The sequence below is a fragment of the Hypanus sabinus genome, chromosome 18 (genome assembly GCF_030144855.1).
Source record: "Hypanus sabinus isolate sHypSab1 chromosome 18, sHypSab1.hap1, whole genome shotgun sequence".
NCBI lineage: Eukaryota > Metazoa > Chordata > Chondrichthyes > Myliobatiformes > Dasyatidae > Hypanus > Hypanus sabinus.
In genome coordinates, this window is record NC_082723.1 from 63246024 (window position 1) to 63530917 (window position 284894).

General features: G+C 44.4%; 6 protein-coding genes across 10 annotated transcripts; 2 read left to right on the forward strand and 4 right to left on the reverse strand.

Moving 5' to 3' along the window:
- Positions 1–23378: 23378 nt before the first annotated feature.
- Positions 23379–38775, reverse strand: fis1 (fission, mitochondrial 1). The gene is made up of 5 exons (XM_059943810.1): positions 38681–38775; positions 35336–35468; positions 34624–34700; positions 34431–34536; positions 23379–23737 (listed from the first exon to the last, which is right to left on the reverse strand). Exons 1-5 carry the CDS (start codon positions 38723–38725, stop codon positions 23640–23642), a joined length of 459 nt encoding a protein of 152 aa, XP_059799793.1. The 5' UTR covers positions 38726–38775; the 3' UTR covers positions 23379–23639.
- Positions 38776–50683: 11908 nt separating this feature from the next.
- LOC132407672 (cohesin subunit SA-2-like) lies at positions 50684–148700 on the forward strand. 4 transcript variants are annotated; one of them, XM_059994509.1, is made up of 37 exons: positions 50684–50818; positions 52161–52333; positions 53077–53176; positions 62232–62357; positions 64352–64489; positions 71920–72057; positions 74877–74987; positions 76923–77019; positions 81231–81307; positions 87055–87259; positions 87539–87690; positions 88695–88768; positions 88943–89066; positions 94888–94986; positions 95147–95226; positions 97862–97969; positions 98709–98823; positions 103824–103941; positions 107199–107302; positions 107802–107894; positions 108121–108210; positions 109038–109241; positions 112703–112773; positions 115212–115299; positions 117163–117243; positions 122203–122295; positions 122598–122766; positions 123160–123284; positions 130462–130563; positions 135664–135809; positions 136348–136476; positions 136705–136904; positions 141126–141306; positions 142735–142842; positions 144157–144256; positions 147703–147777; positions 148423–148700. In XM_059994509.1, exons 1-37 carry the CDS (start codon positions 50741–50743, stop codon positions 148429–148431), a joined length of 4281 nt encoding a protein of 1426 aa, XP_059850492.1. In that variant the 5' UTR covers positions 50684–50740; the 3' UTR covers positions 148432–148700. The 4 variants fall into 4 exon arrangements, with proteins under 4 accessions (XP_059850492.1, XP_059850494.1, XP_059850493.1 ...); XM_059994511.1 differs by having other exon boundaries at positions 147706–147777; XM_059994510.1 differs by having other exon boundaries at positions 142738–142842.
- A 1560-nt stretch (positions 148701–150260) lies between these two features.
- ap4m1 (adaptor related protein complex 4 subunit mu 1) lies at positions 150261–183700 on the reverse strand. 2 transcript variants are annotated; one of them, XM_059994514.1, is made up of 15 exons: positions 183561–183700; positions 183097–183182; positions 179679–179785; positions 179214–179310; positions 176170–176280; positions 175511–175588; positions 175036–175098; positions 174677–174743; positions 170272–170325; positions 168266–168372; positions 167945–168036; positions 164270–164317; positions 153548–153598; positions 152022–152139; positions 150261–151780 (listed from the first exon to the last, which is right to left on the reverse strand). In XM_059994514.1, the coding sequence occupies exons 1-15, from the start codon at positions 183616–183618 to the stop codon at positions 151589–151591; spliced, it is 1329 nt and encodes a 442-aa protein (XP_059850497.1). In that variant the 5' UTR covers positions 183619–183700; the 3' UTR covers positions 150261–151588. The 2 variants fall into 2 exon arrangements, with proteins under 2 accessions (XP_059850497.1, XP_059850496.1); XM_059994513.1 differs by having other exon boundaries at positions 183454–183578.
- Positions 179797–181027, reverse strand: LOC132407675 (keratin-associated protein 16-1-like). Its single transcript, XM_059994516.1, has 2 exons — positions 180238–181027; positions 179797–180149 (listed from the first exon to the last, which is right to left on the reverse strand). Exons 1-2 carry the CDS (start codon positions 180848–180850, stop codon positions 179890–179892), a joined length of 873 nt encoding a protein of 290 aa, XP_059850499.1. The 5' UTR covers positions 180851–181027; the 3' UTR covers positions 179797–179889.
- Positions 183701–191112: 7412 nt separating the features above from the next.
- Positions 191113–196685, reverse strand: LOC132377532 (SCAN domain-containing protein 3-like). Its single transcript, XM_059943811.1, has 2 exons — positions 194652–196685; positions 191113–191130 (listed from the first exon to the last, which is right to left on the reverse strand). The coding sequence occupies exon 1, from the start codon at positions 196555–196557 to the stop codon at positions 194665–194667; it is 1893 nt and encodes a 630-aa protein (XP_059799794.1). The 5' UTR covers positions 196558–196685; the 3' UTR covers positions 191113–191130; positions 194652–194664.
- A 195-nt stretch (positions 196686–196880) lies between these two features.
- mcm7 (minichromosome maintenance complex component 7) lies at positions 196881–224276 on the forward strand. Its single transcript, XM_059994517.1, has 16 exons — positions 196881–197089; positions 198287–198366; positions 198728–198892; positions 199360–199484; positions 202134–202314; positions 203173–203310; positions 203411–203560; positions 208102–208216; positions 208368–208499; positions 209188–209271; positions 210469–210680; positions 213352–213533; positions 214078–214161; positions 214247–214415; positions 222830–222939; positions 223893–224276. Exons 1-16 carry the CDS (start codon positions 197059–197061, stop codon positions 224098–224100), a joined length of 2166 nt encoding a protein of 721 aa, XP_059850500.1. The 5' UTR covers positions 196881–197058; the 3' UTR covers positions 224101–224276.
- Positions 224277–284894: the final 60618 nt, after the last annotated feature.

Consider the following 284894-nt stretch of genomic DNA (forward strand, 5'->3'; position numbering starts at 1 on the left):
TTTCCTTTGTTCAGTACAGTTCTTACTACAGCTTAGTGAACTGTTCATTCTCATTCTCTCTCTCTCTCTCTCTCTCTCTCTCTCTCTCCCCTCCCCCCCACTTGGGCCATCACTGAACTCCTGTCGGCAACACTTCACCATCAAAATGGACCCAGCAGAGAGAGAACAGCTGAAATCGGCCCTGAACTTCATCGGTCAGGTGGGGGAGAAGTTAAAGTCAGTGGAGGCTGGGTGGGTAGAAGTGGCTTCTGCAGTGCAACAACTACTCTCTGAGTTGCAGGCTCAGTCCGAGCTAGAAGAATAGGTGTCAGCGTTCGTAATCATGGTCCAGCAACTCACAGCAGGCAAGTCAGAATCAGGTGTCAGCCATTACTGCTCTCACTGCAGTTATTCAGCAGCTGTCTGCCAGGACAGCCCACTTCCAGTCAGGGCCGGATTAAGCTAGTGCAGGGCCTGTAGCATATGTTATAAAGGGGCCCTAATTTTTTTTTTAAATGCACTTAAGTATCAAAACATAAATTATTTACTTGCAAATGTCTGATACTTCAGTAATAGTATTACTTACATGTAGGTATCAATTTCATATGTCAAAAGTAACAAAACTACAATTTAAAAGTTAGATTTTCTAGATTTAGCATGAGCAAATTTGTTGATGATATTGGAAATGTCTATTTCATGCAGAAATTCATGTTCAATGCTCATTAGAGTGAGATTGTTCGATCTGTTTTGACCCACGGTGTTCCTTAGTTCATTTCGTTGGAGCTGTACTCTCCCAGCGCCCTTCAACAGAAAGTTGGCTCCACCCACATTTTCTTTCCCGTCACTTGAGTCCTGCAGTACGCAATTATAATGTCGGGAGCAAAGATCTTCTGACTGTCAAGGAGGCCCTTGAGGCATTGCAACTCTGGCTGAAGGTGGCAGAGCAACCCCTTCTGGTATGGACAGATCTCAGAAACCTCTCCTACATTCATAATGCCAAGAGACTCAATTCCTGTCAAGCCCGTTGGACTCTTTTCTTCACCCAGTTTAATTTCACGGGCACATCATCCAGGCAGCAAGAATATCAAGGCCAACGCTCTCTCCCAGCAGTTGTACATCTCTAAGGAAAATGCCAATCCAGAGCTCATCTTTTGCCACACATGCACCACTGATCTGGTGATTTAGGGAACAGGAGCAGATATGAAGGCTGCCCCGGATCTAGGCCCAAGAGGGGGACCTCCCAACTAGCTGTTTATTCCTGCCACTATGCACCCCAGAGTGTTGGGGGGGGGGGGGTCACTCTTCCTATCTGGTTGGCCACCTGGGGATTCAACAGAATTCATAAAGAAGCAATTTTGGTGGCAGTCTATGCCCCAAGATGTCCACGACTTCATCTCTGCCAGTCACAGTTGTGCACAGAACAAGACATCACATCAGCACTCTGCCCACCGCCTGCGCCTCACCGCCCCAGGTCGCACGTCTTGGTGGATTTCACCACCGGTGTGCTCCATTAGATGGGAATACTGTTAATTGTGTACCATTCTCTAAAGCAGCCCACCTCACTAACATCCCCAAGCTCCCACCAGCTCGTGAGACAGCCGCCCTTGTGAGTCAGCTTCCCTCAGGACAGTGTTTGATTGAGGACCACAGTCCATGTGCCATTTTGGGAAGGCTTTCTGTTCTCTTTTGGGAGGCACAGCCAGCCTCTCAGTAGGTTTTCACTCTAATCTAATGGCCAGACTGAGAGAGTGATTCAGGAGCTGAAGGCAACCCTACACAGCCTTAACTCTCCCAACTCCACAGACCGCAGCTTCCAACTGATTTGGACAGAGATTCCCCACAATAACCCCCCGTTGTCCTCCACTGACATGTCTTCCTTTGAATGCCAAAAGGGTTTCTAGCCATCAAGAGACTGATGTGGCAGTCCCTGTTGCTGAACAGTTGGTCCTAAACTACAGGCACACAAGGAGATGGGTTAGGGCTTCTCTGCTGAGTACCAAGAAACAGCCTGCCGGGCATATTGATCAGCTCTGCCAACAGGTGAAGCCTCTCAAGCCAGGGGTGACAAGTCTGGCTGGCACCAAGAGATCTCACTTTGAAGGTTGAGAACCACAATGCGGCCCCATGCTACGTGAGACCTTCATTGTGCAGAAAGCTATCAGCAGAGCTTCCTATAGTCTGTGCCTACCATCACCATGAATATTAACTGAGTGTTCCATGTTTCCCGGTTCAAGACGGTGACTTCCTCCTCCCTTACTCGTCAATTCCCCCTCCCTCCTCCCTGCTTGGTGGATGGGTCCCTAATCTATTCTGTGCAGCACATCCTGGTATCTTGATGGGTGTGGGGCAATGCCCAGTACCTAGTTGACTGGGAGGAATATGGCCCAGAGTAACATTCTTGGGTACTGGCTTGATGCATCCTGGACATCCAAGACCTCGCCTGGCTGGGGGTGAGAGGGGCCATCCCAGTCCGATCTCTCCTGTATGCCCAGAACGTCATCTCCACACCCTGCTGCCCACAGGAGTCGTCGGTGACCCAACTCTTAGTACACTGTGGGTTCGCAGAGGTGTGGAGGAGGATGGAAGGGGCAGTGTCGAGGTTCATCCCCAGCAGCTGCGTAACAGAGGACTCTCTGATCTACAAGCTGTTCCTGGGGATGCACACGGAGACCAACATCCGGTGCTGCTGGCAGATCATCAACTCGGTGAAAGACTCTCTTTGGTCGGCCCAAAACTTGATGATCTGCCACCATATGGAGATGTCCGTGGGGGAATGCTGCCAACTGGCACATTCTCGGCTGCAGGAGTACGTGCTGAGGGACGCACTCAAACTCGGTGCAGCCACCGCAAGGGCCTGGTGGGGAAGGACCACAGTCTAGGGTTCTTCTCCCGCTGGAGTTGAGGGGTGGGGGGGGTGGGGTGTATACCCCTGAACAAGTGTATGTAAATATAGAATAACAGAGTGCCACGTGGGTGGCAAAAAGTGTGAAAATGTAACGACAGCAATGGAAACAGTTGTAAAGGATTGAAAGTCATTGAATGGTTTATTGTATATAATTTTATTTTTGAATAAAGTATATTTTGTTTAATAAAAAAAAATCCTGGAAATCTCTAGTGCCTTGGGAACTGCGCCTAGGGAAGGGGCGCCTGTCACAACCACCGACATTGCCTTGAAATCTGGATGCTCTCTCAGGTGGGCAGCTAAAAAAAGACAGCAATCACACATGTGAGGATGCACACATTCCAGCCAATTAGGGTTTCATCGGATTGGTAGGTATCTCCCTTCCTTTTGCTTCATCTTGTCAAGCATTGATTGAAGCACAGCAACGATAATGCTCCCTGTTTCTCCTTGCTCTACAGTCAGGGAAAGAAGATCAGTTATTTAGTTAGGCACTATTAACGGAGCAGTATTAATTCAGTTCTAAGTTACTGCTTTCAAGCTGCAGTGATGGCATTAGCTTTTAGTTGGTGGCCCTTTTGACCTAGCATTTATTACTTATGTAGGGTTCTCAGTAATATTAACTGTAATGTTAACTGTTAACTGCTAATAATTAAATGGCTTCACTGTAATGTTAACTGATGAGGTAATGTTCATTGTAGCTGAAATGCTTGGGTTATAATTGTAGATAACAGGGAACTAACCAATGGAAGTCATGTTATTCTGTCTGTATGTCTGGGAACCTGGGTGAGTGTGCAGGAATTTGGCGAGGAGAAGCGAAGAGGAAGGATGTGTGGGAAGCGCTCTGGTAGACCACCATGGCTGGTCCCAGTCCGAGGGTCGAGGAGTTTGGAGGAGATTAAATAGTGGAGAGAAGACCCTGTTCCTTGAGCTCCAATGATTGTGCACAAACTATTTAACTCTGATAAGTGTGATGCCCTTTTTCTTTTATATGTGTTTCTCTACTGAATTGAATTGAATTTCAGTTTATTGTCATTCAGAAATCACAACTGCAACACAGTTAAAAAATGAAACAACGTTCCTCCAGAATGATATCACAAAAGCACACGACAAGACAGACTACACCAGAAAATCCACATAACATTTGGCAATCCCCAAATCCAGAGTCCGGAGAGGCTGCTGCGTACTAATATTGCGCTACCGTATTAGCGCGTTCCCCAGAAAGGAGCTCCAAAGCCACCAGACAAAACAAGACTACCCAGAAACACCAAGTCAGGAGACCAACTCTACTAACCACATAGTCACATTAAGATTTATAAAATGTAATCATTTAATCGTACATTGTGTACTGTCTTGATATTTCACATTGTGGGTTTGTGCCGGGGTGCATTACACAGCATCTACGCAAACGTGAGACAGTTTGGTGGGCAGATGGCAGTTTCCCCTAGATGAACATGGGTTGATAGAGCTGAGAGTTACATTTGTGGGTGCTCATCCGGGATTGAATTCTGTGGAAGCTGTGCGATCACTCTGTTTAAAGTACAGTTGTGATGGCGACAGCCGCATTTCAGCGATAGTGTGTGGCTGCGGGGGTGCCAGTGAGCAATGCGTGCACGTTTAGGGGGGTGGAGGCTAGTGTATTAGATGAGGTGTTACTCCAAAGTTTGAGTACGGTTAAAGCTGTTGGCAAAGCAGAAATTGTATAGCGAAACTTTGATTTTGAGATGGGCACAGGCCTAGTGTTAGTGCAGACAAGCGAGGACATAGGAGGGGCAGAGTTGCTGGAGAGGATCGGTGTTCCGGGGAGGCGGGACCATGGTGTCTGCAAACTGTCGGGGAGGGAGGGGCCGGAGCTCAGCGAGCTGGGTCGCCAGCGGATGAAGGAGGGAATCTTAGGGAATGAATTCTCTCGGTACTGAGGGATGAAGGGAAGGAGTGGTCAGATTTGGAAAATTTGGTTAGTTCCTGTCCCCCAGCAAAAGGCGAGAGTTCCGAGTTGTCATCTGCCATTACCTCCCTGGCGAGAAAGGCAGAGGGGCGCCACCAGAAGATAAGAGTTTTCTCAGAGGTAACATCCACCCCCGAAGGTGAGGAGGATTACGAGACGTGGGTAGAGCAGACGTCGCAGCTGTGGCAGTGCTCGGATGAGGAAAAGCGACAGAGATTGGTTGGAAGTTTGCGGGGAGTGGCAGCTGGGGTAGCGTGCGGTGTGAAGGATAACCAGCCCTCGGCCACTCTGGATGACTATCTGGAGGCCTTGGAAAGTGCTTTTGGGAGCTCCTCGGGGAGTTTCAAAACATGCGTCAGGAGTAGGGTGAGAAGCTCTCCACGTACCTTTTTCGGCTAGAGACAGCTGAATGGGCTGTGGCGCCAGGCGGTCACTCAGGCAGAGGAGGTGGTTCAGTTAGGGATGGATCAGGTAACTAGGGGTGCCCAGGCTGAGGACAAGACTGCTTGGAGTCTCTGGCAGTCTTATAAAACATGCCCTCTTCCGACGTTCGTTCAGCTGATCAGAGATGTGAGGGGGGATGAGGCCGCGGGAGGATTCTGACAGCAGGGTGAGATCCTTAGTTGTAGCCCCCGGTGGGGACGGGAGAGGAGCCGGCTCCACCTGACAACTGATAAAGGAGGTGGTGGCCGAGCTGAGAACTGGGTCAGTAGGGAGGCCCCCCTCCTCAGAGGGCTGCGAGTGGTGGGGGGTCCATGAGAAGAGGGGTGGCCAGCAGCGTGTGCTATAACAGTGGGGAAGAGGGACACTTCTGGGAATGTGAGCAGCAGGGATCTCTCAGAGGGCGAGTCCCCGGGCATCCAAGCAGGGAGAGGTGTTGGGAAACTTAGAGGAGACCCAGTGAGGGAATGGCCTGGTGTCTCTGGGGGAACAAATTCCCAGCAATGTACCAAGGAACCCCTGAAATCAAGAGACTCGATTCCAGAAGGATTAGTGGGACCCCACTCTATCGTGTCACTACGGATAGAGGGAATCTATACTAAAGCCATACTCGACACCAGGTTGCAGATCACATTACTATACCGTTCATTTTACAACCAGTATTTAAAGCATTTGCCGTTGACCCTACTCAGTGCGCAGGAGATTTGGGGCATCAGTGCTAGGGATTATCCGTATGACGGGTACTTGTCAGTGAGACTGGAGTTTTCAGAACCCGAGGTGGGAGTGTCTGACATTCTGGAGACATTAGTGCTGGTTTGTCCAGACCCGGTAGAGATGGGCGGTGCTTCCCTTTGGTGCAGAGGCTCATGGGGGCCTGTAAGGAGAAGGCTGGTGAGAACTTTTTGGGGACCCTGTGTTTTAACCTGCTTTCGAGGAAGTGCGGAGCCACCCTGGGCCAGATACCGAATTTAAACAAGGGACTGTGTGGTGCACCCAGTCAAAGCCCATGGTGAACTACATATACCTGTCTGGACACGCCCCCTGATGACTGCTCCTGTGGCTCCTCCCACAGACCCCTGTCTCCAGGATGTAGTATGGTGGTCAACCACTACTTGTTCCTTCTTCCAGTCAATAAAAGCCAATATCTCGCCTTTACGTCTCAGAGAGAGTTATTGATGGTGCATCAAAGCCTAAGGTAATAAGGCCTGGGGAAGTAGCGAGAGTGATGGGAACCCCCAGATTTCCCGGAGTGCCTGATGGTGAGGCCCTTTTAGTAGACACCCCAGAAGACTTCAAGGGGGAGACTCGATTTCTGTCTGGGGTGCTGGTGAGGCCTGAAGTGCAGAGGCCCTCGGTGGTATAGGCAAGCAGGATAGCAGAGATTGTCTGGAACACTACGAAGAGAGAAATCACCTTTAAGAGAGGAATGCTTTTGGCGCATTTGTTCCCGGTGACGGCAATGTCTAGTGCCCCTGTGAGGCCCGCTGGGGGGGAGCTATTGGAAAACAGAGGAAAGCTGATCACTGAGGCCTTTAACTTTGGGGACTCTCCTGTGCCGCGGGAGTGGAAACGCAGGCTGGTGGAGATGATGTTGAAGCTAGAAGATGTTTTCTCCCTTGACGAGTTTGATGTGGGCTGTTCCAAGAGCACTGGCCACACCATCCAGGTGACTGAGGACACCCCGTTTAGAGAGAGGCTGCGGCGACTGGCCCCTGCAGATGTGGAAGATGTGCAACAGCACTTGCATAAGTTGAAGGAAGCTGGGATCATCTCTGAATCCTGAAACCCTTACGCATACCCAAAAGTAGTGGCCCGGAAGAAGAACGGAAAGGTATGCATGTGTGTGGACTATAGGACCCTGAACTGGTGCACTGTCCCTGACCAGTATACCGTCCCGAGGGTCGAAGACGCGCTGGCCTGTCTGAGTGGGGCGAAGTGGTTCAGTGGGCTGGACTTGAGGAGTGGATATTACCAGATCCCGATGAGTGAGGCAGACAAAGAGAAGACGCACTTATATGCCCTCTGGGATTTTTCCAGTTCGAAAGGATGCCCCAGGGCATATCGGGGGGCCCTGCCACCTTCCAGAGGGTCATGGAGAAGACGGTGAGGGATATGAATTTGCTTGAAGTGTGGATCTGGATGACTTAATAATATTTTGCTACAGCTTGTAAGAACACGTAGCGAGGCTACGGAAGCTGCTAAGCTGACTGAAGGAGGAAGGGTTAAAACTTTTGCTGGACAAGTGCCAGTTCTGCAAGACGACTGTTAGCTATGTTGGGCACATAATCTCGTGGGATGGAGTAGCTACAGACCCTGCTAAGACAGAAGCAGTGACCACATGGCTGAGGCCCCAGACTGAGCACTCTGTGCTCATTCTTGGGGTTCTGTGGTTATTATCGGAGATTCGTGAAAGGCTACGCCAAAGTGAGTCACCCCTTGAACCGGCTTCTGCATGGTTACCCTCCCTTGGGGAAGAGGGGAAGAAGGGAAAAAGGGATAGGAGGTTGGAGAATATCTCAACCCATCAGAGCCCTTTGGACAGAGGTGAGATGCAAAAATGTGAGGAGGCTTTTACATAGCTGAAAGAATTACTGACCCAGGCACCAGTGCTGGCTTTTGCGGACTCCCAATTGCCCTATGTGTTACACATCGATGCCAGCCAAGAGGGACTAGGGGCCATCCTGTATCAGGATCAGGGCACCGGGTTGAGGCCTGTAGAGTTTGTCAGCCGGAGTTTGTTGCCCTCCAAGAGAAACTATCCCACCCACAAGTTGGAGTTCCTGGCATTGAAATGGGCTGTGGTGAATAAGCTGAGTGACTATCTCTACGGGGTCATGTTTGAGGTGAGGACGGACAACAACCCGCTCACTTACATCCTGACCTCGGCAAAACTGGATGCCACCGGCCATCGGTGGTTGGCAGCTTTGTCGGTACATGATTTCAGCCTGAAGTACCAGCCGGGAAGTAGGAATGTCAATGCGGATGCTTTGTCACAACGGGAGCATGAGGGACGGGACAGGGACAAGGAGTGGGAGAGTATTCCTGCCCCTGGGGTGAAGGACATGTGTCAGTTTGCTATCACCGTAAAGGCAGAGGGAAAGGAGAGGCAGTGGGTCCATTGGGGGCTTCTGATGATGCCCTGCCCCCAGTTTACTGCTACCTCACTGCTCTGAAGACCAAGCATTAAGTCCGGGGGAAGTGGCAGCTGCTCAGCGAGATGACCTGGGCATTGGCACTGTCTGGTACGCGGTGGAGAAGGGGGATATGGCGCGGGCGGAGAAGATGAAACACATTTCAGTGCCTCCATTACTCAGGGAATGGTCTTGGTTGAAGTTGAGGAACCAAATTTCATACCAGGTGACATCACCCCCGGACCAACCTCGGTGTTCGCAGTTGGTCCTGCCTGAGAAGTATCGAGAAGTCACTGCACGATGGATTCTGGACATTTGGGGGTGGAAAGGACCTAAGGATTGCTCAAAGACGGGTTTTACTGGCCCCAAATGAAGTCGGAGTTTGAAGAATACTGCAGGTCGTGCATTCGCTGTGTACGGCCGGAAGATGCTGCCTGTGCAGGCCGCTCCTCTGTCACACTTGCAGAGTGCAGGGCCCCTGGACCTGGTGTGTATGGATTTCTTGTCTGTAGAACCCGATGCCAGCAACACGGCGAATGTCCTAGTCATCACGGACCACCACACCAGATATGCTCAGGCTTTCCCTGCCAAGGACCAGAGGGCGACTACGGCGGCAAAAGAGCTCTGGGAGAAGTATTTTGTGCATTATGGCCTTCCCAGGTGGATACATAGTTACCAGGGACGAGACTTTGAGAGTAAGCTCATCTATGAGTTACTGGGCATGCAGGGAGTGAGAAACTAAGGACCATGCCCTATCATCTGCAGGGCGATCCCCAGCCTGAGAGGTTAATCGGACCTTGCTAGACATACTCGAGACTCTGGAGATCAGTAAAAGGAGCAGATAGAGTCAACATTGGGCATCCGGTTCACTGTTACAACTGTACACACAATGAAGCTACTGGGTATTCACCCTATTATCTGATATTTCGGCGTGCCCATTGACCTGTTTCGGGACTGACTCGGGTGATTTACCGCCAAAGCATTATCTGAAGTATGTGTCTGATATGAGGAAAGAGCTGAAAAGGGCTTACGAATTGGCTGGGGTGGCAGCCACCAAGCAGAATCGGGGAAATAAGAGGAGGTATGACCAGAAATTTAAGTTCTCCCAACTCCTGCCAGGAGACTGAGTCCTCATAAGGAATTTGGGATTACCTGGAAAGCAAAAGATGGCTGACTGCTGGTGGCCACACCCTGTGTGGTGGAGAGTCAGATGCCAAACCAGTTTTCTGGGTGAGGCCTGAGAAGGGGAAGGGGCCTGTCAAGATTCTCCATCAGAACCACCTGTTGCCCCGGGCCAAGAGGTGCAGGTAGACCTAGAACCTGACTTGGAGTCTACACCTAGTAGGAGGACTCTGCAGAAGCAAGGGGCAATGGAGGAGCCCACCGCAAAAGAGACAGGGCCGGGCCCACTAGTAGGAGGACTCTGCAGAAGCAAGGGGCAATGGAAGAGCCCACCGCAAAAGAGACGGGGCCGGGCCCAGCCCCAGAAAGAGATACAGATTTGGAAGATGATGATTCGGATGAGAGGTACATGCTGCCGCTCGTTAACTCCCCCGTGACGGAGGAAGAGACTCCGGGCCCTTCTCCCATTGCGTCAGGTGAGGTGAGGGGCACTATTGGTGGGCGACAGGGAGTGCCGCAGGGCTCTGGAGGAGAGGAAGGGAGTCCTGAGTCCAAGCCAGGGGGCTCTGAGTTACAGAGGGGTTTGAGTAACAGACAGCGGGAGGTTTCGCCAGGTTGCCCCAAAGTGTCTCCAGTAGTGGCTGAGCTGGAGGAGCTAGGAGAGGGGGGTACGGAGGATTAGGAACCCACCCCCCCCCCCCTCGGATAGGTTGGCCTATGTAGCGCCTGGGCAGCAGAGGGAGTTATGTCACTGCTTTCCGCACTTGGATTGGGCTCTGTGTTTTGCAGGAAGGGGTGGCGAATTATCTGAACGTCATGAGGGCATGACTAAATTTACCTTTGTTCAATACTGTTCCTATTACAACTCAGTCGACTGTTCATTCAGTGTCTGGATCTCTCCCTCTGTATTTGGGCCATCACTGAAGTTCGTTCACGTCCTTCAATCTCCTGGCACCCCACCCGTCACTGACAACAAAGGTCAAAGTCTTCAGTGATGTTGGAAGAGTCCACATTGATGCTGCTCCTATCCTAGTCTTCTACAGCACTTTGCACAAACAGAAGGTTGTAAAGCACTTCACTGGAGCAATAGCAAACCACATGTTAAGCCACATCAGGAAGTATCTAGCTGTTGGCAAAAAAGATTGGCTGTAGAATGAAAGTGGAGTTCATGGAGGAAATTCTAAGCCTCAGAACACTGCCAGATGGAGAACGACGCAGGGCCATTAAATTCACTGATAATCAAAGTGGCATCAGATTACAAAGGAGATGACATAGATAAGAGGGAACAAAGCAGGAAGGGATTTGAAAACATGGAGAAGCTAAGATGCAGCTATCTGTAAGTGAAATCTCAGAGAGTAAGGTTCAGAATCGGGAAGCAAGATGGCTTTGGAGTGCTGGAAAAGTGGAATGGGGCAAAGTTATCAAGGTGGAAACTGGTGGTTAATGACGGCACCAAATCCAAAACTCATCGTAGGGTTACAACATGTGGTTCATTTTCAGAAAGGATGGGGTAGATGGGCAGACTGAAGAAATGGCTTCAATCTCACCAACATTTGGCAGGAAGTAGTACTGAGAGTGTCCTTCACCATCAGAGAGAGCAACAGTCAGTGCAAAAAATCAGTACGGGAACCAGCACGAGTGTGGATGGTGCTGAGGGCTGCTGGCCCTGAGCAGATGGCTGAAAGCTCAGAGCTGAGGACATTATGCACCACTTCACTGTCAACACAAGGGGCTGCTGTGCACCGAGGAAGACGGGTAATATTGAAGGAGTGTTGGACCATCCCAGAGGCTCTGTGCTGGGGTGGGGGCTCCAGGGTCACTGAGGACAAACTTGAGAAGTTGCAGTGACACAGGGGATGTCCTGAGGGCTCCGAGCTTGAATAAGCAATAGAGTTACACAGGAATGAAGAAGGGCCTGAGAGAATACAGGACCACAGTCCTTGGTGAACTAGGACCCTACTGTGAGGTACACTCAATGCTGTTGATGGAGTGACTGCCAGCCTATCAGAGGTGTTGTCCTTGGTGACTGCACAGTTGGGCCCCAGTGCACATTTAATCGTCAATCAGTAATGCTACAACCTTGGCATGTATTTCACTCCTCTGCTGGAATTTTACTCTACAACAGTATAGACCTTTCAGTGTTGGAGATGCCCTAAGGTTTAGAAAGGTGCTTAAAAATATTGATCATTCTCTGCCTCTGATTATCTGCGGTGAGTGAGAGTAGCAGCCTGTGGTGGATCTGACAAGGTGGGGCCACTTGATTCAGGCACCTAACGAACCAGAGTAACTACCTCTAGCCCACTCTGCAGCTGAAGCATCCAGTGCTTATTTCATGCACCACGGAACCAGGCCCTTCAGCCTACTAAGCCAATGCTGACCACCAGAGACACTAATCATGTGCTGACCTATTCATCTCTCCCCAACAGGCGACGTGTAACTTGCTGAACATTTCAAAGCAAAGGGTAAACTTCACTGAGTACCTCCCTTACTGAGAGACCTAGGATAGGACAGAACTCCTGACCTTTCCTCTGATTCCCCCCCTCCCCAGTGACCACCACTCCAGCATTCGACAGCCAGCGATGGTCACCAGTAGCCCAGTAAGGTGGTGAAGTTTACTTGATCTTGTTGTTTAATTTGAACACAACCATTCAAGTTCAGGCTGATCTAAAGTGGTGATAAAAACAGATTACTGATTGCACGTTTATGACAGAGTTTATGGCATACTGGAAACTGGGCTGGAACCCATCTCTGGAAAAAAAAGTTATGATCATAGTTGATAAGAGGGCTAAGGCAAGTACAAACATCCACAATCAATAAGCATTCTCAGCCAAGATACACAGAACAACCTCTCCCCTTAAAGCCCTTCCTTTCCTCACTACAACACGAGCACCTTCTCACTGTGTCTTTTATTCCCAAACACAACAATAAGACCACTTGGCCCCCCCACCATTTAGTTTGACCATGGCTGATCTAGATCAGCCTCGGCCTCTCTTCTGTGCACATTTCCATTAACCCTCTATTTCTGCATCTATCCGTCTACACTTTAAATATTTCTAGCGATCCGGCCTCTACCAGCCTTGGGGGTTGAGAATTGTAGAGATCCAGCACCCTTGTACCGCCACCCACATTGTCATACCCGTCAGCCCTTCTTGCTATTTCCCCAGGACTGTGCAACCATGTGGACCAGTTCCCTTGCTCATTTCCACCGTATTCGCTATTCCCTGGTCCTGTACTTTCTTCATTTCTCACAACCCCACCATTTCACCCTCCTGCCATTGAGCTCTGCACAAGCTGAGTCACAACATCCCGGTCTCACCTTTCCGCCATACACCTGCAATTCCCCATATTCCAAAAGCCCTCCTGCCAGTCTCAAACTGCCCACGACCAGATCCTTTGCTGACAGAGATAAGCATCAGCTGGAAAATGTCACACTACCTTACACCCGGTTCACAGAGCTGACAGGTTCAGCGCATACATCAATACAACACTTCACTCTGCCTTACACCCAGTTCACAGAGCTGACAGGTTCAGAGCATACATCAATACAACACACAACAGGCCATTCAGCCCATTATGCTGTGCAAACTTTTTATACCTATTCCACAATCACCCTTTCGTTCTTTCATCTGTTAAATGTCCCTATTTCATCAGCCTCTACCAACACTGGCAATGCTCTCAGCACTTAGCACTCTCTGTAGAAAAAAAAATCTCTTAACATCTCCCCTAAATTTTCATCCACTCACCTTAAAAGGGTGTCCTCTAGGAGAAAGGCACTGGTTGCCCATGTCTATGCCTCTCAGTCTTATACACCTCTACCTTTCATCTTCCTTCACTTCAAAGAGAAAAGCCCAGCTTGCTTCACCTTCCCTTATAAAACACAAACCTCAAGGCAGAACACATCAAAGAGCACAGTTTTCACTCAGTACTCTAGAGGGCAAAGTGAAGGTTGAACAGGAGCCTTCTGGTCTGAGAAGTGAGGATAATACCTCCTTGCCTATGACATCTGTCATAGCATTGGCTTTTGACTGTTGGGTAAATCTAAGGCCTGCTATATTTGCAACGAGCAGTCAATAATCTTTCTTCCAAGCACTGCACTGCAAGGAACTGGAGAACAAAATTCTCAGAAGAACCAGAGAATCCCAAGGGCTTGAAATGACAGTTTTCATCAGAAGTGCAAACAAAAGTTTGTCTTACTTCCTTAAACACAGAGTTTGGAGGCAGGTCTTAGTGCCAGACTCTCAGCACCTCCCTGCTCTCAGATGCTCAAAGATACTGAAAATGGGAGTTATGTTCCTCACCTTCTCTGTACACAAAGAGCCTGCACCCCAAGATGTGGGAAAGATGCATGATAACCATGGCTCCGGACTGAATGAAGGACACAATCATTTCTCCATATAGTTTCTGCTTTGCTGGTAAGCTGGGATTTCCCCCACAAACTGGGAGGAAGGTAATCTAGAACTCGAGGCTGGGAAAGTCTGTGAATTTTAAACACAATTTTTTAAGCTTTGATATGCATTTATTATACAGTATGTACAAAACATTTCTATATTGTATCTTGCAAATGAAACTTAAAATATAATTTTTTGTTATTTAAATCATGGACACCTCGTACTTTACAATTGCCTCAAACTGCGCTATTAGCATGAAAAACCACTCTGGGTACCATGAGTTCTGTGCTGATGATGAGACGATGCAAACCGAGTCTGAGGTTCTTCCTGTCTGGGTTGGCTGTTGCCATGAAAAGTGCAACACAAACTGCTGGGAAGAATGTGATTAGTGACAGCAAATAAAATCGACTGAAAGACAATCTAGCAGTAACTGAAGTACAGGTGGGAGAGAACACTGGCCTCGTGCTCGCACTCACTGTGGTACTGAAACCACCCTGTGCATACCGAGTCTGACGTAACAACAGTATAGCAATAGTAACATATTCTAACTTGGAATTAGAACAGACTCAGGGCAACTCTGCTGCAAACTCTGAGACTCATTACCTTGTCCATTCTGACCCTGGCAGGCATGATCCACACCTTGTGGCCATGTCAGGAGAATGAAGAATGATCCCCTTGAAGCCTTTAAAATTTATAGAGAGCATGAGCCATATGTAAATGGCAGGTCGTATTGCAAAGGCAATTCATAAAAGTAGATGGGATCCTGGCCTTTGGAAATGATGGTACAAAATCAGGCAGGTCATGCTGAATCTTACAGCACACAGGTGGAGTACTGCATTCCGAGCAGGCTACCCTGGATTCAAATGAGAAGGTCGTCTTTGGGTACGGATGGACCAGAATGGCTGTTGAAGTTGGGATTTCAATTGCAGGGATAAACTGGAAAAGCTGGCATCAACCTTCCTTGTTCTAAGGAAACCAAGAGCAGATTTGATAAAGGGATGAATATTCATAGAAGATTTTCAAATTCAAGTTTAATAGACATTCAACCATACATGAATACAACCAAATGAAACAGCACTATCTAGGGCCAAGGCACATTTAGCACAAATATTATAGCCCTAAAATACAGTCACACAAGGAGAATATAGTCCAAGCCCCTGAGTCCATGAATGTTGCAGCAATCTGACAGTTGATCTTCCACCGAGCGAACACTAGGGGCAGCACTGCTCCAGCATGGATGCTGTGCCAGACCGCCTCCGGCACCAACTCTGACACCTGTCTCCGGATGGCTGAAAATCAGCGACACCACGGCTCGAGGCCTGGCCCTCGCTACAACCGAGGCCACACAGCTCCTCCACCATTGGTCCTGTCAATAAGCCGGTAGCTTGCAGCATTCCACATTACTGATGTCCAACAGGATCTTGCAATCGAAAAAAAAGCAAATAAGACAATCACTTGCTGTCAAGACTGCACACCGCCTTAGCGCACTGACTCCGACAGCTCTCTGTAGCAGGCAGCAACGTGGTCCACACCAAGTCCAGCTCCTTCAGTTTCTCCGCCAACAAGCAATTTGTTGATGAGTTAGACCTGCAGAACTTTAAGTTCTTAATGTCTAGCAGGGTCTTGAGATCGTAAAAAATACAGTTAAAGAAGGCAATACATCTTTGGTTAGCCCTGCAAAAGCTGATACATTTGAGCATACTGCCATTTTACCAGGATTTTAACAAGATAACAAGAGGGAAGCTGTTCCTATTAGTAGATAGTTTGAGTACCAACACATATAGATCGAAAGGATATAATATAAGGAATATATTTTGCACATGGAAGATGACTATCAACTGGAACCTACAGCCCAAGAGGTGATGGAAACAGAGCACTCAAGAAAATCAGATGGGTATCCGAGGGAAAGTGATTTGCAGGACTATGAGAAAACGGTGGGGAAATGAGATGATGAGGAACAGATCTACAAGGACGGAGCAAGAATTTAATGGCTAAAGGGCTTCAGCTTTACGGTAATTCTATAATACTAACTACGTCATGTGACTGAGGTCTCAAGTGAGGAGTAACATCTCCTTACCGGTCAAACCAAACCTGCATCTCACCACTTCCTTCCAATCACCAACAGCTGGGAGAAAAAGAACTCCGCAGACAGAATTAAGAGGTGCCTTTGATGCATTGGTTGTGATCCACCAAAGTTTGATAAATTCTGCAAAGATCCCAACAGATAAGAAAGGGGAGACTAAAGCACAAAACTGTAGCTCAGGAGTGACTTTCTGCAAGAACTGCCTGCAGCTGTTTCTCACAACGCACAGCACAGCCACAGATGATGGTGATCCAATATGTTTCCCTCCAAGTGAACACTGGAGAGCAGCAGCAACAGGAGTAGCCAGCTCCAACCCAGAATGGAATCCAACAGCCCACAGCCAGCTTCACCATCATGTTCCTCAGCAGCGTTACAGGTGACCCCCAAGGCCTGGTCTGCACTACAACCAAGGATACATGTCTCCCTGCTGTTGGTCTTGCCAATGAACCATTGAATTGGGCATGCAGTATTCTACATTACCAATGTCCAAAAGGGTCTTGCGATCACAACAAAAACGACTCGCGCCTTCTGCTGGATTGTGCACAGCCACCGTGCACCCTGCTAACGCATTCTTCCCTGGGTGGTTGAAGCAGGCTGCAACACAATATGAAAAAGTCCACCCCACCCCTGCTATCCAGCAACTTACTAGTGGGTTAGACCTGCAGTACTTGGTGTTCTTAACATCCAATGGTGTATTGCAATCATGAAAAAGACATAAAGGATAAACAATCACACCTTTGGTTGGACCAGAAGAGGCCGCTGCATCCAAGTGTGCTGTCATCTGGATACAAAGATGAATGAGAACAATTTCTGAGGAGAATGCACTGTCTCCGCAAAAGGGCATAAAAAGGTTCGGCTTGTAGGCAGAAAACTGGCAGGTATGAAGAAATGTGAGGTTATGCACAGAAGTGAGAGTATGTAGAATGCTGCAGTACAAAGGGAATGGGGGTATCTGTGTACATAGAAACCCTACAGCACAATACAGGCCCTTCGGCCCACAAAGCTGTGCTGAACATGTCCTTATCTAATGATACACAATGGCCCATCTTAATGTGGGAGTAAGGGTGACTTGTTACAACAATGCAGACCCCGCAGAAATAACATCTGGAGTACCGCATAAAGCTCTGGTCAACATCAGGTACATTAAGTCAACCCCCGGGGATCATATCTGTGTATTATGAGGAAGGACAATTTTTATTCAATGTATTTAGGAAAACAAGAGTAAGTTTCTTGAAACATCATACCACTTTAGAGACCATTGAGGGGGATGACCCACTGGGGGAAGCCAGATTTCTAGCACTGAGACTCAGAAGAGCAGAGAGGTGAAGCGGACTGAGGAAGTGATAGAAGATTCCACAGTTAGAGGAACAGAGTTGAGATTCTGTGGGTGTGATAGAGACACCCAGATGGTAAGTTGTTGCTCAGGTGCCAGGGTCAGGGACGTCTCAGATTGGATCCATGGCATTCTAAGGGGGGAGGGTGAGCAGCTGGAAATCTTGATACATAGTCACAGAGAAGTATAGAACAGATCAGGCCCTTCAACCCATTTAGTGCATGCCAAAGCAAATGAACTGCCATCGACCTACAACGGGACCATAGCCCTCCATATCCCTACCATCCATATACCCATCCAAACTTCTCCTAAACATTGAAATTGAGCTTGCATGCACCACTTGTGCTGTCAGCTCACTCCACACTCCTCAAAGCCCTGAGTGAAGAAGTTTCCCTTCATGTTTTCCATAACCTTTTCACCTTTCACCCTTAACTCATGACCCACCCAACCTCTGTGGGAAAATCCTGCTTGCATTTACCCAATCCATACTCCTCCATTTTCTATACCTCTATCAAATCTCCTCTCAATCTTCTATATTTCAAGGAATGCATTACTAACCTATTCAATCTTTCCTTATAACTCAGGTCCTCCAAACCTGGCAATATCCTTGTAAATTTTCTCTGTACTCTTTCGACCTTATTTACATCTTTCCTATAGGTAGGTGACCAAAACTCCACTTGTTACCTCAAAATAGGACTCATCATCTTATACAACTTCAACATAACAATGGAACCCCCATCTCCTGAACTTAATACTTTGATTTATGAACCCCAATATGCCTAAAGCTATCTACCTGTGATGCCACTTTCAACGAATTATGGACCTGTATTCCCAGATCCCTTTGTTCTGCCACACTTCTCAGTGTCCCACCAGTCACTGTGTGAGACCCACCCTGGTTGGTCCTCCCGAAGTGTAACACCTCACACCAGCTTACATAAAATTCCATCTGCCACTTTTCAGCCCATTTTTCCTGCTGTTGCAGATCCTTCTGCAAGCCACGATAGAGTTCCTCGCTGTCCACTACACCCCCAATCTTGGTGTCATCCACAAATTTGCTGATCCAGTTAACTACATTATCATCCAGATCATTGATACAGATGACAAACAACAAAGGACACCACTACCATCAGAGAGGGAATCATCTACTGCTACTCTCAGGCTTCTCCCACAAAGCCAATGTCTAATCTAATTTACTACCTCATCTTGAATGCCAAGCGATTAAACCTTCTTGACTAACTTCCCATGTGGGACCATATAGACAACATCCACAGCCATACCATCAAATTTCCTGGTAATTTCCTCAAAAAACTCCTTTAGATTGGTTAGATAGGACCTACCATGTACAATGCAACGTGGACCATCCTTAATCAGTCCAAGTCCATCCAAATACTTATACTGTATATCCAGGCCCTCAGAATACCTTCCAATAACTTCCCACTACTGATGTCAAGCTCACTGCCCTGTAATTTCCTATTTATTTTTAGAGCCTTTCTTGGACAGCAGAACAACACTGGCTATCCTCCAATCCCCTGGTACCTCACCTGTTGCTACGGATGATTTAAATATCTGCTTTCCACAGGGTCCAAGGGAATATCTCATCACCCTAAAGACAGTAAACACCTCCTCCTCTGTAATCTGTAAAGGGTTCATGAAGTTGAGGCTGCTTTGTCTCACTTCTGTAGACTCCATGTCTGTCTCCTGAGCAAATACAGATGCAAGTTAAGATCTCCCCCATCTCTATTGGCTCTACACAATGAATACCATTCTCATCTTCCAGAAGACCAATTTTGTCCCTTGCAATTCTTTTGCTCTTAACATTTCTGTAGAATCCCTTGGGATTGTCCTCCACTTTGTCTGCTAGGGCAACCTCATGCCTTCTTTTAGCCTTCCTGATTTATTTCTTAAGTGTTCTCTTGCATTTCTTTTTTTTTAAACTTTTTTTTAATTGTATTTCAAGTGGTTACAAAATAAAAGTATGGGAAAATATATTACCCATCCCCCTCCCCTTAACCCTTCCCCCTAGCATCCCTATAGAAGAAAAAAGAGAAAGAAAGAAAGAAAAAAAAAGAAAGAAAGAGTGCCTGGATATTGGAAGATCCCCACATGCTCCATGGAGTTCGTAATAACTTTAGTATATATATTTATTTCTTTCCCCAAATAACCAATTATTTCATCTTCAGAGCACTTATATATTTAATCCTGTCTTTTGTAAATAAGGGCGCCAATTTCTTATACTGCATTAGCACCCCATTTGCTGCTATCTGCATATACCTGCTATGCACCTCCTTTTTTCTTAACCAAGGCCTCAATATCTCTTGAAACCAAGGTTCCTACACCTGTTATCTTTACCTTTTATTCTAACAGGTACATATCAGCTCTCTACTCTCAAAATTTCACTTTGAAGGCCTCCCCAGCTACCAAGTACACTTTTGCCAGAAAGCAGCCTGTCCCAATACATTATTGCCAGATCCTTTCTGATACTGTCAAAATTGTTCCTTCTCCTATTTAGAATCTCAGCCCGCAGACCAGACCAATCTTTTTGCATATTTACTTTGAAATTAATGGCATTACAATCACTAGATGCAGAGTGTCCCCCCACACAAACATCTGTCACCTGCCGTTTCATTTCTGAATATCAAATCAACTACAGCATACTCTTGCTGGGACTTCTACATATTGATTCAGGAAACTTTCTTGAAAATATTTGCCAAACTCTATTCAATCTAGTCCTTTTACAGTATGGGAGCCCCAATCAATATGCGGAAAGTTAAAATCACCTACTGTAACAACATCGTTTCTTTCAACAGTCTGCAATCTCCTCAGATTTGTTCCCTTGGGCCATTGCATGGACTGTAATATAGAACCATTAACATGGTCACATCTTTCTTATTTCTCAGTTCCACCCATAATGCCTCACTGGACGAGTTCTCTACTCGGTCCTGATGGAGCACTGCCATATTTTCCCTGACTAGTAATGACACCCATCCTCCTTTAATCCCTCCCACTCTGTCACGACTAAAACAACAAACCTTGGAATATTGAGCTACCAGTCCTACCCTTCCTGCAACCAAGTCTCAGTAATGACTACAGTATCATAATTTTAGGTGTTGATCCATGCTCTGAGCTCATCCGCCTTTCTCTTGATACTTGGCAACAATGACATATGTAGGAAAGGTAAGGAGATCCTGATAGAGATTTTAGGGAGCTACGTAGGAAGCTGAAAAGCAGGACCTCCAGGGTAGTAATCTGTGGATTGCTCCCCATGCCACGCACCAGTGAGGATAAGAACAGGATAATTTGGTAGATGAATGTGTGGCTGAGGAACTGGTGCAGAGGACAGGGCATCAGATTTCTGGATGATCGGTATCTCTTCTGGTAACAGTATGACCTGTACAAAAGGGACAGATTACACCTGAACCTGAGGACCACCAACATCTTTGCGGGCAGGTTTACTAGAGTTGATCAGGAGGGTTTAAACTAATTTGGCAGGGGGTGAAAACTGGAGTGATAACACTGAGGATGGGGTTTACAAACAGTGGTAATGTGTAGTGAGACTGCTAGCAAGGAGGTGGTGATGTTAGGCAAAATTGCACTGAACAGGATGAGTTGCAATGTAAAGGGAAGGTAAAATGAAAAGGGTGATGAAGGAATTATAGTTGAATGCAGTATATGGAAAAACGTGGATGATCTTGTAGCACAGTTACAGATAGACATGTATGGCATCACTGAATCAAGGCTGAGAGAAAATTATAGCTGGGAGCTTATCATCCAAGAATACACAATATATCAAAAGGATAGGCAGGTAGGCAGAGGGTGGGGAGGCTCCATTGGTAAAACAAAATCAAATCATTCCAAAGAGGTGACATAGGATCGGAAAATGAAGAATTATTGTGGGTGGAGCTAAGAAACTGCAAAGGTAAAAAGACCCTGATGAGACTGTATACAAACCTCCGAACAATAGTAAAGATGTGCTCTACAAATTACAACAGGAGATAGAAAATGCGTGCCAAAAGGGCAATGCTACAATAGTCATGGAGGATTTCGATACACAGGTAGACTGGGAAATTCGGGTTGGTGCTGGACCCCAAGAGGGGGAATTTATAGAATGCCCGCAAGTTGGCTTTTTAGAGCTGCTCATGGTTGAGCCTATTAGGGGATCAGTTATTCTTGATTGGGTATTGTGCAATGAACCAGAATTGATTAGCGAGCTTAAGATAAAGGAACCCTTAGGGGATCAGTGATCATAATGTGATAAAGTTCACCCTACAATTTGAGAAGACGAAGCTAAAGTCAGATGTATCAGTATTACAGTAGAGTAAAGGGAATTGCAGAGGTATGCGAGAGAAGCTAGCCAAAATTCATTGGAAGGGAACACTAAGCTGCAAAGGTTGGAATTTCTGGAAGCAATTCGAAAGGTTCAAGGGTTCAATTTTCTATCGGAGAATGTATACAACATTCAATCTAAAAGTCTTACTCTTCGTAGTCACCCATGAAACAGAACCAAAAAACCCAAAAGAATGAATGACAGAAAATGTCAGAACCCCCCCCAAGACCCCCTCCCCGCACACACAGCAGCAAAAGTATCAACCCTCCCCCCTTGCTCCAGCAAAAGCATCAACCCCCCCACCACCACTACCCACCATGCAAGTATTAGCAAAGCCCCCAGAGACCATGATCTATAGTCCATCAAAATCTACTGTCCATCCCAACACTTCGACATCTCTTTCTCTCATCAGCAAAGGAGAAAATAGCACTCCTGCAACAACGAGAGGGGAGACCAATAGCTCAGTTTCTATATTACAATCGAAAAGCCAAAATATTCTAAAGGCAGGATGACGCAACCGTGGCTGACAAAAGATGTCAAAGCCAATATTAAAATCAAAGAGAAGGTATACAAGGAGTGATTGATAAGTTCGTGGCCTAAGGTAGGAGACAATTTTAGAAAACCTAGCACATTTATTTTTCAACATAGTCCCCTCCTACATTTACATACTTAGTCCAGCAGTCGTGGAGCATACAGATCCCTTCTTTGTAGAAGTCGGCATCTTGGACCTCCAGAAGAGGGCCGCAACAGGGGTGATTGATAAGTTTGTGGCCTAAGGTAGAAGGAGATGAGTTATTAACTTCAAACTTTCTGCATAATCACCCAAAGAGTTGAACTGCACGTGCATGTAACGAGAGCTGTATAACTCATCTCCTTCTACCTTAGGCCATTAACTTATCAATCACCCCTGCTGTGGACCACTTCTGGAGGTCCAAGACGCCGGCTTCTACGAAGAAGAAGTGGAAGTGGTGGCTGTGGGTCCAATTTCAACATCTAAGAGGAATTTAGATAGGTATATAGATAGGAGGGGTATGGACCAGGTGTGGTTCAATGGGATTAAGCAGATGAAGAGTTGGTTTTCTTTGCTGTAGTGTTCTACAACTATGACTCTACATCTGGTGTTGAAAAGATGCTGGAATATCTAATCAAGGAAAAAAGAGCTAAATGTAGCAACCAAAGCAAAATGGTTTTATAAAACACAAAAAAATTGACAAATGTGCTGGGGTTCTTCAAGGATGTAGCAAGCAGTGTCTATGAAGGAGAACATGGAGATGAACCGTACTTGGATTTCCAGATAGCAGTGCTCCTCTAACAAATACATAGCATTAAAGACAGATGCATAAGTAACGATCATACAGCACTTCAGAAAGCATACCAATGCGGACTCAAGAATGGTCATCACAGACAGAAGCTCAGCCCCACCAGATCTCCAAACCATTTCTCTACATCTCATTCATCTCAGAACAATAACCCCCTACTTATCCACCATACTCCAACCCCTCTGGTTACTCCCAACTACACACCACAGACTCCACAACTTGTCCCCCCCCCTCACAAATTCACTGCACCACAAAACATCTCAGGGCCACAGATACTGCCCCTCACATAGGAGTGCTTAATGAGGCAACGGGAGCTGTACATTGCCTCCTCCATATCCTGGGGGCATTTGAAGGGAGTGTGAAGAAGGAGACGGTCGGAATTTCTGTCATAGCATGGCTCTGGCTGACACACACTGTTAAATTGGCTGGTTTATTCAGTTTACAAAGTTGTTATTTATAACATTTACACCAGTGTTTTCCCGAAAGGATAACTGAACAATTGTTCCAAGAACAGTCACTGATACAGTATTAGAAAGTAATTAAATATTTTACATTAAACAATGTTCAGTGTAAAGCATTGATACAGAAAAACTTCAGTCAAGCCAAGAGTCAGTGTTATAGAGAGGATCATTAAATTAAAGGAAGCACTTGCAGCATCTTCAGGCACATAGGTCAGGATTTGCCCTTGCTCACGGCCAGTCCGATCAGTCCCGCCATTCCGGCCAGTCCCACGATTGCACCCCCAACGATCGCCATGCCAAGCAGGCCATCTGCAAAGAACAGCGGAAAGGTCAGGATGGTGAGCAACACGGAGGAAGAGCTATTGAGTGGAGAGGCACAGAAAGGTCAGGGTGATGAGCGGCACTCCGGCCAGTGGCCAGAGGGGAGGCTCCTGAGCTCAGTCCTGCGGAAGTTAGAGGGATCTCGTTCTATCCCTTTCCTGTTTGTGAGTTAGCAGCCAGACCACAGAATGCAATGCCTTTCACTACAGGGTTCCCAAACAACAATGTGGGCCACTCATTCCATTGCCACTTTCTAAAATAAAGCTGCATAGTAACTGGTTCTTCAGTATTTCATTTCATGTATTTCATGGTGCTGAATCACTTGGTAACATTTATTTGATTGTACAACTTAAACTTGAGAATTTAAGCCCAATGGTGTCACAAAACATCCAAGTTAGGTAAAGCGGTGTTTCTACAGCAAACTGCATACAGTTGCCATTTCCTAAAATAAAACAATGTAGGAACTTAAGCTATTATGTATTTCATGGAGCTGAATTGTTTGGTAGCATTCATTTGATTGTGTAACTGAACCCTGAGAAGTTAAGCAAAACTTCTTCCAAACTGGTTAAATCCTCCCTTTGCTGAGGAACTTGTGTAAGATGTTCATTTATTGTCAGGCTCATGTAATGGAGAGATAAAATAAGACAACATGAAACAGTCTCCTCACCAAGGCTGCATCAAACACAGGTTTAAACTAATCCCATTTTATCCTCCCCACAGTTCTTTCAACTCCTCCCACATTTTCCCCTCACCTGCAAACTAGGGGCAATTTATAGCAGCCAGTAAACCCACAATCTGCACTTCCGTTGGGACGCGGAAGGGAACTGCAGCACCTGGAGAAATGCACTTGATCACAGCAAGAACGTTCAAACTCCACACAGAAACACTGGAGGTCAGGGCTGAACCAGGATCTCTAACTTTACCAGCTGCATTACTGTCCTGTCCCATTGTTCTCAGAGGTTACAGGAGCACTGCTCTTTCTGAAGCACATTAAGAACATGGTTTTGAAGTTTATACATGGTACTACATATTGCTGTCAGAGAGCAGAATGTGCAGTGGGTCCACCTATGGGAGATTGCTTTCGATACAATAGTGGGAGAGAGATGATAAAGTCATAAATGTACAATTTTTTTTTAAGTGGTAAGAAGGCCTGAGGACATTTATTAGAGAAGATTTGTTCACATTCAACACCAGATTCAGCAGACTTCAGACAAACTATACTCAAGGAATAAAGTACAACATGGTGAGTATGATACAGTACATTATTGAGATATAGAGTTGTACTGGTTAGTACAACACTGTACAGTACCAGCACTCGGGTTCAATTTCTATCACCATCTGTAAAGACTTTGTACGTTCTCCACGTGACTGTGTGGTTTTCCTCCGGGAGCTCCAGTTTCCTCCCACAGTCCAAAGATGTACAGTACTGGCTGGTGGACTAATTGGTCATTGTAAATTGTCCTGTGATTAGGCTAAGGTTAAAATCGGGGGTTGCTAGTCAGCACAGCTGTATCTCAATGAATAAATAAATAAATACAGAATAGACAGGAACTAGAGCAGAAGGAAATGGAAGGGTGCAGAAAAGAAATAGCTTTGGTGAAAAGGATAAAATCATAAGAAAAGGCAAGATAGTAGAGGAGACACAAGAGATTGCAGACGGCAGTAGAGATGTGAAACTAGAATTAGCAAAGGATCATGGGTCAACTGGGCACTGACCTTACCGCTGGATAAATACTTCCTGTCATTTTTAAGTGTTTATGCTTAAAATAGAGCATTCAACAAAAACTAAGGAGAATTAACAGGGTATTATAACTTCTACTTAGTTAGGAATAAACAGAGCAGCTCATGCCTGAGAGGCTGTGAGTTAGAGAGTGTACACAATACACACCAGATGGAACCAGATGTCCAAAGAAACTGTAACACCAGTCAGATCAAGTCAAGCAGCAGCTGGATTTATTACCAGCACTATGGTGTAACCTCCAAGAGGACCACAATGCTTGTCATTGCGTGCCTCAGTGACCCAAACAGCTATGTTGGCTGGAGTCAGCGCTTTCTCCTTTGGCTTTTGGTAGGGTCACCCGTGCCAATTTGGTCAGCAGGTAGAGGTCAGTCTAAGAGTGGTCCACCAGTTCTCCAGGTTCAGGGGTTCAGCTCAGGGCTAGCAACCCTGACCGGTAAAACAAAACTGTTATGGAGACAGCAATGAAGAATCCTTCAACATCTGAGTGTGACGGTATTCCTGAGTCTCCACCTGGGACTTGCATGACTGACAGTAGTGAAAACCGAGCTACTAACACGATGAAGGAAGCCCTGAACACTGCCGGAGATGGAGGACCTTCAATGCTGCCTGAAAGGCCGTGGCATAACAGGCAGTAGAGACTAAGGTGTGAACTTCTGTCATGTATCAATTAGACTATGACGAGTTCAGAGTAATGCTCAAAAGAGAAAATCATTAAACAGTTACTAGGCTTCTAGCTTGGGCAAGGCCTTTCATTTGATAAGACAGACTGTGGATACACAGAGCACTGGGTGAAACAAAAACAGGTTCAAGAGGTTAAATAGGTCTCTGCTCAATGGGTACACATACAACAATCAAGCCTTTATAATCCTAGACTTCATTATCAATCAAAAATAAGGTTCAACGCTGGAGCTACGTAAAGGACAAGTCTGCCCTCAGCTGGAGGATTGTGTGCAATGCTTAAAATACTGAACAGATTTATAGTAAAAGGACTTGGCAGAGACTTATTAGCTCTCCCCATATGCAGATGGGATAGAAAAATAGATTATTCTGGCCAAAATGACCAGCAGTAATTTGACTGAGCTGTTTCAAGGGTTTAAACACTGCAAAGAATGAGAAATTTTCTAATGCTCATGTCTGTACAAAGTTTACAGTCTCAGGATATCTAAACGCACTCTGGAGTGCGAGTGACTAACAGTTTTAAGTACCAGCAAGCTCTCAAGGCCAGCAAACATTGTTGAGATCAAATAATCAGCTGAATCTTCTGCCCTATAACCACCCACTATTTGATCACGTTTCCCAGTAAGTACTGGTGAGGTTTAAGCAACACCTATCTACTTGCACCACAATCTCATACAGCAATTCCAATAGGCAGGAATACATGAAGCTGCAGAGTAGGGGACTCTGCCGAATAAACCATAGGCACATCCCTCCCCACCATCAGGAGGAACCTCAAGAAGGCAATATCTAACAAAGGCCCACATCTTTTGGGCCAGGCAGAAGGTACAGAAGTCTGAAGTCTCACGTCACCAGCTTCAAGATCAGCTACTTCCCTTCAACCATTCGGTTCTTAAATCTACCTGCAAAAACCTACTAACTAATTTAGTACAACTAGATTATGACCACTTTGCACAACAACGGATATTTTGTCCTAATTCCATTCTTGCTTGTAACAATTGTTTATAAATACTGGGAGAAGGCAGGAGAATGGGATAACGAATCAGCCTTAATGGAATGGCATACTACATGCCACTGTAAGTTTTCATTGCACTTGTATATATGACAATAAACAACTTTGATTCTCGAGTTTTGGTCACGATCTCTGAAATACTCCCTCACTGACACCTGCCGGGCTACATTTCCAAAATTTAGGTCCAGTATCTCCCCTTCTCCAGGATCATCTACATATTGGATGTATGATAAAAACTTCAAACCTCTGAGCCTTTCACATTTCAAGACTCAGTGCTCAGGACTCTGAAGTCCCCACTACCTGAACCAGACCATAGAACACAGGCAGAATCAGGCCATTCAGCCCATCAAGTTCGCCACTCCATCACGGATGATTTATTATCCCTCTTATGACACTCTTCTGCTCCCCCACCCCCCACAACCTTTAACACCCTTACTAATCAAGAACCTATCAACCTCCACTTTAAACCTACTCAATGATTTGGCCTCCACACCTGCCCATGGCAATGAATTCCAGACACACCACCCTTTGGCTAAAGAAATCCATTCTCATCTATATGCTAAATGGACATCCCTCTATTCTGAGGCTATTCTGATCCTAGACTCACCCACTATAAAAAACGTCCTCTCCACATCCACTAGCTAGGCCTTTCAATATTCAAAGTAACACTAAGAAAAAGTTGGAGGAACTTAGCAGGTCAGGCAGCTTCTATGGAAATAAATAAACAGTCGACATTTCAGGCCAAGACCCTTCTTCAGGACGGAAATAAGATGGGGAAGATGCCAGAATAAAAAGGTGAGGGGAAGGAAAGGAGGCTAGCTAGTATGTGATAGGTGAAGCCAAGTGGGTGGGAAAGGTAAAGCGCTAGAGAAGGAGGAATCTGATTGGACAAGAGAGTGGACCACAGGAGAGGAATCCGGGCGGATGTGATTGGCAGGTGAGAAGGGGTAAGAGGCAAGAGTGGGGAAAAGAAGAGGAGGGGAGGGGGGATATTTACCAGAAGGAGAAATCAACATTCATGCCATCAGGTTGGAGGCTACCTGGAGGAATACAAGCTGAGGCTGGCCTCATCTTGGCACAAAAGGAAGCCTTGGATCAACAAGTCAGAATAGAAATAGGAATTAAAATGTTTGGCCACTGGGAATTTCTGTTATTGGTGGATGGAGTGGAGGTGCTCAACGAGTCTCACCAATGCAGAGGAGGCTGCATCGGGAGCACTGGACACAATAGACAACCCCAGAAGATTTGCCTCACCTGGAAAGACTGTTTTGGGCCCCAGGTGGAGGTGAGAGAGGAAGTGAATGGGCAGGAGTAACACTTGCTCCACTTGCAGGGAAAAGTGCCAAGAGGGAGGGAGGACAAATGGACAAGGGATACAAGAGAATCACAGAGGGAGATATCCCTGCAGAAACAGGGGCAGGGGTAAAGATGTGTTTAGCGATAGGATCTTCTGGAGATAGCAGAAGTTGCAGAGGATAATGTTTTGGATGCAGAGGCTCATGGGGTTGTAGGAAAGGACCAGAGGAACTCCATAACTGTTAAGTCGGCAGGAAGATGGGGTGAGTGCAAATATTCGGGAAATAGAGGAGATGTAGGTGAGGGCCGCATCCATAATGGATGAAGGGAAACCCCACTCTTTGAAGGAGGATGTTTCAGAAAGGAAGGTCGCTTCCTGGGAACAGATAAAGCGGAGGTAAAGGAACTGAAAAAAGGAACAGCATTTTTACAGGAGACAGGGAGGGAAGAGGTACAGTCAAGATAACCATGGGAATTGGTAGGTTTATAAAATAAGTCAGTTGACAGCTTGTCCCCAGAGATGGAGACAGATCGAGAAAGGGGAGGGAGGTGTCCGAAATGGACCAGGTGAATTTAAGGGCAGGGTGGAAGTTGGAGGCAAAGTTGATGAAATTGACAAGCTAATCCTGGGTCCAATGGAGTCTTCAACACAGCAGAGGAAGAGTTGAAGAATATTACCAGGGAAGGCTTTGAACATGGACTGTCTATGTAACCAACAACAAAATCAGGCATAGCTGGGGCCCATGGCTACCTCTCAAGTCTGGAGATAGTGGGACAAGCCAAAGGAAAAATTGTTGAGGGTGAGGACCAGTTCAGCCGATGGAAGAGGGTTGTGGTAGAAGGTAATTGGTTGGTTCTTTTGTTGAGACAAAAGTGGATAGAAGCATAAAGGGACTGAACATCCATGATGAAAATGAGGCAGTCAACACCAGGGAATTATAAGTTACTGAGGAGATGGAGAGCATGAGGTGCTGCAGATGTAGGTGACGAGGGCCTGAATCAAGGTACAAGGACATGAGTTCAGTGGGACAGGAGCCAGCAGAGACAACAGGCCTACTCGGACAGTTGGGTTTATGGATCTTGGGTAGGAGGTAGAAGCGGGCAGTGCGGGGTAAGGGAACTATGAATTTGGTGGCAGTGGATAGGAGTTCTCCGGAGTTGATGAGGGCAGTGATGGTGTCGGAGACAGTTTTCTGATGGTCCGGAAAGAGGTCCTCTTCGAAAGTAGATGCGAGGAGGTATCTGAGAGTTGCTGCCCAGCCTCAGCAAAGTCGAGGTCAGTGTGGCACTCTGACCGCTATTCAACAGGTTTCAATGAGACCCTCCCCCACCCCCCATTCTTCTAAACTCCAATGAGCACAGGCCCAGAGCCATCAAATGCTCCTCATATGTTAAATCTTTCACTCCTTCATTTCTGGAATCATTCTCAGGAACCTTCTCTGATATACTTTCAACTTCAACATGTGACTCTTTCAACATTCAGTAGGTTACAATGAGATCTTCCCTCATTCTTCTAAATTCCCAGTGAGTAGGGTGACATTTGCAATGCCTTTTCTCACTGTTACCATCAGGAAGGAGGTACAGAAGCCTGAAGGCACACACTCAGCGATTCAGGAACAGCTTCTTCCCCTCTGCCATCCAATTCCTAAATGGACATTGAACCAGTGAACACTAGCTCACATTTTTAATATATATTATTTCGGGGGGGGGGGGGGGGGTTGCATTATTTTTCATCTATTCAATATACACATACTGTAATTGATATACTTATTTTTTTCTTTTTCTAGATTATGTATTGCATTGAACTGCTGCTGCTAAATTAACAAATTTCACATCACATGCTGGTGATAATAAACCTGATTCTGAATTTCCAGTCCTGCAGAAGCATGCCAGAATCTATTAATTCTTGAAAGATCATTACTAATGCCACCACAATCTCTTCAGCCACCTCTTTGAGAACCCTGGGGTGTAGTCCATCTGGTCCAAAGTTCAAAAATTTTCAAAGTAAATTTATTATCAAAGCACATATATTGCACAATATACAACCCTGAGATTCATCACTTCTGCCCCCGACACACTCAAATTTCTGGCATATTGCTTGTGTTTTCCACAGTGAAGATTGAGACAAATTCTTATTAAATTCATGTCTGTCATTTCTTTATCCCACATTACTTCCTCTGCAGCGTCATTTTCCAGTGGTCTAACAACCATTTTTGCCTCTTTTGCTCTTTATATATCTGAAAAAACTTTAGTTATCCTTTGATATTTTTGGCTAATTTACCTTCAGGAGAGCTATTCTTATGGATTTTTTTAAACTTGCCTTCTGTTGGTTTTTGAAAGCTTCCTAAAGCTAGCGTCCCTTCCCCATCAACTTTGGCCGGCTCTTCTCTCATGTAGAACAAGGGTTCTACATCTTCCGATCTACATCACCTCTTTCTAAGGATTTGATTTAATTCTTTTACCAACAGAGCCACCTCAATTCCTCTGCCTTCCTTTTGATACATGGTATCAATGCACATTAAACTCCCCAACTATGATCTTTTTAACCATGACTTAGTGATACCCACCAATCTCTACTCTGCTTCAAGATCATCTACCTTATTCAATATAGTGTGCTTACAAATACAATACCTTAAATCCTAATCTGTCACCTTTTTTTTCGGTTTTCCCATGTTACACTGTGACTCATTTTACTGACAGTAATTTTGCCCTATCATCTGCCTGTTCTTCCTCACACTGCATCAATTTATATACTAACAGCTCCATCCTTAGGCTGATCACTATGATTACCATCCCCCTGCCAAATTAGTTTAAAACCCCTCCAACAGCCCCAGCAAACCTACTTGCAAGGACATTGGTCCCCCTAAGGGTCCAGGTGTAACCCATCCTTTTTATACAGGCCATACCTTCCCCAGAAGAGATCCCAATGATCCAGAAATTTGAAACCTGGCCCCCTGCACCACTTCTTCAGCCACTCATTCATCTGTACCATCATCCTATTCCTACCCTGACTAGCACATGGTACTGGTAGTAATCCAGAGATTACTACCATGGAGGTCCTGTTCTTCAGTCTCCTGCCTAACTCATACTTATTGTGCATGACCTCTTCCCCCTTTCTACCTATCTCATTGGTGCCAATGTGCACCACGACCTCTGGCTACTCACTCTCCCTCCTAAGAATCTTCTGGACCCTAGTAACACAGCATCTTGGCTTCTTTCATGGCCACAGAATCTGCTGACCATCCACTGAACTATCAAGTCTTCCATCACTATCAGTTTGCCTGACTTTATCCTTCCCTGCTGAGCCTCAGAGTTCCACTGGCCTGGCCTCCCTGCTCCTGTACCCTGACAAGTCATTTTCCACTAGCAGTATACATATTGCTGAGGGGCATGGCCACCAGGGAACCCTGCACAAGCTGTTTACTCCTATTACTTCTCATGATGGTCACCCATCTACTATCTGTGTGTGTGACCACCTCAGTAAAAGTCTTTCAGCTTCCCAGATGGTCCTGAGTGTATCCAGCTCCAGCTCCTTGACATTGTCAGTCAGGAGCTGAAGTTGGGTGCACTTCCTGCAGCTACAGTCATCAAGGAAACAGAAGGAGCATTCTACTTCCTGAAATACCATCCTGCCTATACTTGCTATATCTTTAACTTCTCAAACTGAAGTTCAAGCCTGCAACCGTTCTCGTCGAAGGCAGTTGAACGAAAGCTTGACCACTCTAAACGCTGTCCACTCCAACAATGGCTTAAACCTCGCCCTTTTTATTGGCCGTTGCTAAGTTACTTTTAACCCAAGCAACACTGGCTCCATAGACAAGCCCTGACAGGTCCCACTCACTTTTGAACACTGGTGCGCGAAGTCCACAAGGAATTGTATCCAATTCACTCAGTGACCTCTGGCTCCATAGACAAGTCCCAACAGGCCACGGTCACTTTTTAAATCTGGTGCATTAAGTCCAAAAGGAACTACCTCCATCTCACTCCTTGATCTCGCACTCTGCAGACAAGTCCTGATCGGCTCTTTTCCTCTTACACCTGTCTATATACCTCCCCATGGTTGTTACACCTGCAGTACATCCCCCTGCAAAGTGACTGTCCTCCTTTCGGATCCACCTATGTAGTCTCACTTTAAAACCTTTCTAGGAGATCAGTCCATTACTACAGGAATGGACTCCAATGGCACCTTTTTTAAGATCCCTCCCTACCCCACTCCCATTATGCCTGATGATTCTATTCCCTGGAATCTTGAATTACCAACTCCGGGCATCTTTCAAAACAACACAACAAACAAAATGCTGGAGGAGCTCAGCAGAAATGTCATCTGTCCATCACCCTAACCTGCTGAGTTCCTCCTACATTGCGTGTTGCTTCTTTCAAGCACACCTCAATGACAACAAAACACTTAAGGCAATGTCAACAGAAACTGCCGGAAATCTGAAATCCAGGAGCTCAGAGGTTGAGGTTTTTGAACACACTGTGACTATTGTCTTTGTCAATTGTTGCTTCTTTAATTTAATAAATTGATTGTAGTTCTAACCAATACATCAGTACCCAGTGTCCCAAACTGCAGCTTCCCTTATACCACTGTTAACAAAGCCCTAAACGGCTTCTCATCCACGGTCTGTCTCTCGTCTCCTCCCTGGAACAGAAGGATAGGATTTTCCCCCGGCCTCGCCACCATCCACACTAGAAAGATCATTGCTTTGTCCACGTTTACCCTTTATAACTGCTCCCATTCATTCAGAAACCAGAGAACAGCTTAACCCACAGTTACCCTGGTTTCACCTGATCTTTACAACGCCCCACTCCCTGTAGCTCTGAGTTTTGGATAGACAACTGTCACATGCCTGGTGAACCTCCTTTAGATCGACTCCAGTGTTAAGGCACAACCCACCCCAGCAGCTGGGACATTTTCAAAAGGAGGTGAATCAAGAAATCGACATCCACCATTAAGGATCTCCACCACACTCTTCTCATTCCTGCCATCATGGAGGAAATACAGGAACCTAAAGCTCCACGCTCAGTGTTTTAGGAACAACTTTCTCTCCTCTGCCACCAGATTTTCAAACAGTCCATGAACACTACCTCACTATCTATCTTTTGCACTATGCATTAATTTTTATTGTAACATGGTGATTTTTTTTTACACCTTGTACTACACGGCTACTGTAAAACAACAAATTTTACGATCTATGTCAGTGATAATAGACCTCATTCAGAAAGGTGTGCATCTCTCCAGATTTGGTTATGAGGGAAATACAATGGGATTAGTTGCAAGGGCTGGGTGATGGCAAAGCACACTGTGGCTAATGGGCCAGTTCCCATGCTGAAAGAGTGTGTGGGAAGGCTCAGCAAGGAACTAAATAATAAACAGAGAAAGTTATAGGAATACAAGGTCGCAGCAACAAAGTGCATTGCTCTTCAAAAGAGCTACTGCAGGGCTGATGAGGCCAACTTCCTATGGTGTCCTGTAAGAACTTATTCTTTAAACTGACAACCACGTGAGGTGCGTCAGTCCTTGTGGGTCATAGTCCATTTGAAATGGAAGGAAATACAATGTGTAGTGCTGACCCAGGCAGATTCTAAAGATGTATCAATGTCATTTCTATGTGTACATTCAGTGTCTCAGCACTGCAGTTGTACTGGGCAGATAACCACAGGATGGTCCAAGAGATGGGTTTCAAAGGAGAGTAGAGTTCAAAGTTGGAGAATAGTGTACAAAATCAGAGACTGAAGGAAAGAATTCCAGAATTCGGAGCCTCAGTATTTGGAGGCAACTGAGCAATTACACACAAAAAAGATTGGAGGATCGGAAATTGAGAAACCTGTATATCTGATTTATGAGGCCATGGCGCAATATACTGCGATGGACACAAAAACAAAGGAAACTGAGACAGCTTATATCGCGTGGCAGGCTCACAGTTTATGGACTGCCTCAGCATTCCACATCTCACCTCTCTGCATCTTTTTGTTGATGAGTTTTTCCAACTCCAAGCACTGCTGGTTGTGTGGCTCATTTTTCAACATTGAGCGAATGAATTTCAGAGCTTTCTCGTATTCCTGAAAGACAGAACAGTTTTCTCACACTTCTGTAAGACAAGGCACATTCGGTCAAAGCTAGAAGCGTAACAAACTGTAGACATTCACCTTCAACCGATAATTTCCAACGGCCAGGTAGAAAATGTAATCTCTCTGCTCCTCTTTGGATGAATCGGGATACAACTCTGAATGGAAAGGAGAGGAAAAAAGTGTGAGAGATAATAGGAGAGAAGACAGCAACTGAAAACTCACAAGAACACATACTACTCTCGCCAAAAGTGGTCAAAGTCCTGTCCAAGCAGAGGGCCTGACCTGGAACTACATTACTTTCCGAACACTGTCATCGTTATAAGCAGGGTCTGAGAATTGAACCTCTGCCTCATCCCCTACCCCCAGAAGTGCAAATGCTCTCTCTCCTTCATTAAAAACTTTTCACATTGCCACATCTCGAATGCCATCATGGCACAGATCATGTGAATGGTCAGTCTGTTTGCCAGGAGTCCAAAGCTAGATGACATATGTTAAGGTGAGAGAGGGAATACTTAAAGGGGACCCAAGAAGCACGTTTATCACATAGAGGGCGGTATATATGGAACAATCTACCAGTGGAAGTGATAGAGGCAGATACGATTACAACAATTAAATGATATTTGGACACATACATAGATAAGAAACCTTTGGAGGAATGTGGGCCAAATGCAGGTAAATAGGACTAGCAGTTTCAGTGGCCTGTTCTGTGCTGTATTATGCCTTGACCCTAAGTTAGCCCTGGCACCAGGACAAGTCAGTGGGATTGAAGTGTGTTCATGGTGTGGCTCACCCTCCAAAATGGCAACTCCTTTAACGATGTCGCTAGAGTATTTGCTCCGGATTAGGCACCAGGCATATTCAAACTGTGTGGCTCTGGAGAGCGAGCCCTGCCTCAATTCTGCATTGTACTTCTTCTCAAACTTCTGCAAAACAGGCAACACAAATGTGGTGATGGAGCAGTATCTACCACACGGTCAGTGTTTCTACCTACTGCTGGATTCAGAACTGCCTTGCACTCTTCTCTCTAACACTGCAGCATGTCCCTCAACACTCCACAAAGCTCAACCAATGTCCCACAACTCCAGGTACTCACGCAAAGGCACCAGCCCAGCCCTGCTCCCACCCATCAATCCCCCTTCCAGCCCCACAATCACCCTACTCCCTACATCCCTCTGCGATCCACCCATACACCCCTATCAACCCACTCCCAGCCTTCCTCTCACCCACTCCCCCCTCTGCAGAGCCATTCTCCTGTTACCACACAACCATGGGCATCCCCCTGGCCCACAATGCCCAGGTGTTCCTGGCCCCCGCCATCCTACATGCAATCCACAGGCGCCCCATACACAATCCTCAAGCATTCTACCCATAGCACCCCCACACACAATCCCCGGGCATCTCCCCCCACCACCACTGCTCCCATGCAATCCCCAGACACCCCCCTCCACAACTCCTCCATGTAAAACATTAATAACTTCTACAGTCAAGTCTTTTACCCCTAGCTTAATATAATTTCTTCTTCTGTCCCACTTCTAATTTGTGCTGTACCATATCTGCCATGAAAGTAACAAATTTTAATTTATCAACAATACCTTTGTTATAAAATCATATACTTTATATATTGACTTTAATCTATCAGAATTGTGGATATAATAGGTCCTATTGACATTGTCCTCTGTATTTTCTAAAGAGTTTTTGCACATGATGTGCCCATTTCTTCCCAAACATGCTGCACTTCCACAGCTTTATTCACAGGACACCGTGCCAAAGCAGTGCTATGTTCCCCTCAACAAACGCTACATCTTGGCCTCGTGCATTCTCCACAATTACCATGATCATGTTCTCCACCACATCTGCAACACCATTTTTTACCCCGACATACAGCTGCCACGTGGTCAAACTTTGGGCATTGAAAACATCTCAAATGGAGTGGCACGTAGACTTGAACTATACGACTCATATAACCCAATCCAGCAACTTTTTATCCATCAAATTTAATCAACACCAATAAGTTACAGTACTGTGCAAAAGTTTTAGGCACTGTAAATCTGTATAAATTTCATATTTAGATGTTTACCATTGGTCTTCTGAATTGCTGTCAGTAGAAAAGCCCAAATTTTAGATTTCCAAACACTCATTTTCAAAAAAAAAATTAAATGTTAGAGAATTTTTTGTATTTTATTAAAGAAACATATTAAATAATAGATCACTTTTCAAATAAAATCTTGATTACTTCGTAGGTATACAGCCAAGTGCATGATTAAAAAAAGTTAACAAACAGGATGCTAATGATCAATGACATAGTGAGTTGAATGAACTAATTAACTGACTCAGAAACAGATGTAGAAGGGATCAAACTGGGCAAAGGACAAGCAAACTAAAAAGGTGAGGCTGTGGCAGATGTGACAGCTTAACCTTCAAGGTCATTTAATCACAGCAACAAGACACAAGTGATCATCCTGCATCAGCAAGGTCTCCCCCAAGCAGAAATTCTGCAGCAGCTGGAGGTTCAAGTGTGCTGTCCAAGCTCTTCTGAAGAAGCACAAAGAAAAGGGCAAGGTTGAGGACCAGAATTTCGGTGGTCGGCCACAGAAAATTAATGCAGAAGACAAGAGATACTTCAAGCTGAAGTCCCTTCTAAATTGGGAGAAATCCAGCATTGCAATCAGCTTTGAACTCACAGAAACTGCTGGAACCCAAGTACACCCCTCTACAGTTTGGAGAAGTCTTGCCAGAAGCAGTCTTCATGGAAGAGTGGCTGGCAAAAAGCATTCATCCATGCTGGAAACAAGACTCACCAACATACAAAAACACAAGGACTGAGGTGCTAAACAATGGCAGCGAGTGAAAATGATGAGTGAAAATGTGAAATTTTTGACTCCAAGAGGGGGTAGTTTATCTACAGAAAGAATGCGACATGGGATGAGTGTCTGTAGCCAACAGTGAAGCAGGCAGGGGTTCACTGCTGGTTTGGGCTGCACATGAAACTAGTGAACTAGTCAGAATTAATGGAATCCTCAATGCTGAGAAGTACAAGCAGATTCTCATCCATCACATCAGGTAGGTGTCTGATCAGTATTAACTTCATTCTGCAGCAGGACAATGATGCCAAACACGTGGCCAAGGACATAAAGAACTATCTTCAGTGAAAAAAAACAAGGAGTTCTGCACAATATGGTGCGGCCTCCACAGAGCCCTGATCTCAACATCATTGAGGCTGTCTGAGATTACCTGGAAAGGGACAAACAAACGAGACAGCCGAAGTCTGCAGAAGAACTGTGATAAGTTCTCCAGGATGTTTGGAACAACCTTTCTTATAAAGCTGCAACAACAGTGTACCAAGAGAATTGATGCAGTTTTAAAGGAAAAGTGTCGCACCAAATATTGATTTGATTTAGTTCTTTTTACTGTTTACCACTCTTTATGCTATTTGTTGATATTTAGAAACTTTTCATTATTTTTGAAAGCATTTTTGCCTTAAATAATTTCTTTAAGTGCCAAAAACTTTTGTACGGTACTCTATCTGCTCTTACTCTACCATAAAACCTTTTTAAACGTTTAGCGTTTGTAATTTTTCCACCAACTAAATTATTTTAACGTGGTCCATGGATACATCTAGGCACTCCTGTGATTACTCCCCCAAAGCCACTGTCATTCAGTACAGTTCCTTGGTATTGCTTTCATTCCTTCCATAGCTTTTAAACCTAAAACATTCTCACGTACCTTATGATCTTTACAAAGCACTAAAAGAGCCCAATCTCTTAGAGAATGATATCTAACGTTTTACTTAAATTCGTAATCAATTCGAATCACTATCAAAAACAGATCCACATTTAAACCTCAGCAATATCTTAAACTCTTCCTTATTTTATTTAAAATATGTCTACTGCCTTCATCACTCAACTCGCTGCTTATTTTTCCGTTTCCCAGAAACCCGCCATTCGCCTCCCTCCGTACAACTCCTACGACCCGTTACCTACCCCCGCCTGCTTCCTGGCATCTCTACCCACTCCCCCACCCCCTTCCTGTCTGAGAGTAACTCCCAACAACAAGCTCAGTCAACAACTCCACCAGTCAGTAAAACCCTTTTTGCCCCCTCACCCTCCGCCTATTTTCCCCCACCCCCGCTCTTTACCAGCAGGTCTTCCGACGACACGATCTCATTGACAATCGCCTCCATTGTTCCGGAAGTTTACGGCTACGTCAGCTTCTGAGCATGTGTCAGTCACGGCCCTTCGTACGCATGCGTGTTGTTGCCGGACCCGCCGTAGGGTCCCGCCATGTTTGTTGCTGGCAGTCGTTGCCCGTCAAGGCAGGGCTCAAGGCAATGAATAATCAGTTAGTGATCAGAGAGAGTAATTAGCGAATGGCCTGTGGTAAACTATGTGTATACCTGTCTGGACACGCCCCTCTGCTGACTGCTCCTGTGGCTCCTCCCACAGACCCCTGTATAAAGGCAATTGGGACACTGCTCCTCCCTCAGTCTCCAGGATGTTGTGTGATGGTCTCTTGCAGCTAATAAAAGCCTATCGTTTGCCTCCCGTCTCCGAGAGTTATTGATGGTGCATCATGATGCTTGCAAAGAAACAGAACAATCTCGGAGCACTGTTACTATTGATAATTTGGGAGATCAGATCAGGACATAATATGAATGGTAGGGTCCTGGGGAGTGTCATAGAAAAGAGGGGCCTGAGAAGTGCATAGTTCTCTGAAAGCCATGTCACAAAGAGGATTCTGAAGAAGGCATTTGGCAGACTGGCCTGGGCGTTGAGTGTAGAACCTGGAAAGTTGCTGCAGTTAGGTAAGAAGTTGGCGAGGCTGCATTTGGAGTATTGAGGATGGATTTTGTCACCCTGTTGTGGAAACCTGAAAGAGTTCAGGAAAGATTTACCAGGATGTTAAATGTTTGATGGCTCTGGGTCTGTACTCGTTGGAATTCAGAAGGACAAGGGGGGGGGGAGATCTCATTGAAGCCTTTTAAATGTTGAAAGGCCTTGACAGAGTAGATGTGGAAAGGATATTTCCCATGGTGGGGGAGTCTAGGACAAGAGGGCACAGCCATGGGATGTATGAGTGCCCTTTTGGGGCAGAGATGTGGAGAAATTTCTTTGGCCGGATGGTGGTGAGCTTGTGGAGTTTGTTGCCACGTGCGGCTGTGGAGGCCGGGTCGTTGGGTGTACTTGAAGCAGTGATTGATGGGTTCTTGATTGGACATGGCATCAAGGGTTACGGGGAGAAGGCCGGGAACTGGGGTTGAGGAGGAGAGAAACAAAGGATCAGCCATGATTGAATGGTGGAACAGACTAGATGGGCTGTATGGCCTAATTCTGCTCCTGTGTCTTATAGTCTTATGTTGCCTGGACTTGGGCAACCTGAGTCACAGGGAGAGGGGTGTGTACACTAGGACTTAGTTCCCTAGAATGTAGGAGATTGAGGGTGTCCTGACAGAAGTATACAAGACCATGGAGGGTGTAGATGGGTCAAAGCACACCGTCCTTTTCCCAGGGAGCGGGTGCTGAAAACAGGAAAGCATACATTTCAGATCAGAGACTAGGGGACACAAGGGCAGCTTCTTCACACAAAAGGTGGTGTGTATTTAGAATAAGCTGCCAGAAATAGCAGTTAAAAGCTATCTAGCTAAGTACATGGATAGGAGAGTTTGAGAGGCCTGTGGACAGAATGGGTGAGCTCAGTGGACAACACAGGCTACATGGATGAGCAGGGCCAAAGGATCTGTTAACATGCTGTGTAATTCCAGGACTCCCTCAGAACATAACTTCCCAACTTATTCATCTGACCGGTGGAGGCCAGTGTGCCAAACGTCTTCTTCACTACCTTACCTACCAGAGTCAGAATCAGGTTTAATATCACCGGCATGTGTCGTGAAATCCAATACTTTACAGCAGCAGTACAATGAAATATATGATAAATAAATATAGGGGGGGAAATGTGTTACATTATATATATTTAATGGTTAAGTTAAAATAAGTAGTGCCAAAAAAACAGAAATAAAAAAGTAGTGAGGTAGTGTTTGTGGGTTTAATGTCCACTTAGAAATTAGATGGTGGGGTGAGGAGGGGGAAGAAGCTGTTCCTGAATTGCAGAGAGTGTGCTTTTATTGTACTGTCCTGCACTGATTTGTGCACTTTATGTGGTCCTGTGCAGGTCTGTAGTCTAGTGCAGTTTTTACATTGTTTTACATAGTCAAGTGTAGCCTTGTGCTGTCTCACATACTCTAGTGCAGTTTTGTGTTTCATGTAGCACCAGGGTCCTGGAGGAACGTTGTCCCATTTTTACTATGTACTGTACCAGCAGTTTATGGTTGAAATGACAATAAACTTCACTTTTAGGCTCCTGTACCTACCACCCAAGGGTAAAAGTTTGAAGAGGGCATGTCCTGGGTGGTGGGGATCCTTAACGACGGACACCACCTTCCTCAGGCACCAGTCCTTGAAGATGTCTTGGATCCAGTAGAGGCTGATACCCATGACAGGGCTGACTAATTTTACAAGTCTCTGCAACTTATTTCGATCTTGTGGAGTAGTGCCCCCTCCCCCAGTACCAGAAGGTGTTGCAGCCACTCATAATGCTCTCCACAGTACATTTGTAGAAGCTTTTGAGTGTTTTACTTGACAAACAAAATCTCCTCAAACTCCTAATGAAACATAGCTGCCGTCTTGCCTTCTTTATAGCTGCATCGACATGCAATAAGTTGCATCCAGGTTTTCTCTTCAGAGATATTGACACGCAGGAACTCACAAGCAGTGAAAATCTGCAGGTGCCACCCTTTACAATTTTGTCTACCTTTTATGTTGTAACTCATCCAATGCAATTTTGCCCTATTAACAGTCAGTCCTCACTCCACATTGCCCCTACTTGTAAATCTCCCTTCCTTTGTGCTGATTTGTCACCACCCTTGATTCAGCCAACAACAGTGATGTTGTCAGCAAACTTAAATATGGGAAACAGAGCAGGGGGCAATGCACACAGCCTTCTGGTGCACCCGGACGATAGTATTGAATGCTGAGCCGTAGTCAATGAGGAGCATCCTGATGTATGCATCTTCAGAATCAGGTTTAATATCACCGGCATATATTGTGAAATTTGTTAACTTTACAGCAGCAGTACAATGTGATACATGATAAATAAATATAGAGAGAAAAAACTAAATTACAGTAAGTATATATATATTTTTTTTTAATAAAGCTAAATTAAGTAGTACAAGAAATAACAGAAATAAAAATGCAGTGAGGTAGTGTTCATTCAGCAATTGGATGGCAGAGGGGAAGAAGTTGTTCCTGAATCGCCGAGTGTGTGCCTTCAGGCTTCTGATCCCTGATGGTAACAATGAGAAGAGGGCATGACCTGGGTGATAAGGATCCCTCGTGATGGAGGCCGCCTTCCTAAGGCACTGCTCCCTGAAGATGTCTTGGATACTACTTCACTGTAGAGATGTTCTAGGGTTGAGTGAAGAGCCCATGAAATGGCTGTTGACCTGGAGTGACTGTCGGCAAATTGGAGCAGTTTCAGGTTGCTTCTCAGTTAGGAGTTGACATGTTTCATCATCAACCTCTCAAAGCACTTCATCACAGTGGATGTAAGTAACTGGAACCGTCTTACCCATAGCTACTGCAAGATCATCATGGAGGCAGGTTACCACATTTTTCCAAGACACCGGTATTCCTGAACCAGGTGGGTACCTCCGACTGTGAAAGCAAGAGGTTAAAGATCTCAGCGAACACTCCAGCCAGTTGATTAGCTCAGGTCTTTAGAACTCAGCCAGGTACCCCAAATGGGCCAGATGCTTTCTGTGGGTTCACCCTCCAGAAGAATGCCCTCACATCAGCCTCAGAGATTGAAATCATGAGGTCATCTGGGCTTTGGGAGTCTGCAAATGTGCCTCCATGCTTTGATGGTCAAAGCAAACATAAAAGGTATTGGGTCATCTGGGAGTGAAGCCTTGCTGTCACCTATGTCGCTTTGGTTTCACTTTGTAGGAGGTGACAGCATTCATGCCCTGCCACGGCTGTCGAGCATCCTTCAGTGATTCAAGTTTGGTCCGCATCTGGTCCTAGGGCTTCTAGCTGGGGAAGACTCTGAATAACAAACACAAGAAAATCTGCGGATGCTGAACTTCAAAGCAACACACACAAAATTCCGGAGGAACTCAGCAGGCCAGGCAGCATCTATGGAAAAGAGTAAACTGTCGATTTTTCAGGCCAAGACCCTTTGTCAGACTGAACTATTTTGTTGGGACACACTCATCTATGGCTGTTTTTATAGAGTTCGTGACACTATGATCTATTTGTTCAGAACCTCTGAGGAGTCCTTGAACATGGCCCAGTCAAAACAATCCCGTAGCTGTTCCTCTGTCTCTCCACAACTACCTCTTTGTTATCCTTACCTCTGGAGTCTTGTTTTTTTGCCCTGAGTGTATGCAGGTACATGGTGGACAGCCAAATGATCAGATTTCTCGAAAATGTTCTCTAGGGATGTTAGGCATTTCTAATCATAGTATGATAGAAACATAGAAAACCTACAACAAAGTTGTGCCGAACACGTCCCTACCTTAGAAACTACTAGGCTTATCTATAGCCCTCTATTTTACTAAGCTCTGTGTACCTATCTAAAAGCCTCTTAAAAGACCCTATCATATTCACCTCCACCACCATTGCTGGCAGCCCATTCCAGGCACTCACCATTCTCTGAGCAAAAAACTTACCTCTAACATCTCCTCTGTACCCAGCACCTTAAACCTGTGTCCTCTTGTGGCAAACATTTCAGCCCTGGGAAAAAGTCTCTGACTATCTACACGATCAATGTCTCTTATCATCTTTTTTTTTTTGGAATTATGTGGGCTGAGAAGTGGCAGATGGAGTTCAACCCGGAGAAGTGTGAGGTGGTACACTTTGGAAGGACAAACTCCAAGACAGAGTACAAAGTAAATGGCAGGATACTTGGTAGTGTGGAGGAGCAGAGGGATCTGGGGGTACGTGTCCCCTGAAAGTTGCCTCACGGTTAGATAGGGTAGTTAAGAAAGCTTATGGGGTGTTGGATTTCATAAGTTGAGGGATAGAGTTTAAGAGTCGCGGGGTAATGATGCAGCGCTATAAAACTCTGGTTAGGCCACACTTGGAGTACTGTGTCCAGTTCTGGTCGCCTCACTATAGGAAGGATGTGGAAGCATTGGAAAGGGTACAGAGGAGATTTACCAGGATGCTGCCTGGTTTAGAGAGTATGGATTATGATCAGAGATTAAGGGAGCTAGGGCTTTACTCTTTGGAGAGAAGGAGGATGAGAGGAGACATGATAGAGGTGTATAAGATATTAAGAGGAATAGACAGAGTGGATAGCCAGTGCCTCTTTCCCAGTGCACCACTGCTCAGTACAAGAGGATATGGCTTTAAGGTAAGGGGTGGGAAGTTCAAGGGGGATCTTAGAGGAAGGTTTTTTACTCAAAGAGTGGTTGGTGCGTGGAATGCACTGCCTGAGTCAGATACACTAGTGAAGTTTAAGAGACTACTGGACAGGTATATGGAGGAATTTAAGGTGGGTGGTTATATGGGAGGCAGGGTTTGAGGGTCAGCACAACATTGTGGGCCGAAGGGCCTGTAATGTGCTGTACTATTCTATGTTCTATCTTGTACACCTCTATCAGGTCACCTCTCATCCTCCTTCGCTCCAAGGAGAAAAGGCCAATTTCACTCAACCTATTCTCATATGGCATGCTCCCCAATCCAGGCAACATCCTTGTAAATCTCCTCTGCACCCTTTCTATGGTTTCCACGTCCTTCCTATGTGAGGAGACCAGAACTGAGCACAGTACTCCAAGTGGGGTCTGACCAGGGTCCGATATAGCTGCGACATTACCTCTCGGCTCCTAAGTTAAATTCCATGATTGATGAAGACCAATACACCACGTGAACTTCTTAACCACAGAGTCAACCTGCACAGCTGCTTTCAGCATGCTATGGACTCGGACCCCAAGATTGAATTGAATTGAATTTCAGTTTATTGTCATTTAGAAACCACAACTGCAATGCAATTAAAAAATGAAACAACGTTCCTCCAGAATGATATCACAAAAGCACATGACAAAACAGACTACACCAGAGAATCCACATGACGTTTGGCAGTCCCCAAATCCAGAGTCCGGAGAGGCTGCTGTGTATTAATATCGCGCTACCGTCTTAGCGTGTTCCCCAGAAAGGAGCTCCAAACCCACCAGACAAAACAAGACTACCCAGACACACCAAGTCAGGAGACCAACTCTACCACCCAACAAACCAAAAACTAAAGCTACAAGACCCACACAAAACCACATAGCTACATATAGTTATAGTTAACATATAGTTTCAACAGTGCAGACAATACCATAATTGATAAAAAAAAAACAGACCATGGGCACAGTAAAATAGTCCAAAGATGTTAAAAGACTATAATTTTGAAAGAAACCACCACACAGTTTCCACAAGTCCTCAGGGTCCCGATTGACTCGTCATCCCATGCTGGCGGCTGAAGGGAATATCCCCGCTATGGACTTCCACGGCGCCGCCCGAGTCAGCCTCACAGACACAGCACACAGTGAAAGCGTCCCAACCGCAGCAGACTCCGAGTCCGTCGAACCTCCGAGCCTCCGACCATCCCCTCCGGCACAGCCTCTCTGAGTACCATCCTCTGCCGAGCGTACTACAACGCCCCGGCCGCTGGCAACGTGACCCCGAGGACTGGGGGCCTGTTCTTTCCAGCAGAGACCTGGAACTTACAACAGCAGCAGCAACAAAAAAGGCCTTCCTGGAGATTTCCAGATGTTCCTCCATGCTCCCACATCCCTTTTTCATCAGATTAGGATTGTGCATGGCACCCTGCTTGACAAATAACAGATATCAACTCCGGAGAGGCCACATCAAGCTGCGTCGTGCCGCCATCTTGAAGAACTGCCTATATCCTCCACACTGCCAAGTCTTACCATTAATACTATATTCTGCCATCATATTTGACTTACCAAAATGAACCACCTCACACTTATCTGGGTTGAACTCCATCTGCCACTTCTCAGCCCAGTTTTGCATCCTATCAACGTCCCGCTGTAACCTCTGACAGCCCTCCACACTATCCACAACATCTTCAACCTTTGTGTCATCAGCAAACTTACTAACCCATCCCTCCACTTCCTCATCGAGGCCATTTATAAAAATCACGAAGAGCAGGGGTCCCAGAACAGATCCCTGAAGCACACCCCTGGCCACTGACCTCCATGCAGAACATGACCTGTCTACAACCGCTCTTTGCCTCCTGTGGGCAAGCCAGTTCTGGATCCACAAAGCTATGTCCCCTTGGATCCCATGCCTCCTTACTTTCTCAATAAGCCTTGCACGGAGTAACTTAACAAATGCCTTGCTAAAATCCATGTACACTACATCTACTGCTCTTCCTTCATCAATGTGTTTAGTCAGATCCTCAAAAAATTCAATCAGCCTCGTAAGGCATGACCTGTCTTTGACAAAGCCATGCTGACTATTCCTAATCATATACCTCTCCAATCCTGCTTCTCAGGATCTTCTCCATCAACTTACCAACCACTGAGGTAAGACTCACTGGTCTATAATTTCCTGGGCCGTCTCTCCTCCCTTTCTTGAATAAAGGAACAACATCCACAACCCTCCAATCCTTCAGAACCTCTCTCATCCCCATTGATGATGCAAAGATCATCGTCAGAGGCTCAGCAATCTCCTCCCTCGCTTCCCACAGTAGCCTGGGGTACATGTCATCTGGTCCTGGTGATTTATCCAACTTGATGCTTTCCAAAAGCTCCAGCACATCCTCTTTCTTAATATCTACATGCTCAAGCTTTTCAGTCTGCTGCAAGTCATCAGTGTAATCACTAAGATCCTTTTCCATAGTGAAGTATTCATTAAGTACCTCTACTATCTCCTCCAGTTCCATACACACTTTCCCACTGTCACATTTGATAGGTCCTATTCTTTCACATCTTATCCTTTTGCTCTTCACTACTTGTAGAATGCTTTGGGGTTCTCCTTAATTCTGCCCGCCAAGGCCTTCTCATGTCTCCTTCTGGCTCTCCTAATTTGCTTCTTAAGTTCCGTCCTGTTAGCCTTATAATCTTCTAGATCTCTATCATTACCTAGCTCTCTGAACCTTTTGTAAGCTTTTCTTTTCTTCTTGACTAGATTTATTACAGTCTTTGTACACCATGGTTCTTGTACCCTACCTTAACTTCCCTGTCTCATTTGAACATACTTATACAGAGCTCTATACAAATATCCCCTGAATATCTGCCTCATTTCTTCCATACTTTTCCGAGAGAACATCTTTTTCCATTTTAAGTTTTCAATTTCCTGCCTGATAGTCTCATAATTCCCCTTACTACAATTAATCACTTTTCTAAATTGTCTGTTCCTATCTCTCTCCAATGCTATTGTAAAGGAGATAGAATTGTGATCACTATTTCCGAAATGCTCTCCCACTGGGAGATCTGACACCTGACCAGGTTCATTTCCCAATACCAGATCAAGTACAGCCTCTCCTCTTGTAGGCTTATCTACATACTGTGTCAAGAAACCTTCCTGAACACACCTAACAAACTCCACTCCATCTAAGCCCCTTGCTCTAGGGAGATGCCAATCGATATTTGAGAAACTAAAATCTCCCATCACGACAACTCTGTTATTATTACACCTTTCCAGGATCTGTTCCCCTATCTGCTGCTCGATATCTCTGTTACTATTGGGTGGCCTATAAAAAACACCCAGTAAAGTTATTGACCCCTTCCTGTTCCTAACCTCCACCCACAGAGACTCCATAGACAATCCCTCCATGGCGTTCACCTTTTCTGCAGCCGTGACACTATCTCTGATCAACAGTGCCACTCCCCCACCTCTTTTGCCTCCCTCCCTGTACTTTCTGAAACATCTAAAACCCGGCACTTGAAGTAACCATTACTGTCCCTGAGCCATCCAAGTCTCTGTAATGGCCACCACATCATATCTCCAAGTACTGATCCATGCTCTAAGCTCATCCACTTTGTTCACAATACTCCTTGACACATCTCAACCCTTCAGTCTGAGCGCTCCCCTTCTCTATCACCTGCCTATCCTCCCTCTCACACTGTCTCCAAGCTTTCTCTATTTGTGAGTCAACTTCCTCTTCCCCCGTCTCTTCAGTTCGGTTCCCACCCCCCAACAATTCTAGTTTAAACTCTCCCCAGTAGCCTTAGCAAACCTACCTGCCAGGATATTGGTCCCCCTGGGATTCAAGTGCAACCTGTCCTTTTTGTACAGGTCACACCTGCCCCAAATGATCCAGAAATCTGAATCCCTGCCCCCTGCTCCAATCCCTCAGCCACGCATTCATCCTCCACCTCATCCTATTCCTATACTCACTGACGCATGGCACAGGCAGTAGTGGTCAAGTATGGTGGGACCCCTTGTGCTGCAGGTGATGTGTTAGGACGCAGAGATTTCTTCAAATCAGCCCGATTAAGTTTCCAGCAATGATGGGCAAGGTGTTGGGCTTGGCCATTTCTTGTTTGCTGATCATAGCATCAATAGCTCGAGTGCTGCTTAACATCGGGCTTTGCAGTATGTAAACAGGACCACGGAGGAGAAATCCATTGGTAAGTAGAACGGTCAGCACTTAATCATTCCTTGTTCCAGTATTGGAGAACAAGAGTGCAACAAGATAACTATGTCCCAGCACCACAAGGAAATTAGTTTGGAATACAGACCCCCGCCTTTAGTCTTCTCGGAATCAGCAGTCCGGTCCATCGGTTGTATTGAGAAGCTCTCAGGTCCAATCGATGTGTCTGCAATTAGCCATGTGTCTGTGAAACACAGAACGTAGCAATCCCTCATTACCCTCTGATACAGCTGTCTTGCCCATAGGTCCTTACTCTTGTTCTCCAGCAACTGTATATTAGCTACCAAGTTACTAGGTAAAGGACGTTTCCTACCCTGATGTTTAAGTATGGCTTGGAGTTCCCTCCTCCTCCTTCTCATCCGGCCATGGTAATGCACCTTGCATTCTGAAGAGTTAAGTTCACCAAGTTCTTCAGATGATTGTGAAATCACAAGTATGCTAAAACAGTTCAAAAGTACATTAATTAAAGGGAAGTTACTGGCTGCAGATTGCAGTGAGAGTAGTTCAGAAGTATATTTAGAAGTTTTGCAAGCTGCCCACCAAGTGTTGCTGTGTTTCCCCAGTGCCATCTTGAGCAATATAATCTATTGAACAAACGTAATATGAAAAAGGATTTATTTCAATGGCTTCTGTTATGAGGGAGGGAGACAGCGAGAGAGAGAGAGAGAGAGAGAGGGGGGGGAGTGAGAGAGAGAAAGAGATAGATAGAGAAAAACAGTATAAAAGTAAAAGTAATTTGGCATGTCCTCATCAATTCATGCCATTTTTTAAACCAATAGGCCACACAAAATATTTTATCTGGACGCATGACAACTTGGTATGGCAGCAGCTCTGTCCATGATTGAACAAAGCTGTGGAGAGTTGTGGACACAGCACAGCACATTGTGCAGACGAGCCTCCCCCCATGTCTACACCTCCCACTGCTTCAGTAACGCTACTGGCATAATCTAAGACCCCATCCACCATGGAAAATTTCACTTCCCCTCTCCCTATGGAGCCTGAACACCAGGTTCACGACAACTTCTACACCTCTGTTCTGTCAATTAAATAGTTCCCTAATACAATAAAATCTTCACCTCACAATCTAGCTTGTTATGATCTTGCATTGTATTGTTTACCTTCTCTGGAGCTATTACACTATTCTGTGTTGTCATTGTCTACCTGTGCATTATGTAATGATCTGACCTGTATGAACAGTATGCTTTTCACTGCTTTTCTCAGAAAGCTGCGAATTGGCATTAGGAGGCAGGAGTAGATGTTGTCTCTGATGGATTGTTTCTGTGTTTGGAAGACTGTGATCCGAGGTCTAACACAAAGATCAGTACGAGGAGTATCACTATTAGCTGGATATGAATGTAGGCAGTTTGATTTGTAAATTTGCAGATAAAGTGTTAATATTGAGCAGGTTAGTCATCCTCAGAGAAATAATATTAATCATTTGGTAAGATGGGCCGATGGAATACAGTCTGGATAAATGTGAGGAGAGGATGAATTCAGTGTAAAGAAGGACACACACAATAAATGGAAGAAGAGCCCGAGGCAGTATTGCGGAACAGAGAGACTGGTGTATAAGAGCAAGTGACAGAACAGGTAGGTGGGATAATGAAGAAGACATTGAGGATATCTGTTGGAACAACTTTATAAAGATTTGCCAGGCTGAAGTGCTCCTCCCTCAGTCTCTAGGATGTTGTGTGGTGGTCTCTTGTAGCTAATAAAAGCCTGTCGTTCGCCTCCCATCTCCAAGAGTTATTGATGGTGCATCACCATGCTATAGGAAGAACAGGATTGCATTGGAAAGGGTACACAGTAGATACTTCAGGATATGGTGTGACTCAGTTATGAAGAGATTGGGTTTGTTTTTCTTACAGGCTAGTGTGGGTGGAGTTTCTTTCTAAGGTATACACATTTGTGAGGCTCATGGCTAGCAGGAAATCTCTTAGTAGAGGAATCTATAAATAGAGACAATAGGTAGTGGGTTAAAGGGAAGAGGTTGTGAGGTGATCTGAGGAAGAATGTTTTTACATCGGGTGTGGTTGGAATCTTGATGCTCTGCTAGAGGAGCAGATGCAGGTACAAAATCCATCAATATTTAGGAAGAATACAGATGAGTACTTTGAATCACTGAGCTACAATGGGCCATGGACAGAGTGCTGATTAAGAGTTAACTATAGATCAGTACTTGATGGTCACGTCAGCGTGGACACAGCCTGCTCCTGAGCTGTATGACCACTGTCTATGTGGAACGCTCAGAGTCTGGGGTGAGCAGGACAGGGAGTTAGGGTGCTGAGAACGAGGGGCGAGGATTCAGCGTGTGCGTGATACAGTAGTCATGGAACAGGGCGACTTCTTTATCCAGAAGATGAGCGTCTCTGTCCGGCATTGGGACCACCTCGTCCCTTAGCCCCTTCAATTCCGCTGGCGGTGCCCGTTACAAACATGGCGCTGGCGAAAACAAGGGCAACACAACGCCAGTCACAATGATGGCGGGATAAGCAATTGGCGATTTGTCAGCTCGAGAAAAACGCGATGACGTCACATGCGACTGTGTTGGCGCCAGATTTGGGCGCGCGGGAGAAAGAGTTTGGAGCCGCTTCTGTCAGTAGGAGCGGGAGAGGTGAGTGATGGGGAAGAGAAGAGGTGAGTGACAGGGGAGGCAAGAGTAAGCGTAAGGTGAGTGACGAAGAGGGTGGGGGTAATAAAATTAAGTACTGTAAATGTAAGAATAGGGTGAGTAAATAAGGAGAAAAGGTGAGGTGATGGAGGTGGGAGATAGGAGTGAGTGGTGAGAGTGGCTAAGGTGACCGGGATGAGGGCGAAGGGGTGGGTGAGGGGAGGGGTTGAGGGTGTGAGAGTTGAGGTGAGGGTGAAGGGATGGGTAAGGGGATTGGTGAAGGGTTGAGGGTGAGGGAGGGGTGGAGGGTGAAGGGGTGGATGCAGGGAAGGGGAGAGGTTGAGGGTGGGTGAGGTGAGGGAGATGAAGGTGAAGGGGAAGTTTGAGGGTGGGTGAGAGGTGAGGGGAGGGGAAGTGGGTGTGAAAGGGGCTCAAGGGAAGAGGGGTGTGTGGGGAGAGGGCATTAGGGAATAGAGGAGTGGTAGGTGGGGAAGGGTGAAGAGGGGTGTGGAGTGGGCTGAGCAGTGTGTAAGAGGAAGTGAGGTGTTAGATGGAAGTTTTGAGGGAGGAGGGGTGGGAAGTGGAGGGATCATGAGAGAGGGAAGGGACTCCTGTGGTGAGGGGGTGGTGGGGAGGTGGTGAGTATGGGAGAAGGGTGGAGAGGGAGAGGTGAGTGAAAGGAGGGGGAGAGGAAGAAGGAGGTAGTGGGAAATGGTGAGTGATGGAGAGGTGTGAGGAGGGGTAGCAAGTTAAAGTGAGAAAGGAGGAGTGACATTGGAAGGGGAGAGTAGACGGAGTTTCGGTGAAGTGTGTGTGTGAGTGAATGGAGGGAGTGCAGGTACGTGGAGAGGATAGTTACAGGGAGATTGTGCATGACAAGTATGGGCGGGGTTGTGCAGGAGGCTGAGTGGGGAGGAGTGAATGGCAGAAGGGCTCGGTGGGTTAGGGAGAGGGAATGGATCAGGTGAGGAGAGAGACAAAGGTGGGAGGGAGGTGTTAATAGGGAGAAATGTGTTGGGATGGACAGGGTCTGAGATGTGTGGGTGGGCAGATGGGACAGATGTAGGGGAGGGTTGAATAGGGAAGGTACAATGGGACTGGTATAGTCAGGTGGCAGAATGGTGGGAGGCTAGCAATGAGAGAGAGTGACTAGGGAGGGTGGCAGTAAAGATGGTCTGTGAGGGAAGGAAGTCATGAGGTAAGAGTCTTATTGTGGGTGGAGGGAGGGCAGAGACTGAGAGCTGGTGCTTAATCAAATGGAACGGGATGGTGATTTGTGTGGGGAGGAGGTTTGGAGCAATAGATCTTCAAAAACCATTTTGATTTCAGTCTACTTGGTTTACAGGTTGCAGTCATGCCGATACTAAGATCAAAAAAGCTTTCTCAGAGCTCTGAGAGCCTGCCATCTTCATCTCCGGGTGTTCGTGGGAGACGAGCAGGGTCACAGTATTCCAGCCCCACCTATTTCCGTGGAGAGCAAGTTGCTGAGCTGCTGGTCGGACAGGACGCCGGCTTTGAGTAGGTAGTCATTGTGGGAGGGCAAACTACCATCCTGTATACAAATCTTGTGATTGCTAAAATCATGCAGTATAGAAGCAGATCCTTGGGCTCATCCTATTCACAATAGCCGATCAGGCATCCCATATCAGCATTTGGTCTGCAGCTTTGTTTGCTTGTGCTCCTACAGACATTTCTCAAAGTCGCCACCATTCAAATTCCATGCAGCCTCTGGGTGAAAAAGAATTTTTTTTGTATCCACTTCAAGCTTTTTGCTCTTTAAAACCTTTGCCATAACTATCTTGTTTTATATTCTACGGCCTGGCTTATGCAGGCTGGCATTCTGCGTGCTTTATTTACTACTTTTTTTTCACCTCGAGGGTTCTTTTGATTTGTGTACCAATGTCCTTCTGTTCCTCAATACTCCCAAGTACCTTTAGTGCAAACTGATGCATTTTGAGAGTACTTGCTACGGTTCACTGAATCTTAGCTTCATTAGTACTTCCAAAATTTATCATGTGTCACTGAAAAGGATTTAATTCTGCTATTACTCTGTCTAACTTGCCAGTGAATCATCTCATCATTTCATAATCAATTATCAAGAGGTAGTTAGATAGGTCAAACCTGGGAGATTGGAAGAGCAAGGCTCAGGGCTCTGTATAGGGAGAAGGAGGTGGTGCAGAGAACCAATTAGCAATAAGATACTCCATTCCCCATCAATGTCAGGAACTAACTAGATCTAACATTTCCTTTCTTTCTCCCAGTGATATATCAAGTGAATCAGAGTCGGACACAGGGAGTGACTTTGAGGAGACATTAAAGAAAGGGAAGAAGCAATTGCCTTCCATTATACAGCATGCACCGGTAAGTGAACCAGACCGTTTATTGTTTGTTTACTGAGTTTCAGCAAAGCCAAATCTGTTTCCATCTCTGAAAAAGTGATCATTGGACTGCAAACAATCGTTTCTCAGGAGCCAGGATATTGTGTAAGTAAAAGTACAATCAATTTCCATAAACACACAAGAGATGATATTTTACACTATTTTGATCTCGCAGACATGACTGGTATTTATTTCATTTTCAATATTGTGATCTCTTTGTCAAGTAACAGACATAGCTCAGGGCAGCACGAATTACATCTGGCTGCACTTCAGTAAGCTAAAACTTTTCTCTGTGGTCCTCCCCTCAAACTGGATTTTGTTGCTACGCTTTTATGTGTAGTTTCATGTGTTCCCTTTTCTCCCCATCACAGCTACTCCATTCCCAGGTTTTCATCTATCAATGTCTCATGATGAATTTCTTCTTTCTTATCTTTAGAAATGCTTCATTCTTTCTACTTGTCCATTAGACCACTTACTGCCCTTTCAACCACCTGCATATTTAATTTGGCTATGTAAATTCAACACTTTCTCCCATTGCTGCTAAAATTGTAGATGTTCTGAGCCTTGAGGAGATGCTAATAAGTGATCAAAATCTTGGTTAGGTTGGGTTTTCAGAAGCAGAGTGATTTAGGGGCAGAGCTCAAAGTTAGCATCTAATTCAAAGGAGGCATGTGTGTCATTGGTGGATTATTGTCAGGGTGGGACAAATACTTAAATCTCGAAGGTTATAGGTCAAGGTGGATGCAGTTGCAAATATACGTGGATGGTTGGGTCAGTAATGGAAGTGACATGAATACATGAGAGGTTTTTCAACTGGATGTTTTGGTGAAGTGGGAATCAGGTTTAATATAACAGGCATACATCATAAAATTTGTTGTACTAATTGTTGAGCCAATGTACTAATTCTTGCCACTATAAATAATTGTACAACCAGACTAGATACTTTTGAGAAGATTTCATTGTAGAACTGTAGAAGGCAAGAGACAAGAGACAGTAGGTGCAGGAGTAGGCCATTCGACCCTCCAAGCCAGCACCGCCATTCACTGTGATCATGGCTGATCATACACAATCAATACCCCGTTCCTGCCCTCTCCCCATATCCCTTGACCCCGCTATCTATAAGAGCTCTATCTAACTCTCTTGAATGCATCCAGAGACTTGGCCTCCACTGCCTTCTGGGGCAGAGCATTCCACATATCCACCACTCCCTGGGTGAAAAAGTTTTTCCGCATCTCTGTTCTAAATGGCCTACCCCTTATTCTTAAACTGTGGCCTCTAGTTCTGGACTCACCCATCAGCGGGAACATGCTTCCTGCCTCCAGCGTGTCCAATCCCTTAATAATCTTATATGTTTCAATCAGATCCCCTCTCATCCTTCTAAATTCCAGTGTATACAAGCCCAGTTGCTCCAATCTTTTAACATATGACAGTCCTTTTAACGTATGGCAGATATGAAGGTAATGGAAGAAAAGCAGGAGACAACCACTATGATTGAAAAGATGATGCGAGTGAATTATAAACAGCAATTACTGGGTGTTTCTCATGAAAGTTAGAGGCAAGATAATTGATAGTTTGAGGATTTCAACAAAGTGGATAATGTTAACATGGTAAGCTGTTTTAGTTGTGCAGGTAGTAGAATAAAATTTGATTTTGAAGAGGAATTTAATGAGCAGTGGGGATAGTAAGTTCATTGCTAAACTGTTATTTATGTGATTCAAGATTGTTTAATGTCGTTTCCTGTAGACAAATAAGGAGAACAAAATAATTGTTTCTCCAGATCTGACGGCAAAAAGAAAACAAGGTAAAGAAGACAATAGATATAAGTACATATAAGGAATATAAGATATAAGGAATGTTGACGAGGGTAAGGCAGTGGATGTAGTCTATATGGACTTCAGCAAAGCCTTTGACAAACTTCCACATGGAAGGTTAGTTAAGAAGGTTCAGTCGTTAGGTATTAATGCTGGAGTAATAAAATGGATTCAACAGTGGCTAGATGGGAGATGCCAGAGTGTAGTGGTGGATAATTGTTTATCGGGATGGAGGCCGGTGACTAGCGGGGTGCCTCAGGGATCTGTTTTGGGCCCAATGTTGTTTGTAATATACGTAAATGATCTGGATGATGGGGTGGTAAATTGGATTAGTAAGTATGGCGATGATACTAAGGTAGGAGGTGTTGTGGATAATGAGGTGGGTTTTCAAAGCTTGCAGGGAGATTTATGCCGGTTAGAAGAATGGGCTGAACGTTGGCAGATGGAGATAAATGCTGAGAAGTGTGAGGTTCTACATTTTGGCAGGACTAATCCAAATAGAACATACAGGGTAAATGGTAGGGCATTGAGGAATGCAGAGGAACAGAGAGATCTAGGAATAACAGTGCATAGTTCCCTGAAGGTGGAGTCTCATGTAGATAGGGTGGTGCAGAAGGCTTTTGGAACGCTAGCCTTTATAAATCAGAGCATTGAGTACAGAAGTTGGGTTGTAATGTTAAAATTGTACAAGGCATTGGTAAGGCCAAATTTGGAATATTGTGTGCAGTTCTGGTCACTGAATTATAGGAAAGATATCAATAAATTAGAGAGAGTGCAGAGACGATTTACTAGGATGTTACCTGGGTTTCAGCACTTAAGTTACAGAGAAAGGTTGAACAAGTTAGGTCTCTATTCATTGGAGCATAGAAGGTTGAGGGGGGATTTGATCGAGGTATTTAAAATTTTGAGAGGGATAGATAGAGTTGACGTGAATAGGCTGTTTCCATTGAGAGTAGGGGAGATTCAAACGAGAGGACATGATTTGAGAGTTAGGGGGCAGAAGTTTAAGGGAAACACGAGGGGGTATTTCTTTACTCAGAGAGTGATAGCTGTGTGGAATGAGCTTCCTGTAGAAGTAGTAGAAGCCAGTTCAGTTGTGTCATTTAAGGTAAAATTGGATAGGTATATGGACAGGAAAGGAGTGGAGGGTTATGGGCTGAGTGCGGGTAGGTGGGACTAGGTGAGATTAAGAGTTTGGCACGGACTAGGAGGGCCGAGATGGCCTGTTTCCGTGCTGTGATTGTTATATGGTTACATAGGATAGATTATATACATTGATTGTATGCCCATTAGAAGACGCTGGTCTGTACAAAAAGTGACTGACAGGAAATAATAAAGTAGTTGTGGAGTTTGGAGATGTTGATCAGTCTTACCTCTTGGGGAAAGTAATTTTTGGTAGTCCTGGCGTGGATACCATGTAGCTTCCTCCCTCATGTGAGTGGAACAAATAGTCTTATGAGCTGTGTATGTGGGATACTTCTATGATGTTACTGGCACCTTTCTGTATATATGTCCTTGATGGTGGGCAGGCTGGTGCCAGTGATGCATTGGGCAGTTTTGACAACCTGTTGTAGAGCCTTTCTGTCCACTGCAGTACAGTTTCCATACCAAGCAGTAATGCAGCTTGTTAGAATGCTCTCTACTGTGTATCTAGAATGATGCAAAGTCTAGCTGACTTCAGCCTCCTCAGAAAGAGAAAGTGTTGGCAAGCTTTCTTGACTGTAGGATGCATTCTGGGACCGAGAAGTTGTGTGTGATGTGTATTCCCAGAAGCTTAGAAACTGCTCGTGGTTTCCACGGCAGTGCTGCTGACGTAGAGAGGGGTGTGAGTGGTGCAAATCCTCCTGAAGTCGATAACCATCTCCTTTCTCTTGTTGACATCGAGGAACAGGTTAACCTCGAGTTCTTTTATCTCCTTTCTTTCAACTGTCTCGTTAGTGAAGAGCCCTACTGCTGTCATGTCATTGGCGAAGTTGATGATGTGATTGCTCTGGTGTTTGTCTGTGCAGTTAAATGTGAGCACAGTGTACAGCAGTGGGCTCACCACACAGCCCCTGGGGGCACACATGTTGAGGATGATGGGAAGTGGTTGTGCACCCTGAGTATCTAAAATCTGTTAGGAAGTCCAACTCCCATTTGTACAGTGGTGAGTTTAGACCGAGGAGTTGGAGTTTGTTCATCAAGTTCTGTGGGATCATTATGAGAGCCAAGCTGAAATCCAGAATCATCATTCTGACATAAGTATCGTTGTTTTGTATTTGCATCAGGGGCAAGTACAGGACAGGTGCTATGGCATTTGTACATATTGGTGAAGTGGCCAAAGTGGCAGGAAATGTTTTTACATGTGCCATTATCAGCCACTCAAAGCATTTTGTGATGATTGGTGTCAGTGCCACTGGGCAATAGTCACTTACTTCTGAAAGTGTACAGTTCTTTGGTGCATGATGTTGGATGATTTGAAGCCTGTGGGGACAGCAGCCTGGATGAGTGAGGTGGTGAAGATGTCACTAAGCTGGTGTGGTGTACACACTCCCTGAGTACTTGACCTGGGATGTTGTCTGCTCCGGCTACCTTACAGGGTTGACTTTCTACAGAGCTCGTCTCACATCTGCTTCTATTACAGACTGGTTGCTGACCTTGGAGGAGGATAGCTTTCTTGGCCAGAGTTGTATTATATGCCTCAAAGCATGCATAAAAGTTGTTCAGAGAATCAGAGGGAGAAGTCACTGTTGATGCTGTTTTTCTTTGTGTAGTCAGTAATGCCCTTGATGCCTAGCCACATTCACTGGTGATCAATTTTTTGTGTGTAGGAGGTCTTTAAACTCCCTGAGCAGGTACTGCGGCTGGCATTTAACTGCAAGGTGCTCAATTCCCTCAGAACAGTGACGACTAACTACAGTTAAGTTTGTGCACCAATCTTTGCTAATGTACGCATTAGATTCCACCTCCTTTAGATTTTCCTGACTGAGTTCCTGTCTGTGTGGAACAGAGTCATCCCATCGAGTTGGGCCTGTTGTTTAACCACATTTTGGTGAAAACGAGGTTGCGACAGTTTCTCTTCTTTTTCTGTGCATTCATTCTCAGTCTCAGTAAGTCCGTTTTATTATCTCGAGTGGATGTTGGCCAGGAAAAGTGATCATACTGCCGGTCTGGTAAGGTTATCTCTGCCTTGCTAGCACTCCAGCTCTTTGCCATGTTTGTGCTTCTTCTCACACCACCTGTGTCTGTCACTTCTTGACTGAGCTGTTTAGGCCAGGTTGCTGTCGGCAGATCTGATGTCCATAGAATCTCTATTCTATTGAGCACCATTATTTATTCTGCTGCTGGCAGATTAAATAGAATTTTGTCTTATGAGTTCCATGGTGTATTCACGGAGCTTTGGACGACTGAAATCCATGACTACAAACTTTGCTAACTTAAAGTTAGCATCATTATTGGGAGCCGGAGTTCCTGCTGTGTCCCTGCAAGCTGCTAACTTTAGGTGAGGGGATTGATCTTGTTTCCAAGGGACGTCTTGAATCATAAAACCATAGAGTTTCACAATATGCAGCATTAATGCAAAGGTAAATTAATACACTTTTGAATGGATTAAGGGTTTTTGAAAAATCATCCTTTTGCTAGCATACAGTGCCACGGTACAGCACAGGAACATATCCTTTGGCCCACTCTGTTGTACTGAGTAATCAAATGCCCAGCTGAACTAATCCCTTCTGTTTACACATGTCTATAATCCTTGCATTTTTGTACATGATAAGGCCTTTCCTGGTACAAATTTATTATGTCCAGAATGGCCAAGAGGAGGGACATAGAAAACATGTAGCACAATACAGGCTCTTCGGCTCACAATACTGTGCCGAACATGTACTTACTTTAGAAATTACCAAGGGTTACCCATAGCCCTCTATTTTTCTATGCTCCATGTACCTATCCAGGAGCCTCTTAAAAGACCCTATTGTATCTGCTTCCACCACCGTCGCCTGCTGTTAGGGCTTTTTTGAGGTTAGAGCATAAAGCAAATATTGACTTCAGTGACCAACCATCAGATCTGAATATGCATTGAAGATTAAATTTAAAATACAACTCTGAACAATGGGTAGACAATGCTGATTTTAATTTGCCATTTTCTGTTATATTTGGGTGTCGTATGGTATAGGTGCGAAGGAGGGAGGTGTATTTCAAAGGAAGCATTGCAAATGTGGATTTCTTTGAATTGTCCTGAATTTTTCTTTGATTTTTAGCACTTAAGATGATGTGTAGGACTAGGCCAGGCAGACCTTTCCCAGAAAGGGTCTCAATATAATGCCTGTTGTATCTTGGTTTTTTTTTAATAAAGACGCTGCTTCGTATACCTTTCTCCAGTGACTTCACTCATGCAACAACATTGCTAAAAAAAAACTTCGACAAAATCTAATTTTAAATTTAGAAAATGAGACAGTAAAATGTGAAATTTGTGGGGATTGAGTACATTTTCATGGGACTAAGCTTTCACATACTTGTATTGTTAATATGATCCTTGGTGTTGTAAGGAAGATGGATTTTAAAATTGCACATTCCATTCTTTCTCTTATCAATAACTGTGATTTCCTTTGAACTGATCCCTTCTACATTGCCTCACAGTCATATATTTACCTTTGTATTAGAAACTTTTACTCAGACACACTTTGACCTAGTGAAACTGACCTCCCAAATGAGAATCTTTTTATTTCTGAGGGAATACATGTCCATTTCTTTAATGATAGAATGGAATGAATTATGAATGTCATCAAAATGCAATTAAGAGCCATTGCCTCATTCTCTAAATTTAAATCAACATGTGTTTTTCCTAAATTATTGATAACTTTTGGAATCTTTCTTTCTTTTTCAATCTTTTTATTAAATTTCATATATAAAAAAAAACAACACAAAATAATGAATAGATTACAGATTCAATAAACTTGAGATTACATTAGTAATAGGATAATAATATCCTATTAAAACATCCATCAACAAAAGGTACATAAATCAATCAAGTCTATATAAATATATATGAAAAAAAAACAAAAATAATCGTCGAAAAAAGAAGAAAAAAAATTGAAATTATATATGAGAAAAAATATATATTGAAAAAAAATACTAAACTAAAACTAACATGGGCAATAATAGCACTTTATAAATATATAAAGGTGTCAAGAAAAGAACTCCAGAACTCCATACCTGAACAAGTATAAGTAGAGAAAAGGATCTGAAATAAGCCAAATTAATTCATATGAAAGTGTCGAATAAATGGTCCCCAGGTTTCTTCAAATTTAATTGAAGAATCAAAGATAGTGCTTCTGATTTTTTCCAAACTCAGATAAGAAATAGTTTGGGAGAACCACTGAAATGTAGTAGGAGGATTTACTTCTTTCCAGTTTTGTAATATAGACCTTCTGGCAATTAATGTTACAAAGGCAATCATTCGTCTGATTGAAGGGGAAAGCTGATTGCCATCTTCATTTGGTATACCGAAAATTGCAGTAATAAAATGGGGTTGTAAATCGATATTCCATACTGAGGAAATGACATCAAAAATGTCCTTCCAATAGTTATGTAAAGTGGGACATGTCCAAAACATGTGAGTCAATGAAGCCACTTCTAAGTGACATCTGTCACATTGAGGATTAATATGCGAATAAAATCGGGCAAGTTTATCTTTAGACATATAAGCTCTATGTACAATTTTAAATTGTATTAAAGCATGTTTAGCACAAATAGAGGAGGAATTAACCATTTGTAAAATTTTTTCCCATTTATCTGTTGATATATTACATCGAAGTTCTTTTTCCCATTCTTGTCTAATTCTATCCGATATTTCTGGCTGTATCTTCATAATCATGTTATAAATAAAAGCTACTAATCCCTTCTGACAAGGATTAAAAGTAAAAATCAAATCTGAAAAATCCGATGGAGTTGAGTTAGGAAAAGATGGAAGAATTTTATGTAAGAAATTTCTAATTTGTAAGTATCTAAAAAAATTAGATTTAGGTAATTCAAATTTGTTGGATAGTTGATCAAAAGACATCAAAGTACCTTCAAAAAAAAGATCACGAAAACATTTTATACCTTTCCTTTTCCATATACTAAAAGCTTGATCTGTCAATGAAGGTTTAAAAAAAAAATTACATAAAATAGGGCTGTCCAGAGCAAAGTTTTTCAGATTAAAGAATTTGCGAAATTGAAACCAAATTCGTAGTGTATGTTTAACAACAGGGTTAGATATCTGTTTATTGAATTTGGCTAAATCAATAGGAAGAAAAGAACCAAGAACGGAAAATATAGAATATCCCTTAACCTCACTACATTCCAAATTTACCCACTGTGGGCACACAGGTGAATCCAAATCTAGTTTCCAGTACATTAGGTTACGAATATTATTCGCCCAATAATAAAATCTAAAGTTAGGTAAAGCTAGACCACCATCTTTTTTAGACTTTTGTAATTGCCTTTTGCTTAACCTAGGATTTTTATTTTGCCACACAAATGAGGAAATTTTTGAATCAATATTATCAAAAAAAGATTTAGGAATAAAAATTGGTAAAGCTTGGAATAAATATAAAAATTTCGGTAAAATCATCATTTTAATAGCATTAATCCGACCAACTAATGATAAAAATAAGGGAGACCATCTAGTAGTAAGTTGCTGAATTTGATGAAGCATAGGTAAAAAATTCAGTCCAAATAAATCTTTATATTTCTTGGTGATTTTTATACCTAAATAGATAAAGTTATCAGTAACAACTTTAAATGGCATCCTATCACTCAATAAAGTTTGCGCGTTTAAAGGGAATAACTCACTCTTATCTAAGTTTAACTTATAACCAGAAAAGCTACCAAAAACTTTTGGAATCTACACTTTTGCAACATTTCTGCCTCCATTAACTTGAATGAGTTTTTAACTTTTATTACTGACCCTTTTTTATGCACTCAAATCTATCTACAGATTTTTTCTTTCCTCGTTGTTTAGAACCAGAGGTGCAACTTTTTTTTTTCCTTTTTTATTCCGCAGTTTAACTCGTATGATATCTTACTAATATTTGTAGCAAGCCATTTTCTCCTGCCTGCAATTGTTCTTGCCCAAAATTTCAACCTTAGTCATTTTCTATCTCGCCTAATAATCTGATGATGTTGAACTGGAATTCCTGATTTAGCTATGTATTAGAAAAAATGTTAAAAACTTAGCTTCTCTTTGTCACACTAATGTCTTTGCAGTCACCTAAGAGACCAAGGCCGACAGTAACTGAGAAGAAATTAGTTGTGAAGAAGTTAAAGTCTAACAGACAGCAAAAAGTTAGTCCTGTGTCTCAGTCAGAAAATCTGCCAAAAAGTGTCCCACAGGTGAGTATTCAAAACGTAGCAGCTGATGGCTTTTGAAAAATTAATCTTTCTTAATATCTGACAGAAATGGGGTATTTTGCATTCATAATTGCTGTTGTGGAAATGTAGCTGTAATTTCCAGATGATTAAACTGATCAGCAATTTGATAACCAGGTGATCAAGAAAGTGAGCATGAAACAAAGTGCTGGAAAAAAGTTCCTCCTGCCCATTAGTCTTCTCTCTTCATTTATTGCCTTATGGCTTTTACCTCACCACTGTCCCTGTCCTTTTTGTATTGGCTGTCACAGTCCTGACACTGTTTTGACCTGAAGTGTTGAAACTTCCTTTCCCTTCTACAGAAGCTGTTTGGAACCCCTGCCCCCTCCCCAGGTTCCTCTGGCAGTTTGGTTTTTTTTTACATCTTGGGTTCATGTTTGTGGTCACCCCTTACTCTTCTATACTCTGAGGATTACAAGCCCAAACTCATTTGGTGGGACAACACTTTCATAGCAGAAATTAGCCTGGAAAATCCCTTTTGTACTGTATCCAGTGTCTTTTGTTATAGGTGAGCAAAGCAAAACTGTATTCATACTGGCAGTATTTCAGGTGAAGCCTTGTACCCAGCTACAAAACTTCCCTATTTTTAATTTCCACCCCCTTTGCAGTGAAAACCAAAAAATACTCTGCCATGTTGGACCTGCCTGCTGAAATTTTGTAATTCACACATAGAAACTGCTAGGTACCTCTGTGTTCACTTGTAGTCTCTTTTCTGGTTTCAGATGGCACTGGTGAGACAGAGCAAAGCTTCACTGGCAGTGGGGGGGGGGAAAAAATCTACTAACCACTCTATTAATTACAGTTTTTATGGACAATGATCCCTGCAATCAATAGCCTGTAACTTCCCTTTCAGCGTTGTGCTTTTGAACCTCATGTAGGACTAATCTACTCTTGAACCGGCTGCACTTTCGTTCTGAGTGTTATTTGTTTACTTTTTATTCTTTGCATGATTTTTTTCTTTTTTTTCCCCACACATTAGGTTTTTGACTGTTTTTAGATAGGATCTATTGGGTTTTTTTGTTTTTGTGATTGTAAGAAGACAAATTTCAAGGTTCTATATAATATACATACTTTGTACTTAGATAATTTTCCATTAGATTTCTTAGCAAAGCGTGGTCTCACACTTCCACATGTTAAATTCAATTTGCCAGTCTTTTGTCCACTCCTTGATCTATAGGTATCTGGTGCAGAATCAGAATATCCTTTTCACAATATATCTTTATTTTTGTATTATTGGCAAATTTGGAAGCCTTGCATTCTTCCAGATCATTAGTGCAAATAGTAAACCAAAAACTAATACCCAATTCTGACAGTACTGGGAATGACCCCGGTTACCTCCATCTCCTTTGAAAAGAACTCGGTTATTTCAACTCTGTTTATTGTGAGACAGAGTTTGCAATGTTCTAACACTCTCTGATACCATGGGCTTTTTCCTTAAACTTGTGCAGTACCCTCTTATGTGGCATCTTGTGAAGTGCTTTCTAGACATCCAAGCATACTACATTTACATATTCTCTTCTATCAATTCTCCCTGTTACATTGTCAAAGACCAAGCAAATTTCCCTAAACCGATGTTGATGTTTGATTATATTCATCTTTCCTAAGTGAGCTATTTCCTTTGGTTAATGACTATAATTTGATTGGGGGGAAAATTGGAGCAAAAGGACTGACTGGTTTACTCTGCAAAAAGCTGGCGCAGACTCGACTGGCTGACTTATGTGTTCTTAGATGTTATAAGTGAAGAGTAATATATTACTGACAGAAAAATGCTCACTGAACAGAACTGTGGGAGCATGTGCTTTAAGGCAATGGTGTATCAGAGCTTTTGGAATGCAATTTTAGAAGAAGAAATGTTAGTCTGCTGGTGATTATCACGTCCCTATGATAAATAACACAGCACATAATCTCAGCTTCTGCTCTGTTAAGTCTGTAATCTTGTCTTCCTGTTCTGTTGTCAGCTGTCCAGGAGACCAAGGCGAGTACTCGCAGAGTCTAACCAGTCAGTGGGAAAAGAAAATGATGTGCTGTGTGTTGACCGTGTTCAGGATACCAGTAAGATGTCTGGGATCATCAGACTCCCAAAATCTAATACACAGGTAAGTATTGGAACCAACTGATAATTATATATAAACCATTCTGGTCAGTAAGTCATATAGGGATGTAGCTATTTCTAATCCAGGGTATTGATGTTCCACACCGTCATTTATAAACCAGAGTAGCTTCTGGCAGTACTATTGTTCTCATTTCTGGGTCATTAACATTGTTCCCTCTAAGCTATGCAGGTGCATGGCCACGGAGTGACTGAAAACTCCTGTGCACATAGCCTTCCTTGCCACGCAACTAGAATTTTCTTTTATATACTGTTTTATTAAAGTGCCATGCAGTTCCCAAAAAAAATCCTCCTCAGAGTAGAATTAAAAGCCAAATTTAAATGCTAAATTAATTCTTTCTTCAGTCACAATGTCTTTACCTCTCCATTCTGCCTTTTTATGTTTCTGTATAAGAGCCTCTTGAACATTTCTGTGATAACTGCCTTCACTACTACCCAAGGCAGCACATTCCAGACACCCACCACATTTTTAAGAAATTTGCCATTCACCTTTGAACTTGTTCCTCTCACTTTAAATGTATACTGTCTAGTATTAGACATTGCAATCTTGGATTAAAGATTTGGACTTTCCAATCCATGTCTCTCATCTTATAAACTTCTATCGGGTCTCCCCTCTGCCTTTGGTGCTCCAGCAAAAGCAATCCAAAGAGCAAGTGCTCTTAAATCCTAGCAGCATTCAGGTAAACCTCTTCTGTGCACCCTTCAAAGCCTTAACATCCACTGCTCTACCTTCATCAATCACTTTCATTGCTTCTTGGAGAACTCAAATCAAATTAATAAGAAAGAACTTGTACCTAATTAGGCTGTAGCTTTTGGAATATTCATAAATCCTATTATTAAGAATCCTCTCCAATAGCTTCCCTACTACTGACATGAGGTGTACTAGTCTACAGTTTCTAAGAATGTCTCTATTTCCATACTTGAATAACAGAACAACAATAGTTACTTGCCTGTCTTCCAGGATTTGCCCATGGCTAGACAGGACACAAAGATCTTGGTCAGCAATCTCCTTTTTTCGCTTTTCAGTAACGTGGTACATCCAGTCAGGGCCCAGGAAACTTGTACTTGTAGAACATGTAACAACATGGCATAATACAGGCCCTTTAGTCCACAGTCCTCCGTATTTCAACTGTGTGTCTAAGAGTCTCTTAAATGTCCCTAATATATCTGCCTCTACCACCACCCCAGGCAGCATGTTACTGTTTTAATTTAAAAAAAACTACCTCTGGCACCATCCCTATCATTTTCTCCAATGACCTTAGAATTATGCCCCCTTGTGTTAGCCATTTCCACCCTGGTAAAAAGGGAGTGTCCTTTTTTTTAAAACAGGGAAGTTTACCACTGGTTTTTTATGCCTCTTATATAAACCACATCTATCATTTTCCTTTGCTCTAAAGAGAAAAGCTCTAACTTGCTCCACCTTTCTCCATAGACCATGCTCTCTAAACCAGGTAGAATCCTGATAAATCAAGTTAAAGTTAAAAGTATTTATTGTCAAAGTACATAAAATCATTATTGTATATAACTCTGAGATTCATTTTCTTGTAGGCATACTCAATAAATCCATAATAGAATAATAACTGTAATTGAATCAATGAAAAGGTAGGAAAATCAACCAAAAGAAGGAAGTAATAAATAAATGGACATTAAATATAAAGAACATGAGATGAAGAGTCATTGAAAGTCAGTTCATAGGTTGTAGGAACATTTCAGAGATGGGCAAGGGAAGTTATCCCCTTTGAAGAGCCTGATGATTGAGGGGTAATAACTTCCTGAACCTGATGTGGGCCTTGAGACACCTGTACCTTCGTGATGGCAACAGTGAGAAGAGAGAATGACCTGGAAAGTGAGGGTTCCCAATGATGGATGCTGCTTTCCTGTGACAATGCTTCGTATGGATGTGCTCAGTGGTAGTGGGGAGGGCTTTACATGATGAACTGATGGACTTAGTGTAGGATTTTACTTGAAGGGCATTGGTGCTTCCATACCAGGCTATTGTGTAGTCAGTCAATATAATCTCAACTACACAGCTATAGAAGTTTGTCAAAGCTTTAGATGTCATGCCAAATCATCACAAACTCCTAAGGATGTAGAGCTGCTGCTTTGCTTTTTTCTCTGTAATTACACTTACATGCTGGGCCCAGGAGAGATCCTCTGGAATGCTAACACCAAGGAATTTAAAATTGCTGACCCTCTCCACCTCTGGTCCTCTGATGAAGACTGGTTCATGGACCTCTGTGTTCCTCCTCCTGAAGTCAATAATCAGCTTAGATTGAGTAAAAGGTTGTTGCTGTGGCACCATTCAGCCAGATTTTTCAATCTCCCTCTAATATGCTGATTTATCACCACCTTTGATTCAGCATACGACCATGTTGTCATCAGGAATCTTGTATACTGCATTGGAGCTGTGCTTAGCCACACAGTCATAAGAGGGAAGTGAGTAATACAAGGGGCTAAGCACACAGCCTTTTTGGTGCACCTGGTCAGATGGAGACTGTGTTGGAAATGTTATTGCCAATCCGAACAGGCTGGAGTCTACAAGTGAGAAAATTGAGCATCCATTTGTGCAAGGAGGCATTGAGGCCAAGGCCTTGAAGTTACTAAGTAATTTTGAGGGGATGATGGTATTGAATGCCGAGCTGTAGTTCATAAAGAGCATCCTGATATTTGCACCTTTGCTATACTGATGTTCCAGGATTCAGTAAAGAGCCAATGACATGGCACCTGTTGCTCTGGTAGGTAAATTGGAGTGTATCCAAGTCACTTCTCAGACAGAAGTTAGTATGTTTTATCACCAACAAGTTAGTGCTACTTGTATGATGGTCATTGAGGCAGGTTATCATGTTCTTCTTAGGCATCGGTATAAGTGAAGTCTGCTTGAAGCAGGTAGGTACCTCGGACTGCAAAACCAAGAGGTTAAAGATCTCAATGAACTCTCCAACAAACTGATCAGCACAAATTTTTAGTACTTGACCAGTACCCCATTTGGGCTGATGCTTTTTGTGGGTTCACCCCCCTGAAGGCTACTCGCACTTAGGGCCAAGAGGCTGAAATCAGAGGGTTATCGGGGGTTGTGGGAGCTTGTGATGGTTCCTCCATGTTTTGACACTCAAAGCAAGCATGGAAGGCATTCAGCTCATTTGGAAGCAAAGTCCTGTTGTTGCCTATGTCACTAGATTGTACTTTATAGGAGGTGTTAACATTCAAGCCATGCCACAACTGTCGAGCATTTTTAATTGATTCAAGTTAGTCCAAAATTGCTAGTTTGCCTGTGAGATAGCTTTCTGGAGATCATTCCTAGATCCCTTGTAACTTTCTTGGTCATTTAACTTGAAAGCCTGTGACCTGGCCCTTGAGCAGATTGTGGATCTCATGGTTCATCCAGGGCTTCTGGTTGGGGAAGGCTCTGAATTACCTTGTTGAGCACACTCATCTACAACTATTAATAAAGTTTATGACAATCATGGTGTATTCATTCAGATCCACAAATGAGTCCTTGAATATGGCCCAATCCACCAACTCAAGGGAACCCCGTAGCCACTGCCTCCCGCAACCATCTCTTTGTCCTTGTCTCTGGAATTTGCTCTTTAATCTCTGTCTATATGCAGGTAAGAGAAGGACAGCCAAGTGATCAAGTGGAACAGTAGGCATTTGTTATCAGATAACGGTAGGATCTCTGGTGCTACAGGCTATATGCAGATAGTAACCAGGCAGGGTTTTCTTCAAACAAGCCTGGTTGAAGTTCCCAACTATGATTTGAAATGTTTTGGGATGGACTGTTTTTTGTTTGTAGACAACATCGTGCAGTATCTCAAGTGTTTGATTATAGTTGGCCATTGGCCAGCATTATGGAGGAGAACTCCCTAGACAAATAGAATGGGTGGCATTTGACCATTAGGTGTTCATCGTGAAACACATGCGACACCTTTTGCCTTTTCCAAATCAGCAGTTCAGTCCATCCTGTGAATCAAAAAGTCTTTGGATCTGATCATTGTATCTGGCATGCTGGGAGTAAGCCATGTCTAGATTAGAACACAGCAATTGCTCATTTCCCTCTGATGTAGCAATCTTGCCTTCAGATCCTCAATTTTTTTTCTCCAGTAGCTGTATATTTGCAAACAAGGTGCTTGGTAGAGAGGGTCTTCTTACTCTGTGTTTCAGCCTGGTTTGGAGTCCACCACCCCTGACTACACTATCAACTTGCATGACAACATTGAGGGATCTTTGGATATGGACTCCAAGATCTCTCTGTTCTCCACAGAGTTAAGAATCCTGCCATTAACCCTGTACTTAGTCTTCTAGTTCAACCTTCCAAAGTGTATCACTTCACACTTATCTGTGTTGAACTCGACCTGCCATTTTTCAGCCCAGTTCTACATCCTATCAATGTTCTGTTGTAACCTATAACAACTTTTTATACCATCTTAACAACAACCTTCATGTCATCTATAAACTCAGTAACTCATCCTTCTACTTCTTCGTCCAAGTCATTTATTGCCTTAACTCATACAGTCGGGTCCAGGGAACTTAACCATCTTAACAATCTTCAGGAGACCCAGCAGTTCCTTTTTTAATCTGAAATGCTCTAGTGCATTAGCATGCTTCACAGTAATCTCTCTGTCCTCTATTCTCTGGTAAATGATGATGCAAAATACTCATTTAGGACTCCTCCATGTTCCCTCCTTGAGTGTTCCTACACTCCCTCCCCCCCACCAGTTATCCACTTGCTTTTGTTGTATGTATGTTTTCCTGCTGGAAAAGAACTTTACATGGTCCTGCCCTGACATTCCTAATTCCCTTCTTGAGTTATTTTCTGGCTTTATAATCCTCCATAGGGTTTTTTTTTAGTTTTAGTATGCTAAAACTTGTATTGCTTCCTTTTTTATTTTTGACTAAATTCACCACTTCTCAAGTAATTCCAGGGTCCTGTACTCTGCCACTCTTTTCCTTATGGAAGCATATCTGTCATGCATTGGTTTTAAACAACCTCCATTTGTCAGATGTAGACTTTTCCACAGCAGGTGTTCCTAATTCTCTCCTAATTCCTGCCTAATACTCTTGTAATTTGCCATGCCCAATAATATTCTCCCACAAGGTCCATACTTACCCTTATTCGTAGTTATTTGAAAACTTAAGTTGAGATCACTGCTCCTACCTCTTTTCTCACTGAAATGTCAGCCCATGTTCATTTCCCAACACCAGGTCCAGTATGGCCCTCCTCTGGTTGACCTATCTATATACTGATTTAAGAAACCTCTTGGATGCATTTAATAAACTCTGCTTCATCTAAACCTCTTGCACTAAAGAAGTCCAGGTCTATAGTGGGGAGGTTATAGTCACCCACATGAAAACCCTGTTGCTTTTGCACTTTCCCTAATCTGTCTGCATAATTGTTCCTCAGTGTCACAATAGCAATCAGGGTGGGTGGTGTCATTTGCAATATAATCCCATCAATGTGACTTACCTTTTTATGTCTGTATTCTATCCATATGGATTCAGTGGATGAGTCCCATCTGGGTACAGCTGTTATATTGTCCCTGCTATGTAACACAACTCCCCCACCCACCCAGATTCTTTCTCTGCCTTTTCTAAAACATCAACAGGCAGAAAAATTAGGTATCCAGTCCTGTCTCGACCAAGGGTCTATAATGGCCAAATCATTGAACACACAATTTAGTTATCTGGGTGTAATTGGGTAGCAGGCACTCACCTGGTTGGAAGAGCCTGTTACTTTGCTGTATTTCTAAAAATAATTTTTAGAAAATCTACATTCCAGGGAATAAAGTCTTAGCCTGCTCATGCTCTCCCTTTGACCATTCTTCTAAACTCCCAAGAAATATGGACCCAAATCTGGTAGTCCAGAAGACCTAGGAGTAGAAATTAGGCCATTCAGCCCATCAAGGGTGCTCTGCCATTTGATCACATCTGATTTATTTTCCCTCTCAACCCGACTCTTGCCTTATCCCAGACATCCTCACTAATCAAGAACCTATTGAACTCAGCTTTAAATATACCCAATGACTTGCATCCATGGTTGCCAGTCACAGTGAATTTCACAGATTCATCATCCTCAGGCTAAAGAAGTTTCACCTCATCTCTGCTCTAAAGTGCCATTCTATTCTGAGGCAGTGCCCTCTGGTCTCACAAATGGAAACATCCTCTCCATGTCCATTCTATCTAGGTCTTTCATTATTCAGATGCTTTCAATTAAATCCTCCCCACATTCTTCTACATTCCAGCAAGCATCAACAAATACCTCATATTAACCCTCTAATTCCTGGTATGACTCCCATAAAAGCTCTGGATCCACTCCAATGTCAGTACATCCTTTTTTATTTAGATATGTGGTTCAAAACTTTTTAATACTCCTAATGTGGTCTGACCAATGCCTTATAAGGTCTCAGTGTTACATCTTTTGACATCTAGTCCTCTTGAAATGAATGCTAATATCGCATTTGCCTTCCTTAATGACTCGACCTGCAAGTTAACCTTTAGAAGATCTCCACTAGGACACCAAAGACCGTTTGCACCTCTGGAACCACACCAGAATCTAGAGATTCTTGAAAGATCACAACTAATGCCTCTACAATCTCTTCAGCTACCTCCTTTAGATCCCTCGGGTGTATTCCATCTGATCCAGGTCCAAAATACTTAAGTTCATCGAACATTTCTTTGCTTCTCTGGCATCATTTTTCAGTGGCCCAATATCCACTGTTGCCTCTATTATTCTTTATACATCTGGAAAAAAAACATTTGGGTATTTCCTCTTATATTATTGTCTAGCTTACCTTTATATTTCACCTTTTCTCTCCTTATTGATTTTTAGTTGCCTTCTGTTGGTTTTTAAAAGCTTCCCACTAATTTTTACTATATAGTATGTCCTCACTTTTGCTTTTAAGAGTGGTGATTGATAAGTTTGTGGCCTAAGGTAGAAGGAGATGAGTTATCAACTTTCTGCATTATCAGAATTGAAATGCATGTGTATGTAATGAGAGTGTCTTCCACAGCAGGGGTGATTGATAAGTTTATGACCTAAGGCCTGCAAGAATAAGTCAGGAAACAGTAGGCTGGTGAATCTAATATCAGTACTGAGTACTTTTTGAAGGGGATTCTAAGGTGCAGGATCTATGCATATCCGGAAAGGCACTTCATGACGTTGGTGCAAAGTAGAACCTGCCACTATAGAGCAGTTATGATAAACAGCATGGATATACTTAACGTAGAAGTTAATCAAGGATGCGCTGATAGTATTAGATGAAAAGGAATGGAATGGGGGGGAGGGGTTCTTCCTGAGAATTAAGCCAGTATAGGCAAGAGAGACCATTTGCCTTCCTCCTGTGCAGTAATGCTTTGTGTTTAATTTTGTTAAATTACCTGCAATATCCATTGTATCTCATCCTCACAATCTATTGGCAGCTTTCAAAGAGACCAAAGCGAGTATTGGCAGAAAGTAATCAGTCAACAGGAAAAAAAAGTCGGCAGATGTGGCAGGATAGTGACCAAGAAGTCAGCGACCTGTCTGTGACAATTAAACAGCCTAAAGCTGCCTTGCAGGTGAGTGCTGGATTAAGAGGTGATTCCTGGCATTTGGGAGTAGACTTTTCATTGGTTTGATTGTTACTGATTTTTATATATATATATATTGCTTTTAATAATATAAGATGACATGCCATTTGAGAACTAGAGGAGTAGATGGAGACAGATAGTGGAAAGTTTAAAGAATACATCGTGAAACGAGCAAGGGGCAGAGCTGGGGCAGTTTCTAAAAGGGTTAAAAACTATAGAATTTTTATTTGCAAACTGATATTTGGAACTTAATAGATTGATGTTGTGGAAGCCGATGAGGATCAAGTAACAGTGGAAGCAATGACGGCTGGGCCTCTGAGGAACAGTTTTTGAGAAGCTGAGACTGTCTCCACTGTAGTGTAAAAGGTGACAAGGCAACAGATAAAGTTTGGCAGCCTCAAAAGTGGGGAAAGTGGTGTTAGCAGCAGAAAGAGAAGATTTGTGGTTAAGATGACATTTTCATTTCTCAGCACGTACAGAATATGAGTGTAATGCTGGAACTGCACGTAGATTTAATTTGGCTTCTTTGACACTGATCAACAGAAAAAGACTTGTCAGAGTGAAAATAGATTTCTACAAAGTATTCTAAATTAATTACAATTATAAAACAAAATAATTGATTGCTTAAGTATTTACCTCTATAGTAAATCATCACTGGTGCAGCCAATTATATAATTGAATGGAGGTCTGTTTTTGGAGACTAGTGTGTAGTCAAGCTGTTACAATTTGATTGTAGGAAAGTACATTTGTATCTGAAAGGTCCAACTGCTGGTGAGTCAGTATCCTGGCAAAAACTACACCACGAAGGCTTTATAGTCTGATGAAACCAAAATTGAACTTTATGACCATCAGACTTAATGTTATGTTTGATGTAAGCCAAACACTGCACTTCATCAAAACACACCACCCCAACCATGGAGTATGGTGGTGCCTGCATCACTTCCAGGGTCTGCTTCACTGCAGCAGAAGATGTGCTTTCCAGCAAGACAATGACCCCAAGCATAAAGCCAAAGCCACACAGGAACAGCTTAAAAACAACAAAGTTGATGTCCTGGAGTGGCAAGTCAGAGTCTAAACCTCTATCCAATTGAGAATATGTGGCTGGAATTGAAAAGGGCTGTTCGTTCACAATTCACGTGTAATATGACAGAGGTTGAGCAGTTTTGTAAAGAATGGGGAAAAATTGTAGTATCTGAATGTGCAATGTTGAGGAAGACCTATCCACATAGACCAGGGGTGGCCAACCTTTTACATTCCATGCATCAATTTTTTCACACACAAATTCAGATGCGCCTTACAACTCTTGTACCCCCATTCAATTCTTGTAAAAATATTAAAATGCAGACATATTTAGCATTTTTACATGATATATTGATTTAATATAAAACCAAGATAAACATTGCTTACCTTAATGAAACTTTTAACAATTATATTTTGTCTTCTTTTGATTTCTTCCTTTTTCTTAATCACATATTCTTTCCGTAACTCAGACCCAAGCACTACCTTCAGTTTTCCTTCTATTTCAGTCTGATGTTGTGTTTTATGGTATCCATTAGGATCACGTCTTCTGTTATGTGAGAAAGTGTTTTCACAAACAATGCACAATGGTTTTCCTGACAGACCCACTATAAATAAGAACTCACTTTCCCACCGTTCATTGGATATAGGCTTACTATTGTTTACTGCTTTTCTTTTGTTCATTTTCTTTTGCACTGTGATGGGTAACTGAATGTAAAAACAAGGCTTAATTTTTGAAAAAGTACAAAACTGCAAATGTTCACAAAGGACGAACAAAGCACAACTCTGTAGTGCACAAGTGTCAATTGTAAACTGACTGCAAAAACCTGCAACACACCGCTAGAGCAGACTCCTGGTGCCTCGGGATCAAACTTGTATTCAACAGTCATGGAACGACTGCAAAACAAAAGTCCTTCTTCCCTAGTTTGACTCATTGAACATTTTTTAAATTGAAAACAGATTAATGTGAAAGAAGATGACATTTGCCAAAAGATGTGCACGAAATAATAAAATCACTAAAAATAATTGCTAAGTATTGGACTTATTCTCAGTATAACCCATTTCTAGCTCTAAGCTACTTGAATTCCTGTTACAGATTTTTTTTCTACAAATCGGTTTTTGGTTAATACATTTTGCATGAGTAGGCTTACTTTATTATAATCACTGGGGTGCAATGCGCCGCTTTTGGTGCATGCGCCCTAGGTTGGCCATCCCTGACTTAGATTCAAGGCTATAGTTGCTGCCAAAGGTGCATCTACTAAGTACTGATTTGAAGAGTTGTTAGTAATTACGCATTTAATTATTTGGTGTTTAATAGTTGTAAAAATTTAAACCAATTTATATAAAATTTGTTCTCATTTTGACATGAAAGAGTCTCTTTCTGTTGATCAGTGTCAAAAAAGCCAAATTAAGTCCACTGATTCAATGTTGTAATACAATAAAACATGAAAACTTCTGTGGGGAGCTGAATACTTTTTATAGGTACTGCATTTACAGTGGACAATTAACCTATAATTCAGCATAAGAGGTATCAGGGGAGAATAAAATAGGTTTAGTATTGCTAAGTGCTTAATCAGTTTAATCTGTTTCAGTGCTGTATGATCTAGAGAAGAAGAGAATTATCCATTCAAAACATATGTTGCAGGGTATATGAAACTTGCTGAGAAGAACTTTAACCATATTTAAAAAATGTACCTGCTTCTCACCTAGGAGGCTATAAATTAAGAAATGTGGGATAAAGTAAATTATTTTCAACTAGCACATGGAATAAATGTTTATTGCATTTTCAGTCATCTAGGAAACCAACACAGTCATTAATGTTGAAAAGTTCCATTGAAAGACAACAAAAAGAAGCCAACAACTTATTTGAAGCAGTAAAGTTGGCAAAGAGTGCCATGCAGGTCAGTGCATGAAGTGAATTCCATTTCTTTTTTTGTGGGATTGGAAGCTATTGGAGTGAACCATCTGAACTTGGTTTCGTTATGAGGAAATGTAGTGTGAGAAAAGATGGTTTCTTGGGGGTGTGGAAGGGGGAAAGGATGGCACAGAAATCCTGTTAAGATACATGTCAGCCAGCATTGAGAAGAAAGGTTCTTGAAGATGTGACTGGCAAATAAGAATACCAACACTATGTAACCCTTACATGACAGGCTGGTATATGTCTAGGGGAAACTTCCACCCACTCGCCAACACCGCCTCCCGTATACGCAGCTACTGTGGAACCCAAGTTAATGCAGCATCGCGCACACAATATCAAACTCACACCAAATACAGTTATGGAATATACTTTAAAGATTTTACTAGAACTGAATGATTACTAACAATACAGTATATATGAAGGAAAAGAAAATAAAGTAAAAGGCACCAAACTTATCAGAGTTCAGTCAATTTAGTGCACATCATTGGAGCTTAACCATCGAACTGTTCGATCGCCGTCCGCTTTCCTCCGACCCCCATGACCTCGCACCTGGGACCACCTGAGGTGATTGACTGAGCAGTGCAGCACACATCCACCTTCTTCTGCGTCTACTTCCCTGCTCTCCCAAAAGACCGTGAAAACCCCCGCTCCCAGATCCACAAGAAAAAAATGACATCTAACCCCATTGGTTAACAAATGAATACAATCCCGTTATCAGCAATTATAAACCTAAGCAGACTGCGAGAAGCTTCGAGAATGCTAAGCCAGATAACACTCTCTCTCCAGTTAGCATAACAAAGAAGCAGTTCTACTTTTAACAAACAAGCCATTTTGAATTAACATATGCAGTACAACTATAAAGACAGAAAATGCTGGAAATGCCAAGAGCACTTGTGAAAAGATAAAACAAACCACATTTCAAGTCAAAGACCCTATGTGTTAAAATTGGAAATGTGAGAAAACAAATTTAAGTTGCAGAGGGCGGGAGAGGATAAAGGGAATACTTGTTAGTTTGAAACCAGACCAAAGTGAGAAGCCCCTTTGCACACATACATGTACGCGCGCACACAGATGGACTCACACAATCTCAGGACTTTTGGGCCTCCATCTCGGACTTGCAGACATCAGGCCTTGACTTCCGTACTCACTGACTTTGGTCTTTGACCTTTGACTTTGAACTCTGGGCCTCAAAATCCAGACTTAGGTGGGCTGTCACACAAGGATTAGCCAACCTGTGTGGTTGCCCCTAGCCCAGACTCTCATATCAGGCTCCAACACGTGGGCACACTGACCCAGGGACCAACCATCGGCTTCCAGACTCATTGACTTCAGCTTTGAATTCTGGGTCCCGAACTCTGGATTTACGTGGGCCTCTAAACAATTCACCAACCTGGAGAGTCACTGGTCTTTGTGTATGCATGCATGGATCTCTGATCCTGGGATTTCTAGATCTTGGGGGTCACCAGCCCTAAGACCAGCATGGATCCTGCTGACCTCTAAAATTGACCACAGGCATTGCTGGTCTACATTTCAATGCTTGATGACCTGACACCCAGCCATGGGGGAAACACTGGCCTTCTTCCACAGATCATTCCAATCTAAGCTCTGACTCCTGGCCTGACTCTTCATTTACACCTCTTCTACCTCCCCCTCATTCATGTCCCTAAATTCTAATTTCTCTCCAACTCCCCACGCTGCCCCAAAACCAACCCTAAAAACCTAAAAAAAAGCAACCAAGTTTGGAGCCACAATGATACAACACAGCAGTGAAATTGTTGCGCTAATAATCCAGAGTTCATTAATGTGGAATTTAAGGAAGAACATACCTAATTACAATTAAAGAAAGTAGTGAATAACTGTAAGCTGGGAGTACAATGCATGAACTAAAGCTGCTTGTGTTTAACTGTCGCACCCACAGACACTAGTTGATGAATGGTTGGAATTTTATAAGCAGGACAGGGAGACTGCTTTGCTGGAGCTGCTCAACTTCTTTATCCGCTGCTGTGGATGCAAAGGTAAATGCTATATGTGATACTTGAGAACAGGATTAACTGGTCATTGCTTATAATGCATTCTGCTGATTTATGCCCAAATCCTGAATCTTTCCAGAACTGAGGGGCAATCAGATAGTAGTGGAGGGAAATGGGTAGTGCAAATGCTGCTTAACGATTTGAGGAGAAAATACTTGCTCTCAACTACTCTCCTGACTTCCAATTCAGAGGCCAAATGTGGTTTATTTGATATGGTAATTGTACATCACTGCTCAATGCTTCAAGGGAATCAAAAATCACCCAATCCATATTAGATACTTGATGGTTATCTCTTCATATGTGAAGTGGCTGAAGAAACTCCAGTTTGATTGAAATCATCAGACTGTAAGACATGGAAGCAAAATTAGGCCATTCAGCCTATTGAATCTGCTCCGCCATTCCATCATGGTTGATCCTGGATCCCACTCAACCCTATACACCTGCCTTCTTGCCATAGCCTTTGATGCCCTGCCCGATCAGGAAACAATCAACTTGTGCCTTAAATATACACACAGACTTGGGCTCCACCGCAGTCTGTGGCAGAGCATTCCACAGATTCCTTACTCTCTGGCTAAAAAAATTCCTTCTTACCTCCTCCAGTTTGTTTTAAGTTCTGCTGCAAACGCATTGCTTTCTCAGCACTACCTACCCTCCACCTGTCTTCATATCATCCGCAAACTTTGCCACAAAGCCATCAAATCAATTATCCAAATTACTGACAAACAATATGAAAATTAGTGGTTCCAATACTGACCCCCTGAGGAATACCACTAGTCGCCAGCAGCCAACCAGAAAGGTCTCAAGTGACGAGATCAAAAAGCACAAGAGGGCTGATTCACCCACTGCCCGAATACTCTCAACCTAACCTTACAGTGACTGTCAGCCATTACTCTATCCATGTCACTATCTATCCTGTAGCGCCATAGGATTTTATCTTGTGAGGTGCCTCGTGTGGCACCTTATCATATGTATTCTGAAAATCCAAGTGAATGACATTCACTGCCACTCCTTTGTCCACCCTGCTTGTTACTTCCTCCAGGAACTCTAATGGATTTGTCAGGCAAGATTTCCCTTGACAGAAACCATGCTGACCTTGACTTATTTTATCATTAGTCTCCAAGTACCTCAATAATAGACCCCAACACTTTCCCAATCACTGAGGTTAGGCTAACTGGCATATAATTTCCTTACTTTTACCTTCCTCCCTTAAGAGTGGAGTGACATTTGCAATCTTTCAGTCCTCTGGGACCATGCCAGAATCAAATGATTTTTGAAAGATCCTGACCAATGCATCTGTTAATCTCTTCAACCTCTCTCAGGATTTTGCGATGCAGTCCAGGTGACTTATCCACCTGAAGACCTTTGTAATAGCAATGGCACTCAGTCCTGCTCCCTGACGCTCATGGACCTCTGGCATTCTGCTGGTGTCTTCCACAATGAAGACAGATGCAAAGCATCATTTACCAGTGACCCAATATCAACTCTCACCTCCCTTTAATCTTTATATAATTGAAACATTTTCGGTATCCTACTTTATATTATTGGCTAGTTTGCCCACTTAGTTAATCTTTTCCCTTCTTATAGCATTTTTAGTTGCCTTTTGTTGGATTTTAAAAGCTTCCCATCAACCAATTTCCTGCTTGCTTTTGCTAGTATGCCCTTTCTTTGGCTTTTATGTAGTCCTCAAGCTCCCCTGTTAGCCACAGTTGCCTACCCCTGCCATTTGAGAACTACTTTTTCTGTGGGACATATCTATCCTGTGCTTTGTGAACTATTCCCAGAAACTTCTGCCATCATCCCCGCCAGTATCCTCCAATCCACTGGGCAAACCTCTCTCATGCCTCTGTAATTTCTTATATTCCATTGTGATACTGATACATGTGAGTTGTGCTTCTTCCTCACAAGTTGCAGTATGAATTCAATCATGATCATTTTCTTCCTAGGGTTCCTTTACATTAAGCTCCCTAATAAGATCTAGGTTATTTCACAAGTTGGCCTTTTCCTGAGTAGGCATTCAGCAAATTCCCTCTCTTGCGATCCAACACCAGCCTGATATTCCCAATCCTCTTGCGTATTGAAGTCCCACATTACAGTTGTGTCATTACCCTTGCTTGCCTTTTCCAGCTCCCTTGGCAATCTCAATCCCATATCTTGGCTACTATTTGGAGGTCTATGTATGATTCCCATAATGTGTTTTTAACCCTTGCAGTTTCTTAAATTCACCCACAAAGATTTAACATTCTCTGACTATGTCACCTCTTTCTAAAAGATGTAATTCCACCTCTTACCAACAGAATCACACTACTGCCTCTGCCTTCCTGCCTGCCTTTTCGATACAAAGAGTATCCTTCGATGTTATGCTTCCAACCATGATCTTTTAGCCATGACTCTGTAATGTCCCCAACTTCATATTGACCAATCTCTAATTGCACCATGAGTTTGTCCACCTTATTCCAGATGCTACGCACATTTAAATACGTTTTATGTCCTATGTTCTTTGCCTTTTTTAATTTTGCCTCTATGGTACAATTTGACTCTTGGCTCTGTCTGCATTTGTACCCAATCATAAGCTTGTCCTTCCTTACATTCATGTTACATCTATCATCGACTTGTAAACCTGCTGGCTCATTCTAAGCTCTATCATACTGGTTTCCATCCCCCTGCCATATTAGTTTAAACCATTCCCAACAGCTGTCTGCAAGAATTTTGGTCCCCTCAGATTCAAATGCAACCCATCCTTTTGTACAGGTCATACCTGCCCCAGAAGAGGTCACAATGATCCAGGAATCTGAATCCCTGCCCCTGCTCCAATTCTTCAGCTATGCATTTATCTGCCACCTCATTCTAGTCCTGTCCTTACTGTCACGTGGCATAAGCAGCAATCCCGAGATTACTACCCTTGAGGTCCTGCTTCTCAGCTTCCTTCCTAATTCCTTGTATTCTTTTTTCAGGACCTCCTCCCTTTTTCTAACTATGTTGTTGGTACCAATATAAACCATGACTTCTGTCTGCTCACCTTCCTTTTTCAAGATATTGTGGACATGTTAAGAAACATTGTGAATCCTGGCAACTGTCCATGTTTCCTTTGCGTATTCACAGAATTGTCTATCTGACCCCTAACTGTAGAGCCCTCTATTACTGCTGCCATCTTCTTCAGTTCCCTACACTTCTGAGCGACAGGGCCAGACTCAGTACCAGAAGCATGACCCTTGTTGCCTCCCCCAGGTAGGTCGTTCTGCACCCCCCCCCCCCCCCCCACGGTACTCAAAGTTGAGTACTTATTGTTGGGAGGGATTGTCACAGAGGTGTTCTCCACTATCTGATGTTCTCCCTTCCCTCTCCTGATGGTCACCCATTTATCTGTCTCCTGCAGCCTTGGGGTGTCTACCTCCCCATAGCTCCTTTCTATCACCTCTTTACTTTCCCTAACAAACTGAAGGTCATCTAGCTGCTGTTCCAGTTCCCTAACTCGGGCTCTAAGGAGCTGCATCTTGATGCACCTGGTGCAGATATGGCTTTTGGGGAGGCTGGAAGTCTCCTGAAAATCCCATATCCAACACCCACAGCAGAACACTGGCTCTGTATACATACCCCCTATTCTCACAGATTTAAATAAGGAATAAACTTACCTACTTACATTGTGTCTGCCTGTTCTCACCAAAACCCTGTTAAGCCAAAACATTAGTAGTCAGAGGACAGGAGGGGAGATTAGAGGGTGTGAGTGAATGGGCTGTAAGTGGAAGGTAAGATGTGAAGGCAGAGGAATGGAACTCCAGACTACTCCAACAATAACCGCTCCCACAATGACTACTCCACTGGGCAGAACTCCTCTTTCATAGAGACAGGGTTTTTAAAGCTCTTCGCTGGACTCTGGGAACGCTTCTGTTACATCTGTGTAGTACTTCAGTAAAGGACTCCCATCGAAAAACTTCCTGCGTTTTAGAGCTCTTCACCAGATCTGCGTGGGAATGCTCCTAATGTGTTTGTGCAGTGCTCCAAATTGTGCAAGAGGAGTTACTTTCTGTAAAATTGAGCATTAGGGAGGGGAAAAGGCTACTTTCCTGTAGCACTTTGCCTTTTGTTCGTCTGGAATCAAACTTGAACAGAGTGGTCTGTTTTTGTTAAGGGGTCAGTCTTGGAGATGATAAATATGATTGAGGGGGAAGGCATTATATATTACTTTTCTGTCACTTTAGGTGTCATTACTTCAGAGATGTTCCGAAAGCTTCAGAATGCAGAGATAATTCGGAAGATGACGGAGGAGTTCGATGAGGTATATAGTGAGATATAAGACATAGGAGCAGAATCGGGCCATTTGGCCCATCTAGTCTGCTCCACCACTCAGTCACGGCTGATCTTTTTATCCACTTCTCAGCCGAACTCCCTGGCCTTCTCCCCGTAACCTTTGATGCAGTGTCCAACCAAAACCTATCAGCTCTGCCTTAAATACACCCAACAGCCTGCTTCCACAGCTGCCTGTGGCAACATTCCACAAGTTCACCACCCTCTGTCTAAAGAAATTTCTCCCTATCTCTCTTTTATATGGAATCTCTTCTATCCTGAGGCTGTGCCCTCTTGTCCTAGTCTCCCCCACCATGTGAAACATCCTTTCCACATCTACTCAGTCAAGGCCTCTCAACATTCAAAAGGTTTCAATGAGATCACCCCTCATCCTTCTAAATTCCTGTGAGTACAGATTCAGAGCTATCAAACGTTCCTCATAGGATAACCCTTTCATTCCTTAATCATCCTTGTGAACCTCCCCTGAACCCTCTCCAATGCCAACACATCTTTTGGGTGAGACGTCATCAGTGCCTTATAAAGCCTCAGCATCACATCCATGCTCTTGTATTCAAGACCACTTCAAACGAATGCTAACATTGCATTTGCCTACCTCACCACCATCTCTGCTTGCCAGCTAATCTTGAGGGTGTTCTGCACAGCAACTCCCAAGTCCCTTTGCATCTCAAATTTTTGGATTTCCTCCCCGTTTAGAAAATAGTCTGCACATTTATTTCTACTACCAAAGTGCATGACCATGCATTTTCCAACATTATATTTAATTTGCCACTCTATTGCCCATTCTCCTAATCTAAGTCATTCTGCATCCTCTTTCCACAATGCTACCTGCCCATCCACCAATCTTCATATCTGCAAACGTGGCAACAAAGCCAACTATTCCATCAGCTAAATCATTGATATACAGCATAAAAAATAGTCCCAACGCTGACCCCTGTGGAACACCTCTAGTCACTGGCAGCCAACCTGGAGAGAGTCCTTTTATTCTCATTTTCTGCTTCCTACCAGTCTGCTAATGCTCTAATGCCAGTAACTTTCCTGTAATACCATGGGCTCTCAACTTGGTAAGCAGCCTCATGAGACACCTTGTCAAAGGCATTTTTTTAGTCCAAGTATACAACATACACTGTTTCCCCTTTATCTACCTTGCGTGCAATCTCCTCAAAGACTTCCAACGGATCTGTATTCCCTTAAGGAAACCATGCTGACTTTGTCCTATCTTGTCCTGTGTCACCAAGTACTTCATAGTCTTATCCTCAACAATTGACTCCACCATCTTCCCAACCTCTGAGGTCAGGTTAACTGGTCTATAATTGCCTTTCTGCTGCCTTCCTCCTTTCTTAATGAATGGAGTGACATTTGCAATTTTCCAGTCCTCGGCACCATGCCAGAGGCCAATGAGTTTTGAAAGATCATTACTAATGCCCCCCACAGTCTCTACTGCTACTTCTTCCAGAACCCTAGGGTGCAGTTGATCGGGTCTGGGTGACTTGTGTAATCTTGGGTCTTTAAGGTTTTTGAGCACCTCTAACTGCACTCACTTCTCTTCCCTTGCACCCTTCAACATTTGGTACACTGCTAGTGTCTTTCACAGTGAAGACTGATGCCAAATTTAGACTCATTTAATTTATATGCCATCTCCTTGTACCCATTATTATTTCTCCGGCCTCATTTTCTAGTGGTCCTGTATCCACTTTCATTTCTTTTATTTTTTATGTACTTGAAAAAGTTTTTACTATCCACTTTGATATTGTTTGCTAGCTTGCTTTCATATTTCATCTTTTCCCTCCTAATGATTCTTTCAGTTGCTCTCTGTAGGGTTTTAAAAGCTTCTCAATCCTCTGTCTTCCCACTAATTTTTGCTTTTATATTAGATTTGATTTCCCTTGTCAGCCACAGTTGTACTATTTTGCGGTTTGAATATTTCTTCATTTTTGGAATTCATCTATCCTGCACCACCTTCATTTTTCCGAGAAGCTCATGCCATTGCTGTTTTGCTGTCATCCATGGCAGCATCTTCTTCTAATTTACTTCAGCCAACTCCCCTCTCATGCCACTGTAATTTCCTTTTATTCCACTGAAATACTGCTATGTCAGACTTTACTTTTTCCCTATCAGATTTCAAGTTGAACTCACTCATATTGTGATCACTGTCTCCGGTTCCTTCACCTTAAGCTCCCTAATCATCCCTGGTTCATTACATAACATTCAATCCAGTATAGCTGATCTCCTAGCAGTCCCAACAACAAACTGCTCTAAAAAACCATCTTGTAGGCATTCAACAAATTCACTCTCTTGAGATCCATTTTCATCCTGATTTTCTCAATTGACTTACTTGTTGAAATCTTCCATGACTATAATAACATTGCCCTTTGACACACCTTTTCTATTTCCTGTTGTAATCTGGTCCATAACCTAGCTGTTTTTGGGAGGCCTGTGTATAACTGCCATCAGGGTCCATTTACCCTTGAAGTTTGGAACTCAACCCACAAAGTTTCAACATCTTCCAATCCAATGTCATTCCACTGATTTAATCCCATTCTTTACTAGCAGAGCCACGCCACTGCTTCTGTCTACCTTCCTGTCCCTCTGGTACAATGTGTAACCATGGACATTTAGCTCCCAACTACAACCATCCTTCAGCCACGGATCAGTGATGGCCACAACATCATATATGACAATCTGTAATAATGCAACAAGATTATCCATCTTATTTCTTATACTCTGTGCATTGAGATATAACACTTTGAGTACTGTGTTTGCTACCCTTTTTGATTCTGCATCCCTAATGCACTGATACTTGCCCTGCTGGCAGCAATTATGTCCTATCAGCTGTTTGCCCTTCCTGACAGTCTAACTGTACACTATATTTGCTATTTTACCGTCCGTCCTATCCTGAGTCCCTTGACTCTGGTGCCTACTCACCTGCCAAATTAGTTTAAACCCACCCCAACAGCTCTAACAAACCTGCCAGCGAGAATATTGGTTCCCCTCGGGTTCAGGTGCAACCTGTCACTTTTCAACAGGTCACATCTCCCCCAGAAGAGATCCCAATGATCCAAGAACCTGAAGCCCTGCTCCCCTGCACCATCTTCTCAGCCACACATTAATCTGCCAGATCATCCTGTTTCTACCTTCACTGGCAATGTGGCACAGGCAACAATCCAGAAATTACTACCCGGGAGGTCCTGCTACTCAGCTTTCGACCTAGCTCTATAAATTCTCTTTTCAGGACCCCTTTGCTTTTCCCTCCTATGTCATTGATATCAATATGTACCAAGACATCTAGCTGCTCTCCCTCCCTTTTCATGATCTTAATATACAAGATTGCATTTTACTTATGATACAGCAAATAGACTTTTATATAGAATTGTAGAGGAGATGGTGTGTGAAAGGCAAAAATTTTGATGACGTAGTTAATCAGTGTGCAGATGACACTAAGATTGGTGGTACAGTGAAGGAGGTTATCCAAGGTACAATGGCGTCTTATTAACTGGGCCAGTGAGGTAAGGAATAGCAGATGGAGTTAATTGCGACATATGCGAGGTGAATTTTTTTGCATTTGTATTTACTCAGGAGACGGACAGTCTATAGAAGTGAAGCAAAGCATTGTCAACTACATGGACCGTATTCAGATTACAGAGGAGGTTTTTGCTGTCTTGAGGCAAATTAGGTTGGATAAATCCCCAGGGCTTGACAGAGATGTTCTCTCAGATCTTGTAGGAGGTGCAGAAATTTCCAGGGCCCGAGCACAGAAATTTAAATCACCCTTAGCAGCAGGTGAGGTACCCAGCAGATTGGAGGATAGCCAATGTTGTTCTGCTGTTTAAGAAAAACTCAAAATAAACAGGAAACCACAGGCCAGTGAGCCTGACATTAATAGTGGGGAAAGTTATTGGCAGGTATTCTAAGGGATTGGATATATAGGTTTTTGGACCGACATGGACTGATTAGAGATAGTCAGTGTAGCTTTGTGCATGGTAAGTCATGTCTAACCAATCTTAGAGTTTTTCGAGCAAGTTATCGGGAAAGTTGATGAAGGCAAGACAGTGGATATTGTCTATATGGGTTTTAGCTAGGCATTTGACAAGGTGCAATATGGAAGGTTGGTCAAGAAGGTTCAGTCATTCAGCATTCAAGATGACATAGTAAGTTGCATTTGCTTTGTGGGAGAATGCATAGAGTGGTAGTAGATGGTGGCCTCTGTAATTTGGAGGCCTGTGTCCGGTGGAGTGCCACAGGGATCGGTGCTAGGTTCATTGGTGTTTGAAATCTATATTAATAATCTGGATGAGAATGTGATTAGCTGGATAAGCAAATTTGCAGATGACACCAAGATTGGAGGTGTAGTGGACAGCGAGGAAGACTATCGGAGCTTGCAGCGGGATCTGAATCAGCTGCAAGATTGGCCTGATGAAAGGGCAGATGGAATTTAATGCAGACAAGTGTGAGGTGTTGCTCTTGGTAAGTTCAACCAGGGAGTTCTTACACAGTGAAAGGTAGGGCACTGGGGGTGTGGTAGAACAAAGGGATCTGAGAACACAGGTCCATAATTTGTTGAAAGTGCCATAACAGGTAGATAGGTTTAAGCACACTGGTCTTCATAATTTTGAGTACCGAGTACAGGAGATGGGATGTTATATTCAAGTCGTATAAGATGTTGGTGAGGCCGAATTTGGAGTATTGTGTGAAGTTTTGGTCACCTACCAACAGGAAAGATGTAAACAAGGTTGAAAGTACTGAGAAAATTTATAAGGATGTTGCTGGGTCTGGGGGATGTGAGTTATAAGGAAAGATTGAATAGATTAGGAATTTATTCCTTGAGATGTAGAATACAGAGAGGAGATTTGATAGAGGTAAACAAAATTGAGGGATATAGATGGGTAAAGGGACTGAGGTTGGGTGGAACTACAGCTAGAGATCATGGGTTAAGGACGAAAGGTGAAAAGTAAAATCAGGGGAAACATCTTCACTCAGTGGGTCATGAGAGTGGAACAAGCTGCCAGTGACTTCATGTTGCATTTTGTTAAACAAACCAGGCTGGGACCTGTGCAATAAGAGTCTGGGGAGTATTGGAAGACTTAGTTAGTGGGTACATAATGCCTTGAAAGTGGTGGCACAAATAGACTGAGTGCCCATGAAGTCATTGGTCAGATATGAGTACAGGAGTTGAGATCTCTTGTTGCAAGTGTACAAGTCCTTGTTAAGAGCACTCTTTGGAGTACTGCGTACACTTTTGGTCACCCTGCTGTGGGAATGCCATTTAGTTGGAGAGCGCAGAAGGTTTTCAGGGATGTTAATAGAACTGGAGGCCTTTGGTTTTCAGCAGAGGCTGGATAGGTTAGGATAGACTTGGAGCCTAGGAAGTTGAGGGGTGAGCTCGAAGATAATAAATCATGGGAGGTCATATAAAAGGTGAATAGCCTTTTTCCCCAAGGTTAGGGGTCCAAAAGTAAAGAACCATAAGACATAGGAGCAGTGTTAGGCCATTCAGCCTGTCATTGCTGATCCTGGCTCCCACTCAACCCCATGCACCTGCCTTCTTGCCATATCTTTTGATGCCCTGACTGAGCATTATCTTCCAGCCTCATTACACCTGTGCAGTCTGCCTCCACAATTTATACAATTGTAAGCAGCATCTGGGATGTGTTTGCAAGCTTCTCCTTGCTATTGTTTATACTGTATAGCTTTTGTAAGACGTGTAATATTATTACATTGCAGGACAGTGCTGATTACCCTCTGTCAATGGCTGGTCCTGTATGGAAGAAGTTCCGGCAAAATTTCTGTGAATTCATCGCTGTGCTGGTGCGTCAGTGTCAGTACAATGTCATTTACGATGAGTATATGGTAGACACGGTGATTTCCCTCTTGACTGGACTCTCCGATTCACAGGTCCGTGCCTTCAGGCACACCAGCACACTGGCTGGTTAGTATTACATGGTCTATCCGTAGCATTGTTAAATACTGCGCCATTCTCACTGACATTAGGTTTTCTCATAAGGGCGTGGCCATTTGTGGTCAGGTTGGGCGTATGTGGAGTGCTGCGTGGCATTTGAGGTCAAATGGTGGCGGGGGGGGGGGGGGTTAGTGGATGAAGGACAGCTCCAGGATTTCAGGAGTGTAGCTGGCTAGATGGAGTTTCTAGTTGGGGGGCATATGGTGCTTTCCTGCTATTTGCCACTAATAATTATTTCTGGTGTGACAGCAATGAAGTTGATGACAGCTCTGGTGGATGTGGCCATGAATCTGAAAGTTCACCAAGAAAACAATCAGCGTCAGTATGATACTGAGCGGAACAAGGCAGCAGGCAAGAGGGCCAATGATCGCCTGGAGATGCTGCTACAGAAACGCAAAGAGGTGAGTAGCAAGTAGTGAGCAATGGCAGTACTTTTTCGTGTGTGTATGAATGACCACTGCAGGGTGGGAAATAACAGAACAAATGATGCACTTTAGCATGTCAGGTAGTATCTGTTAACATTTCAGGTCATAGACCCTCATCAGTGGAGAGAACGTGGATGGATGGGGCTTAAGTACCCATGTTAGGGTGAGACCTAGTCAAATGAGTAAATGGCCAGTTAGGACACGGTCAAAGTGGAATTTGTCATGTGTACAGGTACAGGTGCAATGGAAAATCTTGCAGCAGTATCACAGGTACATAACAAGCATTATTCAGAAGAAATCATAAATTGTACATAGTTTTGATAAGAAAGCAACAATTACACCAAAGTCTATTTTAGTGCAAAGTGATCAAAGTATTCATAGTGTTGTTGAACTGCTATAATTATGCACCTTTACCTGTTCTATTACTAATATCAGAGCTGCGTGACATGCCAAGCAGGCCAATGGGGAGAGGGAAAACTGAGCTGAAATGACTGGACAACTTGCAATGGAAATGATCTGTTTGATACAGACAGAAAGGGTTAAAATTGGAGTATTTGTTATTGAGTCTGGAAAACTGCAGATGTGTTGTTTCCCAAGCTTGTGTTGGTCCTCATTCCATCACTGTAGAATGTCAGTTGGGTCAAATTGAGAGTGACATAGAGAATTATTTTTATTTTTTATATATTTTTTTAAAAAATTTATTGATTTTTTTAATGCATTTGACATAGAGAATTAAAGTGCTAGGCAATCAGAAATACACTCGCTACCTGCGTATAGAATGCTCAATTGACACTTTCTTTCCACAGATGCCATCTGGTCTGCTGAAAGTTTCCAGCAATTTTTGTTTCTATTTCGATTTTGGCATTTGTCGGTTTTTCAAGAAAATTCATTTACCTGTTATTGAGTGTGAGTGTAGTACTGCTCTCTATAACCACAACTCATATTCCATAGAGTACAATGGCTCTTGTCTTGTTTTGCAGTTGCTGCAGAATCAGGAAGAGGTTGAAAACATGATGAATGCCATCTTTAAGGGAGTGTTTGTCCATAGGTATCGGTAAGTTGCAGCTACTTAAATACAAGACCCTTCTGTAATCTAGTTGTTATCCTGAGGCACATTTGTACTGAATGTGTGCCAGTGATTAAGTGTTGAATATGTTTACTGAAGTATTGGTGATGAGTATTGTGCTATGTAGCCATGTATTGTTGATCTTTTGCACTCACTTGGCAGGGATTTGATTGCTGAGATACGTGCCATCTGTATGGAGGAAATTGGTATATGGATGAAGCACTACAGTGACTCATTTCTTAATGACGGCTATCTGAAGTACGTCGGCTGGATGTTATTTGACAAGGTATCGGTGTTTTTGTTGTGCTTTGGGGAAAAAATGAATGGGGACAGCAAAATAGTGCAGCAATAGAGCTGCTGCCTCAAGGCTGCAGTGACCTAGGTTCAACCTGCCTTCGAGAGGTTGCACAATCTTCCTGAATGGTTTCCTGAGTGCTCAAGTTTCCTTTCAAAGTCAAAAAACCTGTGTGGATTGATAGGTTTATTGCCCTCTTGTGAGTTGCAGAATTTCAGTAACTAAGGGTGTAAAAAACTTGTCTGTGATGCGGCTGCAGTTCTGTTTTTCATTATGTCTGTTGTGCAATAAACACAATTTTGAATGTTGGGGGGGAATAAAATGAAACTAATGTAAAGGGTGTTTGATACCAAAAAAAACACGTATGCATGCTCAAGTCCCTTATTTAATCTGGCTCAGTGTGAGTGGACTTTAGGGTCCAGCGGAGCTCCAGACCTACGCACATCCTCCTGTATACTTTAAATCATCTCTAGATTACTTATAATACCTAATACAATACTTATAATACCTAATAAATGCTATGTAAATAGTTGTTATACTGTATTGTTTAGGGAATAATGACAAGACATTTTTTTTAATTTCCATCAAAAACATTCAATAAAACATAAAATATACAGCTTCAAACAAACCGAATCAAACACATGGTAAATGACTTATTGGAATAAATGTAGAATGTCACTGTCACTATAAAACTCCAGTAACTTGTCTTTGTTTCTTTAAATCATATACAGTGGTAGTTCCGACACCACATTCTTCAGTAAGACGCCGCACAGACACACCATGATCAAGCTTCTGTAATAACTCTACTTTCTGTGTTATTCATAATGATACATGTTTCCTTCTCTTTTTCTCATTGTTACCCATAGGGGTATCTGCAGCTCTTTTTGACATTTTCACAGTGAAATTAAACACAAAGTCAACAGTGACACAGAATATCAGTGAATAGGAAATGCACGTGTAACCAGTATGAGCGCTGAGCCGCAACTGACGTCTGGTGGCCTCTGCTTGTGCTGCCATGTCACACCTGAGTGACGTCAGCAGTTGGCGAAAAAGAAGTCAGTTTTTGGAGGTTTTTGAATTTCAGAATTTCGGATATGGGATTGTGGACCTGTAATACAGTATGAAACACAAACAGACTAATCATAAAAGACGAACAATGTAGATCACCGGTATTTCATTCGAAATTGCACTGATGTGCCTAGCTGGGTAACAAAATGTCTGCAAGCTTACAGTGATTTTAAGGTTTACAAAGCAAGATCAACAAAAATTGTAAGGTGCAGATTGATGGTAATCCCATTAAATGAGTGAAGTAGAAATAATACAAACACTAAGATTGGCCACAGAGATTCTGCTGTTGGTCCCTTTGAATTCTGCTGGATCTTGCTGTCACCTATCTGGACAAATAAAACTCTGATCTCAAAAGGGAAAGCATACCCCTCCCAATGCTCCGCTGTACTGAGGGAACTGTCCTTTCTGTAATGAATGTGTCATTGACCCTGGTTCTATTTGACTTAACATGTTGTAGTTCTGTGCAAATGGTCTCCTTGGAATTCCACTTGCCTTTCATGGAAGCATCTGGATTTCTGTGCAAGTATTCATAGCTTATCATTCACCCCCAACATTATCCTATCGATGTAAATATGACCCTGGGATCTATTGGCACTTGTCTGCAATTCAAAATGGAATGGGGTGGCCATCCTGTGCCTTGTGGAAAGAAGTGAATGCTCTTAGTGATCTCAATAATCTAGATAATTGCATCTGCAGGAAATGCCTTCAGTTGCAGCAAATTGTGTTTCTAAGTTTCAGTGACAACTGAAGTTATTGTAATACATCTTCAAGCCTGAGACTATTTAGAAAGTAGTCATGCCATAGTTTGATTAGACAGTGGTTATAAATTACCACCAGGCAGTCTCGGTGGAGCAGGTAGATAGACCAGAGTCCATAAGTTCACTCTCCTTACCAAAAGACTGCCTTTTGGATACTGGAGAGTGCAACAAGAACCAGGACAGTATATTGCTTCCCTGGTACCTAGGATCAAGGATATCATTAAACATCTGCAGCACATTATGAAGTAGAGTGAAGCACCAGAAGCTGAGTTCCACATTAGTACATATTGAATAGGTAGAATGAGGGTTGAGGGTCCTACAAGCAGATTTTAGAGAACTGAGGAAGAACTTAAAGACATAATCTTGGGATTGCTCCCAGAGCAGTATGCTAACAAATACAGAAATTGGACGCTGAAGCAAATGAATGCACGGGCAGTGTGATACTGCAGGGGTGAGGATTTCTGATCATTTCTAGGCAGGTATGATTGATATGCCAGATGTGCTATATCTCAAAAGTACAGGGACCAAGTTCCTTACAGCAGTGATTACTTAATCTTTTGCAAATTAGGCTACTTTGGCAGAAGTATGGGTGCCAGATGGGAGACTCGAGGTAGAAGTTGAAGACCGAATAAGCAAGAGACAATAGAAACGAAAGCCAGTGGGACCCTATAGTTGCAAAGACTAGAGTAGAGGGCAAACATGTGGTGAAATGGAAAGGGTGTAGTTGAGAATTAAGTAGTGGCAAGGCAGAGTTGAGGTGGAGCCCAGGCCTGAGAATGAGAAAAATCCTGAGGTTTGATTGATTTAAGCACTGGGTCGAATTGGAAAGGCTGGGTACAGGCCGATTCAAGGTAGCAGGGCACCTGGCTGAGAGCAAGGAAGGGACGATTTAAGCACCGAGCCAGGTTGAAAAGGTCAAGGTGTTGTGGCCTGAGGTGAAGGACGGGCCGATTCAGTTCAATGCTCTTGGATGCTTACTCGGCTCTGTGCTGAAGTGAGGATGTGGCCTGTTCCTAAATCAGCTGAAGGTGATGCCTGGCTTTGTGTCTGGATTTAATTTTGTAAACTTCAGTTCAGAATGCTATTTGCTTATTTTCATTGTTTGCACGATTTGTTTTTTTGCCTCCTGCACATTAGCTGTATGACAATTTTTAAAAATGAATTCTATTGGGTTCTTTGTTTTGTTGCTGTCTGTAAGGAGATGAATCTCAAGGTTGTATAAAGTGTACTTTGAGGGGTAATCTATTGATAAGGGTAAATAAGTCTATCTTAGAAGTCTCATCAGAGAAGATGCGACAACAACACTTGGAAAAACCGAAAAAAGAATTTTAGGATGTCTATTGTATACATTTCTCTGATGTTAAATGTAGCTATTGAAACCTATTGATTAATCAGAAATGGCTTGTGTAGCTTTGTCAAGGGAAGATCTGGTCTTGCAATCTGCACTCTACAGGTTGCACATGGAAACTGCAAAATTCCTCTTGCTGTGCATTCAGAGGTACTCTAGCATGGACAAACAATTACAACAAAGGCTACATTTTCGGTTTGAGTAACAAACTAGCCAGCATGCTTTGCATGTCCCAAATCTACCATTACATTAAGTACTGAGATTTGACACATTCAGATTGGGATCACTGATTCAGAAGTGCAGTGTTCACTACTGCACTATGAAAACAGTACATTTCAGTGAAAGCTTTTTCCAATGTCTCCTATCATCAAAATTTTTTCACTCTTTTATCACCTTAAACAAATGAAATGTCATTTCCACTAAATGAGCTACTTCAGTCAAGCACGGAAGGTTATCAAAGCCCATTGATTTAGACCTTGAATAACAGGAATTGCAGGAGCAGGTTTTTTTGAGAAAGCAGTGTTGCTATGTCTTAAAGCTTTTTTAAAAAGAAAATTAGAATCTACTAAGAATGATCTTCCACTCATGACTAAATGTGGAAGTCGAATCCAGATAAGCTCACTCAGAGACCATATAAGTATAAACTCTTTATTCAAACCCTCTGGGGCACTTCAGTCAGTCAGTCAGTCAAACCACCACCCATCACTCAGTTGCTCAGTCCACTAACCTACTGGCAGTTCCTCTTGCAGAATAGATATAGTTGTTCATATACCTCCACACATACCAAGCTGGAGCTAGCTTTATGTGCACGACAGTACAGAGAGATAAATTACAGAATAGATATAGTGGCCACATACACAGGACAGGCTGGAGTGGTATATGACTGCACAAAGACAAGGACCTTGAAGCACTTTAACTGCAAGAAGAAATATGGCTCAGCATGGCACATCTGTTGATCATCAGCTGCTGACACAAAAACAGGCTGCTATTGTTTAACTGACTGTTAATCCTTTACATACTTTATCAAAACAATATAAATTAAGAATGAATAGGTTCCATCAAGATTTGAACTGGAATTGTTGGATTCAGACGAGTGTTCATCAATATACTATGTGCACATCAGTGCATTATGTGCTCATCAATACAATACAGAATTCAGACTACATGTTTAAACCTGGCTCATTTCTATCTGCTTGGTCTGAGGTAATAAGAAACTTGTTCTCTTGTGGGATGTTTGATCAAAGGATAGATTTTGGCTGAAGGTGTTATGTTTTTGTAATTCTGGAACCTAATCTAAAGAAAAACGTAGGAGTAGGGATACTTGTCTACTTAGTTTTTCTTACGCTTTTTTTGTGAGTCCCTCTCATATGACATGATGTTGTAATGACATATGCCATTCACATACTTCTTGCCTATATCACATAATTGGGTGAACAAGCAATATATTTACAATATTACTCAAATAGTAAATGCACTGCACTCTTGCCTGCCTAGCAATGAGCTCCTATTCAATATAGAATGCATCTCAATTCAACTATGTAACATCTATTTCTCTAATTATTTTATATATTTGACAATGATAGGAGACCTGTGTGGGAGGGTTTCTAAAGTGAAAAGGCCGTTGCACTGAGGTAGTTCCACTCTCTCGACCTCCGAAGCCCAGGTTCACTAGTACGACTGAGTGTAACAAACTGGGGTCTTGCTTAGTTGCAGTGGATGACTGTCTTCTGTGCCTTGTCATGTCCTTTGCTCTCCATGGAGCATTGCAGTACTGCCTTCCGAGCTGTTGGATTTTATTGTAGATCTCATTCACCCAGTCAGCCCTGTCCCACCTGTATGAGACTGCTGTCTACCCTCACCTGATCTAGCCTGTCTGGTGAAGCAGTGTAGTGGGGTGTAGCTGCTGTCACATGCAAACAGCTACTAGGAGTCACGGTGTCTAGTGGGGACCAAAACTGAGTGGGCAGCCCCAGAATTTAACACCACTTTATTACATATACCTATACCTCTGCTTATCAATGCAAATATCTAATCAGTTATTCATGTGACAGCAACTCAATCCATAAAAGCATGGTCAAGGGGCTCAATTGTTATTCAGACCAAACATCAGAATGGGGAAAAATGTGATCTAAACTGAGTTTGTGGAATAATCATTGGTGCCAGACAGGATGGTTTGAGTATCTCAGAAACTATTGATCTCCATGGACAACAGTCTCTAGAGTTTGCAGAGAATATTGTTTTAAAAAAAAGTTTCTAGTTAACGCAGTTCTGTAGGCAAAAACACCTTGTTAATGACAATGGCCAGAGTGGTTCAAGCTGACAGGATGGTGACAGTAACTCATAATCATGTGTTATAACAGTGTGAAGAACATCTCTGAACATAGAATACATCAAACCTTGATATGGATGGGCTACACAGTAGAAGACTATGAACATACATTGAGTGTAGTATTCAGTTCTTTCTAATAAATTTGCAGTGATTTTCTCTCAATAACGAAATCTCTAAAGTGAGCTCCATTCAGTTTGTGGAATTAAAGGAATCAGACTTAAATGGGCCAGAGTCTACTTCCAGTTTGGAGTTAATATCACAAGTGATTTCTTGGTTCTAATCCCACTGTTTCCTGTTACATTGTTTCAGCAACGAGAGGTGAGACTGAAATGTTTAAGGGCACTCCAGCATCTGTATGAAAACAAGGAAATCAGCCAGAAATTGGAACTCTTCACCAACCGCTTCAAGGTAAAGACCTCTTTTACTGTGCCCATAAGCAAGATCTGTGAGGCAGAGGCAAATTCCCTTCACTAATTAAGACAGTGGCTCCAGGCCCAGCATCAGCTCAAGCCTTGTTGCTGATAGTTTGCTGTTGAATTGAGCTCTTTGGCATTTGATTTCTATGCAGGACAGAATGGTGTCCATGGTCCTCGACATGGATTCTGATGTTGCAGTAGAAGCAATCAGCCTGTTGACACTTATTCTGCAGTAAGTATTTTCCTGTTTTGTTTATTCATCTATGTGTCATAGGTGTTGCTGGCATGGACAAGATTTCTTTATTCTTGACTGGACAATCTGGTAGCCCTATTATGAAAGTATTCTTGCAGTGCTGTCATTTAGGAGCATGTAGAATTTACCAGGAAATGCTAAAATCAGAACATTGATTATACTGAAAGTCTGAGTATCTTTTAGGAATAAAAATTCCAAAGCTTCACAACATTAAGTAAGCAATTTCTAGTCCCCTTTTGTCTACACTTCCTAGACAGGAAACAATCTCACAATGATGGAGAAAGTAATATAGATAAAATGCAATATTTAAAAGGCATTTAGATAGGTACTTAAGTAGGAATGACATAGAAGGCTATGGACCTAATCCAGGCAAATGTGATTACTGTTAGTAGGTATCATGGTTGATGTAGACAAGGTGGGCTAAAAGGGCCTGTTTCTGCACTTTATTGTTCTGTGAGGAGACAATAAGGCCATTTGCCTTTGAAACCACACTGGCTGTACACAAGAGCAAGTAACATGTCTCAGTTTCTCTATTCCTGCAAATTCTTTCAATTCGGATTCTCGTCCAGCTCCCTTTGAACATGATAATTTAATCTGCCTTCAATACTAGCAGCACACTTAATCTTTTGCAGTATATTAAAAATAGCCCTTGTCCTGTCATGTTTTATTCTTTTATCGATCACCTTTTTATGCCCCATAGTTTTGTAATACCACTACCAATAGGAATAGGATTTCCCTATCTTTCACTGCATTTACAACTAAGATCTGTGAGGGAGAGGAAAAGTGGTTTCACTCATTAAGTAATTTTAAGTAGTTGTGTCTGGTATTCATCAGTCCACCTAATCTTTCTTTAAGTATCTCTATAAGATTCCCTTGCAGTCGCCTCAGTTATAAGGAAAATGACCGAAGTTTCTCTAGTTGAATCACACATCAAGAGCCACATCCCTGTTATTTTTGTACATTTCTTTTGCACCTTCTCTAAATCCTTACTTGTATCCTAAAATGTGGGGCACATCATTGGATGCTATATTTTATTGTGTCTTAACCAGTGTGTATAAAGGTTCATCAGTGGGATAGTTGTTTCTATTTGTCAAGGTTCGCAGAGCAGCACAGTTGAGTTTTAAAAGTTTATTGAAGCTTAGCAGATACCATAAATAAAATCATGTAAGAAGTATGACTGCAAGTAATAGGATGCATGAAATAATAGATTATACAACAAGTTATTTTATGTTAAAATGACTGCTATATTCCGTATCTTACATGGAATTAACAGGTCAATGCACCTATGGCATCTAGTTCTATGTTGTCTCATAATCCATGTAATTTCAGTAGTTACTTACAGCGGCCTTTTTCCTATTCTGTGCTAATTATTGTCAGTTTTATCCTTGTACATTATCCTTTAACTATAAATGCACTTTGCTTTAATGTCAGATAATTTTGAACCTATTTTATCATTCAATAATCATACCTGCAACCATCTTATGGACCTCCTCTTTGATGTACTGTCTTGATTATGTTTTTCTCCTCTAAGAATGATCCTTTGACATAGAAATGTTTTATACTGGATTATTAGCATAGTAAAATAAAAAGCTAATTGGAAAGAATCTAAGCTTTGGAGCATTATTTTTTTAAAAAAAAGGTGAATGGGCTTGACTATTGTAATCATTCTGATATTCGCCACTTTTATAGGCAGCTAGAGGAGAACCAGATGAGATGCAGTGGTACCATTTTCTTTACTTGTGTGTTGAATCTGTAAATCTCTGACAGCCATTGCAGAGGTTCAAAATAGCTTGTTCGTTTTGTATCAGCAGTTTATTCATGATTTTCTCTTAGCTTGACAGGCTGTTTGAAAAATTCAGCATAGGCTCTTTGTTCTTCACAGAATGTTAGAATAGAATCTCTGGATAAGTTTTACTCCGTATTGGTTTGCTCAAGTTATTGTACTGCCCTGGCTTGCATGCCGTGTAGACAGTGAGATGCAGTATCTATGGTTGACCACAAATAATGGAGCGCCTTGTGGTTTATGAAGAGAACTTGTTGAGAATTGTTCCTTTACCATTTTTTAAAAAACCCAATGATCCCATAGGATTTTTTGCAACCTGCTATTTTGTCTTCAATAAACTATGTACAGGTTTTTATCTGTTTTAGAGTTAAACCCTCTAATTGTATTTCCACTTCCTATCAAAATGGAATAGTTCGTATACATGGTATTAATTTTTGTTCCATTATCCTATCAACAGATTTATCATTATGCCTGTCACAAGTTTTGCTTAATGGTGTTTGAGATGTAAACCATTTAAATTAATTTGAGTGCATAATCCTGGTCGACACAAGTGAGGGACATGTGAAAAAAGATGCCGAACAGGTTTTCTGTCTTCCTTCATGGATGAATGTGAAAGATTCTGTGGACTAATCAAAATGAAGCAGGAATATTCTCTTTGCTGACCTTAGCACTGTCACCCTTGACTACTTCATCTAATCTTTGACTTACTGCAATGAGTGGAATATTGCTGTATACAAATTGGCTACTGGGTTTCCTACTATCACAGGGTTGTACCTCTGATAGTAATGGGTGATTAATGATATATAATTACAAGTGCTTCTTTGTATCCAGGAATACCGAGGATGTATTGAACAATGACGAATGTGAGTGTGTATACCCCTTGGTGTATGCCTCTCACCGCCCGACTGCAGTAGCTGCGGGAAATTTCGTATATGTTAAGTAAGTTGAATTTCAGCTCTTTGTTAGCTGCTGGTTTTATTAATATGTGTTCGCAGGTTTAATATTGAAGGTTAGCATTGCCACTCACTTTCTTAAGTGGTTACTCTGCAAAACACATGTTGGAGCAATTGGTTGTGACTGGGTTCACAGCCTTCTTGCTGTTACAATGTGTGGTAAACTATGTATACCTGTCTGGACATCCCCCCCCCCCCCATCCCCCAGTGACTGCTCCTGTGGCTCCTCCCACAGACCCCTGTATAACAGTGATTGGGGGCACTGCTTCTCCCTCAGTCTCGACATGGTCGTGGTCCCTTTTTCACTGTTAATAAAAGCCTATCATTCACTTCCAGTCTCCTAGAGTTATTGATGGTGCATCACAATGCATGTTCGAAATGAGTGCCATAAAGGATCATGATAGTAAAGGTATCAAACTGTGGTCAACTGAAAGAAATGAAGTTTCAATGATCCTGAAGCAACTTCCCATGTGATAATTGAGTTAATTCAAAGATGTGGCAAAAGCAGTGTGAGCAGCCACTGTGCTCTGGCTAGCTAAAGTGGGCATGAGAAGTCGGTGTATTGCCAGCCCCCAGCCCATCATACTCTTCTCCACTTAGGATTGGGATAGTAAATTCCCAGTACCAGCTAACTCTAGTCACATATGTCTTCTATGTTATGTTAATTTAAGACCTGATTCTGGCCTTTCAGTTCAGACCTGTCATAAAATACCACTTTGTTTCAGGCTGTGGCAACATTACACTGAAGCTCGAGAGGAGACTATAGCTAACCAGCGAGGCAAGCGCAGTACAAATGGAGAATTCATTAAGCTGCTGCTCACATTTTTCTTGGAAAGTGAGGTGAGTCATGATCTTTGGATTTACTGATGGTCGATAACCCCATTAGTGGGATTCCAAAATTTCATATCTTTGTAATGCATTTAAATGATCAAAATGTTTAAAGGAAATTCAAGAGGTTTTTGACACTATTCTGTATATTTTTGACCCAAAGCTAAAAATGGAATTTTCCCTCCTCCCCCACTCCATTTTTAATAATGCTTTGCCTCTCACTGAGGACAGTATTTCAGTAACGGTACTTGCAATTTATTTTTCTCCATATTCCTACTTTTACTATGCCTAGATTTATTTTTAGCCATCTTCCTGTTTGCATAATTATAGAAATTTTTACAAATTTTTCTTGTTAGATCATGCTTGGTCTTTACATATGTTCTCAATTTTAGTTGGCTTCTAAAATTTTCTCAATCCCTATGCCAACCTTAGTAAACCACTTCTTATGATTCAATATTATGGTTAACTTTTGAGCTTTTGACACTTTCAAATTGTGAGATTCTACTTTTATGATAACCAAAGTATATTTGCTGCGAACAGAAAGTCACCGACCTAGATAGGAGAATATTCCAACTTTACTAGATTCAGGATGATAAGCAGTTCTTTGACTGCATAGTTGCTACGGGTGCCACCACTAGGGGAGAGCTTGACTCTAAATGCTCCATGTTCAGAGGCTGCTCTAGCCAAGCCAACCAAGCCCTAGATTTAACTGGAAATTAGGCCCAAGGCATCAGACAGCTGAACTCCCTGCTTAGCAGTTGTAGGAAGGTGTAAGTGCTGTACTTCTCCACATTCATAACAAGAAATCCAACTACAGAATGAATTCAGTGTATTAAACAAGCAATAGTTTTCCCTGCTGACCAACTTGTCTCATCCTCCATCTCCTGGGGAACCAGGGATTCAGTTGCATGTGATGAGAAGCAGCCCATTGGCAGCTACATACTGCTTCAGGCTGCCAGTAGGTACATCCCCATCACCACTGTACCATAGGCAGGGTAGTTTTTGGGCTATCTCCTGGGCTGCAATACCACCACAGATTCCATTGCCTTCTCCCCGCCTCCAACAATGCTGATAATCAGTAACTATCATCAGGAGTGTCAAGTCAAAGCTAAAGTCTCCCAGTGTGAAAGTCTGTGATGCAAAGTACAAATTCCCTTACCTGCTATCTGACTACCCTGCTGTAAAAAGAATCGTCCAATTGGCACAGATTACATTGTTCAGTAACAGTATGAGCTGCTGAACTCTGACTTTAGTTGTCTCATTGAATTTCTAAAAAATCAGTGGTAAAGACATTTAAGACATGTATATCTCCAGACCAAATCTCATGCTGGGTCGTGGCTGGGGGCATATTAGCAGGTTCCCCAATCACATTGAACTTTGGCTTCTATGGAAATTTTTATTCTATTTTGGGAATGCACCACTTTTTCAAACCCGATTCTCTTCTCCCAAATAGCTTGGGTTAACAAATGCTGTTTACAAATGTATTCCACTTCACTCTGGCAAACCCGTGTGTATGATGCTTCCCCAACTACTACTTCCTCACCATCTACCAGTTCTGCAAATATTAACTATTCTATTACATTCTCACTAGAAGGGCTGCCAGATTGAACTGTCATATTAAAAGTATTAACAGAAGTAACCTTCTGCTCTTAAAATCTACCTCCCCTGTTGGACCACTTAAAGCTACTCTGTTTAAGCTAGCTTTTCTAAATATAAGATTCCTTTCAAATAAGACATTTATTTTAAATGATTTTATTACCTCTACAGACCTTGATTTTATGTTCTTAACTGAGACCTGGTTAAAGCCAAATGAATATGACCAGTAATCAGAATTGTGTCCCCTGACAATGACAGTTTCAGCGTACTGATGCCCAGTGTCCAAGGCTTGCCACCATATTCAATAAACAAAGTGGCCCCACTTAGGGTTAAAAATAAGTCACTGAGTAAAAAGTCACCATGTTAAACAATTCTGTCCACAAGTTCAAGCGATCATGCAGAGTAGCTGAGATAGCAATGGGGGGAAGACTGGGCTAGAAGTCAACTGTGATATTTTCAAGGAAAAACTAGCCTCTAACGCTGCTGTACGCTCTGCAAGAATCGCATTTTTAAAATATTATTACAGAGAATAGCAGCAATTTAAGAATATTGTTCTCAACTATTAACCAATTGTTAAACCTGCTCAGAGCTATAAGCCCTGAGTCAAGTATCTGCCCCAAAATGTGAGAGATTCACAATATTTTTAATCAACAAAATTACTTCCATTAGGGAGGTTATAGCTACAGGTACTGGCAACCATTTGCCTACCTCGTAAAAAGATGGCAGCCATGTTAAAACTTACAAGTGTTTCAGATTCATAAGACCATAAGATATAGGAGCAGAATTAGGCCATTTGACCCATTGAGTCTGCTCTGCCATTTCGTTATGACTGATCCAATTTTCCTCTCAGCCTCCGTCTCCTTCCTTCTCCCCATATCCCTTCATGCCATGAACTAATCAAGAATCTGTCAACTTCTGCTTTAAATGTACATGAAGACCTGGCCCCCACAGCTGCTTGTGGCAAAGAATTCTACAGATTCAACACTCCCTGGCTCGAGAAATTACTCCTCATCTCCATTCTATAAGGAAATCCATCTATTCTGAGGCTGTGTCCTCTGGTCTTAGACGCTCCCATCATAGGAAACATCCTCTCCACATCCTCCATATCAAGGCTTTTCACCCTTGATAGGTTTCAGTGGCATCACCCCTCATTCCTCTAAATTCCAGTGAATACAGGCACAAAAATCATCAAATGCTCTTCATTTGTCAAGCCATGTAATCCAGGGGTCATTTTCGTCAACCTCCTTTGAACCCACTCTGGTTTCAGCGCACCCTTTCTAAGATAAGGGACCCAAAACTGCTCATAATACTTCAAGTGAATACTCGTCAGTGCTTTATAAAGTCTCAACATTACATCCTTGCTTTTATATCCCAATCCTCTTGAAATGAATGCTAACATTGCATTTGCCTTCCTCACCACAGACTCAAACTGCAGATTAGCCTTTAGGGAATCCTACACAAGGACTTAAAAGTCCCTTTGTATCTCAGTTTTTTGTTTTCTCTCCATTTTAAAAAAAAAAAGTCAACCCTTTCATTTCTTCTATAGCAGTGCATGACCATGCCCTTCCACCACTGTGTTCCATCTGCCATTTCTTTGCCATTCTCCTAATCTGTCAGTCCTTCTGTAGCTTCTCTACTTCCTATAGTCATATTGTCTGCAAACTTCACAACAGAGTCACCAAGTCCATCATCCAAATCATTGACATATAAACACAGACCCCTGTGGAACACCACTAGTTACTGGCAGCCAAACAGAAAAGGCTTCCTTTATTACCACTCTTTGCCTCCTGCCAATCAGCCAATACTCTACCCATGCCAGAATCTTTCCTGTAGTACCTTGTTATGCAGCCTCATGTGTGGCACTTTGTCAAAAACCTTCTGAAAATCCAATTTTGCAACATCAACCAATTCTCCTTTGTCATCCTGCTTGTTATTTCTTCAAAGAATTCCAACAGATATGTCAAGCAAGATTTTCCCAATGTCTTATTTTATCATGTGCTTCCAAGTATCCTGAGACCTCATCTTTAATCGATTCCCAACATCTTCCCAACCACTGAGGTCAGACTAACTGGTCTATAGTTTCCTTTCTGCCTTTCTCCTTTCTTGAAGAGTGGAGTGACATTTTCAATTTTCCAGTCTTCTGGAACCATTCTAAAATCTAGTGATCTTGAAAGGTTATTACTAATGCCCTCACAGTCTCTTCAGCCACCTCTTTCTGAACTCTGGGATGTGTACAATCTAGTCCAGGTGACTCACTATATAAATCTTCAGACTTTTCGCTCCCGAACAGCTTGATTAAACCTGCCTGCTAGGATATTGGACCCCTTTGGGTTCAGATGTAACCCATCCTTTTTGTACAGGTCGTACCTCCCCAAGAAGAGGCCCCAATGATCCAGGAACCCAAAGCCCTGCCCCCTACACCAGTCTCAGCCACACATTAATATGCTATTCATGTGCTTGTTAGCATGTGACACAGGCCTGCTTTTCAGCTTCCTACCCATCTCCCTGAGTTCTCTCTTCTGGGCCTCCTCCCTTTTTCTATCTATGTTATTGGTACCAATGTGTACTAAGACTTCTGGCTGTTCACCCTCTATCTTCAGAATACACTGCACCTGATACAAGACATCCCATACCCTGGCACCTGGGAGACAACACACCATGTGGTTATCTCTATCAGCTGACAGAACGCTCACTATGGAATCCCCTATGACTACAACAATCCTCACTTCTCTCCCTTCTGCACCACTAGTGCCAGAGACCCAATCGCCATGGTCGTCTGTCAGGTCACCACTCTCAATAGCATCCAAAATGAGAGGATGATTAATGAGGGGGGTGACCACAGGGGTGCTCTCTACTATCTGAGCTCCTTCCATTCCTCCCCTGACAGTCACCCTCTTATCTAACTCCTGCAGTATCAGGATAACTAACTCCTTGAAGCTCCTATTGATCTCCTGCTCACTCTCCCTAAAAAGCTGTAGGTCATCAAGCTGCAGCTTCAGATCCCTAACACGGTCTCTCAGAAACTGCATCTCGGTGCACCTGGCACAGATTTGGCCATCTGGGAAACAGGAAGATTCCCACATCTGACGCCCAGAGCAAAGTACTAACCCTACAGACATGCGCTCTTCCTCCAACAAAAAATGCAAGGAAAAAACAGCAAAGTTCACTTGCCCACTAATCTACCTCAGACCACCTTGTTGATGACTGCTCCACTTGGCAGTGTCTCCCTTTTATGCCTGAACCTTTCCTGCTCTCCAGCTCACAATTGGTACTCTGGTTATAGCTGAGTTCCTGCGAAGTTTTCCCCTTTTAAACTTTGCTCCTGGACCTGTGCGCCACCTTCCTTCTCGGAGCTGTCCAACTCATGATTGGTGCACTGGTTATACTGATCAATGTTTATTTGTTTCTTTCCTAAGCTCCATGAACACTGTGCATATTTGGTGGATAGTCTTTGGGACCATGCTGGATATGTGCTGAAAGACTGGGAGGGGATGACCGAGCTGTTACTGGAAGAGATTGAAGACGACGAAGTGGGTGAGCTTGCAATGCTGGCCCTTTTGTGTGTGGAGATTCTTGAGCAAAAATGCAATGGTGTAATAAGATTATTGTGGTTCCATGTTGTATAGCTGGAGTGTGAGGTACAGCAACATTTTGGTGTGGTGCACAAAACTTGTGCTGAAATTAGGAGATTGTTCACAAATAATGGTTGTTCTGTGGAATAATGAAATGGAGCTACTTGGCCTTTTAATCTGACTTTATATAAGAGCATGAAAATAAATTTTTTTAAAAAAACAGAAAATACTTGAAACACTTAGCAAGTCGGCGGCACATGGAAAGATAAACGATTGATATTCATGTTGAGAATATTTTGGAAGAACTGGGGAGGGAAAAAAAGTATTAAGTTGCAAAAAAGAATACCCTTTCACTAACAAGAGTTTCTCTCTTTCTCTCCTGTTGATGTACTTCATAATTTCAGATACCCTCTAAGAAAATCCCCATTTTTCCACAGTATTAATACAAATAAAATCTCTAGTTCCTGGAATCATTTTAGTAATATTACACCTTTATCAGAATCAGGTTTAATATCACTGGCGTGAAATATATTGCTTTGTGGCATAATAATAAAACTATAAATTATAATAACTATATTTAAGATAAATAAGTAGTGCAAAAGAGAGGGAGAAAATACTTTGCAAGTATTCATAGGTTCATTGTCAACTCCTGAAATGTTGAGTGTGTGTCTTCAGGCTCTGTGCCACCACCTTGATGGTAGCAAAGAAAAAAAGGGTGTTAGAGGCCCTTAATTACCCATGATGAAGCTGGTTGAGTATACATTTGTCTGCAGCCATTTCCAATCTTGTGCAGTGGTCCATGGTAAATTTGTGAGCGTCTTCGGTGACGTACCAACTCTCCTCAAACTCCTAATGAAATATATCCGGCTTCTTTGTAATTTCATCAGTATGTTGAGCCCAGGGTAGATCCACAGATGTTGACACTCAGGAACTTGAAACTGCTCCACTTCTGGTCCCTTGATGAGAACTAGTGGATGTTCCTGAGACTTGCTCCTCCTGAAGTCCACAATCAATTCCTTGGTCTTTCTGACATTGAGTGCAAGGTTGTCGCTGTGACACCACTCATCCAGCTGATTCATCTCACTCCTGTACGCCACCTCATCAATATCTGAAATTCTGCCAACATGATTGTGTCGTTGGTAAGTTTATGGATAGTGTTTAAACTGTCCCTAGCCATGCAATCGTGGCTGTAGAGGAAGTAGAGCAGTGCGCTAAGCATGCTTCCTTGGGATATCCTAGTGTTGATTGTCAGTGAGAAGGAGATGATGTTTCTGATCTGCACAAGCTGGTCTCCCAGTGGTCAAGAATACACTTGCAGTGGGAAGATCAGAGGCCCTGGTTTTGGAGCTTGTTGATTACAACTGAGCATTTGATTGTGTTGAGTTGTAGGTAATAAACATAGTCCAGCCTGACATAGATATTATTATTATTATCTCAGTGAGGTTACATCCGTTGTAAACTTCTGTGGTGATAGACAAATTGCAGAGCTCCTTCTTAGGCAAGAGTTGATTCTAGCCATGACCAACCCTTTCAATCACTTCATCACAGTAGATGTGAATGCCACTAGGCAGCTTATCTTGCTCCTCGGGCACTGATTGTTGCCCTGTTGAAGCAGGTGGGAACTTCCAAATGCAGCAGTGAGAGATTGAAGATTTTCTCAGAACATTCCCACCAGTTAGCACAGGTTTTCAGAGCCCTACCAGGTATACCATCAGTGTGTTGTGCCTTGTGAGGGTTCACCCTCTTGAAAGATGTTCTTACTTAGGCCTATGAGACAGATCAGGGTCACCAGATGTTGCAGGGATTCGCATCGATAAAGTTTTATTTTCCCTTTCAAAGTGTTCACGCAAACTGTTGAAGCATTACAGCCATTCATGATAGGTTTCACTTTGTAGGAAGTAATGGCTTGGAAACCCTGCCAGAGCTAATGTGCATCCAAGCCCCTTTCCAACCTCAATTGGAATTCCTTTTTTTGTCCATAAAGTAGCCTTCCATAGGTAGTAGCTGGACTTCAAGAAGTTCTGGATCACCGGTCTTGAATGCCACAGATCTAGTCCTCAACAGAGCTCAAATCTCCTGGTTCATCCATGACTTGTGGTTTGTTCTCATACTTATATTGGCGAGACCCGACGCAGACTGGGAGACCATTTCGTGGAACACCTACACTCGGTTCACCAGAAAAAGCAGGATCTCCCAGTGGCCACACATTTTAATTCCACATTCCATTCCCATTCTGATATGTCTATCCATAGCCTCCTCTATTGTCAAAATGAATCCAAACTCAGGTTGGAGGAACAACACCTTATATACCGGCTGGGTAGCCTCCAACCTGATGGTATGAACATTGACTTCTCTAACTTCCGTTAATGCCCCTCCTCCCCTTCTTAACCCATCCCTGACATATTTAGTTGTTTGCCTGTTCTCCATCTACCTCTGGTGCTCCCCCCCTCTTTCTCCTGAGGCCTCCTGTCCCATGATCCTTTCCCTTCTCCAGCTCTGTATCACTTTCGCCAATCACCTTTCCAGCTCTTAGCTTCATTCCACCTCCTCCGGTCTTCTCCTATCATTTCGCATTTCCCCCTCCCCCCCTCTACTTTCAAATATTCTTACTATCTTTCCTTTCGGTGAGTCCTGACGAAGGATCTCGGCCCGAAACTTCGACATCGCTTCTCCCTATAGATGCTGCCTGGCCAGCTGTGTTCTAACAGCATTTTGTGTGTGTTGTTGTTTGAATTTCCAGCATCTGCAGATTTCTTCGTGTTTACTCATCCATACAGATTTTGAAGTCGGTGACAAGTGTGGGGTATTCATTTGGACTCAAAGGTGAATTGCTGCACATTGTTCAGTCCACCGACTCAAAGGAGCCTTTTAAGCACTGCTAGGCCTCCCTTGACCATATCTTCTTGGTCTCAATACTGGTGCTGCAGTATTCTGCTTATACACTGGGAGTAGAAGTGCAGCCGGATGTTTCGACTTTCCAAAGCATAGGTATGGGATAGCACAGTAAGCATTCTTGGTGGTGGTATAACGTGGTCGAGTGTAGCTCCTCTGGTTCTACAGGTGATACGTTGGTGATAGTTGTTCAGAAACTTCATCAAGCTGGCCTGTTTGAAATCTCCTGCAGTGATTATTTATTTATTAATATTTATTAAAATGTTGGCATAGGTGGGTTAAACTGCTGAACTAGTTGAAATAAATTAATGTGAACTTGCTTTCCAGGTCTCAGTGATCAAGAGGAGGCTGCTTTGATTGAACTAATGGTTTGCTCAATGAGACAAGCTGTGGAGATTCACCCTCCCATTGGCAGACTTTCAGGAAAGAAGGTGAGACTGCTTTCAGGACGTCTGAGGACAACCTCTAACAGCAGTAAGATGACCCTCTCCCATGTCCTTGGTGGTTTTGGGTCTAGGAGAACTGGGGACTAGTGAGGTGTGATCAGTTATTCATATCTATGCATCTTGCCTTGTCTTTCAGTGCTCCTGAAGCTCCTGAAGCATCAGTTGTCATGAAATTTGCCTGCAGTCTACTGCATAAAATCTTCCCCAATCTACTGTTAGGGAGTATGTTTTGTATGCCAGTATTACACCTTTTCTTCTAGGACCCTTGGGAAGAGGATTGAAAATATTAATCTAATGGATGGAAGAGATCAGGATACCTGGGTAGAGAGGAGGTTATAATGAATATGAATGATCAGCTGAATTTATGGTGCCGTTCTGCATTGTATTAAATGAGGCAGCCAGGTATTTGGGGTCAGCATAGTGTTTACTTGTCGGGCTCTTCTGCCTATATCACATTAACTTAAATGTTTACAACATGTTTTAGTTGCTGACTGCGAAGGAGAAGAAACAACAGATGGATGACCGTGCTAAACTGACAGAACATCTAATCGTCATTATCCCACAGCTCCTGGCCAAGGTGAGAGAGAGGGTGTTGACTCACAGCTTTTGGTGAACCAGAGGGCAGAGAAAAGTTGGGTGGGTTAGCAAAATTGCCATTGGCCCTGGTGAAGCAAGGAGACAGGAGCGATAAATTATGTAATTTTTTTACATCCTGAGATGGATGGGTGGTGAAGACAAATGCTCACAGAAAGCAGAACTATACACTAAAAATGCTCCTTTTTATTCCCCATCCCTCACCCCAGTACTCTGCTGATGCTGAAAAAGTGGCAAATCTTCTGAAGATTCCAAGTTTCTTTGATCTGGACATATATAGCAGCAAACGACAGGAGAAGGTGAGAATGCAAGTGGAATAGAACAGGTATTGTGAAAATACTTGTCCTTAGATGGTGCCGCCTATGCTCGCCCTTCTTTCCTGCCAAATTTTTCTATACTGCTGTGTTTGTTTTACCTCTTGTTGCCATGGCCTCCCCAACCCACTCTCACTCCATACCCTTGAGTCACTAAGTAATAAAGATAAGATCAAGTTTATTGCTGTATGTTCAAGTACATGTATATACAGATGCAATCAAAAACTTGTAGCAATCTTGTGCCTCAATCCATGTTTCTGTACTGTTCCCAGCAACCAGACCCTTCTGAAATAGAATATACATGACGTCTGCTCTGAATAAATTGTAAAATGAAATATTTTCTGTGTCCATATGATCATAACTCTTCATTCCCTGTATATTTGTATGTCTATCTAAAAGTTTCCCTCTTGCCTGCCTCTACCACTATTCCCGGCAGCCCATTTCAGGAACCTATCACTTCGTTATTTAAAAAAAAAACTTGCCCTGCATGATGAGAGCGTTTCTAAGATTTAAGTGAAGAAATTTCTCCTCTACTTGTTTGCTGGTCTTGTGCAACTTTTATACTGTAGATTGATTTAAGGATCGTGGATTTTGCCAGCTGAGCCCATTCTTAGTTGTCCTTGAGAAGATGGTGATGAACTGTTGTAATCTTTGAGGTATACCCACAACGCTGTTAGGGAGAGTGTTCCAGGCTGATGAAGAAATGAAATGGGTGGTGTTCACATGTTTTTGCTGCTCTTGTTCGTTAGCTGGGATAAATCTTTTATTTCCTCTGCTACCTCCCCTTATCTTCTCTCTGTTACCATTTGCAGTATCTGGACCTTTTGCTGAAGCAGATCCGAGACATTGTTCAAAAACACACTGAAATGGAAGTTCTTGAGGCTTGTAGTCGGGCCTATTACACGCTGTGTAACGAAGACTACACCATCCGTAACCGTGTAGACATTGCCCGCAGCCAGATAGTTGACACTCTCGTTGGGATATTCACTCACTCTGCTGAGGACCTGCTGCATGAGGTAGGCTTGGATATGTCTTCAGTGTGCAGACTGTTAAAACTAGGGTTACCAAACAATGGCATGAACAGCAGAGGATTGGGTAACAGTTGTGCAAATGTAAGTAATAGAATGGGATGTCAGCAGCTAAGGAATGGAGTTATTTGAGAATCAATTGTTAAGGATGAGTTTATGGATTACTTGGAGACACAGGACAAGATGGTACAAATCTTGGCATGGTTTCCTTAAGGGAAAATCTTGCTTGACAAACCTGTTGGAATTCTTTGAGGAGATTACACATAAGATAGATAAAGGGGATGCAGTGGATGTTGTACATTTGGACTTTCAGAAGGCCTTTGACAAGGTACCACACATGAGGCTGCTTATCAAGTAAAGATCCCATAGTATTACAGGAAAGTTACTGGCATGATTAAAGCATTGACTGATTGGTAGGAGACGGTGTGTGGGAATAAAAGGATCCTTTTCTGTTTGGCTGCCTGTGAGTAGTGGTATACCACAGGGGTCAGTGTTGGGACTGCTTTTTATGCTGTGTATCAATGATTTAGATGATGGAATAGATGGCTTTGTTACCAAGTTTGCAGATGACACAAAGATTAGGGGAGGGGCAGGTCACGTTTAGGAAATAAGATGGCTGCAGAAGGTCTTGGATTAGGAGAATAGGCAAGAGAGTGGCAAATGGAATACAATGTTGGAAAATGTATGGTCATGCACTTTGGTAGTAGAAATAAATGTGCAGATTATTTTCTAAACAGGGAGAAAATCCAAAAATCCAAGTTGCATAGGGACAAGGTTAACTTGAAGGTTGAATCGGTGGTGAGAAAGGCAAATGCAGTGTTAGCATTCATTTCAAGAGGTCTAGAAAAAAAGAGCAGGGATGTGATGCTGAGGCTTTATAAGGCACTGGTGAGGCCTCACTTTGAGTATTGTGAGCACCTCATCTAAGAAAAGATGAGCTGGCATTGGAGAGGGTTCAGATGAGGTTCAAAAGGATGATTCCAGTAATGATAGGGTTATCATACAAGGAATGTTTGATAGCTCTGGGTCTGTACTTGCTGGAATTTAGAAGAATGAGGGGTGATCTCACTGAAACCTTTTGAATGTTGAAAGGCCTAGACTGAGTAGATGTGGAAAGGATGTTTCCTATTGTGGGGGAGACTAGGACAAGAGGGCTCAGCCTCAGGATAGAAAGGGTTCTATTTAAAACAGTGATGCTGAGAAATTTCTTTTAGTCAGAGGGTGGTGTATTTGTGGCAGTTATTACCACAGGCAGCTGTGGAAGCCAGGTTGTTGGGAGTGTTTAAGGCAGAGCTTGCTAGGTTCTTGATTAGACATAGCATCAAAGGTTATGGGGAGTGGGGTAGAGGAGGGGAAAAATGGATGAGCCATGATTGAATGGTGGAGCAATGGGCCAAATGGTTTAATTCTGCTCCAATGTCTGTGGGAATTACAGCAACAAAAGTCTGATGCCTTGATGATGGAATGTTGGCAGTGGTGTTGGTTTATTCTATCAGAAGCGTGAGCAGTGCAGGAGGAAAATCACAGGTGAACTCCATGTTACAGATTGGGTTACAGAATTAAATCACTATCCAAAATTTAGAGATCCAGAAAAAAATACACTCACTGAATCTGTGGGAGAAATAAAATTAAGTAAATCAACATAAGATTTGGTTTTTTTTCAACTCATGTTTCTTGCAGCATGCACAGATGATGTGGCTTTGTGTTACTTAAAATCGTGATGGGCTATTTTCTAGGGACACAACCCTGTCCTGTAAGATGGTGACTGCCATTATTTGGATCTACGCTAATCGTAGTTCCAGCTTCAGTTCTAGAATTGAAGGATGGGAAGCAGAGGTGCTGTGTGGGCAGAAGTTGCTGTTAGCCTGTACAAGGCTAGTTTTGCAGTGGGAAGTTCTATGTGGCGTGTAATTGGCCAAGGGAGTTGGTGCAGGGGTCGGGCTGAGTTGATAGTGCCAATAAAGAGATCATAGATGGTTTGGCAGGTGCAGCTAAGGGGTTTTGTGGTAAAGCTGGATCTGTCCACAGAGATGCAGAGCAACATGATCAAATATGGGAATAGAATCTGAAAAAGATTGGGTGTGGCCCTTGCTGTGAGGGGATCCTGATTGTGTTATCTGCAGTGTGAGTGGACAAGGTAGTTAACCTAGGTAGAAGGTGTGGAATCCGTGATTGGGTTGTGTTGGGTTTGATATGCACTCTAGCAGATTGTTTATGCTCCGTAGAAGTTTTCCATTCCCTTTCATCTCATCAACATAGTGAAAATCAAATTTAACAATGTTGGTAATATCATATAAAAACAAAATCCAGGAGATGCTCAATGTCAGATAGCATCAGGGAAAAGAGTCTTCAATTTCAAACACTGGAACTGGGAGAGAAACAATAAGTTGGTCTTAAGTTCCAGAGGGAGGGATGAAATGGATAAAGGAGATGCCTCTCTGGATGTTGAGACCAAGGTTGCCAGGTGATTCCAATCTTTATGAAACTCATTAATGGATTCATGAAAGCAGTTAGAGAAAACAAAGTCCTTTTAAAGTTTTGAAATGCAAGTCAGCTGAAATCAAAAAGATTGCAGATTGGCTGAAAATTCCAAGCACATCAGACAGAGTCTATGGAAAGTAGTATTAATGTTACCAATGGTTAACAACTGCAGAAATTGTCATTTCTTATTCAGACAGAATCAGTCAAATTGTGCTTTTCTTTTTTTTTAAAACTACTGTAAGTTTTATTACTTTTGTGCTTTTTTTTTTTACCCTGATCTATGTCACAGGGTTCCCCTCCAACTTGTCTCCTTTCTGGATTTCTGTCTTCCATCCCAGGAGTGGGTTAGTGACCAATATCCATTGTAAGTCCACTGCCTTCCACAACTATCTTAATAAAGTTCCTTTCTACCCAGCTCCCTGTTAGAGCTTCAGTACGCTCTCTGTTTCTGTCTTACCTGCTCTGATGATGGAACTTACAGCATAGGTGCCTCCTGAAATGCCATATTTTCCTTTTCAGTAACCCTCAACTACATCTCATCTATTTCCTGTGCCACCTCCTTTCTAAACACCAACAGGGTTCCAAGAAATTATCGTTGCTAGTTCATGGGATATTGAAAGAGGAGGTAGATATCTTTTAAAAAGATTTGGAAAATTCAGGGTCGTGAAGAATTCGTAAAGGAGAGGAGTTTTAAGCTTGGAGTAGATCAACCATCAGCATACTGAATGGCAGGGCAGGTTTGAAGGATGAGGTGACCTACTTCTCTTCATATTTTTTGTGACCTTGTGTTTTAGTCATATCATATGTAATTGTACAGCTCACTGTTAAATTTGTGTTTCCAAACACTTATCTGAAGTACTCTTAAAATTTTACTATATTAAATATGCCATGTTGAGAGAGTGTTGTGAAGTGCAAGATATCGAGAAATACATTAAGATAGGTATGACTGATATTGGTCAAATTTTCAGGTCGGAGAAGCTGATGAAGATAACCTGTATACTGTGGCCACATCTCTGAAGAGAATTGCTGTTCTGTACAAGTAAGTGAGGCATTTTGTTAGTATGCAAGTTACTTGTACAGTAACTGCATTAGTTATACATTACTTTTGTAAAAATAAAATGAATTGCAACCTCACTGGTTAGTAAAAGAAGTTGAGGATAATATTAGGTCCAAAAGGAGTTGTTCAGTTGCAGAAAGTAACAAGATTGCAAGTTGGCAGCATTTTAGAACTGGGCAAAAAGGACCAAGGTATTGATTAATAGTATGGAAATGGAGTATGGCAGTAAATTTGTAGAGAATATAAATTATATGTAAATGCTTTCTCACATATGTAAAATATAAAAGATAATTAAAGATAAAGATCTGTTGAAGTCAGAAACAGAAATATTTGCAATTGGGAACAAAACTGACAGAGCAATTAAACTACTACTTTGTTTATCTTGATGGAAGAGAACACAAATACCACTCCCACTCTCCCCCCAACAAGAAAACCCTTAAGGCAGTCTATTATGCATGTTTAACACAAGAAGCTAGGGAGAGAGTAGGCCATTCAAGGTCAAGAGAGGGAATTTATCCCTGGAACCAGAGGAAGTGGCGGTAAGGTAGTGTAGCAATTAATGCATTGTTTTACAGTATTCATGGTTACAGATTCACGTTGTTGCCTATAAGGAGTTTGTATGTTTTATATGTAACTAAGTGGGTTTCCTCTGGGTACTGAGGTTTCCTCATACAATCCAAAGATGTATGATTAGGATTAGTGAGTTGTGGGTGTGCTATGGAAACGAAGCGTGGTGAAACTCATGGCTTGGCCAGCACAGTCCTCGCTGATTTGATGCATTTCACTGAGCAAATCTTTATTCTTTGTCAGGTGGGCAAGGTACTAAGTTGGTATATTGGATCAGTATTCACTTAGGAGAAGAACATGGAGAACAGGGGTGCTGTTAGGGCATGTTAATATCGAGGAGGGGGCACTTTTGGGTTTCTTAAAGGATATTGATGTAAATAAGTCCCCAGGATAGGATTGAAAGGACGAGAAAAGGTTGCTGGTCCTTGACAGGTCTTTGTATTCTCTTTAGCCACTGGTGAAGAACTGAAAAATAGCAAATGTTGTTCCTTTAAAAAGGGCAGCAAGGATAATCTATTAAATTACAGGCTGAGTTTTACATCAGTCATAGGAGAATTATTAAGGAAAGTAAGAATAGGTTCCTTAGCATTTTGTGTGTGTTGCCTTAGGTTCCTAGCATCTACAGATGAATCTATAGTCTATCACTTTTCACTTCTCTAGACTGAACACCATTTGTCACTTGTCTACTCATTTCTGCATTGTCTATCCCAACAACTTTCTACACTGTCCGCAATACCATCAACCTTTTGTAAAGCTACTAGTCCACCTTTTCACTTCTTCATCTGAGTCTTTTTTTTTTAAAAATCCACAGGGAATGGCTCCTGCTGATTAAAGGGAGTGTATCTAACATTAATATGGGGGGGAGAAAAGGGGAGAGCAAATGAGAATTCAACCTGTTAGTCTTAAAGGAGACTAACATCTGTTATAAAAGATATAACAAAGCACTTAAAATGAAACTGGGATTAGGCAAGGTGAACATGGATGTATGAAAGAGAAATCTTATTTACATTTTGGGAAGACAAATGGAGGTAGGACTTTCAGGGTGAAATGCAAGGCCCTGTTGCAGAATAGAAACCTGGGATATGTGGTTCCTTGAAAGTGGCGTTGCAGATAGATGGTGGTGAAAAAGGATTTTGGCATATTGGCTTTCGTCAGGCCACTGAGTATAGATGCTGGGATGTTACGCTGCAGTTGTACAAGATGTTGGTAAGTTATCATTTGGCGTACTGTGTTCAGTTTTGGTCAGTTTTTTTCTTCACAGATGATGCTTGAGTATTTCTAGCATTCTCTTATGCCATGTCCCAATGTCTTTTTAATGTCACTTTTCTTTTTGCAAAGCTTTCAGTACCCTCTAAGTCACTGTTCTTTGGGGGTCACTTATTTACCAGAACAATATTGAGGTTAAAGATAGATTTCCATGACTGGCCTCGTGTTTGCTGGAGAATAGAAACTGGACTAGTGATCTGGCTGAGGTGTTAAAGATAATTAAAGGAGTTGGCAGATTGAGTAGCATCTTTAAGTATGAAAAATGAAGAAATGCAACTTTAAATTTAGAGCCAGACCTTACAGGAGTGATGTCAGAAAATGCTTTATAGAAGATCTATTGTCATTTGATGTTGTATTTGTTCCCGGCTTTAATTTTTAAACCTATTTGTGATCAAAGCCTTATCTCCCCTTGGTAAGATCTTCAAAAGTTCAAAAGAAAAGGTTCAAAGGTTCATTTATTATCAAAGTATACATCTCTGAAATTCTTCAGTTCTCCGGGTAGCCATGAAACCAAGAAAGAAAAGAAAGCATCAACCCCTAAATCCCACCTCCCTTCACTGTTGATGTGTTACTATCTGTCATCGCAGTGCACACGACCTTAGCAAATGGGAACTATTTGACAACTGCTGCCGAATCCTGGAGCGAGGGATTGACACGGGGGAGATACCAGATCAGGTAAAGCAATCTTCTGGTCAACTAACTTATGGGGGAAAAAAGTCTGCTATTTTATCTCTATATTGTTTTTCTGACAGGATCCTTCAGCCTGTCTACTTCAGAGAAAACAAACCCAGCCTGTGTAGTCTGACTTTTAACTGAAACATCATAGTAAGCAACATCCTAGTGAATCTATTCTGCACCGTCTCATTGCATTAAAAAAATACTTGACTGTAGCTCAGGGCACTTAAAATGCACAAGTGAATTGGCTAACAGGGATGTGGAATTAAATTGGATAGCTCTTTGATGTTAAGTTTTAATGGTTTCAGTAGATTGTGTGCCATGAATATTTATAACTCTTACCAATTCAGTGCAGGATCATCCTTCTATGTGAAGAGTTGGAGTGCTTCACAGTACTAAATCATGAGCATGGGTTGCGGTTTTAACAGGCAAAGGAAAAGACAAGATTAAGGGGTCATTTCTAAGATATAATTGAATCAATTTAGAACCTACATTAAATGACTTGGATGACAACTGAGTTCTGTGACAGAAAAGTTGTGAGAACAAAAACACACTGGTTAGATTTTGAACAAAAACATAGCACTTGGAATATAATAATGGAGTTATCACTATTTTGTTTCAATAGATGATTGGGGAGATCTTAATATGCCTTGGCATAAGGCCAAGAAGTAAATTACAGAACGTTGGTGATCTAAAATAATGTGAAAACCTTTTCAATTAATTCAGTAGTTGGGTTTTGGGAAGCAATTCCACTATTGTCCCTGGCAATGATGTTACAATCGGACCAGCCGTGATCTCACTGAATAGCAAAGTAGGTTGGTGGGATTGAGTGGCTTATTCCTCACTCATCTGTTTGTATATATTGTCGTATGGTGGATGGTGAAGAAGGTTGTTGAAGGTTACAACAGGATCTGGATCAACTGGGAGAGTTGGCAGAAAGACAAGGCAGATGCAAATTAACTCAGGCAACTGCATAGTGATGCATTTTGGGAAGTTAAACTAGATACAGTGAATGGCAGGAGCCTGTAGAGTGTTACAGAACAGAGACCTGGGGATACAAGGACCTGGAGATCCTAAACTATGACAGGGTGTTGAAGGTGTATGGTATGCTTGCCTAAATGGATAGGGTACTGCATTGAATGTCATGTGCAAGATGTTGTTGAGACTACTCCTGAAATATCATGCAGTTCTGGTCACCGTACTTTTAGAAAGGATGTCATTAAATGAGAGCGTGGGTTGGAAGGCTTGATTCGTAGAATGGATACGCTAAAATTGGTTTCCTTAGAGCAAGAAAGCTGAGAGATGACCTGACAGAGGTTCACAAAATCATAGAGGTAACAGTCCTGTGTCTTGTTCTCTTTTCCCTTTCTCTCACCCGCCCCTCCCCCCACCCATGAAGGAATTTAAGAGGGCAGAAGTTTAAGGTGAGAGGGGAAATTTTAAAGGTGCTCTAAGGGGCAAGGTGAAGACGATGGGTATCTGGAAAGTGCTAAAAGAAGTGGAGGAGACATACAATTGCAATCACAAGATATTTAATCTGGCATGTGGACAGGAAAGGTTTAGACAGATATGGACAAATAGAACTAGTTCAGAAATGCACCTTGGTTGGCATGGACAAGTTTGGCTGAAAGGCCTGTTTCTGTGCTATATTAGTCTATGAGTGGCCTATTCCTCAGAGTGTTATCTACTCTTAAACAGCAGTTTGGTGTTGGAGTTGTATATTTAGGAGGTTATTGACCAAGGCTTGTACCATTTAAGTCCTTCACAAAACATCTTGCAAACCACAAACAATGTAGACAAGACTGTATCAGTATATTAGCTAAAACTTATTAAACCATTAATGTTTGTTTCACCTCCTTTCAGATCATCATTCAAGCTCTGCTTTGTGCTCACTTTCATGTCCTCTGGAGACTGGCTGTCATCTCAGAGCATCCAGTAACCAAGGTAATAAACTGCTAGAACTCATAAGTTGGCAAAAGACTTCTGCACCAAATTGGAGGCTGAAGGCTCAGTTAAGCTTGTAATGCACCATAGATCAAACAGCCAGGATGGATTAGGATGATTTGTTCTTGAGAGTCAAGACAGAGCAGTTATGAAGTGCAGTTTGGTTGAATAATATAAAGGAATCTTTACTCTGCATTTTGTCCATTCTGTACCTGCACTTGGAATGTTCAATTCTATATTGCATAGCCGAAGTTGGAAGGTATTCCAAAAGAGATGGGGGCAGAATTGGACCATTCGGCCCATCAGCTCTATTCTGCCATTTCATTGTGGTGGATCCATTTTCCATCTCAACTCCATTCTCCTGCTTGCTCTCCGTAGCCATTCACACCCTGACTAATCAAGAACCTATCAACCTCTGCATTAAATACACCCATTCATATCGCCTCCACAGGCACCTGTGGAAACGAACTCCACAGATTCAGCATCATCCGGTCTAAATGGATATCTTTCTAATATGAGGCTGTACCCTCTGGTCCTAGACTACCCTTCTAGAGGAAACATCCTCTCCACTTTCAATCTATCTGGGTCTTTCAACATTTAACAGATTTCAATGAGATTTTCCCGCCAACAGCTCTTCTAAATTCCAGCAAGTACAGGACAAGAGCCATTAAATGCTCCTCATATGATAACCCTTTATTCCTGGAATCATTCTTGTGAACCCCCTCTGAACCCTCTCCAACGTCAGCATATCCATTCTTAGATAAGGGGCTCAAAACTGCTCACAACTCTCCCAAGTAAGGCCTCACCAGTGCCTGCATGAGATCAGGCTGAATGGCCTATAATTTCATTTTTCTGCCTCCCTTCCTTGAAGAGTGGAGTGGTTTTTTTTGTCCTCTGGAACAATGCCAGAATCTAGTGATTCTTGAAAGAACATTAACAATTCTTCCACAATCTCTCCAAACACCTCTTTCAGAACCCTGAGGTGTAGGCCATCGGGTCCAGGTGACTTACAATATCTACCTTCAGACCTTTCAGTTTTCCAAGCACCTTCTCCCTAATAATAGCAAATTAACTCATCTCTGCCCCCTGACACTCTTGAACATCCAGCATACTGCAAGTTTCTTCCATAGTGAAGATGGATGCATAATACTTATGTAGTTTGTCAATCATTTCCTTGTCCGCCATTACTACCTTTCCAGCTGTCTAATATCCACTCTCACCTCTTTTAATCTTTATATATCTGGTATCCTCTTTGAAATGATTGCCTTACTTAGCTTCATCTTTCATCTTTTCCCTCCTTGTGTCTTTTTTTAGTTGCCTTCTATTGGTTTTTAAAATATTTCCAATCCTCTAACTTCCCACTAAGATTTGTTCTGTACGTGCCCTCTCTTTTGCTTTTATGTTGTTATTGACTTCCCTCTCAGCTACAAATAGGTCATCCTGCCTTTAGAATAGTACTATGGGATGTATTTATTCCACACCTTCTGAATTTTTCTCAGAACCTCTAGCTATTGCTGTCATCCCTGCTAGTGTCCCTTCGACTTTGGCCAGTTCCTCTCTTATGTTTCTGTAACTCCCTTTACTCCACTGTAATACATCTGACTTTAGTTTCTCCCTCTCAAATTGCAGGGTGAAGTCTTATCATATTATGATCACTGTCTCATAAGGTTCCTTTACCTTAAGCTCCCTAATCATATCCAGTTCATTACACAACACCCAATCCAGAATAGACTTTCCCCTAGTAGACTCAACCACAAGGTGCACTAAAAAGCCATTTTACATAGGCATTCTACAAATTCTCTCTTGGGATCTAGAACCAGTCTGATTTTCCCAATCTACCAGCATATTGAAATTCCCCTTGACTACTATAACATTGCCTTTTTGACATGCATTTCCCATCTGTTGTAATTTGTTGCCCACCTCCTGGCTACTGTTTGGGGGACTTTTTAACCATTGCAGTTTCTTGATGTCGAGCCCACATGGATTCTTCATCTTCTGATCCTATGTCACCTCTTTCACAGGATTTGATTTCATTTTTTTACCAACAGAGCCACTGCTGCCTACCTGCCCTCCCTTCGATATAATGTGAATCCTTGGATGTTAAGCTGCCAGCTACGATCTTCTTTCAGCCATGATTCAGTGATACCCACAATGTCATGCTTACCAATCTGGAACTGGGCTACAAGATAGCCTACTCTTCTCTGTATACCATATGCGTTCAAATATAGCACTTTCAGTCCTGTATTCATCACCTTTTTTTGATTTTTGTCCCCATGTTACACCGCAACTCATCCCACTAACAGTAATTTTGGCCTATTCCATTCCATTATAAGCATTCGTTTCCAATTCAGTGAAAACCTTCCATGTTGCTGAGGTTAGAGTTAATTAACTTCTTTGCTCTGCTGCTATCATTGTATCTCAATTACTGTATTAAATTGTCCTATTGTATTATTGTCTGCTTCCATAATACAGTTTCTATTTTTCTAACATGTTATTTATCTACCTCTACCTAATTGACAACTCTTTTCAACTAATTGAGTCACTCACAAGGACTACTTTCCAGCAAACTGTTTCAATATCACCATTTCTGGCATATGCACCTCTACTGATCATACCTTTCCTCTCTGATTGAAATCATGTAGCTTCAAATCACATGTAACTTCAATGAATAGACCACTGAAAACTAAATTCAATTCCTTCATTTGCACCCCATCCTCCTCCTCTCCATCTTTGCTAATCCTGTCAAAATTAATTCAGCATAAAGAAAACAGAACTGAATCTTCAACTATTTGGAAATGTGAGGAATAATGTAGGTTTATTGAACAATATTTATTTGATGAATTTTTATGCTTATATTTTTGTCTGCCTCTGCTAATACTCTGAATCTTCCTTTTTGCTTTTTGTATATCATAGCAAGCCACCTGGCTGTACTATCCTAAAGCATAATTGTTCTTGGGTGAGCTTTGAAATAAATAAAGTTCATGTGTATCTAGGATATCAACACCATGAAAATTAGCTGTGTGCAGCAACAATGCAGTACAAAATGTGGATGAACTTAAGTTTACATAAACTTTAACTAGATTATACATACAGGAATATAGCAATGACACCTTGCTTGTGTTTATCCTCATCTTATACTGTGTCACTGCAGCAAAAAGCTAATAATTTGTATGTGTGCAAAATAAGTAATGACACCAGTGGCAACATCTTGCAGGCAGTTCCCAAGGGAATACTTACTATTCATTTTGACTCCTCCCTGAAACATGTTGTAGGGAAGTGGGGTCAGTGTGGCTGGCTGTGACTGACAACAATGAGGAAGATCCAACAAGGAATTCTCAACATGGCTTAACAGCCAGCCTGCCTAAAGTGGTAGATCATGCAGCCAATTAATTTGTCTATCTTGCAACAGACAGCATGGAGAAATTTTTTTTTTTAATTTTTTTTATTAGTTTTTCAAAACATTTTACAAATTAAAAACCCCAAATCCCAATGAGGAACATTAAAACAGTGCAAAATTAAGCATACAATAACAATATGTTACAATGGAAGAGAATATAGCAAAAAAAAAGCACCTAAATTAAAGACAAGTAAGCTTAGTGTCCTCCCCAAGCCCCACAACACAAGAAAAAAACAACAGCAACTCCAGACCAACCACAACACAATATAGAGAGTATAAGTCAGGACCGCCAAGCTCCCAGACTGTGAATACACTCAGCAACAGAGGATAATAATGCCTTCTACCAGAAAAAAAAGGAGCTGAAAGCAAGGGACCGAAGGGAGAAAAAAACCCTAGTCAAGAGGAAGGTTATGAAAGTACTCGATAAAAGGTCCCCAGACCTTATGGAACTTTAGATCCGAATTGAGAACTGAATAATGAATTTTTTCGAGGTCCAGACAGGCCATGATGTCGTTAAGCCATTGAGCATGAGTGGGCGGGGCAGCATCTCTCCATCTGAGGAGGATCAAGCATCTAGCCAGAAGAGAGGCAAAGAGCATGGAGAAAATTTTATTGTCAGAATCATTCCCAAAGACTACTTTCTTAAATGGTCTTTGTGAATGATGAAACAGATGCAAATATTGCTAAAGATCGCACAGACACCTTTGCTCATTATATCATTCCCACATGATTAGAATCCACACAAATATATAGCAGGAGTATGCTGCTGCCCCACCCCCCTTGTGATTACTGTCTTTTGTCAAGTTCATCTGTATTAGTCACAGGACCAATAAAATGGCACTATCGCATAATTCCCTTGGTGTGTTGATAGCTTTTGATCTTTGATTTGAAGAAAATTAATTAGTTGAGACTCTGGCATTGAGAATTCCCAAGATTCAGTGCCGTCTGCATAAAGAAAAATTTCCATCTCCGTCCCAAACAGTCTACATCCTATCCCAAAATTATGTCCCAAGTTCTAGACTCCTCGGTCAGGAAAAACATCTTGGCTGTACCTGTCCTGTAAAGTTCTTGCGTTTTTGTGTGTTTTGCTGAGATCTCCTTTTGTTCTTCTAAATATAGTACTTGACCTTAACTATACCTAAAACCAGTCCACCAAATCTTTTTTGTATCTCCATTTTTTTTGCAAGTCACCAGGAAAAGCTTTGTGTATTCTTAAATGGGTGACTCCTAATTTTGGATTCTCCCATAATTGGAGGAATCCTTCCTACATCCATATTATCGAGATTCTCATGGGATCTTGGGTTTTGCTCAAGTAAGCAGACATAAGCCTAATCAGTCCAATCTTTCTTCATAAAACAACTTGCCCATCTCAAATATCCGTCCAGCCCTCCTTTGCAGTAAACAGTGCTCGGGTATTGTCTAGAACTGGCTCATCAGTTGATCAAGGATTGAAGGAAGTACTGTCTGGGATTGTTGTGGTGAGGTGGGAGTTTGTAAGTGCACACCACAGTGGAAAAAAATTGGGTTATTGTCACTTAATATGCACTTGATGATCTCCCCAGGAGCAACTCATCAGACTCCGAAAGCAACGGAACACAGTCTTCACAGTGTGTCAGCATGGCCTGTCGAACATCAGCTTGAAAGTGAGAGAACAGGTTAGTGAGTACCAAGGAGAATGAACATTGAAACATCCCCACAACCAATCAACATACTAATCCTAAAAATCCAGTGTGTACTGGTTGCGAATTTGGGAGGTGGTTAGGTGTGTGGAAAGAGAAAGGTACAGGTGCTGCCTGGCTTACAGAATGTTTCCATTTCTCTTCAGTCGGCTCATTCAGAAAGAATAAACTTTAGGGATAGAGCTAGGCAGCACATTTTTCCTGTGTAAATGATTGTTATGTGCCATTTGCATCTATAACAGAGATCCAAGTTTATATTATTCTTTCAATTGCCACAGTCGTTCACCCTGCTGTGTGACCTCCTGGTGATCTTCAGTGCTCAGATGACAAAGGATGGTAATGAAGATCTACAACCCCTGGTGTTCACAGCGGACATGTCGTTGGTGTCTGAGCTGCTGAGCTTCGTCATGGACCATGTGTTTGTGGAAACAGAGGAGGATGGAGATGGTGAGGAGCAATTTCAATTACTCTTCACTACAGAATACTTCTCGCTCATCTGATCTCCCTGGTCCTCTTCACTTTATCCCCTTGTCCCACTCTTGATTTTTCCCAATTACACCCAACATCGGATCTCTTCTCCTTGTTTAATTCTGTACAATTCATCTGTGCTTCCTCTATACTGGTTGTACACAACACCTAAAAGTGAGCACAGGCCCAAAATATTTTTCAGTTCCTTTTGCTCTTCCCTGCACATACAGAGGCATAAATATTATTTGCCTTATAACTGTTCACATGGTTTCCCTGGATTTCCCAGAGCTTTGAGTACAACTGTGTTTTTATCTTGTGTTGTCATAGGGTTGCCCCTGAGGCCATAATGCCATTTTTTTTTGTTTGTTTTAGATGAGACAGTAAAAATTGAGATGCTGCATAAGAGGAGAAATTTCCTGGCAGGATTCTGTAAGCTCATTATCTACAACATGGTGGATCTTAGGACTGCAGCTGACATCTTCAAACACTACATGAAGGTAGGGAATTGATAACATCAGATAAGTGGAAAGAATTTATTATGTGAGATACTAAGAGTTCAAAGACAGCATGTTACCACAAGGTTAAGAGGCAAAGATGTTAAGATTTGGGATCTTTGATTGCTTGATCAAACCTTCAGAACACTTTGTTAACCAAAGGAAACCTATCAGGTATAGGAAATTGGTATTAGGTGAGTGTTTTGAGGTTTATAGGAAAGAATTTTAAGAAAGGAATGTGGGGGGGGGGGGGGAGCAAAAAAAAAATTAGAGGCAAGAGGGTTAGGTCCTGAATGGATACTTCTCATTGATACTCACTAGGGAGAAGGATGGGCAAGCTCAATAGTTAAGCAATTGGTATGCTGGTATTCTGGAGGGAGGAAGTGTCAGGAACCTTAATGTTATTTATTAATTTATTTTGAGTTACAATACAGAATAGGCCCTTCCAGAACTTGGAGCCCACAACCCCCAATTTAACCCTAAACTAATCAAGGGACAATTAATAATAACCAATTAACCTACTAACCGGTACATCTTTGGACTGTGGGAGGAAACCGGAGCACCTGGAGAAGACACACATATTTCATGGTGAGAACATGCAAGCTCCTTACAGAGGATGCCAGGATTGAACTCCAAACTTCGTCCTGAGCTATAATTGTGTCGAGCTAACCACCACGCTATGGTGATGCCATAAATCCCCAAGACCTAACGATATCTGGAGGTTTCTGCATCAGACAAGGTGACAGAAGACTGGAGGATAGCTAATGTCATTAGCTTTCTGTGGTAGACTGGTCTGTTAAGTTAAGCCACAAGGGACCTGAGGCCTGTTGGCAAACAAGATCCACAATTGGCTTGATGATAGGAGGTAGAGGATAATTGCAGAGGTGTGCTTCAGAGATTGGTGCCAGGAAGTCTGTAGTTAATGTATATTTAAATTTATTGGATGCTGTTGTAGATAGTCTGAACAGTAAGGTATTAGATTTAATATCACTTACAGTATAGAAACGTGGTGAAATGTCACTTGCATTTACAGCCAACACAACCTAAATATGTGCTGGGGGTAGCCTGCAGGTTTGCAGTCAACATGAAAATCAGTGGAGTTGTAGATAACAGATTTAATTGTATTGAGATATAGTGAGCATGAATAAACTGGAGAATTGTGCAGTTGTGGCAAATGGAGTTTATCCAGTTAGGTGTGAGGTAATGCACCTTGGGAGGTAAATTTCTGGTAGAAAAGAGAGACAATGGCAAGGACCTTTACAGAAGGTCTGTGATTTACAGGAGGGACTTAAAGGTACAAATCATAGCTTACTGAAAGTCGTAACACAGTCAAGAAGGTATTGGTCTCCTTGCTTTCATACATCGCAGTATTGAGTACATAAGTTGGGGGGACATGTTGCAGCTGCATGAACATTGGTTAATGTGCATTTAGAGTACTGCATTCAGCTTTGGTCACTAGACTTCAATGATGGAGCCACAGAGTTGCACAACTTGTCCATCCCAACCAAAGTCCCTACCTGAGCTGGTTTCAGTGGTCTATATTTGGCCCATATCCTTCTAAATCTTTCCTACCCAAGTGCATGTTGAAATGTCTTTTAAGTGTAATTGTGCCTGTCATTATGCTTTCTGGCTACTTATTCCATATATTCACCTCTTTCTGTGTGTGTGTGGGGAGGGGGGTAGTTGTCCCTTTGGTCTCCTTTATATCTTTTTCCTCTTACCTTAAACTTACGCCCTCTACATTTAGACCAGAGGTGGGCAAACTTTTTGACTTGTGGGCCACAAAGGGTTCTAAAATTTGACAGGGGGGGCCGGACCAGGAGCAGATGGACGGAGTGTTTTGGTAATACACCTCATAAGAGAAAATAAAATATCATGGGATATGTAGAAAACATGTGCTTTAATTTCAATTGAAAATGAACAAATGCATTATAACAAAATATCTGTCTTTGAAGTCCCATGGTATTTAGCTATTTATTGAAATGACTTTTAAAGCACTGAAAATTCTGTTATCCTTCAAGATATTATCATCATCACTCTCCTCCTGACTGTCTTTATTTTAAAAACAGTAGGAGATGCAGGTCTACTTGTCCTGCTCCTTCTTATTCAATTGTCCCCTGTGCCAAAACTCAACAACGACCAGCACAAAGACAGAACAATGACAGCGCGCCAGTATGCGGAGCGTGTTATTTGATCTGGAGCACATTTTTTATTTTGAGAACGTACGTGCACCTGCACACTGCTCATGTCCATCACTTAACAGAAATGACATGTAACATGTAAGGCTTATTGAAAAAAATATTTTCAAATGCATTTTTTACATAACACAATGAAGAAACTTATTTTTAATTTCAGTGGGAACAGTGTTGTTGGTCTCCCTTTTTAGCCAGCGCATCAAAGTCTGGATTTAGTTTTGTTGTGGCAATTCTCAGGATGGATCTGAGGTGTTGGTCGGTTAACTTGAATCTGTGGCTGGCTTTGTTGATGTTCATGACACTGAACGCCTGTTCACACAAATAGGTCGAGCTGAACAAAGAGTAAAGCGCAAATGTGGAGTAATACGCTGCACCTCAACAAAGGTCAATGTATATAGAGTGTGTCATCTATTGGGAAAACGCCAGAATTGCGGGGAAAAAAACGTTAACAAGGTTTATCAAAATAATTTCATCAAGTTCTGCGGGCCGGATTAAAAAGCTTAACGAGCCGCATATGGCCCGCGGGCCGTAGTTTGCCCATGCCTGATTTAGACTCTCCTACTGTGAATAAGATTGTGACCACACACCATATTCTATGGCCTTCCTTATTTTGTATACCTCTGTAAGCTCACCCCTCAGTCTCCTTCACTCCAGGGAAATCTGTCCCAACTTATCCAGGTCTTTCCTCATAACTCAAGGATGTTTTAGCAGTAGAGAGAGAATGCAGACTAGTATATTGCCTAGAATGGAGTCCTGCTCTTATAAGAAGAGATTGGATAGGCTTCATTTTTAACAAGTGCACTTCTTGAGGGGCAAATTTATAGAGATTTAAAATATTGAAGGACATTGAATAAATTGTCAGTATTTTCCAAGGCAGGGGAGTCCTGGATTAGAGGACCTAGGTTTAGAACATCTGAACATAGAAGATTAAAGCAGTACAGTACAGCACAGGAACCATCTTTGACCCACATTGTTTGGTTGAACTAATGATCTTAGTACTCAAATGCCCACTGAACTAATCCTTTCTGTCTATACCATATCCATATCCTTCCATTTCATATACATTCAGGAGGCTATCTAAGAGCCTTTTTACCACCCTGTCATGTTTGCCAACACCATTCCAGGCACCCACCAGTTCATGTGCATATATTAAAAAAAAAACTTTCCCCCCTCTCACCTCAAATGACCATAAAAGGCCTTTCACCCTTTGGTATTATATATTTCAATCTTGGGAAAAAGATACTAGCTGTCTGCTATGACTCTCATAAACTTGTAAACCTCTATCATATTCCAGAGAAAAATGTGAGATGCTAGAAATTTAAAATAAAATTTGAGGGATCAGTTCTCAGAGTGGATGGTGATTATCTGAATGAGTTGCAAAGAAGCTAGTAGAGGGATATGCAATTACGTTTCCGTAGCTCTCTGAAAGTTACCGCACAGGTAGATGGTGTGGTAAAGAAGGCTGTTGCATATTTAATATTTCAGTAATATTTGAGTAATCTTGCATATATAGTGCCAATAAAAGTATTCTCTCCCCCTCCCAGAACTTTTCATGTTTTATTGTTTTATAACACTGAATCACAGTGGATTTAATTTGGCTTTTTTGACACTGATCAACTGAAAAGGAATCTTTTGCATCAAAGTGAAAACAGATCTCTGCAGAATGATCTAAAGAGATCTGTTTTTGAAGACTTGGTTGCAGTCAAGGTGTTGCAATTGTAGTAAAAGTACACATATCTGGAAGATATCTCAATTGTTGGTGAGTCAGTATCCTGGCAGAAACACCATGAAGACACAACAAAACTGCAAGCAACTCACAAAAAGGTTATTGAGAAACACAAGTCAGGAAACGGATACAAGAAAATTTCCAAGTTGTTGAATATCCCTTGGAGTATAGTTAAGTCAATCATCAAGAAATGGAAAATATGACACAGCTGTAAATCTGCCTAGAGCAGGCTGTCCTTAAAAACTGAGTTTTTAGGTAAAAAAGAGACTAGTGAGGGAGGCTACCAAGAGACCTATGACAACTCTGGAGGAGTTACAAGCTTCAGTAGCTGAGACGGGAGTGGAAAAGAGAAAGCTGCTGTTGAAAAAAAAACCCACATGAAATCTGGGCTAGAGTTTGCCAGAAGGCACGTGGGAGACTCAAGTCAGCTGGAAGAAGGTTCTATGATCTGATAAAACCAAAATTGTGCTTTTTGGCCATCAGACTAAGTGCTATGTTTGGCTTAAGCCACACAGCATATCATCAAAAATGCATAGTCCCTACCATGAAGCATGGTGGTGGCTGCATCATGCTGTGGGGATGCTTCACTGCAGTAGGCCCTAGAAGGCTTGTGAAGGTTGAGGGTAAGATGAATACAGGGAAATCCTGGAGGAAAACCTGATGCAGTCTGCAAGAGAACCGCAACTTGAGAGAAGATTTGTTTTCCAGCAAGACAATGACTCCAAGCTTAAAGCCAAAGCTACACAGGAATGGCTTAAAAACAACAAATCTAATGTCCTGGAGTGGCCAAGTCGGAGTCCTCATTTCAAATGAGAATTTGTGGGTGGACTTGAAAAGGACTGTTCACTCACGATCCCCATGTAATCTGACAGATTGAGCGTTTTTGTAAAGAAGTATGGTGAAAAGTTGCAGTGTCTGGATGTGCAAAGCTGATGGAGATCTATCCACGCTGACTCAAGGATGTAATTGCTGCCAAAGGTGCATCTACTATATACTGACTTGAAGGGACTGAATACTTAAGCAGTCGATTATTTTGTGTTTTATATTTGTAATTAGATCACTTTGTAGAGATCTATTTTCACTTTGGGGGGTGAAGAAAGTGAAAACAGGCCCTAGAAGGCTTATGAATGTTCAGGGTAAAATGAATGCAGCAAAATACAAGGAAATCCTTTTCTGTTGATTAGTGTCAAAAAAGCCAAATTAAATCCACTGTGCTTCAATGCTGTAAAACAATAAACATGAAAACTTCCAAGAGGAGGTGAATACTTTTATAGAACTCATGTATTCCTTTGAGCTAGTTTAGTGTTTTGAAGTTACAAGACATAACAAAGGCAAATGGCATGCTTGTCTTTCTTTATTAGTCGAGGCACTGAACTCAGGAACAAGGAAGTGATGTTGTGGCTTTATAAAAGTGATTATGGCTATATCTAGAACATCGCTTTCAGTTCTGTTTGCCCATTACAGGAAATATGTGGAGGCTTTGGAGAGGCTGCAGAAGAGGTTTACCAGGATGTTGCCTAGATTATAATGCATGTGCTCCAGTGAGAGGTGTAATAAACTTGGGTTGTTTTCTCTGGAGCAGCAGAGACTGAGGGGAGCCCTGATAGAAATTTATAGAAGTATTGTTATCCCAAATTTGAAATGCCTAGTATATGCTAAGATGTGATGATACCTTTTCACATGCACCAAGCTACAGAGATCAAATCATTACACAGTGCAAGGTAGTACAAGGTAAAACAATCGGAAAGAGAAGAAGTGCAGTGCACATAGACAATAAGGCACCAGAAATAAAAGAGTTAATTTGTGAAGTCAGTTCAATTTATCGTACAAGAGAACAATTCATAAGTCATATAACAATGGGGTTTAAGCTGTCCTTGGAAAAACTGGTACATGCTTTCAAGCTTTGGATTTTTTTTTTGCCTGATGAGAAAGGGGAGAAGAAAGAATGTCTGGATGCCTGCAGCCTTTGATTGTGCTGGGCACCGAAGTAGCTTAGCGGTTAGTGTGACACTATTACAGCTCAGGGCATCGGAGTTTCATCTGGCACCTTCTGTAAAAGTCTCTATACATCCTCTCCATGGAATGTGTAGTTTTTCTCTGGGTCCTCCAGTCTCCTCCTATAGTCTAAAGATGTACTGGGTAGGTTAATTGTCCCATGATTTGGTCAGGGTTAAATCAGCTTGTCGGAGTTGCCGGGCAGTGCAGCTCAAAGGGCCAAAAGGACCAATTCTGTTCTCTCTCTCTCTAAATAAAATAAAGGAGATGAGCTGGAAAAGTTTTTTTTCCCCCATAGGTAATGGTGACGGGAATTTGCTGCCAGGATTGGAGATAGAGGCAAATACAGTAGAAGCATTAAAGAGGCTCTTAGACAAGAACATAAGTAAGCAGAGAATGGAGCGATATAGATTGTGAGCAGGCAGAGGGGTTAGATTAATTAGGTGTCCTTAGCTTTATTACATTAGCACAACATCCCTTGAAGGGTCTTTCCTGTGCCCATTGGTCAATGCTAAGGGTACTTAGTATAGGAAGAATGTACAGGGATGTGGGCCTAATGCCAGCCAGTGGGATTAAGAGTAGATGAGCATCAAGGCCAGCATGGTCAAAGTGGGCCAAAAGGGATGGTTTTATGCAGTACTCTGCTATGACTATCTACTGCTGAACCATAGTGTTGTGGCAGTGAGGCCCATAGTGAGTAATAGTACTGTTTGGTGAAATCTGAATGAAACAAGCCTCACATTCTTTAGTAAGCTTGGACTGTACTTACTCACTAGCTGGAAACAAAATTTGTGGAACACCAGTGCTTATGGGATCATGGTAACAGGCTCACTTTTTGGTAGGGAGTTAGCTAGGATTAAGAGACTAGATCTGCATGGGAACGAGGGTTTTTTGGTTAACGAGGGTACAAGTTGTCCGGGATAATTGACAGATAGGTTAAAAGTGGGTGTGGGGAAATGCAACAAATGGATTTGGAGAGGAAAAGGCTAAGATTTTCTATTTATTGGTGGGAAATGTAGTGTTGGGTGAGTGGAGAGTTGGATTTGGGAGGGGTGGAAGACTGCACTGAGCAGCAGATGGGGATCTAGAATGTAGTGGAAGATGTTAAGTGGAAAGATTTGCAGATCCTTGGAGGGGGTGTGGTGGCAGAAGGAGAGCATGGCGGATTAGTGAATGTGAAGCAAGGAAGCTGGGCAGTTCTAAGCCACTGTACTTGTAAAAGCACTACTTTGGTAAGGCTACAGAACTCTGCTCTTCATTTCAGTACTTCAGTGATTATGGAGACATCATCAAGGAGATGTTGAGCAAAGCCCGGCAGATCGATAAGGTGGAATGTGCTAAGACACTGCTGCTCAGCTTACAGCAGGTGAGTGCATCAACACAATTACCATGTTATAATTCAATAAACAGCTATACACTCCATTGAGCAAACCAACCTAATTCTAATCCCATCTCTTTGTACCCTATGTGCCAGAGAATAGACTTGTCGCTGAAAATCACACTATTGTGCAGAACTCAACCTTTTAAATATATGCAGTACTGTATTTGTTAAAGTGGAGTGGAGAACAAGTTTGTAAATCTGGCTGGAGCAAAGGACGTTGGGAATGGTGAGGGTGGAGTGCCACAGGAGGGGTATGGAACAGGTGGCAGTGGACAAGTGCCAGGGTGGCATATGTGCAGATGCACCCAGCCCTGAGACACCAGGCAAGGTTATTTGATAACAAATAATAGGTTTATTAATCATTACAAAATGTCTCTGTGGTGCGTCCTGCTCCCTCCCCTCTCTCTTCCCCTTTTCCTAATCATGATTCTCTTCCTGTCCCTTTCCCATTCTCAGTCCACAATAGAGACATAACAGAATTGGGTTTATCATCACTCACATGTCATGAAATTTGCTTTTGTGGCAGCAGTACAATGCCATATATAAAGTTAGTACAGGATTGTGCACAAGTCTTAGGCACCCCAGCTAGAATACAGGTAGAATGTTCCTTTGTTCCTTTGAAACCGTTTGTAAGCGGAAATGTCGTAAAGTGAAGAAGCAATTACCAGTAATTTATATGGGAAAAATTTTTGAGCAAAAAAATAACCTAACAAATCATACCAAATTACATACAAAACCTAAAATAACACAAACATATAGAAAAAGCAGGAATGATATGATAAATACACAGCCTATCTAAAGTAGAAATATTGTATGTACAGTGTAGTTTCACTTACCAGAATTGGGAAGACAATGAGCCAAAATTTGTAGAAAAAAATCAGCACATACACGCATGTACATGTATGCGCACACACCTACCCGCGCAAGGTTTCACCGGTCATGGTAATCTTTCTCGGGGTAAACACATGTTTAAAGTGGGCGTCTTTCTTCAAAGCAGCAATAATCCTCTTTCGGTCAGCAAAGACAGATACTAATGTAGGTCTTTCGAAACAGCGAATTGTCATAAAGCAAATGTTTAAAAACAGGTGGCACCTGTATGTGCCTAAGACTATTACACAGTATTGTACTTTCCACAGTATGCTTCCACATGCTTATGGACTTATTTTCCATCTTGGGGTCTTGTACCAGTGCTATAGAACACTGAAACAGGTCCTTCAACTCATCACGTCCATACTGACATTTTTGTCCATCTATACCTTGCCCATTTAAGTGTCTGTGAAATGCCTCTTAAAAAGAATTTTATCTATTTCACTACCTTCTCTTGTAGCATGCCTAGATAACCACCACTTTTATGTTGAATTTGAGAGGTAAACTAAATTTACCCCTCAGATCCCCTTTAAAATTTCTTATCTTAAACCTATGCCTTTTGTTTTTTTTAATTGTACCATGGAAAGAAGGTTTGTACACTCTAGCTGTCAAATCAGAAATGAGAAAATCTGCAGCTGGAAATCAAAGTGATACACACAAAATGCTGGAGTAACTCAGCAGGCCAGGCAGCATCTAAAGTTGTCCAATCCAAGCAACCTCCAAGTGAATCTTCTTTGCACTTCAAATGTGGTCTAACCAGTGTTTTGTAAAATTGCAGTATAACATCCCAACCATTTATATTTTATGCCCTGATCCATGAAGGCAACTGCGGACTTGGACCCGAAGTACATCTATATTCCTTAGCACCATATCATAGACAGGTGTCCCCTGTTTTTCCAAATTTTAAGTACCTGTTTTTGCTAACCAAAGAGGATTTTTGCTTTAACGAAGAAAAGACACCCGCTTTATATGTGTGTTTACCCTGAGAAAGACTACAATGACCATGAAACCTTGTGCGGGCAGCTGTTGGCGCATACGTGTATTTTTTTTCTCCAAATTAACTTTGGCTCACTGTCTTCCTGATTTTTGTAAGTGAAACTACACCGTACATACAATATTTCTACTTTATATAGGGTGTATATTTATCATATCATTCCTGCTTTTACTATATGTTAGTGTTATTTTAGGTTTTATGTATTATTTGGTATGATTTAGTAGGTTATTTTTTGGGTCTGGGAACACTCAAAAATTTTTCCCATATAAATTAATGGTAATTGCTTCTTCACTTTACGACATTTTGGTTTACAAACTGTTTCATAGGAATGCTCTACCTTCAGATTGCGGGGGAAACCTGTATGTATAATTCTACTTTTACCTGACTTCCCAGAATGCATTACTTGCACTTGTCAGGACTGATGTTGGGACTGCTTCTTTTCATGTTATATGTCAATGATTTGGGTGACAGAATTAGTGGCTTTGTGGCCATGTTTGCAGATGATACAAAGATAGGTGAAGGGGCAGGTACTGTTAAGGAAGCAGGTAGTCTGCAGAAGATTCAGACACATTATGAGAATGGACAAAGAAATGGCAAATGGAATATAGTGTAAGGAAGTGTATGATCAAGCACTTTGGTAGAAGGAATAAAGGCATAACCTATTTTCTAAATGGGGGAAAAATCCAAAATTCAGAGGTGCAAAGGGACTTCAAGTCCACATGCAGTATTCCCTAAAGGTTACTTGCAGGTTGAGTCAGTGGTACGTAAGGCAAATGCAATATTAGCATTAACTTCAAGAGGACTAGCATATAAAAGCAAGAATATATTGGTGAGGCCTCACTTGTATTATGAGCAGTTTTAGGCCTCTTTTCTGAAAAAAGATTTGCTGGCATTGAAGAGTCCAGAGGAGGTTCATGAGAATCATTCTGGGAATGAAAAGATTAACATATGAGGAGCCTTTGAAGCTCTGGACCTATACTTGCTGGAATTTTGAAGAATGATGAAAGACCTCATTGAAATCTCATTAAAACAGAGATATGGGGGAATTTCTCTAGCCAGATTGTGGTGAATCTGGAATTCATTGGCACAGATGGCTGTGGAAGCCAAGTCATTGGGTATGTTTAAAGTAGAGATTAAAGTTCTTGGTTAGTCATGGTGTTAAAAGTTATTGGGAGAAGGCAGGAAAATGGGGTTGAGGGGATAATAAATTGGCTACGGTTAAATGGCAGAGCAGACTTAATGGCCTGGATGGCATAATTCTACTCCAATGTCTTACGGTCTAACTAAAAACAGGACAGGCCCATCAAGAAAAGTATATGGTGACACTTGAAAAGCTAATTAGGAGGCAAAGTGGTGAAACAATATCACTAGCAAACAGAAATAGGGTAAATTTGAAGCTGTTAGTTTAGACAAAGGACTGAAAGACGAGCCCATTGGGGACAGTGGGCATTGTAGAGCTAGAAGCATAGGTGAGGTCTTAAATGAACACTTTTCATCAGTATTCTCAAAGGAAACTGACTTTTTTGTTGTATTCAGCAAAGAGTAAGTTGAAATTCTAGTGCAAGTCACTAAGTAGAGGTACTCAGTAGCATTGCTAACCAGGGATAGTATCACAGCTGCAGAATGGGACGATGTCGTGGGGGTGGATCATTGAGAGTGGAAGTCAGAAACAGCAATCACACTATTGGGACTATTCTGTTGAATCCCCCAATAGCAACTTTTTGGGAGGCAGATTTTCGAAAGATACAAAAATAGAAGGGTCGATGCCCTAGGTCATTTCAACTTCTTCAATTTTGATTGGCATCTCTGTAGTGAAAAAGGGTTTAAATGGGATGAAATTTGGTGTCTGGAAAGAATTACTGACGTGATATGTAGACAGGCTGACTTGAGAGCCCATGCTGGATCTGATGCTTGGCAATGAATCGGATCTGGTGTCAGATCTCTCAATTGGTGAGCATTTTGGAGACAGTGCCCACAATTCCCTGACCCTTACCATAGCCTTGGAGAGGGAGCAGGCAGTATGGGGAGGTCTTTAATAGGGGAAGAGAAAATTATAATGCTGTTATGCAGGAACTAGGGAGCATAAATTGCTGTACTCAGAAATGTGAAGGTTGTTTAGGGGGCACATGCATTGGGTTCTGGATATCTTTGTCCCATTGAGACAGGAAAAGGGAGGTAGGGTGAAGGAACCATGGTTGACAAGCGATATGAACCATCTCTTTTCAAGAGGAAGAAAGAAGCTTAAGGTTTCGGAACACAGCATATTAGGAACATAAGTTAAAGTTAGCAAGTCCAGTAGACAGGGCAGGGAGTGAGAAAGGTTTTTATGCATTAAACTGCAATTTTAATGAATGAAGCTCAACTGTAAAACAGATGAGCTCTGGGCATGGATCAGCACATGGGCCTGAGGTATAGTAGCTGTTACACAAATATGGTTGATGGGGCAGGACTGGTAGGTAGCTCAAAGTTCTGGGATACAAATACTTCTGGTGTAATAAAAGTAGAGATTAGTCAAGAGATGGAGCTGCACTATTGATTAGAGAGAAGACTATGACAATACTGTACTTAGTTCTCAGGTTTCAACAGATTCTCATGGTGAATTTTATTGGATTAAAATCACTAGCTTGTAAAGTTATGGCAGAATGTCTAATATTCTTGAACTGGGAAATGTTTTGATTGGTGAAATGGATTGTAGCTTTTGATATAAAGTTCTGCAAACATTTGAAGGAAAAGTGCAGAACAGCACAGTTTAGGAGCAGTACAGGCTTATGAGAGCAGCAAGAAAGTTGACTTGTGATTTGTTTTGGAGTTCTGGGTTGAGCTGGAAATAAATATGACTCCGTAGTGCTAATTATGGGGAGAAGGATTAGCCTGGGTAGGTGTTTCTGTGAATGGGCCTTTCTGTGCTTGACAGTTCAAGATATGAGATGTTGCTTTTTAAAAATGGCATGTGCTCTGACACTGATAGAGCCTGCAATAACTCTTACTTTGGACCGCATTGCAGGGATCGCTAGGATAATCTCTGAATTACAGTTCCACATGCTCTTTAACCATACTTTCATTCCACATGATGAAATGATTGCATGGCTAAGGAGGGGTAGGGTACCAGGTTTGGGGAGTTGGGGTATAGTTATAGGGAGGGAGAGATTCACTCCTCAAATAAAGGAATTATTCTGCTTACTGCATTTTTATGTTAATTGTGTTATGTTCCTATTCCCCTACAGTTATTTAATGAACTTCTACAAGATCAAGAATATGCTAGTCATTCCTCTGTGGCTTTCAGTGCCATTAAAGACCTGGGTAGGAGGTTTGCCCTAACATTCGGCATGGACCTGATGAAGAGCAGACAATCAGTTGTATCTCTACACTTGTAAGTATGGAGTTTACCTCTGAACCACATTATGGAAGTGGTGGTGAGGCAGCAACAGAATCTGTGAATGTAGAGGAATTGGTTAAATATGCAGTGTTGGAGATTTTTGGGTAAGGACTGGATTCTGGTGGTGGTGGGGGTGCGGTAGGTGGGGATTTTTGTTTGTTTTTGGGAAGTGGAGAGTTGTGAAGGGTATTCCTTTTGGGTACCAAGTGTTTTTTAGGTATAAGATACTTCTGGAGCTCTCAAGCAGTTGCCCAGTTTCACCCAAATTAGAAACAATGGAAAAATGTTGCTTCACAGGCCACAGGCTTTTTAATGTATAAAAGAAAGAGTAACTTTATGAACATCTTTGTGTCTTTGGTTTTTATATCATATTGTATTTTTAGATTTATGATTTGTTTCATTAGGTATTTTGGTATTAATGTATTTAATACTCTGTTCTTTGGGTCCAGTTTATTTTTTTATCTTGTGTGATCTACATGTTTCTGAGTGCTGAATAATGATCAATTCCTTTTATCTTAATCTGCTCCTCCAGGGATGGAATAAAGTTTGCCTTTCGGCAGTATCAACATAGTGGTTTGGAATCTTCCCCGATAAACCTGCTGTTTCTTGAAATTCTAAGTGAATTCTCGTGCAAGCTTTTGCGACAGGACAAAAAAGCTGTGTGAGTGAGCGCGGGGCTGTCTGGCTGGGGAATGGGGTGGTGATTAATGTTCTTGGGGCTGGGGTTTGGTCTAGGCACTGATAGTTCTGTCTGTGTACTAAAAATGTTGAACTGGTTTCAACATTGTCCTACTGAGTTGTCATTGTAAGCCGCAGAGGCCTAATTTGTGTTAGATTTGTGTTTGCGTGTCCTGACAGAGCTGCTGTTGAATCTGTCATTGGTTTGCAGGCTTGCCTATCTGGACAAGAACTTCCCAGCTCCTCTCAATACCTCCTCAGAAGCGTGGCTCCCACTGGTGGTGTACCGCAAGTCATTGCTTGCACGAGGTGATGATGACACCATGTCCATTATCAGTGGTAAGACAGGGAGCATACGCAACAAAAGAGCACCTACAACTTCAGCCAAGAGAAGGCAAATGGACGGTACAGGTGAGAGGATCACTGGCATTGAAGGGACTGATGGTCATTGGAAATGGGTAGAAATTGCCAGCCTGGGCAGAGTGTGGTTGGTATAGGATGTGTGGAACAAGAGGCTGAGGTGTGATTGTTCAGTGTAATCAGTGATGTTTCCTTTGTTCTGCATCACTTCCAGATCTGTTCTGCTGTGTAGGAAAACAGAAAGTTGGAAATAATCAGCATGTTAAGCAGCGCCTGTTGTAGAAAGCCAATCTGGGTTAAAATTCTGAGTAACAATATCGCGAAGAGTGGTGAAAACAAGGCGAATGTCTTCTATGGAGGGATACAAAATAATTTTCTCCTCCATTCTAGGCTTGTCCATCATAGCCTATCTGTCTGAAAATTTTAAAAGGAGGTACAGAGGAGAGAAAGGAAAGGCAACACAAATGCTAGAAATCTAAAATGTTATGGAAACTGATCTGTGTGTTGACCTCTACCACTGCTGCAATGAAGGCCAACATTTGACACAATAGCATCTCATTCTGACTCAGGTCATTGCCACCCTCAAGATGCAACCTTTCGATTGTTTCAAAACTAGCCTCTTCTCATGTGAAATCATCAACCCATAGAGTTTATGGTGTTATTTTTATCAGCAGGTGCTCCCTGAACTGCTGAACATTGCCAACATTTATGGTATTTGGCATCTTGGTTGCAGCATTTTCTTTTGGCCTTTATGCTGGATAAACCAAACACTGATAGGGTGACCAATTTGCAGAGTTCCTGTGTTCAGTTAAGGGAACAGTCCTGTGCTTCCCATTGCCTGTCACTTTAAATCTGCATCTCATGTCTGGTCTGACCCGTCAGTCTGTTACAGTGAGATCTAACAAAGCCTGAAAAACAACACCTAATCTTCCATCTGGGCATGTTATACTCTTCTGAACCTATTACTGAACTCTCCATCATAAAGGAATTTGATTTATCTGTCGCATCAGTCATCTAACTGTGACAGTGGCTCAGTTTGTTTTTGTTTTCAGTCTATCCTATTGCTCTGTATTTTACATTTTGCATTTCTCCATGTTCTCACCCATTCACTCACTGACCAGATAACCTTGAGCACACTTATTCCTATGGTCAGCCTAGTTTTACCCCGTTGGAGTCAACACCCCTTCACCACCCTCCCTTGCAGCTTAACAACCTTTTCTGATGAAGGGTCTTTGACCTGAAACATTAGTTCTGTTTCTCTTCCTACAAAAGCAGTCTTTGCAGTATTTCAACTTTGCTTAGGTTTTCACCATCTGCAGTTCTTTACTTTCCATCATTTTCTTTATTTCTTGTATTCCGTTTCATTTATTTATCACTTCCTGATCATTCAAGGAGATCATAAGATCATGGGAGCAGAATTAGGCCATTTGGCCCATCAAGTCTGCTCTGTCATTCAATCATGGCTGAAACTTTTTTCTCCTCCTCAACCCCATTCCCTGGCCTTCTCCCCATAACTTTTGCTGTGTCCAACCAAGAACATAACAATCTCCGGCTTAAATACACCCAATAACCTAGCCTCCTGTGGTAACAAATTCCACAAATTCACCACCTTCTGGCTAAAGAGATTTCTCCGCATCTCTGTTTTAAATGGGCACCTCTCTATCTTGAAACCTTTCGAATGTTAAAAGGCCTGAACAGAGTAGATGTGGAAATGATGTTTCCTATGATGGGGGAGTCTAGGACAAGAGAACATAGTCTCTACTGTGACTGTCTCTGTCTAGGCCTTTAAACATCTGAAAGGTTTCAGTGTAACTCCCCTCATCCTTCTAAATTCCAGCGAGTACAGACCCAGAACCTTCAAACTTTTCTCATATGATGAACTTTTCATTCCTGGAATCGACCTTGTGAATCGCCTCTGGACTCTGTCCAATGCCAGCACATCTTTTCTTAGATGAGGAGCCCCAAAACTATTCACAATACTCAAGGTGTGGCCTCAGTAGTGCCTTATAAAGCCTTAGCATCACATCCCTGTTTTTGTATTCAAGACCTCTTTTCTACTACCAAAGTGCATGACCTTGCATTTACCAACATTGTATTTCATTTGCCACTCTCTTGACATTCTCCTAATCTGTTTTAAGTCCTCCTGCAGTCTACCTGTTGCCTCAATACTACCTGCCCCTGCACCAATCTTTGTATCATCTACAAACTTAGTGACAAACCCATCTATTCCATCATCTAAATCACTGATATACAGCATAAAAAGAAGCAGCCTCTGCGCAACACCATTACTCACTGGCAGCCAACCAGATAAGGATTTTTATTCCCACTTGCTACCTCCTACCGATCAGGCAATGCTCTAACCATGTTAGTAACTTCCCTGTAATACCATGGGCTCTTAACTTGGCAAGCAGCCTCGTGTGTGGCACCTTGTCAAAAGCCTTCTGAAAATCCAAATATACAATATTCACTGCATCCCCTTTATCTATCCTACTTGTAATCTCCTCAAAGAATTCAAGTAGGTTCCTCAGGCAAGATTTGCCCTTCAGGAAGCTATGCTGACTTTGCCCTATCTTGTCCTGTGTCACCAAGTACTGTATAACCTCATCCTTAACAATTGACTAACATCTTCCCAACTACTGCGGTCAGGCTAATTGGTCTATAATTTTCTTTCTCCTGCCTTCCTCCTTTCTTAAAGAGTGGACTGACATTGGAAATCTTTCAGTCCTCTGGCACAATGACAGAGTCCAATGATTTTTTGAAAGTTCATTTCTAATGCCTCCACAATCTCTACTGCTACCTCTTTCAGAACCCTAGGGTGTAGTTTATCTGGTCTGGGTGACATAATACCCATAGATCTTTCAGCTTTTTGAGCATCTTCTCCCTTGTTATAGTAACTGCACTCACTTTCTCTTCCTTTACACACTACAACATCTGGTACACTGCTAGTGTCTTACACAGTGAAGACTGATGCAAAATACTCATTTAGTTCATCTGCCATCTCCTTGTTCCCCATTATTTCTCTGGCCTCATTTTCTAGCAGTCCTATATCCACTCTCATCTGTTTTTTACATGCACTGCTCTCTCAGATGAGCACTTATTAAATCATTTTAGTTTTATTTTGGTCTTTTTTACTCTCCTGTCGCAAATATTTCCCCTTCATTGCAATTGCAAACTTCTATCAGGAGACTGGGCAAAGAAATGGCAGATGGAATACAGTGCTGAGGAATTGTATGGTCATGCATTTGGTAGAAGAAGTTAAAGGCTGACTATTTTCTAAATGGAGGGAAACTTCGAAGTCCTTCTGCAGGATAAAGGTTAATTTTCAGGTTGAGTCTGGCAAGGAAGGCAAATGTGATGTTAGCTTTCATTTCAAAAGAACTGGAATATAAAAACACAGATGTTATGTTGAGACTTCATAACGCACTGGTGAGGCCTCGAAGTGTTGTGAATAGTTTTGGGCCCCTTAGAAAGGATGTGCTGAAACTGAAGAGGGTTCAAAGGAGGATCACAAATGATTTCAGGATTGAATGGCTTGTATGAAGAGCACTTGATGGTTCTGGGCCTGTATTCACTAGAATTCAGAAGAATGAATGGTGGCCTCGTTAAAAATCTATCATGGTGAAAGGTCTTAATATGGTGAATGTGGAGAGGACGTTTCCTTTGGTGGGAGATTCAAAGACCAGAGTACATAGCCAGAGAGTGGTGAATCTGTGGAAATCTTTGCTACAGGCAGTTGTGGAAGCCAAGTCTTTATGTATATTTAAGGCAGAAGTTGATAGCTTCTTGATTGGACAGGGCATGAAGGAATATGGGGAGAAGGCTGGAGATTGGGGCTGAGAGGAAAATTGGATCGGCCATGATGAAGTGGTGGAGCAGACTCGATGGGCCAGATAGCCTAATTCTGCTCCTATATTTTAAGGTCTTTTAATACATTTCTAGTTTTACCCCCACTGATGGATGGCCTGTAGACAGATGTGCCTGACTTGTGATTTCTTCTAGTTTTTCTACTTTTCAGTTGATAACAATTTTCCTCAAGGGATGCCTTGATACATCCCACAGGGAGAATAATGAGCTTCATTTGCACTGAACCTTTTGTGCTACTTTCTTGCTTCTAGCCAAGCCTGATTTATAATTGTAGAATCTGTCAGTCAGAGAACTGGGAGTTGGAAATGGTTGGAGTCAAAATGGGAGAGGATGGAGGGATGAGTCTGGAGTCCATTTTATATTGGAGAAAAAACTATATTTTAAGCTGCTCAAAAATGTATTTTCCAGTGTCTGACCTGAGCTCGGATGGGACATGGCTGCATAGTGGAGACAGTCTGCAGATGAGCAATAAGTTGACAACACCAATACTCACCTCCACGCTCCTGCGACCAGCCCAGTGGGACTCCGGCAGTCTGCAAGGCTCCGATCAGGATTCTGAAAAGGGCTCCGAATCTGAGTTTGCCCAGAGGTTAGTTGGCTTGTAGTCTGCATTACTGGTCATAGAAAAGCACTGGTACTTCATGAAACTTCAGCACAGTGGTTTAGTGACCTATCAAAGGAGGCACCCTGCCCTGTCTCAGTCCTGTGTGTTACTGCCGATGACGGTAGTTAGGTTGTCATTGCCTTTCTCTGTAGGACATTTGACTTCCAAGGTAATCAGCAGGTTTCTAATCTCTTTTGATGTTTAGTAGCTCCTCCTTGTACATTCACCAACATTCAGTTTATTGTTGTATCATCCCAAAACGAGATTTCTGATTCTTCACAACTGCATTCAACCATTTCTCATGTAGTATAAAAAGAGCCTTGTGCTGTAGGAGGGATCAAGTATTGCAATAGTACAGAGTTACTTTCTGGATGGGAAGGTGAATAGCAGCCTCATTTTCTACTCTGGATGGAGGTAGTGATCAAATAGTAGTGCTCCACCAAGATTAAACAGCAGACTGGTACAGGGCTGCTGTTTGCCAGTGTTGTATGTAAATTCACTGCTGGGTTCCTCAGTATTACAACAATAGCAATGCTTATTGGATATAGAGAACTGTGAAGAAGGCCTGAAGCTCTGAGTTGTAATTCACGTCAACTATCATGGGCATAAAACACAAAAGGTGCTCTTTGGCTTTGTATATACTAACCAAGTACCCATTCATACACGCAAGTCTTATCAGCATTTGGTCCTTTGTACCTTGTCAATTCAAATGAGTGCCTCTGCCTCCTCCAGTCTTGGATAATGCCTTCCTCTGGGTTTTTCCACAGGTCTCTTAACTTGTTATCCCTTACCTTAAACCTCTGGCTTTTGAGTTTTAGATAGGTTTCCTAAGATCTACCCAATCTATGCCTTTCATAATTTTATATACCTCTGTCAGGTCCCCTCCAGCACCCTCTGCTGCAAAAGAACCAAACCCAGGCTATCCAGTCTTCTGATAACTGGATTCCATTGCAGTGAATTGACTCTGCATTCTCCCTAGTACTTTCTGATAGTGTGGCACCCAGAATTGTACCACCTGGGATCTAACCTGTGATTTATAGTTTTACTTAACTTTTCTATACTTGGTGCCTTTGCAGTAGTGAATGAAAACAAGTGTCCCAAATACCTTCTCCATTTATCTACCTATCCTTCACCTTTGGACTTATGCAAGGGTTCCTCTTTTCTTCATTGCTTCTTGGATCTTCCTTTTCATTGTGTATATCCTATTTCCAAGCCAGTGCAAAAATTATTTTGTATCTCCTGTGCCTCCCTCCCATGTATGTTATTCACTCAATTACATTCTACTGTCGACTCTTGTTTTCACAACTTCTTGTAATCATCAATCTTCTGAAACCCTGTGCAAGATGAACTTGGAGTGCAGCCCTTTTGGAACAGTTCTCCTCATCACACCTAATTGTTCTTTGTTTTGTATAGCAGGTCCTGGCTTGACTCTCAAAATCGTAATAAGCGGCAAAATGATCAGGTTCAGAAAAACAGAGTACAAAAGAACCAGTCCCGACAAAAAGTTCGCAAGCAGCAGTTGTAAGTGATGGATTTGTCTGTCATTTCCTGCATACTGGTATTTTAGTCTGGATCCTCCAATGGTACTGTTAAGATCTATTTCAGATTGCTGGTTTTGTTAATTGAAGTTATTTTGGGTTTTAAGGTGGTAAGTTTAAACATCAAATAGTGCATGTTCCAGGATGACACCCACTGCTGCAAGGTGGAAAGTTGTAGTGTGTGTGTATGGCTAGAGATGTAGTTCACTCTGCTGACATGCCAGTTTTTTCCAGCAATACCCTCAAAGCTGCAGCCTTCAGTTCCAAAATGTAAATGACTAACTGGTGTTATACATATTTTGTGTTGATGTTAGCTGCCAAGTGGGTGGGCTGGTTGAGAAGGAGCAATAAGAAGCTTGAGTTATTGCTGACCTCAAGGATTGTGGTAGTTGCTCAAAAAGATCTTGGAAGGGAGACAGAAGCATTTGGTTTAATTAAAATAGGGATTCATTGTGTGTGGGGGCAGATTATGGATGGGGAAGGGAGCAAGGAAATATGGCCGTCTGGAAGGAAGAAATCCAAAATTGAGAATAGACTGCAGGTGGGGGGGGGGGGAGAGGTTGGATGGACTGGAGTCCACAGTAGTGAGCAAAACTACAAGGTTTCATGGTAGTGGAAGAGAAGGTCTGAGTGCCGTGACTTGGTTGCAAACAGAATCAGGGAAACACATGCACAAGAGAATGTGGCCCATCTCAGCCACAATGCCAAGAAATATCTATGCAACTATTGATCAGTAGCTGAGAAGGCTTCAAAACTTGGTAGACCATGAACAAATGATTTTTAATGTGATGAGTCTTTTTGTCTTGGCCAACTTTTAGTGAATTTCTGATCTCCTCCTCTGTAAGTAACATTAAAAATCTCTTTGCGTTGAAGAAAATAAAGTGTGTCTAGCCTTATCACAGCTGTTACCTTTTTGATACTCCAAAGGTTGGAACTTATCTGGGATTGGAATCGTTTTTGTAAGAAAAAGTATCAAGGAAGTACAGGTGGGGAGCATTTGACATGGGTCTGGCAGAAATCATAGGTAAGCAATAATCTCATTTTGCCACTGGCATTGAGAAACATGGGAGAGAAGATGCACAGGCTTGAAAAACCAAATGTTCCTATGTGCAGTTCCAGAACCAATGTGGTTGACCCATAGTCAGTCAGTTAGATTAGGGACGGACTATTGATGTAGCTGCTTTCATGACCATTGTTTAATAAGTATTGAGACCACTGTTGTATCTGGGGGTAGTTGGCCCAGGTGTGTTGCTGTTCACAAATGCCTGTGAATGGATGAGTTTATTTTCTGTTTCAGGTTGAGTCTAATGGAAGAAGAAGGAGAAGACACTGAAACAGGAGAAATTATGTCTGATGCCACCAGCGAGCATTCGGATGCAAATAGCGAGATCATTCTGGTCAGTAACTGAACTCTCATATAGGTAGAATAGGATCTGGAATGTTGGGAGATGTCAGACATGTGAAATGCAGGAAGAGCTGGGTGAGCTAAAGTGGAAGTGGACACTGTGGGCACGAAGGAGGACAATGTGTACACACAATTCCATGTGGAGTGGGAGCAGCCAACACTGGTCAACTTAATCTGCACTCATGGCCAAACCACTATGTACCACGTTCCCAGGAACCAATCAGATGAACCTTTATTGCCCTCCTCCTATCATAAATCTATCTGTTTGGTTAGAGAAGCCAAACCTGCATATAAAGCTCTCCATTATCCCCATGTATCCTTGCCCATTTACCTCATCCTGCGCATACCTTCCACAAAGCCTCTCTGTGTCCTCTTCATAGCTCTCACAGACACCCAGCTTTATCATTAGTAAACCTGGATTAACGCAATTTGCCTTATCCAGGTCACTGTGACAGATTGATCAGCTGAGGCACCTTCATAGTCTCTTTGGCCCCTACCAGTCACAGCCTCCTAAATGAGCTTTTATTCCCAGTTTATTTTCTGTTCATTAACCAATTCTCATTGCATGTTAAAGTATTACCCTCAATGTCATGGGCTTGTAATTTTGTTTGATCTCACACTGCCTGCAAGATGAGCTGCCTCAACAACTATTGCCCAATGGGACTCTCGTCCTCTTTGATGAAGTGCTTTGAGAAGTTGGTCGTGGCTTGAACCAACTTCTGCCGAAGCAAGGACCTGGACCCTATGTAATTTGCCTATCGCCACAATAGGACTGCAGCAGATGCTTTGGATCACTTGGCTTTGGATCATCTGGACAATAGTAATATTTGCGTTGTGCTGCTGTTTATTGACTACAGCTCAGTGTACAATGCGATTATACTCTTAGATCTAATCAAGCTCTAAAACCTGGGTCTCTGTGCCTTCCTTTGCAACTGGATCCTTGGCTTCCTGAATATCAATATTGGTGTACCTCAAGGGTGTGTGCTTAGCCCACTGCTCTACTCCCTCTGTCCATGACTGTGCTGCTAGGCATAGATTAAACATCATCTATAAATTTGCAGACAACTATTGTTGGCAGAATTTCAGGTGGTGACAAGAGGCATACAGAAGTGGGATAGATTAACAAGTTGAGTGGTATCACAGCAACAACCTTGCACTTAACGTCTGTAAGACCAATGAATTGATTGTGGACTTGAGGAAGGGTAAGCTAAGGGAACACACATCAGTACTCATCAAGTAATCATAAGAGGAAAGGGTGAGCAGTTTCAAGTTCCTAGGTATCAACGCCTCTGAAGATCTATCTTAGGCCCAACATATTGATGCGATTACAAAGACAGAGACTATTTCATTAGGTGTTTGAGGAGAATTGGTAAGTCACCACTCAATTAGTATGTCAAGACTCACAAATTTTCTAAGGTGTACTGTGAAGAGCATTTCCAACTGGTTGCATCACCTTCTAGTATGAAGGGGCCACTGCACAGCATTGAAAAAAGCTGAAGTAAGTTGTAAACTTAGCCATCTCCATCATGGGTACTAGCGTCCTCAGCATCCAGAACACCTTGAAAAGATGATGCCTCAAAAGGGCAGCATCCATCATTAAAGACCCCCCCATCAGTGCTGCCATCAAGTAGGTGGTACAGGATATTTCTGGAACAGCTTCTAATCCTCTGCCATCAGATTGTTGAATGGACAGTGAACTCAAGAACACTTACCCAGTATTTCCCCCCTCTCTTTTTGCAATACTTAATTATTTTGTATATATTTGCTGTAATTTATAATTTTATTACTGAGTATTGCAATAGACTGCTGTTCCCAGATTGGACCTCCAGCACCCAGGGCATGCCCTTTTCTCACTGTTGCCATCAGGTAGGAGGTGCAGAAGCCTGAAGTCATACACTCGGCATTTCAGGAACAGCTTCTTCCCCTCTGCCATCCGATTCCTAAATGGACATTGAATCTTCGGACCCTACCTCACTTTTTTTTAATATACAGTATTTCTGTTTTTGCATGTTTTTAAGATCTATTCAATATATGTGATTGATTTACTTGTTTATTTTTCTCTCTGTTAGATTATGTATTACATTGACCTGCTGCTGCTAAGTTAACAAATTTCACGTCACATGCTGGTGATAATAGACCTGATTCTGTAAAACAGCAAATTTCTGAATGTACTGTATGCCAGTGAAATCATACCTGACTCTGATGGTATTTGATAATTCTACTCCATGGGGGGATAACAATGATTGTCGGCCCTATCTATAACTCTCATTTTTATAAACTTCTATCGGATCTCCCCCCAGTCTTCAGTGCTCCAGAGAAAACAAACATGGTTTGTCTATTGTCTCCTCACAGCACACGCTCTCTAAAGCAGGCAGCATACTTGTAAACATCTTCTGAACTTTCTCCAAAACTTTCTACATCCTTCCTGTAATGGATGACCAGAAATATGCACAATACTCCAAGTACAACCTTATTGAATCTTTATACAGCTCCACTGTGAGTACCTGATCACTGTCTTGTGCCTCTTCCTGGCAAGCTCACATTTTTGATTTCACCACCACGGCCTTTTATGGTTGAGAACTTCACCCTCTGAAGAAATTTCACAATCTCTCTCCACATATTCTAAACTGACTTCAGATTCTAGACCCTACTCCCACTACCAAGCAGAAGAAACATCTCCCTTCATTCAGCCTCCCAGCCACTTGACAGATTTGTCTCTTCTTATTTATTAATGGGGTTATGTTTTCTGTCTAATTGGTAGGACTGTTTGATAATCCCTTGAAGATTTGGAAATTTAGAGTTGAGAATTATGGATAGGGTAAACAACCTTTATTCCCCCAGGGTGGAATTGTAAAATACTATCAGAATCGGCACAGTCGCTATTATCAGAGCCACTTCCTTTGCAGATTTAGTGTTCTGCTCTTGAGGATTTGTTACTTTACAGCCCCATTAATTTCTCTAGTACTAGTTTTACACTAATTCACTCAAGGTCTACAGTTCTCCATTTATGAGAGGTTTCTATGCACACTAGGTAGACAGCGCTGCCAGTTTTTGTTTCTAATTTCACTTATGTTTCCTCCCGTCTGTGAGAGGCTTGTCTTCCTACAGCATAGGAATGAGAGCTCTTACAATCTGTTTATAGGCTTCCACTCCAGTATTCCATCCTCCCTGTCAAAGCTTGGCCCTCTTGCTTAAATCTGAAGTGCTCCTAGTCATCGTTTATTGCTTTTGTTCTCAGCCATCAGTGTGGTGTGCCCTCAACTCCTTACCCAGATGTTATGCTGGCTTCTTGGTTAAGGCCAGGTTAATTTGATATGAGTATTAGCAACGCAGCTGAACAACATTTGTCAACTCTCAGCTACTTTATCTGTGTACTTGAGTGAAATCCTATGGATTTTGTAATTTTACTAATTTGCAGATTCTTTTTGTAATCTTCAGCAGGGAGCCCTTGGCAGACATGGAAGAGCTGGGCTGTTGCAGGATCTCTTTGACTCAAGTATTCTCGACATTGATGTAAGTGATAGTAATGAGGTTGGAGTCATGTGGTAGTCTAATTTATTATCTTTGCCACAAATCTATTCAGCTGCCATTGTTTTAAATCCCTTGATTTACTTACCTAAAAATCCTATTGGCCTTGATCTTGAAAGCTGTAATCATCCCAGTAACATTTGGAGTGCGTATTTCCACATTGTGTGAAGTGGTTCTGGAATTGCTTTACACTCTACTCTGGTTTGTGGTCATTTTATATTAATATGCCCTTTTGTAGCATGTTTTCTTTTTTGTTTGATAATGCTCTTGTTTTAAGCACATTTCTGCATTAAAGGTCTAACATACATAGATCTTAGTCTAGATGTCTTCCCTGAAGATCCCTTGCTCTGGACTTTGCAAAGTATTTTCATTTTAAACAACCCAGTTAGCTGAGGCAACAGCTCCACCTGCTGTACTATGCTTTTGTCCTTGAATGTATCCTCAATTTTTGGTGCCCTTTTGGAATTATTCAGTGCCCTTGACCACTTTTTGACCTCAGTTATTGAGTGGGGTGGGGGGGGGGGGGAGAGTTAGAAGGTAATTACTTATCACTGTGATTGTGCACTCTGTGGATGTCTGTATAATGTTGACCATGAGCATTGTCTTCAATTCTGCCTTTTCTGTCTTTAGGATTTCTGAAGCTGCTGGAAACTCATCTTTAATTTTGATTGCTGTACATTAATTTGGGATTTACATTTGAAACGAGTCTCTGCTGTGCCACTTGTTTAATTGTACTTGCTGACCTGCAATTGTAGTTCATGAGATCACAAGGCAGAAGTAATGGATTAAGGCTTCTCAGACCTAGGATATGGGTTGTCTTTTCTTTTGTATAGTTAATTTGTGTTTGTAAATTTCTGTTGTAAAAATGTTTCTGCAGTTTACCTTACATTTTGTTAATAAAGGCAATTTAAAATTACCGCTTCACTTGAGTACTTAAGTACAGGATTTGAATTTTTCTCTCGGGTCAAAGCCTGAATGACCCTTCTTTGCTAAAGGATATAATTAATATCCGTCCTGGCATCGGGAAAGGATGCTAAACTTTAACAAGTCATTTACTTTAAAGAAGGGTCATCGGGGAAGGGAGTCTGAATGCCTGGTCTAATACCATTAGTTATTTACGGGGACTACCACAGGTATTTGACAGCATCAGAGGGATTGATACTGAATTAAGAATCTGGCATAAGAGGTGAAGACAGTGTGAAATTGTATGAATTGGCTATTTTGTTCATCAACCCTACATCAATATTCAAGTGATCATGGCCAATTTTTTATTGCCATATTCCTGGATGTCTAAAAACCTGTCTCTTTTAAATTCCTCAAGGGTAGTGAATTGCACTACTCAAGCCTCAAGGAGGAAAAAAATCAATCTGAAACTAGCCTCCATTTGGGAATTGTTTTTCCTGCATTTGGCTATCTAGCCCTGAAGTTTCAATGAGAGCTCTCTTTCTAAACAGTGGATCACAACTATATTCTATCATCACTGTGTTTGGGAAATCAAACTTGTGAATCTTTGCACTGTCTTTGAAGGCAAAAAGACTAAATCACATGACACTCTAGATATGGTCTTCCCAAGACTTGCTCTAACTAGGATTTTCTAACTCCTGTAATCAAATGTTATTGTTATAAAGGCTTATGTACCATTTACACTGGTAATAACCTCAAAGTAATACAGCCAGGTCCATCAACAATACAATTGAACATCAACAATACCCAACCTATCACCTTTAACGAAGTGTTACAGTATGCATCATTGTGAATGAGTACATTACCTTACTTTGTTCTCACTAACCTTGTCCATATTCCCCACCCAAGCCCCTCTACTTTGTCCTTGTGTAGTCCTGGGGTTTCAGAAGGAAGTATGTGGAGCTATGATATTGGATCTTTCTGTTTGTCATCAAACGTCACCAATGATTGATGCATTGAATCACAAACATTGCATGGGTGGTGGGCTGGAATAGGAACAGATCTGCTCACAAAGGCATGGACCATGGAAGCTCAAAGAGAAGCAGCGGGGGATTGTGTACATTTCATCATTGTAATGACCCAAGGCCAGTGATAGTAAAACAAATTTTATAGACTAGGTGAAACCATACTACTGTAGTCTGCAGAGGAAGTGCAGTTCAGCTTTACCAGGGGTAAACTGCCAACAGATACCATGCAAATGAGGGTTTTCCCCCTGGATTTCAGGAAGAATTGAGGTACATTTGCCAGTGTCTGAGAGAAGATGGAAAAATATTTCTGACTGGTATGGGATTTTTCTTTGGATCTATTTGTCATCAAGATTACACAATATGACACTTACAAACTTTAAAGTGACACCACCTGGTGACTCTAAAATGTCTGTTCTAACCACAAGCTTTCTACTCACTCCCTGTTCATCTTCCTGCAAGCTGTTACTGAACCAGGTGGTTATACATTTTTGTTCTGGATTTGATATGTCCATAGTTGATTAAGTGCTAAAGGAGGTATATGGCATGTTACATTTATTAGTCAAGACGCTGAGTACAAGAGTCAATAAGTTACATTGCAGCTTTGTAAAATTCTGGTTACTGTACATTGTGGTCAACCTGTTACAGAAGAGATGTGGGGACTTTGGTCAGGGTACAGAAGTTTAACAAGATTACAGGATATCTGCTATAAGGAGAGGTTGGACAAACTTTGATTGTTTAATATATACAAGGGGAGAACTGAGAAGTCTATAAAACTGAGAGGTATCGATAGACTTGTATCTCTTACCCAGGGTTGAAATATCTAATACTAGCGAATACAGTAAGAGGGATAGGTTCAAAGACAATGCATGGACCAGTTTTTGTTTTATATATTGGTGTCAAAACTGCAGTGCCAAGCAAAGAATCAGCATGTAGACCATGTGCAGAATGAAAGGATTAGTTTTAATTAAACATCAGCTTAATTACTTAAGATTTTCCTTTTTATTCAAAATGTTGGTTCTGTTTCATTCTGACACCAACTTGAACTTTCAGGACATACATCTGATCTGTTGCTGCCCCTCTTCAGCTGCTCAAACCTTTCTGTATCATGGTCACTCTTAAATTTGATCATTCCAAATCTCAACAATCTTCTCACTCTAACCCCGTTTCCCCTGCCCCATGCCCATCCAACCCCCTCTGCTGCCTGTACATGATCATCCAACTCAAACATACTTGCTGAGTGATATTTGCAGTTAAGGAACAGCTCAGTTCTGACCCTTGTTTGAAAACCCCTCCATGTCCTTGCCCTTCATTACTTCTGTAACTCCTCTTTGCCGTACAATTGTAAGATCACTCTTCATTTTCATTTCTGGCCTTGTGCACATCTGTAACTTTAATTACTTCACTATTTATTGTCTGCCAATCCCCTCGTTCCTCCCTCAAACCAATCCTTCAAAACTCACCAGCTCACAAATACATTTCTTCCCGATCACAGCTGCTCTAACACTTCCCTTCCTCTCCTGATCTGCTGCAGAGATCCTTATGCCTGTGACATCACACATGCTTCAAAGCCATATTGACTGGACTCTAGTTTCCATCCTCCATAAATTATACTGAATGCACACACTCAAAGATTCTTATTTACATTAAATGTACATTTGTTCTGAAAGCACAGCAATGATGGAATCATTGCCTCTGTCCCAGTAACTCATCAGGATGGCTCTGTGATCACTACCCAGGTAATTTTCTCTGACAGAATAGCACTGCCGCAATAACCTGATTAAGTGGCCTCCTTACATTGATGGGGCTCAATTCTTGGGCATTCCTGGATAGTTGCACCTCCCCGAAAACCTATTCTCATTAGTACTTCAAATGCGGATAACATAGGAGTTGCTGTGTGTGACGTAGCGGACCCAGCGATGAGGCAGTGGAGCCTGCGAGGCAGTCACACGCAAGAATCGGACCTGTATCCCTGAGCAGGTTGTCATGGGTAGCTCAAACTGCATGCAGACGGGGCCAAGCTCCAGCAACGATGAGGCACTCAGTCCAGGGACCTCCAGCTGCACAAAAGGAATGTGAACATGGTTACCTTTTGCCATGAATCTCACCCCACTAAACTACATTGAGACCAGGGGAATGGGTCTGCCTGTCCAAGTGTCCCTGCTCAGCGAAGGGACTGACAGCATCATCACTCCTTCCCAAGTAGAGAATAGACCAAATTTCTTTTTTGTTTAATCTCCAAATGCTTTGAGCCTGTAGTTCCCAACAGTGTGGCACAGCTCCCTACCCCAGCACTCTCACCTTGAACAGTGCAGTGAACTGTGAGCCTCCAGGAAAGGTGGGGATCTGCCAGTGCACGGACCTAGTGTCAACCTCCAACTCAGCAGACTGATCAGGACTGCTTAGTTCCTGGGAGAGGCTGAAACATAGGCCAGAATTAGTCACCATTCACAGTCACTAGAACAGACAGTAACACATTGCAAGGTGAAACCCTGCTGCAGGCTGAAGAACAATGATCTAAACCCTATTCTGACCACAGCATGTTACAGGACCAAACCATGGAATGATAAACCCCAATAACCTGATCACCTCCATTGAGACCTTTAACAGCAGTGACTACAGAGTTAATGGATATTCGTGGGTGTATTCAGGAACAGTTCCTGCAGGTTAAACAAAAGTAAATGTATGAAAGAAAATGAATCAGAAGTTAAATCAGGCATATGTCATGAAATTTGTTGTCTTTGTAGCAGCAGCACAATACATAATGCAAAAAAAAACCTGAACTATAGTAAGTAACTTAACTATAAAATAGAATAGAAATAAAAAAGTAGTGAGGGTAGTGTTCAATGTCCATTCAGAAATCATGGTAGAGGGGAAGAAGCTATTCCTGAAAACAGGCCTACCAAGCCACCAGGGAAAATGCAGCACAAATAGCAGTGTTCCCAGACAAAGACAGAAAGTATGAAGGGGAAATCATACCCCAAAAATCTTTGAGGTTGCATCAGATGGAGGGGGGAGTCAGTGAAACTGCCACACTTGGATTCTCAGAGGGTGCTTGATAAAGTCCCCATGTAGGTGGTCAGAGAATGAGATAGAATTGGGTAACTTGTCAATATGGAACAAACAGACCCTTCTCTAGTAACAGGGTGGATGAGCAGTGGGTATCATGGGGATCAATGCCTGAATCCTGATGATTCAAAACCTATGACTGGGAGGAGCAAATGTAATCGAGTTTACTGATGATACAAAATAAGTGACAGAATGTGCAAAAAGAGTTGAGAAACTTGAAGTGGGACAAAGAAATACTGAGCCTTGTTCTAAATGATAAAAGACCCAGTATTGTTTTTCGCGTCACTGAAAACCTTGGACAACAGCAAATGGAGAATGGCATTTGATCTCAAGAGGAAGAAGCTGCAAATTAAAGATGTATTAGAACATACTACCACTATGCTGGGCCTTGGAGGGAGCACAGCTGAAGCACTGTGGGCATTCTTGTTCTGCTAAAGGGGGAGACTTCTGGACCACTGCACATTACCAAAAAGGACCCCACCCCATAAACACACTGTTAACACAGACCACAGCACATTACATAATGCCATCCCTTTTATAGATCATTGCACATTACAGGATCCCAGCCCCCAGATCACACCACATTGCCAGATATCTCATTCTTGCCTCTTCACCATCACTTGTCCTACTGCTGACTTGACAATAAATAGCAGCTTGAGGTGACCCACTCTGTGACTGGATCCCTCACTATTGCTGAGAGTGTCAGGTGAATTCTGGAGTGGAACATAACGCAGTGAACTGTGATTTAAAGCTCTAACCTTGTTGTTCCCTTGGGCACTGGAAGATGCACAGAAACGTTCAGAGCCTGACTGAAATGAGAAACAGGATCATTAGTAATAGTGCAAATGTCAGGTCGTCTCACGCGGCAATGAGGAGGAGGAGGCCGATGTCGTGTGGAACCCAAGGATATGGAAAAGGTCACCGAGACTGAGGCAAACAAAGTCGGTGGGGGGGGGGGGGGCAGTAGGTAACACGTAGCAAAGATGGTTGAGTACAATGATAAAAATTGTCAGCGGAGAGAGGTGCATATGGGGAGGGGGGAGGGGTTAGAGAGGAAAGAAGGTTGGAGCAAGACATCGGAATAAATAAAAAGGCATTTTAGAAAGCGATAAGAATTTAACTTCCAGTAACATGAAGACAAATTTATAAAGTAAATACAGGACTGAAAGCTTGAATGTACACAGTATATGTTATTGTAGATAATCATGTAACACAGCTGGAGATTGGCAGGAATGGCATGGGCATCACTGAGTCGGAGCTGAAAGATGGTAGTTGAACGCTTAACGTTCAAGGACACAAAAGGGCAAGGAGAGCAGGTGGGGTAGTTATTTTGGTAAAAATGATATCAAATTCTTAGAAATCCTTGGAAAGAGCTGACATAGGATCAGAAGATTCTACATCTTGTGGCTAGAGTTAAACCATAACAGTAAAAAGATCCTGATGAGATGATACAGGCCTCCGAACAATAGCCAGAATGTAAGATACAGATTAAAAAAGGGAGATAGAAAAGGCATGTAAAAGAGGGCAATGTTACATAGTCATGGGAGATTTCAATGTACAGGTAGATTGGGAAAATCAGGTTGGTGTGGATCCCAAGAGAAGGAATTTTCAAAGTTCAAAGTAAAATTTATTAGCAAACTGCAAATGCAGACATTCATAGCAATAAATAACGTGAAAAAGAGTCCTTAAAAGTGAGGCGATCGGTTGTGGGAACACCGAAAGCAGAGCAAGTGTAGTTATCCCCTTTTGTTCAAGTGCCTGATGGTTGAGGGGTAGTAACCGTTCTTGAACCTGGTGGTGTGAGACCTGTAACTTCTACCTGATGGCAGCAGCAAGCAAAGAGCATGACCTGGGTAGCGAGGGCCTCTGATGGATGCTGTTTGTGGCAATGTTTCATGTAGATGTGCTCAATGGTTGGGAGGGTTTTGCCCCTGAAGTACTGGGCCAAATCCACTTCCCTTTGCAGGATTTTTCACTCAAAAGCATTGGTGTTCCCCTACCAGGATGTAATGCAGTCACTTCGACCACACTTCGATAGAAGTTTGCCATGGTTTTTGATGATGTGCTGAACCTCTGCAGAGTCCTGAGGAAGCAGAGGTGCTGTCATGCTTTCTTCACAATGGTATTCATAGGATGGGTCCAGGACAGGTCCACTGAGATAATGACACCCAGCAATTTAAAGTTACTGACCCTCTCCACCTCTGATAATTACTGACTCATGGATTTCTGGTTTTCCTCTCCTGAAGTCTACAATCAATTCCTTGGTCTTCTTGACATTGAGTGAGAGGTTGTTATGACACCAGTCAAATTTTCAATCTCCCTCCTGTATGCTTATTTATCACCACCTTTGATACAGCCCACAAGTGGTGTTTAGAGTTGTCAGCAAACTTACATGTGCTGTTGGAGCTGTGCCTAGCCACACAGGATCCCAACCCCCAGTAGAGGGGGGGGGGGGGGGGAGGAAGAATGCACACATTGCTGTGGCACTCCCATGCTGATGGAAATTGTGGAGATGTTTTACCCAATCCAGAGTGACTAGGATCTACAAGTGAGGATCCAATTGCACAAGGGGGTTTTGAGGTTCAGGTTTTGGAATTTATTGATTAGTTTTGAGAAGATGATGGTATTAAATGCTGAGCTGTAATCTATAAAGAGCATCTTGATGTATGCATCTTTGCTCTCTAGATGTTCCAAAGTTGTGTGAAGAGCCAATGTGATGACACTGCTGTAGACCTGTTGCTTCGATAGGTGAATTAGAACAGATTCAAGTCACTTCATCACTGTGGATATAAGGGCCACTGGCGACAGTCATTGAAGCAGGATACCTTCAGTACAATTGATGACTGCTTGAAGCAGCTGAGTACCACACACTGCCGGAGCAAGAGGTTGAAGATCTCCGTGAATACACCAGCCAGTTGGACAGCACAGATCTTCAGTATTCGACTAGGTACTCCATCTGGACCAGATACTTTCCTTAGATTCACTCTCTTGAGGGTAACCTGCACTTCATCTTTAGTTACCGAGACCAAAGGATCAGGGGAGACATGGAGGTGCGTAATGGTTCCCCCTGTTCTGATGGTCAAAGCAAGCGTAGAAGGTATTGAGCTCATCTGGAAGCGAAGCTCTGCTGTCCCTGCATTGCTAGATTTAACTTTGTAGAAGGTTATGGCATTTAAACCCTGCCACAGTTGTTGAGCATCCCCTTTGATTCCAGTCTAGTCCGGAATCTTCACCATAAGCATTTGTAGAATGCTTACAAGATGGCTTTTTGGAGCAACTTGTGGCTGAGCCCACTAGGGAAAAAGCAATTCTGGATCGGATGTTGTGTAATGAACCAGATTTATTAGGGTGCTTATGTAAAGGAACCCTAGGAGACAGTGATCATAATATATATTAGAATTCACCCTGCAGTTTGAGAGGAAGAAACTAAGATCAGAGTATCACAGTGGAGTAAAGGGAGCTACAAAGGCATGGGAGAGGAGGTAGCTGACAGGGTAGTTAAATCAGTATAGGGGTGGAGTTTCAAGATGGCGACGTAAGCATCTGCCTTTTAGGTGCTCTTTACTTTTTCAACTATAATCACCCTTTAATCAAATCTTTTCGAACCTAATCATATGAGTTGATACCTTTGATTAACTCTTTTTTTCTAAAACAATATTTGATTTAATCTTGTCAAACATAAAATGGCTACAAGTAAGAAATTGTCTAAGGATCCTCTATCCATCGACACAATTTCTCATCTTCTGGACGCTAAACTTGCAACTCTGGAAAGCAGGCTAGAAAGTAAATTGAAAAGTAAACTGGCAAGTTTGGAAAATAAGCTCACCACGAAAATACCTGAACTCGAAGGATTTGTTAGATCGCTTGATACTAAGCTTCAATCGCAGGCATCAGATATTCAGCGGCATGAAGATAAGATCACGACTCTTGAAAAATTAATTTGCGAAAAAGTACGTACAATTGAAGCGCTGGAGAAGAAGGTACACTCGACTGTTAAAACATTAGATCAGTATAAGTTTAAAATTACTGATCTTGAAAATCGATCTCGCAGACAGAATTTGCGAATTATCGGGTTCCCCGAAAAAGTTGAGTCCGGTGATTTAACTGAATTTTTCTCTAAATTATTGTGGGAAATTTTCAGTGCTGAAGGTTTGCACACTAAACCTGTTATCGACCGCGCTCATAGAGTTGCGAGGTTTTCAGCTGCGAGTGGCAAACCACGAGCTGTGATTGTTCGCCTTCATTATCTTCGGGAGAAAGAGCTTTTAATTTGATTAGCTCGTAAAAAAGGTATGATTTCTCACAACAGCAACACATTTCGAATTGTTGAGGATTATTCATTCGAAGTAATGAGAGCGAGAATCGCTTTTAAACCAGTGATGGCAGAGATTCATTCGATTGGACTTAAACAAGCTTTAAAGTTTCCAGCGAATCTTAGAATTACGTTGAACGACAACAGTCAGCAATTTTTTAATACTCCGGAAGAAGCGAAGAAATTCGTTGAAGAATATCGATCTTCTAGTGCAAGTTGAACTATGTGTTATGCTGAAAATTTTTTGGAGAGAAGATGCCATTTCATTTTAAGTTTTAACCTATGAAGCTGGGTTATAACTTCTTATCCTGATCTACGGGTCTGGTTTCTTTTTTTTACTATCACCATCATTTATAGATGCTCTTTTAATTTTTTATAATATCTCTTTTTTTTATTATTCTTTTTTCTGTTTCGGATATACACGTTTATATTTTGTAATAAGGATTTACTTTTTTTTTAAGATGTCGTTTCTTCTTCCCATAAGACTTTACTTTTTGTAAACATTTATCTGTTTGCCTGCACTCGGAAATGGGACAAATGTTTTGGATTTTTTTGGTCTTTTTTTTATTATATATTGTAGTGTCTATTAAATCTTTTTTTAATCCTATTTTGATAACATTTTTTTCTATTAAAATTTTTTAATAGATCATTGAACTTACATTTATATTTTGTAATATGGATTTTTCAAAATGTCGTTTCTTCTTCCCATAAGCCTTTGCTTTTGAAACGTCATTTTTCTTGTATTTGAACATGGAATCTTTTTTAAAGGTATATTACATTTTCAAATTTTAATGTTTATACTTTTTTTTATTAATGATCGTTTGTTTTATTATATTATTTTTTTTCATTCTGATTGATATACATTTTCTTTTTGCAACCCTATATTTAAATCTGGGTGTTATATAGTTTTTTTTTAATCTTTTCATGGAGCCGCCATCTTGAAATGGGGTTAATATTAGTGTTAGTTTATGCGCCTGCCGCTTGGCTTTCTTTCGAGGGGTGGGGGGAGGGGGTAGGGATCTTTTTCACGCTTTTGCTTTTTATTTTTTTGCTTTTAGTTTATGGGCCAACTTTAAATTATTAATATTGTAGAAGTGTCATGTTCTCCGGTTGCTCCTGTACCATTTTTCCTTCTTCCTGATTTATGGGTTATGTGTCTTTTTCAACCTTTTATGGTATATACAATTAATATTAGCATGATGGATAAGTCTATTAATTTTATTTCTTGGAATATTAATGGTTTAAATCATCCGATTAAACGTAAAAAAATATTTAAAGTATTCCATAGACTAAATGCTAATATTATTTTTGCACAGGAGACCCATATTAGGAGGGAGGATAATCAACGCTTTTTTAGGTTCTGGAAGGGTCAACAATTTCATTCAAATTGTACTGCTAAAATTAGGGGTGTGTCTATTTTTATAGACCCCCCAATCTCGTTTATACATCATGAAATTATATCTGATCCACAGGGCAGATTTTTGTTGATTACTGGTTCATTTTTTAACCGAAAAGTGGCTTTAGTTAATATTTATGCTCCAAATTTTGACTGCCCTGAATTTTTTAAACGTTTATTTACTACCCTTCCTAATCTAAATGAATATATCTTGATAATGGGCGGAGATTTCAATTGTTGTTTGAATCCTTTGATGGATAGATCTAAACCTATTCGAACTCTTCCGAATAGATCAGCTTTACTTATTAACTCTTTTATGGTCGATTCGGGAATTACTGAAATATGGCGGTTTTTGAACCCTAAAGATAAAGAATTTTCGTTTTTTTCACATGTATATCATAGTTATTCTAGAATTGATTATTTTCTTATTGATCATCGTTTATTAGCAGATCTTATTGACTGTAAATATGATTCTATTGCTATTTCGGATCATGCACCTTTGAAGTTATCTATCAAGATCTCGGACTCTTTCATTAATACTAGATCTTGGAGACTCAATGCTACTTTGCTTCAAGATCCAGAATTTATTACCTTCATAAAACAGCAAATTGACTTATTTTTTTCGACAAACTATACTGAAGAGATTGACAGAGGAATACTTTGGGACTCTTTTAAGGCTTTTATTTGTGGACAAATTATCTCATATTCTGCTGGTAAAAGAAAACAAAGATATTTAGATATAGCTTTATTGGTGGATAAAATTAAAGAAATTGATAAGATTTATTCCGTTACTCCTACCAAGGAACTTTATAAGAAGAGAGTTGAACTGCAAACGGAACATAGTTTACTGTTATCTTCTTCAATTGAGAATCAATTAATTAGGACCAGGGCTCAATTTTATATCCATAGTGATCGAACTGGTAAATTGTTAGCTAATCAATTAAAAGCTATTTCGACTAAGCGACAAATTATTAAAATTTGTAAACAAGATGGTAATCTGACTACGGATCATAAAGAAATTAATAATACCTTCCAAGATTTTTATAAATCTTTATATCAATCAGAATTTGATGGTGATCTGTCTATGATGGATAATTTTTTTAACAATTTGAATATTCCCAAATTGATAGATGAAGATCGAAGTTTATTTGATGCTCCTATTTCTATGGCTGAGGTACGAGAGGCTATTTCATCGATGAATTCAGGGAAAGCTCCTGGCCCTGATGGTTATATTATAGAATTTTTTAAAACTTTTTCTTCTTTGCTTTCCCCTTGGTTATGTGAAATTTTTAATGATGCATTTATTAAGAAGAGACTACCCCAGTCCTTTTATGAAGCTACTATCTCTTTAATTCTTAAAAAAGATAAAGACCCTACTTTATGTGCATCTTATCGCCCTATATCGTTATTAAATGTAGACTCTAAGATTCTTACAAAAATTTTAGCTATTAGGTTAGAAAAGGTACTATCACAGATTATTTCAGGAGATCAAACTGGTTTCATTAGGAACCGATACTTCTTTTTTAATGTTAGAAAATTAATTAATATAATTTACACTTCCTCACCCACAACCCCAGAATGTGTTATTTCATTAGATGCTGAAAAAGCTTTTGATAGAGTTGAATGGACATACTTATTTAATGCCTTGAAGAATTTTAATTTTAGTTCTAATTTTATATCATGGATTAAATTAATATATTATAAACCTGTTGCTTCTGTTCTTATGAATAATTATAGATCCTCTTTTTTTCAATTATCTCGTGGTACGAGACAAGGTTGTCCCCTAAGTCCTTTATTATTTAATATTGCATTAGAACCTTTAGCTATTGCTATTCGTGAATCCCCTAATATTTCTGGTATTACCCGTAATGAGAAATTATACAAGCTATCGCTCTATGCTGATGACTTGTTGTTATATATTTCTGATCCTGATAATTCTATTCCCGCTATTCTATCCTTGTTGGCTCAATTTGGTAGTTTTTCTGGTTACAAATTAAATTTGGATAAGAGTGAACTTTTTCCTTTAAATGCACAAACTTTACTGAACAACAGGATACCATTTAAAATTGTTACTGATAATTTTATTTATTTAGGTATAAAAATTACCAAGAAATATAAAGATTTATTCAGATTGAATTTTTTACCTATGCTTCATCAAATTCAACAACCTACTACTAGATGGTCTCCTTTATCCTTATCATTGGTTGGTCGGATCAATGCTGTTAAAATGATGATTTTACCGAAATTTTTATATTTATTTCAAGCCTTACCAATTTTTATTCCCGAGTCTTTTTTTGATAGCGTTGATTCAAAAATTTCCTCATTTGTGTGGCAAAATAAAAACCCCAGATTAAGTAAAAGACAGTTACAGAAATCTAAAAACGATGGTGGTTTAGCTTTACCCAATTTTAGATTTTACTATTAGGCGAATAATATTCGGAATTTATTATACTGGAAATTAGATTTAGATTTACCATTGTGCCCACAGTGGGTAAATTTAGAATGCAACGCTACACAAGGATATTCTTTATTTTCTGTTCTTGGCTCTTCTCTCCCTGTTGACTTAACTAAACTTAATAAACAGATATCTAACCCTATTGTCAAACATACATTACGAATTTGGTTTCAATTTCGTAAATTTTTTACTCTAAAAAACTTTGTTCTTGATAGCCCTATCTTACTTAATTTTTTCTTTAAACCCTCTTTAACAGATCAAGTTTTTAGTATATGGAAAGGTATAATATGTTTTCGTGATCTTTTTTCTGAAGGTGGTTTGATGTCTTTTGATCAACTTTCTAACAAATTTAAATTACCTAAATCTAATTTTTTTAGATACTTACAAATTAGAAACTTTTTATATAAAGTTTTACCATCCTTCCCTAATTCAACTTTGATAGATTTTTCAGATATGATTTTTACTTTAAATCCCTGTCAGAAGAGATTAGTGGCTCTTATTTATAATATGATTATGAAGATACAACCAGAGATATCAGGTAGAATTAAACAGGAATGGGAAAAAGAACTTCAATACAATATTTCAACGGAAAAATGGGAAAAAATTTCACAAATGGTTAATTCGTCTTCTATATGTGCTAAACATGCTTTAATACAATTTAAGGTTGTACATAGAGCTCATATGTCTAAAGATAAGCTTGCTCGGTTTTATTCTCATGTTAATCCTCAATGTGACAGATGTCATTTAGATGTGGCTTCATTGACCCACATGTTTTGGTCATGTCCCACTTTACATAACTATTGGAAGGACATATTTGCTACCATTTCCTCAGTTTGGAATATTGATTTACAACCTCATTTTATCACTGCAATTTTTGGTATTCCAAATGAAGATGATAGTCGATTCTCTCCTCCAATTAGACGAATGATTGCCTTTGTAACATTAATGGCCAGGAGATCTATATTACAAAATTGGAAAGAAGTAAATCCTCCTACCACATTTCAATGGTTTTCTCAAACTATTTCTTGCTTAAGTTTAGAAAAAATTAGAAGTACTATTTTTGATTCATCAATTAAATTTGAAGAAACTTGGGGACCGTTCATTCGACACTTTCACATGAATTAATTTGACTTCTTCCAGACCTTTACTCTTATTATTCTTGTTCTGGTGTGGAGTTCCGGAGTTTTTTGACACTATCATATACTTATAAACTATTATTATTGCCCATGTTAGTTTAGGTTTAGTTTTTTTTTATTATTTCTTTAAATATAAATTTTTTCTTATATTTTACATTTTTTTCTTTTTCTTTTGATGATTATTTTTAATCGTTTCATGTATAATCCATATAGATTAGATTGATATTATATGATCATTTTTCGCCGATAGTTTAATAAGATATTGTTATCTTGTTACCAACTCAATTTTAAATCTATTGTATTCATAACATATGTAATATTATTATGTTATGTTTTTTTTTAATTAATAAAAAGATTGAAAAAGAAAGAAAGAAATCAGTATAAAAGCAAAAGAGAGGAATACAATATAGCAAAAATAACCAGGAAAATAAAGTACTGTATTGAGAAGCTTTTAAAAACCAACAAAAGAGCATTAAGAAGACAAGTTGTAATATGAAGGGAAGCTAGCCTATAATATAAAACATGATACCAAAAGGTTTTTTTTTCTACAAATACAAATAATAATAAAAGAGTGGCGAGACTCTATATAGGACTGCTAGAAAATGACACTGGAGAAGTAGTAATGGTAGACAAACTAAGTATTTTGCATCACTCTTCAATGTGGAAGGCCACCAGTACACAAGAAATTCAAGTCTCAGAGGGCAGAAGTGACTGTAGTTGCTATTACTAAGGAGAAGGTGATTGGGAAGTTTAAGGTCTGAAGATTGGTAAATCACTTGAACAAGATTGACTGCACCCCAAGGTTCTTAAAGAGGTAACTGGAGAGATAGTAGAGGCATTCATAGTCATTTAAAGAATTGTTAGATTCTGGTATGGTTCCCGAGGACTGGAAAATTGCAAATTTCACTCCACTCTTTAAGAAGGGAGGGGGACAAAAGACAGGAAATTATAGGCCAGTTAGCCTGACTTCAGTGATATTCAGTAAGATATTTGAAACCATTATTAAGGATGAGGTTTCAGGGCACTTGGAGACAGTTGATGAGATAGGCAAAAGCCAGCATTGTTTTCTTATGGGGAAATCTTGCCTGACTAATCAGTTGGCATTCTTTGAGGAAATAACAGGCAGGATAGACAAAGGAAAGTCAGTGGATGTTGTTTACTTGAATTTTCAGAAGACCTTTGACAAGGTGCCACACGAGGCCACTGAACAAGGTAAGAGCCTGTGGTATTACAGGAAAGATACCACCATTGACAGAAGATTGGCTGACTGGCAGGAGTCAAAGCATAAAGAGGGCCTTTTGTGTTTGTCTTCTGGTTACTAGGGATCAGTGTTGGGATCGCTTCTTTTCAGTTACACAGTATGTCAATGATTTGGACAACGAAATTGATGGCTTTGCCCAAGTTTGTGGATGATACAAAGATAGGTGAAGGGGCAGGTAGTGTTGAGGAAGAAGGGGAGTCTGCAGGTCTTTGATTAGGAGTGGTCAAAGTAGTCGCAGATGGAATATAGTGTAGGGAATGTATGATCATATACTTTAGTGGAAGGAATAGAGGTGTAGATGGTTTCTAAATGGGGAGTAAATTCAGAAATCAGAGGTTCAAAGGTTCTTGGGGTTAACTTACAGGTTGAGTCAGTGGTAAGAAAGGCAAGAGCCATGTTAGCATTCATTTCAAGAGGGCTAGAATATAGAAGCAAAGATGTATTTCTGAGGCATTATAAAAGAATGGTAAGCCCACACTTGGAGTTTAACGAGTAGCTCTGGGTCTCTCATCTAAGAAAGGATATGCTAGCATTGGAGAGGGTCCAGAGGAGCCTCTGGAAATGATTGAAAAAGAAAGGGTATCTCATTGAAACCTCTGAAAGGCCTAGATAGAGCGTTCTTGGACAGATGTTTCCTACAGTGAGAATAGAACAGAGATAGAGGAACTTCTTTGGCCTGAGGGTGGTGAATCTGTGAAATTCATTGCCACAGATGGCTGTGGAGGCCAAGTGGTTGGATATATTTAAATTGAGTTTGATAGTTTCTTGATTAGTAAGAGCCTCTACTTCTGTACCTCTGTCTTGTAGGTCAGGAGTTGAGACGGCAAGGGGGATAAGGGCAGAAAGGGCTGATGGTCTACGGGAACCCGACGGACACCCCCACCCCCTTCACCAGCTGAACCACGTGCAATGCAGCTCACCTTTTTGGGGGAAGATCAGAGCGGAGTTTCAGGAACACAGTCAGTACCCTGGGGAAGGAAGAGAACAGACATGAATACAGACGAAGTAAAGAAGGTTGGGTGACTGAAAACCCTCACCAAGTCCCAGGAAATGATTTCATGCCGTGATTACGTCAGCTTGTAATGCCTGCTCTGTCCCTCGCTCTGAGAGGGACAGCAGGGACCACAGCAACCTGTCCCAACATAGTCACCTATATTGGGTGTGTCAGTAACTGGTAAATGGTTTATTATTGTCAGATTACCAGGGTCCAATGAAAAGCTTCGTTTTGCCAGCAATGTGTACAGATCATTTTGTCACGTCACTACATCAAGGTAGTTAAAGGTAAAACAGTAGCAATATGCAGAATAAAGTGTTGTAGTTACAAAGGGAGTGTAGCGCAGTCAGACAAGGTACAAGGCCATAATGAAGTAGATTGCGAGGTCAAGAGTTCTTATATTACAAGGGAACTATTCAACAGTCTTATAACAGCAGGATAGAAGCTGTCCTTAAGTGTGGGGGACGGCACTTCCAGGCTTTTGCAGGCTACTAGTTAATCTTCAAGTCACTGAGCAAAAAGTTGATGAATTAAAACTGAGACTGACCTACCAAAGGAATCTGAATGACTGTTATATGCTGTCTCACTGAGGTGTGGCTCACTCCTTCATCTGAATGGCTGTCTCACTCCTTCATCTGAATGGCTGTCTCACTCCTTCATCTGAATGGCTGTCTCACTCCTTCATCTGAATGGCTGTCTCACTCCTTCATCTGAATGGCTGTCTCACTCCTTCATCTGAATGGCTGTCTCACTCCATCTGAATGGCTGTCTCACTCCCTCATCTGAATGGCTGTCTCACTCCCTCATCTGAATGGCTGTCTCACTCCCTCATCTGAATGGCTGTCTCACTGAGACGCGGCTCACTCCCTCATCTGACCGCGCCACTCAACCCATCGGGCTTCTCGGTTCACCAGAGAAACCGTACGGCGTCCTCGGACAAAGCAAGTAGTGGCGGTAATTGCTTTCTAATCAACTCCTCGTGGTGCTCAGATAAGATCCCGCTCACCTCTTTTGGAATATTGAATAGTGAAATGCTGCCTGTACTACCTGCCACAGGAGTTCACTGCAACTACTGTGATGGCAGTCTCAGATTGCCTTGAAACCTCACTCAATTAACTACATTCTGTGAACAACAGCCTCAAAGTGAAATGTATGGTGACACAGGTGGGCTGCCCCAGCACATCCTTGGGTACGCTGGTTGTTGAAACAAATGACACATTTCACTACGTTTTGAGGTACATGTACTAAGTAAATCTAACTCTAATCTAAATATCCGAAAGTCCTCCTCATCATTGCCAGTGACTTCAGTTGTACTAACTTCAAGAATGTGTTACCGACTACACCTCCTCTCCCACCAAGGACCCACGCACCCGTGACCATTGGTAAAGATTTGTCAAAGATGTCTGCTAATTCGCCCCCTGCACACACTTTGGTAAATCAGACCACTCGGATGTGCTCCTGCCTGTTTACAAACAGGAGTTGAAACGTGGAGATCATCGTACAGTTTGTTCTAAGGAAACAGATGAGCTTCTGTGCTGCGAGGTGCTACAAAACAAAGTCAGGCAGCACCATCAACAACAGCTCATCCCTTCCTGTTGAGCTTAACACATTCCACAGATTTTTTTTTAAAACGTAAGTGGATTGGCATAAGATCACCCACTCTGAAAATGCATTTGAACCCACTGCAAAGGCCAGATCAGTCTTGTAAAGTATGAACCCTTGGAAAGCAATAGCGTGGATGGTAATTGATCCTCAGGATCAATAAAGTATGTCTGTCTGTGTCAGCCATGTCCTAAGACCCAGCACAAATCAGCTGGCAGGCAGGGGTATCTGCATACATTTTTAAACCTCTCCTTTGCTTCAGTCTGAGGTTCCACCTGCTTTAAGAAGAGCATTATCATCCCAGTACCTAAGGAAAATAAGGTAGCATACCTTGCTGCTCACCACCTGGTGGCTCTGACACCCCCCATCATTGGAGGAGTCCATCTGACTCCTCCCAGTGCTTAGAGGTTGGTCATGGCACACCTCTACTCCAGCCTCCCAGGCAACCTGGACCCACTGTAATTTATCTACTACCAAGACTGGTCTATGGTGGTCTACACTCATCTCTGGAGCACCTAAACAGTATAGTCACCTTCATTTAACTATTGTTTATTGTCTACAGCTCCATCTTCAATACATAATTCCAATCAAACATCTCCAATGTCTGAAACCCGGGATTCAACACTTCCTTCTCCATTTGGATTCTTGACTTCATGACCAACTTACTGCAAACTACAGGTGGCCCGTTTTTCGAACGTTCGCTTTACGACAGCTCGCTGTTACTAAAGACCTACATTAGTACCTGTTTTCACTAACCACAGAGGATTTGCGCTTTTACAAAAAAAAAAATGCCCGCTTTATGCGTGTGTTTACCCTGAGAAAGACTACCATGACCATGAAGCCTCGTGCAGGCAGTTGTGCGCACATGCGTGTACGACCGTATCTGTGTACGTACGCATGGGTGTACGTACGCATGCGTGTACGTCTGCATGCGTGTACATGCCGATTTTTTTTCTCCACATCGGTTTTGGCTCAGTCTTCCCAATTTTGATAAGTGAAAAACTACACCGTACGTAAAATATTTCAACTTTATATAGGCTGTGTATTTATCATATCATTTCTGCTTTTACTATATGCTAGTGTTATTTTAGGTTTTACGTGTTATTTGGTATGATTTGGTAGGTTATTTTTTGGGTCTGGGAACGCTCAAAAAATTTTCCCATATAAATTAATAGTAATAGCTTCTTCGCTTTATGACATTTCAGCTTACAAATGGTTTCATAGGAATGCGCTACCTTCGGAGAGTGGGGGAAACCCGTATAAGGACAGCAATACCGCCACCAGGATTATCCTCAACACTGGTGCCCCACAAGGCTGCATCCTCAGCTCCCTCCTGCACTCCCTTGTACATTCCTGAATGTGTGGCTAGGCTTTGCTCTCACTCCATCTACATGACTTTTTTGTAGATAACATGACTTTAGTGAATCTCACAAAATCACGAGTCAGAGTATAGGAAGGAAATTGTGTCATGACAACAGCATTTTCCTCAATGTCAGCAAATCAAAAGAGCTGGTCGTTGACTTCAGGAAGGTGGTCACATGCTCAGTTTCCATCTCCAACACCAAGGCAGAGAGGAGAGGGTTGAGAGCTTCAGGTTCCGAGGACTGAATCGGACCAATATTCTGACCAACCACGTAAGCATAAAGACCAAGGCTCACCAATGTCCCTACTTCATCAGGAGGCTGAAGAAAGTCGGCATGCCCCAGTTATCATTACCAAGTTTTACTGATATGTCATAGAAAATGTTCTGTCTGTACGTATTACAACTCGGTATGGTAACTGCTCTGCAAAAGACTGCAAGAAACTGCAGAGTTGTGAACACAGCTCAGCACGTTACAAAAGCAACCTCCTGTCCACAAATTGTTTCTACACTTCCCACTGGCTTGGTAAAACAGCCTTCATAATCAAAGACCACCCCCTACCCTGAACATTCTCTCTTCCCTCAGTTACTGGATCAAGGGACATCGATAAAGATTCGGGATGGAATCCCGTTCCTTACTTGCTGTTCATGTCTCTATCCACGGTGGGAAATAGTTGGAATGGGAGGGGGGCTGGAAGGTCATCAGACAGCTGGTACTGCATCAGGGTCATCTGCAGGGCAAGAACACACAGCGTCAGTGGGGTGGGGTGTCACACTAACCACTCTCCCTTTGGGGTGGGAGTATGTGTCACACTGATCACCTTCCCCAGGGAGGTGTGTGCAGCATGCTGTTTACCTTTCCCCAGCATAGGTGCCACACTCATTACTTTCCCTCTGAGGAGGGAATGCAAGCCACAGTGATTGCCCTCCCCGGGGGTGGGAGTTAGTTGCATTGATTACCTCCCCCTGGGGTGGGACGACTCTCAGGATCTGGTTAGTCTCGAACTCTTCAAGTTTCACCGACTGATGAAAGCTGCACTCGTCAACCTTGACAGCAGTACCGTACCCTGAAACAACAGACCTGTGTGAGGAACGGTAAACAATCCTAAACTCCGAACCCCACAGGCTCCCCGTTACTGTCACAACCCACTTCAGAGCAAACTCTGGAGACACCGCCAGCCATTTTAAACGCATGGAACACTCAGCTTCACTACACGCAGGATGGGATTTAAAGTTGGGAAATCCTGCCGTAATTTATAGGTTGACACATTGAGAAATGTGTCTTCAATGAAGGCATGATTTAAAATTGGAAATTAAAATTTAAAATTAAATTTAAAATTAAAAATTGGAAACAGCTAAGACAGTGCTTGTAGATAAAGAAACAGTTAACCTTTCAGATCTGGAACACTTGATCAGAACTGGTTAAGGGAGAAAATGAGTTAATTCTCAGTGGCAAAGAAAATGGAGGACAGATGTGTAGAACTGAGAGAATATATCTGGTTGGGTGAGACAACATGAGTGCAGCTGGTAGGATCAGAGTGAGTCTGGCTGTGTGACATGTTTTTGGTAGTGGGGCTACAAACAGAAGGAAGAAAACTGAACCAGGTACAGACTCCATCCTCACTAATCACACCTTGTCATATGGCACTTTCGCAGGGAACTGCAGGAGGCGTAAAACCTGTCTATTCGCCTCTCCCATCCCACCATCCAGGGACCCAAACCATCGATCGACTCACACTTTTTCCACTCTAGTGCCCAACATTCAGTATTTACAGTGTGTTCTCCTCTGCACTGGAGAAACCAAATGCAGACTGGATGACATCTCCAGTCAGTCCACAGGGGTGGTCCTGTGCATCCTGTTCCCTGCCAGTGTAATTTCCCCCAGTCCCCCCCCCCCCCCCCCGTCTGACTCTTTGGTCTGTAACCTACCATTACAGCAAGGACCAAGATCAATGAAGAACAATCTCCCACCAGACCTCCTGAACTATTAACAGAGAGGACCAAGGTCAATGTACTGTACATCTTTTAGGACTTGGTATCAAATTCTCTAACTTGCATCTGTACCAGAACCGGTTATTCTGGTTGTTGTAGTTTCAGCTCAATTATTTGGTCTCATCCCATCAGAGACACCTCATCCATTTTACCCACTCCACACCCTCCCCAACATCTCTGCCACTAGTTTTCCTCACTCCTGTTTGTAGAGCAGACTGTTACTCTACCAACAGATGCTGCCTGAATGGCTAAGTGTTTCCAGCATCTGCTGTGATACTTTCAGACTGTCAGAGACAGTTCAGGATTGAAACACCAGGTGGACTCCCGGAATGCAGAAAATGAAGGAAGCAGAGACGCTCTAGGATATATTTCCTAATTGGGGGGAGAATCCAGAAGAGGGATTCCCAACCTAGGAGTCCACAGACCACATGCTAGGGGTCCATGGCATAGAAAAGGTTGCAAACCCTTAATCTAGAAGCAAGGGAGATGGTTTCAGAATGGAGGGGTCACCTACGTAGAATGATGGGGAGCGGCGTTTGTTCCAGTGGATGGGGCGTGCAGAATGGTAGGAACCCAGGAGACTGGGAGGGTAGAGGGTGTTTTTGCAGTAGCTGTTAGTGTTATAGAGATGAGGAAGGGTGGGGGAAAAACATTGTTCCAGCTGCAGGGACTGAATCACTGGACATTTCCAGTGCTACCGAAGATCTGGGGGAATCAAGGGCTTGGGGAATTGGGCAGTGAGGGAAGCATCAACCTTGGGTCTAGAGTTAACACATCAACTCATGCTGATTTCTCAGTGATCCTTAAGCCATTTCAAATCATGCACTGTCCCATAAATCCCACCCATTCCCCACCCCAACCCTTAAACACATGGTCTTCCTTCACTTCCCTCCTCCTTACACGACCATTTCTGAGGACTAGCACCTCAAAGATCCACCTACAGCCCCATATTCCCAGAACCCCAAATCTCTCACCTCGGATCGCGGCTTTCCCAACACTGAACTCTTCGTTTAACCCAATCCTGATCTCTGCAACATGAAACAGAAGCATGTCAGGAACTTTTTATCTCCCAATCTACCTTCTCATTGTCTGTGTCCAGCTGCTCCAGACAGAGGGGAACAATTGCCTTGACACACACACATAAAACACCAGCTCAAAGAAGGTTCCTTAAATCAGTATGCAGATAGTCCAAAGAGGCAAAGGGCCTCTCTGCACCCAGTATTTGGAAATGAGTCTGGGGTGATTGTTGATCTTTCAGTAGGGGAACAGTGACCACTACTCCTTCAGTTTTAAGAAAACTATATTTAAGAATGGATCTTGCAGGAAAGTATTGAATTGGAGCAGGCCAAAATACAGGAGTATTAGACAGGAACTAGGGAGAACTGTTTTTGGGCAAGTCCACATCCATGAGGTGAGGATGTAAGGACGAAGTCCACAGAGTACAGGGTAGATATGATCAGTCAGGACGGACAAGGACCGCAAAGGTAAAGGGTCATTGAATGTCAAGAGAATTGATGAATTGAGTCGAGAAGAAAAAAAGTATGTAAGGATTAGATGGCTAAATCAAATGGCGTCTTTGGAAATAATAAAGCTAGGGAAAAAGAAACTCAAATGGGAATTTGAGAGCCAGGCAGAGCCATGCAATGTCTTTGGAAGGTAATCCCACATACATACATAAGCAAGGGTATAACTAGGAAAAGGGAAGAATCACTCGAGAATAAAAGAACATCTGCTTAGAGGCAAAGGTTGTGTTTGTGGTTTTAAATGAGTATTTATATTGGTATTCACCACAGCAAAGAACATGCAGGATAGTGAGAACAACGTGTCGCATGCTATTATACCCAGGCATTTTGAGATTAAGACAGACGTGATGGATGCCTCGAAGAACATTAAGGTGGATAAGTCATGGTGGGATATACCCCAGGATATTGAGAGGCAAGAGATGAGATTGTTGGAGCCTTGACTAAGATCTCTGCTGTCTATTCTAGCCACAGACAAGGTTCCAGAGGATGGAGGAGTCTTTGTTCCAAGCCTACTCTGGTATCACTCCCCAACTTTTCCTACGCTACATCGACAATGGCATGGGGCTGCTTCCTCAACCCATGCTGAGCTCAAACACTTCATCAATTTTGCCCCCAATCTCCACCCTGCCCTCAAATTTACCTGGGTATTTCTAATACCCTGCTCCACTTTCTCTATCTCCATGTACACTGATATCTTTTACAAACCCACTGATTCTCACAGCTACCTGGACTATATCTCTTCCCACCCTGTCATTTGTAAAAGTGACATCCCCTTCTCTCAGTTCCTCCATCTTTGCCACATCTGCTCTCAGAGTGAGGCTTTTCATTTCACAGCTAATGAGAGATCCCTCTTCAAAGAAATGGGCTTTCCTTCCCCATCATCAGCACTGCCCTCACCTGCATCTCTTCCATTTCATGCACGTCTGCCCTCGCCCCATCTTCCCACCCCCCCCCCCAGGGGTAGGGTTCCTCTTGAGCTCACCTACCACTACAGTAGCCTCTACATCCAGCACATAATTCTCTGTAACTTTTGCCATCTCCAACGAGATCCCATCACCAAGCACATATTTCCCTTCCCCCCACTTTTCGTTTTCCACAGAGATCGCTCGCTATGTGACTCCCTTGTCCATTCATCCCTTCCCACTGATCTCCCTCCTGGCACTTATCCTTGCAAGCAGAATAAGTGCCACACTTGTCCCTACACCTCCTCCCTTACTACTATTCAGGGCCTAAACAGTCCTTCCACGTGAGGCGATACTTCACCTGTGAGTCTATTGGGGTCATCTATTCTACCCCGTGCTCCCGGCGTGACCTCCTGTATATTGGTGAGACCCGTGTAGATTGGGAGACCGCTTTGCCAGAAAAAGCAGGATCTCCCGGTGGACACCCACTTCAATTCTATTTCCTAGTCCAATTCTGACATGCCAGTCCATGCCCTCCTTGACAGTGGTGATGAGGCCGCACTCAGAGTGGAGGAGCAACATCTTAAGAGGGGTGATTGATAAGTTTGTGGCCCAAGGTAGGAGATGAGTTATACAGCTCTCGTTACATGCACATGCAGGTCAACTCTTTGAGTGATTATGCAGAAAGTTTGAAGTTAATAACTCATCAAGGGTGTTGATAAGTTTGTGGCCTAAGGTAGAAGGAGATGAGTTATTAACTTCAAACTTTCTGCATAATCACTGAAAGAGTTGACCTGCATGTGCATGTAACGAAAGCTGTATAACTCATCTCCTTCTACCTTAGGCCAGAAACTTATCAATCACCGCTGCTGTGGACACTTTCTGGAGGTCCAAGATCCGTATGCTCCACGACCGCTGGACTCAGTGTGTACATGTAGGAAGGGACTATGCTGAAAAATAAATGTGCTATGTTTTCTAAAATTGACTCCTTCTACCTTAGACCACAAACTTATCAATCACCCATTGTATATTCCATCTGGTAGCCTCCAACCTGAAGGCATGAACATCATTTGCTCAAACATCTGGTAATGCCTCCCCCCACCCCTTCACCATTTCCCCCTCTCACCTTATTTCCTTACCTGCCCCTCTCCACCCTCTGGTGCTCCTCCCCCTTTTCTTTCTTTCATCTGTCCTCTCCTATAAGATTCCCCCTTCTCCAGCCCTTTAACTCTTTCACCAATCAGCTTCCCAGCTTTTTACTTCACCCTCCCCTCTCCCAGTTTCCCCCATCACCTACCACCTTGTAATTCTTCCTCCCCTCTCCCCAACTTTTTGCTCTAACTTCTCATCTTTCTTTGCAGCCCTGATGATGGGTCTTGGCCCAAAATGTCAACTGTTCACTCCTTTCCACAGATGCTGCCTGACCTGCGGAGTTCCTCCAGTATTTTGTGTGTGTTGGTTGAATTTCTGGCATCAGCAGATTTTCTCTGGTTAGTGCTCAAAACTCTGGCTGGAGGGCCCTGACTACTGGTGCTCCACATGAATCTCTACTGGGGCCTCTGCTGTCCATGGTACATATAAATGAGCTGGATGAGTGTTTTAGAGCTTGCAGGTGATACAAAGAGTGATGGCATTGTGGACAGAGTTGCAGATTGCCAAAGGATACAGCAGGATAAAGATCAGTTGCAGAAACAAGCAGAGAAGTCATAGACCAGAGTTCAAAGTAAACTTACTGCCAGAGTATATGCTACCATACATTACCTTGAGATTCATTTTACTGAGGTTGTTTCAGGAAATATAAAGAATACGAAAGAATCTACAAATAATCTGTATACATACAAACAAGGACTGTCAAGTAACCAATGTTTAAAAGACAAACTGCAAATTTAAAATTTTTTATTGAGAATCCTAGAAAGTGAGTGAAGGTCATAAGCTCAGAGCAGTGGTGATTATCTACATCTGATGGTTAACCGTTCCTGAAACCTGGTGGCGTGGGACTCCTACCCAGTGCGAAGAGCATGGCCAGGATGGTGCAGTCTTTAATGGTGGATATTCTGGTTTCTTGCGACAGTGCACTCAGTGGTGGGGAGTGGAGTTCAATCAGCCAAATGCGGTCCACAGGTTGATAGGGCACGCTTGGCTTTATTAGTCGAGTCTTTAGAGTTCAAGTGACGGGAAGTAACGTTGCAGCTTTCTGGGCGAGATGGTATATGGGGTATTGTATCCATCTGATTGCCTCATTACAGGAAGGACTTGTAATGGACGTGTAACCCTCTTTGGAGAGGGTGCAAAAGCGGATTTACCTGGATTAGAGGGAATGTGCTATAAGGAGAGGTTGGATGAACTTACATTGTTCCTGCGGGGTACAAGCTGAGGGGAGAAGATTCTGAGGGGGAGGGTCAAAATGTTTCATTCAGGAGAGCATGAATTTAAAGGTGAATGGGGGGGGGGGGGAAGAGTTTACAGGAGCTGTGCAGGCCAAGTTTTTGTTTTGGGTGCCTGGAATGTGCAAATCCCTTTCAACGAATGAGCAGAGAATGTAGGGATAAGGACTATGTGCAAGCAGAAAGTTAGCTTAATTAGTTTGAACAATATCATTGACTGCTTATCCTGTTCCTGTGCTACTTTCTACGTCAATAGTAACAAACATGAGACACCAGTGGAAGCATTGAGCCACGAAGGGTAACAGAATGGAGAATGCAGTGAATGGGCAAAATGTGGGTAGAGCTGAGTGGAGGGGTGAAGGAGATGGACCAAGGTGGAGAGCTGGTATGACAGGTGTGGGACAGCAATATGAGCAGGCGGGAGGTCAGCGTAGAGCAGCCAGAACAGGCGCTGGAGGCCAGGAAGAGCCAAGCGAACAGGCGCAGGACAGGGCTGACTATGGTTAATATGGTGTGTGTGGGTGAACCCCTCCACAGCACCCAATACGGTATCTCCAATGCTGCACTCACCCGTACTGCTGGGTAGGAAGCACTTCAGACGCACCACTCCATGGACGTCAGCTTTTAGGAGACTCCCCTGCAGAATAGGGAGAGAAGAAATACCCAGAGGACAGGTTGTTCATCCCTGCCCCAGCACCCACCACAGCAGGACTAATCTGTTACTCCATCACACTGTCACACATTATCCAAATGACACTAACTCCCTTAAAAAAGCCTATTGAACCTACTGCAACAATAGTAACAATTCAGTACTCCAGTGAAGAGATATTCTCAGGGAGGGGGAGTGGGTGGAGGAGGAGAGGGGATGAAAGATGGAGTGAAGGGGAGGGAGCTCGGAGGCAGAGGGACAGACACCTGGTCAGACTTACATTGGCTCCGATCACCACCGTCAGACGCTCGATGACGTCAACGAAGATTTCCGTTTTCGATCCCTGAGGCAGAAACAGAAGAGTTCACTGCGCCGACATTCAGCAGCAGGTCACAACTGCTCCGAGGCAGTGGGGGAAGGAGTACAGGGAGAACACCTGCTCCAGCCCCAGTCAGAGCTCAACATCCCTGCATCCTGGACCTCCGCCAGCAATCATCTACCCCAGGGACACAGATGGGAACAATTTCCAATGCAGTATGACCCAGTTCCCTCTACGGACCCGTGTGTGAAAGCTGGATCATAGTGACAGTGTGTAGTCAGAGAAGGCAGCCAGCAGCACGTCTGGAACACCCCTCTGGTGGGGGCGGAATCTGTATCCTGGTCATTGCGAGCGGCTGGGGCAGGGTGAAACGATTCCGGTGTCCCAGTGAGGTTGGCCCCATGTCCAACAACGTTATCCCCCGCTCCCCACTCACCTGCTCACTCACGGCCAGCACAGGTCGGCTCGCTGCATTGCTGGGCGCCACTTTACTCTGCTGAGTATCTGCTCCGAACTGCAAGGCAACGAAGGTCAGCAAACAGCAGATTTCACGGCTCAGTGTCCCAAGCAACCCTCACACACTGCTCCAGCCCAAAGCCCTCTCCCCCATCAACCAACACCCCACTGATGTGACCAAGCCCTTACTCTCTCCATCTCCCCCTCCCCTCCCAACACACCGTACCCGCAGAACCACTGCTCACAAGGCCATTCAGCTCATCGAATTTACTCTGCCATTTTAACATACTGATTTATTTTCCCTCTCAACCCCAGCCTTTGCGCATAACTCTCGATACCCTTACTAATCAATCTCTGCTCTAAACATCGCTTGCATGCAAGTGCAGTGCCATTCTCGCTCACTCACATTCATTCATGCACAGAGACAGTGACCCCAGCATTTCTCAATACAGTCCCATTCCCACTGCCCATAGTACCATCACCAACTTTGGACAATGTCACTAACACCAAGAGCCTCCCACTCAAATCCTCTTCACATATCACTCCAAGCCCTTCCTCAGACTCCCTCCAAAAGCTTGTGTGAAAAGGAAAAAGGAGATGGGGAAAGTGAACACAGGAGAAAAGGGACCAAATACTCACCAGTCCAATGTTGCTGAGCTCAAAGAGACTGAAGGGTCTGGCTATCACCGGCTGAGTCTGGATAAAGTTCTTCAAGACGTCGGTGGAGGTGCTTTGGATGTACCCATAATCCTGTAGCAAAATGGGCTCAGACAACACAAACACTGGGCACACCAGCTCCTCCACTTCAACGACTTCCCCATCAACTTCATTATTTTCCTAAGTCAGACACTAATTTTTGTTCTATATGCAGTTATCTATTCTGCTAGTCTGCAGTCCCAACTGGCCTGATCTCTCCCCACAGCCGAGTCAGTCCCCAAACTAATCCCACTGCCCCACTCTCTCCTCTCACCCTCAGTCCACAAACAAATCCCACTGACCCACACTCTCCTCTCACCCTCAGTCCACAAACAAATCCCACTGCCCCACTCTCTCCTCTCACCCTCAGTCCACAAACAAATCCCACTGCCCCACACTCTCCCCTCACCCTGTCAGTCCACAAACAAATCCCACTGCCCCACTCTCTCTCCACAGCCCTATCAGTCCCTAAACTAATCCCACTGCCCCACTCTCTCTCCACAGCCCTATCTGTCCCCAAACTAAACCCACTGCTCCACTCGCTCCTCTCAGCCCTGCATCCATCCACAAACTAATCCCACTGCCCCACTCTCCCCCCACAGCCATCAGCCCCACCCCACTGCCCCACTCTCTCCTCTCAGCCCTGCATCCATCCACAAACTAATCCCACTGCCCTGCTCCCTCCAGACAGCCATAAAATAATTGCAAATGAATCCTTAGGATAACTTAGAGGAGGTATTTGTGGATGTAGGCACATTGGTCAGGTTTATTACTGAAGCTGACATTATATGAGGTCATGTTGTTCTTACTTGAGGGGTCCATGAAATGTTGGATGGAGGGACACAGTAAAAAGGAAGTATTGAGGAGAGTAAAATCTTTGGAAGTGATTCATTTGCCAGGCCTGATAGAAATACATCCCAGGCTGACAAAAGAAGTAACTTGTGGAGGCCCTGACAGTTTTCCCATCAGCCCTACTCAGAACAGTGAGGACAGCCAATGTCTGAAGTACAGGTCGAGGTAAAGTAAAGAGACAGGCCAGTTGATTAACTCTGGTGTCCAGAAAATTGCTGGAATAGATGGAGAGAAAGATGCAAATTATTTCGGGGAAGACTGCATCGATATAAAGGAAGGTAGTGCTTGACTGAACATTGTGTGAAGGTGACAAACATGCCATTCATTTAGCATCAGCATGAATGTCAGCAACACTTCCAATGAAGCCAGCTTGCCCGCAGCAAACAACAGCTCCAAGGCAGAGCATAGAACCGGATCTGAAATCAGCTCTGTGACAGATGACCGTCGTTTTATTGTGACTGGAAGGTTGTTACCAGCGACATTCTGCAGGGCTCAGGGCCTGCTCTTTTGTTTTATGTGGAATTTTATGTATTTGAAGAGCAAGAAAGTACCCAGGGAAAGAGTGGAGCTCCTCGGGAACCACTGGGACAACACATACAGTTTATGAAGCCAGGTTTTGAGGGGGGGTCACAGGTCAGTACTTCTCAACTTACAGGAAATTGTTATGGAGTGAGTACTTTGAAATTTGTTGGCCAGGAAGAACTATAATCTACAAATCCATAAACAGGAATGAGGTAACCATGGTGTCAAACAGACAAAGTATTTGTTCTTGCTGTGTGATGGCCGAAATAGAAGTGGCCATTTTGTGAGACTATCCTTGCAGCTGCTATTTTGCGAACTGTTAGGTGAATTGATTCTTGCTTCAGGATAATTACAGCAGTTGAATGTGGACAGAAGGAGTTTCTGCTAATGATCTGCTTAACCCAAGACCATTCTCAGAGAAGAAGCTGCAGGTTTGCAGAAGGAACAGCCTATGATCTGGTTGACTGGGCCCAGTGTTTGAGCGACCTGGTTAGGCTGGTTTGAAATGCTGCTTGTAGCCCTGGCTATATCCATTGCGAATTTGACACAGGTCAGTCAGACGACCTGAGCCAACGATATTCAAGCATCGTAGATTGATCTAACTAGGGAAAGAATAAGATGGAAAGACTTTGGGAGCAAGGCAGCGACAACTCCGGAGACCAGCCATCTTGGATGCAGATGACCCCACATCAGACACGTGGAAGTTAGACTGGGACCACAATGAATACCTGTTTTTTTTTACTGGGCATCACCTTTTCTATTCTTTGACTGTTCACGCAGGGTCAGGGGAACCTAGAGGGTGTGCACACAGTTAATTTGTAAATATTCGTGCTTGTTAGTTGAGACAATAAAGGTAGTTATCAGTAAATTCAGATCCTCTCTGTGGCTAACTGAACATTATTATTGATCCTGCTAACAGAATATATAGCAGAGATCTTTGAGGAAGCAGTGAGGAGGACAAAGAGACGACTTGAAAAGGCCCTGGTTAATAGAATTAAAGAGAGGGATCAAAAAGCCAGGAGTCAAACTTAAAAATTTGGGTCAAAGAATTAGCAGAGAGATTAGGACAAACTTTTAGATTGAAGAGGTGCCAGAGTTAGAGACTTTGGCAACTCTCACAGAATACCGGAACATGAACTTGAAACACAGAGCCATGGATCTGGTGAAGGTGGTGTCAGCTCTTCCTCCAGCAGTTTAGGGTAATGAGCTATATTGCTATCAGTCCGAGTGCTCTCCCAGTAACCCGTTAATGCCACTGCTCTGCTCACTTCCCACGGGAGGATGAGAAAGACCACGTACAGGGAGACAGACAACGGAGTTGCCAGTCTGACTGGCATGGGGCCGGAACTGGGGAACAGTCAAGCTGGGGTTAAAGGTCAAGAACCAGAGGTCAGGGTGCGGGTTGGGGTAAGGAGTCAAGAGGCTGGGCCAAAGCCAGGGGGAGTGGGAGGTGGAGTTGGACTGAGCTAGGGTCAGGTTGAGGCTGGGGGGGGGGGTCAAGGGTTGGGGAGCTGGGCTGACAGTGAATTTGAGTCGAGGCAAGTTGGCTCCAGCAGGTGAAAGCTTGGGTGGGAGTGTGACTCTCCCTCAGAAACAGCCTCCTGAGCACTCACCAACATTTCATCCAGCATCTCATAGACCAGGGCGAAGTTCAACCGCAGCGTTTTCTCACTCAGAGTCCCACAGTGATCCTTGATGAGACTGACGAGCCTAACGACACAAGCACAGCACAGTGACAGTGACCCCTCCCGAGACTGAAGCTAGTACTGTGAGGGTTCCCTAAGCTGCCCCACTGGGGCTGAGGGGGACAATAAATCAGCCACGTTCAAATGCAGACTTACTGAGCAAATAGCTCCTATGTCTTTTGCTCTCTCTGTCCTGCAGTGAGAGCGAAGCCAGGATCAGCCCATCACACCAATCAGGGTTAAAGATGGACCCGAGGCCTCTGTGCTGGGCTGGCAGAGGTGTACCCAGCGACCCAACAGCTGGGAGTGAGTCAAGGCTTCAAATACCCTACTGTGGGGAAGCACACACAGCCCCATACCCCCACATCCCACCGCGACAGAGCAGCAAGTTACCTGCTGAGGAACTGGATGATGGTGAATGGAGAAGGGCTGGAGCGAGTGGTGGCCACAAAGTACAGCGTGTTCTGTCGGAGGTGAACGTACTGTAGGCCTTGGTGATGCTGATTAAAGAAAGGTGATTAGCACAGTCAACAATCAGTGCAAAGTATCCTCTATGTAGATGATTCTCATGCTGCGGTTCCTGGCAAGACCAAAATTTATCACGTCACAGTCTGGTACAACAGGGATATAAAATAGGGATATAAAAGCTGTAGTGTACGCTGCCCACTGGATCGCAGGCCACACCTCGCCCCGCCACTGGATCGCAGGCCACACCTCTCACCGCCACTGGATCGCAGGCAACACCTCTCACCGCCACTGGATCGCAGGCCACACCTCTCCCCGCCACTGGATCGCAGGCCACACCTCTCTCCGCCACTGGATCGCAGGCCACACCTCTCCCCGCCACTGGATCGCAGGCCACACCTCCCCGCCACTGGATCGCAGGCCACACCTCTCACCGCCACTGGATCGCAGGCCACACCTCTCACCGCCACTGGATCGCAGGCCACACCTCTCACCGCCACTGGATCACAGGCCACACCTCTCACCTCCACTGGATCGCAGGCCACACCTCTCACCTCCACTGGATCACAGGCCACACCTCTCCCCGCCACTGGATCGCAGGCCACACCTCTCACCTCCACTGGATCACAGGCCACACCTCTCCCCGCCACTGGATCGCAGGCCACACCTCTCCCCGCCACTGGATCGCAGGCCACACCTCTCACCGCCACTGGATCGCAGGCCACACCTCTCACCGCCACTGGATCGCAGGGAACACCTCTCCCCGCCACTGGATCGCAGGCCACACCTCTCCCCGCCACTGGATCGCAGGCCACACCTCTCCCCGCCACTGGATCGCAGGCCACACCTCTCACCGCCACTGGATCGCAGGCCACACCTCTCCCCGCCACTGGATCGCAGGCAACACCTCTCCCTGCCATTGGATCACAGGCCACACCTCTCCCTGCCACTGGATCGCAGGCAACACCTCTCACTGCCACTGGATCGCAGGCCACACCTCTCCCTGCCATTGGATCACAGGCCACACCTCGCCCCGCCACGGGATCGCAGGCAACACCTCTCACTGCCACTGGATCGCAGGCAACACCTCTCCCTGCCATTGGATCACAGGCCACACCTCGCCCCGCCACGGGATCGCAGGCAACACCTCTCACTGCCACTGGATCACAGGCCACACCTCTCCCCACCACTGGATCGCAGGCTGCCCCACCACTGGATCGCAGGCAACACCTCTCACCGCCACTGGATCGCAGGCCACACCTCTCACCTCCACTGGATCACAGGCCACATCTCGCCCCGCCGCTGGATCGCAGGCCACACCTCTCACCTCCACTGGATCACAGGCCACACCTCGCCCCGCCACTGGATCACAGGCCACACCTCTCACCTCCACTGGATCGCAGGCCACACCTCTCCCTGCCACTGGATCGCAGGCAACACCTCGCCCCGCCACTGATGGTATCAATAGGAAGTGCTGCCTCAAGGCAACATTCAAACGTATCCACCAACTCACAAGAAGTAAAGAAGCCTAAAGTTCCACACCACCAGGTTCAAGAACAGCTATTTCTCTTCAACCATTGGGTTCTTGAATTGATCTGCACCAACTATAATCACTACCTCAGCACAGCAACACTATGAGCACTTTGATCACTTAGTACTACAATGAACTTTTCCAAGTTTTTCATTGCACCTGTGCAAATGTGGACTTATGATAATAAGCTTCATTTTGACATTGAAGGCAAGGGGAGGCCTGGTCTGTACTGCTGTAATCTGAGGATATTTTCATTATACAGTAGGCTGCTTACTTGATCAGTAACAAACTGAATGATGCAATGAACAATTTGCTGGATTGTGAGGGTTGAGTGGCAGCTGTGGAGGGAGAAGGAACTGTTGACATTTTTAGTTGTGACCATGCATCAGGACCAAGAAATGGTGTACAGCTGGACGACAAACGCTGCTCCAGTGTCTACCAACCTTGTCCTTTGAGTTACAGGTTTGGGAGGTACCACTGAAGTTGGTGGTGAGCTAATGGAGCGAATTTTATAACTAAGTGCAAACTGTCACAACAGTGCACTGTGCGTATGGTGTGAATATTTACCACTTATCAGGACTTCTGGGACCCGGACATGGTTTAGGTCCTTGAGTAAAATTGTGGCCTCATTCCACCAGACAATCAGAGATCCAGATGATCCCGGACTACAATTCACGTTCAATTTAATTCATACTCTGTGCCTTTGTATAAGTGGTGCCAGAGTATGTGTGTGCCCAGTCCACTTACATTTCTCTAAAGGTAATCGATATTTAATATATCACATTCCATCTGTCAACACCACTGTCCTCAGTAGTGATCCCATCAGCCCTTTCCCACTCCTTTACTTCACTGTAGCCTTCCCACATGTCGCTCAACTCCACTTGATTTTTTTCGCCTATAGTTCACATTTTTACATGTATTTAAGGGATATTATGCAGCAGCAGGTCCTTGGAGCGTGGGAGAAAACCCAGGCATCCCGTGCAACCACAGATGTACAAACCCCACCCTACAGCCTAACTGCTGTCCTTTGGTGCTGGTCTTTGGTCAGCGGTGACCTCCCCAGTCGAAGGTTGACAGTATTGTTGTCATTTATCGTCACATGTACCAGGATAACTGAAAAGCCTGTCTTGCATACCGTTCACACCGATCAAATCATTACATAATGCATAACAGAACAAGGTAAAACAGTAACAATGTAGAGAAAGTGCAATGCAGGTGAACAGTGAAATGCAAGAGGTAGACTGTGAGGTCAGGAGTCCAGTTTTATCGTACAAGGTCCATTCAAGAGCCTGATAACTATGAGATGGAAACTGCTCTCGAGACTGGTGTTATGTGATTTCATTCTTTGCATCTTCGCCCTGATGGGAGAGGGGAGAAGAGACAATGTCTGGGGTGGGTGGTGGCTGAGGCAACAAGTAGTACAGCCAGAATCCCATGGAGCAGATCATGGTAGAGTAACATGAATGCTACTCACCACTTGATCATCCTGGTTACAGTTGGGTGCAGACAGGAATTCTTCTAACCCCTGAGGTTACAGAGTCATCAAAAACTCTGGTGCAGAAACAGGTCCTTCCCGTCTGTGCTGACCTGTTTTTCTGCCTTGTCCCATCTACCTGTCCCTGAGGTTGTCAACAGAACCAACCATTTGATTACGCACTGCAAATATTCCCACATCTTAGAATGGAGAAGCTAACCGCCACGTGATGAGCAGTGGGTAATGGTGCATGGTCATGTAGGAGAGGCTTGGATCATGTTTCCCAACACAGGATGAAACCAGAAATGTTCAGCTTCTGAGAAATTATAAAGATCACTTACCATGACAACAGGGGCCTGGTCTCTGGGTAAACATGTCACCTTCTGGTAGAAAACATCGATGACGTCCTTGGGATCCTCACCACGGACTGAATAGCTCAGTCAAGGAAAAGTCATCGTCAGAGTCGACCCACCGTGGAGAACTTGTGCCTCCATCTACGTTCAGTTAGCACTAAATGCACACAGCATCACTCTCGAGCTCGCTCAGTCACTCTCTTTTACACACACTATCGAGCTCACTCACACGCAGTCACTCCTGTTCTATCTCACGGACAGTCACACTTGCTGGCAACCACAGGGCATACACAAGAGTGGGTCCAGCAAGGATGGAGGATGTAGCTCCGCACGGGACCACGATACAAAACCCCGATCCTCTCCGCACAGCCCGAGGATGTCCCTCCCTGTCGTCACCAGGAACCGGTTGTTTACACCCCACCCGTGGTAAACACATGTCCGCCCCGGGATACAGTCCTTGTAGATGAGGTGGTCGCCGCGGGACGACAGAATGAACACCTGAGAAATCATCGCCCCGCGCCCACCCCCAGCTGCACAGGCCGCGTCGTGACGCTATTCGAAGCGACGTCGTCAGCGTGCGTCACCAGAGCGACGGGAACCAGGGAACCAATCGGCTGCGGCCCTGATTCGACTTCCCGGACTTCTTACCTGCTCTGTCCACAGTGGTTGTTACCCAGGGTTAGCTCGAACTAATTAGCTCTGATTAACTCAGGGTTAGCTCGAACTAACTCGGAGTTAGCTCTGATTAACTCAGGGTTAGCTCGAACTAATTAGCTCTGATTAACTCAGGGTTAGCTCGAACTAACTAGTTCTGATTAACTCGGGGTTAGCTCGAACTAACTCGGAGTTAGCTCTGATTAACTCAGGGTTAGCTCGAACTAACTCGGAGTTAGCTCTGATTAACTCAGGGTTAACTCGAACTAACTGGGAGTTAGCTCTGATTAACTCAGGGTTAACTCGAACTAACTCGGAGTTAGCTCTGATTAACTCGGGGTTAGCTCGAACTAACTCGGAGTTAGCTCTGATTAACTCAGGGTTAGCTCGAACTAACTAGTTCTGATTAACTCAGGGTTAGCTCGAACTAACTCGGAGTTAGCTCTGATTAACTCAGGGTTAGCTCGAACTAACTAGTTCTGATTAACTCAGGGTTAACTCGAACTAACTCGGAGTTAGCTCTGATTAACTCAGGGTTAGCTCGAACTAACTAGCTCTGATTAACTCAGGGTTAACTCGAACTAACTCGGAGTTAGCTCTGATTAACTCAGGGTTAGCTCAAACTAACTAGCTCTGATTAACAGGGTTAACTCGAACTAACTCGGAGTTAGCTCGAACTAACTCGGAGTTAGCTCTGATTAACTCAGGGTTAGCTCGAACTAACTAGTTCTGATTAACTCAGGGTTAGCTCGAACTAACTCGGAGTTAGCTCTGATTAACTCAGGGTTAGCTCGAACTAACTCGGAGTTAGCTCTGATTAACTCGGGGTTAGCTCGAACTAACTGGGAGTTAGCTCTGATTAACTCAGGGTTAACTCGAACTAACTCGGAGTTAGCTCTGATTAACTCGGGGTTAGCTCGAACTAACTCGGAGTTAGCTCTGATTAACTCAGGGTTAGCTCAAACTAACTAGTTCTGATTAACTCAGGATTAGCTCGAACTAACTCGGAGTTAGCTCTGATTAACTCAGGGTTAGCTCGAACTAACTAGTTCTGATTAACTCAGGGTTAACTCGAACTAACTCGGAGTTAGCTCTGATTAACTCAGGGTTAGCTCGAACTAACTAGCTCTGATTAACTCAGGGTTAACTCGAACTAACTCGGAGTTAGCTCTGATTAACTCAGGGTTAGCTCGAACTAACTAGCTCTGATTAACTCAGGGTTAACTCGAACTAACTCGGAGTTAGCTCTGATTAACTCAGGGTTAGCTCGAACTAACTCGGAGTTAGCTCTGATTAACTCAGGGTTAGCTCGAACTAACTAGCTCTGATTAACTCAGGGTTAACTCGAACTAACTCGGAGTTAGCTCTGATTAACTCAGGGTTAGCTCAAACTAACTAGCTCTGATTAACTCAGGGTTAACTCGAACTAACTCGGAGTTAGCTCTGATTAACTCAGGGTTAGCTCGAACTAACTCGGAGTTAGCTCTGATTAACTCGGGGTTAGCTCGAATTAATTCAGAGTTAGTTCTGAATAACTAGGGTTAGCGCTGGTTAACCGGGAGAGCTGGTAATATTCGGGTTTGTTCTGATTTCCCCTGGATTAGCGCCAGTTACAAATGATAACTGCAGGTTACCCCAGGGTTAATGCTGGATATTTCTGAGTTAGCTCTGGCTATCGCTACAATTTTGCTAGTTATCCATGGGTTAGAGCTGTTTACCCAGAATTAGTGGTGGTTAATTTGTGCTTCAGCCCAAGATTTATGCTAGTTGAACGACAAGGGCAGAGAGTATGGATAAAATTTGTTTTCAGTTTGGCAACTCGTGAACAGTGGGGTGTCCCCAGAATCACTGCTTTTTTAAGAAGATAACAAAAGTGGTTGTTGAAGGTTATGCAATAGAAATTATCTACATGGACTTTAATAAGACATTTAGTAAAGTTCCTCATGGTAGATTGATTCAGACGATAAAGATACATGGGTTCCAGGGTGAATCGCAAGTTTGGATTCAGAACTAGCTTCCCATAGCAGACAGAAAGTAGGGATGGAAGGCTGTTACTCTGGCTGGAGGTGCAAGGCCAGTACTGTTCTTCAAGGATTGGTGCTGGAACCTCTTTTGTTTGTGATATTTATCAATGATTCAGATGAAAATATAGATGGGTGGATTTGCAAGTTGTGGATGATATCAAGATTTATAGAGTTGTGGACGGTGTAAAGGATCACCAAAGAATACTGTAGATCATTTACAGAGGTGGGTAGAGAAGAAGCAGATGGAGTTTAATCCAGGCAAGTCTGAGGTGTTGCACTTTGGGAGGTCAAATAAAAGGAGGAAGAACACATGTAATGGTTGGGCTCTTGACAGTACTGAAGTTCAGAGTGATTTTGAGATCCAGATGCATGGTTCACTGAAAATGGGTACACAAGTGAATTGTTCTGGTCTAATTGTCATTCAACCACACATGAATACAGCCAAAAGAAGCAGTGTTATTCTGGGGCCAGTACCAACAGTCTCACACAGCACAAAGTACATACAAGATAGCAAGCACACATAGGCTATCAGTAAACAACGGTCACGCAAAAAATATATTCAAAGACCCTGTGTCCATGAATGTTACAGAAATCTGCAATTGAACACAATACGGCTTGTTTTCTGCCCAGCAAACACTGGGGGCAGCATTGCCTCCGGTGGAGCACAATGACTCTTGACGCCCCTTTCCTGGGCAGCTGTAAACAGGCGACACCACGGCTTCAGGCCTGGTCCTTGTAGCGCCCCTGCTATCCACAAATAAATCGGTGAATCGGACTTGCAGCGTTCCACATTAGTGATGCCCAACAGGGTTTTGTGATCACAAGAAAAGTGACTAAGACGATCACTCGCCGTTAGGCTGCACAGCTTTGCGCACCGATCTCTCTCTGAGGCAGACAGCAGACCGTTCCGCACCAAGTCCAGCTCTTTAAGTTTCTCCGCCAACAAGCAACTCGCGGATGGGGCAGACCCGCAGTACTTAATGTCCAACAAGGTCTTGTGATTGTAAAAAATATGTAAACAATAAGGTGGTAAAGAGTAAACGCAAGATATTCTGCTGATGCTGGAAGTCAACAAAATGCTGGAGGAACTCAGCATGTCAGACTATGTGCGGCTCCAATGCCGTATTCGTTTGATGACAACACCACAGTTGTTAACCAAATCAGAGGTGGTGATGAATCAATGTAAAGGAGAGAGATTGAAAATCTGACTGAATGTTGCCACAACAACCTTTCACTCAACATCAGCAAAGCTAAAGAGCTGATTATTGACTGCAGGAAGAGGATACCAGAGGGCCATGGGCCAGTGCTCATCTGCAGATCAGAGGGGAAGAGGGCCATTCATTTTAAATTCCTTGGCGTTACCATTTGTCCTAGAACCAGCACGCAAGTGCCATTACAAAGAAAGCAAGGTCGCATTTCCACTTTCTTAGAGGTTTGTGTAGATTCAGCACGTCATCTAAAACTCTGGCAGTGGAGAGTATCCTGACCGGTTGCATCACAGCGTCACGGAGGTTAATGTATAAAACCACAAGAGCAGAATTAGGCCATTCGCTCATGCTGATCCTGGATCCCACTCAACCCCATACACCTGCCTTCTCGCCATATCCCCACCCTGACCGATCAGGAAATTATCATCTTCTGCCTTAAATATACACACAGACCTGCCCTCCACCGCAGTCTGTGGCAGAGCATTCCACAGATTCACTACTCTCTCGCTAAAAAATTCATCCTTATCTGCGTTCTAAAGGACTGCCCCTCAATTTTGAGGCTGTCCCCTCTAGTTCTGGATACCTTCACCGAAGGAAACATCCTCTCCACCCTATCTAGTCCTTTCAACATTCAGTAGGTTTTGATATCCCCCACCCCCACGTTCTTCTAAATTCTAGTGAGTACAGGCCCAAAGCTGCCAAATACTCCTCAGATGTTAACCCCTTCATTCCCAGAATCATCCTCATGATCCTCAAATAGCACAATGCTATTACAGCTCAGTGTTTCAGAATTCAATTCTGGCCCCGTTCTGTAAGGAGGTTCTACACATCCTCCCCGTGGAATGCATGGGTTTTCTCTGGGTCGTCCACTTTCCTCCTGTAGTCCAAAGATGTACTGGATAGCTTAATTGGTCATTACAAATTATTCTGTGATTAGGCTAGGGTTAAGTGGGTTTGTCGGGGTTTCTGGGGCAGCACGATTCGAAAGGCTGAAAGGGCCTACTCCAAGCTGCATCACTAAATAAAATAAGATAAAAAACGACCTGGCATGGAAACACAAATGCCCATGGACAGAAAAGCCTCCAAAGAGTGGTGGATACATCCTAGTCCATCACAGCAAAAGCCCTCCCCACCACTGAGCACCTCTACAAGGAACACTGCCGCAAGAAAGCAGCATCTGCCTTCAAGGACCCCACCATCCAGGCCACGCTCTCTTATTGCCGCTGCCATCGGGAAGGAGGTTCAGGAGCCTCAGGTCCCACGCCAGTATTACCCATCAACCATTAGGCTCCTGAACCAGCATGGAGAACTTTCAATGAAGAAGTAATTCCACAACCTATGGACTTACTTTCAAGGACTCTACATCTCATGTTTCAATATTATTTTATGATTATCTAGTTATTATTATTATTAGTATTATCTGTTTTTATATTTGCACAGTTTTGGACACTGGTTGCCTGTCAGTGCTTGTGTGTAGTTCTTCATTGATTCTGTTGTTTCTTTGTATCTACTGTGAATGTCTGCAAGAAGATGAATCTTGGAATAGAAAATGGTGACATATATGTACTTAGAAAGCAAGTTTACTTTGAACTTTAACCATCTATGGAGGAACATAAACTGCTTTTGGTTTGGGTCAAGACCCTTCATCAGAAAGGTACGGCATTGATAGGAGTGTTGACTCTAAAAGTAAGAGCAAGTATAAACTCAGTGGCCACTTTTTTTTTGTACGGGAGGTATTTCTGCATGTGCATTGTTTTCTGCTGCTGTAGCCCATCCACTTCAAGGTTTGACATGTTGTACGTCCGGAGATGTTCTACTGCACTTCACTTTTGTAATGTGGTTATCAGAGATACTATCAACAGTCTGGCCACTCTCCTCCGATCTCTACCATTAACAAGGCATTTTCACTCACAGAACTGCCACTCTCTGAATGTATTTTGTTTTTCACACTGTTTTCTCCAAACTGTAAAAATTGTTGTGTATTTAAAATCCCAGGAAACCAGCAATTTCTGAGGTACTCTAACCACCCCATCTGGCACCAACAATCATTCCATGGTCAAAGTCACTTAGATCACGTTTCTTTCCCATTTCAATGTTTGGTCATTCCCACAGTCCTGATTGATAAGCTACAGAACCTGGGTCTCTGTACCTCCCTCTGCACTTGGATCCTCAACTTCCTTACCAGAAGATCACGATCTGTGTAAATTCATAATACCTCCTCCTCACTGACATTCAAATTAGCAGCAGATTGGCACACTACAGTGGGCCAAATGGCTTGACAAGTGCTCTTCTGTTCTACTGTGTCCATACACTCCCTGCTGTCTCAGGAAAGCAGACAAAATAATCAAGGAGCCTTCTGATCTGGCTTTTCTCCCCATTCCCATCAGGAAGATGCAAAAGCTCGAGAGCGTGAGCCACCATGCTCAAGAACAGCCTCTATCCGGCTGTAATCAGAGTTTCCAATGGACCTTTCATATACGAACAATGAACTCTCGGTCTACCAGTCTACCACGTCATGGCCCTTGCACCTTGTTATCTGCCTGCACTACACTTGTTTATACCTGTAACATGATATTCAACATTCTGTTTTGTATTTCCTTTTATACTACCTCGATGTACTTAATCTTGTGTGCAAGATGGCGCTGGCAAATCATGGTGATATGTTGCAGCCTACATACAAAACTTACTAATTTACCGCTTTTGAATTACTCTCACTGCAATCTGCAGCCTGTAATTTCCCTTTAAGCAACATACTTTGAACCAACAATTTCACAGTCTTCCGAAGAACTCAGTGGAGTTAACTGTCATGTGAGCAGGGAGTTAAGTGGACTAAGGTCCATTGCCATGGCTGGAACAGAGGAAGGAGGGGAGGACTCCAGCCAAACTGAGACGCAGAGGAATGAAGCTCCCTCTGCCCAGCATCTTGTTAGCAAATGTAGAGTTGCAGAACAAGATTGAAAACCTAATGTAATGTTAAGAAGTTAGCATCTTGTATGCCGCTTGTGACCCTGGCTATTTTTTGTAAGGGTCATAGCAGCTAAGAGCTTGAGAAAAAGAGTTTAGATGCACAAATGCTTTCTCATAAGATAAGCTGGGCGGGTGACATCATCCTTGGTACGTGATCTGCACTTAACTTCAGTTTTGCTTAGAGTAACTTGTATCATTGCCTGATTAATTGCTGTGAGAAACCTATTTTGCCTTGTATTCCTTATGGCATCTGCAAGATAAGCATTAAAAAGAGTGGCTATTTTCAAAGGCAGGAGGCTTTGAATGGTAAGCCTGTGCCTGTCTGTATCCAGACATAGAAACAATTAAAACTGTTATACGAACAATTTATGAGTGATGAAAGTTTACAATACTTGTCTGTACAGAAACGAAGGGGGTGAACCCACATGTACCTGTGTACGTGACTGCATGATATAAAAAGAACAGCATTTGCTTCAGAAGAGAGAGACCCTTGAAGCAGGCTCCGAGAGAGAGTGCTTAAGGAGGGTTCTCTCGGGTAACTTGCTAATAAAGAGTTAGTACTTGGTGTCTTTGCATCGGGTAGATGGAAAGAAGTTTATAACACTAAGGGCAAGATTGCTGCATTAGAGGGGAATCTGGAATTGCATTCTGTGTTTCATGGAGACATGGCTCACTCTGGACATGCTAGATGTACTGGTGAAGGTTTCTCGATTTAGAGGATACACCAAACTGCTGATTCAAAGAAGCAAAAGGCGGGAGTGTGTTTTTCATGATAAACTCTTAGCGGGGCTAGATGTGATGGTTTTATTATAGTCTTGTTCCCCCGACCTGCAACATCTAATGACTAAGTACCGACCATTCTACTTATCAAGGGAGTTCTCCTCCATGATCCTGGCCGCTCTTCGTATAACCATCAAAAGTTGATATTAATCAGACACTCGAGATACAGAATGATGTAATCACCAAACAAGAAACAACCCATTCCAATGCATTTCAAATCAGAGATGGGGGACTTCAATCAGACTTGTTTGAAGAAATCTGCCCAACTATCATCAGCATATGACCTGAAGCACCAGGGATCCCAACACACTAGACACACTGCTATAATATGAAAAGGAATGCCTACCATTACATGCTCAGGAAATTTGATCACTTGGCTGTCCTCCTACCTGCAAAGAGGCAGAGCTTAAAGAGATTATGACAACAAAGAGGTGGTTGGCAGATGAGTGGCTATGGGAATGTTCAAGGACTCATAAGAGGATCTTAGTGAATACACTGCGGTTGTCACAAGCTTTATAAAAACAGTCAGAGTCTTCCTCAACCAGAAGCCCTGGATGAACTATGAGATCCGATATCTGCTGAGGCCCAGATCAGTGGTTTTCAGGTCTGACAACCAAGATACAAGAGGTCCAGGTACGATCTCTGGAAAACCATCTCATGTGAAAGTGCCAATTCTGGACCAGATTTGAATCACTGAAGGATGGTTGACAGCGGTAGCAGGCCTACAATGCTATTACTCTTACAAAGAGAAACCAAGTGACATAGGTGAGAACAAGGCTTCACTCCCAGGTGAACTCAATGCCTTCTGTGCTCACTGACAGTTAAACCATGGAGGAACCTTCACAAACTCTGACAGCCCTCAGTGACTTCTGTCTCTGAGGCTGATGTGAGAGCATCCTTCAGGAAGATGAACCTACAGAAAGCATCCAGCCCAGATGGGGTATCCGGCTCAATACTAAAGACTTGTGCTGACCAAATGGCTGGAGTGCTCATCGATATCTTTAAAGTCTCAATTCAGCAGTCTGAGGTACCCAACTGCTTCAAACAGGCTTCAATTATACTGAGGCCTAAGAAGAACATGGTAACCTGCCTCAATAACTATCATCCAGTAGCACTTACATCCACCATGATGAATTCATTTGAGAGGTTGCTGATGAAACATATCAACTCCGGCCTGAGAAACAACTTGGATTTGCTTTGTATGCCAATGGGCACAACGGGTCCATCATAGCAGATGCCATTTCATTGACGGTTCACTCAACCCTAAAATGCCTGGACAGCAAGGATACATATATAGGATGCTCTTTATCAACTACAGCCCAGCATTCAATACCATCATCCCCTCAAAACTAATCAATAAGCTTCAAGATCTTGGCCCCAATACCTCCTTGTGCAATTGGATCCTCCATTTTCTCACTGTTTGGATTGACAATAACGTCTCCTCGATGATCTCCAACAGACTAACACATGTGCACAGGGCTGTGTGCTCAGCCCCATGCTCTACTCGCTGCACAACTCCTACGCCATATTCATGTCTGCTGATGACACTGCTGTCATAGGCCGAACAAAAAGTGGTGATGACTCAGAGGGAGATTGAAAACCTGGCTGAGTGGTGCCACAACAACAACCTCTCACTCAGTATCAGCAAGACCAAGGAGCCGATTATTGATTTCAGGAAGAGGAAAGCAGAGGTCCATGAGAGGTGGAGAGGGTCAGCAACTTGAAATTCCTCAGTGTTATCATTTTAGAAGATTTGTCCTGAGTGCAGCACTCAGTGCAATTCGGAATAAAGCATGGTAGCACCCCTAACTCCTTAGAAGTTCGTGAAGATTCAGCATGACACCTAAAATTTTGACTAACTTTCTATAGATGTGTGGTGGAGAGTACATGGACCGGTTGCATCACAGCCTGGTATGGAAACACCATTGCCCTTGAACAGAAAATCCTACAAAAAGTAGTGGATATGGCCTAGTGTAAGCCCTCCCGACCACTGAGCACATCTGCATGAAGCGTAGTCGTGGGAAAGCTGTATCCATCATCTAGGACTCCCACCACCCTGACCATGCTCTCTTCTCACTGCTGCCATCAGGAAGAAGGTACAGAAGCTTTAGGATCTACATCACAATGTCAAGGAACAGTTATTACCTCTCAACACACACAAAATGCTGGAGGAACTCAGCAGGCTAGGCAGCATCTATGGAAAAGAGTAAACAGTCAGCATTTCAGGCTGAACCCCTTCATCAGGACTGGGGGAAAAAAGATGAGAAGTCAGAGTAAGAAAGTGGGGGGAGGGGAGGAGGAAGTACAAGGTAGGAGGTGATAGGTGGAACCAGGAGAGGGGGGAGGGTGAAGTAGAGAGCTGGGAAGTCGACTGGTGAAAGAAATAAAGGGCTGGAGAAAGGGAAATCTGAGGAGAGGACTGAAGGCCATGGAAGAGAGGGAAAGGCAAGGAGTACTGGTGGGGGGGGGGGGGGTGATGGCCAGGTAAGGAGATAAAGTGAGAGTGAAATAGGAATGGGGAATGGTGAAGGGGGTGTAACTGGGAGTTCAAGAAGTTGAAGTTCGTGCGATCGGGTTGGAAGTAAGGTTGAAAGAGCACAGAGAAAATGCACAAGGACGTTGCTGGAAGTGGAGGTTCTGTTGTAAGGAAAGATAGGTTAGGACTTTATTCCTTGGAACGCAGATTGATGGGACATTTAATAGAGGTGTACGACATTATTAGGGGTATAGATAGGGTAAATGCAAACAGGCATTTTCCAGAGTTTGGGTGGGAATACAACTACAAGTCACGGGTTAAGGTTGAGAGGTGAAAAGTTTAAGGGGAATATGACAGGAAACTTTTTCATTAGGGGGTCGTGAGTGGTGCATGCAAGATCGATTTCAATGTTTATGAGAAGTTGAGATAGGTACATGGGGATGGAGAGCTATGTTCTAGGCAGTTTAAACACAAACTAGGTGAGCTGAGGGGCCTGTTTCTACACTTTTCTATGCCCTAAGACTTCCCCTGCATTCCACTTCCAGTTCCTGTATTCATTTCAAATTCAATTGGTTCTTTCTCCAGAGCTCCCTTTAAACTTAGCAAATTCACTGGAAATTGTGATAGTCTACTACGTAACACTTAAACAATAAAGTTGTTCAAATAAAGTAAGAACCAATAGTTCAGCAAATCTAAAACCCCTGTGTAGGGTCTCAACTTTTGCTTTCAGATACTGCAGTCCTGTTGAGTTCCTCCAACATAAAATCTACAGGCTGCTGCCTCAAATGTCCTAATGAAGATCCCCCTTGGCCTGAAACGTCGACAGCTTATTCACTTCCATGGATGATGCCTGGCCTGCTGAGTTCCTCCACCATTTTGTGTGTGTGTGTTGTTTGGTTTTCGAGTATCTGCAGGGTTTTCAATTTATTTAAGACTACAGAATGCTGAACCACATTGAACATTCTGGTCCACGATACACAAAAACTGTCACACCGTTCTGACAGCTGTTAGGGAGAGTCTTTATCGTCAGTGCTATTGGGGTCACAGTGATTATGGAATCCCATGTCCGGGGTAGGTGTTCCTGCGGTGGGGGGGGGGGGGCCTTTGGGTTATAACGGGGTCACTGACCTTTTTTGTACCGCAGACCAGTTTAATATTGACAATATTCTTGACGGGGGTGGGGAGGAGGGTGTTAATCACAACCGGAATATAGGTGATAAAAGTCAACTTTAAGTCACTTATAAGTGGCTAATACACTCAATTTCATTTCTAAAAGGGTTTATCTAACGAATTTAATATTAAACACAGCACATATTTTCCTCACATGAACATAGTGATAAGTCAATAGCATCATAACATTTTAAGTAACATTTGGATATAAAACACACAGTGCATATTTTCCTTGAATGAACATATAAAATCATTGCAACACACCAATATCGCTGAATCAGTGGGAGCCCTGGGCTTGTTTCCCTGCAACAAGACGGTCCCATCGAGGGATGATGGGAGACAGTGATACTCGAAGGGGGTTCCTTATGTCCTGTCTATTCCGCAATTTAGTTTTCACTGCATTCATTGCAGAAAACCCCACTTCGCAGAGAAATGATGTTGGAAATGGAAGCAACGTTTTCAGTGCTTTCGTGGCTATCTCAGGATATTCAGCCTTGACATTGATCCAGAATGCCGGCAGAGATGTTATGTCAAACATACTTTTCAGCTCACCGTCATTAGCAAGCTTCAGGAGTTGATCTTCTTCCCGCGCTGACATGGATGATTCACCAGGGACATTCACAAATGGGTCACGGACCCATTCATTTGCACATCTTGGGTCATTTGCGGTTGGGAAGTAACACTCGAATTCTGTCATCAGCGAAGATAGGTGATCATGCACCAGCTGTGAGAAGGACGGTGCAGCCTCAGTTTCTCCCAAAATCCCAGCTAATGTTGGGAACATGTCAAATATGCCCCTGTCCACTCGCCGTCCCCACAGTTCCAGTTTGGTTTTGAAAGCAGACACTTTATCTGCCAACTTGAAGACAGTTGTCATTCTCCCCTGAAGTGACAAATTGAGTTCATTGAGCAGGTTGAAGATGTCACACAGATAAGCGAGTTTTGCTATCCACTCCTCGTCACTGAAGTGTGCTGCCAGTGGTGACTTTTTTCCTGAAAGAAATCTCTGTAGCGGCTCTCTTAACTCAAAAACCCTGGCCAGGGCTCTCCCCCTTGATAGCCACCTGACTTCAGTGTGTAAGACAAGGCGTTTGTGTTCTGCATCCATTTCCTCGCAAAGCTGCTCAAACAGACGTGAGTTCAGGGCTTTTGCTTTGATGTAATTGATGGCTTCAACAACGTCACTCAATACGCGGTTAAGAACAGGTGACATTTTTCGGCTAGCCAGCATTTCCCTGTGTATGACACAGTGTGTAGACTGGCATTCAGGAGCAACCTCTTTGACTCGGGAAGTAAAAACAGACAGCCGTCCAGTCATAGCTGCAGCCCCGTCTGTGCATATTCCAACACAGAATGACCAGTCTAATTTGCCTGACATGTAGTCATTCAAAGACTTGAATAGTTCTGCCCCGGTTGTGTTATTTGGCAGCGGCAGTGTGCACAACATATCCTCATGCACATCGTCTTGAAATATATATCGCACATAAACCAGCAGTACTGCCTTGTTGTCGACATCGGTAGACTCATCGATCTGGATAGCATACCATGGTGACTCGTTAAGCCGTTCCAACAGCTGTGCTTCAATGTCCTCCGCTATGTCGTCGATTCTCCTTGAATCTGTGGTACATGCTGAAAGAGAAACCTGTGCCATCTTGATAGCTGCAGCTTCTCCCAACAGTTCACGGCATATGTCCTTGGCAGCAGGCAGAATCAATTCTTCACCAATCGTGAAAGGCTGCTTAGCCTTAGCAATACGGCTAGCCACTAAGTACGACGCTCTCAGAGCAGCAGCATTTGTGGAGGTGGTGGCTCCCAGCACTTGCTTCTGTCTCGCTTGCTCACGTTTTTCCCGCTCAAAAAACTCAATAGGTTTGTCTTTAAGGTCAGGGTGCTTGGACGCAAGGTGCCGAAGCAGTTTTGAGGGCTTCATTGCCTCATTAGACAGCTTCTCTCCACATATCACACACAGGGGGCTTGGAGCGTGTGGGTCACCGGTCGCATTAAAGCCATATCTTATGTATGACTCGTCGTATTTTCTGTTGAAGAAGGCTTTCTTTATTTTTGGTGTCTCGGCCTCAGTTGTCTCTGCGTTATCGTCGTCGTTAGGCCTTTTATGCCCCCTACCAGCTCTTCCAAACCAAATCTCAAACGGCGTTTGTCCTTTACTCATTTTTTACAAAAATATACTTTATTCAGAAATATTACAAAATAAAACGATTTACAAACAACATTCGTTGACTGAGTCCTTATTTACTCATACCGCGGCGTCAGCGTGACTGACCCTGGAGTCGGTCTGCGGCGCACTATGACGTTCAGGATGAAAGGTCAGGGTGTCGTTGCAGCCAATGAGATTTCCGGGTGCTTTGGCGCCATTGAGCCGCGGCACCTTCGGGCCGGCGGGTAGTGAATGTAGGAGAGTGTTGACGTCTCGGTGCCTTCGTGAAAGCGGTCGTGAACCCGTCGCCGTTTTCTCGTTAGTGTTCACTAGGCAGTGCCGCCCGACTGGGCCCGAGTGCGAACAATCAGCCAGGGAGTTTCCGTGTCTCGCCCGGCAAGAGAGCGACCCCCGCGCCGCGCCGAGTGGAGCCGGCTGGCCCGGTGGTCACGTGGGCCGCGGATTCGCGCCAGTTTCAGTCTGAGGTCTGCGCGGGAGGGAGCGCCAGTCGTCAACATGCCCCCGAGAGACTATCAGAGCGAGAAAGGTGGCTGGGCTCGGTCGGGAGGTGGTTCGTGATGGGGATCTGGCCTCGGCGGAGCCGGTGAACGCGCTGCTTGGGGAAGGGTAGCAAACAGAGGGCCGGAGGAAGTCGGGAGAGGGGTGTGGACGGACAGTCGGTGTTCTGGATATAGGCGCTTTATATAGCTGGACCGGTCACACTGCCGGGATGGGATGGAGGAAGTTTTCAGGATGAGACACTTGGAGGCTATGTGAATATCGTAAATATTAATTCAAACAAGAACCAGTCTGCAGTTCTTACTGTAAATTGCAAGCAGTTAATTTAAGTTAAAAGCACAACTTAGCGAATAAACGATATTGTCTGTGAAGTACAGTTCAAGAGATATGGTTTGCAAAATGGTGACCATGAGGCGTCTTTTTATGCGTCAGCTAAAAGTTAAGGCAATGAGGTTGCGTTCATTGCCCCGTATTAATTATGAAGTTAAGACTTCTGCACTATTGTAACATTGTGTAAGTTCAGGGAAGTTTAAAAGTAGTTTTTCCTAGCCAAGGAAGGTATTAGAACATTCACCCGTTGTAGAACGCAATTCTGAAGGAAGCATTGTCAACCCAAGGTACTGAAGTAAATGATGCCATTGTAACAATTGAAATTACGTTGAGTCACCTATTGTTATCATTGATCTTAAAGGTAAAGCAATTACAAAAGTGTCTCCAAGCGAATGACTGTTTGTCCTGACTTTAATATCAATAACTTCTCCAGTGACTTGGCAATAACGTTGAGATATACTGGGGATGTTGGTGATGATCTAGGCTAGGTACAGGAAACTCAGGAAGCGGTATTGGGGTGAAGACTAATGGGTCTATTTGGGAAATGGTCTGCACAAGGCTACTCTGATTGGTCAAAGGCCAACACACACAAAATGCTGGAGAAAATCACTATCCTTGTCCTTCCACATTCAATCAGTTCCTGATTCTGATACCTACATACCAGGGCCAAATTACATCCATCAAGTAACCCAGAAACCTGCATGTCTTTGGCATCTGGGGGAAACCAACACAGTCACAGGGGAGCTTGCAGACTCCACTCGGACAGAGCCCAGTTACTGATTATTTTCGCTGGACCAGGTGTTGCAATGCCAGGCTCACCTTTGGAGTGGGATACTTTGAAGTATTACTGTGTAATGGAAATGGGAGCAAAACTAATGACTGATGTTCCTTACAGAGAAGTGCATCAAGTTCCTGCAGGAGTTCTACACAGATAATGAACTAGGGAAGAAGCATTTCAAGTATGTCGAGCAATTGGTAAGAACCTTTGCCTGCATTTGGTGCACATACAACTAGGCTCAAGGGAGCTTCATTCCTGCTGCTTAAGACTTATAAATTGAAGATGAGTTCTTTGTATCTGTCTACTTTGCATTTGATTTGTCTATCTGCACTCTCTAATGGTAAGACTATATATTTGGTATTATTCTGTCTAAACTTAAGTATGGTATGGTTGGTGCGGAGAGCAAGCATACAACCGAGTTAGCGACTACAACTGCCAAGCTTCTGTTCTCAATTCTTGTAGCCACCTGATTACTATACAAAATTAGTTTTTAATTAAATTGAATGTGCAGCCGTCACAGCAAAGCATTATCCTTAATTCTTGGCCTTTTCTTTTAAGGTGCAAATTGCTCACCGTGAGCAGGTGGCGCTCTACATCGACCTGGATGACATTGCAGAGGAGGACCCAGAGTTGGTGGACTCAATCTGTGAGAACACGCGCCGATACGTGAACCTTTTCGCTGATGCCATTCAGGAAGTGCTGCCGCAGTACAAGGAAAGGGAGGTGAGTCGGGGCTAATGGGAAGGAAGATGCAGTGGGAGGTACGTGGGTGGTTTTTCTCTCTGAACATCTGTGCTTCAATACTGTTTCCCCATCTTGCAGCCAGCTTTTTATGGTTCACACCAGTGTGCTCTCTGGGTCTGGAATGTTTCCTATCTCCAGGAATAACTGAGTTTCCAAATCCACTGGGTGTCTCATTTCCAGGTTTTGTGTTTGTATCCTTCTCATGCACTTAAGTTGAATCTGAATGTATAAAACACTCAGGTGTTGAATCTCTAGAACCCTTACTCATAGCAACTCTTGAACTTGAGAATGTTTCCTGTGTAACCAAGCTGGAGACTTGCAAAGCTTTTAAGGTGATCCTTTTTCTATCATGGGTTAAGTTCTGACTGTTGCCTAGTTGGTGCTGGTAACTGTCAGAGCAGAATGTTTGGTCTACACTGAGGACTTTGATTCTGCTTTCCACTTAGGTGGTGAGTAAGGATGCACTGGATGTTTACATCGAACATAGGCTGATGATGGAGCAGCGTACACGTGATCCCAATGAAATCCACGACTCTCACAACCAGTACCCGGCCGAGCTCCTGCGGAGATTGTGAGTACCAGCAGGGACTGATGCACTGCCGGACTTGTGCTTTGAATGGGCAGGTTCAGGCACGCTGGGGATGTGGTTTGTAGAAGAGCACTAGTGTGAGTGGTGAGTGTAGAACTTGGTTCAGTATGAGAGCTTCCTGCTGCTGCTCCAGTTCCTCAATTTCAGAAAAACAGGATAATGGTTTACCACCTCTCTGGCTCTGGCAGTTCTTTGGGAGTGCCTTCGATCAGGCAGGTGTTCATGGTGGAACACCATGGGCAGTGGGAGTGTTTCCTTTGGCCTGGCAAAGCTCTTCATCCTGATGACATTCCTTTGTCTTTCCATGTTGACTAAACTGCTGTCACCGTTGTATCTCAAGATTCTGTTGCCTTCAGGTGGGCATTTATTACAAAAGGAGACTCCTTGGTGCTGTGGACAATATTTTTCGGCATGTTTCTGTTTATGGGAGCATGCTGCATGCCATAGAGTCCTAGAAAAATAAACACGGAAACGTGTCCTTCGGTTCATCTAGTCCATGCTAAACCATTTAAACCGCCTCCTCCCACTCCCACTGAGCCCATAGCCCTCTGCCGCTATTATGAATGTGCCTGTACAAACTTCTCTTCAATGTTGAAATCAAGCTCACGTGTACCACTTGCACTGACAGCTCGTTCCACACACGCATGACCCTCTGAGCAAAGATGTTTCCTCTTGTTCCCCTTAAACTTTTCACCTTTCACCCTTAACTCATAACCTCCCATTGCAGACCCAGCCAACCTCAGTGGAAAAAAGTCTGCTTGCATTTACCCCATCCATACCCCTCATAATTTTGTATACCTTTATCAAATCTCTCAATATTCTACATTCCAAGGAATAAAGTCCTAACCTATTAAATTTTTGCTTGTAACTCGGGTCCTCCAGTCCTGGCAGCATTCTTGTGAATTTTCTCTGTACTCTTTCAACCTTATTTTCATCTTTCCTGTAGGTTGGTGACCAAAACTGCACACAATACTCTAAATTAGGCCTCACCAACGTAACCCATTTCCTGCATTGAAAAATCTGATTTACCAAGGCCAATGTGCCAAAAGCTTTCTTTACAATCCTATCTACCTGGGCCCCCACTTACAATGCATTCCGAGATCCCTTGTTCTGCACACTCCTCGGTGCCCTACCATTCGCTGTGTAAGACCTGCTCTGATTGGTCCTACCTACAAAAGTGCAACACCTTACAAATTGATTCCATCTGCCATTTTTCCAGCCGTCTTCCTTGCTGTTCACTACACCCCCAATCTTGATGTCATCCACATATTTACTGATGTAGCTGCCAAACAACGGACTCAGCAACAATCCCTGTGGCAAACCACTACTTACAGACCTCCAATCAGAGAAGCAACCATCTACCACTCTGGCTTCTCCCACACAGCCAATCTCCAATCTTGAATGCTGAGCAACTGAACCTTCTTAACCAATCGCCCATGCAGGACCTTGTCAAATACCTTCCTAAAGTTCTTGTAGGCAACATCCACTGCCTTGCCTTCATCAACTTTCATGGTAACTTCCTTGGAAAAACTCCTTTAACATCAGGCATGATCTACCACCCATGAAGCAATGCTAATGATCCTTAATCAGTCCCTGTCTATCCAAGTACTCATATCACGTCCCTTGAAATGCCTCCTGATAATTTCCCACTAGTGATGTCAGGCTCACCGGCCTAAAGTTTTCTGGTTTGTTTTTGCAGCCTTTCTTAAACAGTGGAACAACATTGGCTATCCTCCAATCCTGTGTTACTTCACCTGTTGCCAAGACTGATGTAAATTTCTCTGCTAAGGCCCCTGCCGTTTCTGCACTTGCCTCCCGCAGGGTCTGAGGGAACACCTTGTCAGGATTTATCCGCTCTAATTTGCATCAGGACAGTAAACATCCCCACCTCTGTAATCAAGTCAATGCTACTTTGCCTCACTTCTGACTGTGTCTGTCTCCTGAATACATAAAGACGTAAAAAAATCCATTTAAGATCACCCCTCTTCTCTTTTGGCTCCGTGCATGGATTACTATTCTGAACTTCCAGACGACCAATTTGGATTCTCCTTCACCTTGTCTGCTAGGTCAACCTCATGTCTGTCTTTAACCCTCCAAATTTCTTTTAAGTGTTGTATTTCTTGTACTTCATCAGCGCCATATATTTTCCTACCTGCTGTTCATCTCTTTTTTTTCCCCTTTCTTAACCAGGGCCTCAACATCTCTTGAAAAACAAGGTTCCCTAAAACTTTACTTTCAATTCTGACAGGCACATACAAACCTCGTACTCTCAAAGCTCCACTTTTGAAGGCCTCCCACTTACCAAGTACACCTTTGCCAGAAGAGAGTCTGTCTCAATCCAAACCTGCTGGGTTGTTTCTGAATTGACCCTTTTCCAATTTAGAATCTCAACCTGTGGACCAGACCTACAGTATCTTTTTTCCATATTTACTTTGAAACTAATGCAATTTGAGTTTCTTTTCCCCAGTAGACAGCAGTGAATTATTTTCAGCTGTGTTGCTGGTGTCAGAAGCTCGGCTTTTTGAACACTGATTTAGGAGTATGTAGAATTGAAGTTGGGAGGGCAGGGTCGATCTCTTGGAGATGGAATTCTTAATCGTTGGATTTACGGCTTTTATCCTTTCCCCATAGCGAGGTTTATTTCAAGCATCCTAGTACAATGAAGCCAAAGGTGGTACGGGATGTGAAGGCGGACAGTATCGGAAAGCTCGTGACTGTCCGTGGTATTGTTACCAGAGTGACGGAAGTCAAGCCCATGATGGTGGTGGCTACGTATACTTGTGATCAGTGTGGGGCTGAGACCTACCAGCCGGTAAGTACAATGCAGAGCACCCGTCAAACTGCTGCTGGTTCAGTCTATTAATCAGTGTAGTCAGTGTGCAGGGCTCCCATAAGAAATTATCATTTGTTTTCTTTCACAAAATTCCCCTAACACAGATAATCAGCCAGAACCAATGTGGCGAATTTAATTATCAGATTTTAAAAAAAGTCATTCTGTAAAGTTATACAATGTAGTTCAGAATGCTTCTCCTCATTCTTTCTACCATGCTCCCCTCATTCTTTCATATTTCCTACCATTTACACTTCTCCCAACTTACTCCACTTTGAAGCTTATCTGGAGACTTTGATACTCTCTTCAATGAACTCGAGTTCCAGTGATTACTGAGGCTGTGATAAACCAGGGTTGCATCTGATGCCACCTGTACACCACACTGCAAAGGAAATTTTCAGGTCATGAAGCGTGGGCGTTTTCTGACAAAGGGCGTACGGCTCGGCTGGTGCCTTAATGACACCTGTTTGACTAATGTGCCCATGTGTGGGGTGCGACAGTGTGACAAGATGGGTCAATCAACTGATATAGGCTGGAGGGTCCTAGTTATCAGATTTAAACAAAATCATTCCTTAAAATTGTACCATTTAGTTCATTTCTACTCTGAATTGGTGCTCGTCCCTCCTGACTATGAAGCTTGTAATGGGCCAGGACAGCTGTGTGTACAGCTGGAGGTTGCACTGAGATGGTGTAAACTGACTTTCTGGTGTTTAGACAGGAGTCCCAGTGAGCAAAAGCACCATTTTGAGTGAGAAGAAACCTAGAGGTTTCCTATGACTTTGTACTGGTTTATAGTTTGATAGTGAACAGATTGTGAGGGAATTTTCTTTCTTGTTTCAGATCCAGTCTCCTACATTCATGCCACTGATAATGTGTCCCAGCCGTGAATGTCAAACCAATAAATCCGGGGGAAGGCTTTACCTACAGTCCCGAGGGTCAAAGTTCATCAAGTTCCAGGAGATTAAGATCCAGGAGCATGTGAGTGGTTAAAACTTTATTTTGGGGGGGGGGGGGGGGGACAGGGTGAGGGAAGGCGGTCTTTGGGAAACTGGTCAGTACTAACAGTTTGTTTCTTCAGAGTGACCAAGTACCAGTGGGAAACATTCCCCGCAGTATGACTGTGTACAGCAGAGGTGAAAACACCAGGCAAGCTCAGCCCGGGGACCACGTTAGCATCACTGGTATCTTCCTGCCCATGATGAGGACGGGCTTCAGGCAGGTGGTCCAGGTAAGAACATTGGTGTTGGTTACACTGTAAGGGCAAATCGTGACTGTCAAAACATGGGAGACTTTAACATGATTGGGGAAAATCAGGTTGGTAATCGGTCTCGAGAGTGAGTGTTGAATGCCAATGAGATGGCTTTTTTAAGAGCGGTTTGTTGTTGAGCCTACTAGGAGATCAGCTATACTGGATTGGGTGTTATGTAATGAATCATAAGTGATTAGGGAGCTTAAGGTAAAAGCTTAGGAGACAGTGATCGCAATATGATTGAGTTCAACTTGAAGTTTGATAGGGAGAAAGTAAAGTCTGACGTCGCAGTGTTTCAAGGGAGTGAAGGGAACTACAGTGGGTTGAGAGAGGATTTGGCTAAAGTAAACTGGAAGGAGATGCTGTCGGGGATGTTGGCAGAACAGCAATGGCGGGATTTTCTGGGGAAAAATGAGGAATGTGTAGGATTGATGTATTCCAAAAATGAAGAACTACTCCAATGGCAAAATAGTACAACTGTGGCTTGCAAGAGAAGTCAAAGCTAATGTAAAAGCAAAAGAGAGGGCATACAACAAAGCATTTGGGATCTTTTAAAAGCCTCTTAGATAGGTACATGGAGCTTAGAAAAGTAGAGGGCTATGTGGTAGGGAAATTCTAGGCAGTCTCCAGAGTAGGTTACATTGTGGGCCGAAAAGCCTCTGGTGTGCTGTGAATTTCTGTGTCCTAAAACGTAGAATTCTTGAAGAAATAACAAGGATAGACAAAGGGGAATGGGTGGATGTTTGTACTTGGATTTTCAGAAGGCCTTTGACAAGGTGCTGCACGTGACACTGCTTAACAAGATAAAAGCCCATGGTATTACAGGACAGATACTAGCATGGACAGAGCATTGGCTGATTGGCAGGAGGCAAAGAGTAGGAATAAAGGGAGCCTTTTCTGATTGGCTGCCAGTGACTGGTAATGTTTAACGTGGGTCGGTGTTGGGACCGATTCTTTTTACATTATCTCAGTGATTTGGATGATGGAATTGATGGCTTTGTGGCCAAGTGTGCAGACAATATGAAGTTAGGGCGGGTGGTGTTGAGGGAGCAAGGAGGCTACAGAGGACCATATGGGCAAAGGAGTGGCAAGTGGAATGCAATGCCGAGCAGTGTATGCTCATGTGCTTTAGTAGGAATAAAATAATTATCTAAACGGAGAGAAAATTCAAAAATCTGAGGACTCCTAAGGGTTGATTTGAAGGCTGAGTAAATGGTGAGAAAGTCAAATGCAGTATTAACATTCACTTGGAGGGGACTAGAATATAAAACAAGGATGTAATGGTGAGGCCTTGCTTGGAGTATTGTGAGCAGTTTTTGGGCCCTTATTTAAGAAAGGATGTGCTGATATTGGAGAGGGTTCGGAGGTTCACAACACTGATTCTGGGAATGAAAGGCTTATCGTACAAGGACTGATTGATGGCCCTGGGCCTTTACTTGCTAGAATTTAAAAGTACGAGGGGCCGATGAAGCCTATTGAATGTTGAAAGGCGTATACAATGCATGTGGAGAGGATGCTTCCTGTGGTCTAAGACCAGAGGGCACAGCTTCAGAATAGTGTGATTGCAGTTAGAGTGGGGATGAGGAGGAACTTCTTTAGACAAGGGGAGGTGAATCTGGAATTGGTTGCCACTGGCCAGGTCACTATGTATTCTTAAGGTGGAGGTTGATAGGTCAGTGCTTGAAAGGTTATGGGAGAAGACAGGAGAATGAGATTGAGAGGAAAATGGGTCAGCCACGATGAAATGTCAGAGCATCTTGTTGGGCTGAATGGCCTTGTTCTTGTGGTCTTGTAAGTTATTAGTCTGTTCATAAGTTATTGCTCTTCAATTTGTTTTGGTCTTTTGTCAGTGTAACTAATAGTTCCCGCCACATTGTGGGAAGTGTCACATTCATAAAGTCATCCAGTACCGAAGCCTTGTCTGTCCTGCTGACCCATCGACAATAATCCCATTTACCTGCACTTGTGTGTGGCCTTCCCAGAGTTCAGACGTAAGGTCTTTACTATTACATAGGACTTTGTAAGGAAAAACATAATTGGCCCATTTGTACATTCGTTGCTACTTAAGTACTGACACAGATGCACAGCTAATGCTCCACATTGTGTCGTGGTCTGTTTCTCTGGTCAGTCTCCCTTTTTTTTTGTAGTGTATTCCACTTTGGGCCTTGACACCAGCTAGAAAGGCTGACTCCAGTGTTTGGAATTGGTCACAGATTCTGAAGTAACAAGGTTCTTTTGCACACAGTTTTTCTTTTTCTCCCTCACCCATCCACCTCACCAGCCTACGAAATTAGTGATGGCGCAAAAAGCGTCATTTAAACTTGTGAGCCACCCTGGCCTGTTGACTGTATCCAGTTTGAAAATGATCTTGGCTATCTCACTTGCAGAATGGTAGCTAACTTGATCACATCTTGCAGCTGGAGAAGCCAAGCAGTAGTTAGCTAAATTTTGTTCTCGGTTTTTTAGTGGTCCTTGGAAGCACTTGATCTGTTTATCAGCAAAAAGGTAAGGACATTCGTAGTCAGTAGACACAGGGCAATGCAGCAGCAAGATCAAGGGCACTGTACAGAATACGGAGAAGGTGTTTGTTGACTTGAGCTAAATCAGGGTGAATGAATCCCCAGGGTCTGTCAGTGTGTTTCCTCAAGGCTAATGCAAAAATTCTAGTCACTCTAGCAGAGATGTTTAAAACACTTAACCACAGGGGAGGTGCTTGAGGATCGGGGGATAGCTAATGTTGTTCTTCTGTTTAAGAAAGGCTCTAAGGCATGGACCCCTGCTCTAAGAACAAGCTAGGCCAGTGAGCTGACAACAGTAGTGTGAAAGTCGTTGGAAGGTATTCTAATGGACAGGATAGACAGGGACTAAACCGTAATGGTCAGTGTGGCTTTGTGCGTGGTAGGTCATGCCTAACCAATCTTTTAGAGTTTGAGGAGATTACCAGGAAAGTTGATGAAGGCAAAGCAGTGGACGGTGTCTCATGGACTTTAATTGGCATTCTGCCGTGTTGTATGACGTGGGCGATCATGGTCTATCCATGACCATGATTGGTTCTTTTCACAGAAGTGATTTGCAATTGTCTCATTCCGGACAGTGTCTTTACAAGTCGGGTGACCCCAACCATTGTCAATGCACTTCAGAAGTTGTGTGCCTGGCGTCAGTGGTCACTTAAGCTGCTCGTACGACCATCCATCACCTTCTCCCGTGGATCCGTTTGACCCTGATTGGGCGGTTAAGGGTAGATGCTATAACTTGCCCAAGGTTGACCTGCAGACTAGAAGAGGGAAGAAGCACCTTGGTGCCTCCTGTAGTAGAGATGTATCTCCGCCCTACCATTCGTATGGACTTGAGCAAGGCATTTGACAAGGTATCGCATGGGAGTTGGTCGAGAAGGTTCAGCTGCTTGACGTTCGAGATGAGGTAGTAAATTGGATTAGACATGGGCTTTGCTAGAGAAGCCAGAGTGTCTGTCTTGAGTGGAGGCCTGGACTAGTGGTACCCTCCAGGGATTGGTTACTTGCCATATGTCAATGATATGGATGACAATGTGGTGAATTATTAGGGGGGGTGGGGAAATGGTAGTGTAATGGCTAGCATAACGCTTTGTGGGATCAGCGACTCAGGCTTCAATTCCTGCCACTGCATGGAATTTGTACGTTCACCCTGTGACTGCATGGGTTTCCTCTTCGTGCTCCATTTTCTTCCCACAGTCCAAAGACTTAACCGGGTGGTAGGTTAATTAAATCATTGTAAATTATCCCATGATTAGGCGAGGGTTAAAATGGTTGCTGGGTGGCACAGCTCGAAGCAGCTGTTCTGTGTTGCATCTCATCAATAAATTCATAAAATTGGAACAGCAAATTTGTAGGTGACACCAAGATTGGGGATCTAGTGGACGGCGAGGAAGACCATCTTTTGGTCACCTATCTACAGGAAAGTTGTAAACAAGATTGAAAGAGTACAGAGAAATTTTAAAGGATGCTGCCAGGACTTGAGTTATAAGAAAAGATTGAATAGGTTGTGACTTTATGCCTTAGAATGTAGAGGACTGAGGGAAGAATTGATAGAAGTTTACAAAATTATGAGGGGTGTAGATAGAATAAATACAAGTAGGCCTTTTCCATAGATTGGGTGGGACTACAACTAGATGAAATGCTTATTGGGAGCATGAGGGGGAAGTTTTTCACTTAAGGTGCCCGTGCAAGTGGTGAACGTGGGGCCAATTTCAACATTGAAGAGAAATTTAGATAATGACATGAATAGGAGGGGTATGGAGGTTATGATCCAGGTGCAGTTCAATGGGATTAGTCAGATTAATGGTTTCTAACGGACTAGATGGATCGAAGGGCCTGTTTCTGTTCTATGGTGTTCTATGAATTTATTTTCCCTGAGAGCGGGAGTTGAGACTGAATGCTTACAGGCCACATTTTCTGTCATGGTGCTCTGCTCTGGGAGCCAGGGCTGGATGTATTGGTACAGTTGACTCGTAATTCCTGACTAATCTCTTGAACTGATTTTAGGGTCTCCTCTCAGAGACATACTTGGATGCTCACAGGATCAGTCAGATGAATAAATCGGAGGATGATGAGTTAGCAGCGCAGGAGTTGAGTGAAGAGGAGCTGAGGCAAATCACAGGTAAGTTGGTGAAGTGCTGAACACGTAGCACTGAAGTGTAGTACGTTCTCTCGAAGTGAGTTGTGGCTATCTGCAAGGAACAAGTTGGCAGGACCTTTTGGGGGATGGTGATGACCCCTTTGCTGCTAATGTTGATGTGGACTTTTTGCAGAGGATGACTTCTACGAGAAGTTGGCTGCCTCAATTGCCCCGGAGATCTATGGGCATGAGGATGTGAAGAAAGCACTGTTGCTGCTTCTGGTTGGAGGTGTGAATCAGTCTCCTAAAGGAATGAAGATCAGAGGTGAGACCTGTGACAAGGATGGTTTCTATACTTCTGGGTTTTCTGTGTACTCCTGATTCTGTGACTCTTGTATACCCATCCCGACTGGAAACCGGCCTTTTGTAATAGGACGCTTTCAAGTGTTCCTGTGGGTGGGTGATGTTCCTTTTTGATGTTTGTGGAAGAAACCCTTATTAAACTGGGTGTCCCTATCCTCCCAATGGATAGAGGGACTAATTACTTCGGGATTGCTATTATTAAAGAGCTGGTTACATCTAACTTGCTGATCAGCCGATGTCATTTAACTTTACCCCTCTGTGATCGGGAAATGAGTACCTTCTAAGCTGGTTTGGTCCCATTCTCCCAGTTGCTTGTGCTATTTTTCAAGCAGTCGTAAGTTAACGATTGTGGGTAGAAGTTTGACAGTAATTCTTTTAGGTTAATTGTATTTTGCTCCACAAAATTCTCCCTTGAATTTCTTGCTACTGAAAATTGTGCCTTCACCAAAGTAGCAATCCTTTGACTGGAATCAGTGGGTTCTGGAATGGATGCCACGAGGTGGTGAGCGATATCTGCCAGTCTCGTGCACAGTTAGCAGCAAACTCTGTGTTTCCTTGTCTGGCTTTTACGCCACTGCATCCAGAGGTAATGTAACATCTCTCACTGAACATACTCACTTCAGTGGAATCTTCTCCCTCCTTACTTTTAGGAAATATCAACATCTGTCTGATGGGAGATCCAGGTGTGGCCAAGTCCCAGCTGCTTTGCTACATTGACAGACTGGCACCAAGGAGTAAGTGCCCAGCCGTCACTTTCGTAGCTGAACCCTGTTGTGCCAGTTTTAGATGTGCCGGGTCTTGTTACCGATCACCAGTTGATGTGGTAGGGGCATTCTTGCAGAAGGCTGGCTTTCTATAGAATGGTTCAGAGATTAGTAATGTTTACGTCTGAAGAGTTTGAATGGCCCAGGTTTGTATTTGTGTGCTGAGTGTATTCAGAACATATAATAGTACAGCCCAGGCCCTTCAGCCCACTATATATGCACTGAATGCAATACCTAAGCTAATTCTCTTCAACTGCACATGATCCATATCCTTCCTGACGCTAGCCAGTGCTTCAGTCTAATTGCAGTGGATGTCTCAATCATGAGGAAGTGGTGAAAGGATGAGCCCTTTTGTTTGTTCCAGTTGGCAGAATCAGAAGTTCTCTTTAATTGCCCAAGTCTGAAGCTGCTTCAGTTATGGAAAGCTTACGTTGGCGATAAGTTATAGATACAACACCACCACCGGCCCTTCAGCTCACCATGTACGTGCCAATCCCATTGCCCATCTATGCTTCCTATTCAGTCACCTTAGGTCAATTTCCTTCTCCACCATGTCTATTTAAATGAGTGTCTAGATGCCTTTTAAGTGTAATAATTGCATCTGATTCAACCACCACATCTGGCACAGTGTTCCAGAACTCAAACTCTGCTTCTAAAACAAAATGCCCTTTTAAATTTCCTTCCTCACCGTAAACCTACACCCTCTTGTTTTTGATATTCCTACCATGGGAAAAGATTTTGACGATGTACCCTATCCCCTCATTCTGATATGCTTCCAGGAGGTTCCCTTTTGACCACCTTCACTTCAGTAAGTAAAATCCTCCAATCCCAGTGGATAATCCTCTACGGTGTCTCTGGTGTAATCACTTCTACAGCTTGGTAACCAGAACCGTATCTAGTTTTCCAAGAGCAACCTAACCAGTGTTTTGTAAAGATGTAGGAGGAGAGTTGGTGTTGTAATGGTCTGAGTGGAACAAACGTGTGTGAGGCCTTGGTTGGGAGCTACAGAGAAGACCCGTTAGTTTGAGTTGGGGAGGAGTTGCATGGATTGAAGTAAGCATTAAGGGAGGTTAGATGCTGCGTAACGTGGTGGGATGATTGATGAGGTTAGCACAGTGTCCCCAGCTCACCATGCACACTTCTGACATTGGTACATGCTGCCTGCAGGTCAGTACACCACAGGCCGGGGTTCTTCAGGTGTAGGCTTGACCGCTGCGGTTATGAAGGATACGGTCACTGGGGAGATGATCCTGGAAGGAGGAGCTCTAGTGCTGGCTGACCAAGGGATCTGCTGCATTGATGAGTTTGATAAGATGATGGACTCTGACAGGACTGCCATTCATGAAGTCATGGAGCAGCAGACCATCTCCATTGCTAAGGTAAGTATAATCAAATAAGCTTCTGGAGTTGGGAGTGTGTTTTTTCCACTTTCAAAGTTGAGTACTGATAAGGACCTCCCTCCTTCATTGTTTCTTGTCAAGTAAATATTTCAGAGCTTCCCCATTTCTCCACAATCAACCTGACCAAATTTATGGTTGCTCTTGTCTTCTTATCTCTGCTGTTGCTGGCCTACATTCAAAGCTTCATTCAGAATCGGGTTTATTATCACTGACTTGTACGATGTGAAATTTATTTTGAGGCGACGGTACTGTGAGACACAAACATAACTATTACTTAAGTAGCACATAAAAGAAAGAATTAGGTCTTATTCATGTAATTACGGACTTCTGAAATCCAATGTCAGGGGAATAAGCTGCCCTTAAAACATTGAGTCTTCAGGTTCCTCGCCCCTGATGGTAGTAATGTGAAGAAGGTGTGTCATGGATGATGATGTCTAGTGAGGGTATTTTGAAGCATCTAGTTAAGGATGTTCTTGATCGTGGGGAGGGTTGTGCAAGTGATGGAACTGGCTGGGTCTCCAATCCTGTGTATTGGAGCCTCCATGCCAGGGCTGTGATGCAGTCCTCCCCCTCCCCCTTCAGTACTCCTTCCCTCTGATCTCTGCAGCTGTTAGCTGCCCTGTACTGCAGTTCTGCCTCCTCTCCATGCTTCACTTCCAGTTGCTTGAGTATCCCAGGTTTGAAGGAGTCTGCATTTAGTTATTTGAAGAAGTCTCGATTGAGCACATGAATCTCTCAGACATAAAATGGTATATGTCAAGTCCTGGGAGATGGGATTAGTGTGGATGGGTACCCACTGCTTACCACTTGATTGGTGGGCTAAATGTCTTGTTCCCATACTGTATGTCCCTCAGGACCTGTAAAGCTGCCAACAGGTGGATCAATTAGGAAATTAGACACTGTTACAAGTGAATGAAAGATGAGGGCAGTTTTCATTCTGCTGTTTTGAAGAATGTGATAGTTTATATTGGGGCCAATTTCACTCAACTCCACCATGGACAGTCCCAGTGCTGTCTGCAAAAGGATGAGGATTGGGAAGGGGGCTGGCCAGTGTAGACCCAGTGCTACAGAAACACCAACAGACCTCATCCCTGGGAGATGAAAGATATATCAAGAAGATGGGCTATAACTGGAGTAATGTGAAAGACCGGCCCAGGGCAGAGGACTCTGGCGAGCGACTCTGCCCAGTGGGTGACAGCAACATTCAGCACCTACCTATGATTTCTGTTTATCTGGTCATAGTGTTTCTTTGTGGACTCGGATTGCTTCCCCCCACAACAAATCCTGGAAAACTGAATGAAATTAATATCAAGAGAGCAACCACTTTTGAGTTCTGGAGTTAGGTTTTAGTGTTGAGATGGCCAAAAATTGTAGTCATTTCTTGTGAAACTCAGCAGGCCAGATGGCATCTATGGAAAAGAGTTAGCAGTTGATGTTTCGGGCTGAAACTCTTCACCAGTCCTGATGAAGGGTCTCAGCCGGAAATGCCGACTGTTCTCTTTTCCATAGATTCTGCCTGGCTTGCTGAGTTCCTCCAGTATTTTGTGTGTGTTGTCTTGGATTTCCAGCATCTGAAGATATTCTTGTTTGTGAATCAGTTCTTGTGTTGCATTTGACTGCATCCAGTGGAGAATTTTCCCAAACTGAGCAGTTTATTGGCATTTTGAGGTATTTAACTCGGTGAATTTGAGTACTTGTACTCAAAATATTTAAGTACAGAGGTATTTGAACAGTAATTTAGTAGGTTTCTCTTAAAATGATTGTTAACTTTGAACTGAAGCTCATGAAAGGATACTTCATAATTGGGAAGGCTAGCTAGGCTACAACCAGGTGATTAAACCCACCTGATTTTAATCGTGAGTGTAATTGGTGAGGAGGGGGTACATGCCAGGCTGTCCTGTGGTACAAACCTGGGGGGCCACTTGGGCATGCTTTACCACGAGACTAGTTAGAGACCAGCTCCACTGCCTGTGCATTATCACTTTGGATGTGGAGTGTAAGCCTTCAGGTAATGTCAAAACAGCAGGGATATTTAAATTAGGAAGATAAAGTGGAGAGAAGGTTGGTAATGAGAGTCATAATTAGGGCCATAAGATATAGGAGCAGAAATAGGCCATTTGGCCCACCGGGTCTGCTTCGCCATTTCATCATAGCTGATCCAGTTCTGTTCTCAGCCCCAGTCTCTTGCATTCTCCCTGTATCCCTTCAGGCCCTGACCAGTCAAGAATCTGTCAACCTCTGCCTCAATTATACATAAAGACTTGGCCTCCACAGCTGCCTGTTGCAAAGAATTCCACAGATTCACCACTCTCTGGCTAAGGAAGTTCCTCCTCATCTCCATTCTTAAAGGACCCCCTCTATTCTGAGGCTGTGTCTTCTGGTCTTAGACTCTCCCACCGTAGGAAACGTCCTCTCTTCATCCACTCTATCAAGGCCTTTCACTGTTCAATAGGTTTGAGGATAACTGTGTAGGAATCCTTGCATCAGGGGTAAATGAAGGTAACTGGGAAAGGGAATGGTGCAGAATATTGACAAATAACCATTATTTATCATTTTGGAACTTAGCCGGGTCCTTCATATTGCCAGGGTGATTTTTGTCTTTACGTTGAACACACTCCTCAAGGTGATGGCTTGTTGGATTTTATTTCAGGCTGGTATCATGACAACATTGAACGCCCGCTGCTCAATCCTGGCAGCAGCAAACCCTGCGTATGGCCGATACAACCCCAAGAAATCAGTTGAACAGAACATCCAGCTCCCAGCGGCATTGCTGTCCCGATTTGATCTCCTGTGGCTTATTCAGGATAAACCCAACCGAGATAATGACCTGAGGTTTGTGCGTGAGCTCGTGTGTAAGCGCGGAACCTCTATGACAGACGAGTTACACAAGTAGGAATATCGTGTGGATAGACGCTAGCTGACTGACTTTACGTGGAGCATCAAAGGAGATATCAGTAGTAAATGGTAGTGGAGGAGCAGAGGGAGTCAGAAACATCAACGGGGAATGGCTTGGAGGAGTGTTGTTCGAAACAGATTAATGTTTAAATTTGGCCTTTGAGCTTGTCACAGAAATTGAACATCTGTACAACAGGATGTGGTGGAATATTTTGTCCAGTTTTGGGAAGAATATCAAGGTGATGCCATGGCAAAGGATCTCAAGAAGACGTAGCCTTGTTTATGGGGGTAGAGGCATATGCTCTTTGTTACAACAGTGCAGATTGAGGTTATTTGCAAAAGGTTTGTGTTGAGATGTACAGTTACTGTTCACTGGACTCAGTAAAACCTGTGGTCTGGTTCAAGTTATCACTGGGTCTCCCAAAAAGCAGTAGCTGAGTTCTATTAGTACTGTATTTAACGTGCTGTTATTAATTCTCAGGCTCGCCCAGCACATCACCTACGTACACCAGCACTGCAAGCAGCCACCCTCCCAGTTCCAGCCACTGGACATGAAGCTCATGAGGTACTGTGTCCTTTGTAGCATTGGGCGAGTGTTGGTGGAAAGTGGGCAGAGCATACATCACGTGTTTCTCTTCTCTCCGGTCCAGGCGTTACATCACTCTCTGCAAGAAGAAGGAGCCCATGATCCCTGAGTCATTGGCTGATTACATCACCGCTGCTTATGTGGAGATGAGGAAAGAGTCGAGAATCAACAAAGATACCACCTTTACCTCTGCCAGGACATTGCTGTCAATTCTGCGCATCTCCATTGCCCTGGTGTGTACCTCTAAATACAGAGCTTCCCACTATCCCGGCTCCCCGCCATTCCAAGTATGACTGATAAGTCATCTAGCTTTGGAAAGGATTCAAAGAGTCCCATTTGTAAACATGTGGAACTTTGTGTACAGCTTGCCTGTTGCCCTCTCAGTTTCACCTGGCATTCACCAGACAAGCAGCTCCTCCATCTGTCCATGTTTTGGATCTTTGGCTTCTTATCACATATCATTTAATTCTGTTAACCGCTTCTATTCCTTTCGACTGTGTGTTTATAAAGTTCAGTTTGATGCCTCCTTGTCACAGGGAAAGGAGGTTTGAATAGGATTGCAGCACAGATACTCCGGAATGACCTAATGAGTTTAATTCAATGAGAGTTGTTGGTTAATTTTTAGTGTTACAGTTGTACAGCGTGCAAGGTGCTCATTAAGTGCACATCATAGTAATGAGTACAGGAGTTGGGATGTTACATTGAAGTTGTAGAAGATGTTGGAGAGGACTAGTTTGGAGTACTGTGTGCAGTTTTGGTCACCTGCCTACAGGAAAGACCCTTAGCCAAGAGCAAAATAAGGCCTTTCAGCCCATCAGGTCTGCTCTGCCATTCCATCATGGCTGGTTTATTATCCTTCTCAGCCCCATTGTCCTACCTTCTGCCTGAAACCTTTTGACACCCTGACTAATACAGACTTATCAATCTCAATGACCTGGCTTCCAGGACCATCTGTACCAATGAATTCCAAAGATTCACTATCTTCTGGCTTAAGATAGTCCTTTTCATCTCTTCTAAAGGGATGTCCCTCTAAAGTGAGGCTGCGCCCTCTAGTTCTAGTCTCCCCCACTACAGGAAACATCTCCATATCCGTTCTTATCTGGGCATTTCAATATTCAATACGTTTCAATAAGATCCCCCTCATTTTGCTCCCATGTTACACTTAAAGCAGCCTCATTCGCGCTACCTTGTCACAGGCCGCCTGAAAGTCCAAGTATACAATATCCAGTAACTCTTCTCAATCCTGCTTATTTCTTCAAAGAATTCCAACACATTTGTCAAGCAGGATTTCCCCTTAAACTATGCTGACTTTGGGCTTTTGCTTTTCTGTTAGCTTTGACTTCCCTTCTTAGCCATGGTTGGAACATCCTGCCTTTAGAATATTTTATCTTTGTGACGTGTCTATCTTGTGCAGTTTGAATTACACTGAGAAACTTCAGCTTTGCACAGCTCCTCTCATTCCAGACTCTTAACTGCCGCACTACAAGTCGCCTACCTCATTGCGTATACTATACATTCAAATAAAGCATCTTCAGTCCTGTTTTCATCACACTTTTCGATTTTGCTCCCGTGTTACACTTTAACTCGTCTACTGTTCGCAATTTTGCCCTTTCACTACACTTCACACACCCCTGCAAATTAATTTAAACCCTTCCCAAGAGCTCTAGCGAATATGTCCATCAAGGATCTTGGTCCTTCTTGGGTTCGGGTGTAACTAGAACATACTTTCCCCTGAAAGGGATTTCAGTAGTCCTGAAATCTGAAACCTTGCCCCCAGCACACTTTCTGTCAAATCATCCTATTCTTGCCCTCTCGGGCATCAATCCAGAGATTGCTACACTGGAGGTCCTGCATTGCAGCTTTCCATATTTGTTCAGGACTTGCACCTTTTTCCTGCCTTTATTGTTGGTACTATTATGTACCACGACTTTTGGTTGCTTACTCTTCCCCTTAGAATGCTGTGGATCTGATCCAAGACATTCTCCACCCTGGCACCTGGAAGGCAAAATGGCATCAGTGTGCCTCTTTCATGGCCACATAATCTGTCTGCTCCTTTAAATATGGAATTCCCTATCACTATTCTACTTCACCCCCTCTCCTTCTGAGTCACAGACAGTGCCAAAGACCTGATCTCATTAAGAGCACAGAGGTATTTTGCGGGGATTGGAGTTATAAGGAAATGTTGAATAGATTCATGGATCACGGGAGAATGAGTTAGAAATTTGATCCCTAAATTATGAAAGGTAGTAGGTTTTTAAACTTTACACATATTGACTTCTAAAATGCCAGTGACTACAGGCCCAGAGACATATTTACTGCTAATGTCCTCCAAAGTGGAGACTGATGCAAAATACTCATTTATTTCACCTGGCATCTGCTTGTCCCCCGTTATTATTTCTCCGACCACAAAGATTCAACATCTTCCGATTCTATGTCACATCTTTTTGGGGGTTTGATGCTGTACTTTACCAGCAGAGCCACTTCACCCCCTCTACCTACCTTCCTATCCTCCTGATATAACATGTAACCGTGGACATTCAGCTCCCAGCTACAACCATCCTTCAGCCATGATTCAGTGATGGCCACAGCATCATTCTTGACGATCTGTAATGGTGCAACAAGATCTTCCTCCTTAGTTCTTATACTCTGTGCATTGAGATACAATACTTTGAGTTCTCTATTCGCAACCCTTTTTGATTCTGCATCCCTAATGCACTGATGTTTGCCCTGCTGGCTGTAATTTTGTCCTATCAACTGCTTGCCCTTCCTGCTTTTTTACAATTCGTCCTATCCCGACTCCCTTCACTCTGGTTTGTACTCCCCTGCCAAATTAATTTAAACAGTTCTAACAAACCTGCCCACGAGAATATTTGGTCCCTTTCAGTTGCAGGTGCAACCCGACATACTTTTCCAGAAGAGATTCTAATGATCCAAGAACCTGAAACTCTGCCCCCTGCATTAGTTTCTCAGCCATGCCTTTATCTGCCAAATCGTACTGTTTCTACCCTCACTGGTATGTGGCACAGGTAACAGTCCAGAAATTACTACCCTGGAGGTCCTGCTTCTCAGCTTTCTGCCTAGCTCTCTAAATTCTCTCTTCAAGACCTCTGCTTTTTCTATGACATAGGAAGGAATAGAAATATTTTTATTGTCATTGCATAGTACATTGCACCAATACAGCGAAACTGAGTTTGCAACTCTCGTACTCAATGCTATAAAACAACAAATAAACAAACAATAAAATAAAGTAACCAGCCAGTGCAAGCAATGTCAGCAATACAAAAGCACAACTCAGATGCATGATAGCCATGAAACCAGTATTAAAACTAGCAATACAACAAATTTATGGATGATGCTTGATCGATTGGTTCAGAGCAATTATAGCTATGGGGGGGAAAAGCTATTTTTCAGTCCAGAAGTGCGGACATAGAAAAACTGATAACGTCTGCCAGGTGGAAGCAGTTCAAACAGATGATTGCATGGGTGTGTATTGTCCTGACAGATGGTCGTAGCTTTCCTTAGGCAGCGTGAGCTGTAGGTGTTCTCCAAACATCCCTGACCCTGGCACCTGGGAGTCCCATTCACATTTACAGAATCTCCTGACTGTTGAGTCCCCTATCACTAGCGCTCCCCTCTTTTCCTTCTTTCTCTGCACCATGGATCCGTGCTCAGTGCCAGGAACCTGGTCTCTCTAGGAGCTCATCCCCACAATAGTATCCAAAATGGTATACTTAACAATTGAGGAAAATGGCCACAGGTGTGCTCTGCACCAATTGCCTTTTCACATTCCCATTTCTCTTGACCTGCCTCCTGCAACTTAGAGGTGACTACTTCCCTATCACTCCGATCGATTATCTTCTCACTTCCATAAACAGGACGTTGGTGAGGCATTTAATTTGGAGTATTATGTCCAGTTGTCACCTACCTACAGGAAAGATGTAAATTAGATTGAAAGAGTGCAGCGAAAATTTCCAAGGGTATTGCTGGGACTTGAGGACCTGAGTTATATGAAAGGACTTTTATTCCTTAAAAAGAAAATTGATATAAGGAGTAGATTTGATAGAGGTGTACAAAATTATGAGGGGTATAGATAGAAAAGCAGGCAGGATTTTTGAGGTGAGGTTGGTTGCGACTACAAGTAGACGTCATGCATTAAAGGTGAAATGCTTAAAAGGGAAGGTGAGGAGAAACTTCACCCAGAGGGTGGTGAGAGTGTGGAATGAACTGCCAGCAAAGTTGGATGTGGGGTTGATCTCAATATTGGAGAGCTATGGTCTGGATGCAGGGCGATGGGACTAATGTCTCAGCACAGAATCGATGGGCTGAACGGCCTGTTTCTGTGTTGTAGTGTTCTGTGAACATTTATGTAGTATCTAGGTGAAATCAAGAAGCTGAAAGTAGCCTGTCAAGCACTGGTAAATGGAATTAATATTGATACTATAGAGTCATTGAACACTGCTTCCATTTACCTTATCTACACCCATCATAACTCCATTAAATCTCATTCTCCTGTGCTTCAGGGAATGAAGTCCTAACATGTTCAACCTTCCGCAAAAGTCCTCCCACAGTGCAGGGGCTTGTACTTATCAGGATTAACTTCTGTTTGCACTTGCTTACGACACTACACCATAGTCTATGAGTATTCTGTCAAAAACATCCTTTTTTTTCCAAGTCATTCACAAGCTTACTATTCATATCTCCTATGTTCACAAACAGATCTTTATTTATAACAATATATGTTGCAGCAAGGGTCGGCAGGGTTACTGAAGGATTTAACAGGAACCAAATCTAGAATAAGTAAGTTTCACGTTAAAGATAAGGGCAGGGCACTTGGGTGTAGAAACATCAGTGGTTATCATGGACCCAGACTGGCCCGTACCAGTGTTAGTTCTGATAACCAGACTGTACTTGGACTGTCAGTGTTAAGACGAGTCCTGGCTCTGGCTGATATGATCCCAGGGGTTGGGAGACTGGGCAGCTGCCGCTGCGGGCTGTGCCAGTGCTAAAGTGCTGACAGTGCAGATAGTGAAGCCGTACCTACTGCACTGTGGGCATTTGTAGCACCACACAGCCAATTCCGGCACAGATGCCAATCGCCTGGCTTCAGCGGTTGTGCTTGTTTTCCTGATTCCGCCTCGGCAGTTTACCGGCCCTGCGTCTAAGTCTGTCCTGGATGATGGTTTGCAGCCTCCTGAGCTCTTGTTGATGTTCCACTCACTAGCTATGCATTTGTGGCAGAGCCTGGGTACAACAGGTCTCTGGCTGGTCATGTGTTGCAGTTCCTTGCAGCCAGCTTCTGACCCTCTAGAGTAGCCCTCAGTGGGTTTTGCATACCTGATCCTCAGCACTCTGCCTGCGTATGTGTCTACTAGTGGACATGACGTGGATTTCTGGTTTGCCATCTTTCTGATGGTGTGCTTTCCTATTGATTGTGTTGCTTTGTACCTGAGGTGGTGTCTTGCTGAGTGTGTGTGATTGATAGCTTCTGCTGCTTGGGCTTGGGGGAGGATAGGGAAAGAGCACTTGGGGTGGCCTGAGCTTTGATGCCGACTGGTGGGCGATGATTGCGTCTCCTCGGGCACCGTGAGCCATACTCACATGCGCTGTACCCGTTTGGCGATGACAGAATTACTGAGGCTCTTTTGGGTGGGAGGCTGATGATACTGCGGAGTCTGCTTCCTGGAGTTCCAAAGTGCTGTTAGTGCAGGTAGTACTGCTCAAATCTACTGCAGTATAAGCACTTCCAGAACTCCAGGGGCAAGGGCAACACCCTGTAGCAACCTGGGTGAAAACCAAAGGAAGATGGCAGAGGTTAAGTTGGAAACTGGTGCGCAGTGAGGCACTGTGAAACTTGTCTGCTGGACATCTCCCTGTTGACGGGGATTGTTGGAGTCAACTGTGCCACGATTCTTCACTGTGGGCTGAGTAGTGGAGGTTTGGTAGTTCACTTCCACAGCAGAGCTTGAGTGTTCTGATCATAGGTCCATGTGGGTATCCTGGGACCAACTGTGCTGCATGCATTTGGTCCAAAGGGCTACATTGTAGCTGTGGTGGGCAGCAGCTTGTACTGACCCTTCAATGGATGCATAGGCAGGTGCATGGGTTGGTTTAAGCTGAGCTGTAGATATTCTGGGTGTATACCATCACTTTACCCTTCACTTTTATTTTGACCCAACTACTCAGTTGCTATCCCATCACAGGCTAGGTTACTGGACGCGGCTGTAGTCAATTCCTCGTGTCTTCTGTGTGGCTATTGTGGCAGGGGTTTTAACTGCCACTCCTGAGTGTGGCACATCTGCCCTGGATTTGCTGCAAAGTGCCTTGTGACTTTGCACGGGGCTACAGTGTGCTTTGCAGTGTTGGGTTCAGTCTGTCCTGCTGTGCAAACTCGTGCAAAACTGATGGTGGCTTTGGCTGGTTCTGTGTCTATGTACTGTCCAGGAATAGAACCTTTCTCTGCTTCACATTGCCCACTTCCACAGTGTAACCTCGCATGTTATGGCACTGGGAGGGAGTCGCAGGACTGTTCTGACTTGGCACTGGTTGATTTTAAGTGGGATCTGAAGACCTACAGACATGGGTTTAGGTCACATCGTTCATTTATCTCACTGAGATCTTTTCCAATTTCAGTGATTTGTTCCTGAGCAACAGTACTGAGTGAATTGGCTGGACAGTTAGTGCAGGAACTGGGGCAAGGACGTGGGTCAGCCCTGGGTACAGCTGGGTTTTTCATTCGCCCTTTCTCACATACCCCCCAACACTACCACCAAACTGTCCTCAGCACTAATGATGAAACTGCCTTTGGATCTGTATACATTTCTGTTTACGGAGATACAGCCCAGAAACTAGTTCTTTGGCCTATTGAAGTAACTGTCATTGCCAATAATAAAATAACTGGGCCCAGAACACACATACATACACACGTACACACATACACACACACACACATACACACACACACACACACACTCACTCACTCATAACTCAAAAATTATTTTTTATTTTACTTATGCACAAGAACAGTTTGGACCCCCACCACCCACACTGTTCTGAACAGAAAACTGCTCTTTCTTATATAGAATTGGCTTATCAGTTACTGATATTGATTATTGCAAACTTGCCTGACAAATCTTTTACAATTTTTTTCCAGGGTTCCCTAAAGATTAGCTTGAGGCAGGCAAATGCAGTGTTAGCATTCATTTTGAGAGCATTAGAATATAATGTTGAGCCTTTAAAAGGTGTTGGTCATACCACCTTTGGAGTATTGTGAGCAGCTTTGGGTAAGGAAGGATGTATTGGCTTTGGAGAGGTTTTCAAGAATGTCCCTAGGAGGCTTACAAGTATGATCATGGGAATGAAAGGTTTATTGTATGAGGATCATTTGATGGCTTTGGGTCTGTACTCACTGGAGTTCAGAAGAATAGGGGTGTGGGGGGGATCTCACTGAAAACTTAGCAAGTATTGAGAGGCCTGGATATTCCGAGTCGATGTGGAAAGGATGTTTTCCATTGTGGGAGAGTCGACGACCAGAGAGCACAGCCTCAGAATGTTCCTTTAGAACAGAGATGAAGACAAATTTCTTTAGCTAGAGGACGGTGAATCTGGCATTCATTGCCACAGTCTGCTGTGGAGGTCAAGTCATTGGGTATATTTAAAGCGGATTGTTTCTTGATTAGTAAGGGTATTAAAGGTTACAGGCAGAAGGCAAGTGAATGTTCAGAGGTAAAATAAATTAGCCATGATCAAATGACAAAGGGGATTCAATGACTCCTATGTTAAATGGTCTTATTGTTGGCTAGCCTAGGTTTCCCAGGCTGAGTTTGTATGCTATCTAAGCACTGGGGAGTGTGCTTTGTCAAAGTAAGATCACAAGCTGAACACAGGTCATTGTGCTAAATGTGAGAATTACCTGGTCTTTGGTCTGAGCTCCCACCCTAGCCTGTTGTCCTGTAGCCCATCTTTCAGAGTGGTCAGTGTTGGGAGGTGGAGACTTGGGCAATTGCTGGGTATCCCAGGGGCATTGCACTTGTCTCTGTCTGACAGTGCTGGCGTGAGACTGCAGCGAGCCCCTGGAGGTTTACTCCAGTACCACAACAAGTGCTCCAGAGCTTGTGGCTAGATTGCCATGATCCTATTTGTAGGAAGCATGTGGATCCCACTCTGCCATTTCGGAGGGATTACTGGACTGTTGTTTTGTGGCTACTGCTGTTTAGAGATGGTTGAATGTGTGGCATAATGTTGATCAAACAGGATTTGCTTGGGGTCTCAGAGACAATGCACTGCAGTGCCTGGCAAAACAATCAGCTGGTTGGGATTATCCTGTTAATACAGAACTCGTGGGTTCTCTTACTTTTCCTCTTCTGCATGATGAGACATTCCACAGATTCATGCCCAGAGCAAGGAGAGCTGGAACTGGAAGAGGACCAGATCTGTGCAGGAGGGAAGAGGGTTTACTTGTTTGGCCACTGTGGGGCTCAGTTACCCTCTCCTGACACAGTCAACTTCCACTTCTGTCCTCCAGCTGCTTTTCCTTAGCTGTTCTGTCTTTGCAGACCCCCTCCTGCCTGTTCTTGATCACCTTTCACTCCTGAATCTGCCCTCGTTCCAAGCTTGTAATCTTGTGTTGATGGTGTTCCTGTGTCCAAAGGCTCGGCTTCGCATGGTTGACAGTGTGGAGAAGGAAGATGTGAATGAGGCGATGAGGCTGATGGAAATGTCCAAGGACTCTCTGCTCGGAGACCGTGATCAAACCACTAGGTGAGAATTACACCTGTCATTGAGTCTCCACTCGTGATCTCTTCCTGCTTTCTGCTCCCACCAGCCCTTGTGTTTATCTTGTTCTGTGGGCTGCTGCTCTGGTTCCACATTTTCAGGATCAGCTCTTGGATGTGTATATAATTTTTTAACTAATCAGCCCAAGATTGAGTGACTATGGGGTTGGGCACATATCGTCAAAAGAGATTCTGGGGATGCTGGAAATCTTGAGGAACTTGCACAAAATGCTGGAGGAACTTGGCAGGTCAGGCAGCATTTATGGAAGGGAATAAACCATAGGTGCTGACTGACCTGAGTTTCTCCAGCATTTTGTGAGTTTGCCCAGGCCCAGTCTGGTTCTTGAGTCATAGGCTCTTCTAGTATGGTCCTTTAGCCCACCTCATCCCTTCTGACTTGGCCTATAGCTCTCTAAATCTATCCCTGTACTTACCTAGATGGTTGGTAAACATTGCTAAAGTGCCTGCCTCAACCATTATTTCTATTCTAAATGAGCACCATCCTTTCTGTGAAAAAGCTGCCTTGATGTCCTTAAATCTCTCATCTTAGACCTGTGCTTCACGCACACAAAATGCTGGAGAAACTTAGCAGACCAGGCAGTATCTATGGAAAAAAGTAAACAGTCGATGTTTCTAAGATCCATCATCGGGACTACCTGGCCTGCTGAGTGTGTGCTGCATCTGCAGATTTTCTCTTATTTGTGATTAGACCTGTACCCCCTTATTTTTCACAATTATTGGGAAATGTGTTTTTATCCTGTATGTGTTCCTCATGATTTCCTTGTGAGGGATAAACTGCCCCAACATGTGTCCCTGCTGTTTTTGGATACTGGGATATAAGGGAAATTCATGGGTGTTGGTCAAATTGATCCTTGTCTTGGGGCTATTTTCTGCATTGTTCCTTGTCCAGTGTGATTGACGCAGATTGTGTGGTTTCAGAGCCCAGCGGCCAGCAGATGTAATCTTTGCCACAATTCGGGAGATGGTCGCAGATACCACCACGCGTACTATCAAGTACTCTGAGGCAGAGCAAAGATGCATCTCGAAGGGATTCACACCGGCGCAGGTAGAAGCTGCTCTGGAGGAATACGAGGAACTCAATATTTGGCAAGTGAATCAAGCCCGGACTAAGATCACCTTTGTATGAGCAAAGTTCCAGTGACACTGGGTGGAAACTGATGCTGTTTTAGATTGGCCTTGCTTGGCTTGGCAGCTATTCTGTGCTTGAGCTCTCGCCACCGGAGGACTGTATTCTTGCTTATTTTTGTTAGGTAGAGGAGATGAGTTGAAGAAATTGGTTAATAAAAACTCTTTGTAACTTTTTCTTTGGTGTTTATTTCTTTGACATCACTGACGTTCTCAAGAAAAGTTGTCGTCCTGCTGACAGAAATTTTAGGTCAAGTTACCCAGTTTTGAGATGAGGCGGTGGTAGGAAGTTCGGAGTCTCTCTGCAGTGATGCAGCATGAGGGAGATTTCAGAGATGGTGCACTTGGCTTCTGTGTGCCCTTGTCCCATTCTGAACGCTTTTCCAGTCAGACTTGTCGTAGATCTGGGAGCTGCTGCTGTTGGTGAGGTGTTGCATATTTTCTTAGAATGATCCTTGAATTGTGTGACGTTCACCCGTTCATCTCTTCCAGTTTCACAGTGAGTGGTGGTGTCTCTTTTGGGAGTCTGGTGTCCAGCATTCATACACGGCCTGCTCACAGGATCTGGGTGAATGTAATTAGGAGCTGACCTCTCGGGGTGTAGCCCTGGGGAGGGGTGCTGGTGTCATTTGGGTTATCCCACTATGGATTGGCATGATTTTACAGAGATTCAGTGGTGGGAAGGCAGGAGTCACTGCTGACGGAGGAAGGCAGTAACCTGGGTGCATTGTTCTGGCACGTGCTTTATCCTTGGAATAAGTTTGCTACAGGTGAACCTACCAGACTATTAGAATTTGGTCCCTTCCTGAACCAAGGACATCTCAGACTTGATAGCTGTCTGCAGTATGTTGGTTCTGCCTAAGTCTGCGATCTGGAGAGCAAGCTCAAGTCATCAGCTTGTTTACTGAAGTGAGGAGGATGAGCCTCGCGTTTGACATTCACAACACTTTCCGTTTACCACCTGCTCGCTAACTTACATAAGCTTGCTTGGGGTCTTGGCCCTACCTCCCAATGGGTTGGTTACTCAGCAGTTAAAATCATGCAGCATGCAAATATCTGACAGCAGACACCAAGTAATCCCGATTCCTGTTGCCTCCATGGCTTCACTTCTGCCACCCAGGAAAAGTTAACCGAGCAACCTTTGTGATGTGAGAGAAAATCAGCACCAGAGGGAAGGCCCCACTGTTTCAGTGAAGACTCCCAAGCAGACAGCGCCAACTTCTCTACCACTGTGTCCGAGAAACGGGCTGTTGAAGTGACTGGGTGTGCTGCTGTTGTGGAATCCATGTCTGGAGGTCTCAGAAACTAGTGCTCCTGGAAGAGGGGATTTGTTCCCAAATGTTCCTTTGGTGTGGATTGGAAAGTCTTGATGCCAATTCATGACCAGTGTCCATGGTTCTGTTCCTTTGGCCTGATCAGGTGTCATACTGGGCTTACGCCTCCGTATGCTTTTCTTTAGCATTGTTTTCCCAGTTAGAGTCAGGGTCATTATCACAGACTAGTGAAATTTATGTCAGCATATCATAGAGCATTACCACAAATTAAAATAAATGGGGTGAACAGAATAACAGGGAAGTGTTGAATAGTTCATGGCCATTCAGAAATCTGGAAGAGTGGAAGAAGATCTTGCACCTTCCATTGGAGTTGTCCCAAAAACCTCCATTGTTAGTGTTTTGAACTAATGCTCATTGCTGAACTAAGGAGTTACAGTCGGCCCTCCTTATCCGCGAGGGATTGGTTCCGGGACCCCTTGCAGATACCAAAAAACACAGATGCTCAAGTCCCTTATTCAACCAGCCTCAATACGGTGGATCTTAGGACCCAGCGGAACCCCAGACCTTATTCAACCTGTCTCAGTGCGGTGGACATTAGGACCCGGCGGTGGAGCTCTGAATCCAGTGTTTCTGTTCACAAAAATAATCACGATCATGATTGAAAATCAAGTGGAAATAAAGCGGTCGGAAAGAGGTGAAATGCTATCGGTCATTAGAAAATCATTAGGCTATAGTCGGTCAATGATGGGAACAATTTTAATGGATAAAGTGAGAAAGGCTGTGCCCTGGAGAAAACTACAATCATTACTAAGCAACACAGTGGTTTAATTTTTGGGTTTTTGATCCTCACATCAACCCGGCACAGCGGAGAGCGCACTTGATAGCGGTCTGTCACTGGATCGAACTTGGGAAGAAATTCCCGAGCCCAGTGCTGAAACATATGTTCTTAAGTGTTTTATATGCATAGAAAGGTAAAATATATACTAAGACAAACGTTTGACTAACTGACGCTAAATAATACCAGATGTACCTGTTCCGACTTACTGAGTAAGAGAACGTCGGATTTTTTTCGATCCTGATGCACGATAACCCACGCACATCCTCCTGTATACTTTAAATCATCTCTAGCTTACTTATAATACCTAATACAATGTAAATGCGATGTAAAATAGTTATACTGCATTGTTTAGGGAATAATGACAAGAAAAAAAGTGTCTACATGTTCGATCAAGTGCTGGAAGAGCACTTCCGGATTTTCACGATTCGCAGTTGGTTGAATTCATGCATGCAGAATTCGCGGGTAAGGAGGGCCGACTGTACTGCATTTTCAGAGGGCCCTGTCTATTGTATCAATACCAGGGCTAACTGGATGAACATTAGCCAGGACGCGTTACCCAAAGAGTTAAACATTTCTCGGTTACTGGGAATGTCACCATCTCATATGGGTGCCATTCTTGAATAAATGGGCAGTTCTGGCCCAGAACATGAGCAGTGATCCGGGTCCCTCCACAGGGATAGGTTAGGGTTACAGAGAAATGGTTCAGGATCTGTATCATTGACAGACCAGAGGGGGCCTGTCTGGGTTGCTGCATGAAGCAGCAGAAGACAAGGGCAGCAAAGAAACCTCTTGCCAAGCGTGAAATAATTCCATTACAGTGAACGATGGATTAACCAGGAACGAGGGAAAATTGTGAAAGGACTGGCCATTGGCTATAAGATCAAAGACCTGCCAGAATGTCCAGCAGTGGTCTGAGTGGATTCACTCACGTCGCTGTGTATCGTGGCAGATAGTTGACAGTTACAGAGCCTGGATCAGTGATATGGCTGAGGGAACAAATGAGGCTTTTCAACATTTGATCGCATAAATCTCAGTGGGAATGTGAGTAGTGTGTCTGAAAGAACAGTGACAGGGCATCAAGATTGGTGTGCAAAGGGCAGAGTGTTGGGGTATGCTGAGAATAGCAGGAATGCTGAGATCTTTAAACATCGATAGACTGGAATGTTGATATTCAGAGGAACCTGATGTCCTTGTGCATGAGTTGACAAATAAGCAGGATGCAGTTGGATTTGAAAACAAGAATAAATATCTTAGAATTATATAGGGTGAAGTAGAGCAACAGTTTTGGTGTCTGTAGAAGTATATTCTTGCTGTGGAATGTGGAGTAAAGATCAACAGGTGATGAATCTCATAAAAGGAAGCAAATTTAGACCAGACTATCAGAGAAAATCTTTGAAACTTGTACCATTTTTACAGAGATCGACAGGCTGAATGCAGGGAGGACATCTGCCTGGCTGAATCTGGAAGTAGGTGAAGGGCATTGAATCTTTACATCGCTACTCCATTGACTTGCGAAGACAATGAATTTTTGCACATTGAGGGAATGGGAAGATAATATACTTCAATGGGAAGATTTATACTTGTGTGTTGCATCTATGCAGTAGGGTGACGTGCGCCTCTCCAGAAAAGTTACGCGACGCAGACCACAACTGTGATTGGTCAGCTTGGTAGCATCACATTTCCTCCTACGCATTTCCAGTTGCTTCTTCTCCGCCATGTCTGTACACCGATGCGAAACAGATGAACCAAATCGTCAAATCTACCTGCCGACATGTGAAAATGTTTGAAATGCATTTCCTTGTCCAGGTCTCTCGGAGAAACTCAACACAGCGGCACAGAAACCCCACCGCCAACTAGAGTTTCGGCGCACACCAACACGTGCTCGCTACAGCATAGAGCCAACGCAGAAGTGAAAACCAGGGCTAGGGCATAGGCTGCGGCATAGCCCGTACGCACAAGTATTAATCAGCCTTAAGTGGATTGTACAGGACTGTTAATATTGAGGCATGCAGTGAGTGACTGAGAAGGTTGAGGGGCCTCTTTTATACAGTAGCTACATGTGTAGTGACCAGCAGGTGGCAGTGGATGCCATCTCCTGGTCACCACACTGAGGAATGGTTCCTGAATTCCCATCTGCCAGACAAGGTTACTGACATTTGAGTCCAAGGATAACTGGTTATAAATTGGTTCTCTAATTGTGTCTGATAGATTACCTCACAGAATTAGGCATAGTCACAAACGTCAGCAGTATCCAACTCAAATACCCGATCTTGGCAATCGAGCCAGCTGAGCAGTGGGAACCGTAAATGGACAGGTTGAGCTGGCTGACAGTGCACGTGCTCATTCTTCACACCGACAGCCACGATCACCGGAACAAAGTGGGTTGTAGGATTTGTTACAGGTAAATCATGATTGAAAATCTGAACTAAAGTATCAGAGAGCCTGTGAGCCTGGCTGGAGCTTGGACATGCCGCTTGCCTCGTGTCCGATGTTCCATGGGTGGAGGAACAGCAGGTACCCCTGGCTTGTCCAGAGGTGCATTGACATGCACATGGTCATGTCGTGACAGCAGGGGCATGGTAGCAGAATCCTCCAAACCTCAGTGCCTGTTTAAGGTGATCTACATTCAGGTTTACCCCTCTTATCTATGATGGTCTTCTCCCAGTTTGAAACACACATGGGCCATCAAAAGGGGGCCTAAGGGATGTTGAAAAATAAACGAGCTGGAATGTAGGTCGACAGGAACCCAAGGGTGCTGTACGCCATGATGGGAGGTGGGAAAAGGAATTGAATTTACTGAGGAGGGTGGAACACTGTTGAGAGGCAAATCTGGCAGTCGTGGGTCAGGAATAAAATCACCAGGCACTTGTAACAGCTGCCCGTATGCCAACTCTGTCATGGATGACTGCAGGTCCTCTTTTGGAGCTGTTCTGAGCCCCAGCAGGACAACGGGGAATGACATACGTCCAGCAGGGATGCCCTCAGAGCAGCCTTTAAAGAGCAGTGAAGCACTTCGAGTGATATGATGTGATGTAGCTTCATACCAAGGTTCTGGGCCATCAGCTCAGAAGTCTGAATGAACTGGGGACCATGGTCAGAGGAAGTGTCAGATGGGGTGCCAAACCGAGCAACCTAGATTCTGATGAATGCCTGAGCCATGTCTGCAGCTGCTGTCCATGCTAGAGGGACGACTTCTGGCCACCTGCTGGTATGGCCCATCATGGTAAGAAGGTAGGGCCTGGATGTGAGAGGCCACGTATGGAGTCAAAAACGGTCTTTCACCAACTTGCAGGCATAATGGGGTGAGGGTGACTGTTTGAGACATCGCACAGGAGAGAAATCCAGCTTCCCCAAACTAAATGTCAACCAGCCACAAGCCAGTGACTGCTGTTTAAAGCCTGGACCTCTTGGTCAATAACTTGGTTGGCTGCCATACTGGCCTAGTCAACCCCGATGTGGACGCCTCAACGGCTGGTCGTGAGAGGCAATCAGCCATGCCACTATTTTACCCCTTGATATGTGGCATATCAGTTGTGAACTGGGATATGTAGGGCAGTTGGTGATGCTGCTGTTCAGACCAAGGGCCTGATACTTCGGCCAATGCATGCATGGGTTTGTGGTCAACGAACACTGTGAAATGGTGACCCTCCAGAACAGGATTTCTCATCTAGGGTTCTGTGAGCGGTCACTGGGGGTTCCACAAGAGATTGTGATTTTAAAAAATAAACATTGTTTTTTTGAGCTTCTTGCAATGTGCAATGCTAGTGCTCGCAGGGGTGGGTAGTGACTGAGCAGCCCCGTTAGCAAGCTCGTTAGCGGTCTCTCAGCCCAGTGTGGCATTGTGCAATAGGACCATGTTTACTTGCTTGAGCCCATTCTCAGTTTTTAACAAAGATCGAGGAGGCTGTGGATAATTGGTGACTGCTGTATTTCATGAAGGGGAGGATAGTAGGCTGATGGTGAGCATGGAGGGGAAGACGGTATTGGTGAGCGCCGTATTGCGGAGGGGAGGACGGTACTGGTGAGCGCCGTATTGCGGAGGGGAGGACGGTACTGGTGAGCGCCGTATTGCGGAGGGGAAGACGGTATTGGTGAGCGCCGTATTGCGGAGGGGAGGACGGTAGTGGTGAGCGCCGTATTGCGGAGGGGAGGACGGTACTGGTGAGCGCCGTATTGCGGAGGGGAGGACGGTACTGGTGAGCGCCGTATTGCGGAGGGGAGGACGGTACTGGTGAGCGCCGTATTGCGGAGGGGAAGACGGTATTGGTGAGCGCCGTATTGCGGAGGGGAGGACGGTATTGGTGTGCGCCGTATTGCGGAGGGGAGGACGGTACTGGTGAGCGCCGTATTGCGGACGGGAGGACGGTACTGGTGAGCGCCGTATTGCGGAGGGGAGGACGGTACTGGTGAGCGCCGTATTGCGGAGGGGAGGACGGTAGTGGTGAGCGCCGTATTGCGGAGGGGAGGACGGTAGTGGTGAGCGCCGTATTGCGGAGGGGAGGACGGTAGTGGTGAGCGCCGTATTGCGGAGGGGAGGACGGTAGTGGTGAGCGCCGTATTGCGGAGGGGAGGACGGTAGTGGTGAGCGCCGTATTGCGGAGGGGAGGACGGTAGTGGTGAGCGCCGTATTGCGGAGGGGAGGACGGTAGTGGTGAGCGCCGTATTGCGGAGGGGAGGACGGTAGTGGTGAGCGCCGTATTGCGGAGGGGAGGACGGTACTGGTGAGCGCCGTATTGCGGAGGGGAGGACGGTACTGGTGAGCGCCGTATTGCGGAGGGGAGGACGGTACTGGTGAGCGCCGTATTGCGGAGGGGAGGACGGTACTGGTGAGCGCCGTATTGCGGAGGGGAGGACGGTACTGGTGAGCGCCGTATTGCGGAGGGGAGGACGGTACTGGTGAGCGCCGTATTGCGGAGGGGAGGACGGTACTGGTGAGCGCCGTATTGCGGAGGGGAGGACGGTACTGGTGAGCGCCGTATTGCGGAGGGGAGGACGGTACTGGTGAGCGCCGTATTGCGGAGGGGAGGACGGTACTGGTGAGCGCCGTATTGCGGAGGGGAGGACGGTACTGGTGAGCGCCGTATTGCGGAGGGGAGGACGGTACTGGTGAGCGCCGTATTGCGGAGGGGAGGACGGTACTGGTGAGCGCCGTATTGCGGAGGGGAGGACGGTAGTGTTGAGCGCCGTATTGCGGAGGGGAGGACGGTACTGGTGAGCGCCGTATTGCGGAGGGGAGGACGGTAGTGTTGAGCGCCGTATTGCGGAGGGGAGGACGGTACTGGTGAGCGCCGTATTGCGGAGGGGAGGACGGTACTGGTGAGCGCCGTATTGCGGAGGGGAGGACGGTACTGGTGAGCGCCGTATTGCGGAGGGGAGGACGGTAGTGTTGAGCGCCGTATTGCGGAGGGGAGGACGGTACTGGTGAGCGCCGTATTGCGGAGGGGAGGACGGTAGTGTTGAGCGCCGTATTGCGGAGGGGAGGACGGTACTGGTGAGCGCCGTATTGCGGAGGGGAGGACGGTACTGGTGAGCGCCGTATTGCGGAGGGGAGGACGGTAGTGTTGAGCGCCGTATTGCGGAGGGGAGGACGGTACTGGTGAGCGCCGTATTGCGGAGGGGAGGACGGTACTGGTGAGCGCCGTATTGCGGAGGGGAGGACGGTAGTGTTTAGCGCCGTATTGCGGAGGGGAGGACGGTAGTGGTGAGCGCCGTATTGCGGAGGGGAGGACGGTACTGGTGAGCGCCGTATTGCGGAGGGGAGGACGGTACTGGTGAGCGCCGTATTGCGGAGGGGAGGACGGTAGTGTTGAGCGCCGTATTGCGGAGGGGAGGACGGTACTGGTGAGCGCCGTATTGCGGAGGGGAGGACGGTAGTGTTGAGCGCCGTATTGCGGAGGGGAGGACGGTAGTGTTGAGCGCCGTATTGCGGAGGGGAGGACGGTACTGGTGAGCGCCGTATTGCGGACGGGAGGACGGTACTGGTGAGCGCCGTATTGCGGAGGGGAGGACGGTAGTGTTGAGCGCCGTATTGCGGAGGGGAGGACGGTACTGGTGAGCGCCGTATTGCGGAGGGGAGGACGGTACTGGTGAGCGCCGTATTGCGGAGGGGAGGACGGTACTGGTGAGCGCCGTATTGCGGACGGGAGGACGGTACTGGTGTGCGCCGTATTGCGGAGGGGTGGACGGTACTGGTGAGCGCCGTATTGCGGAGGGGAGGACGGTACTGGTGAGCGCCGTATTGCGGAGGGGAGGACGGTACTGGTGAGCGCCGTATTGCGGACGGGAGGACGGTAGTGTTGAGCGCCGTATTGCGGAGGGGAGGACGGTACTGGTGAGCGCCGTATTGCGGAGGGGAGGACGGTAGTGTTGAGCGCCGTATTGCGGAGGGGAGGACGGTACTGGTGAGCGCCGTATTGCGGAGGGGAGGACGGTACTGGTGAGCGCCGTATTGCGGAGGGGAGGACGGTACTGGTGAGCGCCGTATTGCGGAGGGGAGGACGGTACTGGTGAGCGCCGTATTGCGGAGGGGAGGACGGTACTGGTGAGCGCCGTATTGCGGACGGGAGGACGGTAGTGTTGAGCGCCGTATTGCGGAGGGGAGGACGGTACTGGTGAGCGCCGTATTGCGGAGGGGAGGACGGTACTGGTGAGCGCCGTATTGCGGACGGGAGGACGGTACTGGTGAGCGCCGTATTGCGGAGGGGAGGACGGTACTGGTGAGCGCCGTATTGCGGAGGGGAGGACGGTACTGGTGAGCGCCGTATTGCGGAGGGGAGGACGGTACTGGTGAGCGCCGTATTGCGGAGGGGAGGACGGTACTGGTGAGCGCCGTATTGCGGAGGGGAGGACGGTAGTGTTGAGCGCCGTATTGCGGAGGGGAGGACGGTAGGGCTGATGAGCTTGAAGTGCTCATTGAATGGAATCGCCCATCCAGGGCTGTAATGTCAGCCTCTCCTTCCCAAATTACCTCCTCTCGCTTCCACTGATGCACTGCTGACTGCCCATGGGAGCAAACAAGACGAACCAGTGTGGCGAATTTTGAAGAGGAGGGTTCTAGGCCTCAGCCTATGGACAATTCTGATAAGGTTAATGATGAAGAATTACAACATTCTGAGTCATTTCACTGCACTAGTACAACAATGAACACAAAAAAACCTCAGTCTTTTTACAAAACTCAGTTTATTTACACAACACATGCAAAACAGTGAATAAATTCAAATTAATTCATGATTATTACTCTGTAAAAAGTCAATTCCCTGGGGGGCCCACTCCTCCTGGAAATCCCCCATTGTACCCAGTGTTACGATCCCAGCCCCCTCCTTTGTGAGAATCGCAAGAGCACCCGTTGAGGGGGGGGGGGGTCAGTAGACCCAGGAAGTGGGAGAGAGAGAAACATGCCAAATTGCACGTCCCACCCGGGATACAGAATAAGACAACAGCGACTATTGTCTCATGGAGACCACGTGAAAAGTCCTCGGGCAAGGTGGGCTGGTTGAGAGAGAGATTGCATCATCCCAACCTGATTGACACCTGCGACCCCGTGAGGAAGTATAATGGAGAGTCTCAGGGGGACAGCCCCTCAGACGCACCCAGAAGACACGAGAGTGTTCCCGTAGCAGCGGGAAGCCATTCTGAAGGAAGCCACGTGCGGTAGATTCCGGGATTGGAATTTGTGTCTGGAATCACAGAAAACCGCTTTTAACTAACATCGGGGCGAGGAAACCAACGCTCCCCCGATTTCACGGAAGCTTCATCAAGACTCGGCAAGTTCTTTCTCTTCTCCCCCAATATCTCTGTCTCGGTCGCCCCACGTGAAACCCAGCGATTTTCAAAGAGCTGAGGCCTGCAGACTTTCTGAGTGACTTTTATATTTCCAACGGACTATCTATTAACCCCTAGACAACAGCAGAGCTCACTTCTTAATGATGAGTATTACTATACCCGCGCTTTAGATTGAGTGTTGATGATGTGCACTATCTGAATGTATGTATTAACCCTACTTTTGTGTCCCTTTATAAATAAAACGTTTGAAAATAGTGACATCAGACTTCAACGGACCTCTCTATCTTTGCTGGTAAGTTCTCCAGTTACGGGATTTGTAACACCAGTATGAACACATGCTCCCTCTCCAAGGATAGCTGGGCAGGCTGCCAACCCTGGCAGACCCCTCAACTTCCCACAGCCTAGACCCAGGAATGTCCATCTTGGCCGGGCCCAGGAGCAAGTCGATCCTCCTCAGACCCACCCCCTTTTGCACTGGGAGTGCGGGGCTGAAGTGTAACCAGAACCTAGGCAGGAGCCCCTTCAGACACAAACGAGCTGCAACCTCTCACCCTCCATATCACTGACCCCTCCCGGACACAGAGTGGATGGGTGGATGGGGTGTCAGTGAACCTACTCACAAGCCTGTTGTAGAGTACAGCCCCGTGTAACACCTTCCACCCCAGGTCCCCGGTGTACGGGAGAAGGGCCATCTGCATAAAGAGATCTCCACTGGGGCCCTCCTCCGCTGTCAGATGGTAACACAGACCACGAAGGTGAATCCGGTTGGCAGATGGAGGCGAGGAAGTGAAAGGTGCACACGAGCAGCCCATACAGGGAAAACTTCAGTGTCACAGAAGGGCGTGGTGGGTTATGCATGACCTTCTCCCGCATGATATCCCGAGGCCTGGGTCCAAAGAGTACCTTCGGCCCATCAGGTGGTGGTGCAGCTGGAACCCCTCCACTTCCCCAAGCCACTGTGGTAGGATGGGGACCAGTCCCTCTCGCAGTTAGAGCACTGTCCCCCACCGGCACAGGAGCACCAGAGCTGTCAGGGTCTTATCCTCCCGTGGCTAATGCAAACCAGGTGCTGGTGATTGAGAGGAATTGGGAAAGATTGGGAATCAAGTGTGGGGATTAAGGACCAATTAGGGAGGAAAGGGAAAAGGTGGGAAATTCCAAGCAGGACCGTGACAATGTAGGGGTTTCCTGAGGTCTGAAAATTATTTCAAGGATTCCTCCAGGGCAAATATTGAGAAAGGCTGCTCTAGAAGCAAGTGAAAATGGCAGAGAGAGGCTTAAGGCCAAATGTGCTGTACTTCCTTTCGTGGGGATGGAGCTGCCACATGCCCCCAATTAACTGTTCATGCACAGCACCCACAGCATAGTCTGAAGTGTTAGTCATAATGGCTATGGATGTGCTGGGGAGTGCATGTGCCAGTAGGGCCACATTAATCGATTGCTTGAGTGGTTAAGCAGACATGGCCAGGGCATTTGATGATACCAAATGAGCCCTTTCTAGAGGTATTGACTTTAAGCGCTCTATACAAGGGAAACATAAGTTCAGTAGCTTGCAGAATGAAGCGCTGATAGAAATTCACCATGCTGATGGAAATCCATAATAGCAGCTACTTTTGATGGGAAGAATATCACATCTTCTGCAGAGATGCGATGGCTGAGAAAGTCAATGGTTGACAACCCAAACTGGCATTTAGCAAGGTTAATAATCAATCTGTGTCGACTTAAGCGCTCAAAGTGTGTGGTAAAGTGTTTGGATTTCGACATACAGGTGACAAATATGTCATCCAGGTGAACAAAAAGAAAATCTACATCTTCTAACACAGAGCCCACCAGCTGTTGGAAAGACTGTGCTGCATTTTACAGTCGAAATGGCATGCGCCAAGAAGTCCAGATGGGGTTATCACAGCTGTATTAGGAATGCTTCTGCCCACACAGGCACCTAATGGTAGCTCCTAACTAGATTAACTTTGGAAAAAATTAATTTTCTGGCTAAACATGCCAAAAAGTTTTGAACGTGTGGGGCTGGGTAATGATTTGGGGTGGTGTGGTGAACTACATATACTTGTCTGGACACGCCCCTTCTGACTGCTCCTGTGGCTCCTCCCACAGACCCCTGTATAAAGGCGATCGAGTCCTGAGCCCGGCCTGTCAGTCTCCAGGATGTAGTATGGTGGTCACTCACTGCTTGTTCCTTCTTCCAGTCAATAAAAGCTGATATCTCGCCTTACGTCTCAGAGTGAGTTATTGATGGTGCATCAGATGGTGGCTTCATTAAGGCATTGGTAATCACTACATGGGTGGTAACCACCATCTGACTTGGGGACCATACGGAGGGGTGTAGCCCAGGGGCTATTTGACTGCCAAACAATCAATTTCAAGTCTTTCATGTTGGCAAACTCAGCTTTCGCAGTTGCCAGCTTTTCTGGGTTCATGCAGGCATGGACTGGCGGGCCAGTTGTCGAAATGTTGTGCTGGATTCCATTTTTGTGATTGTAGTGGAGAATGTGGGCTTGGTGAGGCCTGAGAATTCACCCAGCAGCCGGGTAAGTTCATGTGCAGTGGTGGATATGTACAACAGAGTCATTGTGGGGAAAATGCTTGGGGGAGCAGGGTAATGATCCAAAATCCTGGGCATCCACGAGATTGACAAATTTCACAGCATATGCCGATGATATTGAACATGTTTCTGATTCTGATCTTCCTCGGGAGGCTAAGGAAACTTGGCATGTCCTCTTTGACACCTACAGGTTTTTATTGCTGCACCTGAGCAAGCATCCTAGCTGGATGCATTACTCTGTGTACGGCAGCTGTTCTGTCCAGGACTGCTAGAAACTGCGGAGTTGTGGACACGGCTCAGAACATCGTAGAGACCAGCCCTACCTCCGTGGAGTTTGCCTACACTTCCTGCTGCCTCTGTAGAGCAGCCAGCATCGTCAAAGACCTCTCCCATCCCATCGGGCAGAAGGTACACACCACCAAGCTTAAGGACAGCTTCTGTCCCACTATTGAATTCATGTCTTGTACATTAAGGATGAACACGTATTCTCTATCTAACTTGTCCCTTGTACCTTATTTTCTACCTGCATTGCACATTCCCGTTACTGTAACACCATATTCTGCATTCTATAATTACTCATTTCTGGTATGACTTCAAGATGCATATGCTTTGAAACGATTGATTCTGGTGGCTTGCAAAACAGACGTTTTCACTGTAACTCAGTATATAAAACAGAAATAAATCAATGTCAATAAAGAGATGAGACTTAAGGCTTGATTTAGATTGGGGGATGGCTTTGTTAAGCACCTTTGCTCCGTCCATTGTACAAGCTGGGGATTTCTTGGTGGCCAGCCATTTTAATTCCTCGTCTCATTGTGGACATCTGTCCACAGCCTCCACTGGATCAGCCAGACACAGGCTAGACGAACAATACCTCCTCTTCCATTTCAGTGGTCTCCAATTTAATGGCTGATTTCTCTAACTTCTGATAACCACAGCCCCCTGTCTCCCCTTTTCCTCAAACCAGTTTCCATTACCCCAGGTTACCCCTTTCTTGCCCTCTTGATCTGCTCACCACCCACACCGGTTTCCCTCCTCACCTTCTCTTTATTCCACTGTTCACTATCCTTTTTGATCAGATTCCAAATCCTTTAGCCCTTTGGCATTTCTCAGCTTTTTACATCATCCCCACTCCCCGACCCTCTCACATTTTTATACTGACCACCTCCCTTATTTCTTTCTCGTTAAGATGAAGGATCTCGATCCAAAAGGTCCACTGTCCATTCCCCCTTTTGTCACTGGCCCGCTGAGTTCCTTGTTTGTTGGTTAGATCACACTTGGCGAATCCTGTGTGTTTCTGATCTCCATGCTTCAGGAAGGATATAGTTAAGTTGGAGAGGGTGCAGGAAATATTTCAGAGATGTTGTTTGAAAAGGTAAACATTGGTCACAAACTCTAGGAGAACTTCCCAGCTCTTGAACTCATATGACAGGGACTTTAACATCTTGAACTCATATGACAGGGACTTGAAGATCTCTCCTAATATAATGCAACACTCCAGTATGTTAAACCCAAGATGGGGCCACAGAAAACAAGTCACTATTAAACTCAGGTCCAGTCATACTGAATGCCTAGTAAACACTGTCAATTTAACCCATGCAATCCCAGGCATTCAGATGCCAGGTAATGATGTTTAAAAATATCATTACCCTCAGAATTACAAGCCCCTCATTATCCTGGTTCGTGGGAGAAACACAAGCTGGGCAGCCTTGGGGAGGATATCTAATGATTAAAGACCCGAAACACCCAACGATCCGAGGATGAATTACTGACCACATGATACTGGATTGCTGGCCTGCACTGTTGTGCTCAGATGTCCAAAGTGGAATTAAGTGAACTGCCTCCTGTGCCTTAGTTTTGTTTTGCATTCTGGTATTTTTCTCTGTCTTAAACCCAGATGTATCAGTATTACAGTGGAATAAAGGAAATTAAAGATCCACGAGAATGGAGCTAGAGCTTGTGGTCCACGTCAGCACCACTGACATGGGTAGGGTGGGTGGCGAGATCCTCCAAAGTGAGTTCAGAGAGTCAGGTGCCAATAGGACCTCCAGGGCCGTGATTCAGGATTGCTATTCATGCCAACGAGGCCAGAAATAGGAAGATTATACAGTTTGATAAGTGGCTAAGGAAATGGTGCAGGAGGGAGGGTTTCAGATATTTGGACCATTGGGCTCTCTGCTGGGGAAGGTGGGACCTATTACAGAAGGAATGGTTTATACCTGAACTGGAGGGGGACTAATATCCCAGCAGGAAAGTTAGCCAAAGCTGCTTGGCAGAGTGTGGGTGGGTTTCAGCTAGAATTGCTGGCTGATGGGAACCAGAGTGCTCAACAGGTAGTGGAGAGGTTGTGGAGAAAGATGTTAAGCCTACATATAGAGTCAGGAATCGCAAGGTGGGTCTAATGTTCTGAGCTGTGTATATTTCAGTCCCAGACCTATCGTAGGAAAGGCAGATGAGCTTATGGCATGGATCAGTGGAATTGTGACTGTGGCCAATAGTGACACTTGGTTGCAGGAGGGGCAGGACTGGCAGCTCAATGTTCTGGGGTTCCATTGATAGACGTGATAGAGTGGGCAGAATTAAAGGGGGTGAGGTGGCATTACTAGTCAGGAAAATTGTCACAGCCATGCTCAGTGAGGACAGACTGGAGAACTCATCCAGTGAGGCTTTATGGGTGGAACTGAGGAATAAGAAAGGTAAGACAATGTTCATGGGATTACGTTATAGACCACCCAACAGTTTGCAGGATTTAGAGGAGCAAATTTGTAGAGTGATCGCAGACTGTTGCAACAGACATAAAGTTGTGGTAGTAGGTGATTTTAACTTGGCACATATTGATTGGGACTCCCATACTGTGAAAGAGTTTTTTTTTCAAATGTGTTCAGGAAGGTTTCCTTAATCAGTAAATAGAAATCCCAGCGACAGAGTGTGATACTAGATCTCCAAGGGAGTGAGCCAGGGCAGGTGACAGAAGTTTGTTTACAGGAACACTTTGCCATTAGTGTTTATAATGCCATTAGTTTCAAGATAATTATGGCAAAAGATAGGTCTGATCCTCGGGTTGAGATTCTAAATTGGAGGAAGGTCACTTTTGATGGTATCAGAAAGGATCTGGCAAGTGTGGGCTGGGACAGGCTGTTTTCTGGCAAAGGTGTATTTCGTAATTAGGAGGCTTTCAAAAGTGAGATTTTGAGAGTACAAAGTTCGTCTGTTCCTGTCAGAATAAAAGGCAAGGACAACAGGTTTAGGGAAGCTTATTTTTGAAGAGATATCGAGGCCCCAGTTAAGAAAAAGAGGGAGATGCATGGTAGGTTATGTATAGACAGGTAGGAACAAAAGAGGAGTATAAGAGATGCAAGAGATTTAGGAAAGAATTCAGGAGGGCTGAAAGAAGAGATGAGATTGCTCCAGCAGGCAAGGTGAAGGAGAATCCTTGGGCTTCTTCAGATATATTAGCAGCAACATTGAGCCTCTGGAAGATCAGAGAGGTAATCCATGCGGGGAGCTGAGAGAGATGGGGGAGATCTTAACTGGATTTTTTTTTGTATCTGTATATATATTCAGGAGGAGGACACAGTCTATAGACGCGAGGCAATGCAGCAAAAAGGTCATGGACCCTATACAGATCATAGAGGATGATGTGTTGCTGTCCTGTGAAAAATTAAGCCTGACATTGTGTTTCTTCAAGTCCCTGTTGGAGGCTAGTGCAGAAATTGCAGGGGGCTAGCAGAGATAATTAAAATATCCTTAGCACGGGTGATATATTGGAGGATTGGAGGATAGCTAATGTTGTTTTGTTGTTTAAGAAAGGCTCCAAGAATAAGCTAGGAAACTAAAGGCTGGTGAGGCTGACATCAGTAGTGGGAAAGTTACTGGATCAAATATCTAAGTATGTGGATGAACAGGGACCGAATAGGGTAATCACCATTGTCATTTGTGGTTGGTCACAGATAACCAATCTTACAGAGCTTTCCAAGGAAGTTATCAAGAAAGTTGATGAAGGTAAGGCAGTGGATGTTGTCTACATGGCAAGGGCTTTGACAAGGCCCCGCATGGAGGGTTAGTCAAGAAGGTTCAGTCTCTTAGCATTCAGGATGGGGTAGTAAATTAGATTAGGCATTGGCTTCATGGAACAAGCTAGAGAGTGGTTGTACATGGTTGCTTCTCTGACTGGAGGCCTGTGACTCGTGGTTTGCCACAAGGATTGGTGCTGGGTCCATTGTTGTTTGTCATCGATCTCAATGATCTAGTCAATAATGTGGTAAACTGGATCAGCAAATTTGCAGATGACACCGAGATTGGAGGTGTAGTGGACAGCAAGGAAGACTGCCAAAGTTTTCAGTGGGATCTGGGCCAGCTGGAAATATGGACTGAAAAACGGCAGACAGGTATGAGGTGTTGCATTAGGGTAGGACCAACCAGTGCAGGTCTTAGATGGTGAACGGTAGGGCACTGAGGAGTGTGGTAGAACAAAAGGATCTGGGAATACAGGTCCATAATTCCTTGAAAGTGGCATCACGGGTAGATAGGGTTATAAAGAAAGCTTTTGGCATATTGGCCTTCATAAATCAATGTACTGAGTACAAGAGTTGGGATATTATGTTGAAATTGTATAAGATGATGGTGAGGCTTAATATGGAGAATTGTGTCCAGTTTTGGTCATGTACCTACAGGAAAGATGTAAATAAGATTGAAAGAGTGCAGAGAAAATTTACAAGGATGTTACCGGGACTTGATGACCCAAGTTATAGGAAAAGATTGAATAGGTTAGGACTTCATTCCCTAGAATGTAGAAGGCTGAGGAGAGATTTGATAGAGCTCTACAATATAATGAGGTGTTTAGATAGGGTAAATGCAAGCAGGCTTTTTCCACTGAGGTTGGGTGGGACTACAATCAGAGATGATTGTTTAAGGCTCCAATGTGAAATGTTTAAGAGGAACATGAGAGGGAACTTCTTCACTCAGAGGGTGGTGAGAGTGTGGAATGAGCAGCTGAAACAAGTGGTGGATGCGGAGTAAATCTCAACATTTAAGAGAAATTTGGATAGGTACATGGATGAGAAGGGTATGGAGGGCAGGTCGATGGTTTGGGTGTGGGTCGATGAGAGGGGTATGGAGTGCAGGTCGATGGGACTGTTTCTGTTATGAGTCATTTGCAAGTGCATTTTTCATTGTACCTGCGCCTCACATGACAATTAACTCAAATGGATCCGACTTCTTTCTCAGAGACAAGGGAGCTGCCAGTGAGCTAAGGGTGATGCCGTCAGATCAATGAAGCACCCACAGCCCACCCATGTCCGAGCAGACCACAGCCAGCAAAATCCCCTCCGTCCACCCATTAGTGTTGCTGGGTCCATCGCCACTCGGCATCTCTCCCACTTGCCCCTCCTTCTCCAGGGAATGAACACACCTTTTCCAATTCCACAGAGCGGCTCGTGGCATTCCTGTGATTCCAGCCGAGCCAGCTCTTTTTATATTTTACAAGAACACGTTGAAATTATTAACGCATGTTGAAGATAACTGAAGAGGAGTTTGAAACAACACCAGAGGCAGTCTCTCCACCGGGGGTGATGCAATTCAAAGGCGGCAGTCCAGTTTTGTGTGATGTTGAGCAGGAGAGAGAGCCTGTTAATGAAAGACAGACCTTAGCATCGGCAAGGGTCTGAGAGCTGGGGATGAGGAGTGGGTCAGGGGGCAATGAGTGGAGCTAAGAGGGCAGGGTTTGAGAGGTGGGTGGCAATGCAACAGTTGGGAGGAGGACTGAGACGGTCAGAGGAAGGGGCCCTGTGCCAATGGGGTGGGGGGGATGTGAGAGGCATGAGCAGAAAGGGAATTTGAGTTACATTTGTAAGAGGGGGGTAGATGGATGACATTAGGGGCATGTCTGTGGAGGGAGGGTGGCCTGCGTGAGTGGTGTCAGATAGTTGCCTCCATGTTGGTGATAGGAGAGGAGGGAGCTGTGGTGTGTAGGTTGTGGTTCTCATGCTCGGAGAGCAGCTAAATGAGAGGATCGGTGCAGGCGAGAGCTGCCGGTTGGTCGGGGATGATTCCCAGTGGGAGAGGAAGCTTGAGAGGGATGTGGTTACGTTGAGGTCTGTACTGGGAGGGGTATGTTTATAATGGGGAGCGTCTAAGATGGGAGGGGTGTTTATGACTGGGACGTGTCTGTAGAGACAGTGTAGTGGACTGGGCGGTATAAATGCTGCTGGGCGGTTGGAATCTGCAACGGTTCCTCCCGGTCCCGGTCCAGGTGAGTCCTCGGCCCTCTTCCACCGGGGAAGCGACGGCCGCTCGGGACATTGTCGAACAGGATTTGAGGAGGTGGTGATGGAGGGCGGGATGGTGTTCTTTGGGTCTCTTGGTCCCTTCGGAGTTGACCCGGGCTTCAGACAGGATTGGATCCGGGACAACGCTCCTTTTGAGCTCCGGTCCAGCCCAGGCGATGAAGATTTTCCCGAGCCTGAGCGTCCGCTCTCGGACAGACCCCGGAACCAGACTGGGGCAAGGTTGTGGGTGGAGGTGGTCCGGGTGGGACCGGGACGGCCGGTGGATGCTCGGATTAGTGTCCACTGAAAGCGGGTCGGAACCTTGCTTAGTGCGGACTTGGGCTTCCAGGCAGCTGGTTACTGCAGAGTCAGGTCACCCCATGTCAAAATTTAGCTGGTTTTTGTCGGGATGCTCTGAGGTTCCTTTAACCCGCTATCTTTGCGTTGTGTCAGTGCGGAATAAAGCAGAAGATTGGTAAAGGATCAAGAATACACTTTATTCGCTGTTTTGGGAATTTGTTGGGGTGTGTTGGTCAGAGCGCGACATTTACTAATAATAAAAAAAATTATATAAAATAAAGTTGGAGGTTAAAGTACGGATATGGAATGAATTATATATAAGTACATAAGTGCTAGCAAGTACTTACAGTACAAGCAGCATTATAGAAAGTGGTTGAAGTATTTACAGTGCGGCGGTGGGGGGGGGGTTAATAGGCAGAGAAGATCAGATTAACTACGGGGGGGGGGAAGAAACTTTTAAGATGGCGTGAAGTATTTATTTTTAATAGCGGGGTTGGCGATAGGTATAAGGCGCCCCTCCCCAATCAGGGTTATGTGAAGCCATGTGGGCAGGTGGTGGGTATCATAAGACCTGACGCCAGGCAGACAATCTCTGAAGAGTGTTGACAATAGGGTCAATGTTGTCTTTGGTAAAGACACTGCCCAGAAGAGGGCAATGGCAAAGCACTTCTGTAGAAACATTTGCAAGGGCAATCATGTTCGTGGAAAGACCACGTTGACCTACGTCACACAACGATAATGATGGCGCTTTCCAGAAGGGAGCTTTTGGAAAAGGCAGTTTGCAGGGTGGGTCGTGTCCATGGTGATTTTCCTGCCCGCTTCCTTATCTTGGGCACGTACAAGCCTAGCAGTGATGGCAGACTGCAGACAATGTGCTGACCTGACAGCTTGCTGTGGTTGTGACAGGATGCCGCAGCAAACAGACAGTAATAGGTGAGGATGCTTTCTATGATTGCACCGGCATGTTCTGGGGAAGGTGGAATTTTTATCAGTTACCGCAAGAAGTACGAGCTCTGTCGAGCTTTTTGTGTTAATGAAGGTTCTCCCATATCAGGTCCTGGGAAATAATGTTGCATGGGAACGTGAATGTTGAAATAGTGTTAACTGTAGAGTTTTTGATGATGAGTGGCTGGAGAGGAGACAAATTTCTCCATTTGCATCTCCACAATCTTGATGGCATTTAGTTTAATCCCAATAGGTGTGAATTGATGCATTTAGGGGGCCAGATGAGGGTTGGACACAGCCCATGAATGGTGCGGATCCCAGGAGAATGAAGAACAGAGAGATCTTGGTGTATCCCTGGAAGTGGTAGCACACGGTGAGAGGAGGAGGGGGCAGGCATTCGGGATACTTGTCTTCATTAGCCAGGGCATTAGGAGCAGCGACATCTTAGTACAACTTCACAAAACATTGTTCAGGCCACAGTCACCATATAAAAAAGGAGTAGGCTGTACTGGGGGGGAGGGGGAGTTTCCCAAGATCTTGCCCAAGATGGAAAAGCTGGACAGACTGGAGAGGCTGGCCGATCCTCCCTGGAGCAGAGGAAACTGAGGGAGGGCATGATGGAGGGAGGTGAATAACATTATGAGGAGCAGAGATAGGATGGAGAGCAAGAAACCTCTCCCCCTGGCAGGAGGCATCGAAGATCGGAGGGTAGAAGTACTGTATAGGATAAGAGGTTCAGAAGGAAGTTGAGGGAGAGTTTTCTCACCCGAGAGCTGAGTTGGAATCAGGAACCCACTGCCTGAGGGAGTAGTGGAGGCAGAGACTTTCACCATCTTGGTGAGGTACCCAGACAAGCATCTGAATCCCATGTCAGAGAAGGCTGGAGCCCAGTGCTGGAAAAGGTAGTCAGTTTGGACAGGGTGGGCTGAAGTTCTGTATGATACGCAACTCTAAAAGCAGGTTGCTATGTATGGTCAATGGCTATATGCACATCCTGACATCATCCCCTATAGCATGAGGGAGTGGAGTGAATAGTTCCCTACTCTGTGCATGAGGCATTTGCTGAAATGAAAAGGTTTATCTTAGACTGAGAATGCATGGGACTGACTGTATCATCAACTGCCTGGATCATAGGCTCAGGACTGCCCGTCTATGTTGTAAAGGGAAGGCTGAAATCGAGACTTTTCACACAGACACACAGAGCAGCGGAATTCCACCTTGCTTTCTAGCCTTGAGCTATTTAAAGATCACAGGACATGCCTTGTGTAAAGGCACTGCCTGTGGTTTAATGAGCTCCTTATTAGAACAAGAAATATAGATTAAGGAAGAAAATGGATATAAAATATCAGAATTAACAACGGGTGGTCAGAATAAAGCCAACCATTGTAGTTGCGTTGATCTTTCCTATGATAAAGCTGCAAAGTTTTCCTGTCGCTTAACTCTGAAAATTCCATGTTTCCTTGACCCACCTGATTTATATCAATGAGACATCAGCAGAACCATAATCAAGATTATTATCACTGACATATGTCATGAAATGTGTCGATTTGTGGCAGCAGTACAATGCAAGACATAGAGATTACTTTAAATTACAAAGAATAGAGCAGAAGAGGAATAGTGAGGTAGTATTCATGGGGTAATGGACAGTGTAGAAATCTGATAGCGGGGGAGAAGCAGATGTTCCTAAAACATTGAGTGCGGGTCTTCAAGCTCCTGTATCTCTTCCCTGATGGTGGTAATGAGAAGAGAGCATGTCCCGGATGGTGAAGGTCCTTAATGATGTAATGCCTCTTTCTTGAGCCACCACCTTTTGAAGATGTCCTCTTGATGGAACGGGCAGAGTCTATAACCAGGCTCCTGCGATCCTGTGCATCAGAGCTTCCATACTAGGCTGTGATGCAACCAGCTGGAATGTACTTTCTTCTGAAAGCTTCCAGCCCTTGTATTCTGTGGGTATAGCTCCCCTGGGTTCTCCTGTGCACAGAACATGTCTTCCCTTTACTGGAACCCCCTGGTTACATGTCAGCTCAGGGGCAGGTGCTGGTTATCTCAATGGCATCTTTTCTCTTGTACCGGAGCTGGTTCTACCTTTACTCAGGCTGTGAGTATGAATGGGGGTGTGAGGAGCTTCAGAGAGATGTGGACAGATGGACTACAATTTATAAAATTTATAAAAATGTGAAGTCTTCAACCTTGATATATGTAATAGACATAGGGTATGGGGGTGCCGGGAAGAGCTGACTTATGAAGACTGAACTCCACACAACTTCTCCCAGAATCTGCCTTCATATACCGTCCTCACATATCTTTATTGGGACACAATGTTGACTGAGATCACCCATAGAAAAAGCCAGTGCCCCCTCCAAACACTCTTCCAGGGGACATCTGACATTATAGACCTCAAGACATATTTTATTAGAGCAGATGATATGAAGGTTGGTAGTGTTCTGGATTATCATGGGTTATGATATAACAGACAGGATGCAGAGCTGGTTGAGAAGTGCAGATGGAGTTCAATCCAGGGAAGTGTGAAGTGGTTCTCTTTGAAAGATCAAACTTAAAGGTGAGTACAAGATTAATGGCAGGATTCTTAGCAGTTTGAAGGAACAGGGATCTTCAGATCCAAGACTATTGATCCCTCAAAGTTGCTGCCAAGTTGATCGGGTGGTTAAAAAGGTCTATGGTACATTGGCCTCATTAGTCAGAGCACTGAATTCAAGAGCCATGAGGTAATGTTGCAGCTCTATAAAAAGCTAGTTCAACCGCACTTGGTGTATTGTGTTCAGTTCTGCTCGCCTCATTATACGAAGGACGTGGAAGCTTTAGAGAGGGTGAGAGATTTACCTGGATTAGAGAGCATGTCTTATGAGGAAAGGCTGAATGAGATGGGGCTTTACCCTTTGGAGCAAGGGAGGATGAGAGGTGACATTCCGGATTGAAGGCCCTGTACTATGCTGTACTCTTCTTTGTTTTATGTTAGTGCAAACTTCCTTTTATTAAACTATTGGTAGTTTCTTCTCATTGACCAGATCTGCTCTCCTGTCACTAACTTCACACAAATAGTTGTCACAGTTCACCCACTGGTAACACATAGAGCAGAGATTATCACAGTTCACCCACTGGTAACACATAGAGCAGAGATTATCACAGTTCACCCACTGGTAACACATAGAGCAGAGATTATCACAGTTCACCCACTGGTAACACATAGAGCAGAGATTATCACAGTTCACCCACTGGTAACAACTCGAGGAACACCGCATCTGACAGGTGGAGGGTGTTTAAAGACCAACTGCAGAGAGCACGGGGCAGGTATGTTCCAGTACAAAGGAAAGACAAAGCTGGCAAGGTAAAGGAACCTTAAGAGAGGTGACAAATTTAGTTAAGAAAGTGAAAAGAACTTGACTAGGGTTTAGGAACCTAAAATCAAATGGAGCTCTTGAGGGTTATAAAGAAGCTGACACTCAAGAAAGGAATTAGTGTCGGGAAGTGCCATGAAGAATTCCTAGCAATCAGAATTAAAAAGAAGTCTGTACACACATCAAGAGCAAGAGCATCAGGAATGAAGGAGCGAACACATGGAAGTGGGAAAGTTCCAAAATGAACACTTTGTATCAGTATTTACCAAGGAGAAAGACCTGCAGGATAGGGAGATAATTGTTGATTGTGTTAATATGCTCAGGCGTTTTGAAAGAAGGAGGTAGTATTGGGTCTCTTAAAGAACTTTAAGATAGATAAGTCCCAGGTCCTGACAGGATATACCAGCATACCGAGAGAGTTAAGAAGTGAAATTGCTGAGGCATTGGCCTATGTTTTCATGTCTTCTCTAGACGTAGTTGAGGTTGCAGAGAGCTGGTGAGAAGCTAATGCTGTTCTGTGGGGATAATCCTGGTGAGCCTCATGTCTGTGGTAGGGAAATTACAGAAGAGCATTCTTAGGGATAAGATTTATGAGCGTTTGGAAAACCATGGCCCAGTTAGGGACAGTTAGCATGTCTTTGTGCAGGCAAAGTCATGTCTTATTAACTTCATTGAGTTCTTTGAGGAGGTGAGGAAGGTAGAGTTGTGGACTTTAGTAAGGTGTTTGGCAAGGTCCCTCGTGGGGGTGTGGTTCATCTAGAAGATTAAGGTGCATGGGAGCTACAGTGAATTAGCTGTTGGGATTCAGAATTGGCTTGTCCGTGGATGGCAAAGGATAGTGGTGAATGTGACTAATTCTGGCTGGAGGGTTTGTGACTGAGGTGTTCCACGTCGGGACCTTTGCTCTCTGTGAAATTATTAATGACCTGGATAAAAACATAGATGGGGTGGTTAGATGATGACTTGTGAATAGCGTCGAAGTCTTCTAAAGAACGCTGTGGGATGTAGATCAGTTGCAGACGTGGGTGGGGAAATGGCAGATGGAGTTTAATCCAGGAAAGTGTGAGGTGTTGTACTTTGAAAAATCAAATGTAAAGGGAAAGTTTAAAAAGGACAGTTAATAGCAGGACCCTTAAAAATGTCAATGGGCAGGGGGAGCTTGGGTTCTAAATGCAGAGCTCCCTGACAGCCGATAGTGAGGCAAAGGAGGACAATGACATGCTTGCCTTTACTAGTTGAGGCACTGAGTTCAAAAGGTTATGTTGCAACTTCATAAAACTCTAGTTAGCTCCTATCTGCAATATTGCATTCATTTCTGGTCAGCCTGTATAGAAAGAGTGTGGAGGCTTTGGAAAGGGTGCAGAAAAAATTTACCAAGATGCTGCTCAAATTAAAGGAGAGGTGGGACAGACTTGGGTTTTTCTCTGGAGGGATGGTGGATGAGGGGAGACCAGATGACGGTTAATAAAATTATAAGAGGCATAGATTTGTGAGACAAGTATCCTTCTCGCAGCATCAAAGTGTCTGATACAACAGGGAATGCATTTGAAGTGAGCAGAGGTAAGTTCAAAGGAGAAGTACTGGCAAGTTCATTTACACAGAGAGCGATGGGTGCTTGGAGTTTGCTCCAGGTGTGCTGGTGGAGACAGATGTAATAGGGCTTTCTTAGACGGACACTTGAAAGTGCAGAGAATGGACAGATGTGGACAGAGAGAGCAGTGAATGTGTGGAATTCTCTGTTAAAAGAAGAGCTAGAGGCTACCCTAACTAAATATTTAAACACAGTTAGATATATCTTTGCACAGTGGGGTAATTCAGGGTTCTGGGGAAAAGGCAGGTAGCTGGAGCAGAGCAGGCTCGACAGGCCAGATGACCAACTCCTACCCCTACTTGTGCCAAACTAATTAAACTAGTTCTTTAATTCAGTACAGCATTGTGGGTCTGGGATCTACTGTTGCATGTTTAAAAGGGCATTTGATAAACTATTGGCAGAGCTGGAGAAGGGAAACTTGCTGTCTTAGTACAGGAGTAATTGACAGCAAGCATTCAGGCCCAGCAGCTGAGTTGCTGCCCTTCACCGTGAGAGGATCTGGGTCGATGAGAGACGGCGACCTGCTGCCGATGGCCAGCCCAATTAGAGTTTGAATGTAGTTTGAGGAAGGAATGTTTCCTATATTGATTTCTGGGACTGATGTGGAGGGAGGTTACTCACCTGCACATTGAAGTTCAGGTGAATTGGAAGGAATCTCAGAGAAACCTGCAAAATTCCACCAGGACCAGGTGGATTGGATGCATAGGAGATGTTTGAAGGAATCTTTATTTTTATGTAAAGGTACAGCACGGTAACAGGGCCTTTCAGTCAAACGAGCCCATGTTGCCTAATTGCACCCATGTGACCAATTAACCTAACTAACCTGTATATTTTTGGAAACTTGGGAGGAAACTGGAGCACCCAGAGGAAACCCACAAAATCACAGGGAGAACATACAAACTCCTTACAAGCAGCAACGGGAATTGAGCCCAGGCTGCTGGCTTTGTAATACCGCTACGCTACTGTGTGGCCTCTTTCTCTTGAAGAGATGGTAGAATCTGGAACACACTGCTTGAGGGGCTGCTGATGGCCCAGAGTTCCACCACGTTGAAGAAACTATGGATAAGAACGTGAATCAGCAAAGTATGGAAAGCTATGGACCAAACACCGGTACGCGGGACTGGGATGGATAAGGGAGGCCGTTTCTATGGACTGAACACTGGTACACGGGACTGGGATGGATAAGGGAGGCCGTTTCTATGCACCAAACACCAGTACACGGGACTGGGATGGATAAGGGAGGCCGTTTCTATGGACCAAACACCAGTACATGGGACTGGGATGGATAAGGGAGGCCGTTTCTATGGACCAAACACCAGTACACAGGACTGGGATGGATAAGGGAGGCCGTTTCTATGGACCGAACACTGGTACGCGGGACTGGGATGGATAAGGGAGGCCGTTTCTATGGACCGAACACTGGTACGCGGGACTGGGATGGATAAGGGAGGCCGTTTCTATGGACCGAACACTGGTACGCGGGACTGGGATGGATAAGGGAGGCCGTTTCTATGGACCGAACACTGGTACGCAGGACTGGGATGGATAAGGGAGGCCGTTTCTATGGACCAAACACTGGTACACGGGACTGGGATGGATAAGGGAGGCCGTTTCTATGACTCTGATGGTAACAGATTTCTTCACCCAGTAGGTGGGGAACACATGGATTATCTTCCACAGAGTGTGGGGAGGGCAAGAAAAGGGGGTAGATACATTTCCTAAACACAAGAGATTTTGCAGATGCTGGAACTCTTGAGGTCACACACAAAATGCTGGAGGAACTTAGCAAGTCAGGCAGCAACTACATGGGGGAATAAATAGTCAGCGTTTCGGGCCGAGACCCTTTATCAGTACTGGAAAGGAAGAATACATTTTTAATGCCAAGGAGGTGATGGGAGATGAACTGAATGTGGAAGAGGCTCTAGTTGATGATGGTGTTAAACGTGGGTCAGTTGCCTGACCCTGGTGCTTTCACTCTGCCCGTGTTCCCACAACAAGCCTGTGAGCAAGAGTGACTGGGACACGGAGCAGTTCCTGCACCAGGAACATTGGTGGCCAGACAAAGCAGATTTAGAAGGGTGACTGAGGAGGATCATGTCAGCCTCACAGACTGCAGCGCTTTGCAGAGTTGTGGTAAGTGCCGGCAACAGGACTAATTGGACAAATCATCAAAGGGCTGGCGGGAGCACTGGACTGCCGCCCCCGCTTCTCCCCGCGGGGTTTCCCTTTGAATTGCAGGCTGAATCAGGAGGCATACATTCTAAGAGCTAGGAACTAATAAAAAAGCTGTGCAAAAGCACAAACAGGTCGTGAGAGGCAAGCAGGATGAACAGCAGTGGCCTCTGTTGTGAGAAGGCGTAACGCCAAATCATTATATCCAGATAATTTTGAATAACCCTTGCCAGGAGGGTTGGTGAAGATTACTTCAGTGACAGTAGGTGGTGAGAATGATCCAGGAGCATTGTAAGTCTGGGGAAGGTGTGCCACAAACTAGCTCTCAACCTAGCCCAGGGCATCCTCCTGACCCACAACAGCGTCCTCCATTCCCACCTCAGTGTTGTCAGGCACCTCAGGGCTCACAGAACCTTGAGGCCACATCACTCTCAGTTCTGTTTCTGTGTTTACAGTGGGAAGTGGCCTGTTCTAGACATTGAAGGTCTGGAGGGAACTACAGGTAGGGAAGAGAGAGAGTGACACAGAGGGGAATCACACGAGGTCAGAGGCTGGGATGTTCTGCTTGCAGATGTGATGGAGGCCAGTGCCACTGTGGCCTTCACTGGGAACTAGTTCAACATGTGGTGGAGAGTTCCAAGGCTGAGGAGAGAGGACTGGGGTTAGATCGAGTGAGTTGTCTGGTATGGAGACGGCACAGAACCATCCTGTGGTTCGACTGCTGAGTAGGAGAGACATCATGGCAGGGGAACCTTCACCCAGACAGACTTACCCAGCTCTGGAATCTGCTCCAGATCGAGGAAGGGTCAGTTTAATCTTGAAGACTCAGCACAACAATATGGGCTAAAGGGCCTGTACTGTTCTCTACTGTTCTGTGTTCGGGCCCATACCTCACTCCTTCATATATCAGCTGTTTAACCTTGGCCATCTCCATACCAGAGGACTCACTCGATCTAACCCCAGTCCTCTCTCATCAGCTTGTAACTCTCCACTGTATGTTGAACTAGTTCCCCAGGAAGGCCTCCATCACATCTGCAAGTCCCAGCTTCTGACCATGTGGTTTTCCTCTGTGTTACTCCCAACTCTCTCCCTCTGACCTCTGCTCCTCACTCCACCACTAAGGAACAGTGCCCACTGCCTCCAGCTCTCTCATCATTTTATATGCTATTTAATTCCCCCTTAGCCTTCCATTTCACCAGGTAAAAGTTCCCACGCGTCCAATCTATCTTCATAACTGTAGACCCTTATCCGAGAAACATTCCTTGCAGGATCCTCTGATGCCTCCCACCTTTCCTACAATGGTGGGATATAATCCTCCGCTGGGGTTCAGGATGGTTCAGTGTGAACTCTCTGCTTCACTCCCTGCCTCTGCTGATAGATCCCAGAACCATCCGAAGCATTTTCTCGGCATGCCCAGTACTCCATGCACCCTGTACCCCTGGCTCCCTCTGCTCCTACACACCTGGTCAGGCAGCCGCTGTGGGGAGAGAAACAGGGTCGACGCTTCAGGTCAGAACAGGGAAGGAGAAAGGAATCTTGTTAAGGTGCAGAGGGGGTGTCACTAATCGGGGGAAGTGAGCTGAGCTAAAGTCATAGATGTGTGACTCAGGAGCTACGGAGTGACAGAGCAAGGGTGGGGTGGGGGATTAAAGTTGCAGGGAAGGAAAAGCTCAAGGTCACCCCTGCGGACTGACTGCAGATGTTCCACAGAACAATCACCCAGTCTGTGTTTGGTCTCTACAGTGCAGAGGAGACCACACTGTGAACTCTGAATTCAGGTACAAGGCTGGAAGAAGTGCAAGAGGGTGACTGCTGCACCTGGGGAGATGGTTTGGGTCAGGAGGACTGGCGTTCCATCTCCTGTGGTTGCAAGGGAAAACACAGAAGGGTTTGGTTGGTGGGCACCTCTGCCCAGCACAAACCACCCTCGATCTCCTTCACCCTTCTGGAATAATCACAAGGCTGAAGCAAAGCCAAAGGAGGAGGACAATTATTATGTATTGGCATCAAGATTGGCACATGATTGTGGGCTGAATGGCCTATCCAGTGCTGTACTGTTTGATGTTCTTTAAAAAGGGGCCATTAGGTCAACAAAAGGGGCCATTGTCTCACTGGGGAGTTAAAGGAGCCTGAAGACCTATTCACAACAATTTAGAAACAGCTTCTTCCCCTCTGCCATCAGATTTCTGAACTCCTGAACACCACCTTGTTTTTTTTTATTCTGGGGGGGGGGGCAGTTCTATTTACTTATTCTGTAATTGATAGTAATGTTTCAGTCTTTGCACGGTACTGCTGTGGGGAGTGCCATATGAGCTTGATTCTGACCCAGTCTACCTCTCGTTCACAGATACCAGATCACCAGGGGTAATGTCAGCTCTGCAAAGCACAAGGTCCTTGGGCTGGCTCACTACCACACTCCTGGCAGTGATCGTCATACCAGGTAGGTGAATCGTTTCTGCAGACTATCCCATTGGTGAGACAGCTGGAAGCTCCCTGACCCCAGGGGCAGGTAGAGATGATGCAGCACCAGGCTCACTGGGCCTTGGTGCTCCTAGGGCTTGTGAAGCCATGTAGGATCCTGGGCAAAGAGTGCAAGAGCTGATGAATCCTTGTAACACTCTGTCTCCATCAACTTCAGGTGTGGCAGCTTTACTGGCATTGGAATTGGCTTATTATTGCCACATGTACTGTGATACAGTTGGCAAGAATTCTTGGTAAATCTTTTCATGCATATGTACATTGAGGTAGAACAACAAGAAAACAGAACGCAGGATTGATGTGTTATAGAGAAAGTGCTGTGCAAACAGATGGAAGAAGTGCAAGGACAGTAGTTCATTTTCAGTTTGTGAGAGGTCTGGTCAACAGTCATAGAGCCATAACTCACTATTGCACAGAAACCGAACTATTTTTCCCATTTTCCCACACCTGGACTATAACCCTCCGTCCAGGTACTTCTCTTAAATGTTGAATCCACCACTTCTTCTGGCAGCTTGTTCCACTCTTTCACCACCCTCTGAGTGAAGAAGGTTCCCCTGAAATAGTTCACATTTCACCCTTATCTTTTGTCTAGTCTAGTCTAGTCATACCCAACCTCAGTAGAAACAGCCTGCTTGCAATAATCCTATCCATATCCATCATATTTTGTACACCTCTACGCTCCAGTGAATAAAGTCCTAACCTATTCAATCTTTCCCTGTAACTCAGGTCCTCAAGTCCTTGTAAATTTCCTCTGTGCTCCTTCAATCTTATTGATACCTTTCCTGTAGGTAGATTACAAGAACTACACATAATACGTCACCAATGCCTTATACAATTTAACATAACGTCCCATCTCCTGTACTCAATATAGGAGTACCCCAGAGTGCCAAAGGCTCTCTTCATGACCCCCATCTACATGTGCCGTTACTTTCAAGGAATTATGGATCTGTTGTCCCAGATCCCTCAGTTTTACTGCACTCCCTCCTGCTCTACCCTGGTTTGTCCTCCTAAACTGCAACTCTTCACACCCCTGTGCATTAAATTCCATCTGCCATTTTTCCAGCTGATCCAGATGCCGCTGCAAACTTTGATAGACTTCCTAGCTGCCCACTACGCCCTCCAGTTTGGAGTTGTTCACAAATTTGTTGATCCAGTTTACAACCTTATCATCCAGCTCGTTGACGGAGATGACAGACAGCAACGTAGTAACACCTCACTGGTCACAGGGCAGAAGCTGAGAAACCAGGCTTCAGAGAATAGAGTGATAAAAAATGAATGCAATCACCGTCTCTGCTGAAGGCATCTCGCAGTGTCACCACATCCCCTCACTCTCTTGTACGTAGGAGAGATTGACTAAAATTTCACAGTTCTGTGGGCTGACTAGAGAAGTGGGTTTGTTCTTTTTGAACAGAGGAGCTTGCAGAAAGGGAAGTTGGTGCTGTCTGAATTAGTGCAGGTACGGCCAGAAGAAATGGAGAAAACCTGATCCCACAGGAGAAGGTGAAGACTGAGGAAGATAGAATGAAGGAGTTAAAACAAAGGAACAAGTAACAGTGGGGAAACTATTTCTCAACTTTAGGATAATCACACCTCAGTAATTACAGGGGAGTTCAATCACTGAAAACCAAAATAAAACTGGGAATCCCTCAGATATGTCACAGTGAGTCCTGGATCGTTGCTTCAAACAATCAACTTGTGTACTGGCTGCACCAGAGCCACTGGTGGAGTTATTGGTGGATAATATCCTCTACATCACATCCCAAAACAACCTTTGTCAAATTCAGGATGGTGAAACTGTGGCATTGCAGAATATGCACAGGGTTTCATTTGGTTAGATCTTTCCAAGTCCACAGATCCCTCAAAGTCGCCGTGCAAGTTGATGATGAGTTTAAGAAGGCGTTTGTTGTCCTGGCCTTTGTTAGTTGGCCAATTGAGATCACAGCTGCAAGGTAACATTGCAGCTCTACAAAACTCTGGTTAGACCACACTTAGTGTATCATGTTCCGTTCTGATTGCCTCATTACAGAAGAGATGTGGAAACTTTAGAGAGGGTGCAAAGGAGATTTACCAGGACGCTGTCTGGATTAGAGAGCATTTCTTATGAGGAAAGGTTGCGTGATCTAAAGCTTTTCTCTTTAGAGCAAAGGAGATAAAAGAAGACTTGATAGATGTGTGTAAGATTATAAGAGGCGAAGATATGGTAGACAGCCAGAACCTTTTACTGAGGGGGCAATGGCTAATACCAGAGGGCATCCTTTGAAGGAGAATGGAGAAATGTTTAGGGGAGATGTAAAAGGCAGGTTACATACATAGAGAGCACTGCTGGGGTGATGGCGGAGGCTGATACATTAGGGACATTTAGATAGGCACATCGATGTAAGAAAAATGGCGGGAAGTGTTAGGTTGGTTATGGAGTATCTTTACATAAGTTGGCTCCACATCATAGCTGAAGAGCCTCTAATGTTTTATATTCTATGCCCTATGTTTCATGTTAATCTGACAAGTGGAGTTGTATACTCAATGTGCAAGATAAGGCAGACGGTGACCACCCTACACCAGGTCCCTCCTGATCTCTCGTCATAATGCCACATGAGGACGCTGCTCCTGAGAGTCAAGGCAGGCTGCAATTCCTCCCTGGTTGTGGGGAGCAGAAGCGAGTGCAGTTGATTAGGACGAGCAGGGCTTGAAGTTGTACTGCTCCGAGATCCTCTACTGCCCAGCGGGAGAGCTCTACTACACGGCACAGGTTGGGAATGTGACCCTTCTAGTTTCTCCTGGGGAATTTCTTACCATTCCTTGCATACCTGCACTGTGGGACTTCCTTCACCGACAACTTCTCAAGAGGCCGTGCCACAAATGCCCACATCTGACAATGGGAAAATACCCAAAATATCACCCCCCCCCAACCTTCACCCTCCAAGTTCAGCTGTACAAAACACAGCCAAGGCAGTGCTTGGAGCATTTTGTGCAGATCTTGTCACCCTACGAAGGTTGTGTGACTTCCAGAGAGGGCGCAGAAGAGTTTCATCAGGACGTTGTCTGGATTTGAGGGCTTTAGTTATGAGGAGAGATAGGATAGGCTGGTCTTGTTTTTCCTGGAGTGAAGGAGGTTTCCTTATGGAAGGGCATAAAATTTTGAAAGGCATGGATAAGGTAAATGGTCAAAATCACTCCGAGTCAGATTTATTATCTCTGATTTGCATGATGTGGAATTTGCTGTTCTCTGGTAGCAGTGCAATTCAAAGGCATAAAATTGCTGTAAATCACATTTCAAGAATCTGATGGCAGAGGGAAAGAAGCATTTGCTGAATTCTTGAGTGTGTGCCTTCAGGCTTCTGTACCTCCTCCCCGATGGTGGTAATGAGAAGAGCAGATTTGGGCAAGGCTGGTATTTTGGGCCACGCGGGCATGGGAAGTGTTGGTGTCAGAGGCCTGACCTCAGCTGCAAGTAAAAGGAGGGTAAGCTCAAGTTGAGCGGCCTTTGTTCGAGTGTGCCAGTGATAGAGTGTGAAGGTTTTGACGTGACAGGCCTTGGCGTAACAAGGTGAAGGCACAGTTAAAAAGAGGCAAGCTATTTTCTTTTTTGGTATAAAGTCCCTTCGCTATCCATATATCTGCCCAAGTCCCTTTAAATTTTGTTAATGTACCCTCCTCAACCAATTCCTCTGGCAGCTTGTTCCAAATAATGACTAATTTCTAACCCTCTGTTCAGTTAGAGTCTAACCAAAAAGTTTAACCCTCAGGCTGCAATGAAGTATCTCACCTCTCGCCCTTAACCTGGGGAAAGTCTGAGCATTCACCCTGTGATTTTATACACATCTATAAGGTCAACTCCTCATTCTCCAAAGCTCCAGTGAATGAAGTCCAATGCCGTTCAACCTTTTCCCCCTGAGTCCTGGCAGCATCTTTGGAAATCTCCTTGGCACTCTTTCCAGCAGAAAAGTATCTTTCTTACAACACGGTTATAAAGCTGAACACAATATTCCAAATGTGACCTCAACAGTTGTTTTAATTGGCTGCAGTCTATAGGTCTCACAGTTTCTGCAGTGTCACTGGAGTCTCTGTACCTGCACAACTTCACGTCCTGCTCCTACGAACTTTCTTCCTCACAACACCTGGCTCTCATCTCTCCTCTATGCTGCTCGATAACTCCTCTCTGCTTTGGGTTTGTGACCAATGGGCTGCCATTCCTGTACCATGGGTTTGTAATTTTGTAATTATGTAATTGTGACAGTTTTCCACCTCTTGCCTGGCTACTCATCTGGGATGGTGAATGCCTGGACCAGCGCAGAGCTTAATGGACAATAGATCGAGCAGTTGATGACCCATTGCCAGCACTTGGCAGGAAGCCTGTTGATGCATATGTTTGTGTTTCAATGTTTGCTTCATGTCCCAGCCTTAACGCAGACTCATGCCCTTCCCTTACAGACTGGGCCCAGGCTGTCAGTCTGCTCGACCTCTTCAAACCAGGTAAGAATCACCCGTCAACCCCAGGGTGTGGCAGAGCAGGCAGGAAGGACATGGGTGAGTGTGACGTTCGAGTGTCTGAGGTGTGAGTGTGCAGAGGATGCCAGTGGGTGTGCGAGGGGCTGGTCAAAGAGGCAGGAATCTGTGTAAAGTGTTAGCATGATGCAGTGGATAGAGGGGAACAGATGGAAGTTATTTACTTGGATTTCCAGAATACATTTGATAAGGTGCCACATGAAAGACTTATCCATAAGATAAGGATGCATAGAGTTGAGAGTGATGTATTAGCATGGATAGAGAATTGGTTAACCGATAGAAAGTAGAGAGTTGGGATACCGGAGTGTTTCTTTGGTTGGCAATCAGTGGGGAGCGGTGTGCTGCAAAGGTTGCTGCTGGGCCCACAACTATTCACAATATACATTAATAATCTGGAAGCGGGGGCCTTGTGCAGTGTACCTAAGTTTGCTGATGACACTAAATTAAGTGGAAAAACAAGTTGTGTACAGGATATGGGGAGACTGCAGAGAGATATAGATAGGTTAAATGAGTGGGCAAGGGTCTGGCAGATGGAGTACAATGTTGGTAAATGTGAGGTCACCCACTTTGGGAGGCAAATGGAAGATCAGATTATTTTTTAAATGGTTAATGACTGCAGTATGCTACTGTGCAGAAGAACTTGTCAGTGCTTGTGCATGAATCGCAAAAGGTTGGTTTGCAGGTGCAGCAGCCTATTAAGAAGGCAAATGGAATGTTAGTCTTCATTACTAGAGGGTTTGAATTTAAGAGGAGGGAGGTTATGCTGCAACTATACAGGGTACTGGTGAGGCCGTATCTGGAGTACTGTGTGCAGTTCTGGTCTCCTTACTTAAGGAAGGATAAACTGGCTTTGGAGATGGTGCAGAGGAGGTTCACCAGGTTGATTCCAGAGATGAGGGGGTTAGACTATGAGGAGAGATTGAGTTACCTGGGACTATATTTGCTGGAATTCAGAAGGATGAGAGGAGATCTTATCCAAACGTATTAAATTGTGATAGGGATAAATAAGATAGAAGCAGGAAAGCTGTTTCCACTGGTAGGTGAGACTAGAACTATGGGACATAGCCTCAAGGTTCAGGGGAATAAACTTAGGACGGAGATGAGGAGTAACTGCTTTTCCAAAAGAGTGGTGAATCTGTGGAATTCTCTGCCCGGTGAAGCAGTGGAAGCTACCTCAGTAAATATATTTAAGACAAGGTTGGATAGATTTTGTGTACAGTGGGGGAATTAAGGGCTATGGGGAAAAGGCAGGTAGGTGGAGATAAGTCCATGGTCAGATCAGCCATGATCTTATTGAATGGTGGAGTAGGCTCGATGGGCCAAATGGCTGTTCCTGTTCCTATTTCTTATATTCTTGTATTTTATTAATCCTAAAGGAAATTTCAGTGTCACAGTAGCATTACAAGTGCACAAGCTATAAATATTAGAAAGGATAAAAAATAAAATACCACAAACAGTCTAACAGAAGGGGGCCATCACTTCCCCGGCTATAGGTTGACTCATTATTGAGCCTAATGGCCGAGGGTGAGAATGACCTCATATAGTGCACTTTGGAGTGGCACAGTTCTCCTAGTCTGTTACTATAAGTGCTCCTCTGTTCAGCCAAGGTGTCATGCAGAGGGTGAGAAACTTCGTCCAGAATTGCCAGGATTTTCCACGGGGTCCTTTGTTCTACCACAGCCTCTAGCATGTCCAGTTTGATTCCTATAACAGAGCCAGCCTTCCTAATTGGTTTATTGAGCCTGTTGGGATAACCCATGTTGATGCCATTGCCCCAGCACACCACCGCATAGAAGATTGTACTGGCGACAACAGACTGGTAGAACGTGTGAAGGAGAGGCCTGTATACTTCAAAGGACCTCAGTCTCCTCAGGAAGTAGAGGTGACTCTGGCCCTTCTTGTACACAGCCTCCACTCAAGTCTATCATCCAGGTGCACCCCCAGGTACTTGTAGGTCCTCACCACATCTACGTCCTCACCATCAATAGTAACAGGGAGCAGTGCGGGCTTAGTCATCCTAAAGTCCATCACCATCTCCTTTGTCTTACTGTGGTTGAGCTGCAGATGATTCAGCTTGCACCATTTGGCAGAGTCCTCCACCAGGGACCTGTATTCATCCTCCCATCCTCCCTTTACACACCCAACAATTACTGAGTCATCAGAGAATTTCTGCAGATGACATGAATCAGTGTTGTATCTAAGGTCTGAGGTACACTGGGTAGACAGGAAGGGAGCCAATACAGTCCCCTGTGGGGCCCCAGTGCTGTTTATAACCATGTCTGACACACAGCCCTGAAGCTGCACAAAGTGTGGTCTGCCAGTCAGGTAGTCCAATTATCCAGGACACAAAGGGAGTGCCAATTCGCATTGAATGGAGCTTCTCCCCCAGCAATGAGGACCATGTGGTATTGAAGGCACTTGAGAAATAGAAAAATCGTGACCCTCACAGTGCTGCCCTGCTTACCCAGATGGGAGTAGTCTCTGTTCAGCAGGTAGATGACAGCATCGTCGACTCCAATATGCTCCTTGTAGGCAAACTGCAGAAGATCGAGAGCTGATCTGACCGGGGGTCAGAGGTGAGCCAGGACCAGCCTCTTTAGGGTCTTCGTGATGTAGGAGGTCAGGGCCACTGGACAGTAGTCGTTCAAGACTTTCATTTGGCCCTTCTTGGGTACCGGGACCACACACGACGTTTTCCACGCGGTCCATTCCAGGGTGAGACTCAGATTGGAGAAAACGATGGAGAGCTCCACACACGTGCTCAGCCCACTCCCTCAGGACCCTGGGGTTCACTCCATCCGGTCCCAGTGCTTTGCCGTGTCTGCGTTTCCCCACAGCCCTTCTCACCGGCTCAGTGGTGAAGGTGAGTAGGGAGCTGGTGGAAGGCAAAGTAGGAGTGGCTTTGTGCACCTGGTCGTGAGCTATGAGCAGAACCTGCCCGTTGTGAGGCATGTAGGGCACAGCTGGGTGTGCTAGGTGCGGAAAGGGCAGGCTGTGACTCTGCCAGGGAGAGTCGGCACTGAGAGACGATGTGGCCCGGAGTACACGACAGACACAGGGACGCTGGAAACAAAGGTTGAAAACACTGGCAGATTGACAGATACAGAAACCTACAGTCGCAGTGGGAACCGAGGGTCAGAATGATGAAAAACATTAAATGGTGGCTAATCACATCAGATACAGAGATAAATCCAAGGTGAGACTTCAGCAGAGGAGTGCAGTGGGAGGGCATTGTGTTTGATGTCTGACACAGTCAGAGCCCAGCAGTGGTGCGGGTTGTCGGGTGGAGTGCAGTGGGAGGGCATTGTGTTTGGTGGCTGACACAGTCAGAGCCCAGCAGTGGGGCGGGTTGTCGGGTTGAGTGCAGTGGGAGGGCATTGTGTTTGGTGGCTGACACAGTCAGAGCCCAGCAGTGGTGCGGGTTGTCGGGTGGAGTGCAGTGGGAGGGCATTGTGTTTGATGTCTGACACAGTCAGAGCCCAGCAGTGGTGCGGGTTGTCGGGTGGAGTGCAGTGGGAGGGCATTGTGTTTGGTGGCTGACACAGTCAGAGCCCAGCAATGGTGCGGGTTGTCGGGTGGAGTGCAGTGGGAGGGCATTGTGTTTGGTGGCTGACACAGTCAGAGCCCAGCAGTGGTGCGGGTTGTCGGGTGGAGTGCAGTGGGAGGGCATTGTGTTTGGTGGCTGACACAGTCAGAGCCCAGCAGTGGTGCGGGTTGTCGGGTGGAGTGCAGTGGGAGGGCATTGTGTTTGGTGGCTGACACAGTCAGAGCCCAGCAGTGGGGCGGGTTGTCGGGTTGCTGTGCGGGGTTTGCTCTGAGGGACAGACCAAGGCTCGGCTGCAGCTTCAAGACTGCTGACACACAGACCCACCCTGAGGGGGTGTGTATGCATGTCCAGGGGAGGTTCAGTGTGTCCGGGGTAAAGATGTATGCGGGGTTTGGGCTCCCTGAGGGTCGTTACCTCTCGGTGTGAACACTGCCCCTGACCCCAGGGGTGAACTCTCCCCTCTCAGAGAGAGCAAAGGTTATGGAACAATACAGCTCTGGACGTCCCGGTATGTGTGCCGATCCTGATGACACTTTATAACAAATCTCCTCTTCCTGTCTCTCATCCACGATCCCTTCATTTTCTTCATATCCACGTGTCTATCTAAAAACCCTTTCATCTCCACCAAACTGCCTGCTTCCACTGCCAGGAAACCCATTGTGGGCACCTACCACTTGCTGTATTAACAAAAATGTCCCTGACATCACATTTCAACTGACCCCGGGGGTGAGCCTCACCTGCCCCTGACAATGACCTCTTTCTGGCAGGAAAGGGCGACGAGGGGGTGAGGCTCGATCCACGCGATGCCGTGGACTTCCTGCGACATCCCTCGGGACGGATTCGGCGGCACATCAGGTGGTACCACCAGAACCCAGACTTCCAGGCTTGGTACAAGTACTACCAGAAGATCGGCCACCACGAGGGGGTGAGTGTCTCAGAGGGGAAGAAGTCAGAGGGGGGGTGAAGGGTTTGTCTCACAGAGACCTTTTGGCCCACTTACTCTGTGCTGACCCATTTGCATTTAATTTAATTCCTCCCACATTCCTGCCAGCTCCCCGCTGATTCTACCTGAGTAACTCACTGACCACGAGCGTCCTTGCGATGAGGGGGGTGTAACTGGAGCAGCCGCGGGAGGGTGGGGGGCGTCCCACACAGTCAGGGAGATGGGCAAACACAGACAGCGCTGGAGGTTGGGAGTGAATCTGGTTCTCTGATGCTACAAAGCAGTGCCATTGCCTTCTTTGAAACTTTGCGGCATTAGTCTACATTCCAACATGAAAACTTGTGCAGAATCTCCACCTCCCCTCCCCCAATCCCAGACCCGCATAGTGCAGTCTGTCGCCTCTCTCCCATCCCAATCCCAGACCCACATAGTGCAGTCTGTCCCCTCTCCCCCCATCCCAATCCCAGACCCGCATAGTGCACAGTCCCCTCTCCCCCCATCCCAATCCCAGACCCGCATAGTGCAGTCTGTCCCCCTTCCCCCATCCCAATCCCAGACCCACATAGTGCAGTCTGTCCCCTCTCCCCCCATCCCAATCCCAGACCCGCATAGTGCAGTCTGTCGCCTCTCTCCCATCCCAATCCCAGACCCGCATAGTGCAGTCTGTCCCCTCTCCCCCCCATCCCAATCCCAGACCCGCATAGTGCAGTCTGTCCCCTCTCCCCCCATCCCAATCCCAGACCCGCATAGTGCAGTCTGTCCCCCTTCCCCCATCCCAATCCCAGACCCGCATAGTGCAGTCTGTCCCCCTTCCCCCATCCCAATCCCAGACCCACATAGTGCAGTCTGTCGCCTCTCTCCCATCCCAATCCCAGACCCGCATAGTGCAGTCTGTCCCCTCTCCCCCCATCCCAATCCCAGACCCACATAGTGCAGTCTGTCTCCTCTCCCCCCATCCCAATCCCAGACCCGCATAGTGCAGTCTGTTCCCTCTCCCCCCATCCCAATCCCAGACCCACATAGTGCAGTCTGTCTCCTCTCCCCCCATCCCAATCCCAGACCCGCATAGTGCAGTCTGTCGCCTCTCTCCCATCCCAATCCCAGACCCGCATAGTGCAGTCTGTCCCCTCTCCCTCATCCCAATCCCAGACCCGCATAGTGCAGTCTGTTCCCTCTCCCCCATCCCAATCCCAGACCCACATAGTGCAGTCTGTCCCCTCTCCCCCCATCCCAATCCCAGACCCACATAGTGCAGTCTATCCCCTCACCCCCATCCCAATCCCAGGCCCGCATAGTGCACAGTCCCCTCTCCCCCCATCCCAATCCCAGACCCACATAGTGCAGTCTGTCCCCTCTCCCCCCATCCCAATCCCAGACCCGCATAGTGCAGTCTGTCCCCTCTCCCCCATCCCAATCCCAGACCCACATAGTGCAGTCTGTCCCCTCTCCCCCCATCCCAATCCCAGACCCACATAGTGCACAGTCCCCTCTCTCCCATCCCAATCCCAGACCTGCATAGTGCAGTCTGTCCCCTCTCCCCCCAACCCAATCCCAGACCCACATAGTGCACAGTCTCCTCTCCCCCCATCCCAATCCCAGACCCGCATAGTGCAGTCTGTCACCTCTCCCCAATCCCAATCCCAGACCCGCATAGTGCAGTCTGTCCCCTCTCCCCCCATCCCAATCCCAGACCCACATAGTGCACAGTCCCCTCTCCCCCCATCCCAATCCCAGACCCGCATAGTGCAGTCTGTCCCCTCCCCCCAATCCCAGACCCGCATAGTGCAGTCTGTCGCCTCTCCCCCCACCCCAATCCCAGACCCGCATAGTGCAGTCTGTTCCCCCTCCCCCCATCCCAATCCCAGACCTACATAGTGCAGTCTGTCCCCTCTCCCCCCACCTCAATCCCAGACCCGCATAGTGCAGTCTGTCCCCTCTCCCCCCACCCCAATCCCAGACCCACATAGTGCAGTCTGTCCCCTCTCCCCCCCATCCCAATCCCAGACACGCATAGTGCAGTCGGTCCCCTCTCCCCCCCATCCCAATCCCAGACCCACATAGTGCAGTCTGTCGCCTCTCTCCCATCCCAATCCCAGACCCGCATAGTGCAGTCTGTCCCCTCTCCCCCCCATCCCAATCCCAGACACGCATAGTGCAGTCGGTCCCCTCTCCCCCCATCCCAATCCCAGACCCACATAGTGCAGTTGGTCCCCTCTCCCCTCACCCCAATCCCAGACCCGCATAGTGCAGTCTGTCCCCTCTCCCCCATCCCAATCCCAGACCCGCATAGTGCAGTCTGTCCCCTCTCCCCCCATCCCAATCCCAGACCCGCATAGTGCAGTCCGTCCCCTCCCCCCAATCCCAGACACGCATAGTGCAGTCCGTCCCCTCCCCCCCCATCCCAATCCCAGACCCGCATAGTGCAGTCCGTCCCCTCCCCCCAATCCCAGACACGCATAGTGCAGTCGGTCCCCTCTCCCCCCATCCCAATCCCAGACCCGCATATTGCAGTCGGTCCCCTCTCCCCCCATCCCAATCCCAGACCCGCATAGTGCAGTCAGTCCCCTCTCCCCCCATCCCAATCCCAGACCCACATAGTGCAGTCTGTCGCCTCTCCCCTCCCCCCAATCCCAGACCCACATAGTGCAGTCTGTCCCCTCTCCCCTCCCCCCAATCCCAGACCCACATAGTGCAGTCTGTCCCCTCTCCCCCATCCCAATCCCAGACCCACATAGTGCAGTCTGTCCCCTCTCCCCTCCCCCCAATCCCAGACCCACATAGTGCAGTCCGTCCCCTCCCCCCAATCCCAGACACGCATAGTGCAGTCCGTCCCCTCCCCCCAATCCCAGACCCACATATTGCAGTCTGTCCCCTCTCCCCCCATCCCAATCCCAGACCCGCATAGTGCAGTCTGTCCCCTCTCCCCCATCCCAATCCCAGACCCGCATAGTGCAGTCTGTCCCCTCTCCCCCCATCCCAATCCCAGACCCGCATAGTGCAGTCTGTCCCCCCTCCCCCCATCCAAATCCCAGACCCGCATAGTGCAGTCCGTCCCCTCCCCCCAATCCCAGACACGCATAGTGCAGTCTGTTCCCCCTCCCCCCATCCCAATCCCAGACCCGCATAGTGCAGTCTGTCCCCTCTCCCCACCCCCCAATCCCAGACCCGCATAGTGCAGTCTGTCCCCTCTCCCCCCATCCCAATCCCAGACCACATAGTGCAGTTCGTCCCCTCCCCCCCATCCCAATCCCAGACCCACATAGTGCAGTCTGTCTCCTCTCCCCCCATCCCAATCCCAGACCCACATAGTGCAGTCCGTCCCCTCCCCCCAATCCCAGACCCGCATAGTGCAGTCTGTCTCCTCTCCCCCCATCCCAATCCCAGACCCGCATAGTGCAGTCCGTCCCCTCCCCCCAATCCCAGACACGCATAGTGCAGTCTGTTCCCCCTCCCCCCATCCCAATCCCAGACCTACATAGTGCAGTCAGTCCCCTCTCCCCCCAACCCAATCCCAGACCCACATAGTGCAGTCTGTCGCCTCTCCCCCCATCCCAATCCCAGACCCGCATAGTGCAGTCTGTCCCCTCTCCCCACCCCCCAATCCCAGACCCGCATAGTGCAGTCTGTCCCCTCTCCCCCCATCCCAATCCCAGACCCACATAGTGCAGTTCGTCCCCTCCCCCCCCATCCCAATCCCAGACCCGCATAGTGCAGTCTGTCTCCTCTCCCCCCATCCCAATCCCAGACCCACATAGTGCAGTCCGTCCCCTCCCCCCAATCCCAGACCCGCATAGTGCAGTCTGCCTCCTCTCCCCCCATCCCAATCCCAGACCCGCATAGTGCAGTCCGTCCCCTCCCCCCAATCCCAGACACGCATAGTGCAGTCTGTCCCCTCTCCCCACCCCCCAATCCCAGACCCGCATAGTGCAGTCTGTCCCCTCTCCCCCCATCCCAATCCCAGACCCACATAGTGCAGTTCGTCCCCTCCCCCCCCATCCCAATCCCAGACCCGCATAGTGCAGTCTGTCTCCTCTCCCCCCATCCCAATCCCAGACCCGCATAGTGCAGTCCGTCCCCTCCCCCCAATCCCAGACACGCATAGTGCAGTCTGTCCCCTCTCCCCACCCCCCAATCCCAGACCCGCATAGTGCAGTCTGTCCCCTCTCCCCCCATCCCAATCCCAGACCCACATAGTGCAGTTCGTCCCCTCCCCCCCCATCCCAATCCCAGACCCGCATAGTGCAGTCTGTCTCCTCTCCCCCCATCCCAATCCCAGACCCACATAGTGCAGTCCGTCCCCTCCCCCCAATCCCAGACCCGCATAGTGCAGTCTGTCTCCTCTCCCCCCATCCCAATCCCAGACCCGCATAGTGCAGTCCGTCCCCTCCCCCCAATCCCAGACACGCATAGTGCAGTCTGTCCCCTCTCCCCACCCCCCAATCCCAGACCCGCATAGTGCAGTCTGTCCCCTCACCCCCCATCCCAATCCCAGACCCACATAGTGCAGTTCGTCCCCTCCCCCCCCATCCCAATCCCAGACCCGCATTGTGCAGTCTGTCTCCTCTCCCCCCATCCCAATCCCAGACCCGCATAGTGCAGTCCGTCCCCTCCCCCAAATCCCAGACCCGCATAGTGCAGTCTGTCTCCTCTCCCCCCATCCCAATCCCAGACCCGCATAGTGCAGTCCGTCCCCTCCCCCCAATCCCAGACACGCATAGTGCAGTCTGTTCCCCCTCCCCCCATCCCAATCCCAGACCAACATAGTGCAGTCTGTCCCCTCTCCCCCCATCCCAATCCCAGACCCGCATAGTGCAGTCTGTCCCCTCTCCCCACCCCCCAATCCCAGACCCGCATAGTGCAGTCTGTCCCCTCTCCCCCCATCCCAATCCCAGACCCACATAGTGCAGTTCGTCCCCTCCCCCCCATCCCAATCCCAGACCCGCATAGTGCAGTCTGTCTCCTCTCCCCCCATCCCAATCCCAGACCCACATAGTGCAGTCCGTCCCCTCCCCCCAATCCCAGACCCGCATAGTGCAGTCTGTCTCCTCTCCCCCCATCCCAATCCCAGACCCGCATAGTGCAGTCCGTCCCCTCCCCCCAATCCCAGACACGCATAGTGCAGTCTGTTCCCCCTCCCCCCATCCCAATCCCAGACCTACATAGTGCAGTCAGTCCCCTCTCCCCCCAACCCAATCCCAGACCCACATAGTGCAGTCTGTCGCCTCTCCCCCCATCCCAATCCCAGACCCGCATAGTGCAGTCTGTCCCCTCTCCCCACCCCCCAATCCCAGACCCGCATAGTGCAGTCTGTCCCCTCTCCCCCCATCCCAATCCCAGACCCACATAGTGCAGTTCGTCCCCTCCCCCCCCATCCCAATCCCAGACCCGCATAGTGCAGTCTGTCTCCTCTCCCCCCATCCCAATCCCAGATCCACATAGTGCAGTCCGTCCCCTCCCCCCAATCCCAGACCCGCATAGTGCAGTCTGTCTCCTCTCCCCCCATCCCAATCCCAGACCCGCATAGTGCAGTCCGTCCCCTCCCCCCAATCCCAGACACGCATAGTGCAGTCTGTCCCCTCTCCCCACCCCCCAATCCCAGACCCGCATAGTGCAGTCTGTCCCCTCTCCCCCCATCCCAATCCCAGACCCACATAGTGCAGTTCGTCCCCTCCCCCCCCATCCCAATCCCAGACCCGCATAGTGCAGTCTGTCTCCTCTCCCCCCATCCCAATCCCAGACCCGCATAGTGCAGTCCGTCCCCTCCCCCCAATCCCAGACACTCATAGTGCAGTCTGTCCCCTCTCCCCACCCCCCAATCCCAGACCCGCATAGTGCAGTCTGTCCCCTCTCCCCCCATCCCAATCCCAGACCCACATTGTGCAGTTCGTCCCCTCCCCCCCCATCCCAATCCCAGACCCGCATAGTGCAGTCTGTCTCCTCTCCCCCCATCCCAATCCCAGACCCGCATAGTGCAGTCCGTCCCCTCCCCCCAATCCCAGACCCGCATAGTGCAGTCTGTCTCCTCTCCCCCCATCCCAATCCCAGACCCGCATAGTGCAGTCCGTCCCCTCCCCCCAATCCCAGACACGCATAGTGCAGTCTGTTCCCCCTCCCCCCATCCCAATCCCAGACCTACATAGTGCAGTCTGTCCCCTCTCCCCCCATCCCAATCCCAGACCCGCATAGTGCAGTCTGTCCCCTCTCCCCACCCCCCAAACCCAGACCCGCATAGTGCAGTCTGTCCCCTCTCCCCCCATCCCAATCCCAGACCCACATAGTGCAGTTCGTCCCCTCCCCCCCATCCCAATCCCAGACCCGCATAGTGCAGTCTGTCTCCTCTCCCCCCATCCCAATCCCAGACCCACATAGTGCAGTCCGTCCCCTCCCCCCAATCCCAGACCCGCATAGTGCAGTCTGTCTCCTCTCCCCCCATCCCAATCCCAGACCCGCATAGTGCAGTCCGTCCCCTCCCCCCAATCCCAGACACGCATAGTGCAGTCTGTTCCCCCTCCCCCCATCCCAATCCCAGACCTACATAGTGCAGTCTGTCCCCTCTCCCCCTCCCAATCCCAGACCCGCATAGTGCAGTCTGTCCCCTCTCCCCACCCCCCAATCCCAGACCCGCATAGTGCAGTCTGTCCCCTCTCCCCCCATCCCAATCCCAGACCCACATAGTGCAGTTCGTCCCCTCCCCCCCCCATCCCAATCCCAGACCCGCATAGTGCAGTCTGTCTCCTCTCCCTCCATCCCAATCCCAGACCCACATAGTGCAGTCCGTCCCCTCCCCCCAATCCCAGACCCGCATAGTGCAGTCTGTCTCCTCTCCCCTCCCCCCAATCCCAGACCCACATAGTGCAGTCTGTCCCCTCTCCCCCCATCCCAATCCCAGACCCGCATAGTGCAGTCTGTCCCCTCCCTTTGGGAAAACCTTGTCCCCGACTGATACAAACTGATCCTTCTGGGCATCTTCAGTGACTGATCAGGTTGGATTTATCCCTCCTGAATTGCCAAATTGACAAAGAGGAGAGCTGGAAATGTAACTCATCCATCAGACAAACAGTAGTTGCAGAATTAAGCTATTCAGCCCATCGTCGATTTATTATCCCTCTCAACCCCCTTCTCCTGCCCTCTTCCCATAACCTTTGATGCCCTTACTAATCAAAACATGATCAACCTCCATTTCAAATATATCTACAGCTGTATGTGCCACTAACTTCCACAGATTCACCATCCTCTGGCTAAGAAACTTTTCCTCATCACTGTTCTAAAGGAACATCCTTGTATTCTGAGTCTGTGTCCTCTGGTCCAAGACTCCCCCCCACTATTTGAAATATCCTGTCTATGTCCACTCTATCCAGACCTTTGAATGTTCACTGAGTTTCAAAGCAGCACCCCTCATTCTTTTAAACCCAGCGAGTACTGGCCCGGAGCTATCAAATGCAAGTCATAGATCTCATTTCCAAGATTATTTTCATGAACCTTCTCCAACGCCAGCACTTTCCCAAACCAAATAGATGGGAGAAGGTCTTTTCAGAACCAAGAGCTTATTTCATCAGAGAGACAGGCATGGATGCTCATGGTTCTGGCATTCCACCTATCAGACGGTGTTAGTGTCCAAGCAGACAACATGCTGTTGGGATGGAGGGTTAAACCATAGGACACAGGCGCAGTATTGGACCACTGGCCATTGAGTCTGTGTTGGCCTTCCATCCTGGCTGGTCTTGCATTCCTCTCAATCCTATTCTCCTGTCTTCTTCCCCTAATCTTTGACACCTTGCTAATCAAGAAACTATCAAACACTCTCAGACATGAATGTCTTTATTCCTGGAATTATTCTTTTGAGCCTCCTCCAAAGCCAGAACATTTTTTCATGGATAAGGGGCCCAAAACTGCTCACAATATTCCAAATGTGGTCTGACCAATGCCTTATAAAGCCTCAGCATCACTTTCTTCCTTTTATATTCTAGTCCTTTCAAAATGAATACTAACATTGTATTTATCTTCATTACCACCGACTCAACTTGTAAGATAGCCTTTAGGGAATCCTGCGCAAAGACTCCCAAATTCTCTTTGCTTCTCTGATTTCTGAATTTTCTCCCTGTTTAGAAGATAGTCTGTCTTTATTCCTTCCACTAAAGAGCATGACCATTCACTTCCCATAAGTTTCCCATTCCCACTTCCCGAATCCCACTCTGATAAGTTACAGAATCTGAGCCTCTGTACCTCCCTCTGCAACTGGATCCTCAGCTTCCTAACTGGAAGACCACAATCTGTGCAGACTGGTGATAATTATCTCCTCCTCGCCATGACTGTGTGGCTAGGCAAAGCTCAAATAGCACCTATAAATTTGCTGATGATACAACCATTGTTGGTAGAATCTCAGATGGAAATCAGAGGGTGTACAGGAGCAAGATAACCAACTAGTGGCATGGTGTCACAGCAACAATCTTGCACTCAATGTCATTAAGATGAAAGAGCTGATTGTGGACTTCAGGAAGGGTCAAACAAATCCTCATAAAGGGATCATAGAGGGATCAGAAGTGGAGAGAGTGAGCATCTTCAAGTTCCTGTGTGTCAAGATCTCTGAGGCTCTAACCTGGTCCCAACATATCAATGCAGCTATAAAGAAGGCAAGACAGTGACTATACATCATTAGGAGTTTGAAGAGATTTGGTATGTCAACAAAAGCACCTCCAAGACTTCTATAGATGTACACTGGAGGGCATTCTGACAGGCTACATCACTGTCTGGTATGGGGGTGTGGAGCTAGTGCACAGGACCGAAAGAAGTTGCAGAGGGTTGTAAATTAGTCAGCTCCATCTTGGGTACTAGCCTACAAAGTACCCAGGACATCTTCAGGGAGCAGTGTCCCAGAAAGGCAGCGTCCATTATTAAGGACCTCTAGCACCCAGGGCATGTCCTTTTCTCACTGTTACCATCAGGTAGGAGGTACAGAAAATTGAAGGCACACACTCAGTGATTCAGGAACAGCTTCTTCCCCTCTGCCATCTGATTCCTGAATGGACATTGAACACATGAACACTACCTCACTTTTTAAATATATATTATTTATGTTTTTGCACAATTTTAATCTGTTCAATCTACAGATACTGTTTATTTATTTATTTCTATATGATCATGTATTGCATTGAACTGCTGCTCGCTAAGTTGACAAATTTCATGACACATGCTGATGATAATAAACCTAATTCTGATTCTGACTTCCCTACGCAATATTTCATCTGCCACCTCTTTGCCCATTTTCCTAATCTGTTTATGTCCTTGGTCAAAAAGCCATCAATTCTGCCATCTAAATCACTGTAGGAAATGTGGAAATCAAAATATGGAAAGAAGCAGTCCTAACATAGACCCCTGCATGACACCACTAATCACTGGCAACCATCCAGAAAAGCCTCTTTTTATTCCCAATCTTTGCCTTCTGCCAGTCCAGCCAATCTTCTGTCCATGTTAGTACTTTCCTGTAATACCATGCATGGTCTCTTATCTTGTTAAGCAGCCCTGTGTAGCACCTTGTCAAAGGCCTTCTGAAAATCCAAGTAAACAACATCCTTTGTCTATCCTGCCTGTTATTTCCTCAAGGAATTCCAACAGACTTCAGGTAAGGTTTCCCTTTAAGAAAACAATGTTGACTTTGGCCTGCTTTATCATGTGCATCCAAGTACCCCAAAACCTCAACCTTAATAATGGATTCCAACATCTTCCCAGTCAGGCTAACTGGTCTATTTCCTTTCTCTTGCTTCCCTCCTTTCTTAAAGAGTGGAGTGACATTTGCACTTTTCCAGTTCTCAGAATACACGCCAGAATCTTTTGATTCTTGAAAGATCATTACTAATAGCTCCACAATCTCTTCAGCTACCTCTTTCAGAACCCTGGGGTGTAGTCCATCTGGTCAAGGTAACTTTTCTACCTCCAGACCTTTCAGCTTCAAAACCAGCTTCTCCTTCGTAACAGCAACTACACTCCCGACACACTCAAATTTCTAACATACTGTTGGGGTCTTCCAGTGAAAACTCATGCAAAATGCTTATTAAGTTTCACCTCCCATTTCTTTGTCCCCCATTACAAACTCTCCAATCTACAATAATCATTCCAGGCTAGGACTGAGGACCCTCCCTACTCTCTACAGTTAATGGCTTGGCAAGCCTGTCTGCTCAGGACAGTAAGTGAACACCGGCCTCACAAACAACACCTGTCTCACATGAAATGGAATAAATTAAGAATAGCTGACCATTGAATCAGCTCCTCTGCCCAAAACAATGTGGACAACAGGGTCATTGTCTCCAGAAGAAGGCCAACACTGCCAATGCTCTCCTCATTTGGTAACCATGAGGGAAAGCCCAGAGTCACAGAATTCCCCGTTATGGCTCCAGAACCCACCACAACCTGAAGCTGTGAAGGAAGCCGCAGCTTCTCTCCTGGGGAACACCAGTACCATTTGGTGAGAATGACCAGGGAGGGTTATAAAGGACAAGGGAGAGGTGTTCTTGGATTGGAAATTCCCCTACACTGCAGGGGAAGAAGAACAGCTTGACTGGCATCTGAAGTTTGATGTCCAATGAAAACTCAAGGCTAGAAGAGAAAATGTGGATAGAATGGGCAGGTTATCCAGTGTCTCACTAACACGACTTGCACAGACTCTTTGCCTCAACCTCCTGAGGATATGGAGCAGTGAATGAGGGGACCCCTTCATGTGAGCATTCTTCACTCCCAGCCGAGAATCAGGCCCCGAGCCTCCAATAATCCAATCAACCAAGAAGCTGAAAAGACCATATATCACTTAGACTGCTGGTGTTCTGGCTGAGATCTTTAAACCTAGCAAATGAGGTACCTGATGACTGGAGGACAGCAAATGTGGTCTCCCTTTCCAAGAAGTGAACCAGGAAAAAGTTAGGAAATTACTGACAAGTGATTCTCACATTAGGAGTAGGGAAATTATTTTTAAAAAATGAGACACAGAATTAACAATCACTTGGAAGAGAAAGGCTGATTAGAGCTAGCCAACATAGCTTTGTCAAGGGCAAATTTTGGCTGACCTGTATGAATTAATTTTTGAGTATGTAACAAAGTGCTCCAATGCAGGAGCTTTGATTTACAAGGACTTCAAAGTGGTTTTCATGCAGTGGTGTATCTAAGGTATGGCAGGTATGGCACATGCCCTGGGCACCACTTTAAGGGGGGCGACACTGAGCAGTTTCTATTAAAGTCAGACAAGTCATCCTCAGCTAGTGAAAAAAGAATTTTCTTCAGATGTATGATCTGCCTTTGATTATCATGGATGAAAAGCATTAGGATGGTCTTATTTCAGAGCATTGTGTAAGAAGATCATGAAACATTTCTTCACGAAGAAGAAGGAAAGTGCAGCTGAAAGATAGAAGAGACGAAAGTTGGAGGCGGAGGAAGCAAGTTCTTCATGCCCTTCTTTGAAAAGCCCGGAACAAGTAGTTTGACATGTTCCATGGAGTCGCCTGCACCTGCTACAAGTTTGTTAATATCTGAAGGTGGATCAAGTACAAATGCGACACAAGCCGAGGAGGAAGTCAAGTCAGATAAATCCGAGTATGATGAGATTAAGAGTGAGGCTGCCAAAGAGAACGTGGACATGAGAGGAGGGGAAGACGGTGGTGGTAGTGGTGATGTTGAGTTTATTGACGAGATTTTACCTGATGAGATTGAACCTGACAATACTGAACCTAGTGAAATGGATGGTGTCAAAGAGACTCGAACTGTCAGACCAGAAGTGATTGAACAGCATGACATTGGACTTCAGAAGTTCAACAAGGATACTGGAAAAGCAATTCTGCCTGATGCGTTGAGAATAGAAATAATAAAGCTGGGTTTGAAGGATTTCCAGAACAGTGAGGGGCCTTTCCTACCAACAAATAACTGCCCAATGAACAAAACTTGGTGGAAGAGGAAAGTGGGAAATGGTCGTGTTGAGGAAGTGACTTGCTCATGGCTGGTCTATTCCCCTTCTAAAAGTCTGCATTTTGTATCTGTTGTCTTCTCTATTCCTGGTCAGACCATCAATTCTCATTGAAGCAGGAAAGTGGATTCAACCAGTGCAAAGCACCTGAAAGGATTAGTGTTCATGAAAATGCCAAGAATCTTCAGGAATGCTTCACACAGTGGAAAGAAATTTAGCTGGAAACAGAGGAGTTATTGACGCTGTATTTCAGTCACAGATTGAGAAGGAAAAGCAGAAGTGGCGTGATATCTTGTCGAGAATCCTTCACTGCATAAAATTCCTTGCGACTCAGAACCTGACTTTGTGAGGACACAAGGAGTCACTTCAGCTAGATGATGACTCCAATGTGGTTGGAGTCATCATCCCTTGGCTTACTGAAACTACTGGCTATCTTTGACCCTGTCATAAAAGAACACCTCACTCATTTGGAAAGTCATCCCGGATCCACGTCTTATCTTTCGCTGGGTGTCCAGAATGAATTCATCCATGTGATGCCATCCACTGTTCGCCAGAGTTTACTGAGAAGCATTCGTAAAGCCAAGTACTATGGTCTCATGTTTGACTCAACTCCTGATCGTGAGCATGTCAGAAGTAGTGAGGTATGTAGAAGTTGATTTTGAGAGGAAAACAGTCCGTATTCTTGAGTCCTTCCTTGGTTTTATCCAGATAAGCCAGAAGGATGCTGAAAGCTTGGTTGAAGACATCTTGAAACAGCTAGAGAAGGATGAAATGGAGCTACGAGATTGTCGGTCACAGTGCTATGACAACGCTGCTCTGATGGCTGGACACAGAAGTGGTGTTCATCAAAGAATAAGTGAGAAAAATAACCTGGTAGTGTTTGTGAATTGCAATGATCACTCACTCAACTTGATGGGTGTACATGCAGCCAAGCAGAATACAATGATGGTCACATTGTTTGGAACCATCGAAGCTCTCTACATGTTTTTCTCTTGTTCAACACCAGCGCTGGGAAAAACTCAAAAACGCCTTGCCTATGGTTGTTAAGTCAGAGTCTGAAACCAGGTGGAGTGCAAGGACAGAAGCAATGAAGCCCATCAACAAGTACCTTGAGGAGATACTTCAAGTTCTCCAGGACATGATAGACAATGAAAACGAGACCGGTGAAACAAGATGTGATGCAAGGCAGCTGTACAACTGCATGTTGAGTTATGATTTTTTGATTTTGCTAGGATTTTGGAACAAAATACTCACTCACATTAATTGTATTCAAAGGAGGCTGCAGGATCCTAGCATGAACTTCCATGATGCTGCCGTGGACTTGAAAGCTCTCCGAGATCATTTTTATGACGAAAGAGAAGTGTTGGTCAATAAGTCACTTGAAGGAGGAGTTGGTCTCTGTCAAGAATAGAATATTGAGTTGAAAGACGTCAGAGACGAAAGAAATGAATGGCTGATGAGAACTCGAGAGACGCTAGGTTAACAGCTAAGGAGGAAATGGAAATGGTCATGAAGGGAACACTCAACTGTCTTCACAGAGAAATGGACAAAAGGTTCACTCATTTGCATGACACTGACACCAAGTTTGGGTTTCTTCTTGACGTCGAGGGTCTGTGTTATGGCACCAACAATAACGACCTAAAGAAGTGCAAAAATTTGGGCGAATTGTACAACTCTGATGTTGATGTTGATGCAGCTACATGAAGAAATTTTGGATTGCAAAATGTTGCTATTGGCAGGTCAACATGAAAATATCAAGACCTGAAGAACTTCTTGAATTTATTGTTCAGTATGGAGATGAGAGCATCTTCCCCAATCTTCACATTGCTATTCAGATAATGCTATCACCAATTTCATCACTAGCTGTGAGAGATCATTCAGCAAGTTAAAACTAATACTTTTGTATTTGAGAGCCTCCATGTGTCAAGGCAAACTCTGTGATCTTGCTCTGCTGAGTTTAGAAAAAGAAGTAACTTAAAAAACTGACTTTGATCACATCGTAGACTAATTTGCATCAGTGAAAGCAAGGAAGTTGCAGCTATAATTTTCATGTAGTGCCATAGTTTGTTAATTAAAAGATTAATGACCTTGACTTGTACTTTTGAGCTGATATTATTGGTAAAGTTATCTAAAAGATGGGTGTCAGATGTTTGGACGGGGCACAATTTCAGTGCTTGCCACAGGCACTACTTTCCGTAGATACGCCCCTGGCTACATGGTCGAAAAGATTAGGTTAGCATGGGATTCAAGGCAAGTCGGCAAATTGGATGCAGTAGGAGACAAGGTGATGGTAGAGACTTGCTTTAGTGATTGGATGCCTGTGTCTGGTGGTGTTCTACAGGCATCGCTGCTGGGATCTTCAGTGTTTGTAATACATATGGATGATTTGGAAATGGATTTGGGAGGCAAGCTAAGTGAGCTGGTAGATAACACGAAGATTGTGGAGCTGTTCACAGTATGGAGGACAGTCTTGGGTCATGGTGATATTGATGTGTTGGTGAAATAGGCTGAGAAATGGCAGATGGAGGTTAATGCTGCTAAATCTCTCCAGTATTAATGGATTTTCCCCCATTTCCAGTCACCTACACATGCTTCCTCTACCCTGCACACCCAGGGTTCCCTTTACTCACCACACTTGTCCTCCCCATAATCCGCCCTGAACTTCTAAAATACCCTCCATCCCAAATAAGGATATTCTGCATTACTGCCCGTGTTGTGTCTAATGACACTGACATCATTCTTCCCCCGATTCAGATACTTACAATGTCAAACAGTTCAACACAGGAACAGGCCCACCATGTTGTGCCGATCATCATACCAGATTAAATTAGCTCCACGAACCCTCACATGGTGTACATCTTTCCACCTTTCACCTTAAATACATCTACTACTCTCTACTATTTGACATTTCTACTCTGGGAAAAAGCCTGCTTGTCTACCCTATCTCTGCCTCTCATAATTTTAAAAACTACTATTAGATCTCCTTCCAGCCTTTAATACTCTGCTGAAAACAACCAAAGTTTGTGCAGCCTCTCCCTGTAGCTAACACTCTCTAATCCTGGGCACTTCCTAGTGAATCTCTTCTGCACCCTGGATTAGAGAGTGTTAGCTTCACATCCTTTCTGAAACAGGGCAATCAGGATTCCATGCAATATTCCAAAATATGGCCCAACCAAATTTTTACACATTTGCATCATGACATGCTAACTCAATGCAACGTACACAAAATAGTGGAAGAACGCTATCCCTTCTATAGTCCCAGTCAACGTGGAAAGTTAACATCACCTACTATAACAACTGTATGTTTCTTGCAACAATCTATGATTTCTCTACAAATCTGTTCCTTTTAAGTTCCTGCAGACTGTTGGGTGGCCTGTTATATAGCCCCATTAATGTGGTTATACTTATTCCTCAGTTCCACCCATAACACCCCACTAGAGGAGTCTGTCCCTATGGAGCACTGCCATGACATTTTCCCTGACTAGTAACACCACCCCTCCTCCTTTAATACCCCACCAGCTCTGTTACATCTAAAGCAACAGAACACTGTAATATTGAGTTGTCAGTCCTGCCCCCTCCTGCAACCAAGTCTCACTGATGACTCCAGATGTTGATCCATGCCCTGACCTCATCTGCCTTTCCTACAATACTTCTTGCATTGAAATATATAAAAGCTCAGGTCCCTAGTTGTAACATGCTCAACCTTTTGATTCCTGACTTTGTCTGAGGTCTTATCAACATCTGTCTGCATAACCTCCCCACCAACTGTTCTCGTCACTCGGCCTACACATGTCATTGGTACCTACATGGACCATGACCTCTGACTGTTCACTCTCCTACTTAAGAATGCTGAGGACTCGATATGAGATACCCTGGACCCTGGCATCTGGGAATCTCGTTCTCATCCACGGAATCTCCTTTCTATACCCCTAATTAACAAATCTTCTAACCCTACAGTTTGCCCCTTCCCTTCTGAATCGCAGTCAGATTCCATGCCAGAGACTTTCCTCTGCTACGTCAAACCCCCACCACAACAGTATCCAAAGTGGTTGTTGGGGAGGATGGCCACTCTGCCCTGGATTTCCCCTTCCTGACCGTCACCCAGTTTCCTGGGTGTAACTAGCTCTCTCTATTTCCTATCTATCATCTCCTCAGCCTTCCGAATGATCTGGAGTTCATCCAGTTCCAGCTCCAACCCCTCAACACCAAGTGTTGGAAGCTTCAGCCGGAAGCACTTCTCACGGATGTAGTTGTCGGGGATGCTGGAGCTCTCTCTGCCTTCCCACACCCCACACGAGGAGCATTCCACCATCTGCTGTTCAAGGGGGGGGGGACGACGACTCTGTTTACAACATTTTTTTTGCCTTCTCTACCTGAAGCCTTTCCTTGCCGAAGCCTTAAAGAAATGAAGTCTGAAAATCTCTTCTCTAACTCTGGCCACTCTGCTTGGCCTGACTTTCAGTTGTTCTTGTCAATCAATCCCGACTGCTGACTTACCACTTCAGGACCTCTCGTGTTTTTTACTCTCTATCCCGGCCAATGAAGGCAGGAATGCTCTGTCTCTATAGAGTGAGTTTTATTGGGAATAAGGGGAAATTTGAGGGAGATCTTGCACGTGGACTGGGAGAAGGGAAGATGCTGAGGGAGCTTCAGCTTTCAATGTGAACCCTTCCCCCTTGCGCAGACGCTACCCGACCCACTGAGCCTTTCCAGAATTTTCCTGTTATTTCAGCTTTTCAGATTCTGTGGATTTTGCTGAACGGAAGGCTTCACTCTGAGCGTCCTGCCCTTGTATTCAGCGGGAACGCTGAAGAGGGGAGGAGAGTATGATTTCAGGAAGAAGGATGTTTATGGAGGAGAGAAGAGAAAGGACACACTGGACTGAACAGCCACGGGGACGACAGGGGGCAGCTGAGTGAGAGCAGTGAAGTGGAGGGCAGGGGTGATTGGGAAGGTGAAAAGTGCAACTTTAACGGCGGATTCTCCCTGTTATGGAGAGGGCAAAGGGAACCCTTAGGTGTAAGGGAAAAAGTGCAGAGCGTGTGGACAATAAGGACTACAACAGATAGACTGGGAGAGCAAGAGTAAATCGGAGATATGTGCGGATGGGGAGGATGGTTTTCTAAATGTTCACCCCGATCTTCCCTTCATCTCCCCAGCTGTATGAAATCGATCGGATTCGGTTAACGTACCTGCAGATGCGGCACCTGGAGAGTGTGTATGGGAAGGATGCGCCCTACTATCAGTACACCATCGGCATGGGTCCAGCGCCCGGTAAAGCCAAACCCCCGTGTGACCCAAAGAGAGATGGGAGCTGTAAACCTTGGCCTTCAGTCCCGACGGTTCCCGTGGCTCAGCCGACCCCTGCTCCCCTGAATGCCCCTCCCCAGCTCTCCTGTAACCCGCAGGATCCAGCGTGCCTTCTACGCTACTTCTACATCTTCCTGGGAAGGTTTCAGGGCGAGTGTGATCCCAAAACCGACCCCAAGTGCTCTCGACGGGGAATGCTGCCCTGCGATCCCAAATACGACTCAGCTTGTGTTCTGTCCGCATCAGCACCACACCCCTATACTCCAACGGAGCACCGATGTAACCCTGTGTACGACCCGGGCTGTAATGAGGGCGACCACAGAGGAAGTCAGCGACATAATCCAACCTACCACGAAGGCCAGGAAGATGATGGTGGCTCCGAAGCAGTCGATGATGAAGCTGATCCATACGTTCCAAATTATCATGGTTACTATAGGGATCCGAATTACTATCATCGTCATACTAATCCACATGGATCGTCCTCAAATTCCCCAAATCCATATGATTCTCCGAACCCGAATTCTCACTATTCCCCTTACAACTCCCCATATGGATACCCCCACAATTCCCCGTATGGATCTCCCTATGGCCCTTATTATGGCCGTGAAGATGATGATGACGGTGGAGAGGAAGACGACGATGACTATTAACTCTGCTGATGTTACTGCCCGGACTCCAAGGCCACAGGACAAGGGACTAGGAATTGGCTTCCATCTTACATTTCACCAGCACGTGGGAATTTTATTAGTTTAACAAGACCAGGCTCCTATCCAAGATCGAAATCAATAAACGTTCAGATTCAGTTGGAACGGAGGGAAATGTGACCAGAGGACGAAGGTGTGCAGGTGACAGAGCAGCCGGATTTTAATGAATAGCAGAACGATCGTGCCTTATCCTTATAATTTGGAACAGAAAAATTGGGTTCCACTCTCATGCAGAGCCAAATTATCACCTTGAGAATAACAGTGTTACGTCCTCTGCTCGCGGGTTTGATCTGGGATTGCGAGACGGGAAAGAAGTCCTCTTTCCATACTTCCCCACAACGTTGGACACATCGGCCCAGCTAACTCCTAAAGCAATTCCGTTCCCCACTAGTTTCCCCTGTGGTCTCTCCTACACATTAGGGGTGGGTACAGTGGCTGGTCAACCCAGTAACACTCCTGTCTCTGCAGGAAACCAGAACACCCCGGGAATCCCACGGGGTCACGGTGAGAACTTGCGAACTCGGCACAACACAATACTCGCTGCACAGACCTGGTTCAAATAAATCTAAATTTACATTGGCACTGACCGAAGGCGAGGTACTTCCCGCGAACAATTGGCTCCTATAATGCTAAACGGACCAAACGGGTCACTGGAAGGGGAAAAGGCTCCAGAACAAGGCGACTATAGACACAGCAGAAAGGTGCGATGACTCGATTGAATGGGGAACTTAACGAAAGCACAGTGAGCACATATGCGGGAGGCCAGCTGCCCGAATTAACGCAGTGTTCGCACCTCGGGTCCGAGCCGTTCCACGTTCCTTTGAAGTTGTCGAAGCTTCCGCGAAATCCAAAGCCGAACACTCGCTGCGGGGGACGGGTTATCGCATCGGAAGCTGTGATCTGCTAACCCAGTCCTCCCCGGCCTGACAGAGTCTGTCTGTCCAAGCGTTATCACGGGTGCTCGCTGCAGAAATGCGGCCTGTTGGACGTTTCCTGTCGGTTCCGTTTTATTGCATAGGTCTCCGGCCGCCCGATCTTGCCCAAGCGATGCAGCTCAGAAACGGAGAGTATTTCATACCTGGCAAGTCCTCCTGACATTCCGGTGTGTATACGGAGACAGGTGAGAGGATAGAATTAATGGACACTGCCAGTGCACAACTGACGGGAAACCCCGGAGACACTCTCCCTCTGGGTCCGTGCCACCTCCGTCTTCCTACCTTTCCAGCCCCCTCAACGCCCTGTCGGCCAGTGAGGGATACGTCTACCTCCTAACCTCATGGGTTCCCCACAGCGGGAAGAGGGAGGAGTCAACCTCAGCAAAGACTGTGGGGAAAAATTAATTTCCTGTCTGCTATCCATCAGACGCTCGAGCAGAATCAGGCCATTCGGCCCGTCGAGACTGCTCCATCACTTGATCATGGCTGATCCATCTCCCTCTCGACCCCATTCTGCCTTCTCACCGTAACCTTTCACGCCCTTATTTTTCAAGAATTCATCAACCACCGCTTTAAACACACAATCTCCTGGCCTCCACAGCCGCCTGTGGCACCGAATTCCCCAAATTCAACACCGGGTGGCGAAAGAAATTCCAGCTCATCTCCGTTCTATATAGTTGTGCCTTTATTCTGAGGTTGTGCCCTCTGGTCCTACATTCCCCACTACAGGAAACCTCTTCTCCACACCCACTCTATAGGTCTTTCAACATTCCATAGATTTCAATGAGATCCCCCTCCAGGCGGCCGTCGATCTCAGGGGAACATGGGTTTGCGCCTCTGGTGGACCGTGTCCTCTCCAGGGCGCAAAGATTTGAAGAACCGGCTGTTGCCCCTGCAGCGAGTTACCCCTCTCCACGTCACTGATGTAGTCCGAGGGAAGGGCACCAGTGTCGTCGCAGAGTGAAGTTGTAAACATCATCAAGCTGCCTGGCGGACCCCGGCTCCGATTTCTTCCTCGGGGTTGACTCCCGAAGCTTTTCCCATGGGTGGGTATGGCCACAAGGCAGCGGAGGTTTGAAATCAGAGTGCCGTCCAAGGCTGACCAGCCCCACCTGCCCGAAGCAACTGGTTTCGAGGCGCCTTTGCCCCTTCTCTTGTCAGTCCCGCCGGGCTAGTGCCTAAGCCGCACTTGAAGGCCAAGAGTTGAACCTGGTTGTCAGAGGCTGTTAGTCACACGCCATTTGGAGCATTTTATAGGTAGCGGGAGCTTATCCCCCCCCCCCCCCGGCTGTGACAACCTTAGGAACCCATTCTTCTAAACTCCACTGAACACAGAGCCATCAAACATTCCTCATATGATAACCCTTTCATTCCCGTAATTAATCTCGAGAGCCCCCCCCCCCCCGAACCCTCCCCGGTGTCAGCACATCCCTTCTTAGATAATGGGCTCAAAACTGTTCACGAGTGAGACCTCACCAGTGTTCAATCCTCTCAAAATGAATGCCAACATTGCACTTGCCTTGCTCGCCACCGAGTCAAACCTGCAAGTTAACCTCTAGGGAATCATGTACGAGGACCTCCAAGTCCCCTCGCACCTCAGATTTTTGAATTGTCTCCCGTTTAGAAAATACGCTTTTATTCCTTCCACCAAAATGCATCACCATAAACTTCCTGACTCTGTATTCTATCTGCCACTTCTTTTCCCGTTCTCCTAATCTGCCTAAATCCCTCTTCGGGTTCCCCGCTTTCTCAACACCACCCAGCTTCGTTCGTATCGTTCCGCAAATTTGGCCACAAACCCAAACAATCCCTTCATCCAAATCACTGACAAACAACGTTAGAAGCGGCTGCAATACGGAACACCCACAGCCAATCAGAAAAGACTTTGTTCCTGGAGTTCGGTTAGTTTTATATTCTCCTGTTGTTAAAGTGCCACATTAAACAGCAAATACTGGTTTTTAAAAAGTTGATTTACTCTCTTACTGGGAAGTACAAAGCATTCTGTGTCAGTTCAGTTTGATCAACAATTCTGCTGCACCCTACCGGCCCAGATCTGATCTTCTGTCCGAGTCAGAATGCTGTCTACCCGCTGGGAGAAGCGGCCCGCTTCGCTGCTGCCTGTCGTTGCTGTATCTGTACTTGACTTTTGTTGAAATCAATAATAAATACTGCTGCACACGAACACTGCCTGCCTGATTGGGACCGAGTCCTTTCCGGCAGCACCTCCCGCCCAGCAGTAGAGCGGTAAAGCAAAGGTGCTGCCAGATACCCCGGGGAGAAGGGGCAGATGTGAAACTTGGTACCGGGTATAAAAATGATTTTAAAAAAAGGTTCCCAAGCACTTCTGAAGGTGGCGAGTTTGAAAGGAGTGAAGCCCGCACCAACACCAGCTCCCCGTTCTGACGACATCCCTTCCCAAACATCACTCACTGACTCCACTTTAACACGTTTTAAATGCCGTAGACTGCAGAAGCTGGAAATTTTTAAGCACAGTAAAAACAACCTGGTGAATCTTCAGCCCGGTCTCAGTTCCTGCAGCATTTTGCGCAGGTTTTAAAATCTCCTTCTTGTTAAATGTCCCAGTCTCGTCCATGACTGACTTTACAACTATCGTGGGATGTCTGGTTCATCCTTGTACGCATCAAACATTGGGTCAAAAGAGAAAATCTGCAGATGCTGGAAATCGGAGCAACTGTCAATATGCTGGAGGAACTCAGCAGGCCGGCCAGCGTCTAAGGGGGAAAAAATAGAGTACAGCCGACGTTTCGGACCGAAACCCTTCAGCAGGACACTGGGTCAAGCAGTGTGGGCACAGGGACACTAACGGCTTTGCTCTTACATACAGAGAAAAGGGGCTGCAGATGCTAGAATGTGGCGTAATAATCGGTCTGCTAAAGGGACTCAGCTCGCCGAGCGACATGGATGGCTGGACACTCAACGGTTCGAGGCGAGACCCTTCGTCATTCCCACCCCTTCCCATATCCACAGGCGCTGAGCTCCCTCGGTGCCCCCCCTCCAAAGTTTCTTGTTGATTCGTTTGCCGGAATTTTGCAGCTAACTTTTGGGGAGGCCATTCACTGCCCACCCCGAACTGACCAACAACGTCGATACAAATCTCACCTTCACGTCCATGCCCTTCCGTTTTCCCAAGCCCCACGTTGGCCTCGCATCGGTGCTGCTTTGATGATAACTATCACTAGTTCTGAGGTCTGGGGGCCGGTGCTGGTAATGCCCAAACTAGGCTCTGCCGAGTTGAGTGTACATTAATTTCCAGGCTAGCTAGGGTTGCAGATCATAGATCGATTAGAAAGAACAGGTATCTTTGTCCCTCGTTCACTTGCTGTGCT

Excerpts from the sequence above, each read along its gene's own strand:
- LOC132407672 (XM_059994509.1), top strand. The coding sequence starts at position 50,741 with ATGCGACTGTGTTGGCGCCAGATTTGGGCGCGCGGGAGAAAGAGTTTG. Across the intron at positions 94,987-95,146 it reads TCTTCACCAACCGCTTCAAG|GACAGAATGGTGTCCATGGT; the intron begins GTAAAGACCTCT and ends ATTTCTATGCAG. Across the intron at positions 108,211-109,037 it reads GCAGCAAACGACAGGAGAAG|TATCTGGACCTTTTGCTGAA; the intron begins GTGAGAATGCAA and ends TACCATTTGCAG.
- ap4m1 (XM_059994513.1), bottom strand. The coding sequence starts at position 183,544 with ATGTGTTTACCACGGGTGGGGTGTAAACAACCGGTTCCTGGTGACGAC. Across the intron at positions 179,311-179,678 it reads ATCATCCAGTTCCTCAGCAG|GCTCGTCAGTCTCATCAAGG; the intron begins GTAACTTGCTGC and ends TTGTGTCGTTAG. Across the intron at positions 174,744-175,035 it reads CGGTGGTGATCGGAGCCAAT|GGGAGTCTCCTAAAAGCTGA; the intron begins GTAAGTCTGACC and ends CCTATTCTGCAG.
- mcm7 (XM_059994517.1), top strand. The coding sequence starts at position 197,059 with ATGCCCCCGAGAGACTATCAGAGCGAGAAAG. Across the intron at positions 203,561-208,101 it reads GCTTCAGGCAGGTGGTCCAG|GGTCTCCTCTCAGAGACATA; the intron begins GTAAGAACATTG and ends AACTGATTTTAG. Across the intron at positions 214,416-222,829 it reads TGCGCATCTCCATTGCCCTG|GCTCGGCTTCGCATGGTTGA; the intron begins GTGTGTACCTCT and ends CTGTGTCCAAAG.
- fis1 (XM_059943810.1), bottom strand. The coding sequence starts at position 38,725 with ATGGAGGCGATTGTCAATGAGATCGTGTCGTCGGAAGACCTGCTG. Across the intron at positions 34,701-35,335 it reads AGGAGTTGCCATTTTGGAGG|AGTTGTATCCCGATTCATCC; the intron begins GTGAGCCACACC and ends CTTTCCATTCAG. Across the intron at positions 34,537-34,623 it reads TTGGAAATTATCGGTTGAAG|GAATACGAGAAAGCTCTGAA; the intron begins GTGAATGTCTAC and ends TCTGTCTTTCAG.
- LOC132377532 (XM_059943811.1), bottom strand. The coding sequence starts at position 196,557 with ATGAGTAAAGGACAAACGCCGTTTGAGATTTGGTTTGGAAGAGCTGGT.
- LOC132407675 (XM_059994516.1), bottom strand. The coding sequence starts at position 180,850 with ATGGCAGGGAGAGGTGTTGCCTGCGATCCAGTGGCAGTGAGAGGTGTT. Across the intron at positions 180,150-180,237 it reads TGATCCAGTGGCGGTGAGAG|GTGTGGCCTGCGATCCAGTG; the intron begins GTGTGGCCTGCG and ends AGTGGCGGGGAG.